The 280909-nt window shown below is 41.7% G+C and overlaps 20 protein-coding genes and 5 long non-coding RNA genes across 40 annotated transcripts in view; 13 read left to right on the plus strand and 12 right to left on the minus strand.

Moving 5' to 3' along the window:
- The window catches only part of LOC146703061 (eukaryotic translation initiation factor 3 subunit C-like), an 18397-nt gene extending 15073 nt beyond the window's left edge, over positions 1–3324 (plus strand). Inside the window, exons 20-23 of the mRNA XM_085466168.1 lie at positions 2130–2217; positions 2359–2524; positions 2656–2697; positions 2945–3324. Coding sequence (XP_085322294.1) covers positions 2130–2217; positions 2359–2524; positions 2656–2697; positions 2945–3021 — 373 coding nt within the window. The 3' untranslated portion in view covers positions 3022–3324. The remainder of the gene's footprint in view (positions 1–2129; positions 2218–2358; positions 2525–2655; positions 2698–2944) is intronic.
- Positions 3325–3558: 234 nt separating this feature from the next.
- Positions 3559–8866, minus strand: prodh2 (proline dehydrogenase 2). Its single transcript, XM_085466170.1, has 11 exons — positions 8783–8866; positions 8283–8648; positions 7999–8189; positions 6915–7041; positions 6510–6581; positions 6337–6417; positions 5668–5811; positions 5368–5534; positions 5157–5267; positions 4521–4609; positions 3559–4332 (listed from the first exon to the last, which is right to left on the minus strand). Exons 2-11 carry the CDS (start codon positions 8508–8510, stop codon positions 4151–4153), a joined length of 1392 nt encoding a protein of 463 aa, XP_085322296.1. The 5' UTR covers positions 8511–8648; positions 8783–8866; the 3' UTR covers positions 3559–4150.
- A 3595-nt stretch (positions 8867–12461) lies between these two features.
- On the minus strand, positions 12462–16310 carry tbx6 (T-box transcription factor 6). Its single transcript, XM_085467229.1, has 8 exons — positions 16241–16310; positions 15531–15750; positions 14954–15221; positions 14719–14862; positions 14484–14554; positions 14341–14399; positions 13960–14239; positions 12462–13710 (listed from the first exon to the last, which is right to left on the minus strand). The coding sequence occupies exons 1-8, from the start codon at positions 16308–16310 to the stop codon at positions 12462–12464; spliced, it is 2361 nt and encodes a 786-aa protein (XP_085323355.1).
- A 4664-nt stretch (positions 16311–20974) lies between these two features.
- Positions 20975–25492, minus strand: nif3l1 (NIF3 NGG1 interacting factor 3-like 1 (S. cerevisiae)). 3 transcript variants are annotated; one of them, XM_085466171.1, is made up of 7 exons: positions 25433–25492; positions 23819–24414; positions 23543–23699; positions 22295–22418; positions 22060–22198; positions 21463–21546; positions 20975–21373 (listed from the first exon to the last, which is right to left on the minus strand). In XM_085466171.1, exons 2-7 carry the CDS (start codon positions 24402–24404, stop codon positions 21189–21191), a joined length of 1275 nt encoding a protein of 424 aa, XP_085322297.1. In that variant the 5' UTR covers positions 24405–24414; positions 25433–25492; the 3' UTR covers positions 20975–21188. The 3 variants fall into 3 exon arrangements, with proteins under 3 accessions (XP_085322297.1, XP_085322298.1, XP_085322299.1); XM_085466172.1 differs by lacking the exon at positions 25433–25492 and adding an exon at positions 25339–25426; XM_085466173.1 differs by lacking the exon at positions 25433–25492 and adding an exon at positions 25161–25303.
- A 4246-nt stretch (positions 25493–29738) lies between these two features.
- On the minus strand, positions 29739–37487 carry cabp5a (calcium binding protein 5a). Its single transcript, XM_085466178.1, has 8 exons — positions 37405–37487; positions 32141–32464; positions 31848–31897; positions 31636–31666; positions 31378–31521; positions 31127–31236; positions 30856–31003; positions 29739–30769 (listed from the first exon to the last, which is right to left on the minus strand). Exons 2-8 carry the CDS (start codon positions 32175–32177, stop codon positions 30741–30743), a joined length of 549 nt encoding a protein of 182 aa, XP_085322304.1. The 5' UTR covers positions 32178–32464; positions 37405–37487; the 3' UTR covers positions 29739–30740.
- Positions 37488–37498: 11 nt separating this feature from the next.
- taok2b (TAO kinase 2b) lies at positions 37499–69056 on the plus strand. Of its 2 annotated transcripts, XM_085466175.1 has the most exons (20): positions 37499–38057; positions 42551–42691; positions 44189–44260; positions 44348–44449; positions 46651–46696; positions 46796–46892; positions 47153–47266; positions 48340–48431; positions 48550–48643; positions 49108–49189; positions 49579–49746; positions 50760–50966; positions 51454–51662; positions 51833–52010; positions 52305–52433; positions 52582–52785; positions 56513–56752; positions 62110–62322; positions 64030–64212; positions 65103–69056. In XM_085466175.1, the coding sequence occupies exons 2-20, from the start codon at positions 42560–42562 to the stop codon at positions 66033–66035; spliced, it is 3495 nt and encodes a 1164-aa protein (XP_085322301.1). In that variant the 5' UTR covers positions 37499–38057; positions 42551–42559; the 3' UTR covers positions 66036–69056. The 2 variants fall into 2 exon arrangements, with proteins under 2 accessions (XP_085322301.1, XP_085322300.1); XM_085466174.1 differs by lacking the exons at positions 62110–62322; positions 64030–64212; positions 65103–69056 and having other exon boundaries at positions 56513–59781.
- Positions 51592–74855, minus strand: LOC146703067 (uncharacterized). Its single transcript, XR_014921948.1, has 2 exons — positions 74563–74855; positions 51592–51642 (listed from the first exon to the last, which is right to left on the minus strand). It is a non-coding gene; the product is annotated as an uncharacterized LOC146703067 (long non-coding RNA).
- On the plus strand, positions 69731–78845 carry mazb (MYC-associated zinc finger protein b (purine-binding transcription factor)). 2 transcript variants are annotated; one of them, XM_085466176.1, is made up of 7 exons: positions 69731–70809; positions 71029–71179; positions 72146–72576; positions 73091–73338; positions 73432–73495; positions 75024–75195; positions 76512–78845. In XM_085466176.1, exons 1-7 carry the CDS (start codon positions 70777–70779, stop codon positions 76853–76855), a joined length of 1443 nt encoding a protein of 480 aa, XP_085322302.1. In that variant the 5' UTR covers positions 69731–70776; the 3' UTR covers positions 76856–78845. The 2 variants fall into 2 exon arrangements, with proteins under 2 accessions (XP_085322302.1, XP_085322303.1); XM_085466177.1 differs by having other exon boundaries at positions 69734–70809; positions 72146–72252.
- A 5525-nt stretch (positions 78846–84370) lies between these two features.
- Positions 84371–92191, plus strand: tlcd3bb (TLC domain containing 3Bb). 3 transcript variants are annotated; one of them, XM_085466180.1, is made up of 7 exons: positions 84371–84755; positions 86161–86363; positions 86687–86770; positions 88091–88316; positions 88938–89033; positions 89958–90067; positions 90205–92191. In XM_085466180.1, exons 2-7 carry the CDS (start codon positions 86239–86241, stop codon positions 90470–90472), a joined length of 909 nt encoding a protein of 302 aa, XP_085322306.1. In that variant the 5' UTR covers positions 84371–84755; positions 86161–86238; the 3' UTR covers positions 90473–92191. The 3 variants fall into 3 exon arrangements, with proteins under 3 accessions (XP_085322306.1, XP_085322305.1, XP_085322307.1); XM_085466179.1 differs by having other exon boundaries at positions 84372–84949; XM_085466181.1 differs by lacking the exon at positions 84371–84755 and adding an exon at positions 85000–85493.
- Positions 92192–94520: 2329 nt separating this feature from the next.
- On the minus strand, positions 94521–97517 carry pagr1 (PAXIP1 associated glutamate-rich protein 1). The gene is made up of 5 exons (XM_085466184.1): positions 97331–97517; positions 96891–97085; positions 95175–95511; positions 94996–95084; positions 94521–94904 (listed from the first exon to the last, which is right to left on the minus strand). The coding sequence occupies exons 2-5, from the start codon at positions 97051–97053 to the stop codon at positions 94669–94671; spliced, it is 825 nt and encodes a 274-aa protein (XP_085322310.1). The 5' UTR covers positions 97054–97085; positions 97331–97517; the 3' UTR covers positions 94521–94668.
- A 319-nt stretch (positions 97518–97836) lies between these two features.
- On the plus strand, positions 97837–104689 carry kif22 (kinesin family member 22). Of its 2 annotated transcripts, none has more exons than XM_085466182.1 (13): positions 97837–98057; positions 98335–98529; positions 98640–98767; positions 98943–99094; positions 100265–100474; positions 100871–101261; positions 101686–101803; positions 102018–102117; positions 102527–102707; positions 103207–103301; positions 103584–103784; positions 103862–103921; positions 104486–104689. In XM_085466182.1, the coding sequence occupies exons 2-13, from the start codon at positions 98342–98344 to the stop codon at positions 104513–104515; spliced, it is 1854 nt and encodes a 617-aa protein (XP_085322308.1). In that variant the 5' UTR covers positions 97837–98057; positions 98335–98341; the 3' UTR covers positions 104516–104689. The 2 variants fall into 2 exon arrangements, with proteins under 2 accessions (XP_085322308.1, XP_085322309.1); XM_085466183.1 differs by having other exon boundaries at positions 97837–98022.
- A 71-nt stretch (positions 104690–104760) lies between these two features.
- prrt2 (proline-rich transmembrane protein 2) lies at positions 104761–110398 on the plus strand. Of its 2 annotated transcripts, XM_085466186.1 has the most exons (5): positions 104761–105307; positions 106383–106671; positions 106859–107157; positions 107252–107381; positions 108429–110398. In XM_085466186.1, exons 2-5 carry the CDS (start codon positions 106440–106442, stop codon positions 108443–108445), a joined length of 678 nt encoding a protein of 225 aa, XP_085322312.1. In that variant the 5' UTR covers positions 104761–105307; positions 106383–106439; the 3' UTR covers positions 108446–110398. The 2 variants fall into 2 exon arrangements, with proteins under 2 accessions (XP_085322312.1, XP_085322311.1); XM_085466185.1 differs by lacking the exon at positions 108429–110398 and having other exon boundaries at positions 104770–105307; positions 107252–108031.
- An 8006-nt stretch (positions 110399–118404) lies between these two features.
- Positions 118405–147867, minus strand: LOC146703073 (double C2-like domain-containing protein alpha). Of its 4 annotated transcripts, XM_085466189.1 has the most exons (12): positions 147555–147867; positions 143890–143986; positions 141591–141943; positions 139835–139914; positions 139557–139631; positions 139164–139273; positions 133420–133546; positions 130674–130733; positions 126543–126742; positions 123670–123751; positions 123430–123526; positions 118405–121777 (listed from the first exon to the last, which is right to left on the minus strand). In XM_085466189.1, the coding sequence occupies exons 3-12, from the start codon at positions 141937–141939 to the stop codon at positions 121641–121643; spliced, it is 1317 nt and encodes a 438-aa protein (XP_085322315.1). In that variant the 5' UTR covers positions 141940–141943; positions 143890–143986; positions 147555–147867; the 3' UTR covers positions 118405–121640. The 4 variants fall into 4 exon arrangements, with proteins under 4 accessions (XP_085322315.1, XP_085322313.1, XP_085322314.1 ...); XM_085466187.1 differs by lacking the exon at positions 143890–143986; XM_085466188.1 differs by lacking the exon at positions 147555–147867 and having other exon boundaries at positions 143890–144422.
- Positions 147868–167630: 19763 nt separating this feature from the next.
- adprh (ADP-ribosylarginine hydrolase) lies at positions 167631–176935 on the plus strand. 3 transcript variants are annotated; one of them, XM_085466196.1, is made up of 8 exons: positions 167631–167943; positions 169077–169200; positions 169370–169478; positions 169797–169895; positions 170673–170778; positions 173120–173386; positions 174628–174842; positions 176201–176935. In XM_085466196.1, the coding sequence occupies exons 1-8, from the start codon at positions 167936–167938 to the stop codon at positions 176347–176349; spliced, it is 1077 nt and encodes a 358-aa protein (XP_085322322.1). In that variant the 5' UTR covers positions 167631–167935; the 3' UTR covers positions 176350–176935. The 3 variants fall into 3 exon arrangements, with proteins under 3 accessions (XP_085322322.1, XP_085322324.1, XP_085322323.1); XM_085466198.1 differs by having other exon boundaries at positions 174628–174877; positions 176201–176265; XM_085466197.1 differs by having other exon boundaries at positions 167934–167998.
- Positions 176919–187229, minus strand: LOC146703075 (ataxin-2-like protein). The gene is made up of 23 exons (XM_085466191.1): positions 187108–187229; positions 185753–185792; positions 184572–184628; positions 184237–184308; positions 183936–184095; positions 183634–183755; positions 183430–183521; positions 183034–183282; positions 182422–182867; positions 182250–182336; positions 182058–182171; positions 181843–181923; positions 181674–181735; positions 180589–180944; positions 180405–180474; positions 180151–180291; positions 179870–179933; positions 179395–179573; positions 179150–179291; positions 178939–179048; positions 177946–178125; positions 177691–177850; positions 176919–177583 (listed from the first exon to the last, which is right to left on the minus strand). Exons 1-23 carry the CDS (start codon positions 187227–187229, stop codon positions 177534–177536), a joined length of 3156 nt encoding a protein of 1051 aa, XP_085322317.1. The 3' UTR covers positions 176919–177533.
- Positions 187203–192568, plus strand: mto1 (mitochondrial tRNA translation optimization 1). 3 transcript variants are annotated; one of them, XM_085466193.1, is made up of 13 exons: positions 187203–187260; positions 189113–189315; positions 189399–189598; positions 189702–189819; positions 189927–190225; positions 190315–190427; positions 190695–190885; positions 191038–191168; positions 191311–191515; positions 191610–191781; positions 191870–191979; positions 192060–192217; positions 192309–192568. In XM_085466193.1, the coding sequence occupies exons 2-13, from the start codon at positions 189126–189128 to the stop codon at positions 192474–192476; spliced, it is 2055 nt and encodes a 684-aa protein (XP_085322319.1). In that variant the 5' UTR covers positions 187203–187260; positions 189113–189125; the 3' UTR covers positions 192477–192568. The 3 variants fall into 3 exon arrangements, with proteins under 3 accessions (XP_085322319.1, XP_085322318.1, XP_085322320.1); XM_085466192.1 differs by lacking the exon at positions 187203–187260 and adding an exon at positions 188309–188365; XM_085466194.1 differs by lacking the exon at positions 187203–187260 and adding an exon at positions 188869–188915.
- LOC146703077 (tectonic-3-like) lies at positions 192502–197302 on the minus strand. The gene is made up of 14 exons (XM_085466195.1): positions 196745–197302; positions 196144–196258; positions 195969–196066; positions 195778–195890; positions 195587–195698; positions 194759–194871; positions 194625–194663; positions 194377–194451; positions 194164–194283; positions 193991–194089; positions 193803–193906; positions 193520–193667; positions 192956–193090; positions 192502–192851 (listed from the first exon to the last, which is right to left on the minus strand). The coding sequence occupies exons 1-14, from the start codon at positions 197058–197060 to the stop codon at positions 192606–192608; spliced, it is 1833 nt and encodes a 610-aa protein (XP_085322321.1). The 5' UTR covers positions 197061–197302; the 3' UTR covers positions 192502–192605.
- Positions 197303–208719: 11417 nt separating this feature from the next.
- LOC146703078 (uncharacterized) lies at positions 208720–214102 on the plus strand. The gene is made up of 2 exons (XR_014921949.1): positions 208720–213284; positions 213379–214102. It is a non-coding gene; the product is annotated as an uncharacterized LOC146703078 (long non-coding RNA).
- Positions 214103–226718: 12616 nt separating this feature from the next.
- On the plus strand, positions 226719–228280 carry LOC146703079 (uncharacterized). The gene is made up of 4 exons (XR_014921950.1): positions 226719–226882; positions 227151–227247; positions 227601–227711; positions 228259–228280. It is a non-coding gene; the product is annotated as an uncharacterized LOC146703079 (long non-coding RNA).
- Positions 228281–229031: 751 nt separating this feature from the next.
- On the plus strand, positions 229032–230830 carry LOC146703080 (uncharacterized). The gene is made up of 2 exons (XR_014921951.1): positions 229032–229175; positions 229510–230830. It is a non-coding gene; the product is annotated as an uncharacterized LOC146703080 (long non-coding RNA).
- A 1150-nt stretch (positions 230831–231980) lies between these two features.
- LOC146703081 (uncharacterized) lies at positions 231981–236414 on the minus strand. Its single transcript, XM_085466199.1, has 8 exons — positions 236318–236414; positions 235485–235517; positions 235299–235388; positions 234082–234184; positions 233950–234002; positions 233761–233839; positions 232675–232868; positions 231981–232566 (listed from the first exon to the last, which is right to left on the minus strand). The coding sequence occupies exons 1-7, from the start codon at positions 236366–236368 to the stop codon at positions 232861–232863; spliced, it is 417 nt and encodes a 138-aa protein (XP_085322325.1). The 5' UTR covers positions 236369–236414; the 3' UTR covers positions 231981–232566; positions 232675–232860.
- A 545-nt stretch (positions 236415–236959) lies between these two features.
- LOC146703082 (uncharacterized) lies at positions 236960–238376 on the minus strand. Its single transcript, XR_014922089.1, has 3 exons — positions 238278–238376; positions 237445–237477; positions 236960–237348 (listed from the first exon to the last, which is right to left on the minus strand). It is a non-coding gene; the product is annotated as an uncharacterized LOC146703082 (long non-coding RNA).
- Positions 238377–244916: 6540 nt separating this feature from the next.
- LOC146703083 (sulfotransferase 1C1-like) lies at positions 244917–254692 on the plus strand. The gene is made up of 7 exons (XM_085466201.1): positions 244917–245679; positions 246307–246435; positions 247676–247773; positions 247995–248121; positions 251377–251471; positions 252777–252957; positions 254017–254692. Exons 1-7 carry the CDS (start codon positions 245493–245495, stop codon positions 254127–254129), a joined length of 930 nt encoding a protein of 309 aa, XP_085322327.1. The 5' UTR covers positions 244917–245492; the 3' UTR covers positions 254130–254692.
- A 38-nt stretch (positions 254693–254730) lies between these two features.
- LOC146703084 (sarcoplasmic/endoplasmic reticulum calcium ATPase 1-like) lies at positions 254731–259342 on the minus strand. Its single transcript, XM_085466200.1, has 10 exons — positions 259268–259342; positions 258885–259108; positions 258548–258768; positions 258253–258455; positions 258078–258163; positions 257862–257995; positions 257636–257753; positions 257408–257525; positions 257083–257128; positions 254731–255050 (listed from the first exon to the last, which is right to left on the minus strand). Exons 1-9 carry the CDS (start codon positions 259275–259277, stop codon positions 257124–257126), a joined length of 1119 nt encoding a protein of 372 aa, XP_085322326.1. The 5' UTR covers positions 259278–259342; the 3' UTR covers positions 254731–255050; positions 257083–257123.
- Positions 259343–266745: 7403 nt separating this feature from the next.
- The window catches only part of LOC146703085 (sulfotransferase 1C1-like), a 15680-nt gene continuing 1516 nt past the window's right edge, over positions 266746–280909 (plus strand). The window contains exons 1-6 of the mRNA XM_085466205.1: positions 266746–267526; positions 268154–268282; positions 276514–276611; positions 276833–276959; positions 278892–278986; positions 280510–280690. Coding sequence (XP_085322331.1) covers positions 267340–267526; positions 268154–268282; positions 276514–276611; positions 276833–276959; positions 278892–278986; positions 280510–280690 — 817 coding nt within the window. The 5' untranslated portion in view covers positions 266746–267339. The remainder of the gene's footprint in view (positions 267527–268153; positions 268283–276513; positions 276612–276832; positions 276960–278891; positions 278987–280509; positions 280691–280909) is intronic.

Genomic DNA, 280909 nt, shown 5'->3' on the forward strand with positions numbered 1-280909 from the left:
CGACTAGAAAAATCAACCGAGCGTGACCGAAGAGAAAACAGATGATGGTTCCAATGCCGGAGAGATTGTCAAACGGAAGAGCCATAGAAGTTCCGTAGTGTGAAGGTATTTCGGCTATTTCAAGTCTGACAAAAAACAGAGTAGCGTGCACTTTAAATTGTGCCGAAAGCAAGTCTGGAAATACAATAAACTGGTGCATGCGTCACACTGTGCGCCACGTTATTGTTTCGGTGAAATGAATTTCTACAATACTGTTACTGTTAATTCTACTCTCTGCAGTGTTTAAATGCTTACATATACACACAGTTACTGTCCCTCCACACATACGACTCGGTTCTGCTTCTATGCCCCAGCTTTGTTTACTTTTTCCCACCGAGGCTTCTAGACTTCTGATTGGCCAACATTTCGGCACGGTTAGGAATCTAGCGCCACCTGCTGCTTTGGCATGTTCATAGCAGCGTTTTCCTTCATTTCTGCCTTTATTTGTGGACGGGATTATTTTTTAAAACGAAAACGGAAAATCTCCGTTTTCAAAAATACCCGTGTACGTGTGGACGTAGCCTCAGTCTCTGACTGGAAGCGCTAATTCGTCATTCGGCTTTTGTCAGACTAAAGTAACTGTTAAAACTGTTTGAAAAGCTCAGCTATACAACAAGGAGAGATTGAGAATTTCCTTTTAGTTCTCAGTTTATTTGATATTGACAAAAGTTTTGTCTGTTCTTCTGTAAAACAAACTAAGATTTATTTTTAGAATTAATATTTTGTTTCTACCGGTAAGTGGAATTGACAATTTAGTCTGTTTTGTTTGATCTATTTTGAAACTTAAACGCTTTAGCGGCTGCCTTTTGTGTAGTTTGCAATATTTGCCTTTATTTATCTGAAAAAGTCTCATGTTCCTTAAGTACATCTACCCTGTTGAACTTATTATGGGAAATAAATATTTAAATAAAAACAAGCTGCTGATTATTTCACATTTTACATGTGAGCAACGGCACATTTAAATCTTACAAATATAGTTATTTGGCTTATATCGTGATAGATATCGTTATCGCCTGAAATGAAAAAAACATATCGTGATATGAAAAAATCTCATATCGCCCAGCTCTAGATGCAACTCAGTATTCTTCTTCCTCCAAACACGACGAGTTGAGTTTATACCAAAAAGATATACTTTGGTTTCATCTGACCACATGACATTCTCCCAATCCTCTGCTGTATCATCCATGTGCTCTCTGGCAAACTTCAGACGGGCCTGGACATGCACTGGCTTCAGCAGCGGAACACGTCTGGCACTGCGGGATTTGATTCCCTGCCGTTGTAGTGTGTTACTGATGGTGACCTTTGTGACTTTGGTCCCAGCTCTCTGCAGGTCATTCACCAGGTCCCCCCGTGTGGTTCTGGGATCTTTGCTCACCGTTCTCATGATCATTTTGAGCCCACGGGATGAGATCTTGCGTGGAGCCCCAGATCGAGGGAGATTATCAGTGGTCTTGTATGTCTTCCATTTTCTGATGATTGCTCCCACAGTTGGTTTTTCACACCAAGCTGCTTGCCTATTGTAGATTCACTCTTCCCAGTCTGGTGCAGGTCTACAATACTTTTCCTGGTGTCCTTCGAAAGCTCTTTGGTCTTGGCCATGGCGGAGTTTGGAGTCTGACTGTTTGAGGCTGTGGACAGGTGTCTTTTATACAGATGATGAGTTCAAACAGGTGCCATTCATACAGGTAACGAGTGGGGGACAGAAAAGCTTCTTACAGAAGACGTTACAGGTCTGTGAGAGCCAGAGATTTTCCTTGTTTGAGGTGACCAAATACTTATTTTCCACCCTGATTTACGAATAAATTCTTTACAAATCCTACCATGTGAATTCATGGATTTTTTTTTCACATTCTGTCTCTCACAGTTGAAGTGTACCTCTGGTGCAAATTACTGACCTCTGTCATCATTTTAGGTGGGGGAACTTGCACAATCGGTGGCTGACTAAATACTTTTTTGCCCCACTGTATTAGTTTCATCAGTCTTTACTAAACCACAGATTTCTGTAGACCACTGCAGCTTCCCCACAGACCAAAGATGATCGGTCACTGTTCTGCCAAACCTTAATTTTACTACACTTGTCTGTCCTTCAGCATGGCTACGCTGTCTGAGATGTTTGAATTGGAGATGCCCACAGTCCACAGCATAATCAGCAAGATGATCATCAACGAGGAGCTGATGGTAGGACTCGACGTTTCTGTTCTGTGGACTGAAAATATAGACACAGCAGTCTCATGGGGGCTTTTATATTTGAGTGTTTATATTTGTGATTACTTTTTATCTGCCCTTAATGTGGGTCCCCCTCTTTTCTCTTCAAAATAGGCGTCACTCGACCAGCCCACACAGACGGTAGTGATGCACCGCACTGAGCCAACGTCTCTGCAGAACATGGCTCTGCAGTTGGCAGAGAAACTGGGCAACTTGGTGGAGAACAACGAGCGCGTCTTTGACCTCAAACAGGGCGTCTATGGAGGTTACTTCAACAGGGGTAAGTTCATCTTGTTCTCACAGTACTTTGGGAACTTATTTCTAACCTTTCTGAACCATTTCTTTGTCTACTTTTGTTATCATAGGCTAATCTTGCTATTAGATGATAATGACCTTTTATTTGTATTACAGATCAGAAAGGTGGCTACCAACAGAAGCAATCCTACCAGAGAGGTATGTTAAATTTCACTGAGGTTGTTTCCTGTTTCATATGTTAATGAGGTTGGGTTATGTTTTCAGCAATAGATGCTATTTTAAATTCGTCCAATTGCAATTGCTAGAAAACATGCAAAGTCCTTCAGTGTAACACCTTTGTGTTTTGATTTGTTTTGAGGTTTGTTTGTTTTTTTCTTCTTTTGTTGTGATTTAATGAATTTGTGTGAACACTAATGAGATGATTGTTGTCTTTGTACAACCGCAGATCAGAAATCTTACCAGCAGAAGCAGTCGGGTTACCAGAGAGGCGGTTACAGGAATCAAAATCAAGGAAATTATTGAGCTTGAAGTTTGTGGATTTCAGTTTTTCCAGTAGAGCTGGTCTTCATTTCAAAACAAGATCAACACCCCATGTTTGTGTGCTTGGCTCTTGGCCGTGCTCCCTCAATAAAACTGTTTTGCTGCTACTCCAATGTCTGCTAGTGCTGCTTTGTCTCAGCAACTGCAGAATGTAATATTCCACTTCCAATAAATATGAAGTTTTATTATTTCTAACAGAAATTACTGACGTTACAGTGTGGCAGTACAGTTAAGGGATAAAAATGTGTTATTGACTAATATTTATCAAATAAATAATAAAGTGTGTTTTGGTGCTTGGTTTTTTGTTTTTTAATTCAGCACAAAGACACTAAAGCGTGGAACAAAATTTTTAAAAAATGTGTGGAAAACTGAGTCCTCCCCACACATTCAAAATCATTAACGTCTATGTTTATCAGGGTCGAGGGTTAATTACAAAGTGTTACATCTTTTGTGGCATACATACAAGCCTTAGTGCTTCGGTAATTTTGGGTAAATACAAACCATGGGACAGTCACTGTGTCACTACCACTGACATTTATTACTGATTAGTCGATGCTTCACAGCAACTTGAATCACATTCTGGCGAAGCAGTGGAAAGTTGTTTATTAAATTCCCCAATAATCTTGCAACAGCAGCTTACTCTGTAGAGAAGTTTGAATCCGTTTCTTCGGTCTAGTTTTATAAATCCTCATTTCTGAGCATCATGTTCTTTTGTTTAATTACATTTCATAAGCATTTCATACATTAAAGTACACAAAAGCAATCTTTTGATACCCTGTCCATCAAATACAGTGTTCTCTCATGATCCGATCTTTATTCAGTTCGCCCACACACATTAACATGATAGAATAGCCTTTATTGTCATTGTACAGAGTACAACGAAATTGGAGTGCCACTCCCTTAATCATCATTGTTAATTAAATGTTTTATGCTTAATTCAGTTTACCTTCTGTTGCTAAATAACAGGCCCAGTAGTAGTTTTCAGGAGCTTTCTGGATATTACACCTTCAAGAGATATGAAAGTGTATTAAACAACACTAAGATCTTTTCCACACCACCTCCTGGTTGCAAACGTTAATATGAAACTGCAGAGTTCAGTGTTGGTTGATTGTTAGCTGCCTCCCCTTAAACTCAGCCGGAGTCTCCGATTGAGCTCTTTCCTCAGTAGGTCTCTTTCTTTCCGGATTCCCTGCAACACCGTGCGGTTCTCCTGAGCTCTGCGCACCAGGTAGGGCAGCGTTTCATCCACTGAGCCATAGGGCACTGACTTGTACACTGAGTAACCCTCCTTAGCTGGAAGGGAGAGGAGAGATGGGATGGTGTGATTGTCAGACAAGTCAAAACCATAGCTTCCTTTCTCAACCCACTCAGGCAGTGATTGTGCATAGGTTTATCAGTTTTGGTGATGAAAGCGTGGACAGTCATTTAATAGTTATGTTAAGTGCATCAGTCAAGCTGTGATGTGACGAAAATCAGCTCACCCAGTGTAAGGGAGACGTGGTCACACATGCCCAGCAGCTGACCGAAACACACTGAGCCTCCATCTCTGTCTATCCCCAACTCCTCCATTCTGATGAGCATGTGCACAACATTTATATATATTAAATGGCAGTGATTCCCAACCTTTAGGGGTCATAAATACATTTGAGGGTTGTACCTTTCTCACCAATAAACATCTATAAACCTCTATCACATAAGACCAAAGGAACACCCCTAAGCTTCATTTTATCCTTATTGTATTTGCTCTGCAAGACAGTTGAAAGTATCATAAATTCTGCAAAAAAAGTAATTGTTTGTGATTATTTCTTGGATGTAACAATGCTACTTGGAAAAACAATCTTATTGTTGGAAAGCATTTGGTGGTTGAGCAGCAGAGTTTAGTATCTGAGTTAAGCCCGTGAAAAACTTGCCAGATATTGCCTGTCAAAGCTAAACAACAATCCAGTAACATTAACAGTTTGTTGTATTTTTATATTTAAAGTAGTTATGAAAACATTTGCTGATTTGTCAACTTTATCATTCTAGTATGGATTTTACATTGGCTCACCTATAACTGCACTTCCATTATGCATATGTTACACACATACCACCTCGATTACGTTGTTGTGGATTCTCACCGTTTCACGGCTCGTCTCACTGACTCCTCGTTGTGAGTGGCCACTATGATCCTGTACCGCTCAGGTTCCTGGGATATGACGTCCAGCATCAAATCAAGGCATCCGTTATAACTGTTCAAGAAGACGTGAAATGTATCAAGAGTCGAATCAAGATAAACAAAAATGATAGTTGACTGTTGCACTCAGGACATTTTCCTTCTGTCTAACCAACCTGTCATTGGTGTCCTCCCAGCTCTGATGGATGGGGTCCTGGTGACCCTCTTTCATCGCTAGTTTTCTCTCTTTGTCCATGTAGGCTCCTCTCACCAGCTTGACACCCAAACAGAAACCCTCATTCTTGGATAGAGACAGCGCATCTAAGAGGAGAGACCTGGAGTCCTGATAACCACAGAATTTAACCACAGACACAAAGAATTATAATTAAAACCATTAACTGTCTCAGTGCAAGTGACATAAAGTGTCTGATATTTGATGATAATATGAGAAGAGAAATAAAGATAAAGATAGTTGCCTTCAGGTAACATTGATATGTGTTCCAGATCCAGGTACCATCTTTGTTAAATTTCTTCATCATTGCCATGGCGACAAGAGAGAGGGCGGGGTTCATGTAGGTGTACTCAGCATCAACCAGGACTCTGACTTTGTTCACACTTGCCTAAAAAAAGTTTTATTCATTTCATTCAAAATTTGCATCTACACTTATTAAATTTGCTTCATGTGTCAAAGTGGGCGTATTGTGCTTCTCTCTGTTTTCTTTAATAAATATTCAATTACAGTCGTGCATGATTTTAAAATAATATAATCCCCAACTATTTTTTGTATACTTGTGCCGAACTGACATCACTTTGAAATGGTCTCCCATTTATAATCACTTCAGGCACAGTCAGAGCTACAGTTTTGGCCCTGACTGAGGAGGTGGAGTTTACAACCAGCAAGTTCTGGTTAAGTCAGGAGAGGGGCAGCCAATCGGAACAAAGTGGGCTTCTAGGCAGAGGGCATTACAGAGACAAGCATTAATAGACCGTCTAAATGCCAATATTTGCATGAATTACATATTTAAAATTGTTTTTATTTGTTAAAACTGTGAATACTCTTGGTAAATCTCAGAATAAAAGTGTGTGAGCATAACAGGTCCCATCTATGGGAGCATTTGTTAAGTGTTCGATTGTCTCTCCCCTACCTCGGCTATCTTGTTGAGTCTCAGTAGGCCAGATCGTAAGTGGGCAGCTTCCTTTTCATCTAAACCGGGGAAGCTGATTGGCTGAAAGAGACGATTTTAGGCAAAACTTCTTTATATGGGAACTGAAAGGTGACACCTAAGAAACTGGATCACTTGTTGAATTGTGGACTCACCTCACCATCCATTGATCTGATGAGGAGATTCAGATCGTATGGCTGTTGCCTGATGATGTTTGTGAGTTTTACCTTTAATACAACACGTACATTTTCAGGAAATAAACAGTGTCAAAACTGAATAAAAACAGGTAAGGCAGATAGGTAGGGGGAGCTGGGTTTGCACATTCAAGAACAACCTGGAACAGCTGTGGATACACCAAACTCTGAAATGTGTGTCCTTATCTTTTTTCCCACACATTTGAAGCCTCTGATGTTAACACCCCAGTTCCCATACATCCAGAATACTCAGAAATGCCTCCACCTACCCACCCACTCAAAAAAAAAAAGTTTAAAGTCTCCTCGAGCATCTGTTCTAAAAAATAATAATATTAAGGACTGGGGACTCTGATTTGGAAGCCTTACACACAGCTCTGGGCTGAGCAGCGCTGTGATCTTCAGCTGCATCATCGGGTCTTTGCTCCAAGCGTTGCTGTGGGACATTCGCACACACTCCAGCATGGTGTCCATGTTGTCGTCGTATCTTTTCTCACTGCAGGCGATAAACCATAAACCGTAACATGAGAACCGCGAAGAGTGGACTTCACACTCAGGTGTAACAGCTGTGCACAGTTGTGTGTGTCGTGGGTTGGCGCTGAGTGTGAGGTCCTTTAACTTTTGTCCTCATACGCTTGAGATGCAGAGGCAGGAGGTGGGCTGGGACCTATACTGCAGACTTCAGACAGTCTACAAGCCACAATTCATAGAAACATACATAAACAAAAAAACGTATGAAATGTCTGAAATTATGTACAAATTAATGCAAACCTGTTGAGAAGAGATTTTAAGAAATTTCAAGATTTCAAGATAAAAATCCATCAATCTACGAGCAGTCTCAGCTTCCACAGAGGAAACACAGCTTCTATCAGACTCTCAGTGTGTATTGGATTCCTGTTGACCAAATTCAGAACATATATGAATATTTGACACTCTTTTCTTTGCCTAATTTTTTATCAAAATAAATAAATACCACAAACATTTTATTTTATTTCATGTCTTTAATATTTGATAGGTGCAAGACAAATATTAAAGACATTGTTTGTAGCTGCACAAGTGAGCTATTGAGTTTGTAAGGCTGGCTTTGAGGGGAGCAATCTCTCCCACTCAACTGCTCTTTAAGCAAAAAACATCTGCATCAGATTTTTCTCACATTTGTGATTTGTGATGTGTTTCTTTCATGGTTGTGTGCAGTTAAATGAGTGTTTCTGTCTCTAGCAAAATTAGAAATGTATTTATTTGTTCTTGTATTTCAAAATCACATCATTGTTCAATTAAGTTAAGTTAATAAGTGTCCCAAAAACCTAAACGTCCACATGCATTGATCTAAAGTGTAGTGAAGGCTAAAATCTGCCCAGCAGCTGCGAAACTTCCAAGTACTAGGAACATTGAGTGAAAATTAAAAAGTGTCTTTTGAAGCAGCCTTTCAGCGACTTCTTAGACTCAGTCATACCCGGTGCTTTCTCCGAGGTCCTCCTCGATCGGCACGGCCAGCATGGGTCTCATTCCCTGCAGGCTCATCTTCTGCATGGACTGTGAGATTTCAGCCTCATTTTCTCCAGCCACAAACTGGGCATACACAGTGGGCCTCAGCAGCAAGGAAAACCCCCTTTTCCCCAGGAGCGTGCGTGCCACCGACATCAACTGAAATTAGCAGAAGAGGAAAGTAGTGAATGGATTGAATGCCAGATGTCAATTTGTATATTTTGAAGCTTTTCTGACAAACCGCAGTCTCACCTTTCCACAGTTATTAACCAGCGCTGGGAAGGAGCAGAGGCGGAAAACGCCCAGAGCACGAAGCAGCTCACCCAGACTCTTCACCTTGAAGGCACGGGGGTCCTCAAAGGCCAGAGTGTCTGAGAGCAGTTCATGCTGTTTCACCGCTGCCACCCTGGAGGCCGCAGAACTCAGGAGCCTCAGCGGCAAAATGTGAGGGAGAGAGGGACGTAAATAGGAGCACAGCATGGTCCCGGGAGAAGTGTGCAGTGCGTGACTGATGCAGCTTGTAGATAAAGCTTTTTCTTTTCTTTGTTTCCTCTCAAATGCAGCAGTGTGTTAAATAAAATACAGACTCTCAGTGATCGTCTCAGGAAGAGTTATTCCCTGTTGAAAGAAGAAAGTGTCTGTACAGTTAGTCGACCTTACTCCAAGAACGGTCAGTCACAATCATGATGAATCAGAAGCAGCGTCTGTTACTATCCATTGCAGTAATAAAACTGTATAAACAAACACCTTACCGTCCATCCTAACAGTGGCACTCGGAAGAGCTAAACAATGAAAAGCCAAAGCTTTGACAGTCCAAGTGTGAGCCGGTAGAATTTATCATATTTGGTTAACTCGCTGGTTAATAAATGACAACTTGGAAATTTGAGTAAACATCAGGTTGACCCTTAGAATGAAATCAAACGAATGGACAAGAAAAGCTCACCTGTGTATAGATATCATGTATAAGATATATAATCATGTTGAATCTAGTCTTTTTGTATTGTAGACTTTTTTGTTTCCTAGAAGTTTTAAAATAGATTTGTCTGAAGAGTCCCATTAATGTGGATCAAATTCAGTCAAATAGTTGATCAAATGAGCTGTGTAGTTTGTGGCCCATGTGATGTTACAGTAATGAACAGGAGAGAAAATTGTACACTTAACAAATGCTGAAAGCTCCATTATATCTAGAGAAGGGTTGAGCTCAAACATCTGTTTCCCCAAAAGCCACGAAAAGCAGCCGAGAGAGGAAATGATTAACTGCTGCCTGCTGACGTCCTCGTCAAGTACCTTTGACTTGTTAGTCTAAAAATCCTGTTAATCCCCCACAATCTCTGCTCTCCCAGCCATAAATGTACTCATAGCTGTCCACAAAATGACTGATGCTGTCTTTGTCTGCACTGTGGCAGAGATCAGTGACAGAGCTTTAACTGCTTCTAATCTTCTAGATCAGGGGTGTCAAACTCATCATCAAAGCTAAAACTTTTGCATAACAAATTATAAGATAGAGTCATTTTCTGAGTAAAACTCAATGGAAAGAAGTAAAATTAAATTCTAAAAGCTTTAAAATATAAACCATCTATTTACAAAATAGTATTTCACATTTGATTGAATGAATGGGGTGGAGCTTATTAGACATTCAATCCTGACCCATGTCTGAATATGGAAAATCAGATGTTTCCTGTTTAGTCTTCCTTGTAATTTGCGTAACAGCAATTAGGAGGTACACTTATGTGAGAAAAATAAAGCTTTCAGTGCAGTTCTGAAGCTGGTTATCGGCAAGTGTGAGCAACTCTGTAAACGCAGAAGGTCTGATAGTTTAGTTCTGGGATATTCAAGTGTGTGTTAACACAATACAATGATACGATTGTTAGTGCCCATCAGTCTGGAAAGTTCATGACAGTACACTCAGCAAAAGACTGAAAAAGTATGGCTTGTTTGGACGGGTTTCCAGGTTCTCTAAAATGAACATGGCTTAGGTTTGCAAAGTTGCATCTGAACAAACGACAAGACTTCTTGTGGATAAGACCAAAGTGGAGATATCTGGCAATGTTTAGAGAAATCCAAGCGCAGGCATATCAGCACAAACACCTCCTACCAACTGTCAAACACAGTGGTGGAGGGGTGATGATTTGGGCTTGTTTTGCAACTACCGTATTTTCACGACCATAAGGCGCACTGTGCTAAAAGGCGCAGTCTCAGTTATGTGTGCCCTTACTGTATTTAACACACACATAAGGCGCACTGGACCATAGGGCGCATACAAGTACCGTATGCGTATTTAAAAATAAAGCGGGAGCAAACCTGAATTCGGTACCTTACTCACATTTCTATTGCCGGTAATCGTCATCATCAACAACACACAAGCATACAAGTGTGCATATTTAAAAATAAAGCAGGAGCAAAACAAAGTTTGGTACTCACATTTTTATCATCAATCAAGCCCATGGAAGTCCTCATCCTCTGTGCCTGAATTGAACAGCTGCGCTAAATCTCCATCAAACATGCCAGGTTCACTGTCTTCACTGTCAGAGTCACTTTCCGTGCCGTGCGGCTCCTCGGAAACGATGCCGGCTTTTGCGAAAGCTCGAACAACAGTGCCAGCAGACATGTTAGCCCAAGCATCTACAATCCATTGGCAAATTGTGGCGTAACTCGCCCGGCGCTGCCTTCCACTCTTAGTGAAACTGCGTGGAAAAAACCACCTGGTCTCCTTACATACACCTCCCTCAGTCACTCTTTCATCATTTCCTCATCCATCCAGCCCTTTTCATTTGCCTTAATGATGATTTCTGCTGGAAACTTCTCTTTAGGCAAAGTCTTTCGCTTAAAAATCACCATAGGCGGCAGTTTCTGTCCATTAGCATGGCAGCCAAGCACAACAGTAAAAGAAGACTTTTCATACCCCGTTGTGCGTATCGCTACCGTGCTGGTCCCCTTCTTCTCCACAGTGTGACTCACCGGGATGTCAAAAGTGAGCGGGACCTCGTCCATGTTTGTGATGTGGCTGGGCTGGATGTTTTTGTCGCCGATGTGTTTGCTGCAGTAGGAGCGGAAGATGGCCAGCTTTTCCTTATAATCTGCTGGAAGTTGCTGCGCTACCGTAGTCCTGGTCCGGATGGAAAAATGGCACCGTTTCATAAAACGAAAGCACCAAGACGGACCTCCTTGGAAATGTTCAATGTTCATCTCTTCAGCTAGTGAAACTGCTTTTAGCCGAATGGTGACCGTCGAAACGCTTCTCCCGCTCGCTCTTTGCTCGATGATCCACCGCTCGAGTCTTTCCTCCAACTCGGGCCACCTCGCCTTATGTCCACGGAAACTCAGCTGCGTTTTCTTGACCTGCCGGAGCTTGTTTTCCAGCTTCCTCCATTTGCGAACCATCGATTCGTTAATCTTAAATTCTCTCGCCGCTGCTCGATTTCCATGTTCCTCCGCGTACCTGATGGCCTTCAGTTTAAACTGTGCTTCGTAAGCGTGTCTCTTTGCCATTTTCAGGGTTGTTAAAACAACGATGTCCTGCATAATGCACATACCTGTTCTTTTATACAGGTATGTGCGATTGTCCCGGTATATACGATCAACGCCCACACTTCACCCTTTAACGTTCTCATGGTGTTCTCTACTACGTCCTCCTTACAACACATAGGGCGCACCGCGCTATAGGGCGCGCCACACTTTTTGAAGAAAATCTAAGACTTTTAAGTGCGCCTTATGGTCGTGAAAATACGGTACAAAACCTGGCAACAGTGCTGACATCTTCGATTGCTAACTCGGGGTATGTCAGCGTGCTCCGACTTTCTGAGTTGAGGCAGGATTCCACAAAAGACATTTCTGACTAGGAAGTCGGAATTTTTGACTTTTTGAGGAACACACCATAAGTGACATCATGGTGGCAGCGTCCATCCTTTTTATACAGTCTATGTTTTCATTCAATGTTGATGAGAGTGGTAGGTTACACTGATTGTTTGGGGCTAATATGCATAGATTTTCCAACCAGTCCAACAGTCAAATTTAAGAAGATGATTTAAGGCAGAAATTCACTCAAGAGTGCTCGATTTTTTATTTTTTACATTGTATCTCTAGTTTCCAGTCTTTACTTAAACTAGTCATATCTTCTCAGTAACTCCCCAAAGTCTCAGCTGGATATCTGACAAATCCTTCAAGCTACATACAAATATTACAGTCTTTGTCAGCAAAATATTTCAGTTGAAAAGGATTGAGTCACAAAAGCTTGAAAAAACAATATTTTATTTTTCACACTGGAATGAATATAGAAAAGAAAATCTTCAACAAGTATATACAAACGAGGCCCAGTTTCATCAGTCTGTCAGCTGAACTGCTGAGAAGACAGACACACAAACACTGGGCTTAAGCTAATTCTACACATCATTGACTCCCCTTAAAAGTTCATCCATATAAAAATACCATATTTCAAAACATTGGTCTTGTGCTCATTTCCAGGTAGGACCCCTGTGAGAGTGAGTGGCCATGTTGTTGCCTGTACAAGTGCCTGAATGGGATTGAGAGGGAGGGGTGAGGGTCCTGACATAGCCGGAGAGGGTAGGATTTAAAGGTGGGGTAGAGGGCTGGGTTAGGGGCAGAAGGGGGAAGTGATGGATCCAGCTGTGGGAGAAGAGATGGGTGGTGCCGTACCATCTCTGGACGATAAGGTGGTGCAGGATTGAAGGGAGGCACTGCACCAATTTCAACAGCAGGATATGAGGGCGTAGAAGATGATGTACAAGGATTGTGTGCTACTGGCGGCAGTGTGGCAGCAGGGGTGACGGACTGCTGGAAAGAAGAAGCAACAGCCAAGCAAGAGGAGGGTTGAAAAGGAGGATGAGGAAGGGTGGATGGTGGGTAAGGGAAAGAAGAGGGAGGAAATGCAGTAGCTGGAGCAAGTGAAGGAGCTTGAGCTTGGTGGGTCAGATTTGGGAGGTGGAGGGCAGGGTGGGCCGGGCTGGGAGATACATGGGAAAAAGGCAGATTTTGCATCTGTGGGGGAATAGATGGAGGAGCAAAAGATGTGGAAGAAGCATGCATGGGTAAGGAGCAAGACAGAACTGGAGCTGGTGGTTGGTTTTGACAGGGGAAAGGCTGAGCAGTGCTCAGAGTGGGGCTGGGATTTGTTGGCACAATATTTTGATACATAAACGCTGCAGAGCTTTGATCACTGGGTGAATCAGTGGCGAGAGGTCCGGCCTGTAGCTGCTGGCCAGGCTGGGTGAGCAGAGAATGAACAGCTACTTGGTCCTGGAGATCTGACGGACATGTGGTGGACGACGGGGCATGAAAAGAGGCATCAGTAGAAGTGTGGGGGCTGATGGTGTCTGGGACTGCATGGTAGTTGTTTGAGGAAGAGGAAGGGGAGGATGATGACGAAAGGAGTGGTTGTGGGGAGGTGGAGCTGGAAGGGGGCGGAGTGGGGAAGGTGAAGGAGGTCTGCTGCAGCGAGGGAGTGTTGGAGGTGGAAGAGAGTGCGGGGGAAGATGACAGAAGGGAGGGATAGTTGATAGGAGGGATGGAGGGCTGAGGATCAGATCTGTCCGAGGGGTCAGAGGCAGGATGGGAGGGGAAGGAGGAGGATGACTGAGGGAGCGGAGCAGAGGGGAAAGAGGAGGAGCTGGCTTGAGCAGCAGGGAAGCTGGAGGTGTAGGCTGCCTCAGCCATTGTGTCTGATCTGTGGAGGAGAAAGGAAATGAGAGCTTGAATCAATTTAGTGTCGTAATTTCTGAAAATAATAATAATCAGCCATTAGAGATGTGTGTAAACCACACATCTCCTAGCAGTAAGACTGAACCAGAAAATTTGACATTGCTAGGTTAGGTTATGTAAAGAAGAATATAAACTAAAAATATAAAACATTATTCTTTGTATAGTCTATCAATGTGAATCATGCTAATATCAATTACATTCCTCTGCCTCCTACCTTTCAATCATACTATTTGCCCTCTCGCTTCCTGGCAGCTCTTGTATGCCACTGGCCAATGTGATGCTGATGTCAGACATCTGGGATGCCATAAACTCCTGGCCGAGGTCCAGTGACTGCTCCGGGACCAAAGTGTCCTGATAGGAGGTGTCCCCTGGTCTGAACCCACAGGAGGTTTCGGGCAGTGCAGGCAGAGAGGCCAGAGCGAGGGCCTGCAGGTCTGCACCGGTTACTGGGGCCTGCTGCAGGAGCTCAGTGGAGTCGCATGGATCACAGTTCACTGATGGCAGACAAGTGGAAATGTTTCAAAATGAGAAATACATTACATTCATTTTTAAATTAAGTTACTTAACGTGCCATAAATCTGGTTTTCCCCCTTACCTATATCTAAAGTTTCTGTCAAGACGGCAATTTTGCGTTTCTGTCTCGCATCTCTTTGTCTATAAAGAAAAAAGGCATTTAGATCCTGCACAACAACAGATGAATGTAGACTGTGAGATTTTGCTGCTTGTGTTGGGAATTACTTTTTGCTGTTCATGCCGTCTTCACGGAAGCCTTTAGCAAAAGGGTTGGAGTTGATCTTAAGCTCAGTGATCTGAAAATAAACACAAAACACATTTAATATTACATTACATCTGTTGTTTGAAATCATGTTCTTAATGTTGCAAAGAATCTCTTATATATCAAATGAATGAGTGTCTCTGTGAGTCTGTTGCTTGGTAACACAAAACTCGCAGTCAGAGCAGAAAATAACGGTACCTTGCTGTTCTGGTAGGCGGTGACGGTGATAAACTGGGTCTCGGGGAAAACAAAGGAGTGCTGCCCTCCACCCCACCTCAGTACATCCCGGGCTTCTATCACATGAATTCTGGGCTGGTATCGATGCAGAGAGTGTAGGATGATCTTTGAATAGAAGAAAAAGGCTTAACTCAACATGCACCACTGAAGGTTATGTGCTGTATCTCCGCTAGGCCTGTTCATGTGCAGTACGTACATGTCCCTGTGTGTCCAGGGTGTTGTTTGTGAGCTTGGCGTAGTGAAATGACATGGTGCGGCTCTGCCAGTGGGCACCTGTGGCAGGAGAATCTGGGTGGATGAACACCCGGTCTGGTAGCCTCGCCTCTGCAGCTCCAACAGCTTGCCACCTGCCACCTTGGAAACGATAACGGGAGTTGTCAACGGGAACAATATCCAGGAGGAGGATATAACGGAGTGATGGATTCAGGCCCGACAGCTTCAACTTCAAACCAGGAAACATCCGTCTAAAAAAACAAAATGAAATAGGTTCAGGACACCAAAGGTCACAGAAAACAGTAAATGAGAAGGAATTAGGGAAGAACTAAAACTGATGAAGGCAAGATGGGATGAAAACATTAAAAACAGAGGAGTATAAAGTTAGAAGAGATGGTAGACTGCTACGACCCATTTAGGAGGCCACGACTTAATGAAAAGTAAATTTATTTCCCCAAGATGGGTCGTGATATGACTTTGGGGTTTGTCTGGGATAAATTGCTACACCCCACAAATAAGGGCTAGGGGATAAGGGGAGTAATACAGATGTAATCTCTCACCTGCCCTTCTTTGTGATGATCATCTCTGTCCCCACCGAGCTGAATTGCTTCCATAAAGACGAGTTCTCCAGCTCCATCTTCACCTCATCTTTCGGGGTTGTGGTTGCAGCCTCATTGGAGACGGGAGCAGGAGGAGGAGCCAGCAGCCTTGGAGGCAGAGCTTTGGCGGCTGCTTCGCATGCCGGAGGGAACAGCGGTATATGCACAGGTGCCTCCCGCTCTGTGGGAAAGAACAAATCCAAGGAAAAAAACTTTATTTAACTGGTGAAAGTGAAGCAAATATGGAGCCATATTTTAAATGTATACTTAAATTAAATATATTTAATTACTTGTACAAACTACTGAATCACTAAGTTTCATTCAGTCTTTTCCATCTGATCTAAAAACCACTTTCATGTATTTTCAGGTGTACAAAAAAAGGTTTAAAGAGTAAATTGTGTCTTCAGCACTTAACTGGAACTTTCAGTGCAAACGTTTTTTAATGTAGTATTTCTGGTTTGGCTGCTGCATTAAAGGCCCCATCATGCCTTTGTCTTTGCTGTAGGGCATTAATATATTTGTTTTGTCATTTTCTAAGGACCTAAAAAGTGAGAAATTAAAAAGGTTCTGATTTATGAAAACATTTATTCCTTAATGTACAATCAACAGTATAAAATAAGACATCTGTTTATGTTTATTGCTTAAACATGAATGCATTCAGTCCCTCTCACCTCTGTAAAAGCAGTCTCCAATCCTTTGTGGTCCCAGAGTCAAACCAGGGAACATCTCCATGCTCAGCATAGTCCTTCTTGTCTGTCTTTGTCTCTTTATTCGTCCTCTTCACCGGATCCAAATTAACATTTCTTCAGCTCCTTTTGCTCTCTCCTGTTCCTCGTACAGATTTTTCTCTGCTTTCTATAACAAAAAAGTAGCTGCAACTAGAGAGTTTTTCACTCAACTTCTGACTCGCGCTCTTAACCATCGGCTGTCCTTTTTCCGTCAGAGCCCACAGGGCTGACGAGCTCTCTTAAATAGGTGAGTGGGACTTCACACCTATGGCCAAATGGGCCCATTTTCACATAGAGTTTTATTTGCCTCCCTGTCTCTCCTCCCTTTACCCTCAATTCTCATTTCTGTTCCAACAAAGAAAACAAACAACACTCATCACATTGGAGGAAATCAGGGTTTATCTCAATATCTGAAAACACTGATTGTGATTTACTTTCCTTTATTCTTTTACTTACTCAGTGCACTGAAGATCATTTATTTTACACGCAAATCTGTAAACTATCTAACTATGGATGCATGGAAGGTCAAATATGCTAAATCACAACCATCAACAAGAACATGCATTAATGCATCAAGCACAGTCCAATACAACAGTCTACCCCTTCTTTATATTTTGTTGGGAAAATGGGAAATAGATCCAGCAATTGATTAAAACATACAAACATGCATGAAAACGTAGTATATAAGAAAAAAACAGAATTTTGACAATTCTATAATCAGTTTGAAAGCTGATATTTGGTATGACCACCTTTATTCTTTAACACAGACTGAATTGTCTTGGGAAGCCTTCTTGTAATTCCTTGAAGTACTCTTCAGGAATACTTCTCAAGGTTTTTGAAGAAAATTCGGAGCGCTTCTTTGGATGATGGCTGCCTTATGTTCTGTTCTCTGTTAAGATGATCCCTCACTGCTTCAGTAATCTATGGTCAATCTATGGCTAATTATTATAACATCTTTATCTTACAGTATTACATATTTTGAGGAAACTGTTGTTGTGATTTGGCACTATATAAATAATACTGAACTGAATTGAACTGATGTTTTTTTTCTGTCCAAGCATGTTTTTACTGCATCGTCAGTGTAGTTGAGATTGTTGTCATGCTGAAAAACAAAGATGCTGCCAATCAGATGCAGTCCAGATGGTTTTGCACTGTCGCTCATAATCTCACTGTACTTTTTTGCAGTGCCATTAATTTTTAAAAGATCTCCAACACCATTGATGGAAATGCAGCCCCAATCCATGACAGATCCTCCACCTTGTTTTGCAGATGTCTGTAGACGCTCACTGCTATTATTTTAAGGAAACACTGCACACCTTGCTAAGATATGCCAAGGTTTTGACTAGTAGCTCTTTAGACGCCTTTTTTTTGTATGCTTAAACAATTCATTAATCAGTGTAAAGAGGCATTCATCTGAATATGGTCAGGTACAAGGACTGGACGAAAAATGACCCCAAAAAAGCTAAAGTGCAAAGAAAAGCTTTGAAAGACTTTCAGAGATTCTCAACACCAATTTAAAACCTACATGGAAGTCTGGTGGTTCAAGGCATTGGCACAGTAATGCATGCAGGAGAAAATAAGTAATTTTTTATTTTATTATAATTAGTAACTATTTACTTTTGTTGTTTTTTGCATTTATTGATGTAAATGCAGAATAATTTATACATAGTTTTCATCTAGCTATTTTTTTAACTTTCTTAATTTTCTCTAATGAATAGTTCTTGGAAATGCAAAACTTCTTATACATTAAAGGAGTTTATTGCTTGGTCCCCTGGGGCTTTCTGATGACTTGATGACATGTTTCTTCCTCCCAGCAGGCTGCCTGTTAGGCTGTCTCAGCAGGGAGTCAGACCCTGAGTTTAGGTGGAGGAGGGCGACAGTTTGGCCAGTGGCTGCAGTTTGGCCACTAGACAAGTGTGACTGTCTAAGTGTTTATATGCAAGTTTGTATTTAGGGATTATGCGCCCAAAACAATGGACCCGTTCAAACTGATTCACAGTGTCCTGATTTTTTTTGTGACTGACATTTGTTAAGCAGGCATGTAAATGTAGCTGTACCACAGGGTCATTACACTCATTTGCAAGAAAAAGTAAATGTGTTTGGATTAAATAATCATTAATAGGAATGGTCTGCACAGGATTTAAGGAGTAAAAAATGGAGTAACCATAATTTGTTTAATAATTTTTGTAGTTTTGCCTCTGAACACCACTGCAGACGAGTTTAAATGATTCAAATGTGACTTTCAGCTTTAATTCAAGGATTTGTACAAGTTTTGCATCAACTGTTTAGGAGTTATGGTCATTTTTTATAAACAGCCCTTCATTTTCAAATGGTCAAAATCAGACAATTGATTGATAAGCAGTTTCATGACCAGGTGAGGCCCTTTTCCTTGCAATTTAAACACAAAAAATAATTATAGCTGATGTGGATTCAAAATTTTTGAATTTTTTTAGCTTTTCGCTGTAATTTTAAAGCTGAGCCCCAAAGAGATGTCGGTGGAGCCCGTCATTAGATTGGAAAAACAAAATTATTTATCAGCGCAGCAAAACATGAGGAGTGGAGGAATCATAAGAAAAGCAACTTGACAGCAAGTAAATGAACACCAAGTCAAGGATACTCTGGAGAAGAGAAGCCTTCATGAATGGAAAAATAAAGGGTTTGCAAGAAGGTGCAAACCACTTGTTACACTCAAGAACAAGAAGGCCGGACTGGACTTTGCCAGAAAGTGCCTAAAAGAGTCTGCACAGTTGGGCAAAACAAAACAAAAACCCCTCTTTGAACAGATGAAAACACTATGAACTTGTGCCAGAATAATGGGAACATTTAACAGCTGATGATCTGAAGCATACCGCATTAGCTGTCAAACATGCTGGAGGCAGTATTATGGCATTATTATTATGGTATTGGTATAATTTGGCTGCCAGTAGAACCAGGTCACCGGTGTTTCTTGATGATATGACTGCTGTTTGGAATAGCAGGATAAATTAAGAAGTGTACGGTCTGCTCAGATTCAGCCACATGCTGCAGAACTGCTGAACAGCACTTCAAAGACCCAAAGCAAACTGCTGAAGCAAACCAAGAGATCTTTGAGACAAAGAAATGGGATATTCCTCAGCGCTCAAGTCAATCACCTGATCTCAACCCAACCCATCATGCTTTTCACTCCAACAAACAAGCAGCAACTGAAGACTGAAAAGGCCTAGCAAAACGTCTCAAGTGAGGAAACGCAGCATTTCTTGGCAACTGCAAAAGATTTTTATCCAAGCATGAATAATAATCCTTAAATTTAACATTATATCATTTTATCCAATTACTTATGAGTCTCTGAAAAATGAAGGACTGTTTTTTTTTTTATCATAATTTCGAAACAGTTAATGCTCATTTTAAGCCCATCATCTAAAGATGTCTGCACTTAAGTCACTCCACTGTGATGGTGTGCAGAAGCAAAGTATAAAAGTGAAATATTTTACTCTAAATTTTACTTTAAAGTAAAAATACAGTATCATTTTATATCAGCATTTTTTTCTTGCATGCAGCAGTCCTCATTCTGCTTTTCCTGAATCAGTTTCAACTCCCTGACTTGGTAAAGATCACAGAAAGTTGTCACAAGAAACTTTAGTTCAACAGGCTGCTGCTGAGTTTCATTAGACTTATTAACCAACAGACTCAACAAACAGACTTTCAAATATAAATCAAATAGAGACTTTAAAGCAAATTACACTCTGCAGCTTTGCCTCACTGTGGATGATGCCCTGCAGTATATTTATCCACCTCGTAGGGCTCAGTGGGAGAAGGAAACTTTCAAGCTGACAGGCCTCAGACCTACCTGCTTGCACTATAAAAGTGACAGCTGGAGTCGGTTTACAGGAGCGAAGTATACGCGTTGTTCTAGCTGTTTTCCTTCTCCATTTGTGTGTTGTTAGGGATAAAAGCTGCTGAGGACTGAAAGGAAGCGGAGGTGTGAACACCACACTGAGAGAAAAGCCACTACCCTGACGGGGGGGGCAGCGAAGTGTGTGATGCCTCCTAATGTTTTTATGAAAGAACAGGTGTGTCATAGGTGGTGCAGGCGTAAGACTCTGTAAAAGTCAATAATGAGGACTGTTACTAGTTTTGTTTTTGTTTTTAAGCCTCAGCAGTGGGGCAGGAGTACGTGCACTGAAGCAATACCAAAGGCCTGCTCTTTGACATGTATGTGCTAAATCGTTTGATTTCCATCCATGTTTGTTCAGAGGTTAAAAGGTCATCTTGTTGAGAAGAACCTGTCACTTTCATTTATCTTTCACAAGTTATGAGATACATTAAAAAAAATCCTTGAATTGCAGCTTTGAATCTTCATAGCTGGCTCAGGCTGGTGCTGATGTCTCCTGTGGAGCAGGTGGGGTCCAATATCCACGTTTATACAGCAACAGCAAACATTTTAATCCCATGAGGATTACCTTCTCTCTGTGCAGGAAGCAGAAACTATTCATTTTAGGAAAAAAACAAAACTTGCGGATGCTGAAATTCCTCTCGGCATGGAAGCAAAGGTCACATCATCGGGATTAAAACACACAATGTGTCGTCTGCATGTAGGAGCTGCATGCATTAAGATTACAGATTACTTGTTTTATCTTCGGCTCGCACTGCATTTGTTAGCTGATGATATTTTGTCTTATTCCACACGCCAACAGCACATTTTGATCAACCACAGCCCATTTTATTAAGACCCTTCCAGAGAGACATGATAAATACAACAACATTTAACAATATTTTCAAGGCACAGCCAGTGGATAGCCTTACGTAAAGAGCCTGCATGTTAAACTCCGGGGGGGTTGCCAAAATGTCACACATATCTGTAGTAAAAAGTCATCTTTCAGAAAAACTACTGTGACTTCCAATCAAGAGTCAGTCAAACGACCTCCAGAGGGTCTCTGTCAGCCTTCGACAGGACCACTGTTACGCTATCGGGCAGGCGCACGGCTAGTCTCTCCCTGAACACAGCCAGGTAACCCCGCTCGCTGTTGCTGTGGTCACTGAGGATCACGCTGGTTCCTTTTGCCACAGCATCCAGCACTTCATGGTGGGACATCTCCCCTGAAAAAGGGGCATAATTATGTCTGCAAGCGTTGTGATACGAAGACGTTTTAGTGATATTTAAACTAATAAAATTAAATGTTTGTTACCTGTGACATAGAGGTCTGCCTTGACTCCATTCAGTACTGAGACCCCTGACCCAGCACATACAGCCACAGTGTACACAGAGGACTCTGGGGAAGGAAAAACAGAACAGGGACATGACTTTTCTTCTTTCTGTGTGGAGTTGCATGCTCTCTCTGTTCCTCTGGGTGCTCCAGCTTGTTGTTCTGCTCATTCAGATTATCAGTGAATTTAAATTTTCTGTGCATGTGAGCGTAAACGACTGTGAAAGACTCCCAAACTGACCAGAGTGACCAGTGTTTATGAACTCATGTCCTCCATGACCTTCTACTGCAGGGATGTCCAACTAATTTGACATCATGGGCCACTTGCAGCCCACTTTGATCTTAAGTGGACCGAACGAGCAAAACTGCCCTTTCTGTCAGTGTAATGATATTGAACTACACGTTTAAGCCCACTTAATATAAGAAAAAAAAGAGTGCAGAGCTAATGGGTGGAAATTCTTGAACCTCCATCTACGTTTCTACCCTTACTGCAACCGTGGTAGAAATTAAATGTGAGCGTGTTATAATTGAACTATTCTAATTTAGTGACAGATTTGTGTGTGTCCACTCGTCTCTCACCCAGCGTCTGCCCCCAGCCCAGAGCCAAACGGAGGTGACTCAAACCCAGGTGAGATTTCAGTTTTTGGACGGCTGCTCCGACAGTCACTGGCTGGTCCAAAACGCTGCATCGGCCTTGGCCGTGGCCCAGGAGAGGGGGCTAAAGAAAAGATGAAGTGTTACTAATGCGAACAGAACAAGTTAATCATAACAATAGTCAGGAACTTTTTCTTCAGATTCCTGTAACAGCCCGCACCTTTTCTAACTTTACGATGGTGAGAGACTGGCTGGGAGTGCCGTGTCCTAACAGAGCCTGGACACTCGGGGTCAGCGCTGAGTCACAACAGGTTACGCTTACATGGATACCACTGCTGTCTGGTCTAATATGAAGAGACATGAACTGTTATTTACCAGTACAAAGAAACAAAAGGCTTAATAACATCAAGTGTACGATTTACATCCATTACATAACTGTCATGTCTCGATAACTGAGACATGAATTTTGAAAACATTGGTTTCTGACTGTGCTGAGGTTCTTTCAGACTCTTTGTTCCATGTTTAATCCATGATTTACAACTACAGAAAAGCTTCTTTCCCAACTTAAAAGGCACTTTGAGTGATGTAAGTGTACTGTGATTGGTCCGGGTGTGCGTGTCAAACACATAAACCGAACGACCACTAAACAAAGGTGACATTAACATCAGTAAAGCATTAGCCACGCAAACAACAGCTGTTAAAGCAAGGCTTAAAAAGAAGAGGGAAAAAAAACAAAGAAAAATCTGAAAATATATGCAAGGAGGAAGAAGAGAAATCCATCATTAAGTTTGGATATATTATTATTTCTAAAACAAGAAAAAAAGATTTTGATTTTGAATATGGTGTCTTATATAGGAGGGGGGAAAAAATCAGACTAAAGTTGGATCAAAATGTTGTTCATTTTTCTTTTTCCCCATATTCAAACTTTAGTATGTGTAAAATTATTCATCCGACTTAGTTTTAAAAGGATATTATGTGCTTTATGCATGAGAAACTGTAGATAAAGTATCAGTCCTCCACAGTTTCTACAGCCTTAGAAATACGCTTTCAGTGATAGAATATCCAATTATTTTAAGGCCTTCGAGCATCCATACTCGTAGTGCCATACTACCTGATGTTTACCATAATAATGACATTTTGGTTTTAGTTGGGAAAAGGGGCTAAACACAGCCTTACTTTCAACTCCTCAGACATAAAATGTATAATATATACATTTGAAGTTTCTGTAAGTGGTCCGAATGCAAACTGAAACAAATCTTTGGTAATAGTTACAGTCCAAAAGCAGCTTTGGATTACCTGTGATGGCTTCAAGTGTCTGCGGGTGATTTCCAGCTTTGATTAAAGCTAAACGCAAATTACAATAATGTGTGTTTGGAAGAAATAAATCAAAAGTAACACATATATGACAAAACTACCAAAATGGTTTTAATTTAAAGCTTGTTGCTAATCGGTGATGTCTGAACACAACCTGCTGCCTGAATGCTGTAGGGTCGTTCCACCGTCACAAGCCTTCAGCTCCTCCATGATCATGTTTAGTTCCTCTGCGCTTCTGACCGTGAATTCCAGTTTGTGACTGTGGGAGGCGGCGCCGAGAACCTGACTCAACACCGACACCTGACCGCTGCCTGATGCGACAAAGAAAAAAAGCAGTGGGGATGAAATGAAGGTCAGTGAATAAGCATCGTGTTCATATCTAATGATTTAAGTGCGAGCATCACATTTTATATTCAGAGAGACTTCTCACCAAGTCCTCCAACCAGCCAGTCGTTCACGCCTCCTTTCACGCAATCCCATGAAGTGTGAGGGGAAAAGACCGCTATGCCGACCTCCACGGCCCGCACAGCCAGCCGCTGCTTCCAGTCTTTCTGAACCAGACGCTTGATTGGCCGAAACAACGGCGGGTGATACGAAATAATGAGATCGCAGCTCACAGCCACTGCTTCCTCCATGACGGCATCTGTGAGGTCGTTGGTCAGCAGAATGGTCTTAACGGGCCGAGGTTTGCTCGGCTCCACCAGCAAGCCGACATTATCCCAAGACTCGGCAAGCGACAGCGGAGCAAGCTGCTCCAAAACCTGCAGGACTTCCTTTAATTCCATCAGACCGGACGAATGAACTGAGGAGAAATTAACAGACGGAGGAAGGCGAGCTGAGCTCTGTCTGCTAGGCAGGATGTGATGACTGTGGGTAGATGAAGGAAGAGAATGAAGGACGGATGAAAAGGCTGAAGAGCAGAGAGCAGCTCGGGACTTAAAACTCTGTCTAGTCCAAAGCCTTCTACTGGTGAGCGAGAAAAATGTCCAAGCGAGATTTCTACATCCAGTCAACATCAGGGGAGATCTGTGTGGACAAAAAGAAATAACTAAATAATCATAAATGTTAGACATTCACAGATTCATATGTGACTGCAGGTTTTTGTACAAGACTGAAACTAACAACTGCTGAGCTATCATCTTCTTCTTCGTTCCACTGTCCACTTTAGGCGTTCACCACAGTGGATCATCTGCCTCCATCTCACCCTATCTCTAAAATCCTCATCTACACGACCTCCTTCACTACATCCATGAATCTTCTCGGTGGTCTTCCTCTTCTCCTACTGCCTGGCAGCTGCATCTTCTATATTTTTCTTTTTCTCGTGTCTTCGTGGTGTCATCTTTATCCCTCCATGTCCCTCTTTGTAATCTCTATACCTCCACAGGTAGGCCATGAGGATTCTACTGATTTCCTCTTCAAATTATTAGATGTCCTGTCTATTCTGAGTCTATTCTCAGTCCCAGCCTGTGCTGCTCACACTGACACCTTCAGATCTCACATGCACTGAATGTCTGACATTTTTAAAAGGAAAAATTAACTTAATTAATTGGATTAATTAACTTAATCCAGTGATCGGTTTTGTATGGTTTTATACGCATTTCCACCTGCCCATTTCCACATGGATACACATGCTGTTTTTGCCTCGCTTAAAGACTCCATCCAAAGTTAAACACTAATCAGAACAGTTAGCAACAAATGCAAACAGACGGCTACAACTCTTAAGCGTACATTTTTTTTAGTCCGGAGCAAATCATTTAGTAAAAGCCACATACCTGCACTTTATGATTATTATAAACCTTATTCATAGACTTAAAACCAGCAGCTTTGAGTTGTGACAGCTGCCAAGCGTGCAGCTAACAGCAGAGCTAGTTAGCTGCCTTTAGCTGCCACAGTAAACCGTCCTTTAGCGTCAACACACCAGCATGTAAATATATGCACGAGGCAACTTACCGTCGCTTGTTTCTGACGGATGGAAACTAATAACACGATGGTTTTCAGTTTTTAGCTAAATATATTCTGGTGTAGTGGCAGAGGCTGTACTTACTGCAGAACTCGCACGATGTCCCTTTTCGGCTTCCGTCCGCAACAGTTGGTTTTTTGTTTTTTTTTTACTTAATGAATGGCTTTATTTATTTATTTATTTATTTATTTATTTATGGTAGAGCTGGGCGATATGAGATTTTTTCATATCACGATATGTTTTTTTCATTTCAGGCGATAACGATATCTATCACGATATAAGCCAAATAACTATATTTGTAAGATTTAAATGTGCCGTTGCTCACAAGTAAAATGTGAAATAATCAGCAGCTTGTTTTTAAATATTTATTTCCCATAATAAGTTCAACAGGGTAGATGTACTTAAGGAACATGAGACTTTTTCAGATAAATAAAGGCAAATATTGCAAACTACACAAAAGGCAGCCGCTAAAGCGTTTAAGTTTCAAAATAGAACAAACGAAACAGACTAAATTGTCAATTCCACTTAGAAACAAAATATTAATTCTAAAAATAAATCTTAGTTTGTGTTACAGAAGAACAGACAAAACTGACTAACTTTTGTCAATATCAAATAAACTGAGAACTAAAAGGAAATTCTCAATCTCTCCTTGTTGTATAGCTGAGCTTTTCAAACAGTTTTAACAGTTACTTTAGTCTGACAAAAGCCGAATGACGAATTAGCGCTTCCAGTCAGAGACTGAGGCTACGTCCACACGTACACGGGTATTTTTGAAAACGGAGATTTTCCGTTTTCGTTTTAAAAAAATAATCCCGTCCACACATAAAGGCAGAAATGAAGGAAAACGCTGCTATGAACATGCCAAAGCAGCAGGTGGCGCTAGATTCCTAACCGTGCAGAAATGTTGGCCAATCAGAAGTCTAGAAGCCTCGGTGGGAAAAAGTAAACAAAGCTGGGGCATAGAAGCAGAACCGAGTCGTATGTGTGGAGGGACAGTAACTGTGTGTATATGTAAGCATTTAAACACTGCAGAGAGTAGAATTAACAGTATTGTAGAAATTCATTTCACCGAAACAATAACGTGGCGCACAGTGTGACGCATGCACCAGTTTATTGTATTTCCAGACTTGCTTTCGGCACAATTTACAGTGCACGCTACTCTATTTTTTGTCAGACTTGAAATAGCCGAAATACCTTCACACTACGGAACTTCTATGGCTCTTCCGTTCGACAATCTCTCCGGCATTGGAACCATCATCTGTTTTCTCTTCGGTCACGCTCGGTTGATTTTTCTAGTCGGCACACTCATTTCCTCCATTACGCGCTGGCTGCTTCCCAAACAAACACACGTGCGGCTTGGCACTTGTGCTGTACGTAACAAGTCACGCGACGTGACGCTGCGGCTGTGATTGGTTCGGCTCTGCGCTACTTAATTTGGATTGGCTGACCTTTTTTTTTTTTTTTTTTTTTAAGAGGACAAGAGCGGCGAGGTCTATCGCGATAGCTTAATTTCTCTATCGAGTAAAAGTTATATCGCGATACATATCGTTATCGTTCTATCGCCCAGCTCTAATTTATGGGGTCAAGTTATGTCTTTCGTCTTGACCATGAGGACATATACATATAACTTATAAACTTAGCAGTATAAATTAGTTATAGTAAGCATTATAAAGTAAGTTTTATTTAACATATATGGTTACTTTCTTCTTCTTCTTTTTTATTTATCACCCAAAAACTGGCCATTGCGCCATCGACACAGAAACTACAACTTAAATATAGAAAGGACTGAGCGCATGTGCAACAATACAAAGAGGAAAATAGAGAATAACAATGAATGATATTAACATAATTACAAGTGATATTAATTCAGCCCAAATGAAATAAATAAATAATAAAAAATAGAAACAGAGCTTTGTAAATGTCCTTTTATTTTTTTTTACTTTTTAAAGTTTCACATATCCTTCATAAAATTTGAAGAAAGGTGGTTTTAATATTCAGGAATCTGCATCGATGAATAAAATAAACAGTATTATCAAGACTTTGTTGAACTCGGGAAAATTTGGTTATATATTTGGTTTGGTTTGGATTTTGTGGGAAAGAGTGACTGGTGTACGTTTTACTCCCCTTTTTATTGTCCTCTGTTTGGCATTTGTGTACATCTCTTCTATAATTGGTTTCAGTGCTGCAGAGATTGTTGGACGCTGATTGCAAAGACCTCCTGTGTCACCTTTAGTTCACCGCATGTCTTATTGGTCTACACCTGAAGGCGCTCTGGTGTGACTCTGATGCAAGATTAGAGGCCGTGTCCATTATGCTGACAAGTTTCCTCAGCACTGAGAGGACAGAAGGTGATTTCCTTAAGACGGTCTTACGGAAATCAGCTGTGGTGTCCCAGTACGCTACAGCATAAAAAATATAACGCTGGCCACCAAAGAAAAAGAAAACAACAGACGCATTGAAAGATTCACAAGTGGCTCACTGTTCAGCTACAGTATTCATTTAAAGGAACACAACTTGTGCACATTTTTCAAACAGAGGCCAAAAGGAAGTTAATTAGCTGAAGGTGAAGCAGCTTACTGATCTCTTTATTACAGGTCGCACATCAGTAAGACTGACGCACAGAATTCCCTCATCACTCACTTCTCCTGTCCCACTCAGTCCTTTCTTTTTCCGTTAAGGTAGTGCAAATAGCAACAGTATTTGTAGAAGTATTTGTAGCAGTGAAATAATGAAATAACAACATTTCATTGTTATTTCATTGTTCAAATCCCAAATCTTTGGGATTTGAGCATCCCAAAGAATCAGTTAAGAAAAACAATATTTCTCAAGTCGTTACGGTTCGGCTTAGTGTTTTTCAACAACGAGCTTCCCGATGTTTATAGCGCTGGTGTTATGCAATATTGTCTGTACTCAATGTTACAAAACAAATTCACAGATTAATGTGAGCAAGCAACAACTGGATGACTTTGATAAGCTGTATTTACTCTCACAGGGCAGGTGCTCCAGCAGCAGATACCCCGCAGTGCATCCGACTCTTCTCAGAAAGATTAAAGCTAACCAAATGAAATCTGCCTGGGGAAGGGGCTATCAGTGCAATAAGTTAAAATGGTAAGGGTTGTTTTTTTTAATGTGTCTGGCTGAGAAGAAGTCATTGGGTATAGAGGCTACATCAGAGTTGAGTCTGAGAGCAACCAAGAGAGAGATTACTGAGGATTAATGCAATAAAGGTTGATGCTGGATGTTAGAGGGATCAGGAAGGATCAGGGCAAAGGCCAGCCAGTGAGCATTACATCATCAGATTCTTCCTCTGGACTCATCAACCCTCGCTTGGCACTACACCCGTAAGGTTAAATGTGCCCCCCACCCTCCTCTTTAAACACCCTCACTTACATTAGTGTGCCATTAATAGCAGTGAAATCTTGTCACTTTTTTTGTTTCAGTGTCTGAGTCCCAATCCACATAGAAGAACAATCATTTCAAAATAAAAGTAATAATAATAATTGTAATAAAAGACCAGATATTTTGTTACTTATCCATTAAGCATACCAGCAGAGCGAACACTCTCTCTGTGGAGCACCATTCACAGATGTGTGTTTAGTAATTAGGTTCACTTAAGTCCTCATGCCCCATTGTCTGTCTGTTTGATGCTGTGCCCAGTTTGTCGTGCAGCAACATCTGCCTGGCTGGTGTTCCCCGAATGTGACAGTACAGCTTGTCCCGTGGCACATCCCTGAATTCAGCCCCAATATTTAATCCCAGCTGCGCACACTGTGGATCGGTATGACACAATTACTGATCACCAACTGCAAGAATGAATCAGTCCACAGGTAAAAAAAAAAAAAAAAAGTGTTCACGTGCCTCAAATTTCACTCAACCTTTCTTTTCCTTTCTTTTTTTAATGGATATGGGGTTATAATACTCTTTAATACTTTTAAGCTCCTCTCTGTGTTTTATGTCCATATTTCCATGAAGTTCCCAACTTACAGAGAGTATTAACCTCAAATAATGGCTCAGACTGTCTCTCTAAAAGGACACGTTCTGGGACATGAACCTCTTTTTTTTGTTTTGGGGGAGGTTTTTTTTGTTGCTCTTAATACCTTTAAATCTGTTATGCATCAGTCACAAAATCCCACATTTCTGCCTCTTTTCAGTGACATAGTTTCTTAGTGTCCTTCCAAAGTTTTTACTCAATCCTAGCAGAGCAGAGTCCCTAAACTTTTTCATGTTTAAATCACTTCTTTCTGGAGTGAAATGACTGCACGTTACTGGAATGCAAGAAGTCACAAGGACAATATGGTCTACACCTAAATGAGTCTTTGGGTTCCTTTCAGGCAGACACGTAAAACTTTCTTGTTCAACAGATACTCCTGAATCCGTTTCGGATGTTCAGATCAGATGTTTTATTTTGTGCTTTGCCAAAGAAAAGGCAGATCCATGTTACTGCTTCACTTGTTGGAAGTTAGTTACAGATTACCTAATACAACCAGCTCAGGTTAATAATGTACAGTACAGTAGTGACTTAACTTTACATCCTGCTTTGTTGTAACATTGTTTAAATGGTAAGAATAATTTAATAATAATACAAATATAAAAACAATTCCATTTCAACAAACTTCCACTGTATACAGTCTATATCAGGGTTGTCAAACATGAGGCCCAGGGGCCAGAGTGGGCCTGGCAAAGACTACAATCTGGTCCACGAGATGCCTTTGGAAGATATGCATACATTTTTGGACTTTTAATGTTTTGTAACAAGTTTTGGAGTTTTTTCCTGCTGATGAAGACTTTCCTCGTGCCCATTCATTCTATACCAAAGTAATTAAGTAATAGGTAAACAATTAAACACAGAAAGGTTACAGAAGAAATAGAAGTTTCAGTTTTTTACAATAAGTCCACAAAAAAGGTGTGAAGTAACAGGAACTTTCTGATTTTTTCTGTAATCTTACACAGTTATTCCTCACAATCTAAGCCCAAAGAGATGCTGAAGGGTTTCTTTCATTTACTACAGCATTATTTCTTTATCATGTGGAAACACTGAGACATACTTGGACTTCTTTTTCTTATTTTAAGATATTTCAGTGATTAAATATATACTTAGACTTCTTTCCACTGCCCACTAGGATCAAAGTGAACTAAATGAGTTTGACATCCCTGGTATATATGATGAAACATAACAACAGAGTTTTGTTTTTTTAGCACTCTTGTGCTTGAAAAATCATTACAAATTGTAATTCTTTGCATAGCTATAAAATCTGCTCTGAGATCAGTCTGATATTGCTTGTTTTGAGCATCTAATTTTAACATTTGCAAGCCCAGAAAAGAACAACTTCAGTGTTAGTGCGTGTTTGCAGAGGTGCAAATGAATGTTCCTGACTGGCCTTGTCCTCGACTGTCATTGATGGGACATCATTCTGACAAATTCTGCAAAGGAGAAGAAGACGAGGATCAGTTGCTTCACTTCACTGCACTGTTACTCTTTACTGATGTAGGCGAAAGACAGTCTGTACCTTCAAAATCTACGGTGCCATCCCCGTTGTCATCGGCCTCTTTCACTATGGCATCGATTTCTCTCCGGCTCATGTGCTCTCCCATCAGCTTTATCATGGCTGATCGCAGCTCCTCCGTTGTGATCTCTCCATCTCCGTCCATGTCAAACTAACAAGAGGCAGCAAACAGCAGAGAGCAGCTTTTAATCACAGCCGTGATGATAATGATCGCCATCTGGCAGTCTAGAATGCAGGTGGCTGGAAAGTTTCAGAAAAAGCTCTTTACTCTCACCTCTTTGAAGGCGTCTTTCAGCTCCTTCATACCGATCATTCCAGACGTCTCTGCCAGCAGTTTCGGGGCCATCAACTCCACAAAGTCGTCAAAGTCGACTCTGCCACCGACTAGAGGGGAAAAAAGGTTCGACATGTCTGTGGGCTTTTCTGTCTCTCATCAAATCTAGATTAAAGCAATGAAAACAGCCGCTAACTATGGGATTCCTCAACGAATTCAACTTTTAAACAAACACTTTTTTAAGGACTCACGGTTCATGTTGATATTTTGACTCAGCTCGATCAGCTCCATCTCAGTGGGCATATAACCCATTGTCCTCATCAGGTTGCCCAGGTCCTTACAGCTGATCAGCCCGTCCTTGTCTTTATCAAACTCATTGAATGCATCACGCAGCTCTGCAGAGGTTTAAAGTAAAAAAAATCAAATCATAAAATGAAATGTGCAAAGTGTACAAATGTAGGTAAAAAACAATGACGTAGTCATAAAAATGAGAAAACAAAAAATATTACCATCAATCTCATCATCAGCCAGCTGTCTTGTCTGCACAAAGAAATAATAATTGCTTAACTTCAGTATAATATGAACATTAAGAAGAAACACGGTGCTTTCTAACTACTTATGAATGCAGCAGTTATCACAATCACACAATCACAATAGCAGTTTACATTTCCAGCGCAAAATCCATCAAAACAATAATTAAATTCCTGCAGCTTATACTTACAATGTTTTTCCCTCCCCGCAAGAAAATACACGCTGCCCCCAAGCTCATTTCTGCAAGAGGAAATACAGATGTACTTTTATGAAATGTCAGGAAATCACTGACACACGATGTAGAGCTTGGTGGGTTTTGCTATGAAGACACTACTGCTGAAAAAAGGTCTGTTCACACAATAATTAGTCCAATAAACTCTTGCAATAGTATAAACATGTTATTTATATATACTGTTAAAATTTCTTAAAAACTTTACAGGTTACTGACATCTTCTAAATAAAAAAGTTTTAAAGAGATGTTACCTTCCTCAGATGAATTCTGTTTGTCAGCCAAACGCATCACAAATAAGCTCTCTGGAGCTGAGGACCTGCAGCTGACCTGTGCAGTGCAAAAACTACCCTGCCTTCCTCCTCTTGCTTAGTCTTCTCAGTGTGAGCGCTGTCTCTGATTAACCGCAACAGCTTGTGCCTCTCAGTGTGTCGCGACCCTTTGTGCCCAGACTGCCGGGATGCTTGGAAATTGTATGAGGGTGTGTGTGGCTGCATCCAGACGTGGGGGGAGGAGTCAGCGGTGTGACCGGAGGAAAGCGGGATCAGGGATGAAAGAGATGATGCCCTGGTTTCCTGCTGAGTGGTGACATCACAAACTTTATTGGTATCTGAGCCCAGAGCAGACCGAAAATATGCGATATGATGAAGTCAGCTAAGAGGTGCTTTTCTATGCATTGAAGTAATTACAGTGTCCTTCTACTCACTCATGTTTTATGCAGGAGATGCAACACGAGCCTATCATTGTGAATAACTGTTTCAAGTGCAGCATAAAAGAACCAGGGCTATCACTCACACCTGCACTTTATAGCCGTTTATTTGTCAGATACTCATAATTAATGATTTATTATTAGTTTAAATACCTTTCATGGACCTGAAGAAACATCTACAATTTGCTTTTCTAAGTTGAAAAATGTTGGTGACAAATCTACGTTTGAAATCAGCAAAAGTTTCATTTTTAATAAAAACTGTCACAGTGGTCTCTCACCTCTGTGTGAATAACAGGCTCATAAAATCACCACACAATAATGTAGCAATCTCTTTTAATTTGTAATCATTTCAGAATCTAAAGTATTTCTTAAAATTCCTGTAACACTTTAAATGTTTTAAATTTAACAGGATTTTGCTTTTCAGTGTTCTTAGTGTAACTTTGGGGGAAATGTCATAATTGAAACAGAACTACAAACATGTCTTTGGACAAACTGATATCTGAAAGTAAAAAAAAAAGTTATATCCTGCAAAATCTTCTCATCAGGACGCTAACAGGTAATTTATATGAAGTTTGCAGCAAAAGTCAGTGTTCATCAAAGACTACAAATAAAGTTACATGTTTATGATCATTGATTGTTTCTGGATTTTGTGGCTTTATTTATATTTTGTGCTGCAGAACACGTGACAGTAACACAATAAAAGAATAGATGGTCATTTGGCTCATCGCTCTGTTGTTCCAGCCCTGATTATTTTCAAAGACATCAGAGTGAAACAGATTTTTGAAGTATTAAAGAGTCAGAGGCTGATTACAGCTATTATCCCACTGTGTGATAATCTGCACGACTATTTGTTTCATTTGAATGAAGAAAGAGATTTACGGCTGTGTTTGAGGTTAATAGTCAACACAGAGGTTTAAAATAGCATTTTATTTTATGTTCATTTTGTGTGTGTGTGTGTGTGTGTGTGTGTGTGTGTGTGTGTGTCTTCATTTTTTGCCAGTTTGACAGGCAGAGTTTTTTCATCACATGCACATCCTGATACAACCCCAAACGGATTTGTGTGTCCTTCTGGGACTGAACCAGAGATCGTTTCTTTGTTAGGGAAATGTGAAAACCAGCTAACTGCAAAGGCTAGTATAGAGGCTTTTCTTTAAATTATACGTTTAGTTATGTGCAGATCTCATATATAGGTATAACAACATCATTTGTTTCTTTTTCCTTTTCTTTGTTCTTTTATTGTTGAAGAAATCAGTTTCCCCCTGTCAATTACAAGATACTCCAACAACAAAGCCTGCTTCATCCTCCTTGGGACCAACATTTACTAAATAAATATCACGTTGTGTTCATGAACACCTACCCCAAAGTAGGAAAGCTACACTGCTATTGCAGGTATAATATTCTTAAACTAACAATAATATTTGCTATGCTGCAAAAGAAAATCACAAATACTGTAAAACAGAAAAATACACTTATAAGCAAAGCTGAGTAATAAGCTGCCAGAGTTACTGCTGCTGCTCAGAGCATTTTCCTCTGTGTTGAACCTGCTTCACATGTCCCATAAATGACTTTAATTGTGATTTAACAGTGTTCACGACATCTTCAGGTTTCGTGTGGGGAGAATTTTGTTTCTTGTTCTTCTTTTTTTAAATAGAATATTAAATTCCACATATGAGTAATTTGTATAATCTACATCAGGTATGTTTTTTCCAATTTATTTTAGTTCTTCGGGGGAAGAAAAATCACACTGATTATATAGAAGTCTCAAGAACCCACAAAACCTTGTGTATCAAACATGATACACTAGCTTTAACGGTTAAAATTTCACCATAAGTGACAAATATGGCTGGATAGTTTGTTTGCTGAAGCTCTTTATCTAAACAGCTTGGGGGTGGGGGGGGGGGTGTTCCACCAAAACCATGTAAATGTTTAGTCTGATATTTTTAGATGAGCTGAAACACTAAACGGTCTCGGTGGCGTGCATGTCCTCTTCTCCTGACCATTTTCTCTTTGCATGCCTTCCTGTTATGTAAATTTACCAGAAATCTGTTTGCATAAGAAGCATAATCTGCTGGGCAATGCAACAGGAACCAATAATGATTTATCATCCTTTTTTTTACCCTCTCCTCAGTCGTTGCAGTGGTGGGCCAGCTGAGGGGTTATGCAAGATCACATCCACAGCTGCTGAAAAAATGTCTGTGGAGGGGAGGGCAGGAGGTATATGGGTGAAGAGAGCCTGATTTAGAAAAAACTATAGGAGGGAGAGAAACTTCACATCAGCTGTAGGCTGATGAAAAATATGTTATTTGATTAATAAGTAGACCAAGATGCTATCAATGCCACGTTTGTAATAGCAATGGCAATTTTATTCGTATAGTACATTTCATTACATGAAACTCAATGTGCTCAACACAGGATAACATAAAAACCAGAGCAGGTTTACGATGCCTAAAGGCTGTAAAAACAGCAAAAATTAAATTATGAATCCTACAAGTGTGACTCCCTCAGCTGTGTTACCCTTTCATAAGAAAGTTCTTTGTGGGAGTGTTACAGCCTGACCAGCCTCTGAGAATCACAACATACATAAAGGTTTAGGGGAAAATATTTCTTTTGTGTGTGTGTGTGTGTGTGTGTGTGTGTGTGTGTATCATCTGAAAATGCACAACACAGATTATACTGAGTGGATTAAGACAGCAAGTGCCGTGCCAAACAAGCCATATGTGTGATTGCGATGACATGTCGCTGCGTGCAGACATCATCTGAAATCAAATCAGGTTGAATGAAGGAAAACAACAAAATCCATTTAAGTGAAAAGGGATTTGGGGGGAAAAAATCGCATTTAATAGTCGCTGAATAAGCTCTACCCCTACACACTGGTAACAAATACCTGAAACATTGTAGCCTATGTACTGGTCTTGATTTTAAATAATGGCTTACTGATGCTGGTAGGTCACTGCTAGACATGTCTGTCCTTCTGTTAGGTTATGCAACAGCATCACTATATAGCATTTTTAATTCTCAGTAAGGATTATATAGTAGTTTTGGAAAAATCCCGCAATCTCATCACGCTATAGCATCAGAAATTTCTCCATAAAGATTGCATAATGATCTGTCATCCCAAATGCTGGCCACTATGATAAGGAAAGAATAAACAACTTTATTAATATGCACTGAGCTAAGCTTTAAATACTTACATCACTATGTATGATGTAATTATTAAGAGAGCTTAATTATTGTTTTCTGAATCAAATCCTCTCATTTATTTATTAATTTTTTCTCACCTTCACAAAGGAGCACATCGAAGAGGACACGCAATCTACTGTGTAATCTATTTATGAGGCTGGCCTGCAGATGTTTAAGGACATAATGTAGGCCAATATAAAAATACGTGCACCAAAGGTGTTTTCTCGTACTTGCTGTGTGTGTTTCAGGCAATGCTGACAATCAGTCAGCATGAGTTGATGGTTGATTTATAGCAACAGTGGACTTTTATGTAATTTTGCAATGCATTTTTTTCAGAAATAACATTTTCTGGACGCAGATGATTATTTGTGTTATTACAAATCATTAATACATGCTAATATTAAAACATTTTATCTATATTTGTAAGAGCAACTTTACAAAATTGGTCTTACATATAATATGAACTTTTATCTTTAGATTTCTACAGCGTCTGTCTGATTAATAAAGATTTCATTCATTCATTCGTTTGTTTTGTATCCCATATGGTACACGTGCTGTTTACAGGATGACTGCAGAAAGATTAGCATTAAAACAACTGAAATTACTACTGAAACTACTGAACAAGTCCAAGTAGTTTAAGAAGGGAAAACTTACCAAACTCTCACAGTTAAATTGCATAAAATGAATGTTGAGAGTCTATTATCAATGGGATAGGCCCCAGAGCCCCTGCGATCCTTATTTAAAGTAAGTCAAAGGAGATGGATGGATGGATGGAGTTCAGAATAGTTACTACAATTCAAACAGTACTTTGAAGCAATTTTACTTCCAGTCTTAAAGATATAACTTGATTTTATTTAGCCTTGTTTTTGTTTTGTTTTTTATGTGGGACATTACTAAGAGATTTTTATACCACTTGATGCTTTGTGGAATCATTTAGTCCTCTAGAATCAGTAGAGGAGGATGTTAGCCGAAGCTAATGTCCATTACGAACAAGACATCTCACCCCTGTATGAGCCTGTGGAGGCCATGAGTGGCTCCTTCAGCAGTAGACGGTTACAGCCACTGTGTAGGACCTAGTACCAACACAGGTCCTTTGTCCTGGAAGCAATCCGACTGTTCAATATGCACATAAATACCTGAGAAATCACTCACATAGTGGCATTGTAAAGTGCTTTGGGTGCCTTGAAAAGCGCTATATAAATCCAATCCATTATTATTATTATTATCACATTGCACTTTATGTACATATAATTACTGTGACAGGTCTTTTAGTGTATATATTAGCCTATATTTTATTTTTGCTTTATTTTATTTTATTGTCTTTTTACATGTTTTTTGATTGTTTTTAGCGGTTTTAGCATTTTTGCGCCTTATTTTTTTCATTGTTTTCTAATATATCCACAATTATCTTGTTATTTCTGATCATTTTGCGGCCGTAGCAAGTGTAGATTAATAAAGTTCCTTTCTATCTGTCTAATTCTGAGATTCCTAATCTGAAATTTTGAGATACCTGTCCTAAATATTTAAATTATGGTCATAGTTTTGTTTTGTTTTATTTATTTTGACTGAAATACGCTTCCACATTAGTTAACTATACGAACCCTGATAAATAATGCGAGCTGCTCTTACCAGTTCAGTTATGTTTTTGCGAACCTCCTCGGCCACGTGAGGATACTATTTACACCTCACGTGTTCGTTTGAAAGGCGTCGAAGAAGAGCAACTTCCGTTTTCCGCTCGGCTCCCGCCCCGCTCCGCCATCATGAAGTCCTGAACAAAAACGGATGAGAGTCGAGCAAAATGGGGATAACACGAACTGTTGATGAAATCCGCCGACAACATTATCGTAATGACAGTGCACAGTGCTGAGCGGAGCGGAGCTGTCCATTTGAATGCACCAGCCTCCCACTGAAAGCGTCCCCGGCAGCTCCTGGCGTTGCGTTATTTAGTTAGCGCTGGTGCTAACAGCAGCCAGAGCTAGCCGCTGATTTTCTCTGGACGTCGACGCTGCTGCTAGGTTAGCTGGCAGGCGTCGGTCTAGCTAGCTGTCACTTAAACTGACTGCCACTTGACTCATGTCAAGTCGCACACGCCTGCTAGCTGTCCAATTGACTGGGGGCATCAGGATGGAGAGGGGTTTAAGTAAAAGCATCGACAGGCAGAATGTGGTTTATTGGTGTTGAATAGACACCAGCACCGAGGAAAGAGGAGTGAAGACCACTATTTTCCAGGCAGGCCGGTTAGCTAGCTTCAGAGCTAGCTACAGTGGATCCCAAAAGCCACGGTAAGACGTGCTATAAATCATTCAACATGCGGGGCTGTGAGCGCATCCCACCCCGTTTGCAGGGGAGACACCGGCTAGCATGATTAGCTGCCTGATTTTCAGATCTTGGGGAGTTTGACATTGACGTGGAAGCTTGTTGTTGGCCTGCACCTTGAACATTCTTGAGTTGTTGTCAAGCTGCTGTTGAATACATGTGGATTTCTATAGAAAGCAGCAGCTTGGGTAGCCTAATTGAGCAGCCGAGTGCAAAAAGCCGTCTAGCTCGCTCAGCTGATGCTGATGGCAAGCACATATATGGATAATTGCTTATGTGCCTGACCAGTCAAACACAGTAGACATGTTTTGCACAATAGGTCTGTGCTTCTCTGATGTTATAAAATGCATGTATGTTAAAGAGAGAATCATTGGTGAAACCATGTAATTGTGGCAGACGTTGTGTGGCGTTAACGAGACATGGATGGTTTAGTTAAAATGATTACAAGCTTCCTTTTGCCTTAGTTACAGTCGTCAGAGAAGTTCCCATTTTTAAAGGGAACCTAATGCTTCCCGTTTGTCAGAATCAAAATGGCCAAGTGAGTCTTGGTATTTTCATGTTCAAGGGTTTGGAAAAAACTTGAGCTTGATTGGTGACTGTGAACTTACAAAATTGCAAAAGCTGCCATTGCCCATTTATCAAGGTGTTAACCCTTGATAAAATCTTAATGACTCATGATGACCTAACTTGTTCCAGGCTGCTAACTTTGACACCAGGGAGAAGTTGTTATCTGCACTGCAGCTACACAAAAACATTCACCATTGTACTGTGCATGTGAGTGTATCATCAGTTGGCTTTTCCAATATTTTTTCTTTGGTAAAGATATATCAGCTATATTTATTCAGCATTTCCAAAAAATATATTTTCCATAACCACACTTGGGGGTTGGGGTGGGGATTGGTTCACATATAAGAATGCGTTGATTTTGACCTTCAGAAAACATCTGATGGTTCTTGCTAGAATTCAGAGACAGACATCACGTTTCATCTTTGTTATTTCAAGGTTTATAGTCTAATATCAGCTCTCTCAGTAGGACATACTTTTAGTGTGGGGTAGTAATCGCCCACATATTTAAACGTGGTCTTCCTCACCCATTTAGCCATATCATTGTTTTTGCTCATGATAGCTCTCCAAAGCATAGTGGTTACATGGTGTTCTACTTAAAACTGGTAAATCTTGTCATGTTGTTCCCACACAGGAAGCAAAGCATGGGGCTGCTAAACTGGTTGGCAGTTTTTATGTGGAATTTGGCCTGATGTTGTCTGGTGGTTTTCAACATTTCGAAAGCTGTATGGAAAGTCAGACAGGGCCAAGTTAATGCTACAAAATGTAGTCCTCAATTTGCTTGTTGGTCACAGTTCATTAAGAAGAAAGAAAGAAACGGCTTAGGGGGGAAAAGAGATCCTGTCAATATATTGCAGTTGGTCTTTTGAAGTTCTTGGCTGTTGGTATCGGCCTCAGAAATCCAGTCTCACTGATGCTCTGCAATACACTACACAGTCAGTTTGATGCCTGCTTCTCCTTATAATCATATGAACTTTAATTCATGTATTTCTATAAGGCCTATCAGAATACTGTGCAAGTGTGTACAAATGCAAATCAAACCAAGTGTGAGTCACTATGTTAACATTTTGATAGGAAAAGAAAAGCAATCCAGCCCACCTGGTTGTTCAACCTACCCGTCTGTGTTTTTGTTCTTCAGTTTTAACAGAAGCACACCTTTTATCTTGTCGCAGTTGCTGTGTGGTTTTGTGCGCGGGCTGCTGAAGGACCAATGACAACATCATTGTATGAGAGCAGTCTTTTGTTCAGCATTGAGAAAGAAAATAATATCAAATAGTCCAGTTTTTGTTTTTTGTTTTTTTTAAATCATAGTTTCATGTGTCAGGGAGATTAAAGAAGCCATTAAAGAAAGAATAACTCGAGGAAAAAGATGTTGCATCTACCATTTTAAGATCATTTTGGATCTTTAAAATTGATTATGTGCTTCAAAAATGATGTTTGTTTCCCTGTACTGAAGCTAAAGCCATATATTCTGTGTTTGGTGAAAATATAGCAATTAAAAAAACGTATATCTTATTTCAGCGAATAAATAGAAAGCTGCTTTCAGCTTCTCCCTTATTCACAAGGCGGCCGCCACAGTGGCTACCTCCACTTGTTTGATTTCTCTCTCTTCCTGGGATCGAACCAGAGAGCTTTTGCTTGTTAGGCAGATGTATAAAACACTTCATTATGGAGTCACAAATCTCAGTGTTAAACAAAAAAAAAAAGTCATACAGCGGTAAGTGTGGCCAGCCATGTTCACCATAAATGTAGAGACAGACAAAGATTCAGTAGCCTGTAGAGCCACCTTTGGCAGCAATAACTTGAAGTAATGGTTTTATGTATGACTTTATCAGTCTCTCACATGATTGTGGGGAAATTCTTGCCCACACGTTGCTGCTGTGCTTGGGATCACTGTCTTGTTGTATGACTTAATGTCAGCCAAGCTTTAGCGGTCAGACAGATGGTCTCACATTTGACTCTAGAATACTTTGGTATACAGAGGAGTGCATGGTTGACTCATTGACTGCAGTGTGCCCAGATCCTGTGCAAAACAAGCCCATATCATCACACCTCCTCAACCGCGCTTTATCGTCGATATGAGGTGTTAGTGCTGATATGCCGCCTGGTTTTCTCCTCACGTCGCAAAACATCTCCACTTTGGTCCCGTCTGTCTAAAGCACATTGCTCCAGAAGTCTTGTGGTTTGTTCACATGCTGCTTTGAAAACCTAAGCTATGAGCTTCTTTTTAGAGAGAGGAAGCTTTCTCCTGCCAACTCTTCCAAACAAGCCAATGTGCTGTCATGAACTTTAACATTTAAAATGCTAACTGGGGCCTGTAGAGTTCTTGTTTTTGTTCTTCTGAGCATTTAATGGTCTGATCTTGAATTTGTTGGGACATTCCCTGCTGGGAAGATTGTGGCATTGTGTTAACACACATCTGAATGCTCCAGACCAGCAAACTGTCAAAACTTCTGCTTTTTTTAGAGTGCATTTAATCGGTGGCTGCTGATTACACCATGGAGTCCTATGAGCTCTTTTCACATATATGCACATTGATGAGCCACAAGATTAAAACCATAAAAGTCACTTTTGTGCCACCAAGAAATAAAAGATCCCACCTGTCATGACATGATCAAAGGGGCCTCTTTGGTGTGGCAGCACACACTGCCACACCAAAGAGGTGTGGCAGGTGGTTACAGGATGGGGCCTTCACGTGAATATGTTATAGGATCAGCATTGGTTAATCAGTATATGAGGGTTTCTATTCTACTTTATAAGTATAAACCAAAGTGGGTTGCTCCTAAGAAGCAGAACAGCAAATAATGGATGGATCTGCAGAGCAGTGTGTTGGTCACATTGGTGGGAAAGTTGGCGCATCCTCATGTGAAGTGAAAAATATCTTTCAGTTGATGTTTGTTTGTTTTTGTTTTTATTTGTGTGTCCACTACAGAGGGACATTAACAAATAGGCCGGGTCTCAGGAGGCTATGATTGCATGATGATGCATTGCAATTGAATATTGCTGTTCTCGCTGGCCTGCAACTGAAAAACTAGTATTTTACAATGTATAATTTAATGCTAGTTAACTGTTGGATCTAAGATGTTACACAGCCACCCATTAGTAGCCAGGACTGCAGCTCTGGCAGACGGCTTGACTCCTCTCTGTGTGATGGGAAGTTGTGAACAAGAAGTGTGGATGGCAGCCCTGCCTAGCCGGTGCAGTTCTGCAGTATTGTGATCACGAGAAAAAGGATGTATGTAGGTTGTGTCACAGTAAACTGGTATCTAAGAGCTCTGCTGTAGCAATGCAAAAGCACATTCTGTTCACGTGTGTGGACGTTACCCCACGAGGAGAGAACGCTAACACTGCTTATGTTAGCCACACGCAGCAGTCTGTGTGTGCAGTGTTCTGCTCAGTGCAGCGTGCCACACATTTTAGAAACATTAAAAAGATGTTCCAGGTCTTCAAGAAATTGATCAGGACCATCCTTTGATATAGTGCTGCAATTCTGCAAGCTTCGTACGTACATTACAAGACAGTCTTCTGCAATACATGAAAATATCTGTGTAGGAGAAGAAGAAAAAGCATTAACAGGGTTTAAATGATTACATGATATGTAAGAGAAATTCTGTATTTCCTTAAAAAGAAAGAAAGAAAAGAAATAACATGGGTGTAAGCCCAGATTTGTGCTTTGTACTGCTTTCCCCTTTCATCTTTGGTTGAGAACAATATATTTTTTAAATGGCATGAGTGACATCAGTGTCAACAATTTCCACCACAGAGATCTAAGTGTGTCGACTTCATGTGACAGACTAGACCGTGTTTCCGAGGCAACTCGTGCTTTCAGCACAAATGTTGGTATCCTTTCCAAATAACAGATGCTCACCCAGTGTGTCTCTTCCACGCTCACCAGGCGCTGGCCATGCCGTCGAGTGTGCGGGCCGGGAGCCTGAAGGACCCGGAGGTGGCTGAGCTCTTCTCGAGGGAGGATCCCGAGAAGTTCTTCACGGACCTGAGGGAGATCGGCCACGGGAGCTTCGGAGCAGTGTACTTTGTAAGTTAGTTTTCTTAGGGTTTGGCTCTTTAATAGAAATGTGATAGAGTGCACACAAGAGCCCTTAAGTGTGCTTTACCCTGAGTGCAGGCTTAAATGTGAAGGCCTGTTACTTAATGTGATTTCAGATACTTGTGTTCATTTATCGGTTTGAATTGTGTGTTTGATCTTTGTCAGCTCTGCAACAGAGTTGTAGGTGTGTAGTTATGTTCGTTTGAATTCAGTAGTAGGAAAATGTTCAGGTATGTGTTTTTAACATGCAGCTTACCTGAAGGCATATAAACATGGGGACAGGCTACGGACAAATAACGCTGACTGAGTACGCTGAAAATCGGTTTTTGAATTCTGGAGTTTGGATGATATTTTAGTTTTCAGTCACACACTGACTCAGTCATCTGGCAAACTTTAAAAAGTGCTCTGCTTGTTATAAATTTAAGACTGCAGTCTCTGAGTAGTTAGCATGGTGTTCATAATGTTGTATACAGCTGTTCTTCACTGAATTTATATAATGTAAGCATGAGAATGCAGGTGAAATGAAAATCATTACCTTTGTATATATATTATCGTCTTATTAATGTCTAATTATTTCTCTGGCTTTGTTTTTCTTCTTATGTAAGTTGATCAGTGTTTTGGTGCCATAGACAACAGTGTAGGCTCAGTTCTTCCTGCATATAAACCATTTCAGCGCCCACCTGAGAGGTTATTACTTCCCTCATAGGAAGTTACTATAAATAAAAGATCTTACTAAGTAAGGTAACATGACTCATTACCTAAACTACAGGCAGGCCAGTCGTGCTTATGTGCATAGGCGCATTTTAAACAACAAAAACCTGGACAGGCAAAATTTTCATAGCGTAATTTAAAAAAAATTTCATACTTTGATTTTTGCATTGTTTTTTGGGGAGATTTCACTTGGTTCAAATGTAATTACTGCTATAAATCTTGCTGAAGTCGGAGTGATTGATGCTAAGAAAAGCTAAGCGCAGCAAAGAAGAATAGCTGACAGATGGCGGTACTTCTATTAAGAGCACAAGCTGGAAAAACCTGTCGACTGAAGATGAAAGAAGAAGGAAAAAGTAAAAAAACAGTGCAAGTCGGGGAAGGAGAACAACTTTTCAGAGCAGGATAAAAGTCCCTGTTTAATGAAGGGTGAAAAGCAGCCAGTCATGGATGAAGGGATGATAGGAGGGCAGAGGAGAAGAGGGAAGGAAGCTCTGCAGAAATGCTCGTTTTATGTAATGGCCATTTCTTTGTTGTATTTAATGTGAGGAGCATTGATGGATGTGTCTCAAGTGCTTTGTGGAATAAATGCTGCACTGATGCTCTCAGCCAGGTTTAAGTGTTTGAGTTTTGCTTGCAATTAACTTTGTGTGGAAGGAAAAGAAAACAAGGCGAGGGCGTCTGTGCTATTTAAAGAAATAGTGACAAAGATGGTTCGAGCAGCATCCAAAGCTTCAAAAAATTTACTGCATGTTGTCCTTAAATTTTCCCTACTAGGCCCACGACATCCGCACAAATGAGGTGGTGGCCATCAAGAAGATGTCCTATAGTGGCAAACAGTCCAATGAGGTAAGACCTGGCGACTCTCTAATGGCTGGTCTGCTGCAGATGTAATATCTTATGGATAGAGTGATGAAGGCTCTGCTCGTATCCTAGAAATGGCAGGATATCATCAAGGAAGTGAAGTTCCTCCAGAAACTGCGCCACCCCAACACTGTGGAGTACCGTGGCTGCTACCTGAGAGAGCACACAGCCTGGGTGAGTGTGTGCAAAAGCTGTGCTCTCATCAGTGTTGTGTTAATCAAATGAATGATTTTAAAAGTGACTTGCTTAGGAGGTCGTTAAAGATGTTAACATTCCCAGTACCACACATTTAAAAAATAAAACAAAGAATATAGTTGGGGATATTTCAGCATCCACTTTAAACACATTTCTTTTTTATGCACATATTTGGGCCACCAATGGCCTGTAAAAATACACCCAGAACTTTGTCCCCTCTGCAGTATTCCTGTGTTCATTTTCACTATTTTTGAAAAATGTCAAAGATGAGTAAAAGCAGTGCTGTGATTGATAAATAAATACTCAATTTATCGTTTTATTTTTATTTCAACTTGAGATCATAACAACCATCAAATTTGGTTCTCTCACCCCTCGACTTACTCTCCCCCCTTAGCTCCGTCTTTTACATTCTCTCTCTCTCTCTCTCGATCAGGAAGAGAGCAGCCTTTTGTTTCAGTGTGAATAAAAACATGAAACGTTGACCATTTGTTCTAATATTGAAACCGGTTTCTGGTACTTCCTCCTTTTTTCTGTGCAGCTTGAGGCAAGTTGCAGTTGCCACAGAGTCTGTTTGTTTCACTGTGACTGCAGGAATTAAATATAGTCTCTGGTTTCTGCAGCCAAAAAGCAGTTTTTCGTTCCAGATATCCTCAAAAGGCTCTCAGTCCCTGGAGAAAGTTGATGTGGCAAAAAAACAAAAAAGCTCTAAAAATGACATCATTGTAATTAACTGGTGTGTTTTTTAACAAAACATATTAGTGCATTTCAGAAAATTAGAATGAAGTGAAAGTTTTGTTTGTTTTTTTTTACATATTCATCCAAAAATTAAAGTATTAAAAGCCTTTTGTGTGAGTATGCCTTGTAGTGCATGGAAATGAGCAGCCCTTGTAATAAAACTACAATATTTTAGTATATTAGTGTTTGAACAGTGGCATTGAGTGCGTCTCTCTATATAGTTGAGTACATGTAACCACAGTTATAGAGACGACTGGACTGTTCTCCAGATGATCTCTGATACACTCCACAAGGAGGGGAAGCCGCAGGATGTTGTTGCTGAACGTCTGGCTGTTCGCAGAGTGCTCGATCACAGCATATTAATGGCATTTTGCACAAACAACAGTGATGGCTGCAGCCTCAATGGTATTGTCAAGAAAATCAATTCAAGAACTTGGGCGACTTTACAAAGAGTGGACTGAGGCTGGTGTCAGTACGTCTCCAGGAAAGCAGCTACAACTTTAGCATTCCTAATATCGAGTCACTCCTGAACCGGAGACGACATCAAAAAGGACTGGACAGCTGCTCAGTGCTTCTCTTTCCACATAAAAGTATAATTTAAGGTCCTAAAGACTAGAGGAAGAGTAGAGAGGCACAAAATCCAAGATGCTTGAAGTCCAGTGTGAAGTTTCTGCAGTGCCATGTCATCTCCTCATGTTGGTGTCAGTTGATCCACTGTGTTATCAAGTCTACAGTCAACAAAGTCACCCACCTGGAGACTTGGAGCACTTTGTGCTTTAATTTGCTGACAAACTTTATGGAGAGAGATGGTGATTTCCTTTTCCAGCAGGATTTAGCCCCTGCTCGCAGTACAAAAACTACTAGCAAATGGTTTGCTGGCCACAGTATTGCTGTGCCTCATTGATCAGCCAGCTCATCTGACCTGAACCCCAGAGTGTCTGTGTTGTTATTGTCAAAATGAAGATGAGGACCCAAAAATACAGACAGGATGAAAGCAGCTATCAGAGCAGCCTGGGCTTCCTGTACACCATGCTGCATTAATGCAGTGATTCATGGTAACGGAGCTCCAACCACGTATAAAAATATTCTGTATGTCTGATTTTCACAAGGTATAAGTCACGATCATCAAAATTAAAACAAAAAAGGCTTAAAATGTTTCACTTTGAAGGTGTGCTGTCGTCTATAGACACCTAAATAATGTTACATTATGTGGGATGGTTAGCTTTTACATCTCATGCATACTTTGGCTCTCAGAGCTCCATTGTGAGGTGGACATGAGAACACTTTCTCGGACTCCACCTTAGTTTGACAGCAGTGTTAAAACTTTGATAAATGGGTCGAAGTCTCTGGTACAAAAAAAGCTCTTCCCGCCTAGGTCAAGTGTGACAAAGTTTTTAACACCAAGTGTACTCTTGGTTTAACACTCCACCCTGTCTCTCTTCTAGCTGGTGATGGAGTACTGCTTGGGTTCAGCTTCTGACCTTTTAGAAGGTAAGTAAGACAAATGAGTAATGACGAAACCCGTTTTACCCGTTTGAGTTTACGTTCACATAAACTGCCTGATATTCCCAAATGTCTCTCTTCACTCAGTCCACAAGAAACCGCTGCAGGAAGTGGAGATAGCTGCCATAACCCATGGTGCATTGCAGGGATTGGTGTATCTTCACTCTCACAACATGATTCACAGGTAACCCCTATTCATTTCTCACTTATCTGGATCTATTCTGCTCTCCTCCCCCACACTTCTGACAAGAGACTAAACAAATAGAGGGGAGAAAGCACAAACTGTGCTGCCTGAGATAAGCTTATGCAATGGTGCTTGTGCTTACACACTGTGCATCATGCTGCTCCCCAGCCTCCAACAATGCATTTTCTCTCAAACTGTTTTGTCTCTGTCGTGTTTTTCCTGACCCGTCATTTTCTCCTGTCTGATCGTTTCTCTCTCAGGGATGTGAAGGCCGGAAACATCTTGTTGACAGAGCCAGGTCAGGTCAAACTGGGAGACTTTGGCTCGGCCTCTATTGTCGCTCCAGCCAACTCTTTCGTGGGAACACCTTACTGGTAAAACATCAAACCAGTGTCTCACTGGCCTACTCATTGTGGATTCTCAAAGAAGCCTCAAAAACTAACCAAAATCGTGCGTGTGAAATATGATACACTAGGCGTTAAGGGGTTAAAACATACCTGTGATGTTTTGCCGTATTTTATCTTTCCTTTCTGTTCTGTTACAATCATAGAAGCTCATGTTAAAGTTCAAATACTGAGGTCAGTGTATGTATAAGTAATCTCAGGCTCTGAGCTCTCCATTTCACTGTTTTTTTCTACTCCTAGCTTTGTGTGATGTCAAAGAAAGAGGATATCCCTAAGACGATGATGTCATGTCTGTGCAGGCGAAATGAGCTTTTCAGACTGTTAGCATGGCTGTTATGTGGCGTCTATTTTGTCCACTGAGTGTAAAGGCGAGTGAGAAGCAGCAGCACTCTTAAATGAGCTTGTTTGCACATTGTAGAGGTTTCGTACATGTAAATATAGTCGAAATCTTTAAATGTTGTCATTAACTTGCGTGTGTTGATTTTGTAAAATCAGATATATTTCCTCCGATGTTGACAATTTAAATATTCATTAATATCTAGCGTACTGCTGGTGTCTAGATAAACTATAGTCTCTAATCATGCGGGTAACGTGCTTTAATTTGCATTGAACCTAAGATAGCTGACTAAACGCTGCTCACATTTGTGAAGCAAGGTGTGGCCACCCAAATGTCACATTCAAAGCAGGCAGAGTACAGTTCACACTGGGAAAAACTTTGATCTGTAGAATGAGCATGTGTTTAATTTTAAGTTGTTAATTTAAAAAAAAGGTTATTCTGCCACCGAATTTTTCCTTTCCAATCTTTTCAAGTGTATTTGAGGAGGTTAAATCACCAAGTAGTTTACTCCTACTTCTCACCGTTCAGCAGCCAGAATTATTTGTTGTTACTCTACATGAGCATAAAGCTAACGCTGTCTGTTTAGGTGGGGCAGATGCTGGAAACAACAGTGAGCCACCAGGTGCCATTGTGTGCTGGATCAAAGGAAGAGGGCTGGAAATGGCTGAATTACTGCTGATGTGTTGTTGTTGTTTCCTCCACCCAGGATGGCCCCTGAGGTGATCTTAGCCATGGATGAGGGTCAGTACGACGGGAAGGTGGATGTGTGGTCACTTGGCATCACCTGCATAGAGCTGGGTAAGAGATGGCCATACAGTGCTCCACAAGTGTCTCTCTTTGTGTTCACAAAGCTGAAAGTGTTCTTTGTCTGCCTCTCCTTCTCTGTCACGCTATGTCGTGCTTTGTGATTCTGCAGCGGAAAGGAAGCCTCCTCTGTTCAACATGAATGCTATGAGTGCCTTATACCACATCGCCCAGAATGAGAGCCCTGTGTTGCAGTCTAATCACTGGTGAGAGACGAAGCTTTGCAACAGACCTGTGTCTTTCTGTCATTTATTTCACAATTAGTTGTGTGTGTGTGTGTGTGTGTGTGTGTGTGTGTACACATAAATAAAAGAAATAGGTTTCATAAAAATGACTTGTTATTAAGGCTTTTTGAACATGGGGATGAACTCACACTTTGAGTTTGCTGCCATGCTTATAGATCAGTGTTTAAATTGTTACATTATTTGAATCATCTCAGGTAACTGTGGACAAACCCTTCAGTATTTCTCATGGGACACTTACTTCTGTTTTTTAACCAGTTTGTTTCCACATCAGGACATTTTTAATGCTTTCTGAGTTTTAATTGAGCTAACAAATCTCTCAAGCCGCTTTAACGGACTATAACATAATTAAGATTATTATATGTGTAATAATGCAGTATGCATTGCTTAAATTATATGTATAATCATGACGTTTTGGAAATTTTCAGGTCGGATTATTTCCGCAATTTCGTGGACTCCTGTTTGCAGAAGATCGCCCAGGACAGACCTACCTCTGATGTGCTGCTCAAGGTACAAACAGCCGTGTGATTAATCTTTAACTGAGAGAATAGAATGAAATATATTTTCTTCAATTTCTAGCAGTTTCTTTTCAGCTTGTTGTTTTTGGACAAATAATGAAATTTGTGCTTTAAATTCAAAACAGATTTTTAGGCTTGAAGGAAAACACTGAGTGAAGGTTCAGTGTGCAAGCAAAAAATCACCAAGAAGGTTTTTTTCTGTTGTTGTATTTTTTTTTTTTCTTTTTTGTTTTGTTTTTTAAATGAAAAACAATGATTTTATTTTACTTGGATGTATAATTTTGGTGATGGGCATGTCTATGTATTTTTAACTGTCAGACTGAGGTATTTCATCCTGTCAATGTCCATCTCACCCCTTCTTTCAACCCTCCATCCACCCAGCACCATTTCCTATGCAGAGAGCGTCCCATGACAGTTGTGATGGACCTGATTGCACGGACCAAGGATGCTGTTCGTGAGCTGGACAACCTTCAGTACCGGAAGATGAAGAAAATCCTCTTTCATGAGGCGCACAATGGTCCCGCACCTGAAGGAGGCGATGAGGAAGAGGTAAGAAAGGGTGATGACGTATCAACCCTGTAATGCTTTTATCCTATTTTATTTTATTTAAACAAGCCTCTAATATTGATAAGTGGACAGTTTTCTTTTCTTATTAGTGAAACCACAGAGAGTGTTTGGGCCCAGAAATGGCTAATGACATCAGACAGGCACATAACATGAGAACAGCTGCTTCATATGTGAAAGGGGATTAAGAAAGCTGAAACATGAAAGTACAATTAACAAATACCAAGCAGCACTCTTTGGGGTCATCTCTTCATTTAAGCTCTCTTTAAATATTTGAGTTCGTCTCCTGATTTTTTTTTTTTGTTTTTGTAAAATTAAGAAAGAAAGCGCTTCTGTCAAGAGACATGTGACGATGTTTTGTTTTGGATTTGCTTCATATAAACTGCTGCTGTTTATATTGCATTGCAATTGTAAATAAAGCCAGAGTCCAACGGTAATTATTTAATCCACAAATGAGAAAATAGGGGAAATGGTGATGATATTTTGCAGTTTTATTTATTTATTTTAAACAGAATCTCATAGAAACAGGATTGGCCCAGCATAACGCAGTAATGTTGACAGAGCAAATAAGAGTCTTGAAACATGAACAATTGTACTCATGCACACAAAGCGCATGAATGTGTCTGCTTCTACTGAAAACCTGCTTTAAAGGCCTATTCTTGTCTGCAGTTGAGGTAAATACAGGCACTGGTTACTATAAGAATAAAGACGTAAGGTAAATAAGACCCTTTTGTCCTCATACAAAGACTTTTTTATCTATTTAATTCTTTGATGGCCGTTTAAACAAAAGTAAATGAAAGAATAGCGACTGTGGTTCAATCTATCAGACCTGCATTTGTTTGGGATGTTTAAATATGTTTGCTCAGTATCATTTTTTTCTTTAATACAGTCCCACTGAGCAAATGACCCTCAATCACAGACTCCATTTGTTATTTTTTATTTTTTTTAGAGCTTTGTCATTATTTTAGCAAAAACTTGCTTTATTTTTTCCCCTCCAGGATGTGGAGCAGTACATGCTGCGCACCGGCACAGTCAACAGCATGGAGAGCTCTCACTCTCTGCCATCCATGTCCATCAGCGCCAGCTCCCAGAGTAGCTCGGTCAACAGTCTGGCAGACGGCTCTGATGACAGTGGGGAGATGGCCATGATGCAGGAGGGAGAGCACACCGTCACCTCCAATAGCTCCGTCCTGCACAAGCCGCTGGTCAGTCCACGTGTTATCAATCACTCACCTGGATAAGCTGGTGACCCATATGCTGAAGAGTACTTGGGGCTTGTTTGGGGCCCCCCCAAACTCAGGCTTGCAGTGTTAAGTGTGAGTCTGGTGTGTATCTGCTGAGAGACGTGTAACTTTCAGGCTAAAAGCATCGAGTGATACTTTATAGTTGGGCTATTTTACCTTTTTATTGTAGTTTAGATGAGCCAAAGGAGAAGCTGTTTTATAAGCGCAATCTGGTGCCACCTACAGGAAAAGGAAGGCAAAAGCAGGACCAGATGCACAGCAGATTGGCAGTGTGACACCTACAAAACAAATGCCTGGTAGCAGACTTGCTAAGCGCGCAGCCTCCTGGGAGTTTTTGCATTGGCAATAATTAGTTTCATTTATTTGAAGCGGTAGGATGACATTGAGTAGAGATAAAACTTTGCGTTTGTAGCCACCTTTAATTGCTCTAATTTTCTCCACCTTGTAGAGCCATGACAACATCTATGACGATCCCTATCAGCCAGAGGTTGATTCTCAGCGAGAAGCTGCATCTGCTGGTGGTGGAGGAGGAGGGGGGGGAGGGGGCAGACGTCGACGAGGCCGAGACCATTTTGCCACCATCAGGACCGCCTCACTGGTCACCCGTCAGATCCAGGAACACGAGCAGGGCTCTGCACTGAGAGAGCAGATGTCCGGGTGAGGTCACAGTCGTGAATTGTTGATGGTGTTACGGGACAATCAAAACAAGTGTATTTGCACATGTTTTTGAACTTTATACAAATAAAAGAAAACAAAGGGCTTCAAATGCTTAGTTAAGTAATGCTTGGTGATTATTAGCCATTAGGTAACCGTGTTTCTCCTCACAGGTATAAGCGAATGCGGCGTCAGCACCAGAAGCAGCTGATGGGCCTGGAGAACAAGCTGAAGGCCGAGATGGACGAACATCAGCTGAGATTGGACAAAGAGCTGGAGAATTTGAGGAACAGCTTCTCAGTGGAAGGAGAAAAACTCACCAAGAAGCACCAGGGTATCCTGGAGAAAGAGGTGAGCGAGGATCACAGAGAAATATAATAAATTCAAATATACGTGATGAATATCAAACAACAGTGTGTGGTTCTGATACTCACTATGTTGTTAGTCTTGCTAATATTAGTCAATACTTTCACATTGCTCAGTGTACACATGCCTGCTTCATATGAAGTTGATGATCTTTCCAAAGTGTAGCAGCCACTGAGAAGTCTTCATTCTCTCACCAGCATACAGAGAGTTGTCTCAGTAAGAGCACTGATAAGACTCAATATCACTAATTGTGAATGTTTTTGGGCTTTTATCCTCCAGGGAAAGGCAGTCGTGTCGGAGGAGAAGAAGTTCCAGCAACACATTCTGACGCAGCAAAAGAAGGAGCTGACCGGCCTGCTGGATTCCCAGAAACGACAGTATCGCCAGCGCAAAGAGCAGCTCAAAGAGGTGCCTCTGAGTTTTGTCATATTATGTTTCAACAAATATATGAGTGTCTTCTTTTTCATCACTCCACTTGCAATCGGTTCATTTTGACGGGTAAGTATAATGCTGCACAAACGGCGAGCCGAGCTAAACGCTGCTGTTATTCTTCAAGGAACTGAACGAGAATCAGTCAACGCCAAAGCGGGAGAAGCAGGAGTGGTTGGTGCATCAGAAGGAGTGCCTGCAGCAGCGGCAGGCTGAGGAAGAGGCGGGTCTGCTGCGGAGGCAGAGGCAGTATTATGAGGTGCAGTGTCGCCAGTACAAGAGGAAGATGCTGCTGTCACGCCACAACCTGGAGCAGGACCTGCTCAGAGAGGTACTGTTCTTAGTCCTTTGAAGCACATTAATATCATTTTTATTTTGATATTGTTTTATAATATTTATAAATGTTAAGACTTTTGCAATTCATTTTGTCATCTATGTGTAACAGTAATGCACAAGCAAAATATTAATGGCTTGGAAAATTAGGTGCACTCAAAAGTTGTTGCAAAAGTTTTGCATGTAGTGGTCTTTTATTTGGGAACACTAAGGTTTATACCTAATATCTAGAGAAGGATTTATTTTTTATATATACAGTGGGGCTAAAAAGTATTTAGTCAGCCACCGATTGTGCAAGTTCCCCCACTTAAAATGATGACAGAGGTCAGTAATTTGCACCAGAGGTACACTTCAACTGTGAGAGACAGAATGTGGAAAAAAAAATCCATGAATTCACATGGTAGGATTAGTAAAGAATTTATTCGTAAATCAGGGTGGAAAATAAGTATTTGGTCACCTCAAACAAGGAAAATCTCTGGCTCTCACAGACCTGTAACGTCTTCTGTAAGAAGCTTTTCTGTCCCCCACTCGTTACCTGTATGAATGGCACCTGTTTGAACTCATCATCTGTATAAAAGACACCTGTCCACAGCCTCAAACAGTCAGACTCCAAACTCCGCCATGGCCAAGACCAAAGAGCTTTCGAAGGACACCAGGAAAAGTATTGTAGACCTGCACCAGACTGGGAAGAGTGAATCTACAATAGGCAAGCAGCTTGGTGTGAAAAAAATCAACTGTGGGAGCAATCATCAGAAAATGGAAGACATACAAGACCACTGATAATCTCCCTCGATCTGGGGCTCCACGCGAGATCTCATCCCGTGGGGTCAAAATGATCATGAGAACGGTGAGCAAAGATCCCAGAACCACACGGGGGGACCTGGTGAATGACCTGCAGAGAGCTGGGACCAAAGTAACAAAGGTCACCATCAGTAACACACTACAACGGCAGGGAATCAAATCCCGCAGTGCCAGACGTGTTCCGCTGCTGAAGCCAGTGCATGTCCAGGCCCGTCTGAAGTTTGCCAGAGAGCACATGGATGATACAGCAGAGGATTGGGAGAATGTCATGTGGTCAGATGAAAACAAAGTAGAACTTTTTGGTATAAACTCAACTCGTCGTGTTTGGAGGAAGAAGAATACTGAGTTGCATCCCAAGAACACCATACCTACTGTGAAGCATGGGGGTGGAAACATCATGCTATGGGGCTGTTTTTCTGCCAAGGGGACAGGACGACTGATCCGTGTTAAGGACAGAATGAATGGGGCCATGTATCGTGAGATTTTGAGCCAAAACCTCCTTCCATCAGTGAGAACTTTGAAGATGAAACGAGGCTGGGTCTTCCAACATGACAATGATCCAAAACACACCGCCCGGGCAACAAAGGAGTGGCTCCGTAAGAAGCATTTGAAAGTCCTGGAGTGGCCTAGCCAGTCTCCAGACCTCAACCCCATAGAAAATCTGTGGCGGGAGTTGAAAGTCCGTGTTGCTCGGCGACAGCCCCAAAACATCACTGCTCTCGAGAAGATCTGCATGGAGGAATGGGCCAAAATACCAGCTACTGTGTGTGCAAACCTGGTAAAGACCTATAGGAAACGTTTGACCTCTGTTATTGCCAACAAAGGTTATGTTACAAAGTATTGAGTTGTATTTTTGTTATTGACCAAATACTTATTTTCCACCTTGATTTACGAATAAATTCTTTACAAATCCTACCATGTGGATTCATGGATTTTTTTTTTTCACATTCTGTCTCTCACAGTTGAAGTGTACCTCTGGTGCAAATTACTGACCTCTGTCATCATTTTAGGTGGGGGAACTTGCACAATCGGTGGCTGACTAAATACTTTTTTGCCCCACTGTGTGTGTGTGTGTGTGTGTGTGTGTGTGTGTGTAGACATATACAAATACACTTTATTAACTGAGCAAGTGTGAGCACATCTAAAAAGTTTTGTCAGTTTGCTGAAGCATTCAGATGTTTAACACAATGCCACGTAGGAAACACAACAACAATCTTAACCCTTTAAAACGGGTCGGAGCGGGCACGCTCCGTTTTGCGCAACTACTTTTAAATCCCGGTAGCACTGCAACCACGTAAGCTAGCGCAATAATGTTTTTTTTGCATATGAAACTGGAGGAGTTGTACTTACATCTTATGCCATCAGCTTGTCCTCGGTCACAGTTTCCTTCCACATATAGCTTTGCAAAAACTGCATAAAAAGCATTTGCAGGAACAAAAACATAATATTCCAGAAACACGCTTTGCCGATCCGATCGGCTGTTTGTAACACTTCCTATGTCCATCAGCGCGAACTATCGCATGTCCGCCATGTCCTGCCCGAAACCGGAAGTGACGTCATTTTGCGGAAATGTAGGTTTTTACCATCAGGGCCTCGTGAGCTTATACTGGTGTTTTTAAAAGTTATGTTTGACTTTATGACTTTCTGTGTCGTTTCTGGGACGCTTAGGACTCATATTGCACTGCTGGAAATAGTTTATTTTGATGCATATGATGCTTTTTTGCAAATTTACACTATAATATTTATTTTCGTTTTTCCTGCAGTATATAAAAATTGGTGTATTTCAAAAATAAAACTATGAAGACACTCAAAATAAATTTTCTGTGGTGGGAAACTATTTTGTGCAACTTTTTTGTATTTAAAGTTTTGAGGGATAAGCCTCTTAAATTTCTCTAACTAGAAATATATGTTAAAAAAACGATTTTCAAATTATTATTTTTTTAGTTTATTGCAATTTATGTAATTACTATGCACTTAATGCAGACATATTATTAAAATTTGGGCTATAATGTTGTATTGATGTATATCAACTTGAAATGCTCCAAAAAATGGCACTACAGCATGTAAAAATATAAAGTAAGCTCTGGTGGACTTGGTTCTATGGTAGGTCTTAAAGGGTTAAAGAAGTAAATGTTGCTGCCATCAGTCTGGGAAGGGTTAGAAGGCAATCTCCAAACAACCTGCATCCATCGCTCTACAGTGAGTGAAAAACATTGTTCCCAGGACTGGACGCCCCGATAAATTCATCCCAAAGTCAAACTGCAGTATTTAGAGGGAGTGCAAAAAACCATCTCAGACTCTTCAGGTCTCAGTTAGTATCAAGTATTAAGTTCATGACAGTACAATTAGAAAAAGACAAACATGTATGACTTTTTTGGAAGAGATTTCAGGAGAAGGCTTCTTCTTTCTAAAAAGAACATGGCAGCAAAGCTTTGGCTTGAAAAGCAGCATCAGAATAAACTACAAGACTTCTGGAAAGTGAGACTAAAGTGGACGTGTTTTGCACGGCACTACATTTGGAGAAAAGCCAACAGCACAAACACCTCATACTAGCATATGATTTGGACTCGTTTTTCAGCGACAGGATCTCAGTACCTGCAGTCACTGAGTCATGAACTCCTGTGTATCTCTAAGTATTCTAGAGTCAGATGAGTCCGTCTGTCTGACAAGCTTGGCTGAAACTGGTTCATGCAACAGGACAATGATCCCACGCACAGCAGCAAATCTACAACAGTATGGCTGAAAAAGAAAATAATTTTTTTGTTTGTTTTTTTTTAATAAATGACCTATAAATTCATACTTTTTAATAATTGTAGCTTGATACAAGAGATCCTTTGGTGGCTATTGCAGGTTTCTGTCCTCCCAGTATTACAAATCACCTTCTGCATCTTTTGTTTGTTTTTTTTCTTCTTCTCCTTCTTCAGGATCTGAACAAAAAGCAGACTCTGAAGGACTTGGAGTGTGCCATGCTGCTGCGTCACCACGAATCCACCCAGGAGCTGGAGTTCCGCCAGCTGAGTTTGGTGCAGCGTACGCGGGCCGAGCTGATCCGCACGCAACACCAGACGGAGCTCACCAACCAGATGGAGTATAACAAGAGGCGTGAGCAAGAGCTGCGTCAGAAACACGCCGTGGAGGTCCGCCAACAGCCCAAGAGCCTCAAAGTGAGTGACAGCACCCAGAGCCAGGGGTCTCCCGAGGAGGGAAAGAGCGAGCCGACAGAGGGGCCGAGCGGCAGCTGGGACAGCGAGGGAGGGGGGGAGGAGCTAGAGGAAGAAAAGGAGAGCGAGGTGGCGGCGAAGGAGGTGTATGATGTTGGGGATGAGCTTGATGGAGTAGTAGATGATGAAGATGAAGTTTTTAGCAGAGGGGTAGATGAGGTGGAGGGTGTGCGTGTCGCTGTGGCTGAGGGGAAGGACGAGGTAGACGAGGAGGGAAGTAAATCAGAAGATGTAGTTGAGTGGAAAGTCGGTGAAGAGGAGACAGAAGTCAGGGAAGTAGAAGGAGTGCAGTGGGAGTACGAAGAGGATCATGGTAACTCTGCACGCATAGAGACCGAAGAAGAAGAAGAGGGCAGGGGTGTAGCTGACGGTTGTCCGTCGGAGCTCATCTTGTCCTCGTCCCCAGAAAAGAGGCGGCTGCGTGAGCGAGACATCGATGAGCTGTCAGAGTTTTACTTCCCTGACGCCTCTGAGGAGCTGGAGCCCATACCCGTCTCACCCCCACCCGCACCCCCTGCCCAGACTTCTCTCCCCTCACTCTTCTCTCACGGCATCTGCCTCCTCCTCTCCCTCTCTGTCGCTGCGCAGCCTTCCAACCTCACTTTGCTGCTGCTCTCCATCTTCCTCCTCTCCCTCCGCCGCTCTCCACCCCTGCCCTCGGTGGCATCCGTTCTCCTCTCTGCTGAGCTCGCCTTCTTGGCGCTCTTCTTCTCGTACCTTTTCCTTCGTTCCTGCTGTTCTCTGTCGCTTTCCACCTACCTGACTCTCAGCCTCTGGGCCAATGGCCTCTTCAGTTTAGGGCTCTCCATCAGTTTGGGGATTTATTACATCCCCATTATTTTCATCTCAGCCTCCTTCCTCAGCTCTCCCTCCATTTTCCTTTCCCTCTATTTGATCGTGGTCCTGATTGTCAGGCCAGCCCGTGATTTCTTCCAGCTCGCGCCCCGCAAAGTCAACCGCCTCTGCATGCGCGTCCTCTTCCGCCTGCCTCGGCCACTGTTTGCCATGTGCCAGTCGGTGCTGGGCGGTATGGCTGAGCGTAACCTTTATGAGATGTTTCCTAAAGCAGGCCGCAACTGGGGCGTTCGCCAGTCCAAAATCCCAGTTCCACTAAAGAGCCTGGCCTTGGAGTATCAGGCTCAATGCAGGAGCACCTCTCTTGTAGCCAAGGGCCTGCTGTGGGTGAAGCGTTTCGGCAGACGCCCCCTCGGCATCTTGGCAGATCTAGCTAACTCGGTAGTGCTAAAACTAGCCCGGCAGGTCGTTAAAAAGCTGCCGCTCAGGGTCAGGATAAAACTCCAAACCCTTGGCATCTTGAAAAAGGAAATTCCAAGCAGGTTACCGCGCCTGCTGCCCCGGGAGGTCAGAGAGAGGAGACAGAGGGAGAGGAGGAGGAGAGAGAGGGAGAGACAGAGGAGGGAAGAGAGGGAGAGGATGTTTCGTGAGGAGACGAGGTGGGAGTGTGGATTGAGACGAACTTCATCGGGACGGTTTGTCAAGGGGAAAATTCGGCCGTGGAGATAGCAAGAGTGAGACATGTCGGGAACATTTTGGTGTGAGATTGTGTGAATGTGTGTGTGCGAGCGTGCGTGTGTGTGCACGCCATTGTGCAGCCATTCATTGCGTGTTTGGGCCACATTGTCTCCTTTGTTACTCAAACTGGTCACATTTTTAAAGATGAGCCGTATTTAACCCACACACTCGTATGCACACAGAGGTTTGTGTGCGCTGGCTCCAGAAGCGTGTGTGTGTGCGCACGCACATAACAAGCCATATTACTGAATGAGCTGGCTCGAGCAACTTGAACAAGCTGTCGAACCCACAGTTGCTGAATGAAACCCAGTGAAGTTTTAATATTTCATTATTTTTGCTTTTTGTAAAAGTTCCTTTAGAAGTTTCTTTAATTTTTATTATTTTGCTCTTAATTTGTAAGACAGATATTTTTTTTTATGGTTATTTTTGAGACCGTTTTTTGTGCAATCTTTTGTTCTTCTTCATAGTTGTCTTACTTCACAGGGTGCGCTGTTTCCTCAGTGCTTCGAACAAATATTAGAGTGTTATGTAGCTCAACGGCTGTAATATCTCTCCCCAAAGCACAAAGTACTGTGAAAATGAAAGATCGTCAATGATTTCACTAACATCAGCCTGAACACTAGCTCTCAGCCGACTGAAAAGTGCAATAAACCGCTGAGTGGTGACGTCTCGGACCATCGTGAGAGCAGAGAGGAATAATTATTAATATTTTGGTCTTAAATGATTAAGTATGGGGCCATTTAGCTGGAACAAAAAACATATTCAGTTGATCTAGAATACGTTTATACATTATTATTATTATTATTATTATTATTATACATGCAGCTAGTGAATACATCATCTAGATTCTAGTTGGATATTATGACTATTATGTTTTATTGCATGTTGTGCAATAATCTTGTTATGATTTACCATGTAAACATTTCGCTCGTAGTAATGGAATAAGAAGTGCCTGCTTTCAAGAGTCTGTTGTGAAGTGATATCCTAAATCTATAGCGGAAACATGAGGAATCAGGATAATCAGGATATGTTTTTGCATAGTGAAAGTATAAGAAACTGTTTAATATTTCAATGTAACTCATTTAATATGAAGCCATATAGACAATCTTTTGAGGTAGAATTATAGTAAAAAGATTGAAACTACTGAATGTGAAAAATGAGGCGGAGCAGGTCGAATGAAGAGAAGGCAGATATCTGATTCTATCAATATTTTGTTTTGCACTGTGTTGAAAGGTATTAAAGAAATACAAATATCTATGAAAAGATCGTTTCAATTTTAGCTCGTGAAGCTTAAAAAATACACCCATCGCAACTCCACTTCACCCGGCCTACGGGTTCAGCAAACCCAAAGATAATTGGACAAGCTGAAAACCAAAATGTTTGAGCCTTTTAAAAAAAAAAAGGAAAAAAAAAAGACTGAAATGATAAGGAAATGAACTTTCTGATCAGTCAGTTCATCATTTCAGCTCAGCGTCAGTCAGACCAAAAGAAACCCACGGTTAATTCTGCTGTTTGTGTCTCTGCTAAACGCCAAAATCCTTTGAGTTCATGTAAATGAAGCCGGAGCAAATTCGTAAAATGCGTTAGCGCTTAAAAAGGCAGGAATAAAGAGCTTTGTTTGTGTCGCCACATGTGAGCTGTTTTTGTGGAGGGACGGTACTGAGTAGGAAAGCTCAGTCTTAACTGTATTTTCACCCAAAGAAAAGGAAAAAATGTGTTTTGGGTTTTTTTTTTTTTTGTTGTTGTTTTTTTGCATCTTGCAATTCGAGCTTTAAAAGAAAAGTTTCAATCAATGTTTTATTTGAATGTAACTTGTTCCTTTTGTGTATGTTTACATGTCTGCATTCTGTTTTGTTGTGACACTGAGTGTTTCCACAGAGTTATATCACCTTGAGTTTTTTTTTAATATATATATTTAATTAATGCAGTATTTATAAGAGCAGTGCTGCATTGTGTTGGGCAGACATTTCGTCATCCTTTTATTCTCATTTTAGCTGCATGAGTGTTGGCATACTGTACAGCCGTGTGCTCGCAAGCATAGAGAAACATTTTGTCATACACAAAAATAAATTCTTTTGTGTTCAAATCATTGTCTTGTTTGTTTTTGATTTTTTTTTTTTTGTTTCCATTATTATCATGTCTCCATTTGCTTACTTTCTTCCTTATCTCACTGCGCAAAGAATCCTTTTTACCTTTTTGTTCATTCCTCCTGTATCATCACACATTCCTGTTGTCGTCTGTCCTCCCCTTTTTGCCCCATTTATAAGCCACCAAAAACATTATTACCAAGTATAAACATAAAATTGTGATTATGACTTGCAAATATTTATGGGATTAAATGGCGATCGTCTGATTCGACCTGACCCAGATTATGCTCGAGGTCTGGGCCGTTTGTTTAACAGCAGAGTATTGATCAGGTTTTAGTGAAATGAGATCAGTCTTTCTTGGACATGCAGTACATGAAAACAACTCTTGATTTATTATCGCCTGACAAATATACAGAAAGGCTCATTCTTAAGAATAAACATCAGATTAAAGGTCCTAGAAAGTGTTTTTACATATATACATTTATATACAGTGCTTTACAAATGTATCAGGCTGCCTGTCATTAAAACAAAACAACTTTAAGTCCATCAAAACGTGTTTAAAAATTACTGAATTGATGTTGTTATACACAGAAATTTGAGTCGCCACACCGGATGTGTCTCCGAGAAGTCTGAAATTAATCAAGCATAACATTTAACCACTTAAAAGAAATTTGGCACCTTAATTAAACAATAATGTGCTTTACTATTAACTCCTGCCTTTTTCTTTTGAGTAGAATTAAAAATGGATAGCAAAATAATTATATTTTAGCATTTAAAAATATTCATTTGCATTAAAGAGCTCACACATAGGGATGATTAACAGTTACAGGACCAGATCAGGTCACCACAAAATGTTAGGTTATGACAGCAAAACCTTTTCCTACCTATTTAGAAAGTGTATTTTACATTATTTATTTAAGTTGCATGCGTTCATGCTTTGCCTTGGATCAGTGTATTACATTTTCCTTGCACACAGCCTTTAACTTTGCCCCAGTAAGTCATCGGCCAACGTGATGCTTTAATCTATTTCTCAGTACACTAAAAATAAACTAGTTCCTTGGACTTTTGAGCAGACTGTGTACTGTGTGTTTCGTCCAGCTGCTGGTTTATGTGAGCACCTGAAAAAGTTCACAGCGATTGTGTAAAATCACCAAAGCAGGGCTTAAACTTTGCTGCTCCCTCGGACCCTTCTGATTTCAAGCACTTTCTTCAGAGGGAAATAATATTGACATAAGCAACAAGAAAAGGTAAATTTATTTAAATAAAAGAAGCCAAGTCATCTCATTAAGACCATCGCAGAGCTTTGACTACACTGGAATTAAGTAGGACTTCCTTATATGTTTATTTAAATGTTATAAATCCAACCTCTTAAATATAAATGTTAATCTAAGATGCAGACATTCATCATAAGAATGTGATTTTTAGACTCAGAATTTAGATGATGTGCGTTTTAACCATCCAACAAGTCTTCATAAACGGTAAATCTCCAACATGTGTTTTCATGACAAAGGACATTTCCTTATGTGGCTGTGATGGTGTCATCCAACAGTTCAGCAGGTGTTTACACTTTAAATATGTAAAATGTTTGACACGTCTGTCACATCTGTCAGCGTGATCATTTCTACAATCAATAGGAGCACTTTAGCCGAGCTGCTTCCATCTTTCTTCTGTCTCCTTCAGTCCAAAGAGCTTCAGATCAAGCGTCAGTTCCAGGACACCTGCAAGATCCAAACCCGCCAGTACAAGGCCCTGCGCAACCACCTGCTGGAGAACACGCCCAAATCGGACCACAAGGCCGTGCTGAAGCGGCTGAAGGATGAGCAGACTCGTAAGCTGGCCATCCTGGCCGAGCAGTATGACCACTCCATCAATGACATGCTGTCCACACAAGCTGTGAGTAAGGCAAGGAGACGTCGTTCACTTCACACTCGCACCACACCACCAGCACCACTGCTGTGCCTGGCTTGGGGGATCTTCCTGCCTGCCTGTCTACCTGCCCGCCAACCAACCACCTCCTGGTCCCTCAGTGTTAATTAAATTTTGTAGCTTGTGATCTGTCCTGCTACCTGCCCCTGCAGTTAAACAGGTCCTTCCTCAAAAAAACATCCATTCAAAGTAGGAATATTGAAGAGAGGAAAAAGTGATGACAGCTTTGTGAGAGGTTCAGAAGATAAATGTTAGAGGTTCTGCTATAGCCATAAATTCAGGGCTCTTATTCAGCCACATAAGAGTGCTATAAACTCAGTTTATCTTTATCATTTTATATAAACGTATCACTTTTCCTAAACGGAGTGTAGTAATTGACTAAACTCTGAATCAATTTTAAGCCATATTGTGTAATTAGAGCAATAACTTCTAACTGGCACTTAGGTAAAAATCAGCTGTGCCAGGTCGTGTTTAATTTTTAATTGAGGCTGTTTGGTCAATGATGAATGTGTAATCAGCGGACCATAAAGTCAAGATGTTGCTGTTGTTGGACCACAGATGAACTGTTCCTTTATCATCACAGCAAATTATGAACCATGCACCAGTAAAATCATAACACAGTTAAACCACTAAACTTTCAGTCTGTGAATCAGTTCATCTAAAGTGTTTGAATAGTTTAGCCTACCCTGGGGAAATAAGAAAACCTGGGAGGCCCAACAAACAAGTGATGCCCTGGGACTCCTCAGCAGATCAGTCCGGCCATGGCCCAACAAGGTCTTTTTCCCACATGCAACACTGCAAAGATCCCACCTCTGCTGTGCTTTGTTTTCCACTTCACAGCTGCAGTGACTCCAGTTTAAGGAAAAAGAAGATAATTAAGTGAGGCTTAAATGCCCCATGAATCACAGCAGAACCTAACATAAAGTTTAAATGTAATTTAGACTGATTTAAACTGCTGAAGCCTGCGACCCGTTCTCTTGTACATATTAAGCAAGAAATGAGCTGATTGATAATAGACAGGTTCTATTTTTCACTGTGAAAGGTGCCCACATTTTCTAAGCCTGTGCCTCCTTAATCACTTTCAGACCATCCTGTAAAAGCTTCTCTCAGTCAGTCGCCGGCCTCTTAGTGTCGGAGTCATTCACATGTAAATCCTAAACTCCTAAATGAATGAAACAAAGTAAGAAGACGATGGGACGTAACAAAATGTCTCTTGGATAACATGATCCTCTGCGCTGCTTTAATTACCTCGATACGGAAGAGCGCCACGTCGGTCCGCTAAGCCAAATCCCCGCCGCCCTTGTTTGTTCTACTCATGCTGCGACTGCAGCTAAAGTCTGTTTGGGACGGTTTCCCAAACACTGATTAAACTTATAATCCAGAGGTCAGGAAAATATATATTTATCTGTCTGTCATCTGAAACATGAGCCAAACTATAAAACAGACATGACACACAGAGGTCGAAGCACTTCAACACTTTGAAGAAAATATTCTTTTATTGATTTATTTTGGAATATGTTGAATATGCACACACGCTTTTATTAACTTCCCAATCCTTTCCCCTTTTCTTTCCTTGCTCTTCTAACCTTATGAACACATGCAAAGTGATTCCACCTTCAGATCTCTCTTGGTTTGTTTTTTCCACTTAAACACTCCTTTTTCTCTTCCTCTTAGCTTCGACTGGATGAGACGCAGGAAGCGGAGTACAAGGTGTTGCGGATGCAGCTGCAGCAGGAGCTGGAGTTGCTTAACGCCTACCAGAGCAAGATCAAGATCCACACGGACACGCAGCACGAGAGAGAAGTCAAGGATCTGGAGCAGAGGGTGTCCATCCGCCGGGCCCTGCTGGAACAAAGGGTTAGAGCCTTTTGTCACTCGTGTTCAAAGTAAAGCTTCTTAGAATAAAGTGCAAGGACCTCAAACAAGCAAACAGAGAAGATCCCAGACAGGTGTAGCTCATCTTTTCACTAGCACATTGAATGATAAATAACAGTCGCTGACGACTCCAAGAGGGCAAGATGTTTTTGGTGTCCGTCATCCAAAGTTCTCCTACAGGCCACATTTGGCCTCGACTTGTGCCCCTCCCTGATGCGTAGTCTTGTTGTCTCGGTTTAGCCACCTTGCACGGGCCAAAATTCAGGCATGTCAGGACTTTTGAGTCACATCTGAGCCAAACGTAGCAAATAAGTGCCAAAAATAGTCCAGATTAGGCTCAGATCTGTCTGCTGTCTGGGCACCTTTAACACAGTGTCCCCCTGCAAGCTGTTTTTGGAGCTTTATTTAATGACATAGACCTCTGTCTGTTCTTCTATGGAAAGTGGAAAGAGGTTGTTGTTTGTTTTTTTTAGCTGGAAATAATGGAGGATTGTGTAGCTATTAGTTAACAGTTACAATCTAACGCCTACAGTTCCTCGTCACTTTTATTGATATCTCACAATGACATCTGGGCAGCTCTGTCTACGAAGGATGATGATAAAAAGCTCTCCATGTCCTCAGACTGACTGAAGAATCATAGACTGTACATAAAAGATGGATGTAGTCATCCAAAACAGGAATCCAGTGAAGATGTGTCTTAACCCTGCAGTCTTTATAACAACCAAAGAAATCTGTGGATAAATTACTCCAATTCTAACTTGACCTCATTAACTTCATTCCTGGTTAGTTTATGGTCTGAATCGCTACTTTTAAGTACTTTGTTTTTATTAATGCAATGATTGCACATGCGTTTTTTGTTAATGTTTTGTTAGATCGAGGAGGAGATGCTGTCCCTGCAGAACGAGCGCTCAGAGCGTATCCGCACCCTCCTGGAACGGCAGGCCAGCGAGATCGAGGCGTTTGATGCAGAGAGCCTACGTCTGGGTTTTAGCAACATGGCGCTGACCGGCATTCCCAGCGAAGCCTACCCCAAGCAGGGCTACTCCAACGTGCCGCCCTCCAGCTCCCGCTCAGCTGGCCACTGGAGTCACGGCATCCACCCGCAGAATGTGCCCTCGCAGCAGCTCTCCCGCCGCAGCCACAACAGCAGCGGCGGCGGGGATCGCAGGGGCGAGTCCTCCTCTTCCTCGCACGGCCTGGGCATGGCCCTGGGGCTGGGCCGGGAGGGGAGGGAGATGCACCACTCGTCGCGCTCTTCCGCCTCTTCTTCCTCCTCCTCCTCCTCCTCGTCTTCCTCCCACCACCAGCGACACCACCTACCCCAGCACTACCACCACCAGAGCACGCCACAGCTCTACCGCGAGCGGGAGAGGGATCGAGATAGGGAGCGGGAGAAGGAGAGGGAGCGGGAGTGGGCCGGAGTGCGGGGCTCCGGCGGCGACCTGGCCCACCCACACCCCCTGCCCTTCTCCCATCACCTGCCCTCGCGCTCCTCCTCTCAGTCCCTGGCGATGCTGCCTCCCCCGCCCCCTGCCCCTCCCTCCATCTCCGGGCCGTCCTCCTCCTCTTCTTCTTCCTCCTCCTCGCAGGGGGGGATTTATGTCGGAGGTGGAGGCGGCGGTGGCAGCGGGCTGGCAGTGCGCGGCGCCCCCAGCCTGATGGCCCTGAGAAACAGCCCCCAACCTCTGAGGAGAACGGCGTCCGGCGGGGGGCCAGGAGGTGCTGGGGGTAGCGACGGCGTCCTGAGCCGAAGCACCTCAGTCACTTCGCACATCTCCAACGGCTCCCACCTCTCCTACTCTTAGACAGCAGGCGTTAAAACAGCAGAGAGCCCGATAGGAAGAAGGGTGGGAGTGATTTAGGAAGGTAGCTATCACAGGCTGCATCTCAATACTCTCAGCTTGCCACCTTTCTTTCTTTCCTTCCTGGGCTGATCTCAATTCTAAACTCTTAACACAAAGGATTTAGGGACGTCGCTATTTTCTCTAAACGCACAGAAGGTCAAAGAGATCAGAAGCAAAGAAAGGACAAACTGACATTATTGAGCTGCACCCTGCCTCTTTAGACTCAGGGTGGGTGGAGAGGTTTCCTTCCATTCCCACAAGTATCAAAGAGGAAGGGAGGGAGGAATGTAACCACCTGTAAAATCATTGGATTAGGGTGACATTAGGTAAAAAAAAAAAAAAGACACTTCTGTTTAATGTTTTTATCTTTGTATAAAAGTGAGATGAGGTGCGTGAAAGAGGGGACGATTAGCAATTTTTTCCCTGCATGTGTCCTCCTGGAACTGCACAGAGAGAGAGAGGGGGGGGATGGCAGCCATGTCTTCTTCTATGATATTCTTTGCTGGAATGGAGAAAGAGCGAGGACGAGGGAGGAAACGAGGGTGATGTTTTGTTGCTTGTGTGTGTACTCGTATGTAGTTCGTAGTAGTCCAGATATTATCCAGCAAGCGCCCATAAACTGGACGCGCCGAATGGGCAGAATGCAAGAAGAAAAATTAAGGGGGGGTTACTCTAATATCCAGACTTCTGGAGTTTGGAAAAACATTTTTTTATTGCTTTAAACATTTACTTTTTTTGTTAATTTCTCTCTTTTTTTGTATTGTGTATTTAAAAGAAAAACCACACGCGTAAAAAAGTTGCTCAGAACGTCACCAATGCCTTTAAGGGGTTCTTAAAGGGATGTCGTGCCATCTGAATTTTTTTTTTTTTTTTAAATTTGACGGCTGTGAGGTGATTCAAAGCCGAATACAAATAACACGGAATGTTTGTAAAGTTAAGAGACTCTTCTTCAAAAAAGAGATAAAAGAAAAAGGAAAAATGGGATGAGGAAAAATCTTTATGTGGAAATGTACAAATACATATGGAGAGAGGGGGGGAAACACATAGCTTTCTGGCATCCATGACGTATTGAGTATCTAAACAACATAGGTGTCTATGGGAGTCACTCCAATTGCATGAGATAGATGTGCAAAGAAGAAAAAAGAAAAAAAAACATTTGTAAAAACATGACGAAACACATTTGAAATGTATCGTACCTGTCCCGAGTTTCACTGGCATTTAAAATCACTCGTCCCACATTTGGTTTGTTTTTGGATCTTTACTGTACATATTTATGGGAATATTAAAGAAAAAAACAATAAAAAAACAATCATTTGGTTTTATAGAGTAACAAAGATAATGATAGTAATTTTGATATATTCAAAAACGACTATTGAATTTCAAGATTTAGAGTGACAGCTCCAATTGCATTTTCTATAGGTGTCAATATTACCATAACTAATCCTGATGTAAGTGTTGTTGTAATCATGTTCACGGTTATTTTTTTATTTTAATTTTTTTCTTGCGATAAGCAAAAAGGGCCCACTTTTGGCTGTGTAACAAAGAAACAAAAAAACACAAAAAAAGGTGATAAAACTGTTGTCAGGTGTGGTGTGTTCAAGGTCTTAATGATTATTAATAAGGGATTATTGATAATTGTTAATGATTTATTTTGTATGTGTGTCAAGCGGTAAAGTCTAGTTATATTACCACTTCTTTCTTTTTTTTCATTTTTGGACTGAATTTCAGAGACACTCTTACAACAACACCCTGCTATTCACGTGAACACAGACCTCTTCTGGACTCTCATAGAGGAAAAAAAAATTGGCCACTGGAATGTAAACGCTGGTTTTCCTTTTTTATTTGTTTTCAGGGTAAAGTTGAGAATCTGACTGCTGAAGGGTGCAGCATGCAATCAGTATGTTTTTAAAAAAAAAAGAAAGTTTTAAAGTGTGCGGAGGAGGAAGTGAAAGGACGGGCCTCGACCGAGCTGCTGTGGAGGTGCGCCCTCTGGTGCCGGCACAGCAGCAGTGACAGCAGCAGCCCGTCCACACGGATCAATAAGACCCATCAGTGTTTGGTGTGACGCCCACAGAGGGTCTCGTGGGCGGACATTTACTTGAAGAAGATCAGAAATAACTTTTTTGTTTCTGTTTTTTTTTTTTTTTTTATTATTATTGTTACTTTATTTAAAAAAATGGAAAAAAGGATAATCACCCTGCTGTTTGTATGACTCAGAAACACCAGCTCAAGACAATTCCCTGTATAACCTACTACTTTATGCTTGGTTGGAATCTCAGTGCATGCATAAACTCCTTATATAAACTAAGACTGGTGGATTGGAGACGGCCGTTGTGTGTGGGGACATCAGTGTGACTGTGTTTTTAGACCGGCTGTCAGGGGTTTCGGTGAGAGGCAGGGGAGTCTCGGTTCCCGTGGCGAGCCCTGGATGAAGGAGAATGAGGATTGAACACATGCTCGGCGGTGCTTTGCAGAGATTTTGGGGGGAGGGTGTTGAAATTCTTATTAAATATTCAAGTCAAGCAATTCCAAGCTTGAGGAAGGAGAGGAATAAGGGTCTTAACACATGTACTGGAAAAGAAATGGGGTGCTTTAAAAAAGTAATTTAAAAAAAGATAATAAATTGATATTAACACATTAACTTGTCTTGATTTAATTTTTGGTTTTCACGTAACTTTTAAGTATCTGAAAAACGGGCCTAAATGATCTTAGTTTCAGTTTCTAAAGTGTGAATATTTTCTGTTTTTTAAGATATGGCAAAGAACATCTGTCAGTGTTTTTAAATATTTTTTAGGCAGTAGGGGGCTGAAAATATGGAGGACCAAAATTTAACTTTTGTTTTTAAATGACTGTAACTAAATTGGTATCATCAGTTAGTCTTTCAAATGACATGTTTTTATTTGCGTTTGAATTTACCCATTTATTTATTTAATGTTATTTATCAATGTATTTTTATTTTTTAAATAAAATCCAAGTTTTCAATGTAATTCCTATGTATCATTTTTCCAATTTTAATATTTACATTCTGCAGTTAGTCTTTATATAGAAAAAGCTCAGGTTTTTGCTGATCAACAAACCTTCTAGTGTAATGATGGCACTGTTTTTAAATTGGACAGACCATACATATATGTGTGTATGTATATAATATTATTACAAATATTTATTTGTAATAATATTTTGTTACAGTTTTTTAATTTAATGCATTTTTTTCATTGGCATACTTGGTCCTCCGTATGCCCAGTTAAAGTCCCCCTCTTTAAAATTCAGGGTCTCATATTGTTTTATTCATTTAGACATCACTAATTATACATAACTGAAGATGGACCCTTTATTCTTACACTTACCAGTGATCCTAGTGATTTTCTGGGCTCCTTAGTTTAAAATGAAATGGTTTCCCTATGATGATGACGCAAACTTTTCTAATTATCTATAATATATTCGTTTTATAAAAAATAAGTCAAGTCAAATATTCAAATCCTTTTAATTGTTATTTTTCCTCCTAAGCAGACAAATGCTTCGCTAAACAATTACTCTCGTCCATTGTGTTCATATCCTGAGCTGCTATTTGTCCTCCACTGTATCTCTGACATCATTAGCCTGACTGGGAGGATCTGTGCGCACTGCCCTTTAAGATGCGTCTGTCATCGCTCCGTTAATGGAAAGTCACTCCGGCTGTTTTCTGCGGTGCAGATCTGTTCAGTAAGGGCCTGGCTGGAGGAAGGCGGGGAGAAAAAAAACACGCACGAGTGGATTTTGTGTCGGCCGAAAACCCAGGAAGGAAGCGGGAGAAGGGACAGGGCTCCGCCGAGAGAGACGGAAATGAGAGGGGGGTGTCCAAAGAGGAAACCCTATCCCTTTAAGAGCAAGTGGGACATAGCGGTGCGAGAAAAGGAGAGGAGGGGGAGAAGAAAGAGGAATTAAAAAAGAAAAGGAAGAAAGAGACAGGGAGGGAGGAGGGAGAGCGGGCGATAAAAAAAGAAAGATGACATCCTCGCAGCTGAACGGCCGAGGTGGAGCGATAGGCTGCGGCCCGGCGAGAGCGCCGCTCGCCGGGGTCAGGGCTTGAATCCAACAGCGAGGCTTCGACAAACACCCGATTGGCCTATTTGGGGGGAAATCGGAAAAAAAATATTTGGATTCATAAATTAAAAACAAAGCATGACCTGCTGTGCTGCCAGATACGTGTGTTATAACCCATATTTGTTCTTTTGCGTAAAAATACGCATTTATTTCACGCAGGTTGGCTTATTGTTTGTTGCTAAAGTGTGATACTGTGAGATGCGAGGTTTTTTGTTTTTTTGCTTCTTTTTTTCTGGAAGTAGTTTGGACTGTGTGATCCTGCGCTTCAGTGAGACTGCTGTTTAAATTAATTAAAGTTAGAAACCAAAGTCAAAGAGAGAAACGGGCTGTTATTGGCCTGGCCTGCTCCACCACTGCCTGTGTACCGCAGCGTGCGTTAGTCAACAGCTGCGTGCATTTTAATCGTCAGCACTAGGCTACCTCAATGAGAGAAACATATTTTTGCAGACGGCTTTTTTCGCGTTTTTCCAGAGGACCCGGGAGCCCGGCGTTTCTGCTGCCGGACAGGCGGCTGTTTGCGCCCCGATCAGCGGCGGGCCGACCCGAAGAAAGCGATGCAAAGACCGCTCTCCTCGATCTCAATCCAGAGCTGACTTTCTAATCTCCATCGCTGTGGCGCAAAATGGATGCTGCTTGGAGCAATTTTCTCTTCCAGGTAGGCCTCTCTCTTTCCTCTTTGCTCTGCTTTCACTTTAACAGCTCGCGTGCTGTCGCGCAGGCCTCCCCCTCTCTCTCCCTCTGTCTGTCTCTCAGTGTGGGTCCACAGCTGTCCTGCAGCCCTCACTTCTTGCATTTACTATGCCGCACTCTTGGAGAAGATATAGCTGTGACTTGTGTTTACATTTGGTGATGGCCTTCTCCTTTGCTTCTCCAGAGTACTCCCACTCAAAACCAAGTGGAGGGGAGCCTCCAATCAGAGCTCTTGCCAGTTCATACGAGTTCTCCCCAGACCCCACCCACAGAGCACATAGCACAGCCTCCTTCAACTGTGGACACCACTGCTCTCAGTGAGGAACCTCTGCCTGGTAAGGGGACACTGCACTCTTAAACACCTGTGGAGCTGAGAAAAAGTGTTTGTGAAAAGACCGGACACAGCGAGGCAGATGATGGCCACAAAAATTTGAATCTCTTAAAATAGCCGAGTACTTAAACGTGCAAATGCAAATGGCAGCGAATGAACCACTTGTGTGGTCTAAAAAATGTAAAAAGTGTACAGGTCACTCTCATGGATTATCAGGTACAGGTGAATGACACAGTGTAGAGCATCTCAGCATCGCTATGACAACAGCATGAAGAATATCAACTCATACACTGGTGATCAGAGCAGGATTGTGTAGTTTATGAATAATGTGTATTTATTTTTGCTATCATAGAAAGCAACTAAATTTCTTTAATCCTACCAAGCCTGAGCCATGAAGCTCTTCAGCACATCGTCTTCACTTGTGTGCCAGCAGAAAAATAAGAAATATGGAGCACTGACCACCACATCCCCATCTGTCACTCAGATAATAAGTCACCCTCCCAAAATGTGAATATTTTCGATTATACGTGTCATCTGTGGTTGATAAGAGAATATCTTTGAGGTTTAGAGTGTCTGAAGAACTCATTTCTGAATGGACTTTAATCTCATCAGAATAGTTAATGCAATGGTTACTATAGTAACAGCCCTGCGCAATATATCAATCATATCAGCCAGTCATTTTAATAGCTAACCAGTTAGTTATGTAAGCTAAAAAAAAAAAGTTTAAAAATCTTTTTCTATTACATCTTCTTATGATGGACTTTTCTGCTTTGGATTTTTTTTTTTTTTTTTTTGGACTAGTTGACCTTCCAGAGGTTTATATTTAGACCGGCCACATACACTGTATGTATCTGTTTTCCTGCAGGATGCCTTAAAGGATCATATAAAGCATCAAAAGTTAACATCTTTCCTTCTTTCTTTCTTTCTTTTTTCCATCATCTGTCTTTCCTCACACCTCCCTCGGCTCCAGTGAAGCCCGTGTCTCGGCCAGCTCGCGTGCAACACATCTGTGCCATCTGCAACAAGCAGTTCAAGAACAACTACAACCTGCGGCGGCACCAGTCGGTCCACACTGGGGTACGCATGAAGGACAGGGCCAGAGAGCAGGCGGAGGGAGCAAAGGAGAGAGCTGCCAGCCAGGTGGTGGCGGCGGCGGCGGACCCGTCGGCAATGGCGGTGGGGGCCGGAGGGAGGGCGGAGAGGCCCCATGTTCCCCTCTCCCTGCTGCACCTCTCCGCGCCTCCCCCTCTCGCCCCTCCCGGTGTGCTGGCGGGCGTTCAGCAGCCTCCCCTGGGTGGTCAGGATTGTGAAGGGGTGGCCATGCCAAACGTAATGGCTAGTGTTAACCCTCATGCTCCGCCTCCTGCTGCTGTCGTCATGGCCACAGGGGCGGCAGTACAGGTGGGTCAGGGCCTTGTGGAGATGGCTGTCGTCAACCCCGAACCTTCAAGCATGTTGTTTCTTAAGCTGCCTGACCGGAGGGATGGTTAAGACGTCTTCTCCCCGCAAGCAGCTGCCCGTGTGTCACCTGCTTTGTATTTGATTCAAATTCCCCAGTTTCTCACATTTTCCATAAAGCCCAGGAACAGAAATCCGTTAAGGGACCAGTAAATTCCATCCCAGTGTTTGGCACTGGTCCCTCAGTTTGAGAAACACTGTGCTTGGAAGCCTCCCCCATGCTCCCCTGCATGTTCTCTGTAACACAAACAGTGTGAAAGTGGCTAAATGTTTTGCACAAATAGTGAAAACTTTGCACAACCCACACTTAATTGGCAAAATCTCAGCGTGCATCTTGCATGGTTTCCACATAAGAAACAGGGCAGCCAACAATGAACGCATTTCTTTTCACAGTGCAGCAGCGAAAAGCTTAACGTCTGAACTCTGTAGTGTGCTTATCTTGTCTGCTTTGCCTCAGCGGCCCACGAACCCCAACCCCAACCCCGTGAGGAAGAACCACGCCTGCGAGACGTGTGGGAAGGCCTTCAGAGACGTCTACCATCTCAACCGTCACCGCCTGTCCCACTCAGACGAGAAGCCGTTCTCCTGTCCCATCTGCCAGCAGCGCTTCAAGAGGAAGGACCGCATGAGCCACCACGTGCGCTCCCACCAGGGCGGCGTGGAGAAACCCTACATTTGCCCCCACTGTGGAAAGGCTTTCTCCAGGTAATGCAGCAGAACGAATGTTCCCGACACACTTGCGGCACGTGAAGAATTTCCTGCTCTGACGTGTTTCTCTGTTCTTTCTCTGCTCCCAAGGCCCGACCACCTCAATAGTCACGTCAGACAGGTGCACTCCTCAGAACGACCCTTCAAATGCCCCGTAAGTCACAATTATCTCGTGTTTTATCTTCACTTTACTTTACACGTTTAGTCACTTCACTGTGTGCATAGTGTTCCTCTTACACATTGCAGTGCTTTTATATTTTCAGCTTATATATTGCAGACAGACACGAGTATATGAACAATGAGAATATTACCATGGAAACCGATGTGGATAAAGTACATATGTATCTTAATCAGATATGTAGGCATAACATTTATTTAACATTATTGTGAACATTATGCCTACATGCAGCACAACTGAAGCTGGATATTTACACAGGCAAGATCAGCATGTCTCATCGCACACTTGTGTGTTTATGTATATGTGCATCTACATGCGTCATACATAAAGATGTGAACTATAGATCTTTGAACTTTCGTTAACTTAAATTTGATAAATATTGGTTTATCAACTATATGATGACGAACCGTGACAGTAGAAATGATAAAACTCTTTCACACAGATACACACAGACTTATTAGACTGTGGATCACTCACACAGTCCAATATAAATATATATATATATAAATATAAATATGCAGCCATCATGACACTGAAGTTATGAAGTTCTCTTTTACTGTATCATTGTATGATCAACAGAACAAAATCTTGCATAACAATTTTTTTTTGCACTTATTGAGGGGTGAGAGTCTCTGTGCTGAGTGTAGTAGCAGTCATTACATAGTTCACGTGGCCCTTTAAACATACATAGATTTATCTGTTTATTTATTTATAAAAAATAACTTTTACCACTGCTGTTTTTTAATTTTTGTTATTATGATTAAGTAAATTAGCTTACCAACAGTACAAACAGACCAAATAATCATATGCTATGGGCATGCGCTAACTGTATAAAAAAGATGGAGTTAGCTGCTGACATCACAGTGGTTTGTGAAGCCCTCTTTGAAGTCTCAATTCTGACATCATGACTGTCACCATCCTGGGGGGGTTTACAGCCTGAAGTGAACATGTTTGGATAAGAGGGCAAAGTGCTAAGTTGCTAGCTAACGCAAGATAGCAAACAGATACCTGCTAATAACTGCTAAGTAAAGAATTTTACTCACCAAAACTGGAGCTTAGGCTTCTTGAACAGGCTGTTAGGTCCATTATCCACAAAGCAAAGCATAGTATTTGTCTGATAAATGCCCTGGAAATCTTTAAAATGTCAAAAGCACCCCAAAGAAATTAGCTGTGGTACAGTGGCGCTAACAGCTACAGCTTCCTCTGTCAGCATTAGCAGTGTGAACATTGTTTTGGACATATATTGATCCTGAAAAGGTAAAATAGCTGTAGAACCTAAACACTTTAAACAAATGTATTTCTTCTGTAAAGAAAGTCTGATGCCTGAAACAGTGCGTTAGCGACGAACAGTGTGCGGAATACATTTGTGGGTTTTCAAATATGTGCAGCTGTCACTAAGATTTTGTGGCGTGCAAAACATAATATTGTAAAACCTCACTTTAAAAATTGTAGTTTGCGAAAAGTTTTGCCATCATATTGTCATATTGCTTTCTTGTTTTTTCAGACATGTGAGTCCAGTTTCGCTACTAAGGATCGTTTGCGTGCACATATGATTCGCCACGAAGAGAAGGTGCCCTGCCACATCTGTGGGAAGCTCCTGTCAGCTGCTTACATCACAGATCACATGAGAGTGCACAACCAGTCGCAGCACCACTCATGCCATCTCTGTAACCGCAGTAAGTACAGGTGTTTTATTGCACTACATTCAATATAAATTGCATTTTGAGGGAAGAAACACGGACATTAAAGCAGACATAGCTTTAGGGATGAAACAGAGACTGTGGACTCTGTAGTAAAAATGTCAAAAACAAAAAGACCACAGTGCACCTGGCTTAACCTTTTTTACTCTTTTGTTCTTGCTTTGTGTGAAAGATGAAGAAAAAACAGAGAAAAGGATCATTTATCTTGCTCTGCCTGAAGAAAACAAAATCAATCTACCATCACCGCTATAGCACGCGCTTATGTGCTGCACTATTTCCTGGCTGAGTGCTGCAAATGCCTGAAGTCACAGCTGTTTGTTCAGCAGTTTTACTGCGATAGCAAACCTCCAGAATGTTTCAGAGAAAGAGTCCAGTGACTTTGAACGTGGCATGATTTTTAGTGCCAGACCTGAGTATTTCAAAAACTGCTGATCTGCTGGGATCAAAACCATCTTTAGGGTTTACAAAGAACAGTCTATAAAATATCCGGTCATGAGCAGTTCTCTGGATGACTGCGTTGAGCTGATAGGAAGGCAACAGTAACTCAGATAACTTCTTATTACAACCAAGTTATGCAGAAATAAAGCAGAGTATTGATTTCTCCTGCAACATGGTGGGGTCAGAATTTGGAATAAGCTTCATAAAAGCATGGCTCAGTCCTATGGCCATGAGCCATAAAAGCATGGTTCATGACTCAGTCCTTATATCAGTGGTAGTGATGGTGCACTGGTGCGTCAGATATTTTCTTGGCACACTTTGAATCTCTTAGAACAAAGTCTCAGAGGAATGTTTCCAGCACCTTGTTGAATCTTTGCCAGGAGTACAACCCAGTACTAGCAAGGTGTACCTAACAATGTGGCCAGTTGACTCTTGTTGCATAACACTTAACTGAAAAGTGTCCATATAAACTTCACACAGAAGGCCCCGGCCAGATGGTGGAGTCGAACTCGAGACATTCTTGCGGTGACAAGTGTATTTGTAAAATTTCAGACTGTTAACATGAGGTTCCAACATCAGTATTTGATATTTATTTAGTGTCCAATCACATTTACACACTCGTTCTTTCACTTATGACCGTTTACATATTTAAATATGGTATTATAATAACATGGTAGCACTGTGGTTGGCAGGCTTGGGTCAGGGGAGTCTTGCAAAAGAGAAAAAAATAAAACCTTGAGTTTTTAATTTGTCGTTTTATGAGCTTGCTGCATTGTTTTGTTTGTGCTTGGATCTCAATTGCATCATCTCTCGCTGAAGTAACGCTTCTCGGCTCTCTCCCTCTCGCCCATCAGGCTTCACCACACTGACGTACCTTCGTGTCCACGCTCAGAAGCACCACGGCCAGGAGTGGAAGGACAGCCCGGGGGGCTTTGGCGGCAGCGCCTCTGGCGGCATGCTCGTCTGTCACTTGTGTGGCGTCCACTGCAAGACGCCCACCCAGCTCCAGGGTCACATGGGCACCCACACCAACAACCAGGCCGCCCAGAACCCCGTCACCTCTAATGTGGCTGCCAGCAGCTCAATCACCCTTAGCAACATGGTGACAGCACCCACCGTCTACGTCACCGGTAACACGGTGGTGGACCTGCTCGTCACAGACTGCTCTAGCATTGCAGCACCGCAACCCCAAAGTTAGCAGTAGAGAGCTCATCAGCAATAACCCCTGTCCTTCAGCAGAGGGCAAGGTCAGAGACGGTTGGAGTTACTCGTAGATGCTGATCCGATTTTAGTTTTGTCACATCCCCACTCACGGGTAAGGTTAGGATGAAGAGTTGAGGGGAGATTAACACCAGTCAGTGCTCAAGGGCAGTTTAACCTCAGAGTTGCAGAGCTGAGGCACCAGAGAAAAGGAGAAAATGGAGGAGCCGGGGAGGAGGGCAGACAAAAGGACATTTGTAGCTGCAGGAGGTTCAGTGACACTAACGACAAACGTGGATGTGTTGTCCAGATATTTCCGAGTGCTCTTGTACGTTTAAAACTCCAATGAAGCTGTGGTATTGTGAGCATCTACTGTATCACTCTCCTCTCTCTTTCCTCTCTCTCTGTCTCTTCCCTCGACCCCGGCGTCGGCTGCTCTCTGCAAGCGCACCAAGTACTGTATGTATATCTCACACCAGCTCTGATCTTACCTCCATTTTGCAGCTCACTTACTAAGAATCCAAAAGGCTTGCATTTAAAATAAGTAAAGAAAAAAAGTAGCAGGGAGAGAGCAACTCCCAGAAAATAAAACGAAGAATCGGTTTAGAGGGGAGGTCGCGTGGATGGGTGCGCGGAAGTCTCGGCTCGACTCGCATGTTGGCTTGTATTTTGTTTTATTTCATTTGTTTTTTTTCAGAGAATTAACTTTTGATTTGAAGCGGCGATGATCGTTTCTTTAAGTCTCTTTGATTCGGATGTTTGTAGATCGGGACAGAAGACGGCATGCATTCGTGGGATGTACTTTATTCATTTGTCTCCATAAAGGTACAGAGATGACGAGAGAGTTGCGTTCAGCACCGTCAAGCACCTTAAACTTGTTATTGCTGGATTCTGTAAAGGATCGAAGTGGGTTTAAGATTTCTTGGATTTTTCTCGCTCTGAGTCTTCCTCTCTGGGTCTAGCCTTTGAAATTTAAAAAAAAAAGAAAAGAAAAAGCAAGAAACAACTGCTAACAAACACTTCAGCTTCTGACATGGCGAAATCTTGCACCTGAGAACTACCTTTTTGCATGAAAACAAGCTAGCTCAGTCATGCGTATTGTTAGGGAGCTGTGATGACAAAAGAAACTTTTCAGCAGTTCCACTAAGTAAGTTAGTTGGCTGTAAACAATAATATTTATAAAAGTGTTGATTTCATTCAGACATTTTTAACATTGTTGGCCATTCATTTGATTGTATCGCCACAGTCCTTTTGTTTTCTCTATGTACCAGTCCAATGAGTGAAACTTATGCATTAGATTTAGTCATTTAACCCTCTGTATAGCACATAATGTTTCGAACACGTCATTTTGCATTAATCATGTGAAGAATGGACTTTTTTTTTTAGTTATATTGTGGGTGATTGAGTGGTGTTGAAAGGGCTTCTAAAGTCACAAGTTGGAGTTTGATGACATAAGTCGGAATTTGCTGTAAACTAAATCCTGGTTTCGTACTGGAGCGAGTTTTCAGTTTTGTGTTGATACGTTATCTCGAGATTCATAGAGTTCTTTTCACCTTTTTTTTTTCTTCCTTTTTCTTTTCCTTTGGAAATACGTTCTTCCTGTTGAGAAAATTAGTGAATTACTACAAGTTAATTTTTAGCTTTTCTCCATTACATTAAGAAAAAAAAAGTAATACCTCTACTCTAGGATTCTGTACAGCTCTTGTGATACATCTTAATGCCTTATCGTACTCAACTGCATTTTAATTCTTTTATGATAAAATATTTCAAATCTTAGTCATGGATTCATTAAGAATATTAATGGGATGTATTTATATTTATATTTTTATATTTCTCAACAGTATGCATGTCTAAAAGGTTGTTAGAGCAAAAAAAAAATCAATGATGCTTACTACAGTCATAAATATTATGTTATTTTGTAGATGCAGTAGAGTTCATGTTATTATTTTGTAATTTGGACAATTTAAATTAAAAAGAGTAAATGGGCACTGGTTTGTGGGCTGATCCTTTCTCCGACCGTGTAAGACGATCGTCCATCCATCTCGGTCCCGGTGGGGCCTGGAGCCTCTTTCAGTAGATACTGAGTAAATGGCAGGGTACATGCAGGACAGGTCTCTACTCCATCACAGGGCTAACTCAGAGAGACAGGCAATCATTCACACCCCCGCCAACTAACCTAACGTGCATGTCTTTGGACTGTGAGAAGAAGCCAAAGCAGCCACAGGGAGAACAAAACCTTCTGCTGTGAGGTGGCAGTGCTAACCACAATGGCACCACTGATAAGAATATTATTAATGAGAGTCTTCAGTTTAGTATTTCACATTGAAATACACATTAAGTAGCCTATTAAGCATAAATGATGCATAATTTGGTCTGCAAAGTACAAAGGCTGAGTAAGGGAAGGCAGTTAAAAGGATTATAGTAGTGTAGTGCTGTCTGATTACATGCTAAAGTTGCACATATTGGTAAATGGCCTGTATTTATATAGCGCTTTACTAGTCCCTAAGGACCCCAAAGCGCTTTACATATCCAGTCATCTACCCATTCACGCACACATTCACACACTGGTGATGGCAGCTACATTGTAGCCACAGCCACCCTGGGGCGCACTGACAGAGGCGAGGCTGCCGGACACTGGCGCCACCGGGCCCTCTGACCACCACCAGTAGGCAACGGGTGAAGTGTCTTGCCCAAGGACACAACGACCGAGACTGTCCGAGCCGGGGCTCGAACCGGCAACCTTCCGATTACAAGGCGAACTCCCAACTCTTGAGCCACGATCGCCCCATATTGATCATTTGAGACCATAAATCTTTACCCATTCATTTATTTCTTCATAGCTGGGCAATTTACAATGCAGGATACTAGTGCTGATTTTAATTGAAGACACGACAACTAAATTGAGTAAAAGGTTTTTGTATAACATTCCAACAGGCAGCTATACATTAGGGATTTCTTTTGTATCAGGAATGTCCTAAAATGTCAGGTTTCACTGTGGGAAAAAGGGATAATGTTAGTAAAAGTCCATACAGCAGCACCAATTTGGATACTGGATAAAGCCAGCTTTAAAATTCTTTGACATTTTTCACTTAAAATTAATCAGAAAATATTGATGACAAGAAAAAAAGTTTTAGCATGTTTTCAGAAAAGAGAGAAAATATCCAGTGAGCAGCAGTTCTCTGGGTGACAATACCTTGCTGATGTAAGAGGAGAACAGCCAGACTGCTTTGAGTTGAGTGGAAGGTAAGAGTAACTCAAACAACCACTTCTTACAAAGTACAACACAGCAAACCTTGAAGCAGATGAAAAAAAAACACACCAGGGGCCACTCCTGTCAGCTAAGAACAGGAAACTGAGGCTACAATATGCATGGGCTCACCAAAACTGGTAAATGGAAGATTTGAAAGATGTTGACTGATAAAAACATGGATCCATCCTGCCGTGGATCAACGCTTCAGGCTGCTGGTGGTGTATGATGTGAAGGATATTTTCAGTCATCAGATCTCAATCCAGTAGAGCATGTTTTTGACAATACAATACAATACAATTTTATTTATATAGCACATTTAAAAAACCACAGGTATGCCAAAGTGCTTCACAGAATGAGTTAAGAGCAATAATAAATACAAATATAAAGCACAAAATACAAATAAAATATACTAACAGGCGGGTGACATAACTAACCAATAATACACCAGGCATAGTAGGCACAACCCGAAAGGCTTAAGGTTAAAACATTATAAACATTAACAAAATGATAAAGATAAGTTCCAGTACACTAAAAATGTGGGCTCTAGGAGGCGGGGAAAGCAAGGCTAAACAAATAAGTTTTTAATCGAGATTTAAAAGATTGAATTGTATCAGACGCTCGAATAGCTAGGGGGAGGTTATTCCAGAGGTAGGGTGCGACAGCGACGAATGCGCGGTCACCTCTGGTCTTGAGCCGAGATCTAAGTCGCACCAGGAGCATTTGGCCTGCTGATCTAAGCGCTCTCCCAGGGGTATAAAAGCTGAGGAGATCCGTAAGATAGCTGGGCGCGGTGTTATTTATGATCTTAAAAGTGAGCAATAAGATTTTAAAATCAATACGAAATTTAATAGGGAGCCAGTGGAGGTCGGAAAGAACTGGATTAATAGACTCAAACCTGCCAGTTCCAGTTAAGAGACGCGCAGCCGCATTTTGAACGAGCTGCAGTTCTAGTTCAAAATAGATTTGAATGTCATCCGCATAGAAGTGAAAAGAAAAGTTGTATTTATCAAAGATTCGGCCCAAGGGTAACAAGTATAAAGAGAACAGCATGGGACCCAGCACAGACCCCTGGGGGACACCAGAGGTGACAGGGGCAATGGAGGAGGAGTAGGTACCCATGGTGACAGAAAAGGACCTTTCTGAGAGATAGGATTTAAACCAGCTATCCGTGGAGGAACGGGATATTCATATTACTGATGTGCACCTGTGACGGCAAGCCACACATGGTAAGCTCCACACCTCACCGCCAGTTGATTCACTTTAGTTTACTTTGCAGTCACTACTTTAAATATATTCTATTTATTGTCCAATATTGTTTCTTTATTAAATGTATTTATTTTTTCATTTCACCTTCCAATGTTTGTATGGCATGCACACATATTATCACCGCAAGGTCAAAGTTCTGTTTTATGTTATATTAATACATCTGTCTTTGCTTGAGTTACCTGGGGTTTGGCTTCCCCTTCCTGGCTGGCAAAAGGTGTGGCAAAGGGCTGGGAGAGCTGAAGAATAGCTGACAGCCTAATTGGGTGAAACCAAATGATTCAAGTTTGTTTAATTGTTTTGGATTAGTTAATGTTATTGCAGCCATTTCCCCCCCCTTGTGTGTCATTTGATTTAGCTAAACCATTAATTAAGTTCCCTTGAACTTGAAATGTATGGCTGTACTTATTAGTATAGTCAGACTGTATAGATGACTGTACTATACATACAGCATTATGAAAAAGTCTTGAGCCAACCCTTAGTAGTAGTAGTATCATTATTTTCTTGACATTTCTTTAAGTAGTCTTTAGGAATAGTTCTCCGGGCTTCTTAGAGGACATTCAAAGCTCTTCTTTGGATGTTTGTTGGCTTTTGTTCTGTTCTCTGTCAAGATGATCCCACACTGATTCAGTATACCGAGGTCTGAACTCTGGGGAGACCAATCCATGACTGATACTGTTCCATTATGTGGTTTTCTAACACTGTATTGGCAGAAGAATTAAGCTGTTGCCAATCAGATGCTTTCTCAATGGTATTGCATGGTGGATAAAAATCTGATGGTACTTTTCTCTGTTCATTATTCCATCAATTTTAACAAGAACTCAGACACCAGTAGCTGAAATGGCCCCAAGCAAATTTTACTACTCAGACATGCAGCTACATGTTTGCAGTTTAACTGAGAAAAAAATATTTCATGTTTCTACAAGAGCGGATGCCGTTGAGCGTTCAGGAAGACTGTTAATGTCCTTGGGTGTGGACTAAAGTATGATCAACTAGTAACAAACAGAACTCATTTTACACTGCATGTTATTAGTAGCTGTTCTTTGATAACTTTAAAAAACAAGAATTGGGTCCATAGGTTTGACTATAGTTTGGATTTTGTCTCATAGACAAAGGGTCAAAAGTATACTTGCACCCCCATTTTACATATCCTTAAGCAAGGCCACTTCAGAAGCCTAATGTTAGCCTGCTTTATCCTTTCATAAACCAGTGTTGATGTGTTTGGCATCATTGTCCTGGTGGAACACCCAACTGTGTCCACGTTCCAACCATATAGCTGTTGATCTGAGGTAAAGTTGAAGAATTTGAAGGTAGTCCACTGCCTTCATTATTTGATCCAATACCACTAGCAGCAAAACAGCCCCAGGAGCATGATGCTACCTCCACCATGATTGACGGTGGTACCGTGTTTTCTTTTTTGAAAGCCTCAGCTTTACTTCTCCAAACATAACTCTTGTCATTGTGGCTAAATAGCTCAATCTTTGTCTCGTCTGACTATTTGGCTTGTCCATGTGGGCAGCTGCAAATTTCAGTTGAGCTTAGGTGTCACTTTTGGAAGGGGGCTTCATCCTTGGTCAGCACCCTCTCACTCTATAGCGATGTAAAACTTACTTCATTTTGGACGGTGATGCTGGTGTTGTAGCAGTTTCCAGTTCATGGCACGATTGAGCTTTGGTGGTTCCTGGGTTGTTCCTGAACATCCTAACCAGTTTCTTCTCATCTGAGGGTGATAGTTAGTGTCATCTTCCAGACCTTGGCAAAGTGGTGACACATCTGGATATCTTATACTTAATTGTTTGAACTGATGATCTTGGAATCTGCAGTTGTTTAGAAATGGCTATAGGAGAAATCCTCAACTTGTGTAAATCTACACTTCTCTTTCTTAGATCTTCACTGAGTTCGTTAGAATTTCCCATTGTTCTCTGTGTTGATTGATCCAATAAGTTCTGTCAAACAAATTCTTTTTATGCTGGCAAAGAGAAACTGGCAGTTGTAGTCTATCATAGTCAGTAATATGAAGTTCATTGGCCTTGGCCTTGTTAAGTTAAAAGACACTGAAGATTTAGGTGAGTATATGTACTGTATATATATTAGACGCTGTATATATACTTCTCACCCAATGTGGGTAAGAGAAAGTCCCAAATACATGTAAATGTGTAAACCCAATTCTTGTTTTTAAAAGTCATTAAAGACTTTGTACAATCATTCCATCCTGGAAAAGAAACAGTTCGAAGAAATCATTAAAATCACATAGTTGCCATAACATTTATGCCCATAATGAGTATAAGTAAACATCTGACCATAACTGAATAATGACTCCTTCAAACTCTGATATATATATCTATATCTATATATATATATATATATATATATATATATAGATATTATAGATAGATAGATGTGTGTGTGTGTGTGTGTGTGTGTGTGTGTGTGTGTACGTATATTTACAAATGGCTGTACTTTATTCATGATTTAACGTCTTTACAAATCTGTAATAAACCACAAAATATAAAGAGTAATTTCACGAGCCTAGTTAGGAAGGTCACTCATGTTTATAACCTTCATGGCAGATTGCTTTTGAATTTCACCTTGGCTTATGTTTGCGTTTTACACCGACAGCTGGCATGTGCATGTGTTGCACATACATATACACATTTGCTACCCAGCACCAACTGAGTAGTGTTAGACATGGATATCACTGCCAAGCCTGAACAAAGTAGCATTAATTGTCCCGTTATCTGCAAGCTTCCCTGGCAAGGTCTGCCAGGCAGGGCCGTGACCCTGTAAAGACACTAGGCATGTCTGATTATGTGCAGCTGAGGGCTGATAAGAGATACATTTATTGGCTGTTGCTGTTCACTTATAAACAATGACTCTACGGTTCAAAGATGTAGCCTGTACCACAGAGAATGGGGCTTTATTCTTTGTGCACATTTTCAGTGTTTTATATAAACAGATTAAAACGTCTGTGATTTTGAAAGAAGCAGAGTTAATATTTGCAAACTAAAAATCGAGCTGAAATAGATTGCTTCCCTACGTGGGATCCATTCAGCGTTTCAGTGCACAGAAAACAACAATTTGCAAAATGCGGTGCTGTGACTGGTGCAAATTTCTCGTCATGACATGAGATGCTGCCGCCCGGACCTGTAGGAAAGTAGCTGGCGCAGCAGTCCAACAGTGTTGAGTCAACGTTGCATCTGGGAGGCTGAGAGAGGAGAGGAGGCAGCGGCATCTCTGCTCTGCTGTGGCGAGACAGAGGAGATGACATAGCGACTGGACCAGCTACAGTCACTCTGACACCTGTACCCGACTGCGCCATTGTCTTTTGTCATCTGTTTAATTAGATACTGCTATTTCTGTCGCATGCTTCCCACCGATGCCCTCGGTGAGCTGCCCTCATACAGATTTTGATCTAAGTTGAGGCACGCTAGCGCTAGCTCGCTGCTGCTACCCTTCAACATTGAAGTGGTCACATAAACATGCGGATCATCGAGGCGGAGACCCCCGGGATACCTCTAAACGCTTTCAACAGGACACGACTTTCGACTGGCCGCTGACTGGACTCTGCAGAGTCGCCGTGTAAATGTTGCATAACAATTTCTTCCTCTATTCTAGACATGTGTAAACTCCAATCCGCTAGCCACGGTTAGCGCTTAACGGGGTCTGTTAGCTGCGCTGCTACTGCTACAAACAAATAACAAGCTAACGAAACAGTTTAACGCCACCGTGTCTTGTCCATGAATTAGCGAGAAAACACAGACGGGGACACAGTTGACGATTAGTATTTATGTGGAGGTGCTAGTATCTCTCTAACTGTTGTTGTGGATTGATGGATGGTGTCGGTTGCCAAGCCAGTGGTGACTAAAGTACCACAGCTAGCGCTAGCTAGCGTTTGTACTCATTGTTAGCGGGCGGTTGAGGGGTGCAGACAGTTGCTGTTGCCTGCCGCGGGATGGCATATAATGTTGGCTATATGGTTTTGTACACTGAGCATACATGCATACTGGCTGACCCAGTTTTTGTCTTATTAGGACTTGGGAGAAGAAAACGGCAAATCCCGCTAACTCGCCTTGCCACTCTGCCGCTAGTTAGCTTAACTAGCTGTTAAATTTGGAGAGAAAACGTAAGTTAGCGTTTGCTCAGGAACAAGTAAATTTGACACGTGGGCTCCTTGAGTCTGCATCCCGTCAGAGCTTGGGCCAATTTAAAAATTTAAGGTTAACTGACTAGACTAGGCTGGGTCGCCAATGTTGTCAGCATAGCTTATTTGTATGTGAATCAAAAGCGTAACCTGTATCTGGTTATCCAGACAGGTTAACCTCGGCTAGCAGTGCTGCCAGAAGCTTTGAGCAGCAGTAGCATTACATGCAATGTCAATATTTTCGACGTTTGGGATTTTAAAAATAGCGCAATGCGTATTTTGCTAATGGACTTCAACTTTTAATGAGTCAGCTCCTCGACTATGTGCAAACTGTAAAAACCGCATAGTAAAACCACATGCTTTTATATGTATAGGTGTATATATATATGCATATAAATGCATATAGGTAAAACGGCATGTTGCACAAAGGCGTCTGCTCACTGACATCCTATCCCCGTGTAGTCTCTCAGCATTCAGTGCAGTGCACCCTTCCCTTACCTGAATCTTAGCTCTTCTTTGGCCTTTCAGTAGAAAAATCTATTCCCACCAATGGTAGTCTAGAATAGTATTTGCGACATGCTTACACCAGGGAATTGTAGTGCGCTCAGTATGAGCCCTCATTCACTCTGTCATGTCTCGTGTTTTTCAGAGAGGTGAAAGAGCGACGGATCTCAAGGACCAGATTGCCTGCTGAACTTTTTGCCTCAACCACAGATCGCCAGGGAACATGCTGGCCATCCTAGCTGCTGGCTCTATTTTCTTTCCAGGCCTTTTCCTGCTGTCCAAACAATGCCTGAAGACCATTCCAGGACTGAGATGGAGCGAAGGGGACGCAGTGATTGTATCAGCTAGGTTAGCCCCTCTGAAATGCTTTTGAATTGCTGTGTTGTCTTATTTGCAGTAGATGTAGAAATGCCATCTAGAAACTCGACCCTCACTCTGTTTACCTTTTATGCCAACAGCATGCCCTCTAAAATTATAGCAAAGTGGTGCTTTTACTGCAGTGCGATCAAGGTTGTTTTAGACTAAACCTCTTATTTTTTTATTTTTTTTTTTGCGTAACAAGTGTGTCAGATTAATGTGGAAGCTATTATGTTTTTACAGGTACTTTGAGCTGTGTTATTTTGCACATTTTTAACATGTGTTAACTAGACAGTGAATGCTTGTCATTTCAGGTTGGTGTCCTCAATTCAGGCAGTCATGGCTTCCTCAGCAGGCTACATCATTGCCTCTTCCTGTGAAGACATCATTGAGGACCAGTAAGTCTATGAATACATTTCTGGAATATATTCTGTCACATTTGATCAGGCTTTGATATCATGATTGGTCATTTCCAGGTCTGTGTCTGGACTATGTATAGGCTCTCTGGTTTTCATGTTCTACATACAGATGAGGGACAGAGTTATTAATCCCTCTATTGAAATGCCCTTTAAAAAAATTTTTTTTTTAAGTGTTTTCCAAGTGTTCTCAAACAGGACAAGGAATTTTTAACACAGCTTTTCCAAACATCCTAGTTTTACTTTGGATGCTTAAATGATTTCACTTTTCACTTTGTTGCTAAAAGCCAATACTGTATCCTTTTTGCTGGATAACAGCGTGCCGTTGTTTCTTCTTGCACATGTCTCGTGTAAATCCCAGGCAGTTGTTCTTTGGCGAAACTCTCAAGCCCCTCCAGATGCAAGGTCTTATAGCATGGACCTTGGTGTTCAGTTTGCCCTACAGATCTTTAGTGGGATTAAAGTAATGGCTCTGTGCAAGCCAGTCAGCAGCGTTCACTTAGTTCTTTACCGGGGCGATATATGTTTTTGGTTGTTGTCATGTTGGACGACAAAGGGACGACCCAGACCTAGTTTTACTGTTGAATGCTTGAAGTTTTATTTCAAAATCTTCCCATATCATTCATCAGATATCAACTATCGCCTTTATGATTCCTTCCACCTCAAGGACATCCTCAGTTCCAGATGCACTGAAGGAGCCCCACAACATAATACTCCCTCCACCACTTTTCAATGTATGGATTGTGTTCTTTGGGGTGAATGCCCCTCCCTTCTTTCTCTAAACAAAAGCAGCATTTCTCTGGCCAAAGAGCTCTAGTTTTGTCTCATCTGAGCCAAAGATGTGCCAGGTCATCATTAACATACTTCAATCTGGCTTGAACGATTCTCTTCTGCAGAAATGTAGTTTTTCTTGATATGAACCTCACAGTGCAGGGTTCCAGTGGTTGTCTTCTTTGACACTACAATCCATCTCATGCTTTGTGAGAATCAGCATTTGTTTTTCTTTTGTTTTTGACATAATACTTTTTTCAAGTGACAGCTCAAATCCTTGCCGAAAATTTTGACAAAAACTTTAAATGTCACAGGGGGGAGTGCCTAATAATTTTGTTCTCATCTGTATGTTTTAGGTGGGTTTTTCCAGTTAGTTTTTTCATTGCAGAGGGGGCAAGCTTTGTTTTATTAAGGGTTGTCATAGTTTATATAGCTAATTGTACTTGGCTCCAACTTGGCAGGCAAGTGCAGTATTAATGAAGTTGTGTTCTGACTGTTAGTGAAGCTGTGTCCCTCCTGTTATGCTTCCAGGCACTGGCTCACGAGCAGTTACATCATGTTCGCCGTTCCCTACTTTGTGTACGACATCTACGCCATGTTCATGTGCTACTGGTACAAGCTCCGGGTCAAAGGGCACGAGGAGGCCTCAGCGGCACCCCAGCACATGAGCTCGGCGCTGACCAGCTACTTGCGTCGCGAGTTCCTCATGGTGCTGCACCATGTTGTCATGGTCACCGTCTGCTTCCCCGTCTCTGTGGTAACTGTCATACATTGCTCTTTCTGTTGAGCACGGATCTGAGCAAAGCAAGAAAAGTATAGCAGTGAATTATCTACCCACACTCAGGTATTTTAGTCTTGTGAAAAGGTGCAGTGTACTTGTGGCAGAAGTGTTTCACGTTTTATTCCCAAAGCAAAACTTACTGTGTAGCACAAAAAGGATATAAGTCCAATTTAATAATCATTGTCTCATAAAGCAATTTATATGGTGTACATTGTATTTAATGTACTGTTAAGTCAAGGAAAAATAGCCCAGTGCCAAATAAGAACCTGATAATTCTCTGATTCTTCTTCTCTCATTTATAAACAAACTAAACTAAGCAGTACGTTTTTTCCAGGTTTTAAAACTATGCCCTTGTTTTAATAGATTTAAAGTTATTCACTGTTCTGCAGCGTGTTCACTGTTCAGCTTCTAGAGGCATTAAAAAGCCGTCCACATTTGTCTGACAGAGTAGCAATTAAGTCTTCAAACTATTTCAGTTGACTAGCTAAACGTTCACTTCCAGAGAAGGGGTATTTTTATTGCAGATGTACTAACAAGTCCACAAAGGAACAAAGCGGTCTAGACAAATAATCAGCCTTCTTTTCCCTCTCTCCCTAGTTTTGGCGACAAGGAAAGGGCGATTATTTCCAGGGCATAATGTTCATGGCTGAGCTCAGCACTCCGTCTGTCTGCTTAGGAAAAATACTCATCCAGGTAAGCATCTGAGTTCAGCCTGTAGGAAGACTGAAGTGCATTTTTATTTTAATTTTTTTTGCATGTGCATGTGTCACACTAAAGTTCTCCTGCACTCTCTACTGTTTTTTTTTTTTTTTTTTTTTTCCTTCTCCCTTTTTTAATTCATCAGAGAGTATATTTCCAGCCATTCCCAGCATGCAGCTTGTTCATGCCCAGCGGCTCCTGTCAGCTGCGTCTTACATGAACAGCTCTGTCAGAAACATCAGTCTTTAATTGGTAACACAGTCCGCTGCTGGAGTTGCACGTCCCCCCTGTATTTGTTTTTAGGTCTGTGTGTTTCAGTGTCTGCTTGTACTCCAAAGTGAGGCTCCCACAGCTGTTTGTCTCTGAACATAGCCCCTAGATTTACACTGGATGTTCAGCAGATACACTATCTGCATGTCCTTCTACCCTTTATCACTTAGCACCCTGGCTCTCCCATTCACAGTGCACATGGCAGTTTAATAAACAGCAAAAGCTGTGTCCTTAGACCTCCCTGCTTAAAGAAATAACTAAAAAAAAACCCCTATGTAATACAAAAGGGTTCTTATTGATGGGATGCCATGTAATTCTAGCATGTGAGATTAGTGAATGGGCACGAGGAAAAACCTCTTAGGCAGATGTGTGTTTGTGCTCTGTGTTATCTCACGAAAACAGGTTCAAGATAAAGCTTTAAGTTAATGAGGGTGTAAAAAGGGGCTGCTGCAGCATCTCCCTGCCCTCCCACCTTTCCAGCCAGGAGCATTACACTGTGCCTTCCACCTCGTCTTGTTTAGATAGCATTAACAAATATAACAATATTAGAATTAACAGTATTACAGTCAAAGATTAACATCGGTGGCTTTCACCAAACTGTACCGCTTGCTTTTCTTTCTCCCTCTCTCTTTTTATTCCCGCTCTCAGTACAAACAGCAGCACACTCTCCTGCACAAAGTGAATGGGGCTCTTATGCTGATCACTTTTTTCATCTGTCGAGTCCTACTCTTCCCTTACCTCTACTACGTCTACGGAAGGTATGTCTTTCTTTCCATCTCTGTTCTGCTGTCTGGCTGAACTCGGGTCAGTGACTTGCACAGCCACTAGAAAGGTTTGTGAGCGCACGTTTTACAACCCTGCAATTTTTTTTGTCTCCTCCCCGTTTTGGGTCCAGGTACGCATCCATTCCCTTCCACATGGTTCCGCTGACGGTGCCCTGGCACTGTAACCTCGGCGCTGCTCTGCTTATGGCGCCCCAGCTCTACTGGTTCTCCCTCATTTGCAGAGGCGCCCTGCGACTGTTCACGGGCACCTCCCGCTCGCAGAGGCCGCACCCGACCGCCGCCGCCGCTAAGGAGCTCCAGAGGGATGGCAACGCTCTGCCCCAGCCCGCCAACGGCTACAGCACGCTCCCCACAGAGCCCGAGCTGGCCACGCACTGAGAGGAGCGGTGTGGAGGGGAGGCTGGGGGCGGGGGAGGGAAAGAAGGCGAATGTACCAATGAGTATGTAAAGGAAGGAACGCTGCAAGGAGGAAAGCGAGACTTGAAACGAGCTGAGACGGTGGCCTCAGATTGTGCTGAAGTGCTTGTAGCCAGCAAAACAGTTAAACGCTTCAGCGGCTAGCCTTCAAGTACTTCAGCCTCTTAGTTTGTAGGAAACATAAAGGAAGTGTTGGCGCGCTCAGTATTTAAGATGTCTTCGGGCACTGTGACAGACAGGAACATGCACTGACTAGAGAGGAAGTTGCCTGGATGTACAGCAAGCATAGGTGGCCGTTTCCCCTCACGTAGATCAAATTCAGTCCTCTCTGCCTCCTGGAAGAGCAGGAAAATAGGAATGTATTATATTGTATGTTAGTATGTTCGCTGTAGATGGAAGGCCTAATTCAGTTTAGTAATGAAGAAGACCTTCAAAAAAGAAAAAAAAATCCCAGCTAAACAGTATTTTGACTTGTTAGTGTTTATTATCTGTATCCTCTATGTAGTCACTGTCACTCTAACAAAAATGTAACCGACCTGCAGACTGACTCATCTTTAGAACGGAGATAATCTCATACGACTGTATTCTGCTGCCTTATCCCTCCCTCCTGCTCCCCTCCCCCTGATTCTTTATGTTTTAGTTTTTTAAAATATTATTATTTTTTACTCTCAAGAAAGAAGGAAGAGGCTTTCCCTCGGACAGAAAAATGTGATGGTTGTACATAGCAGATGTTTTAAAAAAGAAGAAAAAGTCATTCCATGTCAGTATTAGGTCAGTGTTTATTTATTTTCTTAGGCTTTGTCCGACTTCTGCATCCGACATTTTTGACAGTTCGACGTTAAGACGGAAACATTTCACAGTCTTACAGCTTAGTGAACGCAAACTACCCTCAGATATTTCCACAGTGGTCCTCGTTTCAGTGTAGATAAAGATTGTGTAGATTCCTTTTCATCACTATTATTATTATTATTATTATTATTATTTTTACATATAAGATGGTTACTTTTAATTGTTTGGTGTTGTACAACAGCACCAATTACTTTGCAGGAATATTTCACAAAGGGATCTGTGATGTTTGAGTGTTTCTAGCTCCGTTAGGGGGTCTCGTAATGTCAAAGTTTGAAGGGGAACAACAAAGACAAGGAAGCACATTTGTTACTTTTTTTTTGCTGTTAAGTCTGTGAGTTAAGCCTTTCAGCCCTGTATGAAATGTTCCAATCATTTGAGCCACTGGTTCTATGAACCTTCTTCGAACAAACAAGCTTGTTTTGTATGATTTCATGTTTGTTTTAAGTAGCTACACTTTTCTGGAAATGGGTCAAGGAAACAAAACAGGAAAAACAAAAAACTCAGACAGCTTAAAAACCATCAAAGACAGGGAAGTGTGTGCCAAAGCATCTGGAGAGCCATGGGCATGTTGAACACAGAATATCCATTCCCCTGTTCCATGACTTCATAAGGTACTGCTTCTTGACAATACTCAAAACATTTCAACTGATGTACTGTATATTCCACGAAATGCTTGTTATTTATTTGTAAGTATTTATTATTTATTTATTTATTTGGTTTGTGGTTTTGAATGCATATTTATGCATACATATTATACTCTATGCTTCTGAGCCTCATGTGAAGGCTGTATTGTTACTCAATCTTAGCTAAAATATACTTCTCTGTCCTGAACCTGTCTCGACTCTTTTTTTTTTTTTTTTTAAAGCTTTTAGTACTTAAAATCAGACTGATTGTGTAGCTCCATCACTAGGTAGGAATGAGCCAGTAGAGGGTGCCACAATCAGTGAAGTTGTGTGATTTTGAAAAGTTTATTCATTGTCACCACTGCAGCTCTGTACTTACAGCTTTCTTTACCCCTTGAAGGCCTACTCGGAGTAACCCTTGAAGCTGTTTTCTGAACTGAGATGTTTCTTTCATATTTGGGGCCTGTTTATAAAACAAAATGACTGGGTTTGCATCAGAGGTTAGTGAGGGTCAGTGAGGGTAGTCTGCCTGTGCAGCTACCCTTGGAAAAAAAACAAAACTGTTGTAATCAAATGTCTTATTTTCTCAAATATACAGAGGTATCAAATTATTAATGAGACCACATGAAGCAGATTTATGCATTTTTCTTTAAATTCTACGCCCTAATAACATCTATAATATTAGTCGTATAGTAGTTTAAATCAAACAGTCCAGATGTAATTGAAGTGCAGACTTGCAGCTTTAATGCAAATATTTCACATTAAAGGTTTTGGAATTGCAACCATTTTTCTACAAACGTCCTCATTTTCAGAGTCAGACATAGTTTTGATGTCCAGATGAGGCGTGTTCTCATGTTATTTCATGACAAATGTTTCAAGCAAGAGATGTGGAGCTGATACCAAGTGCTGAAATTGAAATTGGAGACTGTTCAGTGGAACTGGCAATGTGAGCTCCAAAAATGAAAGTATGAAGAAGATAAGGAACAGCTTAGCATGTCTGCTAATTGAACCTGGTCTCTGGTGTTGATGATGTGACTGCTGACAGGAGTAGAAGGATGATTTGTGAAGTGTGCAGCACTGTGCTCTGCTCAGATTCAGCTAAATACTCCATAATTGATAGGTGCTAATGAATAATGACCCAAAGCAAACTGCAAAAGCAACCCAAGAGTTTGATTTCAATGCAAAAGAGCATGCTTTGGAGTTTGGTAAGACAAAACTGATGACAAAGAGACAAGCAAGCAAGCAACTGAAGGTGGCTGCAGCAGAGGACTTAGAGGACACGCAGCATTCGGTGATGTCCATGAGTTGTAGACTTCAGGACTTCATTGACTGCAAACAATTTTCATCAAGTACTAAAAATAGTCCTTATGTTTAAAGTTATATTAGTTTGTTCAATTACTTTTGTCAAAGCAAAATATTTGTAGAGCCTCAAAATTAAAGCTAAAAATCGGCACTTCAGTCATATTTTAATTGAAATGAAATGCTTTAAATTTCTTTGTACTTACAACATTAGCCTGCCAAGTTAGCACCTCATATTTATTGTTAGCGCCAAATCACAACAACAATCACCTTAAGGTGCTTTACATTGTAGGGTAAAGACCCTACAATAATAGGACCCCCCTTTTAAGCACTTGGGGACAGTGGGAAGGAAAAACTCCCATCAAACAGGAAGAAACCTCAGGCACAACAAGGCTCGGGAGGGGCAGCCATCCACCACAACTGGTTGAGGGTGAGGAGAGGGAAACGGGACAAAGACACAGTGTGGAAGAGAACCAGATTAATATTAAATGCAGAGAGGTGTATCCACAGAGAGGGTGAAGAAGAACACTCAGTGGGCCCCATGACCCACCCAATCCTCCAGTGTAACTACAGGATTATTCAATGTCACCTTATATTTATCAAAAAGGAAAGGTTAAAGTCTGATCTTAAAAGTAGAGTGGGTGTCTATCTCCTGAATCCAAACTGGGAGCCGGTTTCCACAGAAGAGGGACCTGAAAGCTGAAGACTCTGCCTCCCATTCTACTTTTTACTGGAAACCACAGTAAGCCCGCAGTCTGAAACTAAAGGACTCTATTAGGGTGACACAGTACTATAAGGTCTTTAAAGGGCCTGATTATTTAAGAGCTTGTATGTGAGGAGAATTATTTAAAATTTGATTCTGGATTTAAAAAGGAAGCCAGTGAAGAGAAACCAATATGGGAGAAATACCTTTGTCACCAGTTGTTTCATTTAGTATATGAATTCTTGCATTACGGCCAAAAACACAAGTTTCATAAGATCAAAGTGACTCCATCAGTTAAATTACTTTGTAACGCAATCCTCATTAAATAGTGTTTTCAGGTACATTATATTATACCCTGCATAAAACTCAAGTCAAAGCAGAGCTACCCACTGTGGCCACCACCTGTGACAAGGGAGCAGACAAAAGTAGCTTTATTATATAATTTAGAATCATAACGATATCATCATATTCATTTAGCCACAGATTGAAATAAACTGTCAGTACGCTCAGAGTATAACAGGTGAGGGATGTCCTCCAGGGTTAAAATTTTTATTGCCATCATACAAAACACATAAAACATACAAAACTTGTTACATTAAAAAAAATTCAAGTTTTTTAGAAAGCCTCAGGGAAATGCTTGGCTTTAGATGCCTTTGGGCAAGTCCTTGTCTCAAAAGAAACCATCAGTATCTCCTCTGTCGTGGTGAGAAGATGGTGTTGGGGTTGCTGTCCCGTTCCCTCTCCTTCTCCCGCTCCCTCTGGCTGTTTGGAGAAAGGGCTTCCTCCAGCTTCTTGTCACTCTTGAAGAGATCTCTTCCTGTGCGCATGATATGCTCCTCAATCTTGCGGTGGCGCTTCATGTCTGACAATACTTTGTCCAGCCGAGCTTCCCTTTTAACAGAGGAGCGGGCAGAAGATCCTGGGAGACAACAGGCAAAAATCATTATTAAATAAAAGACAAAAAAGTCCAGATTATAAAGAGACAACACAAATAATTGATTGTGACATACCAGGAGTCCTGCGCCGGCTTAGGAAAGCATTTTTTGGAGTGGTTTGCATTTTCTCCTCATCAAAGTCAAACTCAGTTGGAGTTGGAGGCCTGAAAAAACAAAACGAAACATGACCAACCAAAAGCACTCGAACCAAACTCCTTAATCCTGAAATGACCAAAAAGAAAAGCAACACTGACTTGCGTTCCCTCTCCTGCCTCTCCCGTTCCTTGGCTGCCTCCTCCTCTTCGTCTCTTTCGGGCGAAGAGGTCTGTTCAGGCGTGGGGGGCCTTCTAGGAAGGGGCACAAAGTTCAATTCCAGCATATCTCCTTTAGCGAGGAGCTCATAGAGTCTTTTGATCTCTGCGGGAGGAGGCATCCAGTTTTTGGGGTCCTCCATTTCCTCGTCGCTGTACGGAAGCTCCCAGTCACCGTCCGCCTCTTCGGCTTTCTGTTTTCCATCTTCAGCCTCCACCCCTGCGTCTGCCTGAGATTCATCCTGCTGCGCCTCTCCTCCCACTACATCTGTGTTCCCATCTGAGAAAAAAAACGTACACAGTCAGTTTAAAATCTCTTTTAAAAACAATAATAAAGCGACATTTTATTGTGGATTAACCCTATACTGGGCTTTGATGTAGCTCCCCGCCTTCAATTTAGAGCTACATGCTTTTGTTCTGATTGGCTGCCCCTCAGAGGGTCTGAACTGCAGGTCCGTGTTGACGATGTGTGAGGCAACCACATAAGGAATACTGGCTTCCACTGACAGATCCATGTGTAGATTGTAGGCTGGACTTTTGAAGGGGATTACTTGTACATACACTGACCTCAATATGTGAAGGTTTAGCCATGTTTAATAGGAGCAATCAGCACTGCAAAAAGTACTGTATGTATGACAGAAAGCAATACACATAATAGGTCCAATTTAAACATCTTTCAGACACACTGCTTTGACTTCTCTGTGACAAGCTCTACGTAGGGACGGACTGATATGTCAACAGAACATCAACATCACACCCACTGATGGGCATCGGGGTGCAAATAGCAAAACTATTTGAAAATCAGTGGTGACATTTATTGATAGCAGGAGCTAACATTTCTCTCGTGTGTAATATATTCTCTGCAGCAAGTGATACAAAAGCCAAAAGACTTGAAGTGATCAAGTACATCAGGGCACAGAACAACACAGACTTTTCTAATGAAGGCTGGATCAGTTACTGAGCAATAGTGGCTTTACTGAATAGTTTCATAGAAACCATTTTTTAACTTATATAAATATATATTTTTTTTAAATTAAAAGACCTCCAACTTTCTTAAAGTTCACAATTGGATTGATTCTAATATTAATATTTTGTATTGATTTTTTGTTTTCTTTAATAGATGGTTTTTGCATTTTATTGCTGTCTTTTAACCCTGAAAAACAGTTTGGATGACTAGGTTTTTTTGTTAAGTGCTCTAGATTGGATAATCTAGGTATAATGACGCAGGGTCATAAAGATACTTGATTTCTGTATTTTAAATATACATTTAAATATACATCCCCCATCATAAATCCAGTTGACTGCAGTCTATATAGCAATATAAGCAAATATTACAGTTAAAAACAGAAACATCAGCTTATATCTAGTCCCAGCAGTCTGTTTGCTTTTTCTTTTTAACTTACATACAAAGAACTGGCGCAGGGTGTACCACACTAATGCCAACTCCAGCACCACACCCACACCAGACCCTGGGTGAATAAGCATTTAAGAAAATGGGCGGATATTTGTCCTTGCTGATACTTCAGACTCACACTAGTTACCTGTACAGGACATGCTTGTCCACACCGAAGACTTTTACCCTGATAATGAAACTTCCTGTCTACTGTGCGTCCTTTCACTACACCTGCCCATGCATGTATCTTTACGCGTGTACTGTACCTGTATCCTCCTTGGCTGTTGCGTCGTCCTCCTCTGCCATCTCCGTATCCGGTTGCTTCGTGCTGTCCTCGTCCTCTTTGCCCTCTGCAGCTTCCTCTGAGTCCTTCATGTTCAGAACCTCTATGCCCTCTTTCAGTGAGGTGTCTGTGGCCTCAGCTTGCATGCTTCCTGCTGGTGAAGTTTCTCGCAACAGATCTGCTGAACAGAAGCCTGCCATTTAGATCTAGAAAACATTTTAGTGCAGCTGAAACTAACTTCGGGTATACACAACTGTGTAGATTAAGAGGATTTTTTAGAGGCTATAACTTTTAGCCGTAGCTGTTTACTTTTGTTAAAGGATAAGTGAACGTACAGTCAACTAAAACAAGCGGCTAGCTAACGTCAGGCCTAACCGCCAGCTATTTCTTAAACAGTAGTTAATCTGCTAATAACATACGTGCCTTAAATCGTCATTAACGGCTTCTTCCGGATCGGTGCTGCTGTGAAAGCGATTAAAACGTTGAGTCAAATACTTTTCCAGTAAAAACTCCCCATGAGAGTCACTAAGTATAACAAACGCTTATGCACAGACGTAAACATTGCGCCATTTTGGCTGTAGGGATCTGCCTGAGCCTCTGCACTGCCGGGGCGGGGGAGCTTCACCTCATCGCTGATACAACGTCATGTGGATAATCCACACTCACTGCGAGCGGACACTCCAGCAGTAGAGGGGAATGGTTTGGAGATCTACGCTCGACGCGACTTCCTGCACACTGCGCAAGCGCGAGCAGGTCTCCGGGCAGACAGAGCGAAATTTGTATTAGCTTCCTTTGCTTTTCTGTTCATGTTGTTCTTGTTGTTTTTAAAACGTACGTATATGTACGTTTGTGTAGCGTAAACCTGACAAATGTAATCAGAAAAGCCACAAATCACATTAATATGGACGCATGACGTAAAACAGGCGCCAGTATTTGTGCGAGTTCTGATTGGTTCAAAAAAAAATTCTGATTGGTTTACGGCCGCTTCCGGTTTCTGCGCTCTGCATTTGAAAAAGTGTTCGGTTAGTCGCTCAAGTTTTTAAGGGACGCGGTCGCCATTGTTAAAACCAAGCGTCCGAAATGTTGCTGGAAGGAAAATTTAGGGCATAACAAAGGTGTGGCTTGTCTCAGACATTCTCAAATAATATCGGTAAGCATATAGCAGGCTTTGGCTTTGTGACTATTATTAGCCAGTCGAGAAGCATCCGTTCTTTGGAGAAGTTATGACTGAGCTATCCAGCTTTAGCTTGTTATTAGCCGAGAGAGGCTTTCGTCAGTAAGGAAACACAGCTTATCAGGAGAGGTTTCATTTGAATGCCATGCGTTTTAATGCAGTGCTGTTATACACAAACTGTCATTTTCAAGCACGTTCGTGGCTAACTAGTTAGCTTATTATTAAACTTTATTCGGGCCTTTCTTTTTGGAAGCGCAATAATGGCGACGCGTGTGGCGGTATCAGATGGAGGAAACAAGAAGACATCCAGGGTCCGCGTAGCTGTTCGTCTGCGACCGTATATGAACAAAGAAGATGAGAAAAGCGAGGGACCGTGTGTAAGAGGCCTGGACTCTCAAAACCTGGAGATAATCAACTGGAGGAACGCCACAGAAACTGTTAAATACCAGTCAGTGCCTTCCTAATAATCTGTTATGTATATATGCATATCGGTAAAGATTTCAGTGATTGTCTAGCTTTAAATATTAAGAGAGCTGTGGTTGTTGTTATTGTTTTTAGCTTCGACGTTTTTCATGGTGAACAAACGACGCAGCAAGAAGTTTTCCTCTCATCAGTGAAGCCCATTCTGCCGCACATCTTTAACGGACAGAATGCCAGTGTGTTTGCTTATGGGCCAACAGGAGCTGGTATGTTGAAGCACAGTCTACAGGGTTTCAAGAAACGTGTATATTAGCTGTGCACATGCATTTATAAATTAAGCTGTTAAGACTTGTGAGAGGTCACAATGATTTTGTTTATAGATATTTTGGCTCCTCAAAGACACCCTTTTCTAACTCTAGGCTTTTGCATCCTCTTTCACAGGTAAGACCCACACCATGCTGGGGAGTTCAGAGCAGCCAGGTGTGATTCCCCGAGCTGTTCGTGAGGTCTTCAAGCTGGTGAAAGCCAAGGATGCGAGTGATGGATGGGACTATAGCATTGGCATGTCGTATTTGGAAATTTACAATGAGAAGGTATGAATGGTTTAAGTAGAAAGAGCGTACGGTTATTTCTGGCTTTCTGTTCATGATTAAGCAAAGTAATGCAGCTGGTGGTCATTCAAGTTGAGGTGTTAGAAAACATTGTCTTTGCTCTTAAGAAGTGTGTTTCTGCATTTTATAGCATTATAGAGAGCTGGGGGGGGGATTTGTGGTGGTTGTGTTCCTTTTTTTTTTTTTTCTAGATTTAAATGGATCAAATGAACCTTTGGTATTTACTTGTTCCAAAGGTTGTAAAATAGTTTCAAATGTCTCTAAACAGCTCAGGTATTGAATCTTGGTTACCTTAATTGACAGAACTCTATGAAATTCCCTGTTATATCACCTTAGGAAGCGAAACTCTGTTGTATAAAACAGAAAATCATTATAGTGTGGTCAATCTTTTTTTTCAGCCCTGATTAAAACCCTGTATTGAAAATAAAATTGCCTTTGTTCATTTTAAAAGTGGAAATATTTCCGTTTCCAATGGACACTTCTCTAGAAATGTTATTAATACCCTTAGAAGATTTTATGTTGACCAAAAGCTGACTCCCTTAATTCGGCAAATTTAAGCCAACAGTATTATTATGCAGATGGTGTATTCCAAACTAAGATGTTTTGGCACGTGCAGGGTAGCCTTGGCCCCACCCAGCAGAGCTGTATGTGAGAATGCAGATATCTGATGCAGTCGGATAGGATGTTAGCCAGCCTTTAACCTGCCAGCTCTCTAATAAAAACTCAGTGCATTGTCAGATTGGACAGCTCTTACCTGCTCTATTCATGCAGTTCCCTTTTGTAGACACCATCATACATCATACACATGTCGTAGTATGAAGCCTTTTGAAGCAGATTTATTTCCTGTTGCGCTACCTGTCAAAATGAACAAATGTGGAAAATATTTGAATCGGTTGACTTAAAATTTCATGTGTGAAAACATTTTCAGCCTACCCTTTCAGTTTCAGGTCACTGGCCCTCAGCATGATTTAATAAAACAAGGGGGCGCGCACAGCTTTTTAGCCTCCAGTCTTCTTGAATTTACTGAAAAACCTTCTAACTAAATTTTCCACTGCATGGCCTCTGAACCTTTTAAATGTACCTTTTTTCTTTTAGTGTGCATCATTCATCAATTACCGCTTTCTTATTCTTGTTGTTCTGGTCCTTTCTCAGGTGCTTGATCTTCTGTCGCCAAACTCCCAGGATTTACCCATCAGAGAGGACAAAGACAAGAACATCCTTATCCCTGGCCTGACACATATGAACATTAGCAAATTCGCAGATTTTGACAAACACTTTGTCCCTGCGACGCTCAACCGTACTACAGCTTCTACTAAGCTAAACCAGCGTTCCAGCCGCAGCCACGCTATCCTTCTCATTAAGGTTTGATGATCTTGGTGTAGTTTATTGAACTGTTTTATTTGTTAGTGTCAAATGGACAGCCAGACAGCATCTTAAGCAGGTCGTGGTCTCTGAGCAGTAGGCCAGGATTTGGTAGCTGGTGCTGAAATCAATTCTCTCTTGCAACAGTCCCACTAGCAACTTCTGTGCTTCCTGGGATTACTATGGGAGAGAAACACAAACCATTATCTGCTGTCCTTTTTCTTCATTTATTCTTTGTTTTTTCCCTTTGTTGTCATGTTTTCATAAAATGTAATCCTCGTATTTTTTTTTTTTTTTTCTCCTTTCACCCCATGACTCTTCACCACCTCCTCGTTTTTCCTGCCTGACTTCTGTGTCGCTGCTGCTTTTCCATTCTTAATCTCTGCAATGATACAGGTTGTACGGACTCAGCAGCAACTTCCCCACAGACAACAGACAGGCAAACTGTACTTGGTCGATTTGGCTGGCTCAGAGGACAACCGCCGCACCGGCAACCAGGGCATCCGCCTGAAGGAGAGTGGTGCCATCAACCTGTCTCTCTTCACACTCAGCAAAGTTGTTGACTCTCTAAACTCGGGCACTTCGGTGCGCGTGCCGTACAGGGACAGTAAACTAACACGGCTTCTGCAGGACTCTCTGGGGGGCTCGGCACACTCCGTCATGATCACCAATATTGCACCAGAGTACAAATATTATTTTGACACCTTCAGTGCACTCAACTTTGCGGCCAAATCCAAGCTCATTGTGAACAAGCCCTTCACCCGCGAAACTGTGGCTGTGGTGCCAGGTGAGAAAAGCACTCACTTTTTTCAGTTAGGGGCCACTAGAGTATAAAAAGGCATTTTATTGGGAAACAGGAAGAGCCAAAGGCCAACAGGGGGCACCCATGTCACATCCGAGAGGATGGTGACTAACAGTAAACGGCTGTCTCTGGGTCAGATGGATGTTTGTCTTTTTTGTTTTTTGTAAAACTGGTGCTCCACTTGCATTTTTGCTGTTCTGATGTTGTCTTTCCTACTGCACTCTCTCAAAGATGTTCCTCATGTTTACCTGCTGCGGCTGGCTTTAATTCAAGCACTGCAATGCAGCTTTGACTGATGCTGTGCCATTTTTGTCTGAGTTGCTTTACACTCTAGAGAGCCCCCACAGACACCGTTGTTACACTGCACTGAATACTAAACTGTTAATTTTCCATCTGCCGTCGTCTCCAGTGAAGCGGTCCAGAGAGGAACGAGAGACAGGGGGGTCTGGCACTGAGCCACAGAAGAAGAAGCATAAAGAGGAGAAGAAATCCGAACACGATGCCTCACCCTCTACACGTAACCACAGGTTATAGACCACACAGACTGATTATTTGTTTGGTTTGTATTATGATGTCTGACTGACGTGAAAGGCTTTGTGACGGAGAAAGATGCTGTTGTGTGTAGGTCTGTCTGGAATCCTGTAAACATGACTTTTTGATACCTGACTTGTTTCAAATCGTACTGTCTGCCCTGTTTTTCAGCCTCTTTGTCTAATATGATTTGTTTGTCTGCCCCTTTAGTTCATCAGACCAGTCACTGATGGATAGACTAATAGCTTTGGAGAAGAGAACGATGAGCTCCCAGGACAAAGAGAGACTGGCCATGCTTAAAGAGATCAAGGTGAAAATGCACATCTAGTTTGTCCACATGGCTGACTTGAAGAATGCTCTGTTTAGTTTAGAGTTGCTCTAAGCAGTGGTATCGAGAGGACAGTGAGACAGCATCTTAAGCAGGTCGTGGTCTCTGAACAGTAGGCCAGGATTTGGTAGCTGGTGCTGAAACTAATTCTCTCTTGCAACAGTCCCACTAGCAACACCTGGGCTTTGTGGGATTACTATGGGAGAGATACAAATCATCATCTGCTGTCCCTTTTTATAAATTGACATCTTCATGCATGCATACATGGAAATATCAAGTTGGAAAGGCTGTAACGTTGGCCGCCCTTTTCTGCCCAGTCAATATTTAATTGCTGTACTTGGTCTCTTTTGTTATGCTTCTTTGTTTTTGTTGTTGTTGTTGTTTTGTGCAGGAGCTCAAAGAGAAGCAGAGGGAGCTTGAGAGCAAGGCCATGCTATTCAGTCAGTTGGCTGGAGAAAAGTCGATTACAGGACAAGAGCCCGACTTCGAGAACAAGACAACTGCCCTGCGGAGAAAACAGTCAGATGCCACAAAACCCAATAAACAGCAGGCTGTGGTCCAACCGCTGCAAGGTCTGTTAGAAATCCTAGAGCAGATGATCGTACTGTAACTAAGTGAATTTCCATAGATTGTTTGCCTCATGAAGAAATTACTACAGTGTTAAAGACTATAGAGGTATCACACACTGCTGACCTTGACTGAGGACTCACTAAATTCTTTGAGTGCTTCACTAAAGATTAGTGACTCGCTAATTCTGTCATGTTGATTCACTGCGGCTATTGATGGGCTGCAATGTGATGCAAAAGCTCAATCTACAATACTGGAGCCAGAGAAGGTATCAAATGATGATGAGAGAGAATTATTTTTACAACCCTCAGCAACACTGAGAGTGAGCCAGAGAACCTTTCTTAGTGCCTCCTGCATGCATTTTTCTTTAAAATGGTTCAAGTGATAAAAATTTGACTTTAATTTTAAAATGCAGTTGTTGGTTTGTTTGTTTTTTATATGCAGTAAGAATATTTGTCTTAGATCCTGTCCTAATGCAATGTCTTCCTGTTTCCTGCCCCTCAGTGTCCCAGCGCCAGCCCCTTCAGCAGCTTCTTGTGGTCAAAAAGCAGTCTGTATGCATCAAGAAGAAAGAGGAGACGTATTCAGACCTGATTGAGGTCAGCAACTGAGCCTTGACTGTGCTGTGCTTAACTTGACACATCTGCAGAGTTGCAAGCATCAGATACAAGCTGACAACGTGCATTAGCTTCAATGTGTTTATCTGACTCGACAGATGCAGAAAGGGTCTCAAATTTGTTTGGTTAAAATTGCCTTCCTCTCCCAACCAGTGGAGAGACGTTCAGATTTAAAGTAGATTGCTTGTGTTGTCTGATAGCAAAAATGTTTTAACGGCTTGGTTGTATATCTGTGCATTTATATTTCTTTTCTTGTCCTATCAGTCACCAGGTGGTAAAGAGAACAACACAAAGAGTGCTTGGGAGTCCCAGCTTGACCAGTCGATGGTGGATCAGTCCAAGCAGAAAATCCTGCAAATTCTGAACACAGGCTGCCTCAAAGAGCTGAAAAGTCTGCAGCAGATCGGTGACAAGAAGGCGAAGCTCATTCTGGGCTGGAGGGAGATCCACGGTCACTTCGCAAAGGTTGGAAAACAAACCTTATTTACTGTAGCTTCTATAATATAAATACATGCACAGACTATATGATTGCTATTCTGCAGGTGGAAGACCTGATACAAGTTGAGGGGATGACGGAAAAGAGATTTTCCTCCTTCATGAAGGTAAGCTAGGTTCTTGCTGTCATTGTAAGTGGTTATCTTCTGCCACTCTGCTTTTTGGTGGGTTGCTTCAGGTTCTTAGAAGCACCTCTAAAACCCTCCAAAATAAAAGCATTCCCATCAGCTGATTTTGAGGTAGCAGGGGTTGACAAACCTGCTAAAACTTGAGTATGATCACTTTTAGCTTAGCAGCAGACGCTTTGATTGTAGTAATAAAGTATTACTGACAGTAAGGCTGTGCAACTAATGGAGTTTTACTGTGATTTACAATTCTGTCCTCATCAATTATTAAAATGGGATAATTTAGATGGAGATTATTGTACTGCATTCTGTTTCAGTGATTTTGCTTTAATTTTGCACGCTCCCTGTGGCGAGCTAGGTTAAATGGCAACTTCATTAGACTTTATTAATGTGTTAAACATTAAATAAAAATCAGGTTTGGTTACAAAAACACGTTTTCTGCTCCTAATATTAACCAAAATAAATATAATCCTTCCATAACTAAGCATCTGATTGATATTCTGCTTCTCTTGGTTTGTATTCATTGTTCTTTTCTTCTATTTGCAGGCAAACATCGTGAGTGCCATGGGGAAATGATTTTTTTCTTCTTTTTTTAATACAAGTCATGTACATACTTTACTTTTTATCTGAAGCCACCCCATTTTTCTTTTTTTTTTTTTTTTAAATGCTTGTTGTCATCGTGTTTATGTAATGTCTGCTGTGTCCAGCTGGTGGCGTGTCCTTTTTTAATAAACCTCCCATATCACGTTATTGGATGCTTGTGTATTTATTTGACGTCGGTAAATAAATGTTATGGTCACCTTCGCCTGAGCTCCAGTGTCTCCTACCCTGATCTATGCGAGCTGACGCTCCACCGCCGTATCACGGTTTCTTTGTGTGAACACATAATTAGGCTAATTAGCATCGCACAGACAGCAGGTCACAGTTTAACACCGGCGGTAGGTGGATGCTATAAACCACCGCCCCCTACAGCACATCTCTCACACACACACCTTTTCTCTTCCTCCACAGCACGTACTCTGGTTGATTTCACTTTTCGTTACACGCACACACACCCCTCCTCTCTGAACCACCCTGATATCCAGGAGACTCCATCCATCCCAGCTCACTGCGCTGGCGCAAGGCTACACCAGCCCCACCGCTTTCTGTTTTTTCCCTCCCTCAGCTTTCACTGGACATAAATCATATGATCGGGCTTTTAAACGGAGCACGTCTAGAAACCCTCTGCGCTCTGGAGATGTTTGGTCACGTCTGACAGTTTTGTGTTTTTTTCCCCACCTGGGAGTGAGGTTACCACGATGCACAATCCAGCGACGTGATGACGACGAGGCAAGCGCTGGATTAAAAAAGAAAGGGACGGAAACAAAGGTCAGTTTGATTAGTTTTCCCTTTGATGGATTGATGGGTGCGAGATACACAAATGGCTGTTTATGTATTCCAGTCATTTCCTGTGAATCCAGTGCATGTGTTTTTCCTGCTTATCGGTGCAGTTTAGCAGCGCACATCCACTGAATCCAACCCATCAGCGGCAGGCTAATTAACGAGCAGCCTCCCTCCCTCCCTGTTGGCCTCTATCCGAGTTTTCTCCCCCCTTTGTCCTCAGCCTTTTTACCGCTGTGTCCTCTAGCTATTGTTCTGCGTCCGGCAAAACCGGCCACCATATGTCGGTGAGCGGTTGTGTACACACGGTGAAATAAAGCTATGTACACACCTGCACGGAGACCGAGGCAGGAAAGCCGTCTCCATCTGCCATACCTGTTTTTTTCCGCTCCTCCTTTTTGTTGACCTGCTTTTTGTTACCTGAGAAAGCGAGTCTTGGAGGCCTTATTTACAGTTGTGTTTTGCTCATCCATCCCTCAGCAGCTGTGAGCAGTGATCAAACGTGAGATGTCATCTGACGTTCAAAAGGGGATTATAAAGAGGCTTATGGGTGATATTGAGCCCACATCCACTCTGAAATCTGCTGAAACGGGATGTGTTTATGAAAACTGCTAGTTAGAAATCCCCTGCCAGCCATATAAATATTTCATTTCAGGGAGGCAGCGCTGCTCCCCAGCATCTGCAAACTGATTCAAACAAGTAGAGTTTTACTAAATAAACTGTAGGCAAACAACCCAACCATGAAGGCACCGTTTAATCTCTTTTAGGTCATTTGTGGCTCATTTGATACTATGCCCTACTTTCCTATAGCTGCTTTCTGTTGGGTTGAGACTGTGACCAAGAACTCAACATCTATAGACTTGCTATTATTTTGCTGTCCTCCAATAGCAAAAATTGGTCTAAATATTTGATTAAAAAATAGTTTAAATAGAAGAAAAGATTTATCTCTTGCTCCATCTGTCTGCCCTCTTCTCCACTGCAGTGATTTTTGCACAATCCCTAAGCAGATGGGAAGGAACAGTTTTTGTTTATGAATGTGTTTAAAACCACTTTCTGGCCCCAGGTGTAACTACAGACGTGCAGGACCGGACCACGAACACGGGCTTCTCTTTCTGTCAGCATGGCTGTGAACATGATGCCCGCCCCCGGCCTTTGGCCTGTGGAAGAACAACCATCGCTTCTGGACCAAGACGGCTCCCTGTCGAGCCAGGCCCCCGTCTCTGAGCTGTGCCTGCCAGTCAGAGGCGAAGAGCTCATCCACAGCTGCAGCAGCAGCCCGGCTGGCACCAGGCCTGCCCGCAGCAAATCCAAAGGAGAGCTCGTCATAGTCATCAACGAGAAGCTGAAGAACGGTGAGTGACTTGAGTTTGACCTCATAGCCAGGCAGCGGGTGGGGAGGGAGGCAGGGTCGGGCAGCTGCTTAGTCAGCTCGCTGGGGGAAAGTCAAATTCCTGCGCGTGGATGAACTCCCGGGAGAGCACGGGAGGCGTGCGAGCACTGGCGTTTTACCTCTTTGTCCTCTTCATCCTTCACACGCAGGTAACGGGATCCACTCAGTGTCCGAGGAGAAGAGCACCTCTCCAGTCGTCTCCTCTCCTCCGAGAAGGCAGCACTCCATCTCTTACCCTCATCACGGCAAGACCAGGAAGGGGAGCAGGGCGAGCTCCATCGGCTACACCGCCTTCTCGCCCAGGCCGTCGCTTTCTCGCCACTCCAGCATCGCCACCAACCCACCATTGGACCGCTCCAAAGTCAAAGACTACCTCCTCCTCTCCGTGCTGGCCTGCTTCTGCCCAGTCTGGCCCATCAACATTGTTGGATTTGTCTACTCCATCATGGTGAGAGCAGGATTTGTGTGTGTGTGTTTGGTTTTTGGAGTTTATTCTTTTTAATCACGCTGATGCTAACAGACGCTTTGATCTTCTCCCTCAGTCCAAGAACAGTCTGGAGCAGGGAAATCTGGACGGCGCCGTGCGTCTGGGACGCGTGGCCAAGATGCTCTCCATGGTCTCACTAGTAGGAGGGACGATCATTATCATCGCCTGCATTGTCAACCTGGCCAGTGAGTGTCCCAAATCTGACCTTTAAACCCCCCCTAACCTCTCCTTTTTAACCTCCTGTGTTGCTGAGCCGCTTCTTTCCTGCGAACTCTCCTCTCGTCTCGTGAATTACTGAAGGATGTGTCGCAGCTTCCACAACCTGCTGTTGTCACCGTTTATCCCATCATACTAGCATAATATATTCAGCTCTGTTGGCACAGTCTGACCTTAATCACTGATATTATTACTATCTGTGTTTGCACAGTAGAGCGCTAGCCCCAACGCCTGCACGTGGCTTTATACACTGCAGCACTTTAGCCTTTAGAAACCATGTCGCCGCTGCACAGAGATCAGAACATATTAAGCCCTCCCGAAGCAGACGCAGATCTACATTTTCTGACGTGTTCCTCCATGTTTGCACGGGTGGCCTACAGCTGTAACCGACCGCATGCCTCGGTTTTGCCGTGTGTGTATCTGTAGAGTGACGTGTGTAGTCCACTGTCTTGTTTTCACGCCTTGCCCTCTCTGCTTGTACAAAATGTGAAGCCTTGTTGATTCTGTACCACATGTATAACCACTGTATGCCCAGCTCGTGAGCTGCTGACCGGCTCGGGAGCTGGACAAATGTGCTTTTTATTGTACGTTTGCAAATAAAAAGGATTCTGATAACAGATCAGTGATTATTTCAGTGACTCGCAAAGAAAGGGACCAGCCTCTGTCTTATTTTTTGTTTTGCTGTTCTTCTACATTTAGACACGTGCAGTTTAGTCATTCTCAATCATGCCTTTTCACTTCAGATTACACTTATTTCTGCTTTATTTCTGAGCGTGCCCATTTGCAGCCTTGTGGGTCTTATTAAGCCAAGAGATGTGCTAATTAGCTCAATGACTGGAAGAACAACTGTAGACTCAACTTCAACTTGAGTTGAAGAGCGCTGGGATTTGGCAATCCTTGTTTTTTCTTCTTCTCTCATTATGTAACTGTCCTCTGTGGTCTGTGAAAGTTTATACATCCATATGAAGTTGCAGAATATAAAGCTCTGACTAATACGCTTCCTTTTCTTTTTTTAGTAAATGTGAAACCCTGAGTTTCATCCCAGGATGAAACCGGATAAGGCAACAGACCGTCTGGCCCCGCACCTGCACCACCATCTTTACCTGCCTAGTCATTACCTGGATGTGTGACAAATGTGCCCCACACCCCCTTGCCCCCCACCTCCCCGCGATATACAGCGCTTACTTATATTTCTGTAATCGATATAAATCCCCCTCCTGCCCCCCTGTTTTCTTTTCTTTTCTTCTTTGCTAATGGAAGAGAATAAAATATGCAAATGCTGCTACTCTAAATCTGGGGAGGGTGTGAGGGGAGGGGGGTCCATGGGACGTTAGATTGGAGAGAAGGGAACAGACAGACTTTAATCAGTCCCTTCGTATTCCGGCCAACACGTTTGGAATGATTTCCAACACAGAGACACTCGAACTCTTGAAGAGATCTCATCAAAAGCCTCCAAACTGGTGGACTAGAGCGCAGCGGAGGGATCGCCTCTCAACTTCCCAACAAAAAATGACCTCTCTGGTTAAATCCCCCTCAAACGCACAGAGAGGCTCCGGGATTTTGTGTTGCGCACATGAACTCACACGCGCAGCAGAGAGGAAACCCTTTGAATCCCAGTTATGTCCTCTTGTTTCAGACTGTCTCTTGCTCCGTGGCTCAAAATGACTCCATGATATCTTGTGTTTGAGCGTACGGGCCGACTAAAAGGAGGATGAAAGCGGGGCTTACCAAGCCGTGGGTGCTAAAACGGAAAAGGGGATTACGGAGGCACAGTCGACACAGCGAGGAGGAAATATGTGCCAAATAAAAGAATTTAGAGCAAGGGGATAAAAAAAAAAAGTTTCTTGCTTTGCAAAGACCTCACTTCTCACCAGTTGATGTGGAGGGAAGCATCGAGATGTGCTTTCGCTCTGTGCAACTATACTGTGTATCTGCTCGACACCTGCAACCACTGTGAGCTGGAGAAAGGAGGGAAAAAGTCACGCTGTAGTGATTAAAGCTTAAACAAAACAAAACACACAGACTTTACAGGGAAGTCAGTGATGCCGCACCATCTGTCTTTTGATAATCTTTGTAAGGGATTGATTTTGAAACTCTGGAAGTGCTGCGCCGCAGCGGAGCGGCAGCTGTAAGGCCGTGCGGGCATCACTATTTGGTTAACAAATTAAATAGCTTGTGATTGTTTAGTCAAAGATGCGGCTGTAGCCTCAGGTAGCCCGAGCTTTGAAAGCAGACAGATTGTTCTTATATTATACTTTAAAAAAAAAGAAAAAGAAATAAAATACCCTCCGTAGTTGATTCCCACCTGGATGAGTCAGCACCTTTTCGTTGTAGGTGTTTGTGAAACACTAGATCAGACATGGGTGGGGGCTCTGAAGTAGCAGTGTCGTAGCATTTTAGTGTGAAGAACATCATTTTAAAAGCCGGGTTTGTTATCGTTGTTCTAATATCTCCTGTGTATCCTTCGCTAACCTCTAATCTTTATCTACTTGTGGTTTTCACTGTGATTTAATCGATAAAGTGACTAAAAACTTTATTTTGCTGTGTCCCAGATTTTCCAATGCCGCGACTTCAAGGGTCTCATCATGAGTTCTGGCCCTGCAGATAGTTTTCTGTCGAGACAACTGCGGCATATATATACAAACCATCCCCGCCCCCCTTTGTTAATAATGTAAATTTACTGATTGTAATCTACAGTTGATGTACTCTGCAGATATTGTGCTAATCCTCCAGTGGATATGAGTTACCTTTACGTAATTAAGATCTGATGTAGGCGCTGAAGCTGTTGGATACCCTCCAGACAGCCACTGTATTCCCACCAGGCTTCTATGATCTTTGTGGTTATTGGCATGTTCTGTTTTCTTTTTGTTTATTTATTGATTTTTTGTAATGTATGATGATGGAAGTTTCAAATTGCAAAGATAAGCTGACACTTGGAATATTATACTTCTGCAGCACATTTATAATAAAGACACAATGCATGTGACCTGTTTTCAGTGTTGCTTTGGAGGGATAAACAGCATCAGCGGCTGTGCAGAATAAAGGCGGCGTCAAAAGTGAGTGAAAGGAGAGCTAAGCCGTTAAGGAGAGACTGTGTTTTTGCATCAGTGGAGTTAAAAAAAAAGGGGAAAGGAGTGTAGTTGGGGTGGAGGGTGGGGGAAGCGTTGGTGTAGTCCTCAGTGCCGTGATGGCGTGTAAGCTGCTGGGATGGAGAGCGCCTGCTGTTGTCAGGCAGCAGAGTGCAAAGACAGCAGGAAGAGCAAAATGCTGAAGGCAGAGGCCTCGAGCCAGAAGGAAACACTGCACTGCATGACCGCCAGTAGAGCGAACATAAGCCTCAGATGACTTCAATGAAATCAAAGCAAAAAATTTCCTTCATTATTTCCTCCTGAGGTTTGTTTTTTTTAACACTCTTTAAGAAGTGGTTACTAGCTTTCTTCTTCAAAAATCATTCATGAACAAGAACAGCAACTGGGCCAGTGTCTTGAAATATTAAGACAGTATGCTGCTCTTTTTTAGCTCCAGATTTTTGGTTCTCACTCTGCTGGATTAGCTTTGCATGACTCAGAGTTCAGGCACTGCTCTGCTTTCAGCTGCTCTCACTTTAAGGGCCACCCTTCCTTCATGTCAAGTTTCTTCTGATGGACTGCCCCATGCAAACAGAGGCAGCTGGATGGTGCTGCTGTGCTCAGAGACAGAGTTGTGTGCCTGAGATGAATGTATTGAGGATATCTGCTCTCTGTGTAGCAGGGTGGTAATGACTTGTCGGACTAAATCGAGTCTAGAGGAGCCTGAAGTCTGAGCTTTTGGCTCGCGGGGATTGCTTACGCATTCGCTGATCTCATTATGTGAAACTTTGGCCATATTTAATATGAGCATCCAAAAGTAGGAATTGCTTTATAGCTCCTCTTCTGTAACACAGTCCAATTTTAGGGTGAAGTGCAGTTCAAAAGTCTTGAGACATCCTTAATTTATTTATATGTTGCTAGAAAAATGGGAACTAGGCGTAGCAATTCATAGAAACATGCACACATGAATGAAAATACAGTATATAAATATAAATACAGTACAAAACAAATAGTCTATGATTCTAACAAGCTTGAAAGTGAATATTTGGTAATGACAGCCTTTATTCTTCAACACAGTCTGAACTCTCTTAGCTTTGTTATCATTTCTTTAAGTCATCTTCAGGAATAGTTCTCCAGGCTTCTTGAAGGACATTCAAAGCTCTTCTTTGGATGTTGGCTGTCTTTTGCTCTGTTGAAGTCCAGGCTCATCTATCCAGGTATGCTTTTACTGCATTGGAAGTGTGTTTATGATCATTGTTATGCTTAAAAACGAAGCTTTTGCCAATCTTATTATACAAAATACAAGGCAAGCTCACCAACAACACTGGCTGAAATGTAGCTCCAAACCAAGGCAGAACCTCCACCATGTTTTACGGAGGACTGTAGACAGGTCATGTTGTACCTCTTTCCTGACCTCTCTAAGCAATACTGACTTGTCCGTGATTTCCGGTGCAATTCTTGTACACTCGGGTATACTTCAGCCTTTTCTCCCCGTTTCCCTTCCATAAGAAAGGCTTATTGACAGCCACTCTTCCACTGAGATCTGATGAAGCTTCATTAAACAGTATATGGATCAACTAAAGGGCAAGATGCATCTCTCAGGTCCCGTATCAAGTATTTGCTCTTGGTACGGGACCTACATACAACATACAAGAGAATTAGGATTAGGATTTTTCCCTTAAGAACATGACTTTCAGATACTGTTCATCTGCTGTAGACAGTTTTGTAGACAGGCCAGGGCTGTCTGTAGACAGCTGCTGCTCCTTCTTTTGTCCTCCACTTGTCCAGTTTCCTCAAGTTTTTTCCTTGGAATCACCTTGTTGGGGCAAAAAGTATAATTTTATTTTTGTGAAACCGTGTTAACCTTGGAATTTTTCATAGATTCAGCCAATGAAGTTGGAACAAACAATGTGTTTTTGTGACAAGCTTTTTAAAACGGGTTCTTCTAATTTGTCTGTTATGTGTAGACACAACACTGGTTCATCCCTTGAGTAAGCCTCCTTTATTATTCCTGACTGATTAATAGGTCAGCATTAAGCGTTTAACTGACATTTCTAATTGCATTAAGTCATTTGGTAAGGAGTGAGACTTTAAAGTCAGAAAAACACCCCCAAAGCTCTCAGTGCTGCTGAGTACATTTATACTGGTTAGAAATGTAGCAGGTGCTAGCATGGTAACAACTGGTAAATAAATTAGCACTAAACATTTACTTGAAACCAGTGGTGATGTCATCAGTTTAAACCAAAATTCCCTGCATTTATTTTCCCATCTTACTTCTAATCTGGAACATGAGCTGCTTTAGAGAAAAAGTTCTGACAGCCACAGTGTCCTGCTGTGTGCTGCAGGTCACTGAACAAATTGTGCTTCAGTTCTGGTGAGTGAAATTATTTGATCTTAGTCTGTTACTTACTGTAGCACCAATTAAATTAGCACCGGTTAGCCGATCTGCGTGGCTATGCGTTGCATTTGAAACTCTTTAAAGAGTCCAAAGAAAAATGCTGATGTGTTTCATTGATATACTGCAGCAGAATTCCTTCATAATTTTGTAAAAAAAAATCATCAGGATCAACCAATAAATCCAGGTGTAGTACAGAATGTAGTACCCTAACAGTTTGATTGGTGTAACATCTCCGAAGATTTGTGTCCCACCCACTAATTTGAAAGTAATCCACGCACAAAACACTAAAACCTACATTTGTTGTGTAAATTATATATAAAAATATAAACCCAGATGTTGCAAAAGTGGTTTCAAAATATTATTTTAAAATACAAAATCGCTCTTCTGGCATTTTTCTACTTTTTGAATTTGAACTTTTATGCCAATTTTAAAAAAAAATGTAAATGTACTTTTTAAGTTTTGAGTTTTTTTTTTAATTTAATAACAACTGAAACGAGGTAGATTCTAAAAGTTAAGTCTTATCTGAACTTGAGGATTCAGTATCTTTGACTTAAATGTCAAAAATGTATTTAAAAAACTGTTGTAAAATCTACTTTTTCAGGTTGCTCACTAATTTGTGTAATTATTTTAAAACATTGTTTACATTTGCTTTCATTCTGGTCTCGAAACAAGTTTCTTCTTTTATCTCTGTAAATTATAAGCCCACTCTGTTGCTATCTCTCCCATGCAAGCGATATTCCAGCTATTGACCTTGACAGGAAAATGTATTTTTTGACTTGCAAAAGTGTGCAGGATAATAAAGGTGCCAGCATGTCCTGCATTGATAACATGTTTTCCTGTTCTGTCCTTGGTGTGAATGCAGGACACAACAGTATCTACATACAAATGTAAGCTTCCAGTGAAGAAAATGCTCTGTTGTAATAATAAACTTAAAAAAATATGTTATGCACATAAAGTAAACATGGCAAAGTTTCTGCAATACTTTCAAAAATAGTCTTACTGTGCCCCAAAAGGGGAAAAAACCCCCAACGTTAACAAAAACAGCTTTCACAACATTTGACAACAGCAAATTCAAACCCACCAGCGTGATTTCTCTGACAGTTAAAGGTACTTTCCTGTGTACTCAGCTAATTTTAGTATGTCTACAGTACAGTAACAGTTCAAAAGGGGATCAGTGTACCAGACATAGTCGCATCCAGATGCAGTAAGTGGGTCATGGATTATGCAGCTGGGTCAAACAAACACTGCGGCCGTGAGTCAGTTTGGCAGCGGCTGGATGCATCGTGATCGTCCTGTCAGTCTGCATCGCAGAAGCAGCATAATGAGATCTACTGACCTGCGGCGACGCTGTTCTCTTAGTGCCCGCTTAATGTGCAGAGAGAACTGGGGCCGCAAAATAGCCACTGTGAGTGGGAATTAACGCTCGGAGACGGATTGCTGTGGATCTTTTTTTAGAGAAACTGTTGACGGCTCCGCCGCAGGAATGTTGTCTTGTCACGGCTGGGGTGGAAAAAAGCCGAGGTGTTACAGCAAGAACCTGTGACACTCAGTCAGAATCTAATTTTATTATTTACACTTGGAGAGAGATCGAGAGAGTTACAGCGTGTTTCCTTTGCTTAGATATTTGTTATTTCCCTGAAGGCTGAACTAATTATTAATTCAGCTCATTAACAGTGAATAATTTGTCAGGAAGTGCTGCGCGGCGCCGACCTTCACAATAAGACGCATGAATTATTGATTGTATATTTTCGTCAACATGTGTCACATATGTTCAGATAACACGTCCTCAGTGCAACAGAGGGCAGCACAACCTGCTTTCAGTCTGCATCACCTGTGATCATGTGGAGGAGAGTATCTTTGAACCTGACTGTGTCACCATAGCAACTAATGCTGCCTGGTCCAGAGCAGGTAATGTTTGCAGTTTAGAATCAGCTGGAAGCGACACACTTTTACTGTGTTACAAAAGGCCCAAGGAGGTTTTTCCCGCTTAAGGAATACAACATGCAACCTGCTGAGCATGTGTTACTAATGCTGCAGTGTAAAATATGACTCGTGGTCACAGGAAATCACAGCACACGTTCGGAAAACAAAAATATTTTTATGCTTGAAGTCTCGTTTTCACTGCTGGAGTTGAAAGGAGTAGAACACAGATTAGTAAATGAATCAGTCCATTTGTAGGATGTCTATCAGTAAGATCATTGAATCAGTACAAATAATCTGACTTTTTCCACACTTCCATCACTGGACAGTCAGATCTGAGCAGACTGATGTTTAAATACGTCACTTATAAAGTTTCAGAGCACTAATGTGCAGCTCCGTGTCACATTACTGTTTCCCGAGTGGGAAACATCAACAGTTTTCTTACTTTGTTTCCTTTTGCCATTTTACTTGTATAGCTGTTTCTCTGACTGAAGCAGGCGACGCTCAGTTTGGTCCACTTTCCTGCCGTTTGTGCAGCAAGAGATTCAAAGTGCCCTTTTATGTGAGCGTGCACTGAGCCTGAAGCTGGAAGCCCTGAATTAACGACAAAGGTTGATAACCACTGTCATGTTGACCGTTATTTCTGACAGAGCGTTTAGGTTTTGCTGAGCCAGCTAATGTAAAGAAAGCCTGGATATGCTGAGCGTAGTGCTTGCCTGCCTGATAGATATCACCAAGAAACTCCCCAAATCATCAAGATGTTATGTTTTGTTTAGTGTTTGTGCAGTAAAATAAACACATTTAACTGTTATTTTAGGCTTTTTTGTGCATTCTGAACAAAATAAAACATTTTATGGAAGCAAAATAGTCAAAAATCTCAAAATTAGCCGATGCATGAAAAACTGTATTTAACTTCTTGCTCTGAGCCTGGTGAAAAGGCAGTTTTTTTGAAACGTCATTTGTACTGATTCCCATTTGAAGCCCTTTGTTTATATTTTGCATGGACAGTTTTATCATCTTTAAAGCAAAAACCATCTCCAAAGTTTTCCATGAGCAAGCATGAGAAGATGAGAGAAGCTGGAATTGATTAAATCCGTGCAGTTCCACTCTTGAACTGGGTTATCATTGAGTACTTTTATAATATTCACACAAATGCTTCTTAATAGAAACTGGGAGCTTCAGGCCCTTGTGTGGCCCATTATTACCGTAAGGCACTGCTGCCACACATCCAGCACCCCCCGGCTGTAACTGCACCCTCTGAATTTTCATCACAATCCCAGCTAGATGGCAGTAATGCACCCATAATGGCTCTGTAATGGAAACTGCTCTTCATTGTGAAAAGTGCATGAGGAGTGTTGTCCTCCTTTGCAGGAAAATCACCAAAAATATATATTCTTGAACAAATCTTAGTTTGCTTGCACCGTCGGAGATAATTTTCATCCTTACCCACTTTTATTTTCAGCAGCTTCTTTGCAGTTTCCTAATAAAAAGCATTACAGCCCTTTCAGAGGACCACACAGCAGCTCTCATATTGCATTATGTGTGCTCTGCTGGCACTAATCCCCACAGACAGGACACAATCTGGGTTTGGCTAATACACTCAATTTTAAAGGAGTTTCCTTATGCAAACATAATTTACATTTGTTATTTTCACATTTTTGTACAGTTTTTTTATTGAGTTTAATTCCTCTTTCTATCGACTCGCTAAATGCCACTGTGGTGTTTTACACCTGGTGGCTGCTTCATTTAGATGTTATTTGTGGAGCCTCTGTTAACCGCTGATCATTTGCTTTTAATTAAACCTCTTTATCACCAGGAGAGGCTTCGTTTCGCCTCACAGATGTTTAAAACTTTAATGTCCTCAAATGCTCCTCCACTTTTGTTTTTTGTTTTGTCCTTACAGTAATCTCAGTTTTGATCTCAAAACCAGCAGTCCAATTTTCTTTCTTGCAGCTTCGGCAAAAATAGGAGATTTGATTTTTTTTTCTTTTCTTTTCTATGAGCTGCAAAAACTTGCTCATGTTTTTCTTACAGCTGGAAAATTCCTGTTTATAGAAACTATTTTAAATAACTTGACGCCACCAGAACAGAGTGATGATAGCTTTAAAAGTACTTTGCTACATTTGTAGAGAATAGATGGTAAAATTTGATTATTTTAAGGCTTATATGGGGTTACATTAGCTTGTGAATATGGCAATGTGGAGAAAATCGTGAGCCACACTCTATTTAAATGTATATTTTGCTAGAAAAATGGACCCCAGGCTTCCTGAAGGACATTGAATGCTCTTCTTTGGATGTTGGCTGACTTTTGTCCTGTTCTCACTGCACCTCACTGCCTCTGGGGAGGCCAATCCGTCACTGATAGTGCTCCACTGTTTTTTCTATTCAGGTATTCTTTCACTGCCTCGGCAGTGTGTTTGGGATCATTGTGATGCTGAAAAATTAAGCTGCTGCCAAGCCTATGTTTTCCAGATGTTACCACATGTTGGATCAAAAGCTGATGGTACTTTTCTGAATTCATAATTCCACAAATTTTGACAGTCACTGTTGTACATCTTTTCTTACCACCTCTACAAACTGATGAAGATTTGAACCAAGGATTTCATCATCTCCATCAGACCCGTTGCCACTGACTTTCAGCCTTAGACCTGCCGTTTGTCGTGCACTTGTCAGTTTTCCTCACATTTTTAAGGACACGCTGCACACCATGCTGAGACATGCTAGGGTTTTGTCTAATAGCTCCTGGAGAACACAAAAAGTATTATTTTATACCTGTTATCTGTGTTACCAGTATTATGTTTGAGATTTTTCATAGACTCAACTAAAGAGACAAGAATGCACAATGCCCGCTAGTAACAGATCATTTTAAATTGGTTGTCTGTTATGAGTAGGCACAGCACTGGTTCATCTCTTGAGCTGGGTGCCGTTTTTATGCTTAAATGATTCTTGGGTCAGTGTTAAGTGACTTTAAGTGAAAAAACAAGAAGAAGACTTGTTCAATACAATATGGAAATTAGTAGGTCACTGTTTAGTGTAAATCCTTCCTGATTGTGTCCCTGCTGTTAGAGGAAAGTGACTTATGAAAATCATTTAAATCTAAAATCACATTATACAAAGTGTATTAGACTTTTTACCGTGTTACCTGTATTTGCAATAGTAGAATCACCAAAATAAAGCCATTTTATTTCCTGTAATCACAGAGCAGTGATGGTGTTGACGTGCGAGCAGATCCAGGAACAAACAGTGACTAAGATGAAACCGTGGCAGCCTTATCTCATTTCACAAAGAGCTTCTTTCTCGCTCAGGCTACTGGAGAAAATGCACAGTAATCACAAACTGCACAGCTGCTGGCAGCTTCACGTGTTTCTCTGAAGCCTTTTTTCCCAGTTATTATCTGGAATGAACTTCTGTCTCACTGCCCGTAATGCTGAGTCAGTCAGCTAGCTCACGTCAACACTCAGGGCGTCCTGCCCACACAAACTCGGGTACACAAGGTATAAAAAGGAAGTCTCAATGCTAGGCTCTCACCTGCCTGTCAAATGGAACAAGTGAAACATTCAGTAAGTCATGATGATACTGTAAACTAATTTGATCTGGATGAGAAGAAATGCTTCAAAATCTTATTTATTATCTTTCTTCATCCGATAAGTGAATAAAATAAAAGTCCACCCAGATCTGACAGAGGGATGGAAATAATTCAGAAGTTTAAAGGATAAGATGCCTTTCATTAAATTTGTAAAGAACATGCAGAGACAGGCAGAAGCTTTTTGAGGCCAGTGATGGCAGGAAAAACCACACTGCACTAAGGGGACTGTAATGCACGGCGGTGGGAACGCATAAGTGCGGCAGTCTCCCTTACAGTGATGTCGGTGAACTCAAATCTGTTGAAGGAGTCATAAATTTTAAGATAATCTGCCCAAAAGAATGATACAAGCAACAGAACTTGGATTTTTGTTTTGTTTTAGAGCCCAGAGTCTTCCACTGATCACACAGAGCATCTGCGTGAAGCCAAGGAAGGAAAGAAAATAAGGCGATGCTCTTGTGTGGATAAACTGAAGATCCTCACCTCACTGCCATCACAGAGAGAAAGTAGTTTATTTCATACATGCTAGTGGCCAATCAGTTCTACAGCTAAAAGATGGTAAATAGCATTACTACAGCTCCTCCTCCTCCTAAATCCTAAATGGACAAAACAGCTCTGCTGCTAAAAGCTCCACTCTGCTCACCAGCCAGCTGTTAAGTGTGTCTGTGTGCAGTTCGGTGCTGAGCTGCTGGTTGGAGCTTTTGTAAGGATTTTCACTGAAAGCTGCTGACAGTGAAATGAACTGAAACGGAAGCAATAATGTCGATTCATTGCTTCATTTTCTCATTGTCAGTAAGCATAGTAAAAATCACAAGACTCAAACCCAGAAAGATACGTTTTACAGCAGATATTTCCCACTATAAATTCAGCAGCATTTGAATTTACAAAAAAAAAAGTTGGAAAGCTGTGCAAAATGTTACAAATATAAATGAATCTCGTAAATCACAACAGAACATAGAAAACAGCAAATGTTTAAACAGAGAAAGTGTACCATTATTAAGAAATAATAAAGGTTATTTTTGAATTTTATGGCAGCAACATGTCTCAGAAAAGTTGGGAGAGGGTCTTGTTTACCGCTGTTTAGCATCCCCTCCTCTTTAACAACAGTTCATAGACATCTGGGAACAGTGGAGACCAGCTGATGGATTTTTGTCCCATCATAATCTGACATGGATCTAGCCGCTGAACAGTCCTGGGCCCATGAGCCAATGCTTGAGTTGTTGAAAGGTCTGGATAGCGGGCAGGCTTCTTCAGCTCCCTGACTCTTCTGCTGTGATGCCATGCTGCTGAAATACATGCAGTATGCTATTTAGCATCACCTTGCTGAAATCTTCTAGGCCTTCCATGTCTAGGCCAAACATGTCATCTGGATTGGAGCTTCTGCTGCTCTAAAACCTGTAAATACTCATATACTGATCATATATCCAGTGCAAGCTACCAATTTCACAGGCACTAATGCACAAACCATCAGAGATGCAAGCAAGTCAGATCATCAATCTAGTCTTAGTCTGGACGATGCAGCGTCCATATTTGCCAAAAGGAATTTCAAATTTAGATTTGTCTGACCACAGAAGAGTTTTCCACGCTGCATCGACACTCTCTCACCACAACAGTGTTTCTGACTCCTGCCCACATTTGGCTTCTTCAGTATAGCTTTCATAGCTGCTTCCATTCCAATTTTTTAGACATGTTGCTGCCACTGAATTCAAAATTACTAATATTTTGCTTGAAGTAGTAAAATACCTCAGTTTAAACATGTCACATGTTTTCTATGATCTACTGTGAATAAAATGAACTTTGCAAATCACTGAATTCTGTTTATTTTACAAAGCATCCCAGCAACATTTTTTTTAATTGCAGTTGTATTTATTACATTTTGTAAAGATTCAATTTATGTTTTAATTGCTGCAGTTATTGTTTACTGGAGCAGAAAGTTGGTGTGTGTGTTGGTTTCCTTTCACCTTACACATTTGATGGATGGACTTCTGCTCTCTGTAGTCAGAGAAGAGGCTGCACTTACAGTTCAACAACACCAGGCGGCAGTATTAGCTTTACTGGCTTCCTACCAGGCTGTGTGATTGAAGGAGTCCACTGTGGACTAAAACAAAGATAAAAACAACCATGCAAGCTTTGCAAAAGACAAACATCCCAAACAAGTGAAACAGCGCACATATATTTACATATTAACACCAATGGCATTGTGAGCATGCCTGTTCACCACACAGAGAAAACCTGCAGCTGAAAGCAGTCGACAGTAAAGCAGCAGCCATGGAGTCACCATAAAGCACAGCGCTCTACACCGGTTCATATTTACAATTTGTATATGAAACAAAGGCATGTGACTTTATTTACTGTGCCAGAGTACAGTCATGCATGGTTCGCCGTAAAACGCTCTGCTGCTGTGAAACTCCCGTTACTGACGTTGGCCTTACAAAGTAGGGAACGTGAAGCAAAACCGACCGACACCGATATCAGAGCTGACACGTCAAACAACTGCGAACAACATTAAAGAGCCATTACCGTTAAATAAAATACAGTTTCTTCTAGGGAACAACACGTTGATGAACATTTCCAACCTTTTTTTTCTTTTTTTTTTAAAGTTTGCTCCATCAACACCGAACATGCAAGTAGATCACACACGAACCATCGACGTGGAAGAACCAGTTTTCTTATCAGCTCGTGCTGTCAATCCAGTGACGATCAGAGGAAAAAAACATCCGCCAGTATTAAGACCACTTGGAAATATCTTCGGAAGCATTAGGCAATCATTATTGCACGGAGAGGTATGTGCGCTTTGAGACAGATGGGCATGACCGCGGAGTTTTAATGTCATGAATTTAATAAGAGCAAGCAAACCTGACATGCGGGACTGCGCGAGAGAATAATTAAACATTTCCCCTCGTCAAACGTCCCGGCGCAATTATTCTTCGTGAGTGGGCTCTGTCCACGAGGAGCATTTAGACCGATCTTAAAGCACTGAAAGGATGTGAATGCTTGCCAGTACTGTGAAGAAAATGGTTTCAGCTTTGTGTTGGGACTGTTTAGATCCGAGATTAGAGTATTGATCTGTGATTGTGGACAACCCTCCCCCCACCCCATCCCACCTGTCTGGGCATGATGTTTTGAATTATGACACAAAGGAGGATATGGATCCGTCACAGTCATGCAGAACAATCCTTAAAACATGCGATGAGACGTCCTTCATCCCGGGTCTTCAGGCGGTCCCTCTGGTGTCAGTTATAGGGGAGGAAGCTCGGGTTCATTCCTGCAGCGTGGATCCGGGCAGCTCGTTGGTCAGTGTGTGCCAGCGCTCCACTTTCTTGCCCTTGTTCTTCAGACAGTCTATCCAGTGCTGCAGAGTGTCTCCCTGTGAATGACACCCTAAGGATACCCCCCCTTACAAAAGCAGAAACAGAGCAGACAGTCAGAGGTCAAGAAGAGCAGGCACAGCAAGCTCCAGCACACAGCTTCTGAATATGTCTTGTATTGTTTTGTATTCCATTTTATTTATAATAGACGTCTAAAACACAGAGGATCAACAATGAAACCTCATGTTCCAGGCTTTTAATGTTTTTTTTTATTCTGATCAGGTACTAATTAGACCTGCACATATTTTTTACCTTTGTCTAATGAAGTGTGTTCAGATTGGCCATTAATTGTGCTGAAAAATTAAAACGTCAGTAATGTTTTTTCTTTCTTTCTTTCTTTCTTTCTTTCTTTCTTTCTTTCTTTCTTTCTTTCTTTCTTTCTTTCTTTCTTTCTCTTTTCTCTTTTTTTTTTTTAAAGCTTAGGTAATGGGTTGGGAAAAAACAGCATTGTCCAAAATACACCCGCAATAAAATACATTTGCATAACGAACAATAACCGAAAAAGCAGAAAGACTTCAAGCCGGATTGGTTTCTAAGTAAAAAAGGGGAAAAATGAACACGGCTGAGTCAAGTTCCCCTGCAAACAGCCCATTGTGAATGGCTCTCCAGTTTTAGATCTAAGCCCCATCTTGTTTTTCACATGTGTTGAAGCACCTAGAGTGCGTATTATTTCAGGTCGGGAGATGTAGTTAGTTTGACTCATGAGCTTGGAAAGTGTGTATCCATTTCCATATGAAAATAATCCTTAACAAATGCCATTGTTCCAATTTGAGGAACATATGCCCACAACCTGACTGCCCATCTGCTTCAGAAAAATACCACAAACTGTATTTTTATGCAACATTTTCACAGTAGAAGAAGGTTTGGTGCTGAAAGTCTTGAACTAGGGCATGTTTGTCACTGTTTCTGTTCAGAACTGTTATCCACAAAAGACGTTTGGTTTGCTGGTGTCAGGATCTCATCTCTGCTTTTACCTATGATGTTAGCACAACAGAGTCTGAGGTCAAGGTCCTCAGCTGGAAATAGGTGGAGTGCCCACTCTGGGTCAGCGAGAGCTGAGTGTGAAAGCAAAGCTGTCGGTGAACCGCTCGATCCACGTTCCTAACATCACCTGCGATCACAGGCTTTGTGTAGTGACCGAAAGAATAAGATTGCAGATACAAGTGGCAGAAATTAGCTTCCTCCTACACGTGTCTGGACTCTCTTTTAGGGAAAGGGTGAGGATCTCGGTTATTTGGAAGGGGCTCAGAGTAGAGCCGCTGCTCCTCCATATTAAAAGGAGCCAGTTGAGGTGGTTCAGGCATCTGACCAGGATCCCTCCTGGAAGCCACCTAGATGAGGTGTTTCGGGCATGTCCTACAGAGGATGTCCCGGGGTAGACCCAGGACATTACACCTCTCAGCTGGCCCCATTGTCCCCCATAGAGCTGGTGGACGTAACTGGGAACACTGTCTGGGCATCGCTGCTAAGACTGTTGCTCAGAAAAACAGCAGAACATGGACGGATGGACGGACATCTTCATGTGATTTGCAAAATAAAAATGTAGAAAAATGCCAATGAAGAATTCAAACTTTTTACCTTAAAAGAGATTTAAAAGTGGAAGTAAATATAATCAAATGCAAGAATCTTAGGCTAAACATCTAAAAATGACCTGTAGCCTCACTCGTGGCATGAACTTACCTATGAAGTCATTGGATTTTCCTAAATCATAGTCCCACACGGTGACCTCCAGCGTCTTGGTCGCTAATTCTGAGAAGGAGATCTCATAGAAAAACTCCTGAGTAAAGACAGAGTGAACAGTCAGAAGATCTCGAGTCTCAGAAAACCTTTAATGCAGCTAACTGGTTGGAGGATACATTTAAAGCTTCTAAATGAGCTACGCCTTCGCTTTCAGTCATTACTGAAGTGGATGATGCGTACCTCATTAAACTCCGGGTTGAGAGTCTTTTTAATGACCGCTGTTTTGTGCTTGGATTTCTTGTGAACGTCTGGCTTCAGGTACCTGTGACAGAAGAATGCTTTACCGTCGTGTATACGATTCATTACTGTTCATATGTCAAAGCAGTGGAAGAAAGAATAACAGTCACGGCTGTAAAGGTCAGAGGAGGAAATCATGATTTTTCTATAACTGTTGAGGAAGAGGAAAGAGTCAGTGATTGCTGTGTTACTCTTACTTCATTCTTTATTCTAAATGAATACACCATATTGAAGCGCTACTAAGCATTAGATCAGCTGATTATTATTTTTTGCACTAATCTCGCCAGCTGGTAGCTGTAGCTTCATATTGAACAGACAGTGATATCAGTCTTCTCTAATCCAAGTCCCCCATCGATCCCCTGAAGGTTTCATGTATTATTTGTTAAACCCACAGAGGGGACTGATCAGTATGTCCTTCACCAGCACAGCGCAGATTGTAAATTCACAGCCTCCCTTTGCGAGCTGTCATTAAATTCTCGGGATATTTTTAAGCCAGCTGGAAGCAGCGTGGCAAAAATCTCTATTCACATTTGCTTTCCACCCACCACCCACAGCTCAGGCTCGAGCGTATGTTCCCACACACTCTCAGACACAACAAAGCATCTGGGAAGATGCTCCCGCCAAAGGGCAAAGATGTGAGCACGCATCCAAAATGAAACAAGATGCGTGATGTGTTCCTGTGGATGTGTGAGGGATGCATGCGTAGGTTTGGTGCATGTAAAGCGGGAGAGAGAGAAAACCGGAGTTTGAAGCATAACGGGAAAAGATAAGGGAGATTAGTATGTGCGTGAGGTGAGGCGAGCGTGCTGGCATTTCTGCGTTTGTGCGCGTCCGCGTGTGTGTGTGTGAGCGTGTGAGATGGGAGGTTGTGGAGTGTTTTACTTATTGCAGAAACAGCCTCAAAGCCAGAACCAGCACTCAGGAAAACACTGACACGAGACGAGGGGCGATTTTTAAAGCTCATTTGTCCACTTTATGTCAGTTTGCATCATTCAAAACAGATACAGACACAAACAGACACACAGTGACACACGCAGTCTTCATCAGTGAGTAATGAATCTCCAGAGGACCTCTCTGACAACAATAGCACCCACATCTGGTTTTTTTTTCTAATCCTGGACCTCCTCATGATCCAACGCACCCATAACATTAGATCATGTCACTGCCTTTCAGTCAGTTTCAAGCCTGTCAATACCCATACAGTCTCATAGTTGTCTTATAGTCATCGTGATGAATGAGTGACACATTTCCCAGTGGCCTCTAGTTGTGTGAAAAGCTGCACTCATCCCTCATCGTTACCTGATGTGAGGTTAACTCGAGCCATCGATCACTCGTGAGTGGCAACAAAAGGTGATTTATAGGGTCTGTATGAGCCAAGAGCCAACCTGAGGTATTAAGGTGTTGAAGGAGGGAGACGAAGATTGTCCTGAAACGAGGATCGTGACATGTGAGTCCATCAGTCTGATCTGTGTCACGTGTTTTAATTAAATGTATGCATTATTAAAAATAATTTTAAAGACTTGATAATTAGAAATAAAGTCCTTAAATATCACAGACAGGTAGCTAAAGAGATGACAATTTGTTTTAGTAAAGCTGATAACGTATGGCATCACAACCACCTGCAGCAAGTACAGATGTGTGTGTATTTCTAATATGAGTTACTATGAGGGCAGTGATCTGAGGTTAATTGATTAGCCTGCAGGTACATTTAGAGTGACAGCCAAGATTTGAATCCAGTCGAGTGCAATTCATATTATTAACCAAGGAAATCAATACGCTTACTATATCTCTTTCAAAATGATAGGTTAGAGGTGTTTATGTTTTGGTGATTATCACCTCCTGCACCAATATCACAGTATTCCAGGCAAACATCAAAGGTTTATGCCTCAGCTTTTGTTTGTCTGAAAGTCGCTAGTGAACACGAGTAATATTCAAATATCATAAAAGATACCATGTGACGAGTGGATCTTTTGCTCCCACTGATAGTCGCTAGGATTAGGTACCTTTTCATATTCAAACAGATACCTGGAAATTTGTACTGTACAGTTTTTGTGTGTATGTGTGTACTTTCTCATGGTGAAATAATAAATTGCCAACTTCATCATATAATTATTCTCTTAAAAAATAAGTTTCTGCTTCTATATTTAAGCATTTTGTTATTTATTTCATACATTATACACACCATACAGAATAAAACCTTTGTGTTTGACCAGGTGTTTCACACAGATTAGATGTGTTGCTATGACCACCTTTGGATTTTGCATTTAAAATATTTGTTGTCTGAGCAAACTCGCAACACGAACCTTTGACGAGTTCTAATTTCAGTGATCTCAACGTAACATTCACACATTAAGTTTTATTAAAGTCTTAAGTGATAACTTGATGAGGAAGTCACCTTGGATTTTCAGATATATGCGATAGAGAATAAAAGTGTACAGTCAGTAGCAGCCAGCACCATTTGGTTGGTATGCTGAAAAGTAGTGAATACTGTACCCGGCCCCATTGGTTCCTCGCCTCTAAGCAGGTATGCGCCCACTTCGCAATGCCGGTGTTTATTTTCCCATCTTTGCTACGAGGTGCTCAGTTTTTCTGGTATTCTCTGGTTTCTGGTTGCCACCTCCCTGCTGTTCTCCTTGTGTGTGGAGATCTCTTAAAATTTAAGGGGTTACTTAAGCAAACTGCTGAGGCTTTGTTGCTGCTGTGGGTTGGACCATCGAGAAATAGGAATGGCGTTTCAGGGGCGGTTCAAGGACATGGAGGCTTGGTCTAAAGTATTTTGGCTCTTCATGAAATTCATGACTTGATGGCGTGCTTACGTTTTAACGTAGGGGTCGGAGAAACCGTTGACGTCCATGGCTGCCAGATGGGCGCAGCGCTTGACGCCCACACACAGTCCGCCACGAGCTCTCTCCTTGGCCTCGCCCTTCAAGTCGCCATCGGTGGATGGCGGGAGGAACTGGAGGCAGAGCAGCAAGCGTCCTCTCTCCTCTAGACTTCTCTGCTGCTCCGTCTCCCACTGAAAGAGAGAAACAAATGAAAATCATAGAAACGCCAAACGAGCGGCCTTTGTAGTTCACACATTAGTGACTCGGCCTAAGCTTCAGGGTCAATAATGAAAATGAGGCAGCAGTTTTGTTCCACGACCTTCAAATCTGCTGCAATCAATGAGGGTTTTTTTTGTTTTGTTCTGCTTTTTGCATTATGTGTGATTTTAAATGTGCAGTGTAAGAATTAGCAGCTGACTCCGGCCCTGCTGAGCCTTTCACTAACTTGTGGCTTATTGATTGTTTTAGAGGCCCCACGACTTTATTGGTTTTTTTTCTCCCTTTTGTTTTCATCACCGTTATTTCTAGCCACAGAAAGCAGCTGTTTACAATGAAACAGCCCGATAAGCTCGATGCATGCTCCCTGCAGCACTAAATGACATACAGACAGACAGTCAGCGGCAAACTGGTGAACAGAGTGGTGTGTTTGGAAGCAAAGGAGCCAGATTTTCCCTCAGGAGTGAGTGGAGAGCTAAAGGAGTGTTAGGACTGGAGTGATGGACTGTAACGGTTCATTAGTGATTTTTCCTACCTTGAAGCTGTTTCCTGCCTTGGTTCTAGGCAAAGCTAACAGTGCAGACTCACTGAAACATGATTCAAATGAACGCTCATGTATTGATCTGATATCCATGACTGATGTATGATCACAAAATCAGGCTCAGTTTTGGAGTATAGTATAGCTAGTTCTCCTTCTCTCTTAATGGCCAGCTTGTGTTTCTCACCACATTCAAGGCTGTTCAATTAGTCCGCCTGTTCTCACATCTTTCAAACCCGCCCACAAATTTATTTCCTTCCCATTTGTCTGTCGCCCTGCGAGAAGCTGGCTCCACACTTGATGTATGTTGATTTCCACCTCCCTAATGAGCTGCTCTCTATCGATCTGTGAAGGTCCGAGCTGTTTCCTTACCAGGTACCCGGTGCAAATTATCCTCACTAATTACAAGTTTTTTTAAGTGCCCTGATTGCTGACGACAGATGGCAGAGTGGTTGTTGGTCTCAGAGAGAGACACACAACATGGGAGACAGGAAAGGCAGCGTGGTGACAAGAAGGGGCGAAGCTGTTGAAACAATTTTTTAAAAAAAAGGGAGGGCGGATCTCGAAGGAGATCAGTATGTGTGACATATTGATCTCCTTTGCTGTTTCCACCTCTTGCCTGAAGATAAGACTTAATGAGAGATGGAGAGATATTACAGGAGACGTTTAGTGGAGATACAGTAATGGTAGATCTGTGGTGCACCAACAAAGACAGCTTTTGAAAATCAATGCACCTACAGCGATGCAAATCAAAAATAGCAAATGCTTCTTTCCTATAAATACCGTACATGTACTGCTGCTGCTGGCCATGAGGGTGAGTCATGGGCCCGTGAGAGCGCCGTCTTCCCTTTCTTCACCCTCGGTTGTTGCTTTCTTTCTTCCTTTCATCTGTCACTTTGAATCTATTCTGTTGTTCCGCTTCTTGTCAAACGCTTTGGTAACTATTTGATGTTGTCCATAGAAAATACAAAAGCCGGGAGCGACCAAGTAAAATGACTTAGAGGCTGATGTTTCACTTTGTCCAGGACGGGTCTTTGCCGTTGGACTGAGAGCGCTCCTGAAGTTTGTATCTAAGCTCTTTAGATGAGCTCAAGTGTTAGATGAAAGTCAATGAGCTCTTTAGGTGTGCCTGCTTAAATAGGAAAGCTACATCCAGGGATGAGCATAAAGTCCACTTTAAAGCAGGACTGTATTACCAGTAGCCTGTGGCGTCTACTTTAGCACATCGTCGTGTGTTTAGTAATTAAACAATGTATTTTAGCCAGAGTGTAGTCAGTGCATGATATTGGCCTAAGTTTACTTGCAAGAAGGGGCAAAGGTAGCAACCCAGAGCAGCACACAAAGACGTTTATTTAGGATTCCTTTATCATTTGATTTAAATACACTCGATACTCCTAAGTGTAGTTTTTCAGTGTTTGGGGTGAGTGTTGTGAATAGAACTGCTTTAACCCCCAAATTCTTACCAAGTAGTTTTGGAATCTAAACTAATCCAACAGTAAAGGTAAAGAGCGAGTGACGACAAACAAGTTGCACAGATCCCACTTAGGGGGGAAACCGCAGTGGTGTTCTACCAAGCGAGGTTAGTGGGTTTAAGTGGCTCTTTTTCCTGGCTGAATCACTGTGGTAGCTGTGCTGAACACATAATCCGGTCAGGTTCCAAGTTTCCAGCAATCAGCAGGAAGTTTTTACTGATTCTTCTGTTTACAGCATGTTTTAAGTGCAATATTGATTCTCTATCGGTTGAATATGTCTCATGTTTAGCGTTTAAAAGTATCCAGTTTAAAGTTTCAAAGCTGTAATGTGCAGCTGTCATGTCAGAAATCCACAGCAGCACCGAGATCGCTTTCATCGATGAAATAATTAAAGTGTCTATTTTACCACCCAGCGTGATGTAACCCAGATTAATGACTTCGCTGCAGCATTAATCTCTCGTTTTATTTGTAACAGTGATCCATTTTACTGATAAGATCTCTGGAGTAGGTGATACTCACAGGGATCATTTTGTGCCCAAGAAGAGTCATGTGACCTCTGCAGAGAACCCAGCTTAACAGAGAAAGCTGATAACCACCATTGTGATGCCTGTTATCTCCACCTGGGATTTGTGGTCTTGTCAAACATAAATAAATCCTGACTGTGCTGAACGTCGTTGGTAGTATACCTCTCTAGTTGACAAAGTAGAAAATTTAAAGAAATGTTATAGTTAACATGAATATACACAAAATACTGTACAGTGCACTAGTTACAGCAGACTTTCAGCAATTTTTCACTCCTGCTCAGAAGACTACCCTAAACCTTGTTCTTCCAGTTCACCAGTGCAACTGTCCAAATGTCCACACACCTATAATCGAGAGATATTTGCAGACAGTGAGGATAAGAAATACTGGAAACATAAAGTTTGGCTGCTCTCGATTGCGTCATAGCTCGACTCTTTTCCTGCACAGCTGGGATTCTGCGTCTCATATCTGCGATGTAGCTTTCACTTTTTGAGGGTTGTCAAACACACAAACAGATCGGATGAAGAGGCCGCTCGGAGGAAACATTTGTTCTGCTTCATTTCTGCTGCTGTAAGAGTTTAAGTGAGAATTTTCAGGACGGATTCGGTAAACTCGACATTTAACGGCTTGTTACACGGTTGTGTTCCTCTCTAATTTACAGACTTGATTAGGAAGAATTGTCAGCGTTCCTGCACTCCCCCACCCCTCTGTCTGGTGTGGACAAGGAGGCATGCTGCATTTCAAAATTCCCCCACGCGAATCAAATCTATTTAGCCAGGAGCTGCTCATTTTGGCCTTTCGGTGTTGCAGCTGTCACTGACTGACTAAATTTAGGGATAATGCTTTTTTTTCCCTGGTCATTTAAAAAACAGCTTAGGGCTTAAGGGGTAAAAGTCAGTGTGTGCATGTTAGTTTAGTTTATGCAGCTTTTAAAAGAACAAATAAAAAAGAATCATTCTTCAGCTTACAAATGAAATTTTGATTGGATTCGAAATAACGTAGCTCTGCTGAATTATTTCCACTCCGACAGCTTTGTTTGCTTTGTTGTGTAATTATTTTCAAAGATAATATTTTTTATACTGATAAATTGGATAGAAAAGTAAATAAGTATTAAGCACATGTACTTCTGCTCTAGCTAACTACAGATAAATATAGATCACTAACTTTATAGAGGTTTTTTAAAAATGTATCACTACCCTGCTTCTAGTTTAACACTAAAAATGCAAATGTATCAGGAGGTCACTTCGCCCTGTTTTGGAAGTGGAAGATAAAAAATGGGTGTTGTTCTTTAAGACAGGATGAAAAATGGACTGAGGGGACAGACAGGAGGGGGGTCATGTTGAACAGAACAGACAGAGGACTCGGGGTGTTCACCTCTCGCAGGTAGCAGGAGATTCCTCTCAGGGCTGTGCTCATCGCAGTTGGTGAAGGCAGCTGGAGTCGAGCAGAAAAAAGAAGAGAGGTAAATATTGAGGTGGAGATGCCTGAAAAGCAGGCAGGTTGGAGGAGCAAAGAGAAAGGGACGGCTGCATCGAGCGGAGAGGGGAGCCACTTTGAAAATTACATTCCTGACACAGCGTCTGTTCGCGGGATGACAGAAAGGCTTTAGCGTTTGATCGCAGAGTGGGCACCGGCCTCAGAGGGCCAGTCCAATACCAGCAGCCTTCCTCAGCTCAGAAAGAACAAAACCCAGCGCCCTCGCAACCCCTTTTAACACCTCTGCCCCCGACCCCTGTGCACACCCCCGCCCCCCACTTTTATTTTTTAATCCATTTGTTTCTCATCTCTCTGGCTTGCTCTTGCTGTCTATTGACAATTCTCCCCCCCCCCCCCCCCCCCTTCTCCTGCTCTTTCTCCTCACCTTTTATTCTCCCAGTGTTTGCAGCTTTTTTTTCTTTTCCCCCCACATGTGACCCAGTTGACATTTAACCTACATGAAAAGCTATTTGTGGCTCATGGGAGTGGAAATCAAATCCACTTCTTTCTTTATCAAGTATTTGTAATTCCAAGGAGGCACAAATCATCTCAGACTTCACATAACGAAATCATCAATTTCCAGAGGTTTTGGTAATAAGTAACATTCAAATTACTAATGATAACAATAATAATAAATTTGCCAACTTAGTCATACATTAAGAAATGCTTAAGTGGCAGAGTTTTTAAAGAACTCTTTTGTTATTGAAGTAAAATATAAGTTATACAGTAAGCTGTAGATAAGTAGTTATTATTATGCTCACTGCTGCTGTCTTTTATTTCATTACAATAAAAGATACAATTTTAATGTCTGTTCAGTCGGGCAGTATTTGTCAATTTAAGCAGGAAAACTGAAGATTTGCTCTAATACGGTTGATGTATTGAAGCATAAGAATATTTTGAGAAAATTATCTGATCGATGTAGCGAGTGCTCTGATGCTCCTGGATGAATCCCGAGCGCAGTGGTTTTATTTCCAATGATTTTTCCGAGCACAGCAGCTCATTAATGCCGTTCTGTTTGCGGACAAAGCGTTCAAGTTTGCTAGATAAGATCATTACGACAAGTCGGAAAATGTAAATAATTGATGAACTTGCAGCTGCTGTGCCACAACCTGATTTATTGATTTATTTTCAGCCAGTATGGATCAGTATTGTCACTGTACTGTTAAACTAAGCCAAAGGAAACACGGTGACATTGACCGTGTGAACCTTCAGCACATCTTAAAGCTGAAGTTTTTACTAGTTACATGCAGGCTGGCGATACTATCATACTGAATGATGCTGCGCAATAATACGATGCTGTTATCTACTTTGCAGGAACTGTTTGGGAGAGGCCTTTTTTCTGTGTTCCTATGCACAAAGTGAGCTCTAAAATAAATGGGCTGCCCAGTTTGTTGTGGAATACGTTGCCTGGCTGGCACCGAGCCCTGACCTTCACCTTCTCCCACACTTGTTGGATGAATTTCAACAGCCACCGAGAGCCGCGCTTTATCCAACCCAGTCATTCAGATTTAAAACTAGGTGGAAAGAGTTTAGGGTCTTACATTTTTAAATGTAACTTTTTTTTCATAAACATGAAAAACATGGGTGCAGATTTGCCATCAGCATTCAGTATTAACATTTGAAAACTTCGAGGTCATTTTTCTAAATCATTAGCGCATCTTTCTTTTCTTTCTCCCTAATCAATACCTTATAGCGCTCGGTCATTTCACACCATGCGCTGGCAGCTGGGATAGGCTCCAGCTGCTCTGCAACCCTTAACGGGCCTTTTTAGAAAATGGATGGAATTAATGCTTAATAAGTTATTGGATTTTTCACAAACTGGCAATACAGTTTATTTCTATAAATGCAGTTATTGATTTATAAATCTAAAGATGGCACAGATGTTGCACAGCCACGTTGCTTGTTTTTTAAATTTAAATATGATGAGACCTAGATGTGTGATATTCATCCAAGTGAAATGATACATCGATCAGGCACAACATTAAAACCACTGACGGATGAACTGATACGGTTTATTATCTCAGTACAGTGCAGTTTTCTGCTGGGAAACTTTGGGTCCTGGCATTCGTATGGAAGTTATTTTGACACCTATCACTCACTTGAAACTTGCACACCATCCACACCTGACAGTGGCGCTCCCCGATGGCAGCTGCTCTCCCAAATAGGACATCCTGTCACTTTGCAAATCTGCCCAAGAATGAGTTGGGGTAACACAATAAAATGCCCAAAGTGACAACCCAACCCACAGACTCCCATCTGATCCAGCGCCAGAACAATCATGAGTCACATCCTGCAGCACGCAGGATGTAGCAGACACCGCAGGACGCCTCCAGAGGTCCTCTGTCCGAGACCCAACTGGTCAAGGCCGTTGTGACTCACATGAAGGGTTGCTACACAATATTACAGATGGTTTTATTGTTGTGGCTGACCGGTGTGTGTTACCCTCTGTCATCACCTCATCCCCTTCTTTCTCTGTGCACCCCCCATCTTTACTCACAGCTGTGAGTCAGACAGGATGCCTCAATAAATACTGCTGTACCCCCTACTGTAGCATTCATCTCCCTTATACGCTTAGATTTTCCTTTTTCCTAGTTTTATAGGTTCTGTCTTTCCTTTTTTCCCCTCTCCCCCCCGTTCTTCTCACAGGAGGTGGATGCTCCAGACAGATGTTAAAGTGTTTGGTCTGGTCAGGCTTCACACGGCGCAGGGCCACCCGAGACTCCCCAATGAACTCATTATGTGTCAGCTTGTCTTCGTCGCACACGGACACCCTGGGAGTGAGAGACAGGGAGGGGATGGGGGGGGGGGGGGTAAAGAATGAGAAATGAGGAGAGAACGATGGGCAGAGCACGAAGCATGAATCAAAATAAGAGTAGCTGGTTACTGCAGTGGCATAATAGGGCCATTGTAGGTATGGAATTCAATTACAGAGCTGGGTGAAACAATCTATTTACGAGGGGAAAAACTATAATTCTGAAATTTTACACATTTTAAAAGAAAGGCTTAAGAAAACACATCGCATCACTCTGCAGGTGGATCAATGTCACCGCACCACAGACGCTGGTGAAAGCACAAGAAAAAAGGGAATGCCGCATCCACATGTTGGCGCAAATAATACCTTTGCAGCTGTTCTTTGTTTCTGATGCTCAGCATATAAATGAGTATATTGTTTTCTTTTGAAGAGCATTAGTTCACAGTAACATTTCTGCAAAGTCTGGATGATAATGGCTAAAATCACAAGGATTTCTTTATTGGAGAGTCTTGTTTCAATAGGCAGTGTTTGGACCAACATGGAAGGCATCTTTACAGGTCTGAACAGCACTGTGAAAATTTCTTTAGCCACACCACATTTCTTAAGACTTTGCTTCCAAGGAGACGGGATGTCTTGAAAATTCTTAAAGTGGTCTTGAGAATAGTTCTCCACGCTTTCTGAAGGTCTATCAAAGGTTTTCTTTGGACATTGAAAATGTGTGAAAAAGCAGCCAGTGTATTTTTTTTTGTACCTGGTCATTTTTAGAGGATTTATTTTTTTGCTAAGCCACTTAACAGTGTTGTGTCTACACATAACAGACAACTTAGCGAAGCTAGTAACAAAATACTTTCAGGGGTTTTGACACTAAAAGCCTGTCACAAATGCATCATGTGTCCCCATTTCTTTATTCGAATCTATGAAACACAAAGAGAACGCTGTTTGACAGATAAGAAAATATTTTTGTACCAACAAAAAACTTTGTACCGATTGCCAAAAAGCACTTGGACCAAAACTTCGCATATCTCTACATGCTGTCAGGGCGTCTTTAAAAAATATGTGGAAGCTGGACTGCATTTCAAACTGCGTTTCAGGCAGTGGTGTTGGCCATCTTGTCAAAAATGATGGATGCAGAAAAGAACCATCTGAAAAGCATGAACAGCTTCATTTTTCAGCATGACAATGCTCCCAAACACAATGCAGCACGGTAAAAGCATACCTGGATAGGAAACCGCACAGTAGCGCACTATCAATCATGGATTGGCCTCCCTAGAGCCCGGACCTCAACCTTACTGAAGCAGTGTGGGGTCATCGTGACAGAGAATATAACAGAAGGCAGAAACATCCAAAGAAGAGCTTTGAATGTCCTTAAAGGTGGTCACACCAAATACTGACTGACAGCATTTATTACAAGATTGAATTTCTACATATGCTTGCACATGTTTTAACAAGTCACTGCACCCATTTCTCATTTTCTGAGCAAAATATAAAGAAATGAGGGGTGAGTCAAGGGTTTTGCATAGTATTGTATAATATCTGAGATAATTCAAAGTTTTACTAAAAATAAAAGTTTTTTGTTAAGTCATCATCTGCCTCCCCACCACCCTTTTTATTTGTTTAGACCTACAATGACCCTGATATGACAGAAAATGTAAAGTAATCAGAGGGAGAGTGCTTTTTGTGTGTGATGGAGTGTGGTAGTCAAACACAATATCATGAGTCATTTTAGGGAAGGGAAATCACTGACATAAACACGACCTGAATAAAGTAACAGAGTCAGAAAGTGACCGACGCTACATGTAAATCAGGCCTGTGTGTGAGTGTGTGTGTTCAGACTAGAAGTAATTACCATTTTCCTCCAGCAGGAATTTATATAATGTGAAAGTGCATCATGCTAGGTTACGTCAATCCATATTTATGGGCCTGGCAAACTTTTACACCTGCCATAATAGTGCCTGAAATAAACTAGTGGGCGGGTGGGGAGAGTGGAGTGAAGGAGATGCAGGGATGCTGTGTCTGTGAGGATTTGAGTGACGTGATGAAAACAGGCTAGTCTATTTAAATGAACATGTGAAGTGATATGTTACAAGCTAACTGAAGCCCAGCACCTTTTCTCTTTAATTTATGTAAATATGAATGAAAGACATACAATGGGAGGAAGAAAATCAAGAAAGCGATCGGCCACAGGAGAGATTGGTATATAAACATACTGCCTCCCCATCTACTGCTTCATTTGACTTCTTACTAAATTCATAACCACAGGTGTAACGTTTGTCTTCAGTTTCTGATAATAAAAGACAATAATCTGTTAAAATACCGAGAGTTAATATCTAGTTTAGTGACTTAAGTTTCCTCAATCTAAAACATTGAGTATCAAAAAGACAAAACTAATGATGAAGAGAGGGGGGGATGAGCGCAGATGAGAGCAGCAGCTGGCGCTAAGGGGAGAAAGATGGTGTAAAACAGCTCGAGGGTGAAGTGGTAAGTGAGAAAATGATGGGTCAAAGAGGGAAGAAAGATGGAGCCATTATAATACCAGCTGGATGTAAGGCTTCACTTATAGGACATCAAGTAATAAAAACATTTAAGTGTCATTGTGACAGCTCGTAATTACTGACGCATCAGCCATCATCCATAATGTGAACCCAAGCAGGGGGGTGAATCTGATCTACACATACCAGCATCACCTTATATACAGATGAAGTCTCATTGTGACTGCCTGCTGTCTATTTCCGGCTAAAAACGTAGAAAACGTTATCAAAACCTGTGACTTTTTGAGTCAAACATTGATAAATAATAAGATAAAATAGCAAAATGTTTATTCTTTAGTTCCACATACTTTTCTTCTTCTTTTTTAAACCAAATTGAGCTTCAGAAAAAAAACCTTAATTGGCTTTTGGGCTGTGGTCCTACACACGGAGTGTGATAGCGCATTCATTTGAAATGACCACAAGGAGGCGATACCTGTGGTTACAAAAACAGTTGAGCTTGATTTAGACTTCTGCGGGATGCCGTAACCGCAACCATCCACGGCATTTAAGTTGTTGTGGTATGCGTTGACCGGATGTGTAGTTACATCACATCAGGTTATGTGGACGGTTACAGCGTAGGGTTAAAATGAGTTTCCCATTTCTGCGTAGTTAGATATTTCCTGCTGAGGCATAATTCTCTCAATAAACCCACCCTGTTGGTCACTTTGCGTGCTGTTAGTAACGTCATCATAGTCACATCCTTTCAAGTTCAGTGTTTTGGTGCTGGTACTCCCTACAATATGCTCCTGAATGATCAGTGTCCCCAATCAGACAATACCTTCACATCAGCACTAGTTAGCAGGAGAAGTGGTCAGTTTTTTAACACTGTTGCAGCATCCTGCTCTGTGTAATCTGTGAATCTGAGTTTCCTGCTGATATGTCATTAAAATGGCAGTAAAAACTGACACGATCCTAAATACATGTCTTCAATCTGGCTGCGACAGCAACACAAGTTATAAAAGAGAGGTACAAGACCGGCAACTTTGTTATAAGGTGACGTTACGATCATGCAGAAATCTGTGGTAAATGGCCCTTGACTTTTCCTTTTACACTTTCCTGATGAGTTATGGACTCAGTCGCTCATTTCGAGTGGGAAAAAAGCCTAAGGTGTAAATTTTGTTTCTCTAACTTTCAGAAAGATAGATCGTGCAGAGAGATGTGTGATTTCACAGTCAGATCAACTCCTTGCTGGGCTAATCTAGTTTCAAAACACCAAGATTCTCATGTGGCTTAAAAACAGGATTTAACAAAGCAACAGGTGACGTCACAGCAGCTACATCAATTTCAAATCATCATAACAGGATAAGCTGTGCAGTCTCAGCTTGTTGCAGGGCAACACCTCCAAAGCTTAGTGTCACCTGATGCTGGCGGCTATAACAGAGAATATTGTAAGTGGTGTGTGAGGAAGTGGAGGCAAATAAGAGGGCGATATGTATTATACTAAAAACAAACCCTTCTCAGCCGCCTATTGTATCTATCCTGCTCTCCAGCATGGCGACAGCTGTTAGTCACCAAGAGCGTCAGCCATCATTATTTTACTGTTTAATTCATTGTTGGTCTAAATATATGATTTTTTCCCCAGACTGTAGAAAAGAGACAACATTGATCTGGGCAGCACAGTTTGTTTCTTTGAGGGCGATCACTGACCATCACCTCATCAGGTACAAAGGATATGGGCGCTAGCTACTTAGCACGCTAACTCTGGTAGCTATCCATGTAACTACCGTAATGACATTGATACTTTTTTCCTGTTTATGTAGCTAAGTAATTTATAAAATAGTGATGATTTCTTCTTCTGCACGTTGATTTTGCATTTTCTTATTGTCCCTTTTAAAAGCTTTCATTTGTCACATTATGGGTCAGTCACACTAGAGTTAAAAAAAAGTTTTCCTAGCAACTGAGAAAAACTGGTGGTTGCCCAGTGACTGCATTAAATTTTTATTTTAATGTATTTAATTTTTTTAGCTTTTAGACTAAAGTTGCTGCCCCGCAATAACTTTGTCACTGTTTGTGGAGGAATTTCTCTTTCAGACCTATGAGGTTTTGGCTTGACCCTGAATATCAGAGGCAACAGCTTTTTGCTGATTTATACCATTTACCTTCTATAGTTACACAAACAGATCGCATGTAATTGCCAACTTGACCCCATTCAGTTGCAAACCAATGGCATCTCATTGCCAGTTCTTTGTCGTCTTGTTCCACTAAAGTTGCTCTAAAGACGGTAGCTGAGTTCGAGTGATTGCAGACCTGGTCTTTATCTTCAAATATTTCTAATCCAACAAGACCAGAGGTTCATTGCACAGACTTACAGCAATTTTGGTTGTGCCATCATCTTGAAACACTGTTTTCCCCAGTGTGACTGTAGCATTAGCTTGTTTTGGAAAAATCAGAAACTCTTAAATTCTTAGGAGCTGACACCAAACGTGTCCACAGTGACTGCTTGAAACAGTCCTTTGAATCTCGTGCTCTCAGAAGTTTGTCAATTTTAAAGACACTGTATTTCACAGATCGATGGTGACATGTTTCCATGTTTACCTAAGTTCAACTTCCCATCTCCTGATCTTTACATGTCTCTGCTGAATTAACACTGCCAGATTCTCTAATTTCCCTGGAGAGATCATCCGTCGATCCTATTTAAATCCCACTCCCATGTGTGCCACGGCAAAGTTTTAGTCACAGGCAGAAACAATTCGCAGCTTTCGTCACCTCTAGAGGGGGGTCAATGAAATTAAAACACCCCGCGGAGCTCAGTCTGACCTCAATCTGTCACTGCAACTTGGATAGAGAGAAAGCAAGGAGCCAGATTGAATGAGAGACAAAGAGAAAGGAGTGGTTCAGAACGAGTGAGGGGAGATCTTTTCTGATCCTGGTGGACAGGAGAGTGTGAGGATGGGGAGGAACAAAGGTGAAAAGGATCTCAGTGGAGATGGAAACAGAGAGGAGCAACATGGCAAAATGGAGAAAGGCAAATAAAACCAGGAGCTGTGATTGAGACGATGATAAGAAAATCCTTTGTAAAGCACGGGTCAGCTTTGCGATGGGAAATGATAAACAGAAAGGCAGGGCATGAAGAGGACAGAAATAGCCTTTCCTAGAGCAAACATTTACCGGAGTGTTTTGCGGTACATGTCTTCCTCGGTGATTCCACAGTAGGTGAGCGTCTCGTTCCACATGGGATTCAGCGTGTTGCGAACAGTCTTGGTCTTCAGTTTATTGGCCTGTAAGTGATGGGCAGAGAGAAGAACACATCAATTTAATGCCAGGCTTTGTCGAGGAGAGACAAACGGAAAACAACCTCCGCGAGGAAAACAAGTTCAGTTCCTACAATCTACAAGGTCATTTTGCCTCATTGCCGATTTATTGGTCTGCACTTTAGTTTTCATTGCATAACGCTAAAAAATGCAACATGAATTAAATCTGCACTTCAGAGTCCTTGTGACACAATACTGAAGGCATCTTTCATTTAGGGACAAAAACTCTGTTCTGATAAGAAAATCAGACCTTGCAGGCGCCTGGGAGCAGATGCAGCTTGACGTAGGGATCGGCCAGACCATTGAAATCCATCGGCTTTAGACCCTTTTCAGAAAAGATACAAGCCATGTACAAAAGAAGATCGCAGTACAAATGTTCAACATTTAAAACGACTAACAGACTAAGACTTGAAGGGTTCTTTCTTCTTCTTCTTTTTTTAATCAGTAGAACAAAAAACACATGCTGTTGAGTTGTATCTTGGTTCAGCTGCAGTGGCTCTAATGGAGTTTTCCGAGTTCGGGATTTACCTTTGCTCTGAGGACTGTGCAGTGCAGGGAGCTGGTGGCTTTCTCGTACAGTAGGTCAAACTCTAGCGTCCCCAAAGAGGCTGGAAGGCAGTTAATAAAAAGTCACACACACACACACAAATCTGCGCCATTTACTTTGGTAATTGCTTTTGAGCTGATGACTTTATTATCTGCAAAACAGATGGAGAATGATGGCAGGGAGAAACACAAACAGCAGATGAGAAGGAGAAATTGAATTCGCTCAGACTTTTATGAAAACATCTTTTCTTTGTTTGAAAGGAATACATAAAATATTTCCCTTCTTGTTGGGAGTTGATAGAGAAAGATTGAAACTGCAGTGCATGTACTGCAGACAGCAGCTGGGTGGCTGACCTCAGCATAAAGCATGGAAACAACCTACACTGCTTCTACCCAAAAACACATAAAAACCCATCTCCTAGCAACTCTTAAACTGAATGACATGTCTTTCATTCATCCTTTGTAATGCTATTCCCGTGTAGAGGTTGACCTCTAATGTAGTACCCGGAAACTTCTACAAAACTTTATACTCAAGTCTTGGTACATGTTTATTAAACGATCTGTCCTTTTTTATCCTTGGTGGTATTTTTCTTCTGGTGGTCTCCGAGGTCCCTGTTAGATTTACAGTCTTACTTTTCATGACTCTGTGTATTTGTAGTTTCTGGTATTTTCTGTTTTGTTCTGAAGGTTTTCTTGTGTTGTTTTAGTTCCTGTTTTTGATGCTTTCTAAACCTTTATCCTTGTATTTAATTGCTTCCCACCCCAATAGGTCAAGGAAAGGTGTAAAGGGGAATTTATTGGGACTTGCACAGAGAATCCCACTGCATTTACATGAGACGCTTATATTCCTCTAAAACTACATGGTCCTGAAGATGGAGAACAAAAAGCACATCGCTCTGCACGCTTTTAGTAAAAATAAGACCACAGCCTCCTTGCAACTAAGAAAACTGAGAGGTTTCTTGGTGACAGAATTGAATTTTTTAATATTTATGGACTCACTACAAGTAGCTGCAGCGACCAGCTGGTTCGTCAGAGGTTTATTGTGCAACACCCTCAGCCTGCAAGGCTGCCTTCCACCAGGCAACGTGGTGATTAAAAACCTTGGGACTCTCTGCCAAATAGCTGTGTTCTGGTTACTTTCTTATATAAAAACAAGGTTGTCAAGCACCTATGTCGTTCAGCAATTAAATCATTGCCCTGCAGACTGTACCTCAATATTAAAGCAGGAATTTGTGAATTTCAGATCTTTGAGGTTCTGGCTGGACTCTGAATGCTTGTAGTTTATGTGAATCTACCGATTTAGCCAATTTATTGCAGTTAATTGCAAACAAAATTGCTATTTTATAGCCAACCTGATGTACAAAGGTTGCCCTGAAGATGGCAACTGACTGTGAGCGATTGCATGACAATGAAATTGCAAGTTCATTGCAGATGTCCAGCATAATTTTGGTCATGTTGTGGTCTCAAACTACTGAATTCACCGGGGAACTGTAGCTTTAAAAAGCCAGATTAATAAACTTTGATATATTCTGAGGTAATCTGATAAGGAAAGTTGCTTTTTTTTTCTTACAATAAAGTTGGAGTCCTTTTGCAGACTATGCATGGAGCACTTGCTGCAGTGCAAAGTTCTTTCAATATTTCAAGCGGTGAAATGATCCGCAGTAAACCAGATGTGCGCTGACTTAATTTTATTTGCTCTTAGATTAGGTTGCTTCAATGAGACTTCCAGGTGACTCACTGTTATCATCGCTGTCACAGCTGTCGATCTCAATGGAGGTGTCCATGCTGCTCATGGCTGACAGGGAGCCCCCTCCCCCCGCCGCTCCCGGTAACTGTGGCGACAAAAGGCCACTGCTCCCCCCTCCTCCTCCCATGGGCCCTCCAGCTTGACCTGTGCTGCCAGGGCTGAGCGTTGTGGGCGCCGCCACCTGATTGGGCGAGAGTGGCTCGGAGAAGGAGGAAGTGGGCGAGAGGCGAGGGAAGTAGGCGGAGATTTGACGAATGGGGCGTATGGGGCCCGGGCAGACATCGATGGCCATGTGCTCCTGGATGGTGATGCCCAAACGTTTTCCTTTTCGCACAGTCATAGGGCTGGAAAGGAGAATATCACATTAGTGTATGCACACAATTTTGAATTGCTTACCAGTGTAGAAAGAGTGAAGACGGGCCTTTTCTTTTCCTCAGCACTGAGCTCAGTGAGGTGTTTGATTACAAACAGTCTCTGCTCCTCTAGGATTTTCATTTTCAAGAACATATCTAAGGATGTTTTTTCCTCACAGTGCTTTCCTGGTGAAAATCTTTCTAGTGTAACTGGAACAGTTTTAAAAGATGACATTACATTTAAGATGTGCATACATTTGCATTTCAATTAAGCAGATCTGAATAAACCCAACCCTATCAGAGAGGATAAAAGATAATGGACAACGGGGGTCTCCTCCATATCCTAATCATCCTCAATGAAACAGCAGTGTGTGTGAGAGTGTCTGAGCATGCATCTTATCTATAAAAAGCTTTTCAGAATGCTCTGCAGACACAAAGGTAATTACATAAATCTTTACAGGCTGAGATGGAGAGAAGATTCCTGATGATTATATAGTGTTGTGGTTCCAAGGAGTGGAGCTGACCACGAGGCTGATGTGTCTGCTCTTTTCCCAAAATAAAAAAAAGAGGGGGTGGACAAATATCTCATAGCTTTTGTTTTCTCAGCAGGGCTTGAGGGGCCATTCTGTCCTCTGCAGCGAACTGAAAATCCCCCCCTGGACTCCCATCGCTGCTTTCTCTGCATTAATCGATTGGAACTGAGAAGTTAATATTTGCACTTACTCCGTGTTTGCCGTGCACGCCGAGTTCAGCGAGATTTAGAAACATAAAAATGAGAATTCAGACAGGGAAAGCTTGGTGTTCTGTTTAAGTATTTTTCATGTAATAAATTCTTATTTTAAGCTCATTTTCAACGTCTTATTGGATGAAAAGTAAAAAGCGAGACTGTCTTCATCTCTCCCGGTTACCTCTAATAGCCTATAAAAACATCAGAGTTTCTTTAAGGTTAAACATGAGAATAGAGGCATTTTAATTATTAATTCAGACAGTACACCTCTTTACATTCATCCCTTCTAAAGAGCAGATGCCAGTCTTCTATAACACAAATTTTTAGTGAAGGTCTTGCATCAGATTTTGTATCAAATTCAAAGGACTCGACTGAATATAGACACATTGCCACGAAGCCCTCCTTTCTCTGTGAAATTACTAGTTATGTAACATAGAAAACTACTTGGATAAGGTCAGTATATTCAATAAGCTTACTGCTTTCAAATGGTTTCACCAGAGAACTATTAAAAGGGTCTGAAATTACATGTCACGAACTGCAGACAGTATGAAAAATTGGACGCAGCTTCTGGGTCAGAAAAGTGGAGCTGTGGTTGCAAAATGATATCTAGTTGTATAGAAATCTTTGTGGACATGGCCCTCACGCCGTGTCCACCTGTGTAAACCCTTTGCTGAAAAGTTTATGGGCTCAGTTAATTATTTTGGGGTTATTCCGAATGAAATATTAAGTCAGTTTGTACATTTTAGTGAAAATCTCGTGGGCCTCACCCAATCTTATATTTTTTTACTAAAAAAATGCAAAAGAAAGTGTTGTATTGAAAATTTTATGCAAAAAACATAGACAGCACAGGCAGTTGGTTATAAATTGCTAATGCTACCTTAGTGTTAAGGTCTGTGTACGACCCACATGCCACTCTGAGACAAACTTCAATCAGTCTCGTATATTTAGGTCAGTGTAATGAGTAATATCACAAACTGACCACCACCTACTAACAGTTTTAATTCACATTTTATATAAAGAAATACATAAGGCAGCACGGTGGCACGGTGGTTAGCACTGTTTCCGCACAGCAAGAAGGTCTTGAGTTCAATTCCACCATCAGTCCAGGGTCTTTCTGTGTGGAGTTTGCATGTTCTCCCCTGAAAAAGGATAAGCGGAAGCGAATGGATGGATAAATACATTTATATACCTACCTACTTCAAACATGTACCTGCAGTGCCTCCACAGCCCACCAGGGGGCTCCAGCTGCAGCTCACAATCCGATTGTTCAGTCTGACGTCACTAGCCGTGTCTGGGCCTAAACTCCGCTGCAGGTCCATATATCAAACGATCACTATGGCATTACTGAGAGTTGAAAAACTATCTAAAGTCTTTCATCTTTAATAAAATGATCAGCGTTCTGCTTTACCAGGTGTAACAATTGAGTTTAACATCCAGGCATCCATGAAAACGGAATTTATGACATTTAACGGAGTTAGAAGTTAGCAGGAAGTTAGCTCGCTAGCTTCTATCTAAATACAATATAGCACGTCCTGACTGCGGGGTTTTGGAAACAAATTAAAACGTACAGCTCTGCTATCACTTCCAGCATAAATGAAGACAGAAAACTAAACAGCAGTGACGTTTGTAGGGTTACTGAAGTTGGGCTAGCTGGTATATAATGATGTGCTACGTGACCGCTAGCGACACAGCTATGTTAGCATAATATAAACAAGCTAACTTTTTTTCCACTCGATAAAAGTTACCGTGAGTGTTCTCGGTGGTCAGGAACAAATATAATCGCATGGCAGGATGCTGTAAAAGGACCAAACTTCAGCCAGGAGAACAACTGAGATAATCCATCCACAATACGAGGTTAGTCAGTCATATACTGCTGCATGGGCTGGGCTGTAGTTACATCCTAAGGTTTTAAAAACTGAGTTTAAATAAATGATTAGTGGTAATAAAAGCAGAGGGAGGTCAACAGGGATCACTGACTGTTTTAGGAGCTTTTTGAGATCAAATAGAAGAAAATACATAACATTAAACATATTAACAACACAAAAGCCATATTAAACGCAGACTACTTTAGACCCGGAAGTAGGATTCGTCGCGTCATCACTGAACAACCGGATAGCATCAATAATACAGTTGACCTACAGTGTACTCATTGAAACGTGTTTTTGATAAGTAGTTAGCCGATGAGTATGTGGGTTCACAGCCAGATCTGCTTCTCGCTTGTGACATCTGGTTCTAAATCACCAAGACGGCGGTGACAGAAACGCTCCACTGGGTCACATCACATGCCACCAACAAACATGGCGGAGAAGTGGGGATGTTGAATTTTAGACGAGCCTGTTGTGTCCATATTACCGGAGTCACTAACCATGTATTTATTGTTGACAAGATTTTGAAAAGGACACTCACGGGTGAGCAAAAATGTAGCTACAGCAAGCAGGCGGTTACACTTGAACTGTAGTAAAAGGCTAGCCGACTATAACCAAAGGTCGAAATCAGTGTGAAAGTAGCCACCAAAACCCCACAAAGTCAGAACATTTTTGTACCCTTCCGGTAAAACCACACCCTGCTTTACACTTGAACAGAATCAGACTAGTTGTTTTCCAGCTACCACTCTTTATGCTAGGTTAATGGCTGCAGGCTGTTTTGGGGGTCAAACTAGTAAACAGATCCATTTCCGAGACTTCTCTCATCAGGACTCCATCATTATGACCAACAACTCCCCTGGCTGTCAGTGGCTCTAAATTTGTTGCCTCTGACCGTTGACCTTGAGTAGAATTGCGGGCACCGAGGGTCACTCGTCATACACAATCTGGTCTCACCGCTGTAAGCGCAACAGCGGGTAATATACACCACAGATAATCCAGCTCTTTCTTGGCCGGCGTTGAAACAAACTGTTGAAGCACGCCGCAGTGTGCCATGCTGCAAACTTCCCTGACTCATTTGACTGAAAGGACTTTGACAGACTTCTGGCTCTGGGATGGGAAATGATGGACATCTTGCCTTTTATAAACCAGCAGCTGTCATGTTTTTGGTGCCACAAGAGCACATTTAATGACATCAGAAATCCTGAAAAACACGGAAAAGCGCCGCCGCTCTGTTTTACTGTTCAATTAAGCAGAGCAGAGATATCCTAGACTTGTTGCACGCAGAGTCAGAGGTAAATCATTTAGAGAGAAAACAAAGCAATGAATCACTTCTGCCCGACAATAAAATAAACAAAACAGAAGCCGCCCACGGGTGAAAATGAACTTAAGAGGTGGATTGCTTGATATTAAGAGGAAGGTGAAAACGAGTCAGTGAGCTCTGAGATGTTGATTGACTAAAATTTATTGATGGATTAATTCAGAAGTTCTTATAAGAAAAAATAAGCCAGGAAAGCGCACACACACACACACACACACACACACACACACACACACACACACACACACACACACTGTGCCATATCAGCATGCACATCTGCAATCACACATGTAAATATAGTTCTATGAGTTATTAATTCCCCTAAAATTACACACAAACACACACACACCCAGCAGCTTGTTGGAGGGTATTGGCTGATATAATGTGTGCAGTCAGTCCCCCCCACCCCCTGTTTTTGGCAGATGTGGCTGTAAGCTGGAGCAGCCTGAGCACTACCAGCACCACAGGCATCAACAGCAGCACACGTACACCCTAGAGGCCCGGTGGCTCGCAGCTCTCTGGGAAGCAGGAGCTCTCAGGGAGCTCAGGACTGATCGCTCTCACGCTGCCAGCTGGAATCTCTCTCATCTTCTCGTTTCCTCGTCATCTTGTTGCTGAGAAGTCTGGCTGCACGCGCGCAAGATAATAAGATGCCGATTTCAGCGTTACACTTTACAGGTTTTTATGTGCTGAAGCACTACTTTGCATAATTCCTATATGCTGCAGGATAATGTGCCACTGGTTCCCTGCAGCTACACACACTATCCCTACATCTATTAGTTATGCAACCATATACAGTAGAGTATTTTATGCACGGCCCCCTTGTACTTATGTTCATGAGGTTACATAGGTTTCCAGCTTCAAAAGGGGGGGGGGGGGAGCGACGCTGCCACAGTCTGGCGGTCAGAAATATTTTTGCGCAACATGCAATCTCCCCTCCTCCCCTTTTAGCTCCTTCACTTTAAATTAGAGTCATATCACAGGCATGGGAGCTCTCTTCTTCAACCTCTGTCTTCTCACCTCCCCTTTCTTCTCCTGCACTCTTTATCTCTCATTATCTCTCCATTAGTCTTTCACAGACACCTTTATTCCACCTGTAGGTGCGTGAGGATTTCTCTGTCTCCCGGCTGGTTTTCGTCTACTTTCCCCCGTGTCCTACATACAATGGGGCCCCTGCGGCAGGCTCCATTCACCTTTAAATAACAAGCTGCTGGCTGACAGGCAGATGGTATAGTACTGTGCTTTCAGAGTGTAGCTGCTCATTAGAGCTTGGTACTCAGCATCATCTACAGCTAACCATCGTGACAGTCGGCACTTATAAATTAAGAGCCAAGTTATTTTCAGGCAGCCAGGAACGGGAAAACTTGAGTGAGAGTGTGACAGGAAGGTGTGAAAGAAAAGTGAAAGAGCAGACACATGCCACATGTTGCACCTCACTGCTGTATGCAGAATGATCTGCCTGGTTTGTGATGCATTAGTTTTTTACCTTAAAAAGAAGCAGACATGCACATGAACCTTACAGACAAAGTGAGCATGCAATGACGGCAGTGGAAGGTGGCCAACAAAACCTAAAACCAAACATCTGAGAAGAAGTGCAGGTGCAATTTAAGAGGAAAAATTAACATTTCCAGCCTTGGCTTTAGAATCAAACTATCTGCATTTCAGAATAAAAGAATAAATACGGTGTCTTACCTCAGTGATAGCGTAAGTGTGAAACTCCTCATAAAAGAAAAAGAGGAAGAAGAGGGGATTCTGGTGTGAAGAGGAGAAGGAGACTAACAGGTGGCGGAGCGGGGAGCAGAGAGTAGGGACAGAGCTGGAGAGAGAGAGGGAGAGCAGGGACGGAGCGAGCGCAGATTAAGATGAAAATGAGGAGCTGAGGGGAGAGAGGAGAGCGGCATGCTGGAGGAGGCAGAGGAGGAGGATGGAAGGAGTCAAGAGGATGAGAGAAAAAGAGAGAGAGGCAGGGGGCGAGTTATTCCTTGACAGTCTGCTACGCATGTGACCATTTCGCCTCACTCCCTCCTGCATCCCCCCACTGTCACACACACACACTTGTTTTTGCCATTTAGGAGGAGACTGCTTTGAAATCTACACATTCCCCTTCAGAATTAAACCAACCTTTGAGAGTGAGGCTGATTATCCTTTTTTTTAATGCAATGAGCAAAACCAACATTGGATTATCCTGATGGATATTTACTAATGTGGAATAAAAACAAAGAAACAGAATCACTTTAGCAGCAAAAAACAGTTTTTCAATTTGTTCTTAACCCTTTAACTGAAACAGCACAGCTGTTTATATTTATGTTATACAGGATTTGATTGATTGAAGATACTGGAAAGTTGTGTGAGCTTAAGCCAGGAGATCGACATGATTTGATTTGTTATTAATTATACCATAATTAGACATTTCACCTTCTCCTTTCCTCTTGAGGGGTTGCTTTTAATCACAATACATCTAATATTGAATATTGAACATCTAAAAATGAGATGTTTGTTCGATTTTTTGTAAACAGAAGCATGAAATTAAAAGACTGAAAAACAGCCTTGTGACTAAGATGATTTCATCTTAGTTAACTTAAACTGTTGGCCATTTATCTACATTTTGGTGTTAAAATGACACTTGCAAATTTTGCTGAAGCATGGCTTAAGTTTGAAAATTTGTTTTTGTTCTAGAATTATTGAAAGAATTTTTGTAAAACCAAAATAAAATAATTTCTTTGCACGATTTAAAACCACAATTAATGACATTATTCAAATTTTAAAAGAAGAAAAACGTTTTATTGCTATAGGTGGAGCAGTGTCATTCCATCAGGGCAAGCAAGACGAGTAGTGCTTGCCCTTTAAAAACTAAAAAGAGACATCAATTAAAACAGTCTCTGACATCTAACACAGTATTCTGTCATAAAGCCTCTTGCTTGATTCTGTCTTTTAAATGACTTCCACCTTGTGGCAGTTGGCTATTGTCTCTGGAAGCAGGTTGACTGCTTGACTGGGATCCCATTGAAATCTCTGTGGGCAAGCGATTTAATCTGGATGCCCGTTAACAATGACTTTAGCGCGCCAGCAGATTTTTCTAGTTGCTTGCACATGGGCTTTGTGGATAATCCAGCGGGCTAGACCAGTGTCACCAAGCTGTGCCTGGCTTTACTTTCACTGCTCTGAGATCAGTTATTATATGCTGTTTGTAGAGCTAGTATTAGCAAGTAAACAAGCCCGCTTAACTGTTCATTTAAACCGATAAGTTTTCTCTTACTTACCACCTTGCCCAAAATGTGTGATATATATAGAGGAGTTAGTGTGGTGTGATGTGAAAAAGGTCTTGAATGATAACTCCTGCATATTAGCACAGAAAGCCTTGATAATGGAGGGGGCCTGGGTTGTCTGGGTTTTAAAAAAACAGTAAAGTTAGCAGCAATTTCACAATAGCATATCTAAAAAAAGAGTTTATCCAGTTGTATTAAGTCACCACCTTAAATTTTCCTGAATATTTTTTGAATCCCCCGTAGATATTAATGATTAACTGTGTCACACATGGTTTAATTCACCTGTCATCATCTCTGCTTGCCTTTCTACAAAATTCACCACATGCCACTGAGGTGAAATAATGTACCGGAGCTGGAGAGGTCAGTACCTTCTAGCTAAATCTGGTAAAATTGACCAAAAGTAAAAGTTGTGCTCACCGACTGCATCAGCCTTTCCAAACTAATGTTTGAAAAAACATGAGGAATTAGTCATGATGGAAAAATTAATCAACTGAGCAGTCCTCCCTCTGCTTTTAGTCTTTAAGCTAATGCCCCGACCCTGTATTTGACGCACAAGCATGAGAGTGCTTTTCATCTTTTCAGTCCTGTAAAGAAAAAAACCCCCACATTTCCTTTCCTGCAAAGTTTAAATATTCTTTCAACATGTTATCCACCTAACTTCACCCTAACTTAACCCCAAGACTGAGAATTTTTCCTTGTGAGGAAATTGTTTGTCTCCCTATGCGCGTATGAGATTGGTTATTATGTCCTAATAATGTCAGCCGCACAGATACACAAACTGTGTTAGTTTTCAGGGGGAATACATCTAATTAAACCTTTCCATCTTTCTGTTCGTGTTAATTCCAAGCCAATACACTGCATCCGAATCCAACTGTCGCTCTCTCAACCACACACACAACCACACACACACACATACAGTCTGTTCAGTCTCTGTTGCTCTGTATAATTAAGCTAGTAGCTCTTGAGTCTGTGATGGACAAGGGGAAACATGCTATTTCCCCCTTGCGTCAGCTGAGAGGGCAAAATTGGTGTTCTCTCTGTCTCTTTTTATCTGACTTGCCCCCCTCTTTCTTTGTCTCTTCCTTTCAGATTTAAGTCCACTCTCTGAAACTCATTGTCTATCAAAAAGAGGAGCCAGAAAACTGTCACACAGCACGGGATGATGAATAGACGTACTGGCGGGGTTTTTTTGTTTGTTGTTGTTGCAATCTTCAAAAACTGCTTGATGTCTTTGTTCAGTGGTGTTCATCATGTCTTCTTTCTTACTTCTTACTTCTTACTCCCCCTTAAGTTATCTCTCTCTTGCTTTCTGTCATGCAAACAATCACACCCACTCTCGTATATGGTCGCACCATAAAATTTATGCCATGCAACAGACATGCGTGAACGCGTGAACGCACGCCAAAAATTGGCACAGCAGCCTCTAGAAAGGATGACTCCCACTCCTTCATGCAACACACATTTACGCAATCGCACACACAGCACACACATTTCAAGCCAACACTCTACTGATGTTGTGAAAAGACCCTTCAGTCCTTAAATTTGGGATTTATTCCACTTCCCTCCCCTCTTTCTCCTCTAAGTCCTTATCTCCACTCTCCTGCCTGCTGTTTATGAGAACAGAAAATCTCCTCATTAGAAATGCATAGTCGTTACATGCTTTCTCCACACCAGTTATGGCAGGGACGGGTGCTAGTGCTTCAGTGAAAACAGCTGACCGCAACAGAGTCCACAAAGGCTCTGACAAGAACAAATGACATCAGCAAACCAGTTGGTCTTGTTGCACATTGATGACAAACACTGACAGGAATAGTTTCTCTAACCAATTATAAAGTTCCTGATACAGTACACAGTGATTATTCAAAAAGAAAATTGATATGGAGTACTACAAGACACTTCTTTTATCTTTTTACCCCTTAAAAGCCTACTAGCCTTGAAGCTGTTTTCTGAACTTTGTGGTTTCTGTCATATTTCTGGCTTCTTACATAACAAAATGCTGGTGTGTGCGTGTCAGATGTTAGCGAGGGTGGTCTCTACTTGTGCAGAATACCCTTGAAAAAACCTGGAAACTATTCTAATGGGTGTCTTCACTTATATACTAAGATGTCAAAGCTATAGGTGAATTATGTTTACAGGGGAGGTCATCAAATTCGTCTTAATGTGGGAAAGGATTAAAAAAACTCCATACGTAACCGCTCTTTGCAAAAGTACCTATCCTGGTTTTAAAAGTGCTCGTTAATACTTTGATTCAGTTTCTTATAGTGGCACATACTCGCTATGTTTTCTGTGCATCCTACATAATCTGCAAACAGCAGATCAGTGCTAATTTAAAATGGTAATTATGCTGATTGACACACACATTTCATAGGAGAATGAATAACTGATGTTTATCTGTGCTAAAATGAAAAATGTTCCAGTTTTTTACTAGAAATATTCCAGGATATCTTTGTCAAATAATCCAGGAAATAAACTCAAGAAACGTTAGTTTACTCTTTTATGGGGTTTTTTCTAAGGCCGATAAAAATAAAGTCAAATGAGATTGAGTCTGAAGCTAACCGAACTTGTAATGGCCACCAGCGAGAAACTCCTCTGATTAAGAAAAAGGAAGTCAGGTCATCTCTCCCATAAACTTCTATTAAAACTAACATATCACATGATTTATTTCCTTGATTTAAAAAACGGTGCTACTGAATTTATAAACCCAGTCACTAGTTTCAAGGCTTATTTGCATGATATTAGTTTTGAGCATGCAGTGTTCCTCATTTTTAGTCCGATCATCCCCTGGTTTGTCACATTTGGTTTCACAACAATAACATGGCAAATCCCCGAATTCTCAAATATATCCTGCCAAAGGATTTCACAGATCAGTGCATGATGGCTTCATCTATTTTTTTTATATATATATATATATTGGAACAGAGAGAGGGAAACCTGCACACGGCTACTAAACTGAACAGGACTAAATCTCATAAAGTTTTTATCTGTCTTGTATGAAACTTGTATGAAAAGCATACAAGAGTGAAAACACATATAAGATCCCTTGAAAAATGATATAATGAAACTTGTATGTTTTGTATACTTACTAAAAAAATATATGAAAGTAATGAGAAAGTGGCCACTTTCATGAGTAAATCATATATGTTTTTACTATTTCTTTTCCATATGGGTATACTTGGTACAATGCAGTTAGACTTTAAAATCCATTAGACTCCAAATCCATTAGCGAAGCATGATTCATCATTCCAGAGAACACGTCTCCTCTGCTCTAGAGTCCAGTGGTGGCGTGCTTCACACCACTTCATCCAACACTTTTGCATTGCACTAGGTGATGCAAGACTTGGCCTCAGGTGCTCTCCATGGAAACTCATTCCATGAAGCTCTCTACGCACTGATCTTGAGCTAATCTGAAAGCCACATGAATTTTGAAGGTTTGGAGTGATTGATTCTGCAGAAAGTTGTCGAACTCTGCACACTATGGTCCTCAGCATCCGCTGACCCTGCTGTGTGATTTTATGTGGCCTACCACTTTGTGGCTGAGTTGCTGTCAGTCCCAATTGTTTCCACTTTAACAGCTGAGTGTAGTGTTGAAGTAGTGAGAAAATTTCACAACTGGACTTGTTGAACATGCGGCATCCTATCGAGGTAACATGCTGAAATTCACTGTGCTCCTGAGAGCGACCCATTCTTGCTCAAATGTTTGTAGAAGCAGTCTGCATGCCTGAGTGCTTGATTTTATACACCTGTGGCCACAGACTTTATTGGAACATCTGAATTCAATGATTTGGGTGGGTGAGGGAATTTGGTAATATATTGTAAATAAAGTAAAAGGAATATAAACAGTATTTACCAATTAAAAAGATTTAACTGTAAAAAGAATTGCAGGAATATTGCAATTTTTAAGCATCAGGAATAATCAGAAGATTCTGTTTCTGTATTTGTGAAGGCCTCCTCCATATTACAGCTAAGAATGATAGACAAGACTGCACACATTTATTTATTTTTACACAGCATATATTTAACATGAGACATACAGAACACGACTCCTACAGCGTATTAAAGGGGGATTAACTCCCAACTGCATACTTCTATTAATGACGGCAGGCATTGGCAAGCAAAATGAAACAATCCAAGCTCTCCAAGGTCGTCTTTCATCCGGCTCTTCGACATGTGACTGCAAGGTCGTTGTGTACTGATTGGAAAGTAAAATGTCTCAAGCTTCTCACAGCGCTCTTCTACATTGCTTCTTCATCACTTACTGGGATGAAGTGTGTGTTCCACTGGCACATAAATGTGCAAAAGGAAAAGAAACACTGGGACTTAAATGTACCTCTATATGTTCCTGTTTAAAGGGATGAGTGTGAATTGAATATAGAAACACAGTAACTGATCCCAGGCGGGAAACTTGAATTACATTAAAGTAACACATTTGTAGAAGACTGAAGGTGTCTGCAAAGGGAGGTGAGGAGTTTTACTCTATTCAGAAGAGCCAACAACTGCTGAATTGATTAATAATCCTCATAAAAGTGAGGTGCTGACATTTACTTAAAAAAAAAAAAAATCCAGGAATTAAATGTCAGCAGATCATGTTTTAATAAGAGCGGTTTAATACCATTCAGCCACACACGTCACACAATTAGATTTTATTTTTTCCTCCCACTTTATCACGTAGTCGGTATGTAACAGGATTAAAATGAACACCTCTGAAAATACAGATGCAAGCAGTGTTTATCCTTTTTTGTCAGCACTTTTCTTCATGGATTTGATGCATGTAATCGACTACAAGAGCTCACAAATGCTGCTTGTTAAAAGCGACTGCTAAAACCAAACGAAGTGCCACAATTTTCTCCCACATGGACTCTAAAAGCCTTCGGATGTCGGGCAGAAATTTGCTTTACGAAATATGAAAAACATCCAGGATGATAGCAAACCAGCGGTCACGATTCTGATCTCAGTGGAAACTAAAGAAAAAGTGCATTGGTCAGCAGATACGTGGGAGACAGGTATTTGTAGGCCATGTTTCTCTGTGTGTGATGGTAAAAAAATAAAAATAAAAAATAAAAAATTGGAAGGGAGCTATATTAAAACATTGGATGCATAGACGAGTAATTGCCACAAAGCCGCCACCTCTGATCACCTCTGATCACCTCTGTGGTCTTTTATTGACGGACAGTTTCAGTTTGGTGTGTTTCCCTCCTCTATTATTTTACACTGAGGTTCAAATCGAAAAAGTTTAACAGCAAACACGTTTGTCTGGCTTTAGGAATCAAGACCATCGCAATAATCTGATGTCAAAAATGGCAGCCTACAAGAGTTTTTTCAGATTTTATAAAAATGTTACAATAAATACACTTTTTTCAAAATGGAATTACATTATAGATATTAATGGTAATATAATAAACTACACATATCTTTAGTTGTGCTTTCTATTTAAGGGAACATTAACCGTTATTAGCCAAAACAATAATTTTTTTGTTGAGATGCCCTCTTGAGGTGAAATGCTGCAATTTCTCATCTTCCTTAAAAGTCTTTTTGGCAAGTTTTTTTTTTTTCTTAAATTTTAAAATTTTTTATTTTTTAGGTAGGTCATAACGTTACTGTGATACGCCAGCACAACCACTTTGTCAGCTTAGGCCTCAATCACACGGGCCTAGAGCCCAGTTGGCGACCGCCTGGGAACCACCAGTTGCCAAGGCAAAGTGAGTATTCCCAGACTGGTTGCTACCACTTAAACTAGTGGCAGATTAGATTGCTAGCAGGTTAATGCAGTGCAGCGGTATTGCAAATAACCATGCACTTAACTACGACCTGGTGGTGGCGCTAGAGTGCTTCAGGTGCAGACATGACTCATTTTGCCAAATTTCACAACCTATTAGCACACGGATCAAGGCTAAGATAAAAGACACACATTAAAAATGCCCATGCTGCTTTATTGATTGGTCTCCAGCAAAACTGAAGTGTCTGCCTTAAGATGTCTTTACAGGCCTGGTTCCTTTCAGTTAATAGCTGAATATTCAGTTTAGTTTCCAAAGACTTACTTCATGAGTCCACTCAAGCGATGGTAAAACAATTAATGAAAAAACAAAACAAAACACAGTTTTCTCACAGGTGCTTCTCTGAATTGAGCATGCTAATGAGCTTCTCTCTATATTACTGCATATAGGATGTGCCTTTGCTCTGCATATTATCCTGGGTGCTGTCCCAGTTACCCTCTCTATTTTTCCATCTCGTCCCCTATGGAGCTTTAAATCCAGAGATGAGAGAGCCTCTGCATAGATGTTAGACCTCCATTCGTGCAGGTACAATTTGGAAGTAAAACATAAAACGCATCTTGAATCTTTCTTGTTGAAAGGGATTTTCTCTGGTTAAAAACGTCTTGTTCAGTAACAAACAGTCAGTGGAGAGATGCTCGACCGTGGACTCATTCAGCGAGCAGTCTCAGTTGGCAGATGAGCTGCCGTAACACTCATGGAGGGCAGAAAACAAGTTTACATGAGCGCCTGACTGACTGTGACGTGTGCAGATGAGTGTGCTTACGAGCCCCGCGGCATCCACACAGCGACATGTTTGTTTGTCTGGGTACTCATGAGTGTTTTGTATGAGTGTGTGTGCATATTTATGTTTACAAACACCTATGTTGATATAATTAGAGCACGTACCTGAATCTCTTTGACGGGCACAGAGGAGACTTTTATGTGCCAGAAATGAGCAGCTCACACAATTTTAAGACTTATTAGATCCAAACTGACACTGCAAAAATCTTTATCGCTGAGATCTGTATTATACACAAGCCTGCAGGCTGGGAAAGATGACTTGAATGAGCATAACTGTTTCAGCTCACTAATTTTCTTATTGAATCGAGGAAACTACTGAGCAGAGGCAGCTATTAAAGATTATCGCCATTAGCCAGCCTTTGTGGACAGTAATGGCTTTTTACCACTCGACTGGAGTTTCAATCGTTACTCAGACACTTACATTCAAATTGGTATCTGTCACCATTACTTTGTGTTTTGGTGTAAAACACTACTTGGAAACCTGATTTTACAAGTGCCAGCATGAAGGAGTCAAAATTAATTGAAAGACAGATCCTCCTAATTAATATTAAGGGCATCACATAGATTTGCATTGTGGTATCACTGTGGTATGTAGCTGAGATGCATTAGATAAGATGATAATATTTTCCTTTTTATGTATAGTAATGATGAAAATGTGTAACTGTGGCTCCGCTTAAATTGAAAGGTCTTGTGATAGTTTGCCACGGTGACCAGGTTTTTGTTTAATTCACCAATCCATGAAACATATTAGTATTTTAGGCACTACGCTTAAACATAGTAGCTATAAAGCAGCCTATGTAACAATTAAATTCAATTTTTTTCATATAACACTGATCTACAGCATCCGTCGCTTCAAGGCGATTTGTATTGTAAGGAAAATACCTTTCAATATTACAAATAAAACCCCACCAATCACAAGAGCCCTATGAGCAAGCACTTGCCAAAAGTGGGAAGGAAAAACTCCCTTTTAACAGGAAGATACCTCCAACAGAACTGGGCTCAGGAAGTGCAGTTATCTGTTGAGACAGGACAGGACAGACACTGTGGAGAGGACCCAAAACTAATAATTACTAATGATTAAATGCAGTATTGGTGTATAAAGTTTAAAGAGGTCAGTGAAGAAGAAAAGCTCAGTGCATCATGGGAAGTCCCACTTGCAGTCAAGGCCTATTGCAGCGTAACTAAGGGAGGGTTTAGGGTCACCTGATCCAGCCCAAATTATAAGCTTTTAAGGGTTTAAGCCTTTAAAGTAGATAATGCCTTCCTCTACAGATAGCAGCCTTGAAGCTTTTAAAAATTACGCTAGTTTTAATGTAATTTTGACTACATGCAGTCCACACGCAGTTCAATGATTATTATCACATTAGGCCAGGAGTGTTGATGAGTTTTTTTATCAACTGTTAAACTGTCTATTTTCCCCTGCAACCTTTACTCTTTTGGATTTGGAATCCATAGCTCGGGTGATGTAAGAATATCTGTTTGTGTATATGTCCCTGGTAGCCACTATTGAGGTTAAGCAAAATTTTAAAGATAAATTGCATGGTGACAGGCACAGGCTTAATACACATATTCAAGCATTTTAAAAGAAAACTCAATGTATCAGCCAGACATTTTTAGAAGAGGAGAATGAAAAAAACATATCCAGTGTTTATTTCCATTTTCATATTCACTAATGTTTATGAAACATTAAACATTAATGAATGTTTAATGTTTCTCCACTGGTTTCCTTTGCCCACCTCCAAAGGAAACCAGTGGAGGTGGGTAAAAGAGAAACAAATTCACAACCCCTGACTGTGACTACATGAAGGATTTGATTAAATCTGCCAGTTTGCCCTTTTAGCATCTACTCATTTATGACTAAATAGCATTTTTAGCTCATCTGCAAGTAGTGGCTAGCATACAGGTCAATCATGTGATCACTTATGATTTGATGTGAATTTGTCTGCTGTTTAGTACGTGTACCAATGTAGGAGTAAGTTCCCAGTCACACAGATGGAGACTGGTCCGTGATCATCTGGTTGCTAAGGAAAAATGTTTATTCCCTGACCGCTCGCTAACTGGTCGGTGAATACATGTTTTCTCAACTGGTGGTTGCATCCCATCCAGCAAGGCAGACGACAACTCAAACAATTTCTGCCTGATGGTGAATGACAGAAAACTCTATGCCAGATATGTAAAATGCAACAAACACAACAGTACCTCAGTTATGATTTTCAAACAAGAGACTTGCAGCAGCTTAAACTGAACAAGACAGGAGGGAATAAATATATTACTGCACCTTTTTCCGTGAATGCAGGAATTGACTTCCAAGCCTTTAAAAATATTAAACATATAATTGTTTTTTAAAGCCAATTCATTTAAAAAGTAGTATGGATTACATGCATTGTGCAGCTTTCAGAATCCCTTCCTTGACTCCCTTGGTTGCCTCTAACAGCCTGTTTTCTGTGTGAAGCATGTGGGACATTGTGGGATTTTCTGTGAAAATCCAAAGGATGTGACGCTTATGCTCCCAAGTGTCTTGCCTCTGTGCTTCTATTTGGCACCTAGCGTCAACAGTGAGCAACACTAGCTAACAGTAGCTTATAAATGGAGTCCACTATTCACTAATGCCAACAAACAACAGGCTCCCAGGAGACTCCAACACAAACTCCAAATAGGAACAAATAAAACTGGTGTGACTGCTGATTCTGCTGTTTTGGGTCATGCAAACAAGATGAAGATGATGTCGTACACTTTATGCCAACAGCTGTCATTAATAACAATAGTTTTCTGAAATTTACACAGAGCACCTTCAGCTGCACAAGAGCTATGAGTAGAAAGTAAAGTAAGGAGCCGTGCTCTATTCAAAACTCTATTGAAGCAATAAAATTGCTATTTACAGCATATATGGCATTCATATATTTAGATAGGCATACTTTGTGTAGTACTTTGGTCAATGAAAGTAGGCCCTCAAATAAAATTTCTAATTAAATGTTACTTACTATATAGTATGTTGAGTTTTGAAAACCTTACATTATTTAAGTTGCACAACTTTGCATACAGTTGTTTACAAAATGCAAGCTGACAAGCTGCTGTGTCAGCAGTGCCTAAGGTAAAGTTTAACATGTTCTCTTGGTTTATTTTCTTCTCTCATAAGTACATACATGCCGCCTCAGGTAATGTGCAGCCAGTTGCTATAAAACTAGACATTCATATGCAGAAAGGCTTGAAAGGGCATTTGGAAAATTAACATTTTTACTCTGATGTTGGTTTGCTGTCGCCGGACAGTAGAAATGCTAAAGAAAAAACAGTTTTATTATCTATTTAGCACAAATAGAATTATGTCATAAAATTAAAAAGGACTAAAATCTTCAATCTTGACAATTAAAAAATAGTAAGACCTAATAATTCACAATGACAGCAGTGCAGATTTCACTGTGATATTTGTCCAACTTCAGTTTTTATCTGGGAAAAAATAAAAAACAGTTTTATGTAGTTTTTTTTTTTCTTTTTAATGCAGATTTTATGGCTCTCAGCTGAGATGATTTGACGGTTTAATTAGATAGTGGCAAATGATGAGATGAATTTCATATGGGAATCTCAGACATGCTGTAATTTTAAACTGAGGAACTGACAGGGTGCTGTCTAACATACATGACACATGGTCCTAATTATTGAAAATCTGACAAATATAAATTAAAAATGTTTTTTTGAAGTGGCATTTTGTCATATTAATTTTTTTAAATAATTAGTTTTTTTTTTTAAACTACAGGGCAAGCTTAGGATCTAATCAGCAAGAGCGTAGTGTCAGTGATTTCTGAATTTGAATGATGGATACAAGCAGAATACAAAAAAAAGAGTGAGGGGAGAAAAGAAATGGAGAAAAAAGACAGAACGACAAAAGTAATGTAGGGGTGGGAATCAGATGAACTGCTTACAATGCTGAAGAAAATGTAAACAGTTTTATTTCATCTAAATGTCCAAAATAAGGATTACAAATATAAGGAAGCCTTCACACCTGAAACATCCGACTAATCAAATCAGAAAAGTGAAGTTTTTCCAGCTCCGTGCAGATATTGATTTCATCAGGGACACCATCTACCTGTTTGAGAATGCCTCCGGGACACAGGATTTATTGAAAAAATATTCTTTTGTTGAGGAATGACAAATGTGTATCATCACACAAATACAATAAAGTGAAAATATATAAATATATAAAAACATATTCTCAGTAAAAATATTTGAAACCCCTCTGTTTACAGATTGCCTTATATATTACACAAGCAGTGCTCCTTTCCATTTACACCTCAGCCTTCAAGGCGCCGAAATGTTATTTCACAATATAAACCTAATTTGCAGCTGAGGCAACAACACAAATGAGAGAATAAGAGGAAACATTATCTGGAAGAGCCGCCCTTTGCAATTTGAATTTTCTATACCAAGAGTGTGACCCCTTAAAAAATACCTGAATTAGCTCTGTTAGATGAAAACCACATCAAGCCATGGCAGGAACATTAACTTCAAGAGTGAGCTTTCATTATGCAGCAGGGCACTCGTGCTTTCACAGCAAAGCTCACGGGACAACTCTCCGAGGCAAACTGATGTAAAGGGTTCAAATTATGTTTTATGTGAGAATTGGAAGAAAGTTGAAACAAAAGTTAAAACAGGAAATGTTATTTAAAGCAGTCGTTTTGCTTCTTTGATTAACTGAGATGGTGTTTGTTTATGAAGTCCGTAGCCTCGCTGCCAGTTAGCTTAGCCTAGCATAACACTGCCACAATGATTACATAGCTAGTCTCGTTATGTCCTGTTTAAATTTTGTGCATATTGAACATCTGAAATATAGCATGTTGATTTTTTTTTTGTTATGTTGAGCTGACTGCTTTCTGCTCATGACTTCATGAGAATTGTATGTGTTATCGTGTGAAAAATAAAGTTTTCACTGAAGTCTGTGCAGTCTTTGGAAAACTAACTATACCCTCAAAGCTTCCATAGTAATTAAGAGTCTCAGTATGTTCTAGGTGCTGTTTATAACCAGCAAGTGTAAGCACCTCAAGCACCTCTATAAATGTAGATGTTTTAGCAGTTTGATGGTCTGGAGCATTCAGGTTTACATTAACACAGTGCTGCAATTTTCCGAGGAGCGCTCATCCCAGCAGGCTCGCCCCAAGGTCAGGTTGTGCAATGCTCAACTTGATTAAAACTCTGTGTTGGGACCTTAAGAAAGCGAATGACCACAAAACTCGATAATTTTAAGAAACATTGTAAAGAGTGGGTCCAAAATATCAAAAACCAGTCTTTCAAGATGGGGAACAGTTAAGTCCGGCACACACTGATATCCCAAGCATTGCAATCACTCTTCACTAGTTTGCAAGTAGGTACCTCCTTCCAGTTTTGTCTGCTGTGTGGTGAGGTAGTATACAAAGAAAGTAAAGAGCCTTACAGATACAAGTAGATGCAGGTTTGAAGACGTCAGCAGGTAGATTTGGACAAACTGTCATATCCTGATGTGTCCAGCAAACAATAGGTCACTTATAAGTCAAATGTTTAAAAATGCTTCAAGAAAAAGTTCTTTTCTGATAATGTCTTTTGGTTAAAGCCATTTTGCTAACCAACTTTGACAATATAGTAAAGCACCTCATTAGATTTAGGAAAAATAATGACTGACGTGGTAAAATCTAATGTTTTCCAGCTATCCTTTATCCAGCTAAAGTCTTCTTTTATTACGATTTTAATGTTGAAACACCAACAGTTGTTTTCTCTTTGGGTGGGCAGGGTTTTCAGAGTAATACACGTGGTGCTCCGCCTCAGTAAAAGCTGAACATATCCAGAGATCAAGATGACAGACACCTGGTCATCTACTTTCTTATGATCACACCTGCGAGGAAGTTTAGTAGCGGTATATTTCCTGGAAGTTACAGGAAGAACAGGGCACCGGTGACACATTTACATACGGTTCATACATGTCCACACATCCCTCTGACACTAGTTCCCTTTGCCCCAACAGACACACCAATGCATGCAGACACATTCACGTACTGTTTAAACACGCTGACACCCCCATAAATGGTGTTAAATCTCCAACACATTCAGCCCCAGTTGTATTCCGCCAGCCAGTTGCTAGGCAACACTGGAACCTGTAATAGCACTCGGGTCTCACGGCCCGCTACGGGTGGGGTTGGGGGTGCGTGTGTTGACAGGGGTGTCGGGTGAGGAGGATGCAAGGGGTTTTTTATTTTTGTTTTTTGAGAGGAAGCCTCTAAACTGGAGTGAGATGCCATGGTGGAGACTGGTTAGGCTGAACCATCTCTAACTGCTCTGGGACCCAGAGGTCTATGTTAATGTAGTTTCTGACATGGCACGTCAAAAAGGATGGTGATGATGTCAGGTGAGGATCTGAAGTGCAGCGATAGATAAGATGTTCTTTTAGTCTTTTTTTTTTTTTACAGCATCTTCTCACAGGAGAAATATTAAGAGTAGGGATGGAAGCAGGTGGTTATTTCGCTTTTACCAACCCTGGGATCTTTAGATTATTATCTTCATCTCTGCAAAGCTTTAGTCAGAGCCTCAAGCACTGACAATGAAATAAAATAAATGGAACATCATACACGTCTCAAAAAGGAATGAAAGGATAACTTCAAAGTGGAGTGCAGCATCAATTTCAAACTTTGGAGATACTGATCTGGCCAGTTAAATATCAGAGCAGGTTGTCAATCCGTTTCAGCTGCTTTGGTGTTAATTAAATTAAAAGCAGGTGTGCTAAAGGGGTTACAATGAGACAACCCCCAAAACAGGGATGGTTTTACAGGTGGAGGTCTCTGACATTGTTTCCCTAACTCATCAGTGTCACTAATGGTAGCGTGAGGTAACACCTGGACCCAATTAGGTTGCACAGGTAGTCAAACTGCTCCAAGATGGTACATCAATACGTCTAAGGAGTTTGGAAAGAAAAGCGTCTGGACTTCTTTGAGTTGCTTGAAATGTAGTTTCTGACAAAGCTTTAGTCAGAGCAACTTTCAAGCAACTCAAAGAAGTCCAGATGTTTTCTTTCCAAGCTCCATAGACTACGATGACCTGGATGACTGAGAACCTTCACGGACATACATCAATACGTGTCATTGTGTTGGGAGACACAGCAAACCTCCTGGCAGTCTTGAGAGTATGGAGGAGATTCCAGGAGACAGACAGTTAGTCTAGGAGAGCTGGACGGGGCCCTAGAAAGTCTTTAACTCATCACCCCGCTCCTCCAGCCTAAATCCAACACCTCTGGGACACCTCAGACTGTTCGGGAGGTTTAGTGATTCCCTAATCCAGATCTGGGAAGACATCCCCCGAATCATCCACATTTGTTTTCTCATTAGGAGCATTCCTCGACATTGCCGGGCATACATACAAGCATGTGGGGTCCATACAGACTCCTCAGTACCCCCCACAGGTGGAAGGAAAAAACTCCTTTTAACAGGAAGAAACCTCCAGCACAACCAGGCTCAGGTAGGGACAGCCATCTGCCATGACCAGGGGTGAGGGGAGGGAAACTGGACAGTAGTAGTAAAAAACAAAACCTAGATTGTTTAGGTATACTAAGTCTTTAAATGTCTGGGTAATTGTAATCAATAACCAAAAAGACCCAAACATGACTAAGAAAAGCATCAAAGATTCACTTTGGAGCAGCTGAAAGCAGAGTGTAGAGCTTTTTTTAAATTATTTGGTTGCCAGTACATTTTCAGGCTAATTGTTTCATAGCCAGTGTTAAACAAACATCGGGAACATGCTCTTTGTTACTGGAAGCTTTACTGTCTGTAGCCTGAGTAGTTAGATCACAAACCTTCAAGGACACTTTGGTTGTATGGAGATAATCAGTCTGCGCGGACAGAGCATTGCAGATTGCATTTGCTGAAATGTGATTGCAAAGCAAGTCAAAACATAGTTTTTATGCCTCCCCCCCTCTTGTTTTCAGTAGTCATGAACAATGACTGCAGTTGCCTGTTGCCTCCAGATGCTGAAGTTGGCAGACAGCTTAATACTGAAATAACTCTGAAGAGTACACAGTGTATTTAAGAGCAAGGTTAGGCGATAATAAAAATGGCAAATTCTGATGTGTTTAGAAGTCCACCAGAGACCGACGTGTGGAAAAGGAGGGAGAGGAAGCATTAGAGAATATGATTTGGTTGCAAAACCACACTCCAGCCCGTGTCCCTAAGAGGCAACCTGGGGGCGAGTTTGTCAGGCTTAGTCAAGCAGACTGTACCTTCTGCCTTTAACCAACCACCCCAGCAGAGAAGCAGTACTGCTTACTGAAGCTCGACCATGCCAGCGGGGGCAATTTAAAAAACATTATAATCACATGAGGAGAAATTTCTCTGGTTTCATAATTAGAAATGGCAAGTGGGGAATGAACTTGATGGCATTTGGTTTGGCCACGGTGCAACAGGATAACGGTGCTGCTTTATTATCTCGTTTTCAGTGTAAAGGGAATGAATGAATGAGTGCAGAGAGGGTAATGGTCTTTTCTCAGTGTGTGGATTAGCTGTGCAAAATTACACATGGCTATACCTCCAATTTTAAATAAAGCAACTCGTACCGGTGTGGTGGTACATGTCACAGTGTTGGATTAAGCAAAACGGGTAAAAACATGTTTGTTAAGGAGCTTAAAAAATGGAAATAGACAAGTTTTTGGCACAACCAAAACATGACCAGGGTGGCGCTTTAGTTTGCCCAGGAGCTTTCTGCAGATGGTGGAAATGGCACACTAAGAAAAACTGTGGAAATTCTGCCAGACAAAAGTCCCTCTGTCGAAGGAAGAGAAGAAGAAGAGGAGGGAAAGGGATAGAAATCAAAAGAACCTGAGAACAAATGGATGCAGAGCTGAATCAGTCTGCATTAATTCTACAGCGAGGAGGCAGCAGAACCTGCCTGCTTTATCCTGCTACAACCACGTGTTTTTTATAACTAAACAAATAATGGTTTGCAGTCTTTGTGACAGAGGCACATGGCAGTGAGGAAAGAAGGGGAAGCTGTCTATTGCCACTTTATTAAATAGCATTGATGGCTGATTTTTTCTTGTCTTTTCTTTGTTTACTTTGCACAGAGCCATTCTTTATCCTGTCTGCTGGATAGACATGGAAGTAATCAATGTTCTCTGTGGTTGCTTAAATAAGAGCGCTGTGTATACCAAATCAGTTTGTAACCTGGACTGAAGGACATTTGTTGTGCAGCCAGCTGCCTTGGTATGACATGTTTTTGACTGCTGCAGACATTTCTTATCTTCTTAAAATATCTTATCAGCACAGCAATGCAGCTACAACACTGCTGACACAGTCCTAAACTGCAGGCACCTCCACAATCCATCCAAACATATCTGCACATGCACCATCCGTTTTTATTTCACCACTCTTTCTCTCTGTGGCTCTCTGTAATCACCATAGTTTTTATGGCCCCAGGCCTGACAATTCATATGACAAATAGCCTCCAGGCCTTCTCCCTCCTGATACATCACCTCCTCAATTTGCACTTCCCCTTTGATGATAATTGCGCGGTATAGTGAGGAGTGACCATGCGCATCAGCCATGGGGAATCACTGTCTGGCATCAGGATCCACCAGCTGGCAGCATCAATCACCGGGTCTCTTTAAAAGCAGCTGTTGATTTGTTGCAGTGAAATCATGCCACCCTGTGGCAGGAAGAGCTTCAGAACACATCAGATTGATGGGCAGATCACTGGCAGTGGAAGCTTTGGCTTCATCTAAAGTGGACTCTAAGAGCATAGAATTGATTATAATGTGATGTAATGCTTTTCTGAACCCCGAAGGAGAACTGTGGAGTCATTTCTTTGAAGAGAAAAATCCTGACAGAGCCTTAAATGTGTTTAGCTGTAGTCACTCGCTGTTATTTCTATCTCCTAATATCCTCTGTACATACTGACGATGATGCGAACCAGCAGTTTCACACTTCCATCAGACCTGTTGCCACGAGCTTTCAGTCCAGTTCTTGTGTACTTTGACAAACCTCAGCCTTTGTTCTTTGTTTCTCTTCCTTAGGAATGGCTTCTTGACAACAACCCTTCCACTGAGATCATTTCTGATGAGACTTCATGAAACTCTACATGAATCAAATAAAGTTTCAGATGCATGTCTCAGGTTTGGTGTCAAGTCTTTGCTGGATTTCTTTTTCTATTTCTTAAAATTGATTCTGATTTGCTTAAGATGCTATAAGGTCATCACTGCAGTGTAGCCGGCCTGTAACTGTGTGTGTTGTCCCTTAACCTTTATGCATCATGTACTGTGTCTGGGACTGGTTCCCTTGATTTTTAGTGTTTTGTGTAATACATTGACCTGAAATCTGTGTGTACGTATGTTTCACAGACTTATGTTTTGAAGTGATATTTCGGGGAGCTGTGTTCCTCTTTCTCATCTTTATTTCCTTCCCGTCCCAAATATACTTGAATATAAAAAATGACATTAAATATTCAGCCTTTCATTGATATGTGAGTCTTTTGTCTGGTGACGAGCACTTACAGACACTGCCTGTCTTGTTTCTTAGGACTGCTTCGTGATTTTCAAGTTCCCTTAATGGGACTTTATAATTGAAAAAAGAAATCCTTCAGACTTGTGTAGTTCAAGATGTGAAATGCTTATCGTTTAAAGGTTTTCATATATTATGTGTGTGTGTGTGTGTGTGTGTGTGTGTGTGTGTGTGTGTGTGTGTGTGTGTGATCCTTCATCTGAACTGCCAAGATCATCATCTGGCATGCTCTGCTCGCCAAACTTTTATTGTTCTTGTAATGCATATTCAGGAACTCTTTTCTTTGTTTCCACAGTTTATGTGTGCTGTTTATCTTCAGTGAAGTGATGAAGTGTCTTGAAGCATTTTGTTTTAAAAGCAGTTTCTCTGTGAGATCAGTTAATGTCACAAAGCTGGATACAAACTGATTTTCTGATGCAGCTCACAGGACAGAGATGCTACAAACATCTGCTCACATCAGGCCACCCATCTAGTGCTGTGCAATACTGCAAATTTTGGTATTGATCCGACACCAAGTAAATACAGGGCCAGTATCGCTGATGCCAATATTGATACTTTTAACCTATAAAAGCAGCTTATGTGGGGGATAGCAGCGTATCATGATTTATGAGGTGAATCGTCATCACTTTGCCTAATTCTGAGCACATTTGAATGACCACTGTGATGTGACTGTGATTTTTAGTTTCCACAATAATTAACATGACATAACACACCTTTCAGTTTATCATGTATAGTGCATCTCGCTTATTTTGGAGATCTGAAATGTAAATGTGCGTCTCTCTAAAGCACCTTGGGTCAGCTTCTGTAGATTAAATGTGCTGTATATGCTATAAATAAAATAGACGAGACAGTCGTGGTTCAGACATTGGGGTGGCAGTCAGGAGGTGGAGTGGGTCACCTACTGATCAAAAGGTTGGTGGTTTGATCATGACATCCAAAATGTCCTTGGGCAAGATACTAACTCCAAGTTGCTCTCTAATGCATCCATCAGGGTATGAATGTGTGTGAATGATGGGTAGAAAGCAATGGATGATGGGGTATGTTGTATAAAGCGCTTTAAGTGCTCCAGGAGAGTAGAAAAGCACTATATAGAAGCTAAGTATCGATGCTATTGGGCTAGTATTGATTTAATTCCTATACCAGCACTGGTATAAATACTCTCAGTATTTGGATCAATCCACTTATACATATTACACTTATTCCTATGCTTAGGTGGAGCTGATGGTGGTGTCTGGTTGTCAGTAAGGTTATGCAAGCACCACTTTGGTGCAAATGTGAAGAATGGACAAGGAAGAAACTTGATCAAGGAGAAATGTCTGTATGAAGAAAATACCAAACAGTCAGGTTTTGTCCAGAAAAAATCCCCCTGACATTTACTGACCATAAAAATCCATCACCTTCAGATCTCCACACACAGAAATGATGTGTGTGTGTGTGTGTGTGTGTGTGTGATCGGTGCTTGGGAACTCGTCAGAGATCGTGCTGTTAAACATTTGTCCCCATCTTGCCAGCTGGAGAGCTAAACTTGGTTCGTCTCTGTGTCCTTTTTTAGCCCGCACGTTTTCTCGCGAGTCCGGCTGTTGGCTGTGGTTTGAAAAGTAGTTGTTACCATAACTTTTCTAAATGAACGCAATTTTTTGAGCTAGGAGTCTGAGCTACTGCTTGCAACAACCAAGCAGGGCCCGTGTGCAGCCGCGGTGTTAACTGGACGCGTGTAACCGCCTCCTGAGGATCGTTTGTGGGAACAACACGCTGCAATGGAGCGGTGAGGCTGCAGCTGCACGGAGGGAGGACGTCCTGCGTTACTTAGTTTGAATCAGGTTTCTCTGTGATTGACCTGTCCTGTTAGATCAACTCTCTTCACACGTGATATTGTTTATATGTGACATATCATGACTTCTAGAGACACAGTTTTTGCGATTTACGCTGAATGTACAATGCACGTTAACATATTTGGATATTTATAGTTACAGTGCATGTCTAGACTAGACATAAGTCTAGTACTAGACTTATGTCAAGTAACTGTAAATTAGCCTCATAGTAACTTAGAAGAATGACTGCTTTGACACAACAGCGCATTTCTCCTATAAAGCACATTTTTAATTCAGAGCTATTATTTAAGGGTTAAATGTTATCTGTGAATATTGCTTTTTAAAAAGTAAACGTAAATTACTGTGCAATTACTGTTCTTTATATTTTGCTAGAAAAATGGGAGATTTGTTGAAAAAAATGTGTAAACTTCAATAGAGTGCAGTGTATAAGACAAAAACAGAGTTGGTACAATTCCAACCATGTTGTAAGTCAATATTTGCTATGACCAAATTTATACTTCAACACAGCCTGAACTCTCTTAGGCACACCTTTAGGGGGCTTCTTAAAGGACATTTGAAGTTCTGTTTTGTTTTTTCATGTTAGCTGCCTTTTGTTTTTGTTCTCTGTCAAGATAATCCCTCTAAAGTAATGTTGAGATCCAGCTGCTGGGGAGGCCAATCTATGACTGAGCTAAATCAAGACTTTAGCTCATTGACTTCTCCAATGAGTTTTCTTTATTTAACGTAAAGTTAAAAGCACTATGAGCTGATCGGGTTGTCCGTCTGTGGCCTTTAGTGCAGCGGTCCCCAACCTTTATGCCCGACAATATTTTCATGGACCGGCCTTTTATTCATAACACACGTGAAAAGACCCAGGAAAACCGAGTAAACGATAACAAAATAACGCTGAAAACCGATAAAAACCCTGAAAACTATACATTTCACACCTGAGCCTCAACTCTCGCGGCCCGGTACCAAACGACTCACGGACTGGTACCGGTCCGAGGCCCGGGGGTTGGGGACCGCTGCTTTAGTGCATTTTAGGTGATCTTTGCAAAGTTCAGCAGGCTAACTGTGATCTTTTCAGCCCCAGCAGGTCTGCTACGCTTGAGCTCTACAAGGCAGCCATGTTGCTGAGTGGAGTTGGTGATGCCTTGGGCTACAGGAACCAGCTGTGGGAGTACAATGAATCAGGACCAGCTATTCACCAGGTCAGTACTGGACCAGCAAAGCATTTCCATCCAGGGTTCCTATTTTTTCTTATGCATAAAGATGAAGGTATCATCTAATTTATGAGTTACATGTAGTTTTTATTGATGATGACTTAGAAGGGAGTTATTAAGAAAGGAGTGTTCATCATCATCCTCTCTGTCCATGCAGGAGCTTCAGGAACTTGGTGGCCTAAAGAACATCAAGGCTGAGCTCCCTGACTGGCCTGTGAGTGACGACACAGTTCTGCATCTGGCTACAGCTGAAGGACTAGCAACAGGCGAGTCCAAAGCCACATTAAAACATTTTGTTCTACTTGGTTTTTCCTCTGTTGCACATCTTGCTGGAAGCGAGGAGCTGATTGGATTGACCTTACAGCCGCTGTTCACGCCTCTTCAAGAGCTCCACAAAAAAAGGTCAAATCTAATTTCCAGCCTTGCCTTGATTTAGCGCTCTATTAGGTGCGACCCAAGTGGGGGAAAAAGAGGCAGAAATTCAACTTGACCTTTAGTGGGATACGGCAAACCAGGCAGTCCTGTTAACAGATCAGTTACCTCTTTAAAGTCTGCAGTTTGAACAATGTGTGTCATCCTAACAGGAAAGACTGGGGAGGAGCTCATGCATGAGGTGGCTGCTCGTTATGTGGAAGCCATGAAGGACATGGAGGGCAGGAAACCAGGGCCTTCGAGCATTCTGGGTAAAACATCATTTTGAAGTCATTTAACCCTCCTGCCATCCTTTAAAAAACTCACACCCATCACCCTAGGGACCATTCTCAGCCACGCCATAAAAAGACCATATATCCATATTTTATTCCACTTTAAATTAGCCAACCTTGTAAAACTACTTCTCCCTGAAATATTCATGTAAAGTTTTAATTATATTTTCGTTGTTTTAACCCTTCAAATCCCAGTGTTATTACATGAGCGCCCTGTGTTATAAGCCCCAAAACCCAAAAAACGAAACTAAATATTTCCACAAAAAACCAGTTGAAGTAATATGTGATTGTCATTATAAGTAGGCCTTTAGATGGACCAAAGATTGGCACCAACATACATTTTGACCTGCCATTATTTTTTTTGCATTTTTTTTGCAATTTAAAAATTAAAACTTCAAGGCCCTGAGTCTTCATTGACATCCAAGAAAAGAAGAAAAAATAAAATCATATGATGATAATTTGGGGTTGAAAAATAGCGTTTATAATGGAAGTCAATGGGCAGAAAATGGTCCCCAGGGTGATGGGTGTGGGGATTTCTGCTGCTCAGCCATTTTAGGCTGATTTAAGGAATTCACACTGGAATATTAACATTGACAGGTAAAAACTATCCTGTGGCAAGTTTGGTTATATTCCACTGAACACAGTGGAAATGGCAGCCATTTAACACATAGCAGTGGCACAAAAAGGTCCCAAGAAGGCAGGAAGGTTAACATCTGTTTATGGAGGCGATATAGAGCTAAAGCTTTGTTCTTTTAGGGGTTTCCCAGCTAAAGCCTGGGGAGGAAGGGGGATACAGAGTGGCATATAACCCTGACGGGACAGGCTGTGGAGCAGCCATGAGGTCCATGTGCATTGGCCTGAGGTAAAAAGCTCTTACTTTTCAATCTTCATGTTGTTTGTTCTTTCCCTGAGTCCGCAGTGGGTTTGGTTATTACTTTTTAATTGGCAATAATTCTGAAATATGGCTGTCTTGAGCAGATGCAGCACATCTTAATCATGAACTGAGTCTGAGTCGTGCTTTTTCTGAGAGAGTGTTTTGCTGTGTTCTCAGAGCAGTTTTTTAATAAAAAAGTAAGTGAAAGGCGTTCCAAATTATTATTATTTTTAATTAAAATTTTTAATTACATTAGGTTAATTAGGTAGTCCTATTTAGAACTCTTATTCGAGTGAGAGTTGTGTACAAAACCCACATATAAAAAATGCACAGAAACATGCATGCTAGTTGAACATAAGACAAGGATACATTGTGCATGCTCATAAATGAAGAAAAGCTCATGCAGTGTAGTTGGACATCATTTATAAAACCATTAAAATATTCCAATCAAAGCAGAAATTGTATTTTTTTTCTTTTTTTTTTAAACTTGTTCTATTTATCAACAGCAACATATTTCAATCCGTGCCACTTTTTTCATAAAAGACACAATTTTGACTAAGAAAAGAATGACCCATGATAACATATATGAGTGTATATATTAACAATATCACCACAATATCACCATAATTGTGTATAATTAATACGTAATTGTATAAGTGCAGATAAAATAGTTAAGAAACAAGATTTGTTTCTCTATAAAAAGCTCATCTTTGTCTTTAATTTTCTTTTTTTTCTTTTTTCTTTTTTTTTTTTCTTTTCTTTTTTTTTTTTTTTTTCCTTTTTTTCTTTTTTTTTCTGGAAGTCTTTAATTTTCTTAACAGGTGTTCCACATGGGTCTTAAAAGCGAGTCTAGCATCCAACCAGGGTCCTAAGTATGCAAAGTAATTAACAGTTTAAAGACTAAGAAGAGTTTGAATATGGACTGTACCATCCCATACTCTTGTCTTTATCTAATTCTAAAACAAGCTTATTTTTAATAAGAGAATTTTGAAATGTATCAATAGCGAACTGTAGATTTTTAATGCAAAGGAAGAGACTGTGGTATATATAGTGGTGTCATCTGCATAAAAATTGGCATTACAGTTTTGGGTGGCAGAGAGTATTATTTGTGTAAAGGGCAAATAAAAGAGCTCCAAGAATAGATCCTTGTGGAACACCTGTACAAATGGCAAATGGACTTGACCTGAAGTCTTTTGGAGACTATTTTAATTCTGTTAGAAAGATAATCAGCAAACTAACCAACATCTAAACTGAGAACCATCTTTGTGCTAAATGCAATACAGATGAGGACAGAATTATTTCTGTGTTTCTAGTTTTATTTTTGATCCTAAATTATTTTACCGAGCACAAAAGTCTAGTATTATAATGTAAAAGGTAAATCCATTTTTATTTGTGTATCACATTATACAAGAAATAAGTTTAATATCCTCAACGTTACAACCACCCAAAGACAATAATGATCCCAGATCCAGGTCCAAGTCATCAGTTATAATAGTCCACATTGGCTGAGAGTAATATTTTTCTCTTGGACTCTGTTTATCTGTTTTTGAGGTGCAAAGTGTTGCCCTTCTTATGCAACTCACATGACTTTCAAAGGTGAAGGTTTCCTGTGGAGTTTTTGACTTCTTTGTGGGGTTTTTGTCTCCTGCATAGAAGAGGAGGTCACACAGGTGATCTCACGTTATTCTGCTCATCTACATGTAGCAGAAACAAGGAGCAATATTTAATATATGTATACTTTACTTATTTTAAGTTTAAGATCTCTCTTTCAGGATACCCCCGGGGGCAAGAAACAAAAATCAGTCATGACAGTTAATGCAGTTGAGACAAAACTACTAAAATAAAACTGTTATTTAATATTAGGAAGGTGATCTGCAGTTCACTCCATTGAAATAGTTCTTAGTGTCTAAAATGAGTGATTCAAGTTCATCTGTTAACGTAGACTGCATTAAAAAAAAAAACGAGCTTATGACTATAATGCTGATTTTGACTCTTTGACAGTGCCAGATATGCTGAGTTTTTATTTTTATTTTATATAAAAACACAGAAAAAGTGAAAAATATCTACTATTAGCATTTTAACAACAAATAATTTACTAGTTTTTTTTTAGCTCTCAACAAATACTGATAATTCAATTATTGGAAGAATAACAGCTTCTTTATGGAAAAAACATGTTTTTCCAGACGTATTTATCTGCACCATACTAACTCAGAATGATGATGCTCAGAAGTTCTGTGCATGTCAATGAGAAAACCTGAATATTTCAGGTGATAGATATTATCTTCCTTAATAAATACTGATAAGGTCTTTAATATTTCATCCCCATCAGGTATCCAAAGCCCGACCAGCTGTTGTCATTGGTGGCGGTTGCTGTTGAGACAGGCAGAATGACCCATCCTCACCCCACGGGCTTCCTGGGAGCCGTCGCGTCAGCCCTTTTCACTTCATACGCCATCCAGCGCAGGCCAATCACAACTTGGGGTCTGGGCCTGATAAACGAGGCCTGCCCAATAGCAAAGAACTTTGTTGAAGGTCGAGGCTATGCCGTGGAGGAGACCGAGAGAGACTGGGGCTACTTCTGTGACAAGTGGCAATGGTATGGGCTGCTGAAATTGAACCTTGTTAGCCTGTCATGTTGAATTCAGATTAAAGTTTCCAGCATCAGCAAGTTCTATTAACCTATTTCAGCGTCAAGGTTAACAGACGGTGACATGAAATTGTACTAAAATGTCACCGGTCAGGTTTACTTAAGCAGAACAAATGTCATTTTTATCCTGCAGTACTACATCCTCTGACAAAGATCAATGTAAGTGCAAAACACTATATTCAGGTAAATGTGCGAAATGTGCCTTTTATATTTCTGGTAACTTGATGTAATATATGCTTGAATGAGATCATGTGATATAAAGGAAGAGTTTGTTATTTTGGGAAATAAACTTACGGACTTGGTTGGCTATATAGTGATTACACTGGAGGTACAGCCATCCTGTAAAGTCCAGTATTTGAGCTTACACTAATAAATCACATTGCAAAAGAAAACTGATGACAAATGCAAATTAAAACATGCAGAATACTTTTTAACATGAAATTCTTAATCACAAAAAGTAAGAAAACTCAATTTTCCTTCAACTTTCATACCGAACAGAAAAACTGCTAAGTTGTACAACAAAAGCAAAATGTTTCCAGATGGTCTAATTATAACTGAGAAACCCCAGAGTGAATCCTGCAATTATTGCAATATATATGAAAATGCTACACTGATGTTCAGAGTACCATCTGGAAACGCCACAATATTTGGATTAGCTGTCTAAAAATCATTTTTTAATGACTAACACATTTTGTGACAAACATTTTCATATTAAAGTATTCTTTAATATATATATTTATATATTAAGAAATTATCGCTAGTTGAATTTTGCAATGTTATTTTAAAAGTGTGCTCAAATATGGGACTTTAGAGGACGGCGTTATTTTTTGAATATTCGAACTAGCCAATTATCAGACATGTTTTGATATTTTATTTTTATATTACATATATGAAGCTAAAGAAATTCACTGCGATTATTATTATGTATGTTCACATTTTAAATCTGGCAAATCAAAAATGATTGAGTCATTTTGGTGATTTGAGATGGAATGACGAGTGATTAAATGGTAGGAGTAGCTACTGGACACAGAAATATATTTTGATTTTGTCCAAAGGTAATAAAAAACAGACCTTTTTGTAGAAACAGTCATGACATGACTGCATTGTGTTTTATTTTTTTCATTTTAACAGAGAGAGAATGACACAGGTAGACCGTGTAGATGCTGTGAACCCCCCTTTCCTGTCTGCAGGTACTTGGATCTGAGGGGCCTCGCTCACGGTGTGGGCCCTGTGATTTGGCCTGCCTCTTACAGCCCTGCTGAAAGAGACGAAGCCTATAAGAGCTTCAGCTTGTCAGGGTGGGCCGGACGCAGTGGCCATGATGCTCCAATGATAGCGCTGGACGCCTTGCTGGGCGCAGGTTCAGACTGGGAAGAGCTGATGAGCAGGGCCGCCTTCCATGGAGGTCAGAGGTCTCACTGGTGTAATGTATTATAAGCTGTGAGTGAAGTCTTGCACTAAATGTAAAACCTTTACCTAAAATATGTGTTTAATTATATTAACACAAACTCAGCTTTAGTTTGAAGTCTGCTTTTTCTTTTTGACAATCTTTGGTTTAGTTTGATAGTGACTCCGGTAACCATCATGTTTATATATTAGCCAGCATTCCTCTCGTTTCAAACATTTACACACAGTCACTCAGAAAAAGGTGTTGTTGTTTTCAAGCAATGGATTATTAAATCCCTGTACAAAGTAAGTTATTAAACTAACAGCACCACTTGAGATGCACTTTCACCTAATTGCTAAATAATGTAACTACAGGGAACTATGAAGAAGGTATTTGGTGTATCCACTGACAGAGGAAGAAGACGAGGAGACATGATGGAGACAAATTGAGGGAATTGTGGCTGAGATGACAGAAAGTGGATAAAAGATGTTGTATTTGTAGCTGCCAGGCAGAGGAAAGGAGGCAGACCTCAGGGTTCATGGAAGTAGTGGAGGAGGGCCTGCAGAGGGTTGGTGTAACAGAAGGGTGCTGATCAGCTGTGGTGACCCCTAAAGAGAGCAGCTGAAGGAACAATGTAACCTTTCGTACAACTTCAAAGAAATCTTGTAAATTCCCTGGAAATTTCTCTCCCATGTAAACTGAGTTCGACTGGTTGTTGCTTAAGCAGTTTGTGTCTCAAAGTGCAGATAATTAGAAACTAATGTGATTTCTGAACTCAGGAATGCAAATGTGTTGCAAATGCAAATTGTACTGCAATTGCACCCAATACTGGTCCGTTTTAAGGAAAGTAGCAACTTTGTGAACATGGAACAAGACTTAAGAAGTAAATCAGACATTAAACGGACAGCTTGATGTCAGCTGATAAAGTAAGGCATGAAGATTAAGCTGCCAGTTGTTTGACTTCTCAATAATTATGCAACAAGGTGTGAGACAAACTGTGTGAATGAAAAAAAATCCGGTGTCTTTGTTTAGTAAGAGAAAAAACAAACCAGAAGTACACCCTGGACAGGATCACCAATTAACCCAACCTCACTCTGTTTTCTTTGGATTGTGGGAGAGAACCTGTGAACCCCACACAGAAAGGCCTCGGCCAAATGGTGGGTTTGAACATGGGACCTTCTGTCTCTGAGGCAACAATATTAATCCCCACCAAAGAAGCCAGTCTAGTGATAGATGGATGGTTATTATTTCTAATAATAATATTAAAAAAAAATCATTAGTCACTTTTAAGATGGCCACAAAGATAAATGATAAATATCAGTGATGCATTATCACGCACACTAACTGCTCACTCTGCTCTCATCTCTCTTGTCCAGGTGACAGCGACAGCACCGCAGTGATTGCGTGCTGCTGTTGGGGTCTCCTCTACGGATTGCAGGGGGTCCCCGAAGGCAACTACGCCAACCTGGAGTACCGGGAGCGACTGGAGCGCAGTGCCGAGCAGCTCTACGCGCTGTCACACTGAGGAAGGTCGCTGCAACCCCGCCGTGCTGACAGAGCGTGTCCCGGCCCGCTGCGGCAAGGGGGAAACTGGGCCACGCACACTGACACACTGAAGTAGAGCTAGCTGGTGTGCTCAGTAGTACATTGATTTAGAGAGCTGTCACTGAGCCACAGTATGTTGTCATAGTCGCCTAAAGGGGAAGCAGAAGCAGTGTCCTACTAACCTAAAGAGTCCTCTCTGCCAGAACAAGGACAGAGTGCCTCGTGATGTTGGCACGGAGGCTAGCGTATAAGCAGGGGTCCCCCTAGTGACCGTTTTAAATCAACATATTTGCTCCTGTGAGCAGAACGAATCCAAGCTAATGAGAATATGAAATGAATGAGCAGCATCCTCTGGGAGGTAATTTGCTTTGTTTTGTTCAACCTGACATAATGACAAACGCTCCAGCCTCAAATTAAATGTGCTTTTGCTAAAGGATAATGAAAAATAAATTGGTGTGCCTCATGGTCGTTAACTCCTGAAGTGAGAAGGCAAACTAATGCTCCAGACAAAAACATAATTAACAATACAATAAATTAAACGCTTTGTAGTTGAGTTGAAAACTTTATTTTTTGGTCATTGTTTATTTTTAAATTTTTTTTGTCTTGTCCATTTTTTTGTTTTTTAATTAGATTTTCCTACAAGGGAAAAGAAGGGGAAAGGGGATGTTTGTAACTACTGGATAGAGTTTAAAAAAAATTTGCTAAAAGTCCTCATCACGTCTTCAAATCCCTCCTTTCCTGTATTCATGAGAAACAGTCCGTTTCTCATTTGTGTCGTAGTACAAGGCTAAAAAACAATTCTGGAAGATAAAGAGTCTGCTGCTGTTTTCCCTCCGCGCCTGGTCCTCCCAGTAAGGTGCCTCGTGTCTCTGAATAGGGTAAATAAAAAGTCGGGGAGAAGAGCGGGACAGCACCAGGGGTCAGGCGCTGCTGCCATCCTGTCACCTTCATCGTTAGCATTAAAAAGCTCCTCCTAGTGCCGCACGGACACCGAGGTTTGTACTGAAGAAGCGTAAGGTGCTGCGAGGTTTCTGATTTCTTCTCTGCTCCGTGAGATCCTGTCAGTTTCTTTGTTTTAAATGAGTCGCGTTCACTCTGGGCCTCTCATCCAGCAGACGGGGATTGGGAGAGGGGGAGAACAATCTGGGAGGTTGCAGAGAGGCTTTAGTTTCCAGGCGGATGGAAGGAAGCGGGGTGTGGCTGGACCTGCATCGCTGTGGGAGGTAAACAAAAATAAAACAGAGCCTGTAAAGCCCGCGCTTCAAACGACCCCTTTGTTTGACCCATAAAAGGGAAATCTGAGGGAGGGGTTGTGTGATACCTTGCTGGATGTAGAAGTGTTGGTGTGCTCCTTGCTGAGGTCCGTGTTGGGGGTGCTGGGGCACTGCACCAGGGCCCTGCTGAGGCTGCAACATTACTATTTGGGGCTGACCATGGCTCCCCGAATGGTGGGGACCCGAAATGGCTCCTTGAACATGAGCCTGGGGGACAACAAGATCAGTTGACATGGTTTAGATCAGAAGTTAAAACACCACCTGCTGAGAAAAGGGGGAAAACAGGAAAATGGAGCACATACCTGTGCTATCTGTCCAAGGGGGTAGGTGGGTGGGATGCCCTGGTGACCATGGATGCTGTACCCCGGAATGGAGTAAGAACCCTGTGGAGACGTGTGGCCAGGCGGCATGTTGGGTGGGGTGGGTGCTGACAAGGGGCCTGAGTGGTACAAGGACTGGGGCTGTGGGCCCGACTGGGCGTTCTGAAAAGCACATCAAGGTGTGAAAATTCATCAAGGGCCATAAAAATAAAGCTGTAGAGAAGGAAAAGGTGCACATGTGCCTTTTCCAAAAGTGAGATTAGAACAAGTGCTATGCTTTTCAGCTTATTATTATTATTATTATTAAGTCAACATATCTAAATAGATCACCAAAAATCAACCTGATAGTGCAAGCTGCTTAATTTCAGAATTCATAGTGTAAGCTTAAAAAGAAAAAGCATCTGGACTTCTTTAAGTTGCTTGAAGACGTTTACCTCTCATCTGAGAAGCTTCTGCAGTTTTAGGGTCAAATGATGGAGAGTCCCAGATTTAACCCCTGTGGGAGTGTCCCCCCAAGAGGGACAATGGATCCCCTATTGATCCTCTAACTAATCACACGAGCCAAGGTGTGAAAAACGGTGTAGGTCACAATCAGCCAAGGTTTTGGATGAGCTCACTGTGAAACCTAGCCCCACCCTATCATGTGATCAAATGGCCCAGGATGTGAGCGGGCGCTAAGGTGTCTGCCATCTATTATCCAAAACTGGATTATAGATGGCAGACTCTGTTCAAAGATGGTTGTTCACGGCAACTTAAAGAAGTCCAGACGCTTTTCTTCCCAAGCGCCTTAGACAATGATGACCTGGATGATTGAGAACCTTCACACATATAATTGGAATGAATTCTGAACATATTTCACACAATCCAGTCTGAAAATGTAAGGTGTGTCGAAGCTGTTGACATAAAGCAGCAATGAGCAGCCCACACTGCACAGACCAGGTGGACGGTCCCTTCTCCTTTTCGGGGGCGTCCTACCTGTCCAGGGCTAGGTGCAGTGTGCTGGGGTGGGGGCTGATTGCCTGTTGGTGTACTGGAGGGCTGAGGCTGATGAACTGCGCCTGTGTGATGGGAGAATGACTGTGGAGCTACAGAGGAAGAGAATTCACGTCAGGGTCGACTCTGTATCTACAAATCAATCGATTCGGGTCACGTGGATATTTTGTCGTTCACATCCATCTCCACTCACCGTAGATGCCCTGCTGTGGGCCTTGAGGTCCATCTCCCTGTGCAGAGAACTGGGGTCCTCCTGGTGGACCGAGGGCTTGTGGGTGGGGACCCCCACCTTGACCTATCATCCTGGCTCCACCTTGCAGCATTGAGTACATGGGCTTTTGAGGATGGAGAAAAGAAAGGAAAAAGGTGTTATTCTGCTGAATGAGAAATAATGTAAAACCCCGACTACAGAATGTGTTTGGAGGGCAGACGTGCTACCTGTCCAGGGTAGGGTGTCATGGCCTGGATGACCTGCTGCTGGCCATACTGCTGAGGGTTGTACTGAAGGTAGGACTGGGGGTAAGGGGACGCTACCAGCGGGGCCCCAGCAGCTGATGCAGCTTGCAGCATGGGGGGTGCTGAAGAACCATGGTCAGAGCGCTGAGCCACAACCGAGCCTAATGAGAGGAGCCAATCATCAAGAGAACAGAAACATGGAGGACAAAAACACCATCTTTCCCGTTCCTCACTGCAGATTCCAGAGTTCAGTCGTCTCTAATTTAAGTGTTTAAGCGTTTCTGCAAGTTTAAAGCATGACGGCTCTGTGTTTCACAGCAGATCACAACTCAAGGTTAACATTGAGGTAACAGTCAGCACTTTCTCTGGAGCCGAAAGTCAAGCCTCTGACAAGAGCTGACAGGAAATTCATTTTAAATATGTGGGAAACAATATAAAAAGCACACGCTGCAGTTACCTTTTGCTCTGGGGTATTTTCCCTGGCCCACTGTAGACATGGTGTACTGATACATTTGTGGGGGCTGAAAGACAAAAAGATGAACAGGTGAGCACAAGAACTGTGGCTTTAATGTGAAAAGAAAAACTGCAAACAGTATCCGATTGCAGTTCCACGTGAATATTTGGCTTTTTATTGGCATGTTTCAAATGCCAGCAAGATATTTGTAGAAGGTGTTAAGCACGACATTTAGAGAAAAGACGCCTTAAGTGACCATGTTTATTTATTTTTGGCTTGCGTACCGGCACAGAGTGGATCTGTGAGATGTAGGAGGAGAGGTAGGGTTGGGGGTTGTAGAGCGGCCCCTGTCCTCCTGGATGCTGCAGCACCACGGGGCTCTGAGGAGTTGGCCGAGGTGGGGTGGGCGCAGTGTTGGGCTTCGTCTGTCAGAAACACATCACGGTTAAATAAATATAGATTCAATATATGAAATAATATCTTAATTTCTGTGTGTGTTTTTTAAGTTTTAATGACTTAACAGATTCAAGTGTCTTACCATAGGCATCTGAGGTTTGATAGGATTGAACTCTTTAGCATTTGGGTTTAAGGTTGATTTCTTTACTTGGCTGCAAAAGAGAAAATAGTTGTTATAAATTATGATGAGTGCAATAAACTGAGTTAAAAAAAATAAATCACACAGTTCACAGTCAGAAATCTTTAGTCCTTTTATTTAAACTCACTCTGCTACGCCTTCTGTCCTCTCCGCTGCCTCGGACCTGACCTCCTCACTTCCTGGGGTCCTGGCAGGCTGAGGGGTGGCTGGGGACTGCCTGTCTGAGAGGGGTGCCGTGGCGGCAGCTGTTGTGGTGCCCAGTGTAGCTGCAGTGTCCTTGGAGGGGTCCTCGGAGACGGCTGGCAAAGGCTGGGTCTGGGAAGGACTGGGAGCTGCAGGCTGAGGTTTAGACTCTGATGGAGGATGAGCGTCTGATGGCGCGGGGTTGGCTGCGCTGGGCTGGCTGACCTCGCTTACAGCAGGAGGGGTCGTCCCTGCTGCAGGAGAACTGGGAGAGCTGGAGTTAGCTCCGCTGGGTGGGAGCTGGAAGATAAAAAGGAGTCGAGAGATAAGCAGTTGGTCTGTAAAAGCAAAATTGTTGTTGTTTCATCCAACAAATCAAATAATTAATTTACTATCAGACATGACAGCAAAGCCTCACAACTGAGGAGCCTGTTATAACTACTGAGGTTTAATTTAAGTTCACAAGAATATAAAACGTGTTGATTAGCAATCCCGCTATAATAGGTCATAATAGTATCCAAATGAGGAGTACTGTTTCTAAGAAAAGGTGGAAAAGGAGACTGTGAAACACAAGAATCTTGAGTCCAATCCAACAATGTGCACAGAAACAGAGTCATAACAGATTAATCTGAGGCTTTGCAGCAGCCTGATGTCATAATCAACTTTCAGCTCAGTCACATTTAATAACAATCGAGTATTGTAATCTTATGTGCCTTTTATTTTAGACATGTACTGCCTGTGAATTGCTGGGCTGACACCAATGTTGTAAAATAATTTAATACTGATCATTGTTTCCTTTTTACTTTGTTACTGTGGCAGTTCAATTGAATAAAAGCTGTTACTGGTCAGTGACACTGTAAAGACCGAGATGGATGACTAGCATTGAGCGTCATCTGCTAAAGTTGATCATCACAACATGATTAAGATGGGAGTGATGTTGGAGGGAGGTCTGACATCACTGATGTCAGCACGCAGCCTTGTGATTGGTGACGGATTTTCTCATTTCACACGTCGCTGAAACACTCTTACCCTGAACTCTTTGCCAAATTTTCGCAGCTCCTCAATGTGGGACCTCTGCTGAACCGACGGCGCTGGTGGAAGAGAAAAGAGTTTTGAGAACTTCAAACAACAACACAAAGGGTGCGTAACTAGGCAAAAAGCTCACTTCCAGCGTTTAGCCAGCACCAAACTTAAATACCTTTACTCGTCTTGCTTTCCTCTGTTGTGCTCGGGCTCTCGCCGGAGCGTTCCTTTGCAGCTGCACCGAGGATCTCATTCACTGTGAAAACGGCACAATAATCCAGTTAGTTGCAGAATTTCTAATTCCAAGCTGATGCATACTGTTAAGAGCCTCGTGCTTTAACTTTCATTTTAAAATTGTTCTATGAACACAAACATTAGGAGAGACTGTACCATCTACAGGGAAGAGAGGGGCGGGGCCTGATGTCTTCTGAGCAGGCAGCGAGACAGAAGATGTGTCCAAGTAAGGTGTGTCCTGGGAAGAGCCTGATTTAGGGGAACGAGTAGCTGTAAGAAAATTGAAAGTGAAGTTAGTTTGATTGAATTTCATAATTAACATGGGGGGTGACCAGAACGTCACTGTACCTGTGGACTGAGCGTGAGAGTTCTGAGTGCGGCTTGTCCGGCTTGACTGTGGAGGTCTTTGGGCTTTAGGAGAGGTCCTTGCAGCAACTGAAAGCACAGAAACATCTGCTTTAGCGACAGGCATAGATGCTACAGCTGTGAAGTCGATCCTGAGAAAAGTTAACACACTCACCTCCATTAACTGGTCTGCTAGCGTCGGACAGCGAGTGCGGGAGTGAGTGGGAATGAGGAACCGTGTGTCCGTGTGGAGCGGGCGGGCTGGCTGGGGACGGGACAGTTGAAGCGGAAGCTGAACTGGATGATGGGCCGCCAGGTGAAGCAGGCGTGTAGGGGCTGGCTGGGCCGGAGCCTGGACTCGGGCTGGCGTTTCCCTGTGGGTGGTGAGGGGCGTAGGCACCGACACGACCCGACAGAGGGCTGCTTCTCTCTGAGGGGGTGACACCGGGCTGGGGCCCAGCTGCAGAGGGCAGGGGTGGTTTTGGGGACGAGGAGGATGGAGGGTTGGAGCGGTAACCTCCACTCAGGCGATTGTGAGATGGAGGCCCGCCAGAGCCTCTCTCAGCTCGTTCCCGGTTCATCTCTCTTTGACGCTGAGGTAATGGAATGTACTTGCCCTCCCTGGTGGAGAAAAGAGGGGAGCAAACGCGTTTCAAACTTTACTCTTTAGCTTTAAGTTGGAACCCCCCCACAAAAAGAGGGGGAAAAAAGTGAGTGAACACCTAAAATAAGTACAACCCTTATATCTATGTTCCTGACAAGCATTTCAGAATAAACCTCCTCTCACCTGTTGCTGGCTCCTGGACTGTCTCTACCCCTTTCCCGTTCTTTGTCACGTGGGCTCTCACGGCCCCTCTCTCGATCATTGCCGTCCCGCGCCACGGCGCTGAACTTGTCCTCCTCGGTTCTGCCCTCATCATTTTCCAGGTTGACACGACTGCGGTACTGGGGGCTCGACTCAATCTCTTGGGCCAGGCGGGCAGCGCGTGCCTCCCTCTGCCGATAGTTCTCAGAGTTGCCCCTCTCCAGCGGTACACTGGGCGGTGGGAGAAATAAAAACTGACTTAATCTGCATGTTTGTGTCAGATGTGTGTCCTACAGTAAAAATACTGATACTTATAACCTTACTGACTAGTTAAGGGAATGTTTTTGGCGTATTTTACAAACTGCTGCAGTAACTTACGTGTACATTGAGAGGCTGGAATCATACGTTGATGTGACACCATATTTGACTTCATTGTAACGAAACATCTCGTTGGCATCCCAGCCGTTAGACTGGAGACAAAAAAAAAGGGAGATTAATGGGGTAGTAAAGGAATCAGCGCAAGAGTTAACAATAAGTAACAGTCTGTATACACAGAAACTTGACAGAGTGTATGAAACCTACTGTATCAGTTTCCAAATCGTAACTCTCTCCGTTGCTGTCACCTCCGTCCCATCTCTGCAAAACCTTCTCTTTATGTTCTCCATTGATGCGGCTGGAGCTGATGGCTGTGTCTGTGAAGGTGTCTGAAAAATCAAACGCAAGAAGACGTCAAAACAAGGTGGATAAATCTGAAATAGTTTCCCCATTACATCTGCAGCCATTCAAACTGAATGAAGAAGCGCCACGTTTACATTCTTTTAACCAGATTGCAGAAACCCAGAGCCTGCCCTGACTTGACCCTCGGCACACGTGCATTTTCATACCTCTGGTGGCGTAATTGAGGTCGACGTCTCTGCAGATCATCGTGACCAGGTCTGAGGGGCTGAAGATCATGGTGTCGGTGATGTCCTCCCTCCGTGGCGGAGCTGATGTTGAGCCCTCCTCCTCATTGCGTTTGTGTACAGCATCCACAGCCAACTCGCACTAAGGACATTGAGAAAGCACTCAGCGCTCAGCAAGTATTAAACAACCACAGAAAAGATGACCATCACTCTAACCATCACTCTAACAGCCCGAATAAGGCGGCAAACTGATGCGCATGCCTGTGTGACCTGAGCTTCTTACCTTAGAACTGAGAGTCTTAAATATGCCCTCAAATGCACTGCCATTCTTCACTTTTATGTCACATGTGGATCCCTGAGAGAGACAAGACAGTCTTTAAAAACTATAGCTAACCAGAGAAGTGTTTATATCAGTATTAAATCAATAACTGCTATATTATTTGTGGAAAAACTGCATAAAAAAGTGAAACAAATTTAACCAGTGTACAGATCCCACCATGAAATAAAGAGTGCCTTTACAGTAGGTAAGTTTACCTATAAGACTATTGTTTACAAAATAAATAATAATAATAACAACAACATGGTCTGAAGAAGACAACAACCAGCCAAATGACTCACCACAACAGCTGTGAGGAAATGAAGCATTCTGGCATTGTTATAGACACCCTCAAACACCTACACATGGGGAAACAAGGATTTTCAAAACAAAGCTTTACAAAGACGCAATATATTTAAATTAACGCGGGCTGACGCTGACAAACTAGAACAGAGTTAAACATTAACCCTCAGAGGCCCTTCGCACCAAGAAGTGCTTATTCCTGGTCTTAAGTTAATCCGTCATAACTTGGCTTTTTAAGTCCGACCCGGCAGCTATGCCTGTTACATCATCAGCTTAAACCGTCTTCTGACTATGACCGTGTGTAAATCCTGCAATTAGTCCAGAGCAGGTAAGGTAAAAATTTTTCTGCACAGGTTACGCTAAAGGTGACGTCCCGTGCCATATAACAGACTTTTTGTTTTTACACGTGGTGGAGAGAAGAAATCATAAATTACTCAAGACGTGTCACTGGATTTAAAGTTAGTGTCGAACCGCGACTCAACATCTGGCCACCTCGGCTACTTTACACGACGAACAATCCACGAGGCAAGGGTAAAACCTCTTTTCAAATGCCTCAAAAACGCCAACGTTTATATTGATTTCAATATCTTTCCACTTTTAGAAGCTGCCAGTGTCTAAACAATGACTTGTTTCCTGGTTGCGTTTTTCAAAAAATTTAATCTGTCCTTGGTGTGTTCTTGCGCTGACTGGACAGCTTGACTCTTTAATTTCACTCTTACTCAACTACCTTTACTTTCACTTTTGATCCTTTACATCTGCCGTATCAGATATTAACCAACCTCCACAGTCTTGTGTACAATCACATAACCGCACACGCAGTTTTAACCCCAATCTGATGACTGGTCATAACAGAGTAACTTTGTGGATCGGATCAGGTATAGTAAAGACCAGCTAATGCAATCAGCCACAGCTGAGTGAAGAGCAGCTGTAGATAAACCTTTCAATGGCCCTTTTACAGAGGAGGACTTTATCAAACACAGGTCATACTCATATCTGACTCCACAGGCAAAGGGCTTAATACATTGACCTATAAAATGGGTTTTACACCAGCGATGCTTCTAAATGAGTAAAATTTATTAATTATTATAAAAATTTACCCAGTATCGCCACATATTTTCCCTCCCAAGAATATTTTAAAAATGTAGTGTGTATTTGCAGTTTTGTGGATCGGGATACTTACAGGAGATGACTGGAATGATGGCTTTGCAGAAGATCGATTCCTGAAAAACAAAACAAACGTATCGCTGTTCAGAAGGAGAAGAACTTGTTTAAGTCTGAGGAGTCAGTGTCACAGTCCACATCACACACTAGAAAAATTGGTTATTCGAGAAGCAGACAAAGTTACTCAGAGTGGCAGGACAAGTTCTTATGTCACTCCTGCTCACCAGAAAAGCTCCACGGTTAATTTATTCTCAATCCACGCACTCTAACTGAGGGACTTAAAGGAAAAACTGGCATACGAACATAGATATTGTTTAAAGAAATAATATTTGTTTACAGATTAATCTCCCCCCCCCCATCTGTCCCATCCCCCTTCACCTCACTGCAGGTATGTCTGGCTCTAGAGCTTCAAGTTTCTCCCCAGTGTTTATTACCACACTGTTTGTTGATTCCCCTGCCCTCTCCCTTTTCCCCTCACCCCAACCAGTTGAGGCAGATGGTCGACCCTCCCCGGGGCCTGGCTATGCAAGTTTCTGTAGGTTTCCTTCTGTTTAAAGAGATGTTTCTCCCAACTCTCACTGCCTGCTTGCTGAAAGGGTATTGATTGGTTTCTCTGTAATATTCGTAATCCAATTTGCCCTATAATAACTGCTGACATAAATAAAATATAATTAGACATAAATAACGTATGTCAGTTTAGTTTGAATTTTTTTTTTTAATATGCGTCCTTAAGATAGAAAACAGGAAGTCTAAATCGAAAATTAAAAACACATTTCTGCCCAAAGACGTTTGATATACGACTGGAAAAGCCATGAAAGGGTGATGTAGACCAATCTGCATGCTAAACGTAACTCCACCGTGAATGGCCACTGTGGCTCGTATCAATGCTTGCTACATGCTCGGTTACAAAACAAAGACGGAGCTAACAAGACTTCAGTAAACGCGCTCATCTCACAAATCAGCAGCACACGCGACCTCGTACTGGTCATAACAACTGTGTAATGTTAACACAACCATTGTATCAGGCGTTTTTATTAAGCATTTGGGACGTGAGGTTATACATGTAAACAGTTTCTCCCTCCCCTCTCTTTCGCCCCTTCTCAACCAAAAACAGGCCAAATAAACTTTGTATCACCTCTATGCTGATTTGCTACTCCTAGCTTTCGCCACTTCGCTGATTCGGTTGAGGTTCGATTCGAGCGTGCTGATTGGTCCACATATGATGCCAATCTAAGAAGAGTGAATCCCATTGGCTCCTAGGTAAGCTCTATTTTTGGGGTTACGCCCACTGGGAAACAGCGCTTTAACCGGTAGGCCTTTAAGTCACGGGACAATCCCCGGACTGTCCTGAAAGAAAAATCCCAGCCCTCTTACCTTCCAGCCGGTGCCCTGTTGGCGTTGTTGATCCCGCTGACTGGAGAAGACATACCGGCAGGGCCCGATGTCCCGTTAGACGCCTTTCTCCCGCCGGATCCGGGTTGCTGTTGTTTCAGCATTGCGAAGCACAAGGCTTAGACAGTATCAAGTGTAAGCTCACTTAAAAACACCGATACCTCCTATGTGAAGTAGCTTTGAAAGCGAACTATCTTTAGCAGTTATCAGCTGCCCTAAGAAGCGCAGAGCCGGTGTAACCTCCCCGGCTATTGTGGCTAATCTTGCTAGGTGAACACCAGTCGCGTGTGGCCTAACATGTAAAAGCAAAAACACCTCGATAATATAACTAAATCGAACACATAACTTAACAAATTACCCCACGCTATCTACTCTACAACCACACAGGCTACGCCAAAGCAAGCGACAATTAAAAATTACACCAGCTTCCGTGTAATTATTTAGCCAAGGCTGGCTAGGTTAGCATTAGCTGTGATCCTCGGGCTCACTTCGGACGCTCTCCCTCCGGGGTTTACTTTGTATCCTCGGCCGCGTCGCCTTAAATCCAACACCGCTGAACCGTCGGTTAAAAAATTACTGCTCGGCGTTACTGTCCTCTGCCGTGGAACTTAGATTTTCAGGTTTCCTTTGGAAAACCTGCTGCGGTCGGTCAACACCTCCTCTCGCTAGGACAGCTTGACTGAACCCGCGCGCGGCTGACTGCAAACCGGCTGAAAGGGGGAGGGGGCGTTGACGTGAGCGCGCTTACGTGGAAGAATGTGTGCATTGATTAAATCAGGACTTAATCGATACCACTGTATCGCTGATATAATCAAGGATGGGTGGTCCCTGCTGTAAACGTGGCAGTCACCATACAGAACACTTAATGTTTTGTTTACAAATCACCACCTTGGTTTCTGTTAATTTAATCATCTCCCATTATTTTTTTCCTATCTGTATTGATCGCATGTATTTATTTATTAATTTATTATATTTGATTCATGATTGTAACATTAACCAAACGAAGACACCAACAGCACAGGCGAAAGGCTGAAACATGCTGAGCATCGTTTTTTTCAGTGCGTCTGTAAACCAGTTATTACGGTTGTGAGCTACAGACATCATGGCGGCCTCCATAGGGAGACTTATGTAGCAGGAGTTTGGTAATTTTCCTAAATGATCTTTGCCTTTCTGTTAGTCTCAGTTTCTGCTACAGAGAGTCTGAAATAAAAACAACAATACGCCTTCTCCCAAATAAACCGTAAGTGCATTTCAAACCTGAGGGGAGAGTTTGTTGTGGATCCACACGTGCGCTGAGTAAACGAAGCCGTATTTAAACTGTTTACGTATTTGTACGTTGTGCTCTTACTAACAGAGAGCGAGGATGCGGTTTGATTCACAGCTGTACATGTTCAACATAACAAATTTTTAGAATTAAATTGGATTTAGGGCCAAAATGCTTTGTTGATGCCAGAGGTCAGAGAAAGGCGTACTGTTTCCAGCTGGCAGGAAGGCAACAGTAACTCAAACAACTACTCCTTGCAGTCAAGGTACACAGAAGAGCATCTCTCAGTGTGTATAACGTGGACCCTTAAAGCAGATGGGCTGCAGCAGCACAAAACCACACCTGGTGTTACTTTAGTCAGGAACAGGAAACTGAGGTCAAGTTTGGAATGAACCAGCTGATATTAATCTGCAATAAATGCCAGGATTATTTTCCAGTTACTGACAGATTTCAGCCGTTGTCATCATGGCATCTATGTTTTGATTTCTTTGGATGTGTGGATTGGATGGATTGTTACTGAAATCTGGTGAGATTTTTTTATGTCAAAATCACCTTTAGAAATATATTTACTTAGAAAGTTGGTGACATGTTCATTGCTTATTTTACCCACTGTAAACAACAAAGTTATTTTTCCAAGTTGAGAGTTGAAATAAAGCTGATGGGTCACGAAAGTAATGGAGTATCTAACAGGGATACACCATCATTTAACTTTTACTCTGACAGGTGTGCGTCTCACATGTTGAGAAAGAAGCTTCCCTTCCTGCACAGTCTCCTCTCACCGGTTTCCAGACATGTCGGTCACCTCACCGGACATCAGTATGATGTCATCGTGGTGGGCGGGGGTCACGCAGGGACCGAGGCAGCGGCGGCAGCAGCCAGAGTTGGGGCTGAAACACTCCTCATCACGCAGAAAATTCACACCATCGGTGAGGATAAAGGGACACCTAAACAAAGAAGCTCTTTTTCCTCCAGCAGGGAAAACTAGACTTCTCTGATAATATTCCCACAGGTGCTCTGTCCTGTAACCCCTCCCTGGGAGGAGTAGGGAAGGGCCAGCTCGTGAAGGAGGTTGATGCTCTGGATGGGCTGTGTGGTCGGGCAGGGGACTGGGCTGGGATTCATTTCTCCATCCTGAATCGTAGAAAAGGGCCTGCCGTGTGGGGTCCGAGAGCCCAGCTGGACCGTCAGCGCTACCGAGACTTCATTCAGGTTAAGAAAAAAACCCAAAACTTGAATTACTCGTCCATTAAAGTAAAATATTTGTCTGCGAGTGAATTAAAATGTTTGTTTTCTACATATTTTTTTTCTTCAGTCCGAGCTGCTGTCCACTCCCAGGCTGACCGTGGTGGAGGGCTCAGTGGAGGAGCTGTTGGTAACAGAACCAAACCCGGGGGAGCCCGGGCACCACAGAGTCACTGGGATACGTTTGGGTACACAGCAGATTACCTCTTTTAAGGACAAGGACCTAAATGGCAAACGGTACATATTATACACTGAATTTACTTTCTCATGTTTTTTGCACTTCCTGAACAACCAGCTAATGGCAGCCACGCCATCTCAGCCAGATCAGTGGTTCTTACCACTGGTACGTTCCTGTCTGGCTCCCTCTTTGTGGGTCAAACTACCTCCCCCGGGGGTCGGATTGGAGACGCTCCATCAAGCGCTGGGCTGTCCCATACGCTGAGGGAGAGGCTGGGGCTAAGGACAGGCAGACTGAGGACCGGTACCCCTCCCAGGATTGTGAAGGACTCAGTAGACCTGTCTTTGGCTAAGCTTCACCTCCCTGACAGTCACCCGACTCCTTTCAGCTTCCTCAATACCCACACCCACTGCAAGGTACAGCTGAATGAATGGACTTTTATTCTTTAACTCACTGTCTAGTTTATTGTTCCTCCTGCTTTATTTTGAAACGTAACCCTCTGTAGCCAGAAGAGCAGCTGCCTTGCTACCTCACCTTTACTACACCGGGTGTGGAGAGAGTGGTGAGGGAGAGCCTTCAACTAAACTGTCACATACAGCAAGACACCAAAGGTCCCAGGTACACACACACACACACACACACACACACACACACACACTTTGGACTCAATGGTTTGAAACTCAGAAGGAATCACTTCAGTTATTCCATCATTTTCTGCTCATTAATGCAAAATAAAGCATGTAGATTCGTTTTAACATGAAGGTTTTTGCAAAGAAAATGCTACAAAAACAAAAACATCAGTGTAACTGTGTATCATAAAATTTTTATGCAAAACTGAAACAATCGAGCTGAATTGGAATGACGTGCAGTCTTCGTCTCTAACAGGTACTGCCCCTCCATCGAGTCGAGAGTGCTGCGCTTTCCAGGCCGAAGCCACCAGGTGTGGCTGGAGCCCGAGGGCGTGACCTCTGACCTCCTGTATCCACAGGGTCTGTCCATGACAATGCCCCCTGACATACAGCTACGCCTCATCAGAGAAATCCCTCCCATGCGCAGAGCTGAGATCCACACGCCAGGTAGGTCTTTAGATCCTGTTTGATCTGCCTAGTAACAAGTGAGAGCAGTGACAGTTCCCTCAATTCTTCCCTAATTCTAAAAAAAATGGATTGACAGAAGTAAGCTGGTTTCCAGAACTGAAAGTCTAATGTTTGTTTTCTGGGATTTCCAGGTTATGGCGTGCAGTATGACTTTGTGTGTCCCACTCAGCTGAGCCCGGCGCTGCAGGTGAAGAGCACTCAAGGTCTGTTTCTGGCCGGTCAGATCAATGGAACCACGGGGTACGAGGAGGCTGCCGCACAGGTAGCTGCTTCTTTCCTTAAAGACACACACACACACACACACACACACACACACACACACACACACACACACACACACACACACACACACACAGCTGGAAGCAGCTTAGGAGTAACTGATTTTTCTTCTTCTATCTGAGCAGGGTTTGTGGGCGGGAGCAAACGCTGCCCGCTCGGCGCTCTCCATGCCCACAGTGACGCTGTCTCGAACAGAGAGCTATATTGGAGTTCTCATTGATGACCTGGTGAGTCGAGGCGTGACAGAGCCTTACCGCATGTTCACCAGCCGGGCCGAGTTTCGAACTTCTCTAAGGCCGGACAACGCTGACCTCCGCCTGACCCCGAAGGGTAGGTGTAGCATCTTCAACGTGTCATTGTGCTTGCGTTTGTTTTGTTTTTTCCCCTTCTTTTCCTCCTCTCATTACCTTTTGTTTCCCATCAGGCTTTGAGGAGGTGGGATGTGTGTCTTCCGTGCGCTACCAGGAGTCTTTAAGAGTGAGGAACAGCCTCCAGGATGCACTGACAGCCCTTCAGGCTCTCTTTCTGTCTACATCGAGCTGGAAGAAGAAGCTTCCCAGTGTTCCCATCAGTGAGACCAAGAGCACCTTACTGACGTGAGCGATAGATATCTGCCAAGCTAATAATTAAATTTTTCATGTCACAACAGTTTAAAAATGTTTCCCGTTAATGTTTGTTTTTCAGTGGCTTAGATCTTCTTCAGTACAACGACGTGACCTTTGAAATGTTGGCATCTGCCTTCCCCGAGAGCCTTTCGTCTTTTATGGAATTCGCACAGAGACTTAAGATAGAAGGTAAGAAAAAAATAACCCCGCCTGAAATGTTAATCTACAATAAAACTCTTGCTAAAACGTTTCTCTTGTCTGTCACGCAGCTGTGTACAAGCCTCACTGCGACTTAAACAAGAAAGAGATCGAGAGAATTCAGAGGGAGGAGAACATGTCCCTGCCGCAGGACATTGACTATTTCTCTCTGCCGGTGTCGCTTTCCGACGAAGTTCGAGAGATCCTGGACAGAGTTCGACCGAGCACAGTGAGCCCACTCCTTTCAAAATAATAGTGTGAAATATTTATTTTAATAAAAGAGAAAAAATATGCCCTGACTCTTCTGCTCTGTCCTCCAGCTGGGAGCTGCTACTCGCTTGGAAGGTATAACTCCCGCTGCAGTCGTCAATCTCCTCAACTATGTGCGCGTCACAGAGAAAAAGAAGGAAACGCACAGAAACCAGCGACAGCAGGAGGCGCAGAGAGATGAGGAGCTGTGTGCAAACAGTGCCTCTTTACCTCAGTGATGCAGTCTAAAAATGACTCAAACTGTCTTGTGAAAATGTATTTATTTCTGAGAAATAATTGAAACAATAAATTAGGTATTTTAGAAAACTTTTCCTCGAGTTCCAGTGCTGCTCCAGTTACCCGTCAAGTTACCTGCAGAGGAAGTCTAATCCTGTTAGTGACATGACTGTGAGCAGCATTAAACTCCATGTGACCTTCTCTGTGCTGCTGCTGTTCATAATAATGTGGCCGTCCAGCTCAGCGGAGCCTCTCGTGAAGAAGCCAAAAGGAAACTTCCAGAAAGGCTGAGGCAAACCCCTGGGGGGTTCTGGGTAGACTGTGCTGTCAGCGAACGTAACTCTAGTGGTCAGAGCGAGAGAGGATGACAGAGGACACTGAGGAGGAAAAAGAAAACAAAAAATAAAGACAGGAGGAGAGGAATGTTAAAGGTCAATTTGTCAGAAAAAACAGAGAAAAAAGTGAGATGTAGAGAGCACACCTTGAAATTTTGACACTGGAAAAGGTATCTGGCCCCTAGGATGTAGTTTTGGGGAATGTCGAGGGGACCCAGGCGAGCCCACAGTACTTCGATGGAGAGAGAGTGAGGGAGGACACAGCCTGATTCACACGTTTCCTGAGAAGGAACAACATAAATGTCTCTGTGAAACGTGTCTGTGTACAGATACTCAGGTCAGTTTTATTTATATAGCACCAAATCACAACAACAGCTGCCCCAGGGCACTTTATATTGTAAGGTAAAGACCGTACAATAATACAGAGAAACCCCCAACAATCAGATGATCTTGTATGAGCTAGCACTTTGGCGACAGTGGGAAGGAAAAACTCCCTTTTAACAGGAAGCACTTGCTCATAGGGGGTTTGATTGTTGGGTTACAGTATAAAGCGCCCTGAGGCAGCTGTTGTTGTGATTTGGTGCTATATAAATAAAACTGAATTGAATTGCTGCGACTGGCTGAAGGGAGATACAAAGCACCGACACTAGGTGCTGCTGCAGACACCAGAACAGCTGTAACGGTGTATGGGGGTCAGATTTCGGTTATACCTGCAGGCTGAAGGGACACTCCTGTGTGAGGACTCTCGCCCAGTCTGGCTGGGAGCCCGAGCTCATGGCGATCTCATCAGGAGTAGCAAGTCCCTGCAAAATCCCATAAATCTGCGAGCGCAGCTCTGAGCAGTCGTTGGCTGGAGAGCTTGTAGCACGGAAATAAATTTTTTTTAAAAAGCAGAGGATATTGCTCATTATTTTAGCGACATCTCCACTTGTCCTAATGTAAGCTAACTAGAACCACAGACAACAGAGGCAAAAAGAAATAATGCAGACTCACCTGAATGTGCAGCCAGTGATGATGTTGTGCGTGAAGAGGATGGGCGTTCGCGTGGTTGTATCAGGGGAACAGGTCCCACTTTGTGACACCCCCAGTGAGGTCAGCTGGCTCACTGTTAAGGAGCCAAACTTCCCCGAAGCTTGGCAGATAAATTAAAAGATACAATCTTAAAATTGTAGTTAGGATACAGGCATCGCTTCCTTTAAAAAGCGACCGATGAGAGGAGATCCAACTTTAAGTCCGACTGCAGGGTTCAGTATTGCGGGAGTGGGAATCGGTTTGGTCAGCTAAAAGAGAAAAACGACATTACTTGGCACATTAAACTGTTTAAAATTAGTTTTTTTAATTCTTTTGGCTCTACCTGGAACTCTACGGAGTGCATCTGGAGCAACAGCTGACTCTGATTCACGTCGGCTAGGGTTACATCAACCGTTGCGTTTGCGAGTTCCCCTCTGCCGGTGTAAAATATGACAAACTTCACCTGCAGGAAAGGCAGAAACAGCAGAGTCAACGTCAATGTTTCGTCACACACTTGAGCACTCGTGGTTCACCACACAGTTGTGCACTTGTTCACCTTCTGCACTGCATTAATACAGGAGCTGTTCCGCAGCGTTGGTGAAGGCCAAACTGACAGGTTGGTCACTGGGATCTAAAACAGTCAGGAAAACATTAGCCTGTAAGAATAATCAATAACTGTGAAATATTAGCCCAGCAACAACTATTAAGTCCTATTTTTGCCTTTCCAGTGTAGTACATGTACTATAGACAAAGTATTTTAAGTGGAGTGTCAAAGCGCATTTACAACAGCAATGTACGACTTACCAGAAAATCTGACACTGGTGCCATCTCAGCTTTTGGGATCTGTCACAGAAAAACACGATATTAGTCCATCTGCGGTGAGAGTCTCACAGCTAATCATGCACTTAAAAGGATTTAGTGCAAATGGACTCGCTGACCTTGACGAGATGCAGGTCGGAGAAGTAGGAGTTGGCGCTGAGGCTTGGATCTGTGATGCATGACTGAGGAGTCACCATCCGTGCACAAGACAGAGACACAGACCTCAAGAACTCTACAAGAAGGGGAGGAATTAAGGTGGATAAAATGTGGCGTAGGAAACAGCGTGTTGTTGTAATAATTCTGCATGTGTGTACCAACTTTTGATAAGTAAGACATTGTTTACAGTACAATATGAGCAGAATGTGGTTGTGTGCAAGTCTTTTCCTGACAAAGTCATCACCTGGATGGCAGCACACATCACTCTAACACCTGTAAACACCTGTTTAGTAGTGATGGAGCCTTAAAACATGTGCAAGATTTCCTCTGAGCACCCCCACATGCACACAAATTGGTGTGGTGTCTCTGTACGGACTGTTGTCGTGACAAGAGAGCTGAGTGTGAAATCAGTCTACATTCCTACCGTCACCTATGGCAACAAGCAGAAAGAATGATATTGCGGCGTTTCCTCTGAACAGTGTTTGGGCTCAGCCTGGGACACAATGTGGAGATTGGTCCTTGATCAGGAGGGGCTAAGAGATGAGTCAGTTATAGGATACTTGCTGGCCTCCCCAGTATAAAAGGCTATCATGTATACTGCCACAAACCCACACGTCTGAGTTGGGCTGCTGTGTCTAAGACATCTGTAGAAAATATCCTAAACTAATTCTCCCAAAACTGTCCAAAGTAAATATGAAGAAGCAACTCTAGGTGGCAGGGCTGCACTTAAAATGGTGTAACAGCACTTTGCCACTCAACAGTTCAACATTTAACTTTTTATGTGATCTTACTTGCAGGGTTGCGGTCGATGCAAAAAGCTGACGCTGCCGGTCCTGGAGATGGCTGACGGAGGAGACCCCGCACGGAGGAGTTGGGGAAATATGTCTGGATGACATCATCAACCTACAGAAAAAAAAGTTGTGATGATTTCAAATATCTTACGTTTTTTTTGTTTTAATTATTTAAGTCTGTGAGCACTTACCATGTAAAAACCTCTGCTGGGGCCTACAGTTGGACTCTTCTGTAGAGAGAAGTGGTACGAGTCCCCTAAAACTGGATGCTGAGGTTGGGCTGGGAAAGACTGGGACGTGTTATCTGTTTGGAGGTTGGAAAACGATAATGATATACGTTGACCTTACCTGTAATTTTTAAAAAAAAAGTTATGCCATTTACCTGAAGGCTGCACACAAAACAGAGAGTCGGTCACTGTGATAAGAGACGAATCCACATTGGCTCTGAACATCAGCCATTTCTCAATGCAAACACCTGATCTGTAAAGTTAAAAATGGTATTTTAAATGCTGAAGCTGTGTACTACACGTGTTATAGAGCTAACGACCAACACTCACATGGCTCTCTGCGGACATCCAGTGAAGACAGCGCTCAAGCTAGGGACCCCACAGTCAGCTGTGTCACAGCAGCAGCCGATGTCACAGAAACCAGGGGTTAAATCACAGAGACACGCTGGAAAACATCAGGAAAAGGGTTGGACATGCTTGGGAGTACTTATGCTAGGTGTGGTATCACCGTCAGATCCACAAAGTCTAGCTTGAGTAATTAGCGGGAAGCCTGATCGAAGCAACAAAAAGACTTAACCGCCCCAACAAACGATGTAGGTCAGGGGTGTCAAACTCAAATTCACAGTGGGCCAAAATTCAAAACTGGAACAAGGTCGCGGGCTAACATTAATATTTATTGGAAAAAAATCTTCCTCCAGATTTAAGAATGAATCTTTTCTTATGGAGTCAAACAAGTTTTGCTGAAAAACTGAATATGGAACAAGCAAAGCTTAATACTAAACAATATATATATTAGCTGTATAATACCAGTAGGCCAGCTCTAATAATAATTTGGTATGGCTTCGCGGGCCAAATGTAATTAGGCTGCGGGCCATATTTGGCCCGCGGGCCAGAGTTTGACACCTATGATGTAGGTGGAGGTGTAATTTACCCTGTGGAGACACCGCACGCTGGACGGTGGTTGCAGTTGGACTCTCGGCGGCCGCAGTGGGCGCTTCGGTCGCGGACAGCGTCGTGTTCATCGTGGAGTTCACGGTGGCAAGCGTAGGGACCTCCGTGGTGTTGACACCAGTGGAGTTCACGGCCTCCGTACCGCTCGGTTCAGGGGTGGCAGAGCTGATCGGTTCCCCATTAGCGGGGGTGGCACTGATGGAGGAACTCCCCACTGGGTCTGTAGCTCCGTGTGCCAGACGTCCACATATGACCGTCAATATAAGGGGTAAAAAACACCACTGGATGGAAGTCATTTCCTCTAAAGAGCCATGAAAAACGAGCGGGAATATGGACACTTTACCCGAAGAGTTTCTCCGCTGTCTCGCGTCACAGTAAAATTAAATTAAAGGTCAAATAAATTTTGTCTTTATGACTTAAACACGTTGGAAAACGTAGCAAGAAGGCTACAAGCTAAAAAATCAACACACAATCGGAGTGCGAGCGTCTTGTAACTAAGGAAGTTCTCATTGAGACTTCCGTTTCTAAGAGAAAATTACCGTAAAGCACGTAAAAGAGAAGACGCAGTCATTTCAGGTTAATGAATTCACCACAATCAGTAAACGAGCAAGGTTAACATAGTTAACTAAAATCAAACTAAAAACTATAACTAAATCTGAAAAAAGAATCATTTTTGATTGAGATATTATTTAAAACTAGACTTAGAATATTTGTTAATAACTGTTTTTAATAATGTAACCAACACAGAATACATGCATAATAGTCTAATGACTGACACATGTAGCATGAAGAGACATTGGGGTGTATGTTTATCTGAGCAAAGTTTTTATATTATAATAGCTGGTTTGGAGTTCTTCAATCTCACCTCTTTCTCAAATACCTCCCATTAAAGAAACTAAAACTAACCCTGGATCTATATCGGACAACCATCCATCTAAAAGTAGCGAAGTAAGGTCCGAAAATCTTTTGAAAAGTAAAAGGCCACAGGGAAAGCTAAAGGCTAGGCCTGAAACTCTGATTGTGGGTGACTCTGCCGTAAAAGATGTACAAAGGATGTGCGGTAAGAACACTAAAGTCCTCTGCTTTCCTAACGATATGGTCAACAACCTGAAGGAGAGAATTCTTCAAATTGCAGATGAATATCCAACTGTGACAAACATTGTTCTGCATACAGGGTCAAACGATGTGTCCAAACAACAGTCGGAGGTTCTGAAACTGGACTTTACTGGATTATTAAATACTGTAAACTCTCTGAATGCAGCTGTATTCATCAGTGGACCTGTACCGCCCGTCAGAGGAGGAGACGAGAGATTCAGCAGGTTGTTTACACTGAATAAATGGCTTATATCAACATGTGCTGACCACTCAGTGCATTTTATCAACAACTTTAATATTTTTTGGGAATGCAGGCATCTGTTTAAAGCAAATTGATTTAATTTTAACAAGTCAGGGGTGAAACTGTTCACCTTCAACTTGTTTTATTCCACACGTCATCCATCTGTGCTTGGTGCCAAGGCTGAGATAAATGAGGAGTTATCTCATAAAGAGGAACAAACAGTACTCCAAGAACAGACAAAGCCCAGCAGAAACCTTGAGGAGGAGCTCCATTTGCCCCCACCTGGGAAGAGCCTCAGAAAGGAGAGACATCTGAGGCAAGAAGAGGGGTCCCTATTTGCCTCCAACTCTCTCAACAACACCAACAACCAGGACCAGGGACCCAAGGTCCCCCAAACCCCTGACAGGCCATCACCCCCATCACCTTCCTCCCCCTCCCTTTCTCCCTCCTCCCCACACCTGAAATTCACTGAGGAGATGATGGAGCGGGTCAATGCTGGGCTCAGATCTACCCCCCGGCCCAATCCCTTTTTGTCCCCCATAAACCCCCCACCAGAGCAGCCAAAGGTTCGCCATCGAGCCCCACCCTCAACAGAGCAATCGAAGTCACATTGCCCAGCCTCGCCCCCCTTAGTTCCTCCTTACCACCTTCATGCTCTGTCTCCGCAGTCTGATGTGTGATGTGTGGAGGGTCCGGGCTGCGAGGATTATGGCAGTGGTGACTTTTCCCAGGAGAAGCTGGGACCCTGTTTACTAGAAGGTTTTAAAATTTCTGTACTTTTAGGTGACAGGAGACATGTGGCCTGGTCAAAACACAGAGAGCTGCACTCTAAAAGATCTTTAAATATAGTAAACATACCTTGTGTGCCACAGACTGCTCCCAAACACGAGGGGACAAGTAATGCCTCTAAAACACTTAAGTTGGCTTTATTAAATGTTAGATCCTTAGCTGGGAAAACATTTTTAATTAATGATTTAATCACTGAGCACAGCCTTGATTTTATGTTTTTAACTGAAACTTGGTTGGACCAAAGTAACAGTGGAGCTGTTCTCATCGAGACGACCCCTCCTAACTACAGTTTATCAGTGAGGCCAGGGTGAGCATGAGAGGAGGAGGGGTTGCTGTCTTATTTAATGAATCATTTCAATGTAAGCAGCTATCTCCTGGAAGTTTTCAGTCTTTTTGAATATGTGGCTTTACAGCTGAAGGCCCCATCCAAAGTTGTGTTTCTTAATGTTTACAGGCCTCCCAAATACTGCACAGACTTTTTTAATGACCTCAGTGAACTGCTGTCTGTGATCTGTGTTGATTTCGACTGTGTAATTATTGTTGGGGATTTTAACATCCATGTGGACAACCCTCAGGACAAAGGGACTAAAGACCTGAGTAACACTCTGGGCAACTTTGGGCTGACTCAGCATGTAACAGAGGCCACACATAATAGAGGACACACTCTTGACCTACTGCTCTCCAAGAGCCTGAGCATTTCAAACATTACTGTGTCTGATGTGGGCCTGTCTGATCATTACTGTGTTTTCTTTGAAAGTAAAATCTCAGCCCACACAAATATATCAACAGCAGTGATCACAAAACGGTGTATAACTGAAGACAGTAGTGAGATCTTTAACCAGGTCTTCCCATTAACACCTGAGCTGTCCAGAGGGTCAGTCAATGAGCTCGTCAATAGCTTCAATGCAAAAATGTTAAATGTAATGGACACTATTGCTCCCATTAAGGTGAAGGTTATCTCTGGAAGGAAAAAGTCTCCATGGAGAAACTCCACACTAGTGAAAAATGAAAAAAGAGAGTGTAGGAAAGCTGAGCGCAGATGGAGAAAAACAAACCTCCAGGTTCATTATGACATCTATAAAGAGAAACTTCACAATTATAATTTACAACTGAGGAGTGCAAGGAGGTCCTACTTCTCTGACATCATCACTAAAAACAGCCATACTGCTCGGGTCTTATTTTCTACAGTTGACAGGCTAACAAACCCTCCTGTGTCAGTGGCAGCTGAACTTCATTCAACCATTGGCCTGCAATGACTTTGCCAAATTCTTCACAGACAAAATCCAAAAGATTAGACAAGCAATTGGTACATCAACAGCAGATCCAGGATATGTACTGTGTCCACCGAAAAACTGTTTAAACACCATCAAACAGTTTCACCCTATTAACAGCAAAGACCTGGAGGACATCTTAGGTCAACTGAACACCTCCTCCTGCTGTTTAGATGTCCTGCCAACAAGTTTTTTCAAAAAGGTCTCAAAGACTTTAGAGTCAGACCTGTTACAGATCGTCAACTTTTCTTTAATGTCAGGTGTGTTTCCGGAACCACTAAAAACTGCTGTAATTAAACCTATACTGAAAAAGGACAATCTTGACAGGACACAAATGAACAACTACAGGCCGATCTCAAATCTCCCATTTTTAAGTAAGATCATTGAAAAACCAGTTTCTCAACAGCTCAATTACTTATTAAAACAGAATAACTTCTATGATGCCTTCCAGTCAGGTTTTAGACAGAACCACAGCACTGAAACTGCTCTGACCAAAGTGTTTAATGACATATGTCTGAATACAGACAGTGGAAAAATGTCAGTCTTAGTTTTACTGGATCTCAGTGCAGCATTTGACACAGTTGACCACAACATATTACTCAAACGACTGGAGAACTGGGCAGGTCTTTCAGGAACTGTACTAAACTGGTTCAAAACATACTTAGAAAACAGGAAATACTTTGTATCAATAGGTAACTTCACATCTGAGCAGACAAGTATCACATGTGGAGTTCCCCAAGGTTCCATCTTGGGACCCCTTCTGTTTAACATTTACATGCTCCCATTGGCACAGATTATAAAGAACAACAAAATAAACTACCACAGCTATGCAGATGACACACAAATATATATCACAATGTCACCAGGAGACCAAGGCCCTGTACAGGCTCTTGGTAAATGCATTGAGGAAATTAATGACTGGCTGTGCCACAATTTTCTCCAGCTAAACAAAAACAAAACTGAGGTAATAGTCTTTGGCGCCAAAAAAAACGATTACAGGTCACCAGAGAACTTCAATCTATACATCTAAAAACCACAAACCAGGCGAGAAATTTGGGTGTAGTGATGGATGCAGACCTAAACTTAGAAAAACACATTAAGACAATAACAAAATCAGCTTACTATCACCTCAAGAATATATCAAGGATAAAAGATCTGATGTCTCAACAGGACCTGGAAAAACTAGTCCATGCATTCATTTTTAGTAGGCTTGATTACTGTAACAGCATCTTTACAGGTCTACCTAAAAAATCAGTCAGACAGCTCATTCAGAACTCTGCTGCTCGAGTCCTCACTAAGACCAAAAAAGTGGACCACATCAGTCCAGCTCTGAGGTCTTTACACTGGCTGCCTGTCCGTCAGAGGATAGACTTTAAAGTTCTGATGCTGGTCTATAAAGCTCTGAATGGTTTAGGACCAAAATACATCAATGACCTCCTGACCCAGTATGAACCTTCCAGATCCCTCAGGTCATCTGGATCTGGTCTTTTATCAGTTCCCAGAGTCAGAACCAGACACGGAGAAGCTGCATTCAACTTTTATGCTCCTTATATCTGGAACAAACTCCCAGAAAGCCTCAGATCAGCTGAAACACTCAGTTTATTTAAATCCAGGTTGAAGACTCACCTGTTCTCAGCTGCATTTGAATAAAGCACCAAATCCACACTTTTAAGCTTAAATTTCAAAACTAACATTTTAACTACTGATTTTATCTATTTCTGATTTTATCTGTTTTGATTTTATATACTGTTTTGTTTGTTTGTTTGTTAATTAGTTAGTTTGTTTGTTTGCTTGTTTTAATCAATTTTAAATCATGCTTTTTATTTGTTTTTGTTTCTAATGTCTCTGTAAAGCACTTTGAATCACCTTGTTGTTGAATTGTGCTATACAAATAAACTTGCCTTGCCTTGCCTTACTGAAACTAAGATAACCACATGGGATAACCACATCTACTCAGGGCCTTCTTGATGTGATGGTCTTCTGCTTCCCTGGCCGCTGTGGCCTTTTCAAAACTGATCCGTATGCGTAGGTTTACGGTACATATTAACTTTTAAATGTCCCCCATTACTGATGGAAATCTCTGTCTAAGAATGCTAGCCTTCTTGAGTGACTAAATGTTTCTCCTGCTGAAAACGCTATATCCAGATGAACAGAATAAATTTTTGGGGATTAATTTTGATACCACTTTATTATTGCAGCTGGAGATGATTTTAGTTTTAAACCTGCAAAAAATATGAGGTGAGACCACACATAGTCTTCAGATTGTATTTCAGCTAAATAAAGAAACAAAACTATGTGACTGTCAGTATGTCAGAATGGATGGTAAATGTATGAGTGTGTGCATATGAAACGAAAGCTCTGTCAGCCACTGGAAAAGACGGTGTTGGAGGATTTGATATACTGCTCTTGTCCCTCCAAGCCAAGCCGAGCCTGCACAGGTGTAGTGAAATGTGAGCCAGGTCAGCTCCACCCACCAGTTTCACTTAAAGAAATAAAATGGCAAAAGCTAATTACACAAACAGAAGAGAACCAACAGGACAACCTCATGGGTCACACATAAGTTGTTGTTTTCCCCTCTCAATGTTAATTCAATCTTTTGCAGTGTAAACTCTGCATTGGATCACTAAAAGCAAGAACTGCTTCAGAATTCACATCTTCCTGTGTTTCATATGAGAAAAACTCAGTGTTCCTTCATCATCAACTTAAGACATCTGTGTGGTTATGCACTTTTTCCACTGCATGACCACACAAAGATAGCTGTTTTGTCAGCTTGGTGCATGCCACATCTTCTTGTATAAAACCCATAAACACCAAGCTTCCAATAAACTATCCCTTAATGGATTAGTCTACAACAGAGACCATTCTTGTATTTATGTGCTAGTAGATTCATGCTCTTGAGATGTTTTGCTGCCAGTGATACTGGTGCATTGCACAAACCGGATGGAATAATGACGGAGGATGATCGTCAAACTCTTCAACTTCACCTCAAATCAACAGCCATAAAGGTAAATCTTGGATATAGTTGGTTGTTCCAACAGGTCAATGATGCCAAACAAGTCAAAAGTGGTTTTAGCAATGGATTAAGCTTCTGGAATGGCCGGCCCAAAGCCCCAACTTCAACCCTGTTTAAAATTTGTGGACTGCACTTAGAAAACTTAGAAGTCCGTGCCAGGAGGGCCACAGATCTAAATAAACTATTGATTCTGCCAAGAAAAGCGGTCAAATATTCAGCCTGATTTATACCAGATGCCAGCTGTTAGCTACAAACAGTGTCTGGTCAAGGTGTAACTTGATAAAGGACATTAACCAAATATATACTGTGTAAGTATATATTTGAGCCTGTATGTACAATTCTGACCGTTGTATTAAAGAAAATCCAAAATAAATTCAAACATGTGCCATCAATTCTACTTTTTTAAAGTCATTGATGCATGCTGTGCAATCAGTTCAAGGAAATCATTAAAAGCCCACAATTACCATGAAAACAACCCTGGCGATGTCATGTGTAATAAATTATTGTTTGTGCACATGATAAATAATTACCACATACAAGATAATAAGTTGTTCAAGGACACATTTGTGTGTACAAGATAAAAAATAATCAGCTTATGGTACATTAGCCTCGCTCAGATAAGGCAAGGCAAGGCAAGGCAAGTTTATTTGTATAGCACAATTCAACAACAAGGTGATTCAAAGTGCTTTACAGAGACATTAGAAACAAGAACAAATAAAAAGCATGATTTAAAATTGATTAAAACAAGCAAATAAACTAACTAATTAACAAACAAACAAACAAACAAACAAACAAACAAACAAACAAACAAACAAACAAAACAGTATATAAGCTCAGATAATTAAAACTATGCAATAAAATGTAAACGTTTAACTCCATGTTGGACTTTGCTCACTGCAAAATAGAGTAGAACAAAATGACACATCTGCACTGCTGTCTTCTACTACTTTAGGTATTGAATAGTAATATTTTGAAAACTCGACTATGCTCTGAACTCCTTCTTTACTCAGTCGTCTCTTGCTGTGCTGTCATTTTTCTCTGAGACATCAAGAACACAAAGAACTTTTTGTTAATAATGCATCTCCTTGTGAATCACCATGTGTTTTGCTACTATTCATTTATGCAGGGAGTCCTTTTTCAGTCAAAATGCCCCCCATCTGCCAGCAAGTGGACTGAATGAAGTGGATTACAGTGGAATGAAGCTTTTATGGAAAGATACAAAATTAAAATCACTTCTTTTAGTAATTAGTTTGATTTTAGGCAGGTCAACTGAAAACTACCATGAAAATCTCAGCAGAAAATGAGCAATCACTTAGCCTTGACTTATTATTGCCTGTCAGTGAGGTGTACCGTACGCAGTGAGGTGTACCCTGTTTTAATCTTTAATGGTTTCAGGCTGTTGATTTATTAATGAAATCTCATTTGACTGCTGTTTCATTTCCAGAAATACATACCTGCCCTGATGGAGCTGCACAGCAGACAGCCAAGAAAAGCAAACACGAGCGATTCCCCAGATGTGAATGTGGGGAGTTGCACAGATTTAACACAGCTGTTGTTCTACTTACTCAGCCTACATCTGGACCTAACACGGTGAGGGACGAGAAAAACATTTTGACCTTTATCTGCAGAACTGCATGTTGGAATGCTTAAAGCATGTATGTTACAGGCTGTATGTGGGATATTTTTATGAAATAATTTCCTAAAGCTGAAAATCACAAAAGGATATCCCTTAGAAATGGAATAGAAATATCAGTAAACACATCCCAACATGTTTTCCAGGCAGAACAGGAATAAATGCTTCAGATAAGGTGCTAAAAGCATGCTCCATGGTCACAGCACTGAGTTCATCCCAGCTGTAAAGTCTTTGTATAAAACCTGTTTGTGCTTGGCTCTATTTTTCATGTTAAGTCAAAATATTTAGTACGATTGACAGAAGAAATTCTTAAAACTAGAAACAAGTTCTCTTTATTTTTCTTGACTAGAGCATCCACTGTCTCCAGAAGCCAGAAACACAACCAAATTTAGTGTGCTGCATCTGTCAGATCTAAGTCAGCTTATTAAGACTTGCTGCTGTTAATAATTTAGGCAGAATCTGGGCTACTGAGCAGTCAAAGGACAAAACCTGCTCACCTTACCTGGTAAAAGAATTTAACTGACCAGACAGTTATCAAGGCAAGGGGACATTCAGCCTCCCAACTAAAAAAGAAAGAGCAATAACAACAACATTGTCAGGGGGCCGGGGCTGTGACCCAGCATTTTGAGTTATTTTGCATTTTTTGATTACTTATGAGATAATGTTAAGTTCTAGGGTTATTATTAGCTTGTCTTAGTTTAGGTTTAGTCTAGTTCATGTTATCATCCACTTCTCCTTGTATATGTGTCTTTTTCTGTTTGTCATGTGTTATAACTTGCACATTACCTTTCTCAGTTTATATATACACTAACTTATTGGAAGTTACATGTCAATTTTTTAATGCGCAGGTACAATACACAATCTGCACTTTTCTAATTATTCTAAATATTCTTAACTATTTAAACATCTTTCAGTATCCTGCTCTGTTTGCACACTACAACCTGGGTTTGCCTCTTATATGCACTCTATTTTTAATAACTGTACAGTACTCTGCTTTGGTAACTATTGTCCATGATATAAATATGTAAAAATTGTGTTTCTGTTCTGTGTCCTGTTCTGTTTGTATATGTGTGTTTTTGCTGCTGATACAACCAAATTTCCCCTTGTGGGACAATGAAAGGATTATTCTATTCTACCTATTCTATTCTTCTATCTCCTTGTCTGTGTACTTTCCCCACGTCTTTCTCCTCGGTGTTGCTCTATCACTCTCGCTCGTTCTCTCTGTCTCTTGTTTCAAGCTTGCGTGTCCCAGTTCATGTCTGTACATGTTTCCTGTTTTATTTTGAAAGTCTTGTTTCCTTGTTATGTCATCTCTGTTTCCCAGGTGTTTCCACTTTCCTCATTATCCTTCAGTGTATTTACGTTCTGTTTCCCTCTGTTTAGTGTTGGGTTGTCTGCTTATCTCGTATCATGTCACTGCAAGTCTCCATGTCACAGTTTTCATGTTTAGTTTTAGTTTAGCCCAGTTTAAGTTTTTAGTTTCCTTTTTTCCGCAACTCGCCTTGTCTTGTTTTTGCTTCGGATGCCAGCCTCAATAAATGGCTCGCTTTCTGTTAAGATTGAGTTTTGTTCTCCCGTGTCTGCTTTTGGGTCCACAGCTCAAACACTCCGGCTGCTCCGCCACAACAAACATGCATGCAGCTTAATCTAGACTAGGGATGTTAAGACCAGTGAAGCTACATGGTTACAAAGTTCACTGCACTGACTCTCCTCTGATTACAACAAATAAAGTGTTTGTTAATTTATTGTGAACTCAATAATAGCACATAAACAGGAACTTTCCTGTGACTTAATTTGTTATCTATTATTTAATTACTTTGGCGTAGTATGAATGGCACTGAGGGTTAAACGTTTTTAGCATCAGGAAAAGGTGTAAAACTTATGAAAAGTTAGTTAAAAGTTCCAAAATCTCTTAACTCCTTCACATTTTCTAAAGCTGCCCAGTGGGGCTGAATTAGAGTCTTGGTTGGACCGATTCTGGCCGCCGGGCCTTATGTTTGACACCTCTGTTAGAACCAGAGCAGACACTTCTGGTTATTACACAGAATCCAGGGTTAATGCACTTCAGCATTGGCTTCTTTTTTAAGACATGGAAACGATATCCTTCTTTTGTGGTGGGTACTACTGATTATAATTAATGGCCACCACTTATAGCAGTTTGTTAAATAATATAATTTTGTTATATTGTTGTTACAGGAAAAATGATTCTATGTTTCTTTACCTTCTTTTAAATGTACAAAGATGCCTTTTGTCTGCCCTTTGCCTATGGTTAGATTAGTTTAGAATTATCTTTTTAGACTTTCCCAGCAAACATCTTGTTTCTGGGACATATTGTTTTAGATTGTTTTATCTTCCCTAGCTCTCTGCTGACGAGACTAGCGCCATATATGGAGTTGTTTTATTTTATCTGTTTATTATTTGTTATCCTGTTCTCACTGTCTCTGTGCTCTGTGCCTATAAAAATTACCAAGCCACTGTGCATGGTGTGAGTTGTTCTTAGCAGCTCACCCGTGTACACGTTTGATAAAGAAAGTAACTTTGTCTCATTGTGTCTTTATTTCTCCTGGGTTTTTTACAGAGTTTTCCCCCAACATTTCTTGGTCCTTCGGAGCCGGAGCGCCTCCATCGTGTCCCATCTCCGTGACCAGTCCACGTTGTTCGTCTGTCGACAGCCCACACACTAGGTGTGTGGTCAAAGACCAAGGGCGTTAAATTCGAGTCTTGGCCAACGTTCTAGAAAGCGACCCACGGTGGTGGGGCCCGATCGAGGTGGACCAGACCCGGCGACACTGACCAGGTAGATACAGACACACTGACACAATCTTGCGTAAAAGCGTATTTTAAATTCAGGGAATTTAAAATAGCGAAAGTAGCTCGTCGCGACTGGAAGCTCCCCACCTCTGTGGGTTTAAAGTAGCTCGTCGGCTGGTAGCTTGGAGCTCGTCGACTGGAAGCTCCCCACTTCTGTGGGTTAGGTTTGGAGCTCTGGGTAGCTCCCCCAGCTGGGTCTAGACAGGGTCTAGGGAATAAGTAGCTCGTCTACAGAAAGACTGGCAGCTCCCCTTATGATAAGGGTTCCGATCGCGCGAATAGGTGTGAATGTGAATGTGTGTGTGTGTGTGTATTGTTTTAATTAACGGAGCAAGCTGAATTTTCACGGTCCAATAAGAGACTGAGCTGCTCCTACTGTGTTTTTCTTTTACTGCTATTCACTGACGTGCTGGTGAGTTGAGAGAACGGTCGAGTTCCGTCTCGTAAAGTTCACACCGCTTTTGGAAATAGTCCGAAAGTAGAAGGGCGTGTGAGCAACCACTCTCGTCTCTAATACCAGCAAAGGTGATAGCAGCTGTATTGTGTATATATTACTTAAACAAAAATAAGTAAATACATAAATAAGATGGGTAATCAAGCAAGTGAAATTAAAACTCACTCCTGCTGACGAGCAGTGGTGAGAAAAGAAAAGTCCAGACGCCGGACAAAAACAGTGTCTGTAAACTGAGAGATTTAAGAAAACAAAATATAAACAGTCAGAAGAACAGAACTCAACTGCCAGTTTAGTAAAACCAGAAGACGAGACACTGTGCAGTTCCCACAATCCTTTTAGTAAACCATCACTCACTCCTGCAGCCGCATCTGCAGCAACACCCATATCAGGAAGAACATAATAATCCCTTATTAAGTGAAAACTAGAGATCACAGTAGTTTTGTAGTAGTTTAAAAGGGTTGAAAACAGACCCCACTGAGTAGATATAAATATAAAAAGTACGAAATAAAGATGAACAAAGGGAAAATTACAGTAGAAATTATCTTTAGAATATTTGAAATTAATAATAGCAAGGATAACAACCTGTAAAGTGATATTAACAATGAAACACAGTTGGCATGATAACCATGCCCACAATGTATAAAATGAATATAAAGCAAATAATTCACGCGAAAATATTTTAATAAAATAAATAAGGTATATTAAGGCTGTGTCACTGTTCAGCCAAGGACAGTGTGTGAAAAGGTAACTGTCTCCACCCTGGGAAAAGGATGATTCTGCAGGTCATCTGAAGCCCTTGATGGATACAAAATAAAATATAAATAATATATTATAATAGAACTGCCTGGTCCGCCATGCAACAGAGAGAACAAATGTGACCGCAGATTGGATGAATTCTAAATTATCTGTTTGCTGAATAAGATGATCCTAACTATCAAATTGGCTCAGTAGTAGTATAATGGTACACACTAATAAAACATTATAATATGCTATTGCTGTTATATAAGACAAAGAGGATAATATTAACAATGACATAATATTAATATGAAGAGGCACCTTAATCGGTTATGATGTGAGGTGGATAATTGTTAAGCAGTAGTCTGCATCAAGCTTAAGGTTTGCTGAAACTCAGTGTAATGACATGTGAGATGAAGACAATACAGAGAATAACTAAACTAATGAAGTGCATAGAGGCACTTGACCAGCTTGAAACCTATCATCCTAGAATGACACATTGCTGAGATATAGAGCACACCTATAATAACAACCAATAAGCAAAACCCTGTAGACAACAGCTACAACTACAGGATTGAGAAGCTGAATTAAATATGTAGACACTGCTAAGCTGATGAGCATGTTCCACATTTTCTTTTCTTTTTCTTTTTTGTTTCTTTTAGAGCAGAAGCTGCTGTAACACACCCAAAGAAAGACTCTAGGTCTGACCAACCGTCTCAGTCGTGGGCAAAAAGATGACAGTCAATAAAATTCTAAAAGATAATTTATTGACGAAAAATATATCAAGAGATAAAAGACAAAACAGTCCAGTGTCCCACTTATGAATTGTATAAAAACACACAGTCCCAAGGCCAGAGCCAGCTATGCCACACGGCCAAGTTGCACTCCACATGTTGCCTTTAACAGGGTTAGAAGTTGTCCTTGGAGACCCACCACCCTGCAAGCATATAGTCAGTGGTCACTCAAGCCTCTGCAACCCTGCTGCCTTTAGGCTGTGGCATATAATAGGCCCTGGCCTGCACAGAGAGACAAAACGACACACTTAATATAAAATTCATAGGGCAAAACCCATCCATCCCAAACATATCTGATTTCATCACATTACATACCTGCACAGAGAGACAAAACAACACAGCAGTGTTTGTAGTGTGGGCTATAAGAAGACCAGTGTATCAGTGCAATCAAGTACACCTGCCTCTAATTAGTCCAACCCCATTCCAGCCATTGGCTCACCAAAAATGTGACACACACAAAACCACTCCCAACCCAGTGCAACTTCACACAATAATATGGAGCTGAATTAACACAGGCACATTAGTCTACCATGTTACAAGCTGCATGCTATTACAAGCCAACATATGCAGACTTCTGCCTTGTTCGGGTGGCAGCATTTTTCTTTTTTTTCTTTTGTGTCCTGACATGTTTATGTTTTTTGTTTTTGTTTGATTATTTTGTTGGTTTTGGAAACGAATTTAAACGAACTTGTGACAATACTTGAGAATCACAGTGACACATAGTGATTAGGCATATGATTGAAAAATGCCTAGGTTTAGAGCTGTGAGCTATGAGCTGTGAGCAATGCAAAGTTAAATATATATATATATATATATATATATATGTATAAATGGGAAACAACCCTAACTTGAAAGTTTGAAATGTGTGAGATCCATGAATTGTTTGAAAAACTAGAAATTATTCAAAACTGCCTTAAGTGAAAATGTAGTGTTGCATCTATTCTCCCAAACCAAGACAAACAAAAAAGAAGAAGCTTTCTGTAACTTCAAAATAAGGCTGACTGTTGACAATAGACTAAAACACTAATCCGCAGGTGGCTATCAGGAACAGAGAGGCGAGCAAAGTCATAAACACCAAGGCTGCAGACAGCCACGCAGAAACAGCAGATAACATAGAGACAACGCCTGCTAGAACCGTGGAGAGGAAGGTCACTTCCCACGAGATTGTAGGAGTAGAGGACAAATTAGTTGTAAAGTCAGCTTCAGGCCACACAACTGTACAACAATTAACTGCCCTTTTAGAACTAGTACACACAGCAAGTGGCCGCAGGTGCTTTATTAAATGCATATGACCCGTCGTGTCCAGTAAATTTGCTAGGTAGAGACGCTCTGACAAAACTTAAGATAGCAGTCATGCCATTCTTTTCTGGTATTAAACCTGAGTGCATGCTAAATGACACCCGCCACATCCACTTTCCAGAAACCGACCGAGTATCACAACATTCTGAGATTTAAACAAACCCCAGGCCCAGATCCACCTTATGATCAGCAAGTGTGGAAGCTAGGAGAACAGCATTTGACCTTACAGCACAGGCCGAAATTGTGTAGGTTACGCAGTAACCACAGATAGTAAAATAATAGAAGCAAAACCCCTTTCTTCTTCGTGTTCTGCACAGAGCGCTGAGCTGATAGCTGTGATACGCGAAAGTGAAATACACAAAGACAAACTAATAAATATACATACAGACAGCCAGTATGTTTTCTCTGCTGTACATCATTTTGCAAAAAATTTGGCATAACAGAGGAATGATTACACCAACTGGAAACCTGGTTCAGCATGCCAACCTCTTACAACGCCTACTGACTCTTTCATTACTACAGGCAACAACTTTGCCGACAGAGCAGCAAAATAGGCGGCACAAAACACAAACATCACATTGATGGCAGTAAACACACATCAGATTCCACTGGATGTGTTGAAAAATGAACAAAAGCAGCAAGCACAGCAGAGCAGGCAAAATGGCTAAAACACGGTGCAGTTCTGACAAACGACTTAATGATGTGTTATGGCAAGCCAGTGTTGCCAAAATTCCTCCACAAAATGGCGGCATTAGTGACTCATGGCTGTACGCATTTGTCAACGGGGGGACTGACCAGTATTGTCAACTCTCATTTCTACACTGTAAATTTTGAAACTTCAGCAAAACAATTTGTCAGAACGTGCATGACGTGTCAAAAATATAATGCTCAGGGAAACCTGAGACCACACAATCCATATGGACTTTATTGAGCTAAATGAATGCCAAGGGTAAAAATACACCCTAGTGGTTATAGATGTATTCTCAAAGTGGCCAGAAATCTACCCAGTGAAAAAGGCAGATACAATTTCAGTAGCAAAATGTATGTCTAAGTTGTAGGAAAATAAAGAGATGATTGTAAATGACGAAGAATGTAATGATGTCTATCAAGTGTCTTGCAGATCACAGCCCGGTGACTGGGTTCTGATCAAAGTGCTCCAAAGGAAAAACTGGAGCTTGCAAAATAGCGGAACGACCATCTTGCATCCATCAGAGCCAGTAAGTGAAGCCATCTAAACACAGCTGACAGCAGGCTTGCCCACTTGTTGTGATCTCGCCCGGTGGAGGGGTCAGCTTTCCTGGCCGGGGGGTCTACTCGCGACAGGAGGGTGTGTCCCGTCGTCATGAGGTGGTGGCTCTTAATAACTGCAGTGGCCCTGACCATGGCCGGGCTCCTCATCTTTGCTTCCGTGAGGGACAATAAGTCACGCTATATGAAGAAAAGGCAGACACTGTATGACAAAGGAAAGTACACCAAGTTTCCCCATGGCTACGCCACTAACTTTTGGTGGCAGTTTATGAACACTACAGCTTACTTGAATAATAAAACTGACTGCTATGCAAATACATATACACTTTCTGCCCACCGAGGAACGAGAGGAAGTGTATGGACTGTTCACTCAACGAAACCTGTGCCAGTAACGCGACACTGATGAGCCTCAACTGTCGCTCCAACTACAGCTACCGAATGATACTACAAACAAAGACTCATTACCAGACAGGATGTGCACGGACGGCACCAAGCAGTAAAGGAACCAGAGTTTCGCATCTGAGGAGGAGTGAAATTCTTACAGAGCTTGATCCCCGGCATTGGAGTTGCCGAGGTGCGGGATCATGTGGAAATCAACCGATATGCTCTGCTACGACACATCAACTTGACTAAGACCCTGGGAACCGCCTTAGCAGGAGAACAGCAGGCCATCAGAACGATGGTGCTGCAGAACAGACTGACACTAGACCTGCTAACAGCATCACAAGGAGGAGTTTGCAAGCTGATCGGGGAAACATGTTGCACTTTTATCCCTGATGGATACGAAACTGGAGGAGACATTTATGAAGCTTTGCAGAATTTGTCCATTCTGCAAAAATATGTCACTGACCACACATCTGGAGCAGCTACACCGCCATGTCTAAGAGTAATGATTTCAAAGATGATAACAACTACAATGACTGTTTATGTTGCCGTGCCTGAAGAAGAACAGCATCCCGTTGCAATTCTGTTAGAGGAGAACTTGTAATAACTGCTAATGAATGACGTGGTGATTAAAAATGACTTGTCAAGTGATCACGCACTGATTAAAACATTAGTAGGTTATGCAGGTTTTCATCCCTTTATTTTTTGAAGTTTTCAGTTTTAAACATAAAGTTTTTCATTTTAAATATAAAGGTTTCATCCTTTTATTTTTGAAGTTCTCATCCTTTTATTTTTTTTTTTAAGTTTTCATTTTAAATATGAAGTTTTCATCATTTTACATATAAAGTTTTCAATTTAAGGTTTGCATCATTTTAAATATAAGGTTTTCATCCTTGTATTTTTTGAAGTTTTCATTTTACATATTAGGTTTTCATCATTTTTAAATACAAAGTTTTCATTTTAGTTTTCATCCTTTTATTTTTTGTAGTTTTAGTTTTATTATTTTTTCTTGTTTATTCCACTTGTTATTTCATTTACTATGATTTTCATTTACTATGTTTTTCTTTTTATTATTTTCTTTTGTTTTATTCTTTAGACCAAATGACTTCCATTTCTGCTATGCTGACATTTTGAAAATTAAAAAATTGCTAAAGATGCTTAATAAATAACCTTCACAGACAATTGTTGTATACATTTAAAATAAGTTAAAACAGGAGGGAATGTTACAGGAAAAATGATTCTATGTTTCTTTACCTTCTTTTAAATGTACAAAGATGCCTTTTGTCTGCCCTTTGCCTATGGTTAGATTAGTTTAGAATTATCTTTTTAGACTTTCCCAGCAAACACATCTTGTTTCTGGGACATATTGTTTTAGATTGTTTTATCTTCCCTAGCTCTCTGCTGACGAGACTAGCGCCATATATGGAGTTGTTTTATTTTATCTGTTTATTATTTGTTATCCTGTTCTCACTGTCTCTGTGCTCTGTGCCTATAAAAATTACCAAGCCACTGTGCATGGTGTGAGTTGTTCTTAGCAGCTCACCCGTGTACACGTTTGATAAAGAAAGTAACTTTGTCTCATTGTGTCTTTATTTCTCCTGGGTTTTTTACAGAGTTTTCCCCCAACAATTGTGCAGATTGAAAGATCAGGAAACTGAAAATCTTATTTGAAAATGGACATTTTGATATAGAAATTGCACACTGTGAGAACAAGAATGAGCACATAACATTTCTTAATCATAAACATGGTTATTTCCTGTTTTGTTTTTTTTATCCTTGCATCAAAACTTCAAACAATGAATAATAATAATAAAATTATTTTATACTACTACCACTACACTGCTAATGAGCATTTCTGCTCTTATCAGTATGTTTCTGCCTAAAGACAAATTTATGTGCACACTAGAGGCGGGCAAAGATCGTTGTACTGTGTCCAACGGAGGATTCAGATCCACCTCAGACATAACTGGTTGTGGTAAAGCAGAAAAGCTGTATTCAAGTCAGGAACGGTACTATTAATGAAGATATGACAGTGTTCCATCAATTTACGGTTTGTGGGATTATAATATTATTTTATGCCATGTTATGCCCCTAATTAAAGATTGTGAATTATTATGATGTTTTAGTTTGCATTATTCTCCTGAATTAGAAGAAGGTGATAACTATTGCATTTGTTAAACTGATTTGCATTACATTAGACTGCTGATTTATTGTGAATGAATGATATTGTTTTATGATGCATTATACTGCTGAGTTATAAGAAATACTGTTCACAGAAAGTCATCGCCTTATTTGTCTGATTAGAAGGGAACAGAATATACTGGAGAGGTTTTCTGCTCCATCTCAGCAGGAGCAGATAAACAGGGAGCCAAGGTCGTAGCTTAGGCGCCGTGTGAGAGAAAGCATGTGAATGTTTAGGCTTTTATGATTAGGTGGGGGCCACTAGAGGCTATAAGAGTTTGATCAATGCTCCACCATTTTGAGATCTGATGCTGTCTGCGTACGGTGTCCATCTCCCACGCGTGTGATCATTAAAATCATCGTTTGACTCAACCCAGTGTTGGGGCTCGGCCAGGAGCTGACCTCTGAGAAGAGCCGAACAGCAGAGCCGCAGAAGGCCGTGGAGCAAAGCAAGGAAACACATGATTTTTGTGAAAAGGGGGGCAAATGTTAGAATTAAAAATGTTTTTGATGTCTTTTGTTAAAATGAGTGGTTTTAATAATTTTCAGACACACCTTGCAAATGTTATTATAATGAGTTGGCACTTGGTCTTTTGAAGGTCATAAGCTTCCTTCGGCGTGATGATATATTGCAGGTATTGACTTTGAGTGCAGAGGGCTAAATGCAAACACGCTTACACACACATAGGATATGATTAGAATAAGTCCCTGGGACATTCTGAATATTCCAAACCAATTCTGAATCGCCAGAAGATCAGTAGATGACAACATTAGATTATTAGAGCTAGGAAGAGAGGTGTTTTGGTTTTCTGTCTCTTACAGAGAAAGGAACAGACACCAGACGAGGTCACAGATATACGGGGATCCTTCGCAGCAGAGACAGACACGGTGACTGCAGAGACACCAACTGGGTCCAAGTGTCATGGCGTTTGGGCTCCGATTAGTCACCTCAAAGGATGGATCCCATAAACACAGCAATAACCATGAAGGGGTTGGCGGAAATCCAGGAACACCAGACCAGCGAGGCTCTTGGTCAAAAGGGGGACGTGTTCCTGATCTTTTTCTGGAGGATACACAGGATACACAGGACCCGAGGATACACAGATCTTTGTTTGAAATCGGGGCAGAATAATCCCCTGATCTGTGCCACGACTGAAGGGTTGTCTAACCCCTGAGGTTGAAGAAAGAAGAGCAGAGGTTCACCCAACTGGAAGACACTGGTAGCTGCAGCAATAAAATAAAGGCTAAAAGCTCCTCGGACAGAGGTTCTAGTCTGAGTACGTCTGAAGGGTATAAGGTAGCACCAAAATGAAGCTGTGGGAGAACTGAGGAGTGTCATCTGTACCGGCTACTGTTGTAATAATAGTTTTTCTTGCATCTGAACTGCGCAAACACAGAGGTCATCTCACATATGGTTCACCCAACAGGGGGACAAAGGGCCTCAGGGGTAAGAAGAAATGAACCCGATAACACTGGATTACAGGGTGTAGGTGAGCTCTTTATTCTAAAGAGCTCAACAGGGGGAGTGTGGGATTATAATATTATTTTATGCCATGTTATGCCCCTAATTAAAGATTGTGAATTATTATGTAGTTTTAGTTTGCATTATTCTCCTGAATTAGAAGAAGGTGATAACTATTGCATTTGTTAAACTGATTTGCATTACATTAGACTGCTGATTTATTGTGAATGAATGATATTGTTTTATGATGCATTATACTGCTGAGTTATAAGAAATACTGTTCACAGAAAGTCATCGCCTTATTTGTCTGATTAGAAGGGAACAGAATATACTGGAGAGGTTTTCTGCCCCATCTCAGCAGGAGCAGATAAACAGGGAGCCAAGGTCGTAGCTTAGGCGCCGTGCGAGAGAAAGCATGTGAATGTTTAGGCTTTTATGATAAGGTGGGGGCCACTAGAGGCTATAAGAGTTTGATCAATGCTCCACCATTTTGAGATCTTATGCTGGGACGATCTGATTTCCTCGTGTCAGCGTTGTTCCCACATCATCATAATTAATGTTGTTCCAGGTTCAACATTACAAGTGACCAATCACCTTCTTGTGACGTCATTCCATTGCGACTTCGAAATACCCGCCTTCGAGTATTTTGAAATACAAGTGAAAAAGCGAGAAACCGCCGCCTGTCCGCCGAATTTGAAGTCAATATAGGATACTTTCCTTTAATAAACGGTAAGCATTAAACATATGTTCCTCACTTGGCTTGCTGTTTGTTTGCTAGCGATAAGCTACTTGACGACAGCATTAGCTAACCAGTGTTCTCTAGACCAGCGTTCCCCAACTTTTTGGGTGTTTCGTGGCCCGGGGGTTGGGTCAGGCAAAATTGCAGTAGCTTCCCTGATCATTTTACAAACGTAAGTGAAGAGAATCTGGACTAAAAGGCCTAGACTTATGGTTTTGTGCCGAATCTATGAATCAAACTATCACCTGGAAACATAATTAACTGGTCCATAGCTGTGAAACTGGACATGAGTTCTTGATTCTATGGAGATTAACAGTAATCCAGAAATTTACAAATTTGTCCTGGTACATTGCGTAAATGTTGTCCCTGGGACATCATGTAGAAGTTGTCCCTGGGACATCATGTTAAAGTTTAGCTTCTTCTAGCCCCTGTTTATATATATATATATATATATATATATATATATATATATTTATTAGGGGTGCAACGATACACAAAATTCACGGTTCGGTTCGGTTCGATACTTTGGTGTCACGGTTCGATATTTTTTCGATACAAAAAAATGTTCATGCCTTTTTAATTTGTCATTTATTAAAATTATATATATATATTTTTACTCAAAAGTACAGTTTTTAAATTTAACCCTAACCCTTGTGCGCGTTTTTTATTTTGACAGCGAATGCGCACCTGCGGACCACTTATGTGCAGCCCTGGTTATTTAGCTCGTCATATTGCAGCCACAGAAATTATTTTGTCCATGAAACCATAAAGCTGCACTTTCTTTTTGCCTTATAGTCTGATTTGTCATAACTTCTCCGTTTTGTGGTAAGCTTTTCTTTGGCTGTCACTTCTTCACCCTGACCTGTCTTATTTGGCTCAGCAGAACTAAAATATATATCTGTCTGTGAAGGTTCTCAGTCATCCAGGTCATCGTAGTCAAATATAAATCCTGCTGCTTTTACACACGCACTCACATAAGCTCAGCGATTCTCTGCGCGATCAACCTCTCACATGTTTAAGCTTGCTGCGGGAGATTTCACTTGTCATGTTTGCATAGTAAGCTAACGATTAATAAGACTATGTCAGAGGAATTGGTGCGCAAATTATCATCACTCACAGATCAGTGCTGTCGCTCTCTATACACAGTTCGCACGATTGCAAAGTGAAAGCAAAAAAACAAGCGCAAATTCAAACGCGATTTCAATATGTCACATATTGACAGTGGCTCACCGATGCCAATGACATAATTACCCAGCTACATTTCTGAAAGAATGCAAAAGCATTGACATATATTTTTCCTTCCTACAATAGCCCGACGAGCAGGGAAGAGATAGATTTTGGTAGCCCGACTGAAAAAATCGCTAGCCCCAGGACGTCAGGCTAGCGATATTGCAAGCCCTGTATCTGATTGAGGAATCATGCATCTTTGGAAAAGAGAGTTTATTACAGAGAAATGGCTCTTTCCAAAATAAAAGCTATACTATCCGCTTCTTCTGGGCTATATTCTCAGCAGCATAAGGAGAATCATGTGCTAACAGCTGTCTAAATGACTCGGCTAAAGTTAGTAGCATGCTTGTTGTTTTTGTCTTTGCACTAGGATGATGTCGGCGTAAATGTGCAGTCATATTCGTTGTGTTCCCACTAGTGCTTTCAGGTTGATCTCGTTGAATTGACCTTAACGCCACAACACGGCAAATCTCCGTTAACGAGCTACCGCCGATCGCCCCGTGCATGGGGCTAGACGGCCAACACGTTAACGAGCTAACTGCGCTAACACACTAGTTCCCACCAATGTAATTGAGCATTGCATGGCACATCCAACATACTGTTTTACTTTAGTCCATGACTCGCTTACCTTCAGGGTCATACGTCACATGAAAACCAAAATAATTCCAAACACCAGATCTGAATGAGAGTGGGGGAGGTCCATGTTGCAAGGAGAGCTTAACTTCTGTCTCGCTAGCTTGCCCTGCGCTTTTCCTTCTGACTATGCTGTCTGTGTTGAGCGCTCAGTGGATCTGCGCTCGACAGTGCAGCCTAGGCGGAGTAGTCGAACGCAGATTCACTGAGCGCTCAACAAAGACAGCATCGTCAGAAGGAAAGTTGATAAAATAAATTACAAATGTTGTATTGTTCGATACATATGCGTACCGAACCGAAAGCACTGTATCGAACGGTTCAATATCGATACGAATATCGTTGCACCCCTAATATATATATATATATATATATATATATATATATATATATATATATATATATATATATATATATATATATATAGCGATAGGAGAAGGATCGTTGAGTGCGAGAGGAACTGACCTGAAATATAGGATCATGGCCAAGCTTGAAACCTGTATCCCCCGTAGTCGGTGACCAAGATTACGTGAAGTACCCTCAGAAGGTCTGCTAGATGATGTTAATGCAGCACTACGGACGATACCTACAACCACGATTACCGACACTAACAAGCTGATCTACAATACGGCAGCAGTGATCAGTGACATGCTTGGCTACAAGTTGAACAGCCACAAGGGGCAGTACCCTCCATGGAGAAGGAGGCTAGAGGGCAAGATCAAAGTAGCACGGAGGGAGGTTAGCCAACTAACGGAGTTGCAGAAAGGTGCGACAAAGAAGGTGCATAAGAAATACAGCAAGCTGTCCATACCTGAGGCCTTGGAAACTGCCAAGCAAAGACTCATAGCCTTGGCCAGCCGCTTGAGGAGGTACACCAGAGAGATAGAAGGCAGGAGAATAAACCAGCTGTTCTCCACAGAACCAGCAAAGGTGTACTCTCAGTGGCAAGGGAACAATAAGAGAACAGCACCACCAAGGCTGGAGACGGAGCAATACTGGAAGAGCATATGGGAGAAGGACGCAACCCATAACAGCAATGCTCAGTGGCTAGTGGATCTGAAGGCAGACCACAGCGACCTCCCTGAACAGGGTCCAGTAACCATCACAGTGGCAGATATCCAAGAAAGGGTCTCCAGTATGAAGAGTTGGACAGCACCAGGGCCCGACATGGTTCACGCCTACTGGCTAAAGAAGCTGACTGCACTCCACGAGCGTCTGGCAGCACAAATGAACCAGCTGCTAGTTAACGAGAGACACCCGGAATGGCTAACCGAAGGTCGGACGGTCCTGATCCCCAAGGACCCCAAGAAGGGACCGGTCCCCTCCAACTACCGACCAATAACCTGCCTCAGTACTACATGGAAGCTCCTGTCAGGCATCATATCGGCTAAGATGAACAGGCACATGGGTCAATACATGAGCGGGACACAGAAAGGGATTGGCAAGAATACCAGAGGCGCAAAACACCAGCTACTGGTAGACAGAACAGTCAGCCGAGACTGCAAGACCAGACTGACCAACCTGTGCACTGCCTGGATTGATTACAAGAAGGCCTATGACTCAATGCCCCACAGCTGGATACTGGAATGCCTAGAATTGTACAAGATCAATGGGACCCTAAGAGCCTTCATCAGGAACTCAATGGGGATGTGGCGTACAACACTAGAGGCCAACTCCAAGCCCATAGCACAAGTCACCATCAAGTGCGGGATCTACCAAGGAGATGCTCTGTCCCCACTGCTGTTCTGCATAGGCCTGAACCCCCTCAGTGAGATCATTAACAAGACTGGCTACGGATACCGACTACGGAACGAAGCAGTTGTCAGCCACCTCCTGTACATGGATGACATCAAGCTGTATGCCAAGAGTGAACGAGACATTGATTCACTGATCCACACTACCAGGCTATACAGCAATGACATTGGAATGTCATTCGGACTGGAAAAGTGTAGTCGGATGGTAACAAAGAGAGGGAAGGTAGTCAGAACTGAGGGGATTGAACTACCAGAAGGCAACATTGCAGATATAGAGGACAGTTACAAGTACCTGGGGATCCCGCAGGCGAATGGGAACCATGAAGAGGCCGCTAGAAAAGCTGCAACCACCAAGTACCTGCAGAGGGTCAGGCAAGTCCTGAGGAGTCAGCTGAATGGTAAGAACAAGATCCGGGCCATCAACACGTACGCCCTGCCCGTGATCAGGTACCCTGCTGGGATAATAGGCTGGCCAAAGGAGGAGATAGAAGCCACTGACATAAAGACAAGAAAGCTCCTTACCATGCATGGAGGGTTTCACCCCAAGTCCAGCACCCTGAGGCTGTACGCTAAGCGGAAGGAAGGGGGCCGGGGACTGGTGAGTGTCAGCACCACAGTCCAGGATGAGACAACGAACATCCAAGAATACATTGGGAAGATGGCCCCAACTGACCGAGTGCTCAGTGAATACCTCAGGCAGCAGAAACCCAAGAAAGAGGAGGGAGACGAGGAACCATCATGGAAGGACAGGCCCCTGCACGGTATGTACCACCGGCAGATAGAGGAGGTGGCTGATATCCAGAAATCCTACCTGTCACGGAACGCTGTGCGGCAGGCAGGAGTAGGACCCAAAATGCAGGACTCACAGGCACGAGGGAATGAACTCAAAACTCAGCTTTATTTGCTGGCAGAACAAATATACAACTTAAACTAATACTGGGAACTTGGAAAACTCACAGAGAGACACACAGGGAGATCCACACAGCAAGAGGGACGACGTCACACTGAACAGAGGGAGACGCAGACAGAAATACACAGAGGGTTAATGAGGGAAGTGGGAACACACGGGGAACACAGGTGACACTGATAATCATGACGAGACAGGGCGGGGTGAACTGAACACTGACGGGAGAGGTGAAACAGGAAGTACAGGAGGAGAGAGAGCACGAGTAGAACACCAACGTAACAGGCAGGGGAGACATGGAATAAACACGAAAGGGGACGAGGGCTCATAAATACATAAACATACGAGGAAACTAAGAACACTGGGCCAACATGGCCCAGGACCATGACAGTACCCCCCCCTCAAGGGCTGGCTCCAGACAGCCCAAACACAGAAAAACAAAACCAAACAGAAAACAACCCAGGGCGGGCGGCGGGGGCCCAGGACGGAGGGCTCGGAACAGAAAACAAAAGAAGAGCACAGCAAACACCGGAGCCCAAGAAAATAACCCAAACACAGAGCAGTTCAGGGGGCCGACCGTGCGGAAGGCAACGGCGGAGACGCGGAAACAGTTCTGGGGGCCGACCGTGCGGACGGCAACGGCGGAGACGCGGAAACAGTTCTGGGGGCCGACCGTGCGGACGGCAACGGCGGCGTGGAAACAAGTCCGGAGGCCGGCCGTGCGCAAGGCAACGGCGGCGACGCGGAAACAGTTCAGGAGGCCGGCCGTGCGCAAGGCAACGGCGGCGGTGAAGGAGACGACGGAGCAGTTCAGGAGGCCGACCGCGCGGGAGGCGGCGGCGACGATGACAGCGCTGGTCCGGGGGCCGGCCGTGCGGAAGGCGACGGCGGCCACCCAGGCGATGACGGTGCAGTTCAGGGGGCCGACCGCGCGGAAGGCAGCGGCGGCGGCTCTCCAGTGTCAGGCGTACTGGCCGAGGCCCGGTGGGCACAGGACCAGTCGAGACGGGACCAGTCAATGCGGGACCAGGCGAAGCACAGGCTGAGGAGGCTGCAGCAGACGAAGGCTCTGAGGAGGCTGCAGCAGACGAAGGCTCTGAGGAGGACGCAGAGGCTGAGGCCGGGCCAGGCGAGGTTGCAGAGGCTGAGGCCGGGCCAGGCAATGACGAGGCGGTCGCAGATGGCGGCTGGACAGGCTCCTCGGGCCCTCCAGCTGATGCGGCGTGAGGCTGAACGGGCCCCTCGGACCCTCCAGCGGAGACGGGAGGCTGAACGGGCCCCTCGGACCCTCCAGCGGAGACAGGAGGCTGAACGGGCCCCTCGGACCCTCCAGCGGAGACAGGAGGCTGAACGGGCCCCTCGGACCCTCCAGCGGAGACGGGAGGCTGAACGGGCCCCTCGGACCCTCCAGCGGAGACCAAAACAACGCCAACAGGCATGAAGTCCTTCGGCCGACATGAGGACAACTGGCGCTGCACTGAGCACTGACTCTGCCCAGGCAATGCGAACATGGTGCAGTTCTTAGGGGGCTGCTTAAACTTCAGGGGTCCAGAATCAGCTGGTGACTGAGACCTAGCCTCTGGGGAAGCCCTGGAGTGGCAAACTGTGCCAACGGCGGCTAAACCATGGAAAGTACCCTGAGTAGAAATCCAGTTACCTCTCTGCATGGAGTGAATGAGCGAAACTGGCGACACAGGAGACTGAGCGGAGAGTGGCTGCTGGGCAGCTAACTGAGTTACTGGAGACACGGGTGAGAGCGGGAGCTGAGCTGCTGGACACACGGGGACCTGAGCTGCTGGACACACGGGGACCTGAGCTGCTGGACACACGGGGACCTGAGCTGCTAACGGTGGAGAAGTAAATGACTGCACAGGGGACTGAACTGATGTCTGTAGTAACGGTGGTGGTGAGAGTGGAGTAGGTGGTGGGGTTAATGACTTCACAGGGGAATGAACTAGAGGTAGTGACGGTTGTGGTGCTGGTGGTTGAGTGGGTGACTGTGCTAAAGGAGGCTGCACTGGGGACAGCAGGGCTGCAGGAGACTGCACTGGGGACACTGGAGACTGCACTGGGGACACTGGAGACTGCACTGGGGACACTGGAGACTGCACTGGGGAAAGCAGAGCTGCAGGTGACTGCGCTAGAGACCGCAGTGATGGTTGTAGTGGAGGTGTGACGGGCGGAGGAGTGGCTGAAGTGGCTGCGGGTCGGGCGGCTAGTGGCTCAGCTACAGAGCATATTAACGGCAGGGCTATGGGTTGAATGACTGACTGAGTAGCAGCCTGAGTGGCTGGGTGAAGCGACGGTTGTGGTGGAAGAGAAACAGGTGGTAGTGTGGATGATGGAGCTAAGGGCGACTGAGTGGCAGACCGAACTGATGACTGAAGCGATGGTAGAGGTGAAAATGGAGCTTGTGGTGGAGTTAATGGCTGAGCTAGCGGGGACACAGGAGACTGAACTGAGGGTGGCGGCGAGGGAGCTAACTGAACTGAGGGTGGCGGCGAGGGAGCTAACTGAGCTGCGGGTGGCGGCGAGGGAGCTAACTGAGCTGCGGGTGGCGGCGAGGGAGCTAACGGAGCTGCGGGTGGCGGCGAGGGAGCTAACGGAGCTGCGGGTGGCGGCGAGGGAGCTAACGGAGCTGCGAAGGGCTGCGAGGGAGCTAACTGAGCTGGAAGTAGCAGCGAGGGAGCCGACGGAGCTTCTGGTAGCACAGCAGGTGAATTAGAAGGCCGAATGTCCGGCTGTGGGGTGGCGCGTCGGCGGCGTGAATGCCGTTTCTTTTTTGATGATGGCTCTGACGGGCCGAGCGGCTCCACATCCGGCCCTTCAGGCAGGTGGGTAGTAGCAGCTGGGGGATGAAGGTGGAGCTCGTTGCGGATTAAATCCTGTTCGAGTGGGTGGAGCGCACTGAGTAGCCAGGGAAGACCAGAGAACAAGCGCTGTAGTCTGGTTTCCACAGCACGGCGAAATTCCTTCCCCTCATGTTCGAGCCACAGATGCAGGAGTCTTTCCACGGAGTAGATTATGTCCAGACGCAGTTCTTCTGGTGGGTTGAGTGCTGCTGGGTCCATATCTGGTGACGTCGTACTGTCACGGAACGCTGTGCGGCAGGCAGGAGTAGGACCCAAAATGCAGGACTCACAGGCACGAGGGAATGAACTCAAAACTCAGCTTTATTTGCTGGCAGAACAAATATACAACTTAAACTAATACTGGGAACTTGGAAAACTCACAGAGAGACACACAGGGAGATCCACACAGCAAGAGGGACGACGTCACACTGAACAGAGGGAGACGCAGACAGAAATACACAGAGGGTTAATGAGGGAAGTGGGAACACACGGGGAACACAGGTGACACTGATAATCATGACGAGACAGGGCGGGGTGAACTGAACACTGACGGGAGAGGTGAAACAGGAAGTACAGGAGGAGAGAGAGCACGAGTAGAACACCAACGTAACAGGCAGGGGAGACATGGAATAAACACGAAAGGGGACGAGGGCTCATAAATACATAAACATACGAGGAAACTAAGAACACTGGGCCAACATGGCCCAGGACCATGACACTACCAGTGTCTGGACAAAGCTGGACTGAAAGACAGCACAGAGGCACTAATCATGGCAGCACAAGAACAAGCTCTGAGCACAAGATCCATAGAGGCTGGGGTCTATCACACCAGGCAAGACCCCAGGTGCAGGCTGTGTAAAGATGCCCCAGAGACAATCCAGCACATAACAGCAGGTTGCAAGATGCTAGCAGGCAAGGCATACATGGAACGCCATAACCAAGTGGCCGGCATAGTGTACAGGAACATCTGTGCCGAGTATAATCTGGAAGTCCCGAGGTCAAAATGGGAGATGCCCTCAAGGGTGGTGGAGAATGACCGAGCTAAGATCCTGTGGGACTTCCAGATACAGACGGACAAAATGGTGGTGGCTAACCAACCGGACATAGTGGTGGTAGACAAACAGAAGAAGACGGCCGTAGTGATCGATGTAGCGGTTCCGAATGACAGCAATATCAGGAAGAAGGAACACGAGAAGCTGGAGAAATACCAAGGGCTCAGAGAAGAGCTCGAGAGGATGTGGAGGGTGAAGGCAACGGTGGTCCCCGTGGTAATCGGAGCACTAGGTGCGGTGACTCCCAAGCTAGGCGAGTGGCTCCAGCAGATCCCGGGAATAACATCGGAGATCTCTGTCCAGAAGAGCGCAGTCCTGGGAACAGCTAAGATACTGCGCAGGACCCTCAAGCTCCCAGGCCTCTGGTAGAGGACCCGAGCTTGAAGGATAAACCGCCCGCAGGGGCGTGCTGGGTGTTTTTATTTTTATATGTATTTATATATATATATGTATATATATATATATATATATATATATATATATATATATATATATATATATATATATATATATATATATATATATATATATATATTTAATATTATATTTAATATTTACATTGTATTGCAAAAAAACCCAAAACAAGTTAAGATGAATTAATGAATATTGACTAATTAAACCTTCGTTATTTTTCCACCAGAAATGGACGATATAATTAGAAGAAGTGTTCTGAATGACGAAAAAAAAAGAACTGGAAAAGATACACAACTTTGTGTGCATGTGTCACAATGCCAGGAGGACCCATTCAGTGTTGTGTTAGAAAAATTGAACTCATTAACCCTTCATGGACATTATAAATGTTTAAATGTTGCCTCAGGTAAAGACAGGAAAAGAGACTATTACAAATTCAACTGCATCAGAGCTGGGAAAAAAAGTCGAAACAGCTACAGAGCAGTGGGCTGTAAGGCCTATGTTTCATTTAAAGTACTCAAATGTTGGAAAGACCACACAGTCATCGTGCAGCGTACATATGATAAGCATGATGGGCATGATCCTTCGGACCCAAAAGACGCACATTTCAACAATATTTCCAGTGATTTGAGGAGGAAGATTGAGGAACTGCTTTCCCTTGGAACTAAGCCAGCCATCATACTAACCGAATGTCATAAATGGGCCAAAGAACATGGACACAGAGATCTTCACAACAGAGAGCATTTTGTCACACCATGTGACATTGACAGTGTTAAAACCTGCATGATGAGGAAGAAGCACTTTAACTGTGGAGACAGTCAAAGTGTACATACCTTACTTAATGGAAAACATCAAGAACATGTTCTCTTCTATCAACCATACACATCTGACCAAGAACTAATGATTGTTTTGCAGACACCTGTGATGAAATCAAACATGGAGAACTATGCAAAACAGTTAGTATTTGTTGACACCACGCACTGCGTTAACCATTATTCATTTCCCTTATTCACACTTGTTGTAAGAGATGATCATGGGCATGGAGTCCCTGTGGCCTATGCTATTGTCAGCAACGAAAGTCAGAAAACCCTGGAAACTGTTCTTGGAATAGTTTGTGAGCATTTCCCAACTTCCCCGAGGTAAATAATACATTGACAGCTATTAATTTTGAAATAATTCCTTTTCAAAAAAGTTATAACATGCCAGAATCTAATGCTATAGCTGCAGCATGGGCTGCAAAAAACTTTCCTTTCCAGTTGTTGAAGTTATTCCTATAGGCTGTATGCAGTATTTTATATATCTACTTGTGAGTTGAAATGTTTAATTTGGCATTGAAGTGGTGCTTTGAGATAGCAAAAACATTTTCATACTGTTTAATCTCATTTAGTGTTTTCTTTTTTTCTGTAGAGCATTTATGGTTGACAAAGACTTTGCGGAAATAAATGCTTTGCAGAAGGTTTTTCCAGAGTCAGCTATCCTTCTATGCTGGTACCGTGTCTTGCAGGTAACGTTGTCTAAGATGCACCTGAAACACATTTTTACAACAGGGTCCTGTTGTTATGATTTGCCTCATTGTGATATTCACCTACTCAGGTTAATGAATATAAAGGGATAAAATGTTGAGTGACTTTGTCCATTCATTTAAGACCACAGTGCACTCATCTTCTGGTGGCTGCTTCCCAAAGCTCTTTTTGACATTTAAAAATATGTTTGCCTGGTTGATTTCTGTAATGCACAGGTCCTCTTGTCCAGTGAGTGACAAAGTTATTTTTGGACGTCAGCTTTCTTTTATGCTTTTTGTACAGCTGCTCCTCTGTCTCTCTCTCCAGATTAACTTTTTTTCTCTTACATTCACAGGCTGTTAATCGATGGCTTTCAAAATCAGAGTCCGGGGTCCATGGGCTTTCTAACACCCAAAAGAGAAATGAAATCATTTCTTTCTTTTGTAAGCTGAAAGCTTGCACATCTGTAAGTGTAATTTGTCTATTTCACATTTTGATTTCTTGATTACACTAAGAGCATAATAACTTTCAGTTGCTAAAAAAAAGTTACAGAGAGATACAAAATAGATTTTTGAAACAATTTCTAAAACTGGCTTCTTAGCTTGCTTATCAAAACAAGTACTTAAGCTGTGCAGACCATCATTGTGTCACCCACTGTGCAGTAGAACTTGTGAGTGGGATTCTTTCACAGACAGATGCTGAAACCAAATATGCTTATAGGTTTAGTGTTCCTTCTTAGCCATTGTAAGGGAAGAAATAATTGCTTCTTAATACAAAAACACGACATATTATTAACTCATTCACTGCCATTGACATCTATAGCCGTCAATTGCAGTGAATGAGTCAATGGGTTTAACTCATTCACTGCCAATGGCTGGCAGTGAATGAGTTAATAACTTAAAATTCTTAATGTTATTCAATAAAAGGAAAAGGGCTTCAATACATAATATTAAAGATTTCAATAGGTCTGTTAAATGGATTGAAATATATTCTGTTGCATCCAATTCTCTTAGGAGGACGACTTTAAAGCCACATTGTCACAGTCTGGCGAGAGCAGACTGTATGTATTGTGAAGAGTGGACCCAAAATGCAGACACCAAGGAACTTGGATCAAAACTTGAGTAACAAAAAGCGAGCCGTTTAATGAGGCTGGCAGAAAAGGTACAAATAACGGGCAAGGCAAACAGAAATAAAACTAACATTAACCTAAACTGGGAGAACTAAACAAACAACATGGAAAAACCTGGACATGAAACCTAGAAACATGGCATGGAGAACATGGCGTGAACAACAGACGACCTGACCATCACACACTGAAAACAGAGGACTTAAATACACAGGAGGTGATTAGGGGAAGTGGAGACACATGAGGAAACAGCTGGCACACATGAACATAATGACGTCACAGTGGGAGAGTAAAACTGAACATGATGAACACAGAACACCAGACCTCTTCACAATAAAACAGGAAACATAATGAGACATAGACATGACAACCTGAACTTGACAACGTAAGACACAGACATGAAACGCATAAAGAGCAGGGGAGATTTAACATGGTTGGAAACACGAGGGGAAAATAATAACTAGAAACACTTAGGCATAATAATACAAACTTGATAACAAATGACACGCAGCCTGAAACACGAAGGTTGAGGGGAAACTTAAATACAGGGGAAGAAAACACAAGGAGTCTAATAACCAAATGAACTTAGATAACCTAATGAACAAAATAAACTCAAACTTAAAACGCTGGGTCAAAAGACCCAGGATCATGACACACATCAGCAGAGTTCTGCCAGACATTTAAGCAATACCCTTTGGTGTGCCAGTATTTTCAGAAGCACTGGGAAGGCATTGGCCACATGTGGTGTGACTACGGCCGTCGCTTCAGTCACGCTCGTTCTGAAACAAACAATGTGATTGAAAGGTATGATTTATTATTTTGAACTCATTCGATTGTATTGCTGAAAAAAAAGATATTATGCTTTAATCCAAGAGGCTAAACTGAGTAGGTTCTTCATGTCATTGCCAGAACAGGTTTTAGGAAAATCCTTTAAATTCTAGCAGCGTTTTTTATGTTATCACAACAAAAAACAGAGTAGGTGGATTTGCCTAAATCAGCTAAACCGGCACAGAGCATTCCTTTATAAAAGACGTGTGCAATAGGTATTCCAATTTTTTTAAAAATAATTTCAGTCTTGATTAAAACTTTAAATTCCTTCAATTACAGTTACTAATCATTTCAAATAACTGTTTTTCAGATTTTTCCACCGCCTGAAATACCAGTTTTTATCTGGCTACAAGAATAGGCGTCTGGATGATCTGATTGAAGTGCTCCTAGGGAAGGCCGACGACTACTTCTCAGTCATAAAAACCCTGCAAGATGTGGGCCGCATGAAAAACAGGTTTGCTGACACCTTGTCTCAAGTTTCAGACTCTGCTTCAAGACTGATGGAAAATGGTTGGGCTCTTAAAATTACAGTCAAGAACAGCCATGGAGTTAATGCATATCAAGTCCCATCTGAGTCAAGAGAAGACATAGTGTATGATGTCTGCCCTGTTGAGTCCTACTGCAACTGTACATATGGCTTACGAGGACTTCTTTGCAAGCATCTAGTGTTAGTTGCAAAATTAGCAGAGGTTGACAATGACATCTATCCAAACATGGAAACAGACATTTCTAACTTGGCAAAAATTGCAGTGAAAGAAAGGCATTACTTTGTACACTGAGGACTTGAAAGTGATAAAAATGCCAAGTTTGTTTGGAAATCTGTGTTTTTTTGCATCGGCTGAAACACTTCAGTGCACTTGTTGTACGTTCTCTCACTATAACACATGTGCTTGCCTGAAGGTGGCTTGTAGCCATTTTAAACAAATGAAAAACTCTCTGAAAAGTCCTCTATCAACTTTGAATGACACTCCTGTAGTTGAAAGCACAGACAAAAAATGCACAGAAGATGCGGTTGGAAAACTAAATGCTGTTTTAGACACAGTTAAACAGTGGGCATTCATTCCAGAGGGTATTACTGCAATGCTAGATGAACTGCATACAAATGTCTTAAAAACAAAACAAGAAGTAGGCAAAAGTATATGCCAGTACGAAATAAAGACGACAGATAATGCACGCAAAATTAGGCCATTGTATTCTAGCAAGAAACGTTCGGCCAGCATCGACATTCCAACAGTCTGAAAATGAATGTGAACAGTCGATAACCACTGAAAGAGAGACATCCTCTGGAGAAAATGAAAACCTTTTGGAATACAAAACAAAAAAGAGAAGAGTTAAAGCTAAGTATATGCACAAGTAGACTTTTGTGTGACATTTCAAAGGGACTGCATCCATTACTTCTGTTTATTGAAACCTAAAGCTGAATAGCTGTCTTAACTTTCTGCCAAGGAACAGATGAAAAGAAATTGTTTGCTCTCTCAAGCAGTTGTTATTTATGTGTGTTATTCATTACTTTGGCTTGGTTGCTGTTTTTGATACAAATTCATCTGTGCCCATTGTAATATTTTCATATGTTGCTATTTTTATATTGCTATGCATTATAAATAAAGGATTACTTATTATTATTAAAGGTCTGCATTTGTAATTGTTGGTATTATTTATAAAATATGCGCTCTTAAGTTTTTTGCTCCATAAAACGATACCTGTCACTTTTTGGACATAGAGTATCAGCTGTTGAGAATCCTGGCTCATACAAAATAGAAGTAAAAGGTTTCAACATCCAGCCTTTTTATGATTAAATACAAAGTGTAATAACAGAGTTATTGGGGTGTGATTTTGTTAATAGTTAGTCTTAAGTATAAGTTTATTGGTAATGATGAGTAAGAAAATATAGCCAGAATAATGGAATGAGACTAACACCTGACCTCACACTGAGATTTGGTATGAAGTGGCATGTTTGTGCTAATGCTGACATTGGGGCTCAGAGTTCCTGTGTGTATATATTTGTGAACGTTAACTTGGCTAATGTCCAAGGGTTTGACTGCTTTCCTGTTGGATTGTATCACAAAGAACAGGGATAAGAGCACCAGTGGCCGTGCACACCCTCATCTCTCTCCTTCACCCGATCATTAGTGTTGGAAACCGGCATTAGCTCAGAGTAGATTAGACTTTAGTATAGTGCAAGTGATTTGATTTTATGATTATTTGATTCAGTTTTTTCTGTGTTCAAGTTCAATTACTTTAATAAAATATGTTGAATTCAAACAAATAAATAAACAAATAAACTGTGGACATTACCCTTTTAAACCTTTCTGAAACAAGACAGGTAAAAACCAGTGTATAAAAGTTTACATAGGTATAAATAGCTCTAACACTTTACTCCAGCCTGGCGTCCACACATGTGGACATCACATTTTGGGTTATTTAGACCAAAATACTAAATCTTGATCAACAAGTGCCTGATATACAGTTACGAGGACATTATACTGCAACTGTTCTATCGAAATTTCAAATGAATGTCCTCATATGTGGCTCTCATTTTTCTCAGAAACAAAAATTAGGTAAAAAAAAAACCAAAAAAACAACAACCTGGTAATTCTTTCTTTTTACATTCATCGGGTTCCAATCGGCCCAAATATCAAAGAGAAATTAAAAATGCATGCCATGGAAGATTTCGGGTCTTAGGGGGTTAAAATGACCAGACCCCTCCGGCCTGTTTTCCAGGCCACTAAATTAAACCCAGTCAATTACCAATTGCACAGAATAAAAACCTACGAGGTCCACTAATAGTCCAAAAGTCCAAATCTTTAATAGAAAAGACAGGCAGAACTCAAACAAACAATAATCCAAACAAGGAGCATATATACACACTAGAAAGTAAATAATTACAAGTTATTAAATCAGACTAATTAAATACAGTAAAACTAATAAGGGAAGACGAGCACACGGGAAATAAAAATAACAGTGTAAACATACCAAAACTCAAAATAAAACAGGAAAGCTACTACAAACCGAGTGTGACACAATTACATTCATATTGAAACATATGTGATAATTTTCTTTCTTTGTAGCATTTTTAAGATATGTGTTAGAACAGTCATTATGCTGTTTGGATTAGGAACCAATCATTTTTGCCAAATAGTTAACACAAACTTAGAACAACAATGAACAATTTTCAAGATTCTGATTTACAGAACAAACAAAAGTCACAAAAGGTTTCATTATTTAAGAGACAAGATCAAGTTTTTCACACAGGAATGAAATGACAGAATCCAGTGCAGCGGGGCCAAAGGTGTGTGTCAGCAAACTGAAGGTTGAGGAATCAGTCAGCGCATGTTTAAGATTGTGTTGGATTTTGAGAAGAGTCTGTCTGTTATTAGAAAGTAAGATTAACAATGTTACACCAATAACCCAAATACGGGGAAATGACAAATAATACCAAAAAAGATACAACTTTCATATTGTTTTACTAACTTACTTTGTCATATCAGCACTTGAATGGTCGATGCCTTTACAGACCATGTCTGTTGTGACATCGCAGGCCAATCTTCCGGCAAACCCGAGGGCTAGCTCCCCAGCCTCCTCTTCACTCAGAACACTAAACACTGTTACTTTAGTTTTGGCCTTCTTAGGCCTGTCAAGAATCATTGCGGGCAGTTTGGCTTTACGGCCCTAAAAAAGAAAAAGTGCAAACACCAAAAGAGCAGAGAGAGACACACACACGCGCACAAAGTTAAATGCTTTTGTTTACATGGTGTAATTGTGTATGTGTTGCAGCAAATGCACAATTTCCAGCCACATTGTCACTTCATTGATACGAGTAACCCGGATTTATTTCAGGTGACATCAAAATCACGAAATGTATACCTACCCCAATCAAACCTCTGAAAACATGAACTGACATGTTCTCTGCGTTGATTCTGCGCTTGATCTCGTCTTCTGTTATTGTGTAGGTTTTCTTTTTTGAGCTTGGTACAGATAAGCGACCATGCACTCTGTAAACTGTACTAGTTCCTTCTGAATCAGTTTGGAATTCTGTATCTGCATCGATCCTACAACATCAGCAGCAGCAGCATTATCTGTACTCAGACTTGTGCCGTATACTTCTGCTTCTTTTGCGTTGTCTTCAGTCTGTGTACCTTCATCTCTGACTGTCAGTCTTCCTATCTCACTGTTACTTGTCGATTTGCTGCAGATGTTCTCTCCCTTAGGAACTTTTCCTTTGTCATTCGCTGCCTGATGCTTTCCCTGATGACATTCTTCACTGGCTACTTCTATTGCTCCTCCTGTATAGCCACCCACTATGCTGCACAACTCCTTTCCCTCTGCTGTGCTGCACTGTGCTGTTACATAAAGAAGAATGATATAAACAGCACTATATCAATTTAATTGTGAAGAGAAATCCCCACAATACGACACAGTTATGTCTAAAATAGTTTTGTGTAAAAACTGGATCTTGAAACGTCCACTTTAATTACACAGTCCTGGTGTGCAAAGGCAAAATTACAAAAAAAAATTTCACTTTAAACATTTTTGGACATTGTTTAGTTATATTGTGACTTACTCTCACAGAAGATACAGATGCCACAAACAGACTTTGAACAATGCATGTGCTTGTAGGCACCACATTTCTGGCACTGCACCTGTGAATTAAAAAAAAAGAAAAAAGAAGAAGAAATAAACAAACAAAAAACAAATGAACAAAGTCCATTATATAAACAATCTATATGGCTAAGGACATGTCATAGTGTACCCGGTCTTTGGCTGCAATCACACACCAGCACTGACTGCACTTCCTAGTTCGATCTGCAAAATATAATTTGTTTAAGTACAAGTTACATTTTCCAATGTTAGAGAAAAAGAAGGCAGCTAATTTTATCTTTACCTATTGAGGAAAATAAGTAGTGGCAAAGTCGGGACCTGAGCTTTGTGATTTCAGTGTTGTACTCCTCCACTTGTGTTTTACCGTCAATGAGAGATTGGGCAAACTAATAATTGACGAAGAAGAAAAAAAAAAAAAGAACAAAAAGAATTAGATTAACAAAGAAATGTTTGTTTTTTTTTAACCCCCCCGAGAAAAAAAAACAGAGCAACCAAAGCAAAGCATTACTGCTGAAATGGTTCAATCTACAAAAAAAATTGAGATTTTACCATCCTGCCTCTAAGGCTTTAAAAACTGAATAGGCAAAAATGTAAACATTACTTATATAGGTTAAAGCTATAGTTTTCAGTACCATTATGACATGCACTCCACATGAGTTCCCATCCTGTTGATGTGGGTGGCTCACATGTGACAAGGTCCACTCTCCAGTGCAGCCTCTTGCTGAAGCAAATGAGCTGAGAGATCGCAGTTATTACAAATAAAAAGCATATAGAGAAATCAATAACCACGTTCGGTAATGATTTCAATTAAATTAAATATGTTATGTTAAATATGTTAATTAATTACCTCCAGTTTTTCGACACCGCACTTTTTCTGACCTCCGACTCGCCAAATGAATTCATTTAGACTATGGTCCTCTTGGGTATGTCACAAAACTGTTTTGTAAAAAGATGGATATGGTAGGCTTGGGCCTTGAGCTTTCCTAATGAGGGACACTGAAAAGTATCATGCACTAGAGAGAGTGCAAAATCTGTGCAACTTACAAACAAGGTCCAGTGGCTGCCGTTTTCCAGACAGGCTCCAATCAATTTCTCAGATAAAGAATGTGACAAGTATGTTTTTCTGTCAAGAATGACACTGCAAAACTGCGAAAGCTTGTCAGGTGAGACTTGTAATTAATTCTGCAGATATACAAACATATAGAAAGTGTCATTTTTTGTTTACATTAATTAATTTCTATAGTGTGTACAAAACAAATCAAGACCACAGACTCAACACGCACCACTCAATTTTTGGTGTTCTTTATCAGTTGGCCAAGACAGAAATGTTTTAATCTGTGTGCATTGCTTTTGAGCAAGTCTTTACACAGAAAAGGTTTCAGAAAGGTATTTTTCAGGTTCTTCTGACAAGGCTTCAATTTTGGAAAATGCTGTTTGTTTATAGTGGCAACTTATAAACCCTTTGTGATAAGAACATAGTTACCACAGTCCAAGTCATACCTTCAAAAAGTATGCACTTTGTGCTCTTGTGGACCCATCCAAAATTTTTCCAGTGATTTGGCTTGGTATTGGATAAATGTGAGGGAAATTCTATAAAAATAACATAAATACACCTATGTTTTCAAATACATTACAAAAAACGTAAACATACTATGTCATTATGATCAAACAAGCTTTACAACATACCTCACACTGCAAATAGATTAGGCCATCTATTACCTTATAAAACAAATAAATAAATACATATAAAGAAAAACAGAACTAAGGAATACGATTCATTAAGTAAATTGTACAATAAAGTGTCTGTGAAGGTTCTCAGTCATCCAGGTCATCGTAGTCAAAGGAGCTTGCAAAGAAAAGCGTCTGGACTTCTTTAAGTTGCTTGAAGACATTTCACCTCTCATCCGAGAAGCTTCTTCAGTTCTAAGGTCAAATGGTGGAGAGTCCCAGATATAAACCTAGTGGGAGTATCCCCCCACAGAGGGACAAAAGGACCCCCTGATGATCCTCTAATCGCCTGAGCCAAGGTGTGAAACTGGGCGTGGGTCCCAATAAAGTGTATTTAAAGCAGAATTTAACATTAGTTTTATGACAACATAAAAGGATTTTTATGTCAAGAAGTACCTCATCTGAAATGTTTGTCTGGTCAAACAGGGATTTCAAACTTGAAATACCAATAGAGTTTGGTCCAGCTACTCCCACAAGGTAATCTGTGAGAAAGCATATGCTGTAGTCAACAGATATCATTTTCTTTTTGCATGCTGCAACCATCATCCATTTCAGTCTTCTAGGAGCTTTGTCTGGTTGTAGTTCTTTTTTCTCCTTCTCTCCCTTCATCTATTAATTAAATTGTTTTCTGACCTTCCTAACTGTTTCCGACCTGTCTTCCCAATGTGATGTTTAAGCAATATATGTATGGTCAGAAGGGGGTGAAATTTTCATTGCAGTTGTACGTGTAACATTGCATGTGATAATAAAAGGCTTGATTGGTTGATTATTCAACATGAGCTGACATTTACCTGACATTGTGAAGGAGTCACAGTTTCTGTAAGGGTGTAAGAACATAACATGTGGATTTGTTACACTTCTTTTTCACAAGTTAATAACAATCAATAATTTTCATTCCATTATTAACAAGCTATCACACGATGTTCCTGGGACAACATTTACACGATGTTCCTGGGACAACATTTACACGATGTTCCTGGGACAACATTTACACTTTGTCCCTGGGCAACTTCTACATGATGTCCCAGGGACAACATTTACGCGATGTCCCAGGGATAAGATAAGATAAGATAGAACTTTATTAATCCCTCGGGTGGGTTCCTCTGGGAAATTCGGTTTCCAAAAGCACAGCACCGGCAGAAGTTACAGTTACAGAATGAGATATATATATATATATATATAGATGGATATGGTAGGCTTGGGCCTTGAGCTTTCCTAATGAGGGACACTGAAAAGTATCATGCACTAGAGAGAGTGCAAAATCTGTGCAACTTACAAACAAGGTCCAGTGGCTGCCGTTTTCCAGACAGGCTCCAATCAATTTCTCAGATAAAGAATGTGACAAGTATGTTTTTCTGTCAAGAATGACACTGCAAAACTGCGAAAGCTTGTCAGGTGAGACTTGTAATTAATTCTGCAGATATACAAACATATAGAAAGTGTCATTTTTTGTTTACATTAATTAATTTCTATAGTGTGTACAAAACAAATCAAGACCACAGACTCAACACGCACCACTCAATTTTTGGTGTTCTTTATCAGTTGGCCAAGACAGAAATGTTTTAATCTGTGTGCATTGCTTTTGAGCAAGTCTTTACACAGAAAAGGTTTCAGAAAGGTATTTTTCAGGTTCTTCTGACAAGGCTTCAATTTTGGAAAATGCTGTTTGTTTATAGTGGCAACTTATAAACCCTTTGTGATAAGAACATAGTTACCACAGTCCAAGTCATACCTTCAAAAAGTATGCACTTTGTGCTCTTGTGGACCCATCCAAAATTTTTCCAGTGATTTGGCTTGGTATTGGATAAATGTGAGGGAAATTCTATAAAAATAACATAAATACACCTATGTTTTCAAATACATTACAAAAAACGTAAACATACTATGTCATTATGATCAAACAAGCTTTACAACATACCTCACACTGCAAATAGATTAGGCCATCTATTACCTTATAAAACAAATAAATAAATACATATAAAGAAAAACAGAACTAAGGAATACGATTCATTAAGTAAATTGTACAATAAAGTGTCTGTGAAGGTTCTCAGTCATCCAGGTCATCGTAGTCAAAGGAGCTTGCAAAGAAAAGCGTCTGGACTTCTTTAAGTTGCTTGAAGACATTTCACCTCTCATCCGAGAAGCTTCTTCAGTTCTAAGGTCAAATGGTGGAGAGTCCCAGATATAAACCTAGTGGGAGTATCCCCCCACAGAGGGACAAAAGGACCCCCTGATGATCCTCTAATCGCCTGAGCCAAGGTGTGAAACTGGGCGTGGGTCCCAATAAAGTGTATTTAAAGCAGAATTTAACATTAGTTTTATGACAACATAAAAGGATTTTTATGTCAAGAAGTACCTCATCTGAAATGTTTGTCTGGTCAAACAGGGATTTCAAACTTGAAATACCAATAGAGTTTGGTCCAGCTACTCCCACAAGGTAATCTGTGAGAAAGCATATGCTGTAGTCAACAGATATCATTTTCTTTTTGCATGCTGCAACCATCATCCATTTCAGTCTTCTAGGAGCTTTGTCTGGTTGTAGTTCTTTTTTCTCCTTCTCTCCCTTCATCTATTAATTAAATTGTTTTCTGACCTTCCTAACTGTTTCCGACCTGTCTTCCCAATGTGATGTTTAAGCAATATATGTATGGTCAGAAGGGGGTGAAATTTTCATTGCAGTTGTACGTGTAACATTGCATGTGATAATAAAAGGCTTGATTGGTTGATTATTCAACATGAGCTGACATTTACCTGACATTGTGAAGGAGTCACAGTTTCTGTAAGGGTGTAAGAACATAACATGTGGATTTGTTACACTTCTTTTTCACAAGTTAATAACAATCAATAATTTTCATTCCATTATTAACAAGCTATCACACGATGTTCCTGGGACAACATTTACACGATGTTCCTGGGACAACATTTACACGATGTTCCTGGGACAACATTTACACGATGTTCCTGGGACAACATTTACACGATGTTCCTGGGACAACATTTACACTTTGTCCCTGGGCAACTTCTACATGATGTCCCAGGGACAACATTTACGCGATGTCCCAGGGATAAGATAAGATAAGATAGAACTTTATTAATCCCTCGGGTGGGTTCCTCTGGGAAATTCGGTTTCCAAAAGCACAGCACCGGCAGAAGTTACAGTTACAGAATGAGATATATATATATATATATATATATATATATATATATATATATATATATATATATATATATACACATACATATACATATATATACATACATACATACATATACACACACACACACACACACAAATACAGAGACAAATATAAATAAAAATAAAATATACGAAGGGGATAAATAGAATAAATAGGAATAAAAAAAAAAAATACAAGTGAATTGCACATTTCAAGTATTGAGGTCTATTTGTATGGAACGCCAGGACTGCCATAATGAATTAATTAAATACACCATTAAATAATTAATTAAATGTGTCAATAATTAATTAAAATTGGAATGAATTAATTAAATAAATAGTTATGACACATGTAATTAATTAATTATTGACACATTTAATTAATTAATTATTGACACATTTAATTAATTATTTATGTATTTCACATTTTAATTAATTATTGACACATTTCATTAATTATTGACACATTTAATTAATTATTTAATGATATATTTATTTATTTCATTTTGGCAGTCCTGACGCCTGGCTCTCATCATGAAATAATTTTATCTGTCAGCCTCACCCATCAAACTCAGGGGGCGGGGTTAACGCTGATCAAGTCAAAACCATTGCTTTGGCCTGGTGGCCATTGTTTCTAGCACACAACAACCAGCATGTGGAAGCTAACAGAACTGAGCTTTGAAAAACCCTGTTTGTGTGTTACCAAATACCGTTTTAATATTTTTTTAGCCGAGAATGTAGTGGTTTAATCTTCATGTGTCTGGTCGGTTTGTCAAGATACAGCCTCTTTGCAAAAGTGTTTCGATGATTTCGGAGATGTCTGCCCAGTCTCACGGCAAAGCGTGGGATAGACCCGCTCGCCTCGCAAGCAATCCCACCGACAAAGTGCAGGCCCCGGTACACAGCTGTAGTAACCCCCGCTGACTTCTTTTACTGAGGTTATATTTATCGATGTTTTATTTCCTGATGTTCTTATGTGTCCTACGTGTTTCAGTCGCCAATTCTGAATTATAACTAACATTAAAAACATGTTTAAGGAGGAGAGAGAGCAAATAAATCTGTTTAACATCTGATCTTTGGGTTTTTGTTCAGTAATCAGCGTGACCTGTGTATAAACGCATAAAAGAGATAACGTTGGTGTTTCTGTCATGTAGTAACTGCTGGCTTTAACTGTACAAAGGTTGTTCGACACTATGAAACACATACAGACTTCATGATGTTCGGCTAATATTTTTATTGTGAATATTAATCATGCTGACCTCGCTCTGTACACCACGCAGCGAGGTCAGCATATCCACGATATCCTCAGCTCCATGAGTTAACACAAAGTTTCCCAGCTGACTATCTAACTGCCAACTATTCCAGAGACGTGAAAATATACAGCATAAAGAAAAGTGTAAGAGACTCAGCAGCAGATTAGAATAACAGTTATACATTTAATAAATCACCAAATGAATCCAAGAAACGAGCAAACCTGTTCCGACAATTTGAATTTGTATTCCCTCAGCTGCAGACTCGCTGCTGTTTAAATGTTTGAAAAGGAAGATTAGATATAAAAAACGTCAAACATAGACTCAGTCTGCCTTCACATTTGATATGAGGCCAGCACGTATAGTGGCCTCAGCAGGCTATTACTGAAATACACGTGCTATATCATAAATTATGATATAAATAGGGAGGTCCTATTAACATGTTTAGTTTTAAAGGACACCTTCCTGCCTTTAGTCTCATTCATGAGCAGTATTCGTTTTCTTCTAACATCCAGAAGTCTGCACAATGTGTTTCATAGTTTGTAACAAGCCTTTGACAACTAAACATAACATGACCGAAAAAACAAAAAAAAAGAAAAAAAAAAAGAGAGAGAGTGTTGACATAAGAAGAGAAAATGCTCTCAATTATGGAGACAGGCAAATGGTTCATTTATGTTTGATGTGTGTTTATTCCTCCCTAAATATCGTCGGTGAAGTTCGCCATGCATGTCAGATTTTCCTGCGCATTTTTATACGTCTGCCAACAGAGAGAGAAAAAAAATCACATTCTAACAGACAGCTGGTGCTTAGAATACAGTTGAATAACTATTAAAAAACAGATGATATTTAGATGATAGTTCAGTCTAACACATGTGCCAGTGAACCATTAAACGTCTGTGAAACTATGCAGTTATGAAACGTAACTTTAACCTCAGCCAAACCGATTTGCTCAGTTGTAAATAAAACAGCGAAGTAAACGTGACCCGACAGACAGAACCTGAGTGAATGAAGTCCAGCGTTTAACCACTGAGAGCTAAAACTCAGCTGAGGTTTGAAAGCTGTGTGCCGGTGATTGGACATCAGCCGCTGATAAAGCTGTTCGCCTATAAAGTGCTCTGTAAGGAAACGAGCTCCAGCAGCTCTGCGCTCGGGGAAAACACTATATTTACTTATCTTGTGCAGAAAAATGCGCTGACATTGCGTTATATCGAGCACCGGCTGCCCAGTTAAACTGTGACTATCACCAGGTAACTAGGCGTGTTTCTTGAATTAGCAGCAGGTGTTAAACAGCTGACAGATGAGGAGGAGGATGCATGCAGGTAAACTGAGGGTCTGCTGAGCTGATCGCTGGTTTCGTGAGAAAAATGTCAGCTCGTTCTTTATGTTACAGAAGCACAGAGACACAAGACCAGGCGGAAAGAGACGATCGTTCGGTGAGAATCTGCGAATGCAACATGTGGAACACGGAGAGTGGAATATGTAAACAAACCGGTTAACGTAACCCCCTCGGTGCACTCTGCATGCTAACTGTTAGCAGAGCTAGTGAAATCTCTGAAAACATCTGAGCACTTTTGCAAACATGTTCTATGTTGACAACCTGACCAGACATACGGCGCGACATTCGCGGCTAAAACACTGTTAAAAGTGTAGCTGGTGACAGAAAAACGGGGTATTTTAAAACTACACCACCACCATTGCTGCTTGTGATTTGATCTGCATTCTGGGATAACTGGCTGCCCCAAGTCTACACAAGCAATCGATTTTCTAGGATCGACCTGTTTTGACTTACTTTGCACGGCAACCAATCAAATGTTAGAGAAGCTGCATGGGCAGCGTTAACCCCGCCCCCTGAGTTTGATGGGTGAGGCTGACAGATAAAATTATTTCATGACGAGAGCCAGGCGTCAGGACTGCCAAAATGAAATAAATAAATATATCATTAAATAATTAATTAAATGTGTCAATAATTAATTAAATGTGTCAATAATTAATTAAAATGTGAAATACATAAATAATTAATTAAATGTGTCAATAATTAATTAATTACATGTGTCAATAATTAATTAAAATGTGAAATACATAAATAATTAATTAAATGTGTCAATAATTAATTAATTACATGTGTCATAACTATTTATTTAATTAATTAATTCCAATTTTAATTAATTATTGCCACATTTAATTAATTATTTAATGGTGTATTTAATTAATTCATTATGGCAGTCCTGGCGTTCCATATATTTGCACCATTGACTATTTACAAAAGTATTGCACAAAGGTATTGCACAGTGAGGTGAAGAGGAATTTGAGAGAAATTTGTAAATTTCTGGATTACTGTTAATCTCCATAGAATCAAGAACTCATGTCCAGTTTCACAGCTATGGACCAGTTAATTATGTTTCCAGGTGATAGTTTGATTCATAGATTCAGCACACAACCATAAGTCTAGGCCTTTTAGTCCAGATTCTCTTCACTTATGTTTGTAAAATGATCAGGGAAGCTACTGCAATTTTGCCTGACCCAACCCCCGGGCCACGAAACACCCAAAAAGTTGGGGAACGCTGGTCTAGAGAACACTGGTTAGCTAATGCTGTCGTCAAGTAGCCTATCGCTAGCAAACAAACAGCAAGCCAAGTGAGGAACATATGTATAATGCTTACCGTTTATTAAAGAAAAGCATCCTAAATTGACTTCAAATTCGGCGGACAGGCGGCGGTTTCTCGCTTCTTCACTTGTATTTCGAAATACTCGAAGGCGGGTATTTCGAAGTCGCAAAGGAATGACGTCACAAGAAGGTGATTGGTCACTTGCAATGTTGAACCTGGAACAACATTAATTATGATGATGTGGGAACAACGCTGACACGAGGAAATCAGATCGTCCCTGATGTTGTCTGCGTACGGTGTCCATCTCCCACGCGTGTGATCATTAAAATCATCGTTTGACTCAACCCGGCCGGACCAGTGTTGTTATTTTGGTTTTTCCTCTTGTATCCATCCCCAATATTTGAATCCGTAACAGGTTAAAAAACATTTATTTGCTGAATTTATAAAAAATGCCAATGATGACAGTTTGACAGGGATAGAACAAAATATTTCCTTATTCCTCCAGAGCCCGGACCTCGACATTATTGAAGCAGTGTGGGATCATCTTGACAGAGAACAGAAGTCAGCCAACATCCAAAGAAGAGCTTTTAATGTTCTTTGTGAGGGACCAAGCAGCCAAAGGAAAGAGGACACAGGCAAAAAAGTATCTTCAAAAAGGGTTTTCTTTATTTTAACCCTCAAAAAGTCCAAAATTAACAAAATTCAAATACATACTTAGCAGGCCCATAAAAGAGGTCAACTAAATATAACTCTACAAAAAGGAATTTACAGACGCTTACCCAAAACAAAGTGAGACACAACTTAACTCACAAACTGACCTAATTACAAAGACACATGAGGGTAGCTTTTATAATGATTTGGCCAAACCATTTACACACAATAGGAGGGGAAACAAAAACACACACTAAGGCTGTGTCCCAATTCAGGGTCTGCACGCTTGAAGTACGCATTTTAAGTGTGATTACGTCACCGCCACGCGACGACGGCTGTCCCAATCCGAAGTGTACTTCAAATGCATACTCCAAATGCGCCGTCAATTTCTCCAAATATCAAGCGTGGTCCGGTGCACACTTCGTGGTCCCATATATCCCACAATTCATAGCGCGGCGGTGAGTGTGGATAATTTTGCCGCAAAATACGGCAGAAGTAGAGTGAACTGTCAAAAGTAAGTACTGAATATGACGTCACTTATTTATGTGCGAATGTTTAATAACGAAGATCATTAAAACATTACTGTTGGCCACATGTCAGCAAAGTTGTGTGACATTGGTGATGTCTGTACTTAACTTGGTTGTAAAGCCATATATATATATATATATATATATATATATATATATATATATATATATATATATATATATATATATATGCATCAAAATAATCTGACAATACTATAATATTGGCCATATTATATTTACATTACCACAGTGAGATGATTTTAGTCTCATGAACAACATTAGCTAATTGTTATTTACTAACTAATCTTGAAATAACTGTTCGGTACAGAAATGAAGCCCAACAATCATGTTTTACAGTCCTGTGGTCTCAGCCTCAGATACTCAACTAATCAAAGTGATGTCATGACAATAATGAATGACCAACAAAACATTTTTTCTCCTTCATTTCTGTAACGTTTCTCGCAGTTAGTATCATGGTTGCTAGGCAACCTGAACAGCGCGACGAAGGCTAGACCGTCCCATTTCACAAGCCTCTCACTTCCGCACTCGTACTTATAGTACGCACCGTACGTAGTACGCGTAGTAAATTTCTCAACTTTCCCAGACAGTTTTTATAAAAACATTCTTGAACTCCACTGAGACAGCTCAACCTGTTTATAGTGAAAATATTGTTTCTATCGCTGGCAGGATATTAACTCTGAAAATCCTGGAATGTAAAGTCTAAACACTTTCATCTGGCTGAATAGATAACCTATGAAGTCCATATAAATCTCCAGCAGCGTGTCTACACAAGAACATTTTTCTTCTTGTAAGACAATACAATATGAAATGAGACCCCTGCCATGCACTCTTTTACTGGAATTAGGTCAACATTTTGTTTACTTTGAAGGATCAAAGTCCAAATGTGCTTTTGTAAAGATTGGCCACTAATTTTCTGATTGTGATTAAAAATTGGTTGTTTTTTAAAATTGTGATTAAAAAGTGTGAATCATTGAACACAACTCTGTTAAAAGACCAAGAAACGCAAGTGGTCAGAGTGTTTTACACAGAGTTACACATTTAACTGTGAAGTTTAAATCCATTTCATTTGTACTCTCCACATGTAAGTCCACCTCTCTGTGGGTTGCAGGATTTTTCGCGACCCTCCTTTTTTCCTTCCTCAGATTACAGAGGAAGCAGTCAAGACAGTATTGTGAGGAAAAGTGGAATTCATACGTAACTAGGAACGTTACATAAGGGCACTTTAGTGTAGGTCTGCTGGTGCAAGTTCCTGTGATCGCAGACTGATAAGAACCTGGGTACAAGCACTCAGGGAGCCAGCTTACAAAGATAGAAAGAGGGGCAAAAAGAAACATGTTTTAAAGTGACTGAGGCACTCAGACTTCAGCTGGGAGTTCATTGTTTCTGAGAGGCCGCTGAGAGACTCCTGCTCCCGCATTCAGATCTGGGAGGCGACTTACGCTGCAGACCACGAGAAATCAAGAGGAAACAAGGCAGCGCTGCTGTTGGCCGGGATCATGCAAGGAGGAGATAATGACAGTTTAAAAAGGAAGTAAACACGCTGACTGTGGGACTGACAATTAGAAGCTGGGATTTATGTGGCTCATTGGCAAATCAGCAGTGAGTGGTTGACACAGACAGCTGAAGGCAGGACCTCGGGAGTTTGTTGAAGTTTTTTTTTTCTCTTCAATTTAAAAGAGGCAGATTTTAGCTCTCTGTTCTAGATTTCCTTGAGACAGCTTTTGGCAGTGTAAAAAATGTCAGAGGAGAAAGAAATGACTTATTACGAGGCTATTCATAAGGCCAGCTCCTCCATCACACGCTTCCCTCTCATCCCAGTCAGAGGAGTGCCTCTCATGAACTACATCGCCAACAACTGGGACAGCATCTGGGCTTTTCGTCCCGATCCATCGGACCTCCTCATCGCCACCTACCCCAAAGCAGGTACTCAGAAACAGTGTTAGACACAAAGTACTGATCTCAAGCAGCTTTATTTGCGTTCTTACATTTCTAACACTTTACACTTCCACTCACGGGTATGGAGAAAAATACTGTGCTTTTTCCTTATCTGTTGCAAATTCAGATGTTACATGAAAATATGCAGGACTGCACTGCCAAAACAGCATAGAAAATGAAGCACACTTTCCCTTTTCTCTTTAATGCAGCACTTTAACTTGTGAGGAAATATTTTTCCATTGTGGTGTTAATGCTTTCTTCTTCCTCCATTACTTGATTGTTAAGTAGTTTTTCCACTAAGTCTACCAAAACATTGTGTGTGTGTAACTGCTTAAACAAGCAGGCAATAAAGGAAAACACCAGTAACTCTAGACTAATCCTGTAATTACGCCTTCATGAAGTGTGAGAGTTATAATTTAAGCAAACAAACAACAAAGACAGGCTACTTTTCCTGCCCTTCAGTCTCTGGACTAATTTGTTAGACTGTGGAATCTGCTGTAATGTGGCACTACTAAGTAGCTGGTGTCAAAAAAGACGTTTGTTGGACTGTTGTTAATGTTTTTACTCAATGTGGTGAGATTTAGCAGTACACCGTTTGATGTCTCTGTCTCATAGGGACTACATGGACCCAGGAAATTGTTGACCTGCTCCTTCACAATGGAGATGCTGAGGCCTGCAAACGAGCCCCCACACCTATCCGCAATCCATTCCTAGAGCTCTTCTCCCCACCTCCCATCCCTTCAGGTGTGTGTTTTATCTATGTTTTTATTCTCTACTGTGACTCAGCAGGTTTAACATGTAGTTGTAGCATGTCAGAACTCACAAAAACAAGTCAAGGAGGAATGTTTCTGTAACGGATCGTTTTTTTCCCCACCCCAATCAGAGTCAATGAGTTCTCAACCCATAAGCATATCCCTCCAAAGAAAAGACTTGAACTGGAGTTCTGTAGGCGATCAACAAAAGTTACTGTAGTTGGGTCATTTCAGTGAACGCAGCTGTGCTTTTCCAACACAGATTAGCCATATTTGTGTTTGACTAAACTTTAATACCAGCCAGTTGAATTTTTACAATGAAGCCAACTTTCAAGCATGTCACGGTGAACTAACAGGCAGGTTTATAACAATAAGTCACAGACAGCTAAAAAAGTAGCTGTAGTGTTTTGCTGCAGGGTTTTGGCACAACAGTCAGTGTTACTACTGTCTAAGGAAATCTTAAATGTACTGGGGTGCTAGACTTACCACTATATCCAAACCATTAGATACAAGAAAGAAAATAATGAACTTTACCCTCCCACCCTTTCTCTCCCCTGGACTGTTGACTCAAGAAAACATGCCTATGTTTCATCAGTCTCTAATCACTTCAGGTGTTCTTACCTTGATTATCCAGACTTGGTCCCCTACTGTGTTTGTTATTTTTGTCAGGTACATTTTTATATTGTATTTATTCATTTTCAGTCATCTGGGAAAAAGTAAAAACAGGACTTAAATATACTTCTTCTAATTCAGGTTGGTTATTCAAAGAACAGATACCTGGAAGGCTCCATGTTAATGCAAACGGTTGTATAACAAAACACTGAGCTAAATGACATTACATCAAAATAGCTGGATGATATCATTCTCTTGTAGTAGGCTACTACAAATGATCTTGCAAATACCTCAGAATAAGGTGAAATCCTATTAGTTCACAATATGCTGAGTCATTCGGTCATTTTAGTAGAAATCACGACAACAGTTGCTCTGGTTTGGTGCTAAGTAAAATTGAATTGAATTAAATGAATACTGCTGTCACATTTTTTGGGAAATTTGCCTTAAGTTAAATGGCCGTGTCAACTTTTTCTCCTGTTTAATGTTATTTTAACCATGTTAAAAAAAAAGTAAATTCAACAATGCTAATAAGCAGTTTCCATTGGTTGGAATATATGAGAAATCATGGAATACACATGTTAAGTTTTTCCTGTGTCCAATTCCCTGGATTTATGTCTCAGGTCTTGATCTTCTGGAAAAAATGGATCCCCCGAGAGTTATCAAGACGCATCTTCCTTTTCAGCTGGTGCCTCCTGGATTCTGGGAAAACAAATGCAAGGTGAGACTTCTTGTCTATCAGACTTCAGTGAGAGTAGAAATTCCTCATTTTATTGCTTCTTACTAGACAGAAAACTCATGCAGCTTGAAGGTAAAAGGTTCATGATACGGCACATAAATGAGGTGGGAGGTTACGAATGCCATGCTAGACACAATCTCATCAAATAACATGTTCTCTGTACTGTGAATATCTTTTTGTGTTCCTCCTGATTATGTGGGAAGTCGATCTACGTGGCACGCAATGCCAAAGACAACCTGGTGAGCTACTACTACTTTGATCTTATGAATCAGAGCCAGCCTGAGCCAGGGCCCTTTGGTGGCTACATCCACAAGTTTATGCAAGGAGAGCGTAAGTATATTTCCCTCTGTGTCCTCATACCTATTCTAAGCCATCAATAGCCCTATATGTTTACCCACCAAAGCAGCGTCTTTGGTTGCCTGGAGGCTTTTGTGAACAAAATATGTGATGGTGGATGGAAACTATGACAACTTGTGTAACTGCCTTTTATGCTTGAGTGGTCATGATAAGATTAGTTGCACCCTGAGTGGCTGTAGCGCGCATATCTTGGGAGGATCTGGATGAAAATGTAACCTTTTTTTAAAAATATATAAATAAATGGAATATTTCTTCATCATGACAGCCATAAAAAAGCTGCTTCTTTACTGCTATTTCTTTTGTGCTTTTTTTCCCACCATATGTGCCTTGTTAGGAACATAGTTTGCTTTGTAAGTAAGTATGAAACCAATCACACAACTTTATTAAATTTCAATGCATTCATTCCAGAATGGGAAAAAAAAAGATTTCCTTAGAAAAAGACTTAAATGGTTGCTGTAGGGTCATTAAATGATAACTTTTTGAAATGTCTTTATATTAACAATTGGATATATGTTAACTACCTATAAATGAAGTCACTGGGTTGGGTAATGCAAAGTGAATTATTACCTGACTCCTCTCAGCTTGTTGAGAGGAGAGTGTTTAGTTGTGATAGAAATCAAAATCTTGGTGACATATAACCAGTTTGGCTGCTTTGCTGCTGATTTGACTGGAACATATTAAAGCATCTGTGCCAGTTTGGTGAAGATTAGGGAACAAAAAGGTGGCCTTTCATAAAACACAATATGGTGGAAATGTACATAATAGGTTTCGTTGGGCTTGATTTATTTAACAAATTTAATGGTCCGTCAGTTAATCAGATTCAAAGATAGATCCTTTGTTTGCAGGAAATTACATTGCCATTTACATGCCATAAACACTGACATAAACAATATTAATTCCTAATAAAGTTAATAATTTATGAATAAATAAAACACCCAGTAACTAACATGAAAATATGCAAACATTTTGGAAAACTCATATTATTAGTACTGTGCATTAAATGGGCTTACAGCAGCTGATATGAAGGACCTCCCGAGGAGCTCAGACTGCACTTTGGTTCAGTCAGTCTTTGACTGATTTGCTACTTTTGATAACCTCCAGGGATTGGAGTGGGTGTGCAGGTTCATCAGGTAAAATCAGATCTAAAATCTGGCAAAGTTCAAACATTACATGCATAAACTCATATTCCACCTTGGCTCACTGGTTGCGCTCGACTGCTCAAGGCACAAACATGAAACTTGTTCATAAGAATCAGAGGCTTGTCAGTTTGCCAGGAACTGAAAACATGTACCGTTCATGCAAATGTGTACTGATGTGTAAACTTTTGACCCAACCCTTATTTCTTTATGCTTTGCTTTCAAGGAGCCCTTTAACTTTAAGTGGTCTTGAGCAATAGTTCTTCAGGTTTTCTGAAGGTCAGAGAACCAAACAAAAGGAAGCCAACATCTTTAAATGTCCTTCAAAAAGCAAGAGAAGTACGGTATCTTTGAAAACTACTGAAAGAAATTAAGCTGCCTGTATTGTAGAATAGAATAGAATAGAATACTTTTATTTGTCAATTTCTTCAAATGTACTTGCCATACAAAGGAATTGAAATTACGTTTCACACTGTCCCATGCGTAGGCATTGACAACAATAAGGTGCAGATGCACAACAAAAACAAAAACAGCCCTAACAATAAGGTAATAAATAGTAATATAATAATATAAATAGTGCTAAAAGAATACTAAAAAAATATATATATAGCAGCAGGTGTGTGCAATTGCAATACAAGTCAGGAATGTTTTCAGTTCTTGGTTCAGAGAGTGTTTCCTTGTTGGAGAGTGTGCGTGGGTGGGGGGGGTAGAGTCCAATCTGTCTACTATACTTCTGCCAATCTGGTGATTCTGCTGGCTGGGAGCCGGGAGGGAAGAGAGTTCAGCAGTCTCACAGCCTGGTGGATGAAGCTGTTGGTGAGCCTGGTAGTGCGGGAGCGGAGACTTCTGTATCTCTTTCCAGAGGGCAGGAGGCTGAACAGACAGTGCGCGGGGTGGGTTGCATCGTTGACAATTGTGATGGCTTTGCGGGTGAGGCGAGTGGTGTAAATGTCTTGCAGGGAGGGGAGTGGTACACCAACTATCCTCTCAGCTGTTCTCACAATGCGTTGTAGAGCTTTTCTGTTATAGTCAGTACAGCTACCGCCCCACACAGTGATGCAGCTGGAGAGGATACTTTCAATAGTTCCTCTGTGGAATGTAGTCAGGATGGGTGGTGGAGCACTTGCCCGCTTGAGTTTGCGCAGGAAGTAGAGGCGCTGTTGTGCTTTCTTGGCCAGTGATGCTGTGTTGGTGGTCCAAGAGAGGTCCTCACTGATGTGCACCCCCAGGAACTTGGTGCTGCTCACCCTCTCCACCGCAGCGCCGTCGATGGTCAATGGGGGGTGACAGGTGTGGCCTCTCTGGAAGTTGACAATAATCTCCTTGGTCTTACTGACATTTAGCAGGAGGTTGTTGTCTCTGCACCACGTGGTCAGGAGCTCAACCTCTTTCCTGTAGTGGGTCTCATCGCCCTTGGTGATGAGCCCCACCAGCGTTGTGTCGTCCGCAAACTTCACAAGGTGGTTGGAGCTGTAGGTTGGTGTGCAGTCATGTGTCAACAGGGTGAAGAGCAGAGGACTGAGCACACAGCCTTGTGGAGCCCCCGTGCTCAGGGTGATGCTGTTTGAGACCTTGTTGCCCACTCGCACCGCTTGAGGCCTCTGGCTGAGGAAATCCAGCAGCCAGTTGCAGAGGGAGGTGCTGAGGCCCAGTCTGTCCAGTTTACAGATGAGTTGTTGTGGTATTATGGTGTTGAATGCTGAGCTAGAATAAAGGTGGTCATACCAAATATTGATATTAAAGCTAGTCAGAATGACACATCTGTCAATAAGTCACTGTACGTACTTTTAATTTTCCTAGTATAAAATAAAGAAATGATGAATTATGTAATCATAATTCATCACTTTGCAATAATTCATCAGCTCTGCAGTTACACAGCTGTAAAGTCATTAAAGGTGGTCAAGTTTATCAGTCTCTTATCAGCCGACAGTTACTAAAATACCTACTGTCATAAATGTTGATGTTAAGCTGTTAATGAGGCTTTACGATAGCCGTAAATATAAACATACACTCAGCATAAACCTGGACTGGAGTAGGAGAAATGTTTTCATCAAAGCTGCTTGAATGAATGGCCTTTGCTCTGCTTCTACAGTGTCATGGGGCTCCTGGTATGATCATGTGAAAGGTTACTGGCTGGAGCGAGAAAAGAGGAATATTCTGTACCTCTTCTACGAGGACATGAAAGAGGTGAGGAGAACACGTGGATTATAACCAAAGCATGTTGCGCAACCTTCTTCAAAGCAAACGTAATAAACGCAGCGCATTCCTTTGATTTCATATGTAAAGCTGAGATTGAATGATTAGGAAGCCTTGTTATAGACGCAGATTTAGACCAGCTTCATGTATAAAGGAAAAAAAAGAAAAGTAATGCCAACTGTCTGACATACAGCTGAAAAGAAAGAGCAGATTTTTTTGTAAACAATGTGACTACCGGCAAATCTCCTATTTCTGAAGATTTAAAAACAAATGTACCATACTCTTAAAAGACATTCAATATAAATTAAAAAAATACTTTGAGATATTGTTCAAAGAACTGTATATATGTATTAGTTGCACGACAGAGAAAGTTGGACTGCACAGTCCTGTGGAAAACACCCAGTGATTCAGTTGCTTGTAGAAGCACCTTTAGCATCAATAACCTGAAGTGAAGGTTTTCTGTATGACCTTATCGGTCTCTCACATCGTTATGGAAGACTTTTGGACCCTTCTTACAGCGTTGCTTTAGTTCATTGATGTTTGCAGACCTTTATTTAAACCCAGGTTTCAGTTAGTTTGAGGTGTGGACTTTGATCGGGCCATTGCTTACCTTTATTCTTTTCTTTCCCAGCCCTTTTGTGGTAGATTTGCTGCTGTGCTTGTGGCCATTGTCCTTTTGCATGATCTAATTTCAGTGAAACTTTACCTATTGGACAGATGGCTTCACATTTAACTGTAGATTACTTAACAGTTGGTATGAGGTGTTTTCTGTTGATATGCTGTATTTGCAAACCTTTTATAGAGGTGCTCACACTTCCTGAAGATCAGTTAATCAAGCGCATTTAATTAGCTTGCTTCTACCAACTGAAGCAGTACAGGTGTACTTAGTTTTTCACAGGACTGCACAGAATCCCGTGATAAACATCCTTTTTCACATGACCAGTCAATTCATAAATATCAGCATACTTTATATTGTAAGCTAAATACCCTGAAGTGTTTGAGAGAGAAACCCAACAGGGCAATGATCTGCTGTGAGCAGTTGTCCACAGTGAGGAGGAAGAACTCCCATTTAACAGCTTCTCCCAATTTGATTTCCGTTATGTAATCTCTCCTCACCGGTTTGCAGTGTTTTGTTTATCACTTCTTATGATTTTACTTTTTCCGTTACCTTCAGGTATTTGCTGTTTTCAGTCATAATGTGGTGACACCCCCTCTTGTTTTATCTGTTTGAACATCTGTAATGAATTTTAAAAATTAATAGTCTCCGCACATACTCTGTCACATTTATTTTCCCAGAATCCTCGGCGTGAAGTGGAGCGCATCATGAAGTACCTGGACTTGTCGGTCTCCGATGAGGTCGTCAGCCAAATCGTGGAGCTCACCTCCTTTAAAAACATGAAGGAGAACCCGATGGCCAACTACTCCTGCGTTCCATCTGTGGTGTTTGACAAGTCCATCTCTCCTTTCATGAGAAAAGGTGCACTATTAAATTAAAGATATGCAGGAAAGTCAATCTCAGTCGCCAGTGAGTGCCTTACGTAGGGCAGTTAAAATGTCATGAACACCTATATTTGTCTCAGACACACAAATATCTTCATGTAATAATGTCACATGGTTAAATCAACTTGTGAACAGTCTGAGCTCCTCAAAGGCAGCAATTACTGCTCTGCTACCTGTCCTTCAGTGCAGGGGCACCCCCTAGAGGTCCCTGGATTTTGAGCTCTCGCTTCTATTTTATTTATACATTACAACAACTTAACACTCAAATGAATAAGTCTGTTGGCAGATATTAACTAGAGTCGATTTAAAGTTTTGGAGGATTTTTAGTTCAAACGAGGCATCGTTAGCCTGGGCTTCTGCAACAATTATATGGTCAGTTTTTCCCCCTCACTTTTAACAAACCAGTCATTAAGTATTTAATCAGCACAATATAATTACATCTATAAACAAAGATACAGTTTTGGGAGTTTTACCTCTGTACACATCACAGTGGATCTTAACTCAAACAGTCAAGATGTAACTGAAATGCAGACGTCCAGGTTTTTAAAAAAGTATGGGGCTAAACATTACAGCTAGTCATACAGATAACCTCATATTTTCACAGGCTTAAAATGAGTTTAACAAACGTACATGATTTTAAATAAAAGGATTGTTTGATAAGTTCTGAAATTTCATGGCCTCAAGAAACTGCTTGTCAATCAATCATCTAATGACTACATATAAAAATGGCTGAAAAACATCCGGAGCAGTTCAAGCTGGAATTCTGCACTTTGCAGTTTTTGATTTAAAATCCACAGTGATACAAAATGTGAACAGTGTTTACACGCATGTTGTATGTTACATGTTATAATTTAATAAATGTATTAGCGGTAAATGAGACACTGTGTGGGCATTACATATGACTGTTTTGGAAAACATTTTTTAAGCACCAGTCAGTTATTCATTTGTGCAAAAAAACAAAAAAAACAAAAACATTGATAGAGGCTTTAGCATAAATTTTCCAACTTAACAAAATTGTCTTCCTTTTCATATGCAGGTGAAGTGGGTGACTGGAAAAACCATTTCACAGCTGAGCAATCAAAGCTGTTTGATGAAGACTATGAAAAGCAGATGAAGGACGTCGACATACCGTTCAGGACCCTCATCTAATGGATCCGGGGGTTTCTGGAATTCGCTGTGCAAACCAAAGACTGATGACTGTCGCTGAGCCACGCTTAAACAGCAGAAGCGAAAAACAAAAAAAACCCGTCATGGGCTAAAAAAACCAAAATAGTTGCTATAAAATTTAAATGGTTTGACTCACATTTAATATGTATGGATGTTGAACACTGTAATCACTCATCCTCGTGGCATTTCCAGAGGAGGTCATCTAAATGTACTCCCAATAAAAACATGCTCCACAATAAATTCACAAGTTTTTAATCATCACTTTATTGCAGCTTATCAAGTAAACAATATATAAGACCAAAAGTGTTGTGACTGAGTAGACATGCCCATTTTATGTCACGAGACCTCCAACTGAGTCCGCTGACCGCATGGTCATAGAGAGCGCTGGCGGCTGAAAGCAAGTGGTTTGTCTGCCCATATGAAGTCATTTTAAACAACCCTACACCACACTGTACAGAGCCCAGCTAAAGCAGGGAGGCTGCACAAGACACGAGCAACGAAGACTAGAATCAAAGTAATGAGCTGGAAAGTCAGTCATATGAAAATGGACAGAGGACGCAAAAACACAACAGCTGAGAATATCCAAGGTTAACAAAAAAAATAATCACCTTTAATACATACTTTACTTCTTAGAATAAAATCATAAATATTACTGCTTTATCTGGTTAATCAGGATACTTCCCCTCATTTTAATTCAATCTCCTTCCTTATACAGAGACTATTTTTATTGCAGATTTTAAACAAATTTTATTGTTTGTTTTTTTTCCATAAGGTTTTCTTTTTTCAGTCTTTTTCTTCTTTATGGCTCCCCTCTCTGGCTGTGATCTTTCTCTCTCCTCCGCTTCTTTCTCTTCAGCCCTGAAGATCCTCTTCTTCTACATCTCTATTTAACTTCTGTACCTGCTGCAGAGACCAGAGACACGTGATTTGGTAAACAAAGGAAAACTACGTGATTTCTCGTGTGATAAGAAGAATGACACTTTGATAGCGTCTCTCAAACTTAAAGTGACAGGGCTTCACAAAATTCAGTTTGTGTACAGCTCAATATGGCATGCAGAGGATCAAAGGACTTCACAAGCATAAAAACATATTAAAACTACAAAATACAAGCAATGCATCAGAAATACATACATATAAACAGACACCTGCGCGCGCGCACACAGACACACAAATACACAGTGCTTAAAAATTTATAAGACCACCAAGGTAAGGGTGGTCAGCTGCCCTAAATTAACAGTTTTGTTAGTTTACTAAAATATTTTTTAATATTTCTGGTCTGGTTAATCAGCCTTTATACACAAGCCCTTTAATCAAAATGATATTTTTGATGCTAAAAAAGAAATATTGTCATTCGTGTATTTATAAATTTACTGTTTTACAAAATAATAAAGCACATTATTACTTCAAATGCCAGTTACTTACTGAGGACTTTACTTACTTTTTTGCCAGTACAGTTATTTTTTTACATTGCTGAACAGAAAATTAGCTTCAGTGTTTAATAATAATGGATTTATATAACGCTTTTCAAGGCACCCAAAGCGCTTTACAATGCCACTATTCATTCACTCTCACATTCACACACTGGTGGAGGCAGCTACGGTTGTAGCCACAGCTGCCCTGGGACAGGCTGACAGAAGCGAGGCTGCCATATCGCGCCATCGGCCCCTCTGGCCAACACCGGTAGGGTAAAGTGTCTTGCCCAAGGACACAACAACCAGGACAGAGAGCCCAGGGATCGAACTGGCGATCTTCCGGTTACAGAAGCGCTTCCCAACCCCCTGAACCACAGTTACCCTCACTTAGCTTTTGACTTCTCAGTCAGGTCTGGTGTGTTGGCTCAAATTAGAACATGAACTTGGTTAAACCCCCCAAAGAAATGTAAAAACTTTACAGATTTGTAAAATAGTTGTGTTTTCTTAAATTTCTTAAGCACTTTATCCGTAAGCAATACATAAAATTAAATTCTGCACAAAATCCTGTTGAATATAAACAGAAATATGAAAACAAACAAACTTTGACACGACAGAAGTAGGAGGCCAACATGATACTGACAAAGACAAAATGCACATGCTCTTTATTTACCAGACCACTAAATGTGGCTGAGCTCACTCGTAGGCTGTATAGCGATCTATTATTTAGTGGAAACATTAGCTAAATGTCTCATTAAAAAGGTGTATTTTAAGAACTGCTTGAAATTATTGTTAGACTTCATATTTGAAGGTAGGTTCCAGAGTTTGAGGGTTTAAACATAAAAAAAGCTACATCCCCGATTTGTCTTCATAAGGAGAACAAAGAACAGTTTCACAGTATGACTTTCTTTCAGAAATATAAGCTAGTTTAAGAAGTTTAAGACAATTTAAGCCTTTATTTACAAGGGAGAGCATTTTAAATGTGGGGCTTACTTTATGAAAAAGTCACTGTTATTATTTATAAGCTTCATATAAACATGTAATAAATTATTTTGGAGTTTATTGCAGCTCTAGAGGAAAAAACTACACATAATGCTAACAGTAAAAGAGATTAAGAGTAAAATCTGTTGACAAAGGGAACAATTAATACTCACACAGACCTTTTATCTGCTTACAGCTATATCATAAAGTGCTAAGAAAAAACATTTGTTTAATGTTTATATAATGATTATAAAAGGTAACCTTGGTGAGATACAAAGTGATCTACTCACCTGCTCACGGTGATCTCACGAAGAAAAAAACAAAAACCAATAAACAGAAACCTCAGATCAACACACTCGAGGGTCTCCCCATACAGAAGTCATGATACCCAATGTTTTTCAATTTGATTTTCAATGAATGAGTAGTGAGGAGACCCCGGAGGTCACAGTGATAACAGCTTGAACACATTGAAATAGCAACAAATACACAAACAGACAAACAGTCTCTACACAGCGCTACACACTGCAGTGTGAGCCTTGGAATACCTTGGTTTAGTTACAGGTTAATGGTGATGGGTTGGCTGAATTTAAGCTGGAAATGGACAAAAACAAACGGGTTACGTGAGTTAATGATGAATGGAGAGAAGTGAAAACAGGCAGATTAAAAACACAGAATCAAACCTGATTGAATTAAAATGAAATTAGATAAAGGCTAGGTTAATTTTAATAAGTTAAAATATTAATAAATAGTCTGAAAAGATGATGGTAGTAATGCATGAATGATTAAGTAAAACTATTATCTGTTATCTTAGGAACTGGGACAGATCTCTGTTTATTTTTGTTCTTGTGGATTTATAAAAGTGCTGCTTACCTTCAACATAGTTGCGGGCGAAGAACTTCAGCACCTCATCAATGGCAATGACGGGGAAGGAAAGTTTCAGGACCACCAGCCACTGCTCCACTGACAGATGGGTCAACTTGAAGATCATCTTGAGAGGAAAAGAATGGAAGTCAGATGAAGCTGAACCCCACGGAGGAAATCCACATAAACTAGAGCTTCTAAAACAAAAAAGATTTTCAAACTGAACTTCTGACTCACAGGGAGAGGGTCAACATAGATGATCATGAAGTGCAGGGACATGGACAGGGTCATGGCAGAGAGCAGCCAGAAGTTGCTCCATGGGGGCATGCGCACCAGAGACTGATTCTCAGACAAGCTTGAAGAGGAAGAAGAAGAAGAGATGTGAGAGCAGAATATATCTGTTGCATGAAGAAACCTCTTTTTTTACAAGCTACATCCTCCTCTATCACATTCAAAGAAGTACCTGTTAAGAGCATTGCACATCTCAATGGTGACCAGTACAGACAGGGCCATGGTCATGGGAGGAGCAGCCTCAAAGATTTCACATTCCAGGCCTTCAAAGTCCTCGTTCTCATCGTGGCACTGCATGAAGTGTGACTGCACGGATAGGAAGTAAAATCAGTAAATGTCTACATCTGTGTTTAGTGGAAAGCAACAGGAAACAGAGAAAAACACTCACCAGCTGATAGTAGGTGACCCCGGGGCCAGTGGGGTCATAGATGAACCACCAGGCAGCGCCAGCAACAGTGGCAGCACCGACATATCCTGTTAGTGTAGGTGGATCGTGTCAGTGTAGACAACTGTTGTACCTACTTTCAATCAAAATCCATCCAAACTCACACAGTTCCACTTACCACCAATAGCCATGTATCTGAAGAACAGCCAGCCAGAGATCAGAGGCTCCTTGGGGGAGCGTGGGGGTTTGCCCATGATGTCCAGATCAGGTGGGTTGAAGCCCAGAGCAGTGGCGGGCAGACCATCAGTCACCAAGTTGACCCAGAGCAGCTGGACAGGGATCAGAGCTTCGGGCAGACCCAGAGCAGCGGTAAGGAAGATACTGAGGGAGGGTAATGGGACAGCTGAAGTTAAGCCAGAGACAAAAAGAAAGATGTGTAGCTGTACAGAGTGTGTGTCAAACAGGTCACTCACCAGACGACCTCACCGACGTTGGAGGAGATGAGGTAGCGGATGAACTGCTTCATGTTGTTGTAGATAGCTCTGCCCTCCTCAACAGCAGCCACAATGGAAGAGAAGTTGTCGTCAGCCAGGACCATCTCAGAGGCAGACTTGGCAACGGCAGTGCCAGAGCCCATGGCGATGCCGATCTCGGCCTTCTTCAGGGCAGGGGCATCGTTCACACCATCACCAGTCTGCGGTTGGAGGAGATGAAGTATGCATTAGACAAACCAACCACCAGACAACACTTTAACACAACCTCTGTGTCGGTAACAGGTTTAGTTTGCATCCTGCACTGCTGGGCTCTTACCATGGCAGTGATGTCATCAAAACCCTGGAGGAACTCAACGATCTTGGACTTGTGGGACGGCTCCACACGGGCAAAGCAGCAAGCCCTGCGCACAGCCTCGGACTGCTCGTGGAGAGGCAGATCATCAAACTCACGTCCGGTGTAGGCCCTGCCGGAGACATCCTCGTCCTCGCCGAAGATGCCAATGCGACGGCAGATAGCGATAGCAGTTCCCTTGTTGTCACCTGACACATGGAGAAGGAGAAAATGAGTGGAAACCTTGTAAAAAGGACAGTTTCCGGAGAATAAAAACAACTTTGTATGATTGTGTATTAGCAGAACAGAAAGATCCGATTTTCTGATTATAAGAATGGTATAATAAAAAAGCTCTCCATGACACTAACCAGTGATCATAATGACACGGATTCCAGCAGCTCTGCACAGCTCAATTGAGCCAGTGACCTCCTTACGAGGGGGGATCCAGCTCTTATCAGTATGTTTCTGCCTAAAGACAAATTTATGTGCACACTAGAGGCGGACAAAGACCGTTGTACTGTGTCCAACGGAGGATTCAGATCCACCTCAGGCATAACTGGTTGTGGTAAAGCAGAAAAGCTAGTTGTATTCAAGTCAGGAACGGTACTATTAATGAAGATATGACAGTGTGCCATCAATTTACGGTTAAAAAACATTTCTTTGCTGAATTTATGAAAAATGCCAATGATGACAGTTTGACAGGGATAGAACAAAATATTTCCTTATTCCTCCAGAGCCCGGACCTCGACATTATTGAAGCAGTGTGGGATCACCTTGACAGAGAACAGAAGTCAGCCAACATCCAAAGAAGAGCTTTTAATGTTCTTTGTGAGGGACCAAGCAGCCAAAGGAAAGAGGACACAGGCAAAAAAGTATCTTCAAAAAGGGTTTTCTTTATTTTAACCCTCAAAAAGTCCAAAATTAACAAAATTCAAAAACATACTTAGCAGGCCCATAAAAGAGGTCAACTAAATATAACTCTACAAAAAGGAATTTACAGAAGCTTAAACAAAACAAAGTGAGACACAACTTAACTCACAAACTGACCTAATTACAAAGACACATGAGGGTAGCTTTTATAATGATTTGGCCAAACCATTTACACACAATAGGGGGGGGGGGGGGGGGGGGGGGGGGGGGGAACAAAAACACACACTAAGGCTGTGTCCCAATTCAGGGTCTGCACGCTTGAAGTACGCATTTTAAGTGTGATTACGTCATTACGTCATTATATATAGATATATAGATATATATCTATATATCTATATATATATATATATATATATATATATATATAAAAAAAACACCCAGCACGCCCCTGCGGGCGGTTTATCCTTCAAGCTTGGGTCCTCTACCAGAGGCCTGGGAGCTTGAGGGTCCTGCGCAGTATCTTAGCTGTTCCCAGGACTGCGCTCTTCTGGACAGAGATCTCCGATGTTATTCCCGGGATCTGCTGGAGCGACTCGCCTAGCTTGGGAGTCACCGCACCTAGTGCTCCGATTACCACGGGGACCACCGTTACCTTCACCCTCCACATCCTCTCGAGCTCTTCTCTGAGCCCTTGGTATTTCTCCAGCTTCTCGTGTTCCTTCTTCCTGATATTGCTGTCATTCGGAACCGCTACATCGATCACTACGGCCGTCTTCTTCTGTTTGTCTACCACCACTATGTCCGGTTGGTTAGCCACCACCATTTTGTCCGTCTGTATCTGGAAGTCCCACAGGATCTTAGCTCGGTCATTCTCCACCACCCTTGGGGGCATCTCCCATTTTGACCTCGGGACTTCTAGGTTATACTCGGCACAGATGTTCCTGTACACTATGCCGGCCACTTGGTTATGGCCTTCCATGTATGCCTTGCCTGCTAGCATCTTGCACCCTGCTGTTATGTGCTGGATTGTCTCTGGGGCATCTTTACACAGCCTGCACCTGGGGTCTTGCCTGGTGTGATAGACCCCAGCCTCTATGGATCTTGTACTCAGAGCTTGTTCTTGTGCTGCCATGATTAGTGCCTCTGTGCTGTCTTTCAGTCCAGCTTTGTCCAGCCACTGGTAGGATTTCTGGATATCAGCCACCTCCTCTATCTGCCGGTGGTACATACCGTGCAGGGGCCTGTCCTTCCATGATGCTTCCTCGTCTCCCTCCTCTTTCTTGGGTTTCTGCTGCCTGAGGTATTCACTGAGCACTCGGTCAGTTGGGGCCATCTTCCCAATGTATTCTTGGATGTTCCTTGTCTCATCCTGGACTGTGGTGCTGACACTCACCAGTCCCCGGCCCCCTTCCTTCCGCTTAGCGTACAGCCTCAGGGTGCTGGACTTGGGGTGAAACCCTCCATGCATGGTCAGGAGCTTTCTTGTCTTTATGTCAGTGGCTTCTATCTCCTCCTTTGGCCAGCCTATTACCCCAGCAGGGTACCTGATCACGGGCAGGGCGTATGTGTTGATGGCCCGGATCTTGTTCTTACCATTCAGCTGACTCCTCAGGACTTGCCTGACCCTCTGCAGGTACTTGGTGGTTGCAGCCTTTCTAGCGGCCTCTTCATGGTTCCCATTTGCCTGCGGGATCCCCAGGTACTTGTAACTGTCCTCTATGTCTGCAATGTTGTCTTCTGGTAGTTCAATCCCCTCAGTTCTGACTACCTTCCCTCTCTTTGTTACCATCCGACTACACTTCTCCAGTCCGAACGACATTCCAATGTCATTGCTGTATAGCCTGGTAGTGTGGATCAGTGAATCGATGTCTCGTTCACTCTTGGCATACAGCTTGATGTCATCCATGTACAGGAGGTGGCTGACAACTGCTCCGTTCCATAGTCGGTATCCGTAGCCAGTCTTGTTAATGATCTCACTGAGGGGGTTCAGGCCTATGCAGAACAGCAGTGGGGACAGAGCATCTCCTTGGTAGATCCCGCACTTGATGGTGACTTGTGCTATGGGCTTGGAGTTGGCCTCTAGTGTTGTACGCCACATCCCCATTGAGTTCCTGATGAAGGCTCTTAGGGTCCCATTGATCTTGTACAATTCTAGGCATTCCAGTATCCAGCTGTGGGGCATTGAGTCATAGGCCTTCTTGTAATCAATCCAGGCAGTGCACAGGTTGGTCAGTCTGGTCTTGCAGTCTCGGCTGATTGTTCTGTCTACCAGTAGCTGGTGTTTTGCACCTCTGGTATTCTTGCCAATTCCTTTCTGTGTCCCGCTCATGTATTGACCCATGTGCCTGTTCATCTTAGCCGATATGATGCCTGACAGGAGCTTCCATGTAGTACTGAGGCAGGTTATTGGTCGGTAGTTGGAGGGGACCGGTCCCTTCTTGGGGTCCTTGGGGATCAGGACCGTCCGGCCTTCAGTTAGCCATTCCGGGTGTCTCTCATTAACTAGCAGCTGGTTCATTTGTGCTGCCAGACGCTCATGGAGTGCAGTCAGCTTCTTCAGCCAGTAGGCGTGAACCATGTCGGGCCCTGGTGCTGTCCAACTCTTCATACTGGAGACCCTTTCTTGGATATCTGCCACTGTGATGGTTACTGGACCCTGTTCAGGGAGGTCGCTGTGGTCTGCCCTCAGATCCACTAGCCACTGAGCATTGCCGTTATATATATATATATATATATATATAAACACCCAGCACGCCCCTGCGGGCGGTTTATCCTTCAAGCTCGGGTCCTCTACCAGAGGCCTGGGAGCTTGAGGGTCCTGCGCAGTATCTTAGCTGTTCCCAGGACTGCGCTCTTCTGGACAGAGATCTCCGATGTTATTCCCGGGATCTGCTGGAGCCACTCGCCTAGCTTGGGAGTCACCGCACCTAGTGCTCCGATTACCACGGGGACCACCGTTACCTTCACCCTCCACATCCTCTCGAGCTCTTCTCTGAGCCCTTGGTATTTCTCCAGCTTCTCGTGTTCCTTCTTCCTGATATTGCTGTCATTCGGAACCGCTACATCGATCACTACGGCCGTCTTCTTCTGTTTGTCTACCACCACTATGTCCGGTTGGTTAGCCACCACCATTTTGTCCGTCTGTATCTGGAAGTCCCACAGGATCTTAGCTCGGTCATTCTCCACCACCCTTGGGGGCATCTCCCATTTTGACCTCGGGACTTCTAGGTTATACTCGGCACAGATGTTCCTGTACACTATGCCGGCCACTTGGTTATGGCGTTCCATGTATGCCTTGCCTGCTAGCATCTTGCACCCTGCTGTTATGTGCTGGATTGCCTCTGGGGCATCTTTACACAGCCTGCACCTGGGGTCTTGCCTGGTGTGATAGACCCCAGCCTCTATGGATCTTGTACTCAGAGCTTGTTCTTGTGCTGCCATGATTAGTGCCTCTGTGCTGTCTTTCAGTCCAGCTTTGTCCAGCCACTGGTAGGATTTCTGGATATCAGCCACCTCCTCTATCTGCCGGTGGTACATACCGTGCAGGGGCCTGTCCTTCCATGATGCTTCCTCGTCTCCCTCCTCTTTCTTGGGTTTCTGCTGCCTGAGGTATTCACTGAGCACTCGGTCAGTTGGGGCCATCTTCCCAATGTATTCTTGGATGTTCCTTGTCTCATCCTGGACTGTGGTGCTGACACTCACCAGTCCCCGGCCCCCTTCCTTCCGCTTAGCGTACAGCCTCAGGGTGCTGGACTTGGGGTGAAACCCTCCATGCATGGTCAGGAGCTTTCTTGTCTTTATGTCAGTGGCTTCTATCTCCTCCTTTGGCCAGCCTATTACCCCAGCAGGGTACCTGATCACGGGCAGGGCGTATGTGTTGATGGCCCGGATCTTGTTCTTACCATTCAGCTGACTCCTCAGGACTTGCCTGACCCTCTGCAGGTACTTGGTGGTTGCAGCCTTTCTAGCGGCCTCTTCATGGTTCCCATTTGCCTGCGGGATCCCCAGGTACTTGTAACTGTCCTCTATGTCTGCAATGTTGCTTTCTGGTAGTTCAATCCCCTCAGTTCTGACTACCTTCCCTCTCTTTGTTACCATCCGACTACACTTCTCCAGTCCGAACGACATTCCAATGTCATTGCTGTATAGCCTGGTAGTGTGGATCAGTGAATCGATGTCTCGTTCACTCTTGGCATACAGCTTGATGTCATCCATGTACAGGAGGTGGCTGACAACTGCTCCGTTCCGTAGTCGGTATCCGTAGCCAGTCTTGTTAATGATCTCACTGAGGGGGTTCAGGCCTATGCAGAACAGCAGTGGGGACAGAGCATCTCCTTGGTAGATCCCGCACTTGATGGTAACTTGTGCTATGGGCTTGGAGTTGGCCTCTAGTGTTGTACGCCACATCCCCATTGAGTTCCTGATGAAGGCTCTTAGGGTCCCATTGATCTTGTACAATTCTAGGCATTCCAGTATCCAGCTGTGGGGCATTGAGTCATAGGCCTTCTTGTAATCAATCCAGGCAGTGCACAGGTTGGTCAGTCTGGTCTTGCAGTCTCGGCTGATTGTTCTGTCTACCAGTAGCTGGTGTTTTGCACCTCTGGTATTCTTGCCAATTCCTTTCTGTGTCCCGCTCATGTATTGACCCATGTGCCTGTTCATCTTAGCCGATATGATGCCTGACAGGAGCTTCCATGTAGTACTGAGGCAGGTTATTGGTCGGTAGTTGGAGGGGACCGCTCCCTTCTTGGGGTCCTTGGGGATCAGGACCGTCCGACCTTCGGTTAGCCATTCCGGGTGTCTCTCATTAACTAGCAGCTGGTTCATTTGTGCTGCCAGACGCTCGTGGAGTGCAGTCAGCTTCTTCAGCCAGTAGGCGTGAACCATGTCGGGCCCTGGTGCTGTCCAACTCTTCATACTGGAGACCCTTTCTTGGATATCTGCCACTGTGATGGTTACTGGACCCTGTTCAGGGAGGTCGCTGTGGTCTGCCCTCAGATCCACTAGCCACTGAGCATTGCCGTTATATATATATATATATATATATATATATATATATATATATATATATATATATATATATATATATACATATATATATATATATATATATATATATATATATATATATATATATATATTTATATATATGTATCATAATAATCTGACAATACTATAATATTGGCCATATTATATTTACATTACCACAGTGAGATGATTTTAGTCTCATGAACAACATTAGCTAATTGTTATTTACTAACTAATCTTGAAATAACTGTTCAGCACAGAAATGAAGCCCAACAATCATGTTTTACAGTCCTGTGGTCTCAGCCTCAGATACTCAACTAATCAAAGTGATGTCATGACAATAATGAATGACCAACAAAACATTTTTTCTCCTTCATTTCTGTCACACAAAGCTGTATGTAACGTTTCTCGCGGTTAGTATCATGGTTGCTAGGCAACCTGAACAGCGCGACGAAGGCTAGACCGTCCCATTTCACAAGCCTCTCACTTCCGCATTCGTACTTATAGTACGCACCGTACGTAGTACGCGTAGTGCGCGTAGTGCGCGTACTTCAAGCGTGCAGACCCTGAATTGGGACACAGCCTAATATTAGCTAAGCACAGAATAACCTAACTAAACCTAAAACACCCCTGCTTCTGGTAAGCCCATGGTTGGTCCTGCCGAGCAGGCATTTTGTTCCCAGAGTCCTCAGCCACACCTTTTGCCCAGACAGGAAACAGCCACCGCCCAAACCCAGGTAACTCAAAGAAAGAGAAACATAATTAATATAACAAAACATTTTAGAAAAACCACACAATGCTACTATGTGTGCGCCTCATAATATCAGTGTTAGGTTTAACCAAATGATTAATAAATTTTATTAATGAAGAAAACTGCAAAGCAAACTAATAAAGTGAAAGAATGGACTGATTTACCCCTGCGTGGCTGATGCCATCACATTCTTCAAGAAGCCTGGAGAACTATTCCTGAAGACGACTTTAAGAAATGACAAGAAAGCTGCCTGAGGGAGTTCAGGTTTTGTTGAGAAATAAAGGTGATCACACCCAATATTAGCTTTCAGGCTTTGTTTTTGTGTTATATACTTTATTTTAATGAATGTTTGCAAACTTTTTAATAACTAACTGCGGCACCTATTTTCAATTTTCTTAAAAATACAAGTGAAAATGAAGAATAACTCAAGACTTTTGCAAAGTACTGTAACTTTGTGCAATAGTACTGATGCACGGTATACAGGAACTGTAACTTATCTGATGTTTCCTCCATGTATAGACAGACACTAGAACTTGTAATATAAATATGATGGAAAGGAATTGTTAGGAAGCCGTGCACTTCAGGGTGCTTTAAAGTTATAAATTTCTCAACTTTCCCAGACAGTTTTTATAAAAACATTCTTGAACTCCACTGAGACAGCTCAACCTGTTTATAGTGAAAATATTGTTTCTATCGCTGGCAGGATATTAACTCTGAAAATCCTGGAATGTAAAGTCTAAACACTTTCATCTGGCTGAATAGATAACCTATGAAGTCCATATAAATCTCCAGCAGCGTGTCTACACAAGAACATTTTTCTTCTTGTAAGACAATACAATATGAAACGAGACCCCTGCCATGCACTCTTTTACTGGAATTAGGTCAACATTTTGTTTACTTTGAAGGATCAAAGTCCAAATGTGCTTTTGTAAAGATTGGCCACTAATTTTCTGATTGTGATTAAAAATTGGTTGTTTTTTAAAATTGTGATTAAAAAGTGTGAATCATTGAACACAACTCTGTTAAAAGACCAAGAAACGCAAGTGGTCAGAGTGTTTTACACAGAGTTACACATTTAACTGTGAAGTTTAAATCCATTTCATTTGTACTCTCCACATGTAAGTCCACCTCTCTGTGGGTTGCAGGATTTTTCGCGACCCTCCCTTTTTCCTTCCTCAGATTACAGAGGAAGCAGTCAAGACAGTATTGTGAGGAAAAGTGGAATTCATACGTAACTAGGAACGTTACATAAGGGCACTTTAGTGTAGGTCTGCTGGTGCAAGTTCCTGTGATCGCAGACTGATAAGAACCTGGGTACAAGCACTCAGGGAGCCAGCTTACAAAGATAGAAAGAGGGGCAAAAAGAAACATGTTTTAAAGTGACTGAGGCACTCAGACTTCAGCTGGGAGTTCATTGTTTCTGAGAGGCCGCTGAGAGACTCCTGCTCCCGCATTCAGATCTGGGAGGCGACTTACGCTGCAGACCACGAGAAATCAAGAGGAAACAAGGCAGCGCTGCTGTTGGCCGGGATCATGCAAGGAGGAGATAATGACAGTTTAAAAAGGAAGTAAACACGCTGACTGTGGGACTGACAATCAGGAAGAACAGGACCATTAGAAGCTGGGATTTATGTGGCTCATTGGCAAATCAGCAGTGAGTGGTTGACACAGACAGCTGAAGGCAGGACCTCGGGAGTTTGTTGAAGTTTTTTTTTTCTCTTCAATTTAAAAGAGGCAGATTTTAGCTCTCTGTTCTTGATTTCCTTGAGGCAGCTTTTGGCAGTGTAAAAAATGTCAGAGGAGAAAGAAATGACTTATAGCGAGGCTATTCATAAGGCCAGCTCCTCCATCACACGCTTCCCTCTCATCCCAGTCAGAGGAGTGCCTCTCATGAACTACATCGCCAACAACTGGGACAACATCTGGGCTTTTCGTCCCGATCCATCGGACCTCCTCATCGCCACCTACCCCAAAGCAGGTACTCAGAAACAGTGTTAGACACAAAGTACTGATCTCAAGCAGCTTTATTTGCGTTCTTACATTTCTAACACTTTACACTTCCACTCACGGGTATGGAGAAAAATACTGTGCTTTTTCCTTATCTGTTGCAAATTCAGATGTTACATGAAAATATGCAGGACTGCACTGCCAAAACAGCATAGAAAATGAAGCACACTTTCCCTTTTCTCTTTAATGCAGCACTTTAACTTGTGAGGAAATATTTTTCCATTGTGGTGTTAATGCTTTCTTCTTCTTCCATTACTTGATTGTTAAGTAGTTTTTCCACTAAGTCTACCAAAACATTGTGTGTGTGTAACTGCTTAAACAAGCAGGCAATAAAGGAAAACACCAGTAACTCTAGACTAATCCTGTAATTACGCCTTCATGAAGTGTGAGAGTTATAATTTAAGCAAACAAACAACAAAGACAGGCTACTTTTCCTGCCCTTCAGTCTCTGGACTAATTTTTTAGACTGTGGAATCTGCTGTAATGTGGCACTACTAAGTAGCTGGTGTCAAAAAAGACGTTTGTTGGACTGTTGTTAATGTTTTTACTCAATGTGGTGAGATTTAGCAGTACACCGTTTGATGTCTCTGTCTCATAGGGACTACATGGACCCAGGAAATTGTTGACCTGCTCCTTCACAATGGAGATGCTGAGGCCTGCAAACGAGCCCCCACACCTGTCCGCAGTCCATTCCTAGAGATCGTCTCCCCACCTCCCATCCCTTCAGGTGTGTGTTTTATCTATGTTTTTATTCTCTACTGTGACTCAGCAGGTTTAACATGTAGTTGTAGCATGTCAGAACTCACAAAAACAAGTCAAGGAGGAATGTTTCTGTAACGGATCGTTTTTTTCCCATCCCAATCAGAGTCAATGAGTTCTCAACCCATAAGCATATCCCTCCAAAGAAAAGACTTGAACTGGAGTTCTGTAGGCGATCAACAAAAGTTACTGTAGTTGGGTCATTTCAGTGAACGCAGCTGTGCTTTTCCAACACAGATTAGCCATATTTGTGTTTGACTAAACTTTAATACCAGCCAGTTGAATTTTTACAATGAAGCCAACTTTCAAGCATGTCACGGTGAACTAACAGGCAGGTTTATAACAATAAGTCACAGACAGCTAAAAAAGTAGCTGTAGTGTTTTGCTGCAGGGTTTTGGCACAACAGTCAGTGTTACTACTGTCTAAGGAAATCTTAAATGTACTGGGGTGCTAGACTTACCACTATATCCAAACCATTAGATACAAGAAAGAAAATAATGAACTTTACCCTCCCACCCTTTCTCTCCCCTGGACTGTTGACTCAACAAAACATGCCTATTGTAGAAGCCTACATGCAGTTTAATTTGAAATGTATGCTTTTATTTTGATAGTGCAGAAAACAGGAAGTTGGGCGAGAGGAGAGTGGAGCCATATGGTTTTTTGACCTCGCAATCTCTCTTCATCCATTTTGAATTGACCTTTATAAGTTTTTGTAATTTGGAATTCTGTTGCTATGTACCTGTTTGGACTTTTGAAGTAAATATTGAGAAGCTATCAAGGACTGCGGTTTCGTTTTTTGTTTTTTGTGGATAAGGAAAGAGGGACCAAGCGGAGCGTCAAGCTAAGGCTCCATTAGAAGGAAACCTACATTAGTCAAAAAACCTGCTCTTCACGGATTAATGGAGTTTGGAAACGCCTGACTATAAAGTAAGAAGGAAATACCGAACCGAGGAAAAACTGAAGATGGAAAACCGTAAGTCTTAAATTGCCTTGCCTTTTTTTTTTTTTTTTTTTTTTTAATTTGCTGAGGTGCATGTGTATTGATTGAGTTTGGAATTTTGCTACCCATGGACGAACAAAACAGTGGAAAAAGGATTGTAAAAATGACTGAGAAGGCTATGGAAGACTGCAAGACTAGAAATGTCAACACACGTAGACATAAGCTCTCTCAATTAACCGGCATGAGAAAAGAAATTGAGCAATTAATGGAAGATGATGCAAACGTTGACCTCGTTAAAAATAAATTACGAGTTGACTTTAGCTCTTTGCAGCAAGACTTTGCTAGCCTAAATTCTGAACTGCAACAACTTATGAGTGAAGAGGAATTTTTGGAAGATCAAAATAGTTGGTTTGATCCAAAGAACAAGTCCCTGAATGATTTCTTTTGGAAATGTGAAGGGTGGATGAATGAAGTCATGAAACTCTCTGAACAGAACAGAGAGGACGACACAAGAAAGCAGGCAGACAATAGGTCCATGTCATCAAAGTCGGCAAGCAAACGCTCCAGTAGATCTGGATCACAGCGCGGAAGCATTTCCTCTACATCTTCTTCTACATCTTCCTCTATTAGATTAAAGGTAGAAATGGAGCGTGCTGCATTAAAGGCAAAGGCTGCAGCTCTGGAGAAGAGTTTGGCAATAGAAAAGGAAGAAGCGGATTGGTACGCAGAAATGAAAGGAAAAGAGGCTGCAATAAAGGCTAAAAAGGAAATGCATGCTATGCAGACTGCCCTTGCTGAGTCAGATGCAAAACTGGAAGTTTTGCAAAAATATGAAGATACACAGCCAGACATGAGCATTTTTGCAGATGATGATCAGAATGGCAAAACTGAAATTAAAACCACATTCCACCCAACATCGCAGTACGTCTCATCAGCACCCTACGATGGCGACGATGTGCAGACACCAATGCATGAAAGGACAGTGCCTGCGCCAAGCACTGAAAGGGCCGGTGAACCTGTGCTCGATAGTTTGTGTCAAGCCATTTCTCAGCAAGTTAATGTCACTGAGTACCTGGTAAAGAATCACAAAGCTTCTCTATTACCTGACATCTCCATTCCAACTTTCAACGGAGATCCACTTGAATACAACTCTTTTATCGGTTCCATTGAACATGGAATTGAAAACCGCACTGATAATAATCGTGATCGTCTACAGTATTTGCTTCAGTACACGAGTGGACAACCACATGAGTTGGTTAAAAGTTGCATCCACATGGAACCTTCAGTGGGTTATACAAAGGCGAAACAAATGCTCAAAGAGTTTTTTGGAGATGACTTTAAGATAGCTGAAGCCTACATAAAGGAGGCCTTGGATTGGCAGACAATTAAGCCAGAAGACGGCACTGCACTACAGTCCTTTGCATTGTTTCTCACCGGCTGCTACAATGCAATGACAGATGTTAACTACATGGAAGACTTGGATAATACGTCTAACCTAAGGGCATTAGCTAACAAGCTTCCTTACAAACTTAAAGAAGCGTGGCGAAAATATGCTTGTGACCTGCAAGACAAAACGAAGAAAAAGGTCAAGTTTAAGGATTTTGTCAACTTTATCAATAAGCAAGTTAGGTACGTGCTACACCCACTTTATGGAAATATAAGGGAAACTACAACAGGTGTGAAGGACTCATTCAGACAAAGAGCAAAGCCACAATATGCAGAGACATTCAAACCAAAGAAAGTGTTTACAACAGCAATCACTGACCCTCAAATGGAAAACAAGACAGAAAGTGCCAAACAAGTGGCATCAAAAACACGGACCGTCCTAGTGGATTCAAGCAGCAAACCTTGTGTTTATTGCAAGGGAGAGCAACACAACCTCCAAATCTGCAGAAAGCTCAAGGACAAGCCTCACAAGGACAAGATTGAGTTTTTAAGGAGCATAGGACTGTGTTTTGCCTGTTTGAAACATGGCCACATGAGTAGCAGCTGCAAAGACAAGCTCCATTGTCAAGAATGCTCTCGACTGCATCCTACCCTGCTGCACATCACCAATAGGGACTCACAAGAAGAAACAGCAAGGGGGGCTGCTCAACAGTTCGTATCAAGTGCTCTTGTACAAACAGCAGCAACTTTCAGCATGACTGGGGCCGGTAAGGAAGATTGTATTCTTCCAATCGTTCCAGTACGTGTCAAGGCCCAGAAAGGAACCAAGACAGTAACAACATATGCATTCTTGGATCAAGGCAGCTCAGCCACCTTTGTGACAGAGTCACTGATAAAACAACTGAACCTGAATGGACGAATTACGAAAATTTCACTCCGCACGATGGGAAATGAATCTGTTGTGAACACCTGCATTGTGACTGGACTGGAAGTCAGTAGTCTGGATGGTAGCCAGTTTATTAAACTTTCAGAGGTGTATGCACAAGACCACATTCCTGTAAGTAAAAACAATATCCCAAGCCAAGAAGATGTTGACAGGTGGTCACACCTGACGGAAGTGAAACTTCCCACTATCCAAGCGGATGTTGGATTACTCATAGGAGTGAATGTTCCCAAAGCCATGGAACCGCTTAAGGTGGTAAACAGCGTGGACAATGGACCCTACGCAGTGAGAACAATATTAGGTTGGACAGTAAATGGACCACTTAGGAGTGGAGGCGACATGAGTGGGAGAAACAGATCGGCACAAGTGACTGTGAATAGGATATCAGTAGCCAGGTTGGAAGAGCTCTGGCAGCTACAGTTTAAGCAGGACTTTCCTGATGCAGGACAAGACGAAAATCTTGAAATGTCCAAGGAAGATCGTCAGTTTCTGAACATGGTGTCTCAGTCTGCAAAACTGGAGGATGGCCATTATAGTATTTGTCTTCCAGTGAGAAGCAAGGCGCTGTGCTTGCCAAGCAACAGAGAAGTCGCAGTGCAACGTGCGCTGAACTTACAGAAAAGATTCACCACAGATGTCAAGTTTTACGAGGAATATGTTGCATATATGGATGATATCCTAAAAAAGGGTTACGCGATCAAACTGAACGATGCTGAATGTAAGTCACTGGAGGGACGAACATGGTATTTGCCTCATCATGGAGTGAGACATCCGGTCAAGCAAAGGTTACGTGTTGTCTTCGACTGCGGGGCAAGCTTTCAAGGAACATCGCTGAACCAGCATCTCTTGCAGGGACCGGATTTGACAAGCTCACTGGTGGGAGTCCTCCTGAGGTTTCGACAGGAGATTGTGGCAGTAATGGCTGATGTGGAGGCCATGTTCCACCAGGTCAGAGTCAGCAAGGAAGATACAGATCTCCTCAGGTTTCTTTGGTGGTCTGATGGGAATTACAAGGAGAAGCTTGCAGAACACAAAATGTTGGTCCACATCTTTGGTGCCACCTCTTCGCCAAGTGTTGCATCTTTTGCACTTCAGAAATGCGCTACTGATTTCGAAAGGGAATTTGGTCAAGAAGCTGCAAGGACAGTCAAGAAAAATTTCTACGTGGACGACTGTCTTAAGTCAATTGCAGAGGAAGATGCAGCAATCACCCTGTGTTCTGACTTGAGGAACATGTTGGCAAAAGGCGGATTTCGACTAACAAAATGGTCAAGCAACAGCAGAAAGTTGCTCAACTCAATTCCCGATGAAGAAAGAGCACAAGGATTTAAAGTTCTGAATCCGGACGAGAGTAATTTGCCGATGGAAAGAGCATTGGGAATTCAGTGGTGTGCTGAATCAGATCAGTTCAAGTTCAAGATCAACCTTAAAAACAGACCGAACACTAGAAGAGGACTGCTTTCCCTTCTCAGCTCCATCTTTGATCCACTGGGATTTGTTGCTCCGGTGATTCTGTGTGCGAAAAAAATCTTGCACGATTTATGTCGGAGGAAATACGGCTGGGATGAATACCTACCGGAGGACGTCATTAAGAGCTGGAATAAGTGGGTTGCAGATTTGCAAAGGCTTGACGACTTTGGAGTTGACAGGAGCATCAAGTCAAAGCAGTTTGGTGCACCAGTCTTTGCGCAGTTGCATCATTTCGCTGACGCAAGCGAAGACGCTTATGGCACAGCAAGCTACCTGTTGCTGCGCAATGCAAGTGGCGAGACTCAGTCCACCTTGGTAATGGCAAAGGCAAGGGTTGCACCTTTGAAGTGTCCAACCATCCCACGAATGGAACTGATTGCCGCAACAGTTGCAGTGAAGATGGATAAACTTCTAAAGAAGGAACTAGAAGTAGAACTGCATGAATCTGTTTTTTGGACAGATAGCACGGCTGTGCTAAAGTACTTGAATAGTGAAGGCACAAGATTCAAGACCTTTGTTTCTAATAGGATCTCAGTAATCTTGAGCCATTCTCACATTCGGCAGTGGAGATATGTCAATACCACTTTGAATCCAGCAGATCATGTCTCTAGAGGACAGACTGTTGCAGCATTCTTAAAATGTGGCGATTGGCTTTCGGGACCAAGTTTCCTATTCTGCTCAGAAGATCAGTGGCCGAAGAATCCAGATCCCAGAATGCTGGATTTTGATGACTTAGAGGTCAAAAGAGAAGCTCAGACACATGTCATTCAGATGCAAGGGCTCAAAGACGCAGTAGACCAGCTGATGAATCACTACTCATCTTGGACAAAGCTAAAGCGTGCTGTAGCCTGGTTCATGAAACTGAAGAGTTTGCTTAAGGAATTAATAGCAAAGAGAAAGGAAGCAAGCACAATGAGTGAGGAAATCAGGATGAGCCAATTCAAGAAAGCTTTCAAGGGAAAAAATCTAACCTGTGATGATTTGTCTAAAGCAGAAATGGAAATTGTGAAGTACTGTCAGAAGCAAAGTTTTGAACAGGACTTGGCAATGCTGAAAGAACATCAAAGGGTGAAGAAAAAAGGCTCTCTCTACAAGTTGACTCCAGTACTGCAAGATGGAGTCATAAGAGTTGGAGGAAGGTTGAGTCGAGCAGCGATGCCAGATGATGCTAAGCAGCAAGTCATCTTGCCAAAGGAGTCACATATCACACAGCTTGTGTTAAGACATACCCATGATGTTACAGCTCACGCCAGACGGAATCACATGTTGGCTCATCTGCGTCAAAAAATTTGGATCCCTGGAGCAAATGGAGCCATTAGAAGGTTCTTGTCAAAATGTGTCACCTGTAAAAGGCTACACGGAAGTACTGGCAAACAAATAATGGCAGATTTACCAAAATGCAGGATCCTGCCTGATGACCCTCCGTTCACCAAAGTAGGTGTTGACTACTTTGGTCCATTCCTGGTAAAAAGGGGAAGAAGTCAAGTAAAAAGATATGGTGTCATTTTCACATGTCTTACCACACGAGCTGTACATCTGGAGGTTGCATCTTCACTTGACACTGATGCGTGTCTCAACGCCATCAGAAGATTCCTTGCCAGAAGAGGACAAGTTAAAGAGATGTACTCGGATAATGGAACCAACTTCCGATCAGCTAACAGTGAGTTAAAGAAAGCAATTAAAGAATGGAACTCCAGTATGATCATAAAATCATTGCAGCAAAGGGGGATCCAATGGCATTTTAATCCACCAGCAGGATCTCACCATGGAGGAAGCTGGGAGAGACTCATCCGCTCAGTGAGAAAAATTTTGAACGTCACAGTAAAAGAACAACTGTTGGATGAAGAAGGTCTCCACACCTTGCTGTGTGAAGCTGAGGCTATTATAAACAGCAGGCCTATTACAAAGGAATCTTCAGATCCCAATGACCTGGAGGCTTTAACACCCAACCATCTCCTGTTGCTGAAGGTTAAGCCAGAATTACCCCCAGGAATCTTCAACAAGGATGCCCAGTATGTAAATCGCAGGTGGAGACAAATCCAATATCTTGCAGACATTTTTTGGAAACGCTGGTGCAAGGAATACCTCATGCAGCTCCAAGAGCGTCAACGATGGACTACACCTAAGAGAAATTTCCATGTTGGTGATGTTGTGCTGATCGTAGATGACACAGCACCCAGAAATTCATGGCCACTAGGAAGAATCGTAGAGACCTTTCCAGACCAGAAAGATCTGGTGCGTCAGGTGAAAGTAAAGACCAAGACCAATGAGCTTTGTCGACCAGTTACAAAGCTGTGCCTTTTGCAAGAAGCTGAAGATAATTGATGCACTCTTCGAAAATCAAGAACTAGTTTCCTCTGAGGGGAGGAAAGTGAAAGAAGATTCTTTTAAGATAGTTGAAGTTCAGTTAAGTGATGTAGCCATAGATCTTTTCATTTAAGTTAAAGATTTTGTAGTAATTGTTTCAAAGACATTGATAACAATTAGGGGCCGGTAATGTAGAAGCCTACATGCAGTTTAATTTGAAATGTATGCTTTTATTTTGATAGTGCAGAAAACAGGAAGTTGGGCGAGAGGAGAGTGGAGCCATATGGTTTTTTGACCTCGCAATCTCTCTTCATCCATTTTGAATTGACCTTTATAAGTTTTTGTAATTTGGAATTCTGTTGCTATGTACCTGTTTGGACTTTTGAAGTAAATATTGAGAAGCTATCAAGGACTGCGGTTTCGTTTTTTGTTTTTTGTGGATAAGGAAAGAGGGACCAAGCGGAGCGTCAAGCTAAGGCTCCATTAGAAGGAAACCTACACCTATGTTTCATCAGTCTCTAATCACTTCAGGTGTTCTTACCTTGATTATCCAGACTTGGTCCCCTACTGTGTTTGTTATTTTTGTCAGGTACATTTTTATATTGTATTTATTCATTTTCAGTCATCTGGGAAAAAGTAAAAACAGGACTTAAATATACTTCTTCTAATTCAGGTTGGTTATTCAAAGAACAGATACCTGGAAGGCTCCATGTTAATGCAAACGGTTGTATAACAAAACACTGAGCTAAATGACATTACATCAAAATAGCTGGATGATATCATTCTCTTGTAGTAGGCTACTACAAATGATCTTGCAAATACCTCAGAATAAGGTGAAATCCTATTAGTTCACAATATGCTGAGTCATTCGGTCATTTTAGTAGAAATCACGACAACAGTTGCTCTGGTTTGGTGCTAAGTAAAATTGAATTGAATTAAATTAATACTGCTGTCACATTTTTTGGGAAATTTGCCTTAAGTTAAATGGCCGTGTCAACTTTTTCACCTGTTTAATGTTATTTTAACCATGTTAAAAAAAAAGTAAATTCAACAATGCTAATAAGCAGTTTCCATTGGTTGGAATATATGAGAAATCATGGAATACACATGTTAAGTTTTTCCTGTGTCCAATTCCCTGGATTTATGTCTCAGGTCTTGATCTTCTGGAAAAAATGGATCCCCCGAGAGTTATCAAGACGCATCTTCCTTTTCAGCTGGTGCCTCCTGGATTCTGGGAAAACAAATGCAAGGTGAGACTTCTTGTCTATCAGACTTCAGTGAGAGTAGAAATTCCTCATTTTATTGCTTCTTACTAGACAGAAAACTCATGCAGCTTGAAGGTAAAAGGTTCATGATACGGCACATAAATGAGGTGGGAGGTTACGAATGCCATGCTAGACACAATCTCATCAAATAACATGTTCTCTGTACTGTGAATATCTTTTTGTGTTCCTCCTGATCATGTGGGAAGTCGATCTACGTGGCACGCAATGCCAAAGACAACCTGGTGAGCTACTACTACTTTGATCTTATGAATCAGACCCAGCCTGAGCCAGGGCCCTTTGGTGGCTACATCCACAAGTTTATGCAAGGAGAGCGTAAGTATATTTCCCTCTGTGTCCTCATACCTATTCTAAGCCATCAATAGCCCTATATGTTTACCCACCAAAGCAGCGTCTTTGGTTGCCTGGAGGCTTTTGTGAACAAAATATGTGATGGTGGATGGAAACTATGACAACTTGTGTAACTGCCTTTTATGCTTGAGTGGTCATGATAAGATTAGTTGCACCCTGAGTGGCTGTAGCGCGCATATCTTGGGAGGATCTGGATGAAAATGTAACCTTTTTTTAAAAAATATATAAATAAATGGAATATTTCTTCATCATGACAGCCATAAAAAAGCTGCTTCTTTACTGCTATTTCTTTTGTGCTTTTTTTCCCACCATATGTGCCTTGTTAGGAACATAGTTTGCTTTGTAAGTAAGTATGAAACCAATCACACAACTTTATTAAATTTCAATGCATTCATTCCAGAATGGGAAAAAAATGATTTCCTTAGAAAAAGACTTAAATGGTTGCTGTAGGGTCATTAAATGATAACTTTTTGAAATGTCTTTATATTAACAATTGGATATATGTTAACTACCTATAAATGAAGTCACTGGGTTGGGTAATGCAAAGTGAATTATTACCTGACTCCTCTCAGCTTGTTGAGAGGAGAGTGTTTAGTTGTGATAGAAATCAAAATCTTGGTGACATATAACCAGTTTGGCTGCTTTGCTGCTGATTTGACTGGAACATATTAAAGCATCTGTGCCAGTTTGGTGAAGATTAGGGAACAAAAAGGTGGCCTTTCATAAAACACAATATGGTGGAAATGTACATAATAGGTTTCGTTGGGCTTGATTTATTTAACAAATTTAATGGTCCGTCAGTTAATCAGATTCAAAGATAGATCCTTTGTTTGCAGGAAATTACATTGCCATTTACATGCCATAAACACTGACATAAACAATATTAATTCCTAATAAAGTTAATAATTTATGAATAAATAAAACACCCAGTAACTAACATGAAAATATGCAAACATTTTGGAAAACTCATATTATTAGTACTGTGCATTAAATGGGCTTACAGCAGCTGATATGAAGGACCTCCCGAGGAGCTCAGACTGCACTTTGGTTCAGTCAGTCTTTGACTGATTTGCTACTTTTGATAACCTCCAGGGATTGGAGTGGGTGTGCAGGTTCATCAGGTAAAATCAGATCTAAAATCTGGCAAAGTTCAAACATTACATGCATAAACTCATATTCCACCTTGGCTCACTGGTTGCGCTCGACTGCTCAAGGCACAAACATGAAACTTGTTCATAAGAATCAGAGGCTTGTCAGTTTGCCAGGAACTGAAAACATGTACCGTTCATGCAAATGTGTACTGATGTGTAAACTTTTGACCCAACCCTTATTTCTTTATGCTTTGCTTTCAAGGAGCCCTTTAACTTTAAGTGGTCTTGAGCAATAGTTCTTCAGGTTTTCTGAAGGTCAGAGAACCAAACAAAAGGAAGCCAACATCTTTAAATGTCCTTCAAAAAGCAAGAGAAGTATCTTTGAAAACTACTGAAAGAAATTAAGCTGCCTGTATTGTAGAATAAAGGTGGTCATACCAAATATTGATATTAAAGCTAGTCAGAATGACACATCTGTCAATAAGTCACTGTACGTACTTTTAATTTTCCTAGTATAAAATAAAGAAATGATGAATTATGTAATCATAATTCATCACTTTGCAATAATTCATCAGCTCTGCAGTTACACAGCTGTAAAGTCATTAAAGGTGGTCAAGTTTATCAGTCTCTTATCAGCCGACAGTTACTAAAATACCTACTGTCATAAATGTTGATGTTAAGCTGTTAATGAGGCTTTACGATAGCCGTAAATATAAACATACACTCAGCATAAACCTGGACTGGAGTAGGAGAAATGTTTTCATCAAAGCTGCTTGAATGAATGGCCTTTGCTCTGCTTCTACAGTGTCATGGGGCTCCTGGTATGATCATGTGAAAGGTTACTGGCTGGAGCGAGAAAAGAGGAATATTCTGTACCTCTTCTACGAGGACATGAAAGAGGTGAGGAGAACACGTGGATTATAACCAAAGCATGTTGCGCAACCTTCTTCAAAGCAAACGTAATAAACGCAGCGCATTCCTTTGATCTCATATGTAAAGCTGAGATTGAATGATTAGGAAGCCTTGTTATAGACGCAGATTTAGACCAGCTTCATGTATAAAGGAAAAAAAAGAAAAGTAATGCCAACTGTCTGACATACAGCTGAAAAGAAAGAGCAGATTTTTTTGTAAACAATGTGACTACCGGCAAATCTCCTATTTCTGAAGATTTAAAAACAAATGTACCATACTCTTAAAAGACATTCAATATAAATTAAAAAAATACTTTGAGATATTGTTCAAAGAACTGTATATATGTATTAGTTGCACGACAGAGAAAGTTGGACTGCACAGTCCTGTGGAAAACACCCAGTGATTCAGTTGCTTGTAGAAGCACCTTTAGCATCAATAACCTGAAGTGAAGGTTTTCTGTATGACCTTATCGGTCTCTCACATCGTTATGGAAGACTTTTGGACCCTTCTTACAGCGTTGCTTTAGTTCATTGATGTTTGCAGACCTTTATTTAAACCCAGGTTTCAGTTAGTTTGAGGTGTGGACTTTGATCGGGCCATTGCTTACCTTTATTCTTTTCTTTCCCAGCCCTTTTGTGGTAGATTTGCTGCTGTGCTTGTGGCCATTGTCCTTTTGCATGATCTAATTTCAGTGAAATTTTACCTATTGGACAGATGGCTTCACATTTAACTGTAGATTACTTAACAGTTGGTATGAGGTGTTTTCTGGTGGTGGTCAGAGGGCCCGGTGGCGCCAGTGTCCGGCAGTGTCCGGCAGCCTCGCCTCTGTCAGTGCGCCCCAGGGTGGCTGTGGCTACAATGTAGCTTGCCATCACCAGTGTGTGAATGTGTGCGTGAATGGGTGGATGACTGGATATGTAAAGCGCTTTGGGGTCCTTAGGGACTAGTAAGGCGCTATATAAATGCAGGCCATTTACCATTTTCTGTTGATATGCTGTATTTGCAAACCTTTTATAGAGGTGCTCACACTTCCTGAAGATCAGTTAATCAAGCGCATTTAATTAGCTTGCTTCTACCAACTGAAGCAGTAAAGGTGTACTTAGTTTTTCACAGGACTGCACAGAATCCCGTGATAAACATCCTTTTTCACATGACCAGTCAATTCATAAATATCAGCATACTTTATATTGTAAGCTAAATACCCTGAAGTGTTAGAGAGAGAAACCCAACAGGGCAATGATCTGCTGTGAGCAGTTGTCCACAGTGAGGAGGAAGAACTCCCATTTAACAGCTTCTCCCAATTTGATTTCCGTTATGTAATCTCTCCTCACCGGTTTGCAGTGTTTTGTTTATCACTTCTTATGATTTTACTTTTTCCGTTACCTTCAGGTATTTGCTGTTTTCAGTCGTAATGTGGTGACACCCCCTCTTGTTTTATCTGTTTGAACATCTGTAATGAATTTTAAAAATTAATAATCTCCGCACATACTCTGTCACATTTATTTTCCCAGAATCCTCGGCGTGAAGTGGAGCGCATCATGAAGTACCTGGACTTGTCGGTCTCCGATGAGGTCGTCAGCCAAATCGTGGAGCTCACCTCCTTTAAAAACATGAAGGAGAACCCGATGGCCAACTACTCCTGCATTCCATCTCCGGTGTTTGACCAGTCCATCTCTCCTTTCATGAGAAAAGGTGCACTATTAAATTAAAGATATGCAGGAAAGTCAATCTCAGTCGCCAGTGAGTGCCTTACGTAGGGCAGTTAAAATGTCATGAACACCTATATTTGTCTCAGACACACAAATATCTTCATGTAATAATGTCACATGGTTAAATCAACTTGTGAACAGTCTGAGCTCCTCAAAGGCAGCAATTACTGCTCTGCTACCTGTCCTTCAGTGCAGGGGCACC

Source organism: Copadichromis virginalis, linkage group LG8 (assembly GCF_057382275.1).
Source record: "Copadichromis virginalis isolate Kocher_CV1m ecotype Utaka linkage group LG8, C_Virginalis_male_GT1.1, whole genome shotgun sequence".
NCBI lineage: Eukaryota > Metazoa > Chordata > Actinopteri > Cichliformes > Cichlidae > Copadichromis > Copadichromis virginalis.

Bases quoted from the DNA above. Each gene is read 5' to 3' on its own strand.
- taok2b (XM_085466174.1), top strand. From the start codon at position 42,560: ATGCCGTCGAGTGTGCGGGCCGGGAGCCTGAAGGACCCGGAGGTGGCT. The intron at 44,450-46,650 runs GTGAGTGTGTGC...TCTCTCTTCTAG, and splicing joins TGAGAGAGCACACAGCCTGG to CTGGTGATGGAGTACTGCTT. The intron at 46,893-47,152 runs GTAACCCCTATT...TTTCTCTCTCAG, and splicing joins TCTCACAACATGATTCACAG to GGATGTGAAGGCCGGAAACA.
- cabp5a (XM_085466178.1), bottom strand. From the start codon at position 32,177: ATGCGTTTGGCTGACAAACAGAATTCATCTGAGGAAG. The intron at 31,898-32,140 runs GTAACATCTCTT...TTCCTCTTGCAG, and splicing joins ACAGAATTCATCTGAGGAAG to AAATGAGCTTGGGGGCAGCG. The intron at 31,237-31,377 runs GTGAGTCCTTAA...TTTCCCCTCTAG, and splicing joins TCAAAATATCAACATGAACC to TCGGTGGCAGAGTCGACTTT.
- LOC146703077 (XM_085466195.1), bottom strand. From the start codon at position 197,060: ATGACTTCCATCCAGTGGTGTTTTTTACCCCTTATATTGACGGTCATA. The intron at 195,699-195,777 runs GTAAGTGCTCAC...TTTTTTCTGTAG, and splicing joins CCAGCAGAGGTTTTTACATG to GTTGATGATGTCATCCAGAC. The intron at 194,452-194,624 runs GTAAGTCGTACA...TGACTGTTTTAG, and splicing joins CACCAGTGTCAGATTTTCTG to ATCCCAGTGACCAACCTGTC.
- mazb (XM_085466176.1), top strand. From the start codon at position 70,777: ATGGATGCTGCTTGGAGCAATTTTCTCTTCCAG. The intron at 72,577-73,090 runs GTGGGTCAGGGC...GCTTTGCCTCAG, and splicing joins CCACAGGGGCGGCAGTACAG to CGGCCCACGAACCCCAACCC. The intron at 73,339-73,431 runs GTAATGCAGCAG...TCTGCTCCCAAG, and splicing joins TGTGGAAAGGCTTTCTCCAG to GCCCGACCACCTCAATAGTC.
- LOC146703075 (XM_085466191.1), bottom strand. From the start codon at position 187,229: ATGCTGAAACAACAGCAACCCGGATCCGGCGGGAGAAAGGCGTCTAAC. The intron at 182,172-182,249 runs GTACAGTGACGT...ATTTTCTTACAG, and splicing joins CTCTCACGCTCAGTCCACAG to CTACTCGTTCCCCTAAATCA. The intron at 180,945-181,673 runs GTAAGAGTGTTT...TTTATCTTCCAG, and splicing joins AATTTGGCAAAGAGTTCAGG to CTCCCACCCAGCGGAGCTAA.
- prrt2 (XM_085466185.1), top strand. From the start codon at position 106,440: ATGGCTGTGAACATGATGCCCGCCCCCGGCCTTTGGCCTGTGGAAGAA. The intron at 106,672-106,858 runs GTGAGTGACTTG...CTTCACACGCAG, and splicing joins CAACGAGAAGCTGAAGAACG to GTAACGGGATCCACTCAGTG. The intron at 107,158-107,251 runs GTGAGAGCAGGA...CTTCTCCCTCAG, and splicing joins GATTTGTCTACTCCATCATG to TCCAAGAACAGTCTGGAGCA.
- kif22 (XM_085466182.1), top strand. From the start codon at position 98,342: ATGGCGACGCGTGTGGCGGTATCAGATGGAGGAAACAAGAAGACATCC. The intron at 98,768-98,942 runs GTATGTTGAAGC...CCTCTTTCACAG, and splicing joins TTATGGGCCAACAGGAGCTG to GTAAGACCCACACCATGCTG. The intron at 103,785-103,861 runs GTTGGAAAACAA...GCTATTCTGCAG, and splicing joins TCCACGGTCACTTCGCAAAG to GTGGAAGACCTGATACAAGT.
- tlcd3bb (XM_085466180.1), top strand. From the start codon at position 86,239: ATGCTGGCCATCCTAGCTGCTGGCTCTATTTTCTTTCCAGGCCTTTTC. The intron at 86,771-88,090 runs GTAAGTCTATGA...TTATGCTTCCAG, and splicing joins GAAGACATCATTGAGGACCA to GCACTGGCTCACGAGCAGTT. The intron at 89,034-89,957 runs GTAAGCATCTGA...TCCCGCTCTCAG, and splicing joins TAGGAAAAATACTCATCCAG to TACAAACAGCAGCACACTCT.
- pagr1 (XM_085466184.1), bottom strand. From the start codon at position 97,053: ATGCAAGCTGAGGCCACAGACACCTCACTGAAAGAGGGCATAGAGGTT. The intron at 95,512-96,890 runs GTACAGTACACG...TTTTTTTCTCAG, and splicing joins AACAGCCAAGGAGGATACAG to ATGGGAACACAGATGTAGTG. The intron at 95,085-95,174 runs GTCAGTGTTGCT...TTGTTTTTTCAG, and splicing joins AGGCAGGAGAGGGAACGCAA to GCCTCCAACTCCAACTGAGT.
- LOC146703081 (XM_085466199.1), bottom strand. From the start codon at position 236,368: ATGTTATGTTCTTACACCCTTACAGAAACTGTGACTCCTTCACAATGT. The intron at 235,389-235,484 runs GTATGTTGTAAA...TTATTTTTATAG, and splicing joins TAATCTATTTGCAGTGTGAG to AATTTCCCTCACATTTATCC. The intron at 234,185-235,298 runs GTATGACTTGGA...GTCAATTATTAG, and splicing joins AAAGTGCATACTTTTTGAAG to TTTGCCCAATCTCTCATTGA.
- mto1 (XM_085466193.1), top strand. From the start codon at position 189,126: ATGTTGAGAAAGAAGCTTCCCTTCCTGCACAGTCTCCTCTCACCGGTT. The intron at 190,226-190,314 runs GTACAGCTGAAT...AACCCTCTGTAG, and splicing joins ATACCCACACCCACTGCAAG to CCAGAAGAGCAGCTGCCTTG. The intron at 190,428-190,694 runs GTACACACACAC...CGTCTCTAACAG, and splicing joins CAAGACACCAAAGGTCCCAG to GTACTGCCCCTCCATCGAGT.
- LOC146703084 (XM_085466200.1), bottom strand. The intron at 257,996-258,077 runs GTGAGTGTTTTT...CTATCCGTGCAG, and splicing joins GGGTCACCTACTATCAGCTG to TCACACTTCATGCAGTGCCA. The intron at 257,526-257,635 runs GTGAGTCAGAAG...TTTCCTCTCAAG, and splicing joins TCTATGTTGACCCTCTCCCT to ATGATCTTCAAGTTGACCCA.
- tbx6 (XM_085467229.1), bottom strand. From the start codon at position 16,310: ATGCTGAGCATGGAGATGTTCCCTGGTTTGACTCTGGGACCACAAAGG. The intron at 15,751-16,240 runs GTGAGAGGGACT...TCTTTCCCACAG, and splicing joins TGGAGACTGCTTTTACAGAG to AGCGGGAGGCACCTGTGCAT. The intron at 13,711-13,959 runs GTAGGAGGCAGA...TCTCCTCCACAG, and splicing joins GCAAATAGTATGATTGAAAG to ATCAGACACAATGGCTGAGG.
- adprh (XM_085466196.1), top strand. The intron at 169,479-169,796 runs GCGAGTCCAAAG...TCATCCTAACAG, and splicing joins AGCTGAAGGACTAGCAACAG to GAAAGACTGGGGAGGAGCTC. The intron at 173,387-174,627 runs GTATGGGCTGCT...TCCTGTCTGCAG, and splicing joins TTCTGTGACAAGTGGCAATG to GTACTTGGATCTGAGGGGCC.
- LOC146703083 (XM_085466201.1), top strand. From the start codon at position 245,493: ATGTCAGAGGAGAAAGAAATGACTTATTACGAGGCTATTCATAAGGCC. The intron at 245,680-246,306 runs GTACTCAGAAAC...TCTGTCTCATAG, and splicing joins CGCCACCTACCCCAAAGCAG to GGACTACATGGACCCAGGAA. The intron at 251,472-252,776 runs GTGAGGAGAACA...TTATTTTCCCAG, and splicing joins TCTACGAGGACATGAAAGAG to AATCCTCGGCGTGAAGTGGA.
- prodh2 (XM_085466170.1), bottom strand. From the start codon at position 8,510: ATGCTGTGCTCCTATTTACGTCCCTCTCTCCCTCACATTTTGCCGCTG. The intron at 5,268-5,367 runs GTTGGTTAGACA...CTTCTTGAACAG, and splicing joins TGGGAGGACACCAATGACAG to TTATAACGGATGCCTTGATT. The intron at 4,333-4,520 runs GTGAGCTGATTT...TCTCCCTTCCAG, and splicing joins CCACGTCTCCCTTACACTGG to CTAAGGAGGGTTACTCAGTG.
- LOC146703073 (XM_085466187.1), bottom strand. From the start codon at position 147,586: ATGAGGAGTTTCACACTTACGCTATCACTGAG. The intron at 130,734-133,419 runs GTGAGAAGAACG...GCTCGACTCCAG, and splicing joins GTCTGGAGCATCCACCTCCT to CTGCCTTCACCAACTGCGAT. The intron at 123,752-126,542 runs GTAAGCACGCCA...CTTCTGTCACAG, and splicing joins TCCGACCCCTACGTTAAAAC to GTACCTGAAGCCAGACGTTC.
- nif3l1 (XM_085466171.1), bottom strand. From the start codon at position 24,404: ATGTTGACTGGATGTAGAAATCTCGCTTGGACATTTTTCTCGCTCACC. The intron at 23,700-23,818 runs GTGAGAAGTCTC...TTGTCGCATCAG, and splicing joins CTGGCTGGTTGGAGGACTTG to GCAGCGGTCAGGTGTCGGTG. The intron at 22,419-23,542 runs GTTGTGTTCAGA...TCTTCATATTAG, and splicing joins CTACAGCATTCAGGCAGCAG to ACCAGACAGCAGTGGTATCC.